Here is a 288,358-nt window from a genome sequence, read left to right as displayed (position 1 = left end):
TGACGTATAGTGAAAATTGTGACCTCCAGCTGTGAATCAATTTTTAGTTGTATGGATTAGATACAAGGGGCCTTTCTTAGTCTAGGAACAAGATTTTTGGCTAAAATGCAAGGTCAGACTGAAGGTTGCTGGGTTTGATTCCAGTTTTTTTATTTGAAATATTCTCGTCTTCCCGGAGTATGAAAGTGTCATGGAATTTTCTCACTTATCACTTTTTAGTTTTGCTCATTTTTCTCTCATTTATCCATTACATTTTTGCCAATCGCGTAGACTAAGCATAAGTCTCGCATACTAAGCATAGGATCACTTTAAAAACGTTACTTTTGATAGAAGGCCCGGAGACCCATAGTGTTATATTGAGGTGATTTTCATTTTTATTAACCATTTTTGCCTGTTTTTTATTTGTTTTTCTTTTTTTCTCATGTTCGGTTCATTTAAAGTTAATTGCCTAATTTCCGGGCATTGACCACCCAACATGTACGCTATGTTATTACAAAGTCTTAATACTTGCTTTAATTCTAAAATTGGATTTAAGGTAATAATAACTTGCACCCATGACCTCAGTATGTTTTATGGTAAAATTTATTCGCACACTATTTTTATTCATTTTAAAAATCGTTACTTTTGAGCTTAGTCCGACAAAACAGTGCAGTCACAAAGTGCAAAGTCATGAATTTTCAAGATCATTCTAATATTAATTGAAATCAATCTGCTTTGAAAACCTAGGCGAGGTATATGAAACCGGTCCCATTTTTTAAATGAGGTTGTACCTAATAATCCAGAATCCAAGACGATTCGGTAAAAGCTGCATCCGTTTCAATGCGATCCCTGGAATCGTGCGAGTTAGGTGATGACAACATTAGCAAACATAACACGTTCTGGTCATCTGTTTCTAACAGAGAAGTTTTTTTTACGACCGAACTGGATCAATGTTAGGGTGACTCAAAAAAAATCCATAAAATTAAGTGGCTTGAATTGAATCATGAAAAAGAGTGAATGTAACAAGTGAATTAGATTATTGGTATGCGGTTCAAGAACGTATATGATTCTATATAAAATGTCAAAGTAAAGTTTATAATCAATTTTCTTCCAACTTGTTGCGAGAAAATCTGTTAAGGATTGCTTTATGAAAATTTGGCTCATGTTTTTCATAGCTTTTGTGTACACACAGATAGACAGACATTTGTTTAGTTCATCGAGCTGGGACGATTATTATATAACACTATAGGTCCCCGAGCAATTCAATAAAAGTTCGTTTTTTGGAGTGAAATGGCCACCCTACTCTATCCATGTCTTAGAAGAAGTCACACTGTCTGTCGATCCAAATTATCATATCAGCTGAACATGTGCTTAAATATCAAAAACTTTCTTAGTAGGTGTGATTTAACGTTCCTATCACCAACGACCATCGTTATACAAACACGCTGATCTAAAGAAAGTAAATTTCGTTATCGAAATGTCGAACTAGACGATACGTCGACGGCCGCAGAATGAATCGTTAATTAGTGGTAGCTGGCGTCTTCACATTGTTCGGTAGAAAGAATGGAATGATATTTGAGTCCGATTTGTATGCTTAATAGAAAACTAGTTTTTGTGAAATTTGATCCGTACGGTCGACTGTTATGTCACAAATAATATAAAAAGATATAAATACATTGTTTATATGCTTAAAATAATCTAATTTAAATAATTCGACTTAATTACTCATTCTTCTTTTTGGTTTTTTAACTTACAAAAGTAATGTATTTCATCACATTCATCACACAGCACATACTTTTCTGGTCTTTAACTTATTATTAGGCGATCAAAATAGCGCCCTACTGAAATAGGAAATCAAATCAGACCGCATTATGCTTTCGTGCTGTGCGGTTCTTTTTTTTTTTGCTGAAGAACGTTTTTTATACTACCCGAAGCTATTTTAATTTCAACACTGCTTCTTAGCGCTACTTGTACCTACTGATCTAATTACGATCTTTGGTTGGACCCGTTTGCGGGAGTAAAATTCCGACAAGCGGTGATAATCCTTTTAACATTTCAAATAATTCTTCTCCTATAGAATTGAGCAATCAGCTCGATTTGATTCATGACGAAATAAAGCAAACCGAATCTACCTCTAGACCAGGTGATTCGATCCATGCGAAAAAGCAAAGGATTCCGCCAATTGTGGTATCTGTTGCCTTGCTTTCTGCATTTAGGAGTGAGATTTTAAGTAACCATCAGGGGATCAAGGCTTCATTTAAGATTGTCAGGAAGGGTGACTGCCGCGTTTTGACGATCGCAAACGTCTTCTTGAGTATTTACCGACGATGCATGATTTTCATACCCATTCTTCAACGGAAAATACCGTGCGTTCTGACGACTCAGGTAGCATGTCTGCCTCCGATTTTGATTTTCTAACTGAACAATTGCATCACATGATTGATGCAATGTTCAAAGCAAATATCAAAACTGAAGCTGTTCAGGTTGGAATTGAATTCACTCAAAAAAAATTTACTGGACTTCGTTTTAATAGATCCAAATACTTTTTAGAAATTTTTAAATTGGAATGCCCGCTGTTTGAAGGGTAAGGCAGATGAATTATTCAACTTCTTATCAGTTCATTGCCATTGCCATTGCCATTGCATTGCCATTGCATTATCAGTTCATTGCACATTGCCATTCTAACTGAAACATATTTAAAACCTGGGGTCTTCATCAAAAGAGATCCAAATTATTTTATTTACCGAAATGGTTCTTGACAGCGCCTGTGGTGGGGTCGCCATTGTCAATAATAGACGTATCAAACATAAATTATATTCATCGATTGAAACCAAATGTTTCGAAACCTTAAACAATTCTGTTTTATTGTTCCCAACTTGCCTTTCTTCTGATGCTGAGCTGATCTTCAAATGCTAACTCGCAACAAATCCAAATTTTTCATAATTGGTGACCTCAATGCCAAACACAGATCATGGAATAATCCTCAATACAATTCCAATGGTAAAATTTTATTTGAAGATTGTTCTGCGTGGTATTATTCTATTCAATATCCCAATGGACCAACTTGTTTTTTTTTCAAGTCAAAATCCTTCTACAATTGATTTAGTTTTAACGGATTCAAGTACGCTGTGTGGCCAATTAGTAACTCATGTTGACTTTGACTCTGATCACCTTCCTGTGACGTTTGAAATCTCACAAGAAGCCATTAAGGGTCTGTCTCATTTGGAGAATTAAACTTAAAAGTAACAGTTCGAAAATTAGCAAAAAACCCGGTAATAAAAATGGCTGGTGCTGCCCAGCAATTCCAATAAGACATCGATGCAATATGATTCGATATCTGTCAAAAGTAGTCTTGCTCTGCGAGCAGGGTTATTTGATAATTCTTGAAATGTCATTTTTAAGTTTAATTTCAGTTTAACTCTCCATATGAGACAGACCCTAACAATCCAATCAGCTCTCCTTTATAAGTATCATTTGGCATAAGGCTGTATGGCACAAAGGTCGTTTGGCATAATGTCGTTTAGCTTAACGGCCGTTTGGCATAATGGTCATTTCGTATAATAGTTGTGTAATCATAAATTTCGAAACTTATGCATAATGTATTCACTTGAACATTTGAAGATAGATGTTTTAAATTGATTATTTCGAATTAAAGGTCAGATTCTATCAAATCACTGCTCAAGGAACTTTTGTAGACTTTTTATAATCTGCCTATTTCACTTAAAATCTTTTTACCTTTGGGTCAGCAGCAAGAATGTCGTTGACTAAAACGAATTACAAAATACGGAAACTCAAATAGCAAAATTGTAAGTACTCAAGAGAAAAAACTATTTTTACACAAAAAAAGGCAATAAAAAGCAAATGAAGTTATTTCTGTATAAGATACATTCATCTTTTCAAAAGCATACTTTGTCGTTCATAGTCTAAATAGTATATGCTTTTTTTCCGGCATATGACAAAAGAAGAAACGATTTCTTTTTTTTTCGAATGATGCACTTGTCTGGAATAACATAAGGGAAAATATGTATGGTTCCTATTCTCAATGTATGCATTATTCAGGTCAAGTAATGGAAAGATATAATTCCTTCTTTCAAAGGATGCATTTTCTTGGCGATAGTAAGGGAAGATTTTATTCATTTGCTCAATTAAGGCAAAGGAATATATGATCCCTTTTTTTCAAAGGATGCATCTATCCGACAGTTGCATCAGAGAAGATATGGTTCCATTTTTAAAACGATACATTTGCCCGACAGATGGCGAAATACGATATGTTTCCTCCTTCCAAATCAGACATTTGCTCGGTTTAATGGGAGGGAAGTTCTTCCAAATCAGGCATTTGCTCTGTTTAAGCCAAAGGAATATATGATCCCTTCATTCAGAAAATGCATTCGCCCGGCAGAAGTCAAGAGAGGAAATGGTTGCTCCACCCCTGTACCCCGAATGTCATTACCCCGAAGGTCACTACCTCGAATGAGACAGTACCCCGAAAGCCATTTCCCCGAATGGGACATAACTCCGAAATCCATTACCCTGAATACATTTCGAATCTGTAGTTTTCCACTATCACTATTTTTAACACCCACAGATACTGATAAATAATAATCTTTAAAAATAATTTGTTTAGAATAAAAGTGTATACAAATTAGAGTCTCTTGGAGAAACCCAATAAAGGTTCTGTTTAATCAACATTTTTGACTTTTCGTCTAATTAACTTAAATTATCATTCTACGCCATTATTATCTGAACAAGTGCTATCCTACGAAATGGAGTAAGTGAGGAGATAACACCTTCTTTCTATTAACATAAGGTGTACAGTGGAAATAATGCCTACTTTAAAGGAACGGTAACGGTTTAAGGCAAACATAGGGGCTACCCGAGCAGGAGCGACGACCTCAATAACAGGAATTGGTATGAAGTAGCCATGCATAAGAGGTAAAATACCAGAAAATAGTACCAAAAACTTATATGCAGAATACTTGAGGCATAACATGCTTAGGTATTTCAATACCAAACGAATAATAATTTGTTATGCATTTGGTATTGAGATAGAATTTAATAATGGATTATGTTATTGCTCAAGTATTGTGCATATTAATTGTTGGTATTATTCTTTTGGTATTTTACCTCTTATGCAGGGCTAGTTCATAACAGAGTATGGTATAAATACCAGAATTAGGTATTCTTCTTCTTCTTCTTATTGGCATTACATCCCCACACTGGGACAGAGCCGCCTCGCAGCTCAGTGTTCATTAAGCACTTCCACAGTTATTAACTGCGAGGTTTCTAAGCCAGGTTACCATTTTTGCATTCGTATATCATGAGGCTAACACGATGATACTTTTATGCCCAGGGAAGTCGAGACAATTTCCAATCCGAAAATTGCCTAGACCGGCACCGGGAATCGAACCCAGCCACCATCAGCATGGTCTTGCTTTGTAGCCACGCGTCTTACCGCACGGCTAAGGAGGGCCCCTAGAATTAGGTATTATTTAGCCAATTTCTCCTGCTCGGGTAATGAGTAATGCCTTCTTAAAATGAACGCATTTGCCTAGCTTAAGGCGAGCAAAGTTGATGTCTTCTTTTAATGAACGCAAATGCGCCTGATATAAAGCGAACAGAGTTGATAACGCTTTCTTTAAATGAACGCGTTTGGCCAATTTAAGGCAAACAGAGTTCTTTAGATGAACACATTTGCCAGATATAAGGCGAACAGAGTTGGTAATACCTTCTTTTTATTAACGCATTTGCCCGGTATAAAGAGAACATAGGGGATAATGCCTTCTTATAATGCCTTCTTATAATTTAGCAAAGCTGAATCAACAAAATGACAGTTGTCCGCCACCTGCGTATCGAGTGGTGTGCCCCCGAAAACGCGAGCACTTTGAAACTTGGATTCTGTCAGGAGTGACCTTAATGCGAACAGAGATGATAAAGCCTTGTTTAGATGAATGTATTTTCCCGATATAGTTGACGAACATAGTTGAATGTGCTTGCTATTAAAAAACGCGTTTGCCCGGAATTTGGCGAACCGAAGAGATAACACCTCCTTTAAATGATCGCCTTTGGCACAGCATAGTGCGATTGATTCGCACTCTATACAAATCTTCCCAGCCCGTTGTTGGGGGCATGGAGTGCGACCCTCTCGTTTAATATACAATGTGCACTCGCTTGACTGTGCATATACAACAGTAAAGCACATGTGGAGATTGGACAAATCAAGCATCCGAAAAATATTCAATTTGCAAAAAAAAGCTAACCGCGGTGGAGGTAGGTACTCGGATTCTGATGATTTTTCCGCAAACGTGACCTTTAAGTGGTCTTGTTGTGTAGAGGTTATCACGCATATCTAGAGAGTAGGAGGTTGAGGGTTCGAGTTGCCGAATAATATGCAATAATTGAAATTAGGGCTCATTCGGGGTAGTGTCTTACTCGGGGGATGGCATTCGGCGTTGGGACTCATTTGGGGCTATGGCGTTCGAGGTAGTGGCCTTCGGAGTAATGGCACTATGGGTCATGGAACTATTAATAGTGTCATAAAGTCGAAATGGTACCTTCTTTCAATTCAGGAATTTGCTTGGCTTAAGGCATGGGAAGATATTTCCCTTCTTTCAAAAGAATGCATTTGCCCGGCAGATTTCCTTCAATTTAGGCATTTGCTCGGCTTAAGGAAAAGGAAGTAATGATCCCTTTTTTCAAAGGATGCATTCGCTCAGCAGAAGCCAGGGAGGATATGACTCCTTCTTTCAATTCAAGCATTTGGTTCGCTCGGTTCAATGCTAGGGGAGATATGATCTTTTCTTAGAAACCGTATGCTAATAAAAGGGAGAAATAGGCAAGTTTTCTGGCTTACCCAAAACAAGCCACCAATGTGAATTTAATTTAATGCTGATCTATCTTGCTGGTAGGTGCGTTAAGATTGGTCCCGTTTTGACAGGAAGCTTCTTTTTTCTAATTGGGCGCGCCGTACAATCCCGTTTACAATTATCATTTATTGCACATATGAAAGAAACCACGTAACTGAATGGCTTAACAAATTTTACTTATCCATTCTTCTTCTTCTTCTTCTTATTGGCATTACATCCCCCACTGGGACATTGCCGCCTACACGGTAAAAAAATATGCACGTCTATGAGAATTGTTTTGCATTTGAATTTGCACTACTTTAGAATCCAGTCAATATTAGTAGCTGACCTTTTCAAATTCAAAGACCAGCACTTCCATTTGGCGTGCACAACGTTTTGATTGTAAAACTAATAAAATAAAAAAAGAATCTCCACAGCCCGGATTTGAATAACGTACCATCGCTTGGAAGTCCTGCATCTTATCATGACTCCATCTCACACTTCTAAAATCCTTGTGCAGAAAGCAGAACAGTTGATACAAACTGTCATCTATTTTTATCAATATTGATCATCTTTCAAATCAATAACCTTTAATCTCTGAATTCAACAACGTATCACTTCCAAATTCAGTGAAGACATTATTGGTGCTGATCAAAGTGCCAACCATTTCAACTCCCAAAGAGAAGCACTTTTGATCAATAGTGTTGATATTTTGGAATTGTCTATATTTAAGGCACTTTCAAAATGTGTGACATTACTCAAAAATCAAGGGAATATCACTTTCAATCATAGTGATTGTGTTGGACATTCAATAGAAAGAACATTTAATTTGAGCGTGTTGATTATTTACCGTGTGCTTAGTGTTCATTCAGCACTTCCACAGTTATTAACCACGAGGTTTCTAAGCCAAGTTAATATTTTTGCATTTTCATATCATGAGGCTACTAACACGATGATACTTTTATGCCCAGATAAGTCGAGACAATTTCCGAACCGAAAATTTCCTAGACCGGCACCGGGAATCGAACCCAGCCACCCTCAGCATGGTCTTGCTTTGTAGCCGCGCATCTTTCCGCTGGGCCAAGAAGGGCCCCCCTTACTTATCCATTACATAGCTCAAATAGCAATTCTGCCAGATGACCTTATGCCGAACGGGGTACAATCGAATGGGATTTATATAAAACGTAAAACGATAGGAATTTTGATGTTGATATTTCTCTTGATTCCAAAAGTGATATTGATAATGCTCTCGTATCTTTGACAAATTTAATTGTTGAAGCCAGAGGCACTGCAATTCCTAAATGTGAAATTAAATTCAACTCCATTATCATTGACGACGATCTTCAGCTACTGATCCCTCTTAGAAATATGAGGCGAAGGCAATACCAAAGAACCCGCGATCCCGCGTTGAAAGTTATTTGGCAAGATTTGTAAAAAGAAATTAAAAACGTTTAGCTATTCTGAGAAATACCAACTTTGAGAATAATGTCTCGATGTTGTTGGATCCCAGTTCGAAGTCCTTATGGTAATTAACGAAAATTCTTTAAATAAAACCTCAAAAGCCAATGGCGAAAAGACTCAAAAATTTGCTCAGCAGTTTGAGAGTGCCCATAATTTTAGACTAGGTCTCACTAGTTTAAAAATATGAAAGCCCCGGGTGATGATGGTATTTTCTACATACTTATCAAAAAACTTCCTGAAAGCTCTTTATACTTTTTGGTTAATTTATTTAACAAATGTATTCACTTGGCATACTTCCCAGATAAATGGAAAAACGCCAAAGTTGTTCCAATTTTGAATCCGGATAAAATTCCAGCTGAAGTCTGGTTATCGCCCAATCAGTTTGCTTTCTTCAATAACTGTTTGAAATTATTATTTTAAATAGGATAGGGTTTTGCTGATGAGCAATTTGTTTACCGCCATGGGCATTCAACCACTCATCAGTTATTAACCTTCCGCAACTCGCTTCAACTTTCATAACATAAGAACTCGGGTGTTGTAAAAAGTACAACAGTCCGAAAATTCGTTATAATGAAGCCAATTCAAATGACATCAGCGTGATTTTTTCTGGACATTAATGAAGCGGATATATACCCTCCTCATTGAGGATATTTTTTAAGTCCAATGGATCTTCTGTTGGTCCTCCGGGAAATCCGGAACCAACGGAAAAATGAAAATAGTCAATTCTCTCAATAAATGGCGCTGTGTTTCTTATAACAATTCTAAAAACTTTAGTGTAGTGAAAAAAAAATCTAAATTCAAAAATAGATTTGGAATTCTCCTACTTAGCGGCGCTAGTGTATATGAAAATTCCAGTTTGGTTCCATATCTCGGGATCTATGGGATTTAGGAAATTTCCTTCTTCAACAAAATTGTTCAAAGACTGCAGACCAACATGCTGAGGAACTGAGGATCAGTTTAGTTTGATATGTCGGGATCTGTGGGATTTAGAACTTCTACAAAGTAGTTCGAGGATTAGAAATCAATGTGTCGAGAAACTTAATTTAGAATTCATCTGCAAGGAGGCGATACTGTATATGATATCTCGGGATCTGTTGGATTTAGAAAGTTGCCATCTTCTATGAAGTTATTCGAGCATTGAAAACCAATATATAGAAAAACTGTTTAGTTCAAAATTCAGCCGTAAGGCGGCGCTAGTATATATGAGGGATTAATTTAGTTCGATATCTCAGGATCTGTGGGATTTAGAAAATTGCGGTCAATTGTTTGTGAATGGCAGGTAAAACTCGTCTCGTAGGTTTTCCCAGTACCTTAGCAACTGCAGTAGAGAAGGACATGATTAGCCTCCACCACCCTATAAGACCGCATCCAACCACTCACCATAGTCCTCCAACATAACACCAGAGGGACAGAAGTACCTTCGTTAAGTAGCCATTAAGGGGTGGCATAATTGGGTCAATACTAACTGTCACTAACCTGAAAAAGGAGGTTATGACCCTTGGATGCGGTCACTATTCCAAAATATTTTGAAGCGAACAAATGTTACAAAGTTACAATGTTACCAAAGTTGGAAGTTGAAGAGTAGAGAGAAAGTACTTGGGACGAGAGAAGGCGTTGAGGACAACCCCACGGTCTTTACGTTGAAAACCCCAGCAAGAACCACCGCAATTCCCTGGTTCCGTAGTCGGCCCAATCCGGCCCAATCCCAATCTGCTGAAAGTTGATCGCCCTTCTTATTGGTCGAGTTGTAACGAAGCAAGAAGCGAGGAAGATCTCCAAGCCACCCGGCGATACCACCGGTAAGCCCACACAGCCACAGAAGGAAGGAAGGAAGACGAGGAAGGAAAGAGTGGTGCAGTGCTGCGAGGAAGGCCGGGGCTCTAAAGACAGGTTAACTAGCTGGGATTTCTTTAAAAAATCATGCGGAAACAACTTCGGAAATAAATCTAAAAATCATATTTGAATTCGTTTTCAAAGTTTCTTCGAAAAGAATGAATTTTAAGAATTACTTCAGAATCTACCTAATGAGTTCCTTCGGAATTCAAAACTTCTTCCTGGAATTCTTTAGGAAATTCTTCGAATCATTCATTTAGAAATATATTCACAAATTCTTTTTAAACATTATCCGGAAACACCTTCCGAAACTCCTTTAGAAAGATCTACGGAAAATATTTTGGTAATTCGGATATTCCTTCAAAAATTCCTTTGGAGATTCGTTCTGGAATTCCTTTACAAATTCCTTCGGAAAACTATTAAGGTTTTGAAAATTTGCTTAGGATTTTTTCGGAAATTGCTTTAGATTTACTTTTAGGAATTCATTTAAGAGTTCCTTGAGGAATTCCACCGGAAACCCCCATGGAGATTCTTTCGCAAATACCTTAGGATTTTTATAAAGTCGATTGAAATTCGTTCAGAACTTTCTCCAGCAAATAATTCAGATATTTCTGCAGGAAATTACTTTGCTTATTCCTCAGTTTTTTCAGCAACTCTTTCAGAAATTTCTTCGGAAATTCCTCTGGAATTTTTTTCAGAATTTCCAGAATTTCTTTAAACATTTCTCAGGAATGTTTTTCGGTAATACCAGCGGAAAATGCTTCGGAGAATTCTCTTGATTTTTTAGGCATTCCTTTGGGAAATAGTTTGGAAATGCCGTTTGAAATTTCTTGGCATATCCCTTTGAGAAATCTTTGACTTTTTCGTTGAAAATTCCATCAAAAATTCCGAGTGCGAGATTTCTCTTGTTTCGGACAGCAGAACGATGGCGCGATCGGCCGAAATATTGTGTTCTGCTTTGCGCGGCCGGTAACAAAAATCAGTTTAGTGCGAGATTTCTCTTGTTTCGGACAGCAGAACGATGGCGCGATCGGCCGAAATATTGTGTTCTGCTTTGCGCGGCCGGTAATAAAAATCAGTTTAGTGAGAGATTTCTCTTGTTTCGGACAGCAGAACGATGGCGCGATCGGCCGGAATATTGTGTTCTGCATTGCGCGCCCGGTAGGCCGGTAGTTAGTTTGTACTACTTTTCGCGCCCGATTCATGGCAAGGTAAAATCACTGTGTATAAAGAATGGCACGGTCGTATCGCTAATCAGAGTGAATCCAGATCCAACGATGCCTACCAATTAACTGATAATCCTTCCTGTGGTTTTTGTGGAGACGCAGAGGTAAACACGGTCTTCAAATAGCAAAAACCACCTACTAATATTCCTTCCTTCTTCCTAACTGACTACAAGGACGTGGCCGGCGCCGTTATTGATCATTTGAATTTTAGAGTCACTGAAACTTGCACACTGAGAATGCTTGAACAATCCCAGTCAATCATTCAGTTGATTCTTTGTGCAATTTCACTGATTCTGGTCAATCACGGAGTAGCAACCATAGATATGTGTAGTCAGTCAAAGCTAAGCTAGCTAAGCTAAGAAAATTCCTTTAAAAATTCCTTCAAACATTTTGTTGAAAATTCCTTCAAGGAAGTATTAAAATTTCTGGAAGAATACATCCAACAAAGTATCGGATAGAATTCAGGTACTTTGTATGATTTAATTGAAGAGAAGAATTCCTAAAGGAATCTCTGAAAAAATATCAAAGGAATTTCCGATGAAAAATCATAAAATTCTCGCTTAACTTTTCAAAAGGACCTATGTAACATTTTTTTCATAAATTAATTTGAATATTGCAATCAATAGACCAATACGAAGGCTTTTGTTTGTAGTACTAAAATAATTAATGAAAAAAATGTCACTTAGGTCCTTTTGAAAAGTTAATCGAGAATTTTCCAGACTTTTATTCAGGAACTTCTTTAGAAATTCTATCGGAAATTTCGAATAAAATTGATAAAAATTACCGTGATATCAGCTTTTTTTCAGAATAATTGTGACGTATATAATTAAATGCCCCATCGTGACCTAGTTCAAATCCACTAAAGATCACGGATGCTCAATAAATCAAACAAACGGTGCAACGAAAAGCAAGCCTTGTGTTTCCAGTGCATCTCAGCCTCTTAATAAAATGACGAATACAATTCTTCGGGTCATTTTTTTAGCAACGAATAAGTTTGTAGGAATTGTTCACAAGAAAAGCTGTTTCGCACTGCTAGCTGAGCCATATATATAAAAAACTAGCTGACCCGGCGAACTTTGTCTCGCCAAAAATTGGTAAATTTTCTGATACAATTTTTTGCGTCCACAATTTATCTAGAAAACAAATCGGTTCTTCAGAATGATCTCTCATTTTTTACAACTTTGTTTAATATATATAGATGATCAAAATTTTAAAATTCCATGCAAATTGTACGAAAAACCATTTCATCGAAAAGATTGAGTTTTGATTTTCAAAGCCTTCCAATTTCATCATAACGTTTTTCCTCGTAAAAAGAAGAAGAAAACGAATATAAATTAGCAAAAATTGGGCTGTCTATTCCTGTGTGATGCGCGGTCGTACAAATGCCAACTTTGTTTTATATATATAGAAGATAAATTAAAATTCGCCCATAAAGTACATGATAGTACAACATTTATGTAGTGTAAAATAAGGATGATTACTCAGTTACGAGTTTAATTCAACTCAACAAATCTGAAGGATATTTTACTGGAGTTGCTCTTCTTGATATAGAGAAAGCATTTGACAGCGTTTGGCATGAAGGTTTGATTGTAAAATTGATTTACCACCAGGCAGGGTTTCAAAAATCTTTGTTTGCAGATGACACGGGTCTTTCCACCTAAGGGCGTAGCCTTCGTGTCATTTGTAGTAGATTGCAAAAGAGTTGGGATATTTTTTCCACTTACTTGAAAAATTGGAAAATTTCCCCGAATGCTTCCAAAACTCAGCTTATAATTTTCCGATAATAAGCCGATAGCTTTTTATTTGAAACCTTCTAGCAGACATTTTGTCACTACGAATGGGGCTCCAATTAATTGGTCTAGCGAAGCGAAATAATAAAGACTTCTGCTAGATCAAAACTAACTTTTAAAAATCCCATTGAAGGCATTCAATCTGCCTTAAGAACAAATTTTTCATTCACAAACAATTTTTTAGACCAGCCATGTTGTATGCTGTAGGTACCAATAATCAATATGGACTAGTAGCTGCAATACCAGAAATAAGGCACTTTCAAAGGATTCAAAATAAAATTTTGAAAATGATTCTGAAGTTGCCTCCGTGGTATAGTACCAATGAACTTCATAGAACTTCTAATATTGTAATATTGCACCAAATGTTAAAAAAAAATCCAATTTTAGACAAAAATCGACACATTCTCCAATTGCAACGATAAGCTTCTTGTACCCTTAGTATAAATTAGGTTAAGTTTAGTTTAAGTTTAAAACATCGTAATTCCTACATGGTTCAACTCAACTAGAGAAAAAATCCTGCCAGAGGAAATGAAATGTATTAATAATAAATAAAAATGTATCATAGCAAATAAGGATGATAGTGTTAAGAAAACACGGAACTCCTAGTCTAAGAGATAAATGCATGTATTAGATGGATGATACTAATATTTAATTAACATTTTGTCCTACTGGTCGAGGGGGGAGGGATAATAAAACATAAATATTAAAATGAAAAAAAAATCAAAAAACTACTCGGATTTATGAAAGAATGTTTTGAAAATCCTCAAAATTATCCGGATTTTATTTTGTTGCCCTCTCAATATATTTTTTTTGCAAAAAAATCTTAAGGGGTAGACAAAATAGTTTTTAAATATTTGTATCGGCCTAATTAGCAAATAGAATTAGATTAAATATATATATTAAATAAAAATATATTCAAAAGATTTTTAGAATGCATGTTTTTAACAGATGAAACTCCTTTCACAGAGAGCTGGAAAAGATTACGTTTAACCACATGTGGATGGCATTCAAAACTTTGAAAAACACGTGATTTTTGAAGACTATGATTTTAGTAACGGACGGTTGTTATATTTGAAATGCACGAACATCATTCCGAGCTTTGTTGAGTTTAAACATTTCCGGAATGTCGACTTGTAGTATTCATTGCATATGGAATCGCATCTATGATCAATGATCCAGATTTCAATATTCTGATATAAAATTTCGACTTTCACAAACGCTAGGTCAGTCTAATGCTCAATCGAACCTATCAAGATCCCGTTGTTTGCGATGACCAACAGCAGTGTTAATAGTAAACATTCTTGCCTCACTCCAACTACAATCTGGACGTGATCTGCCAAGTCTTCGTTATGTAATACTATTGCAGGTGGGTTCCTCGTACTGCGCTTCGATGTGACCGATGACTGACTTGAGAAAACCATGCGGCATATGGCACCCTACACATTTTCGTGATTATGCCTGTCAAAAACATCAACGGAAGATTTCAAGGAAGTTCCTCTTATAAGAAAGACACAGGTTCGAATTCAGCCGTAGAAAATTCACAAATTCTCTTGAGTCTCGTATTCCGTGCAGTTTTCAAACAACATCCTCTTGTGAGAATCATTCGAAAAAGAAAGCATCGACAAGATGTTTTACGAAACGATAGTTTCACATCCCCGCATTTAATTATGCTTTTTTGCTCACTCGATTGGAAAATTAATACTGAATCATTGATTTGAATCACTTACTGGCTACCGGGAGTACAAACTGCATGTTTACCTTTGTTGAAGTGTCAATGAAGTGAGGGGCCATTCACAAATTACGTAACGCTGTATGGGGAGGAAGGGGGTCAGACCAAGCGTTACGGTCCATACAAAAATGTTAAATCTTCCATACAAAAAGTGTTACGAGGGGGAGGAAGGGGGTCTAAAACTGCCAAAATTTGCGTTACGTAATTTGTGAACGGCTCCTGGTTTGATTCCAGTATTAGCTCCCAAATGATTCAAACGCATCAAAGCAATGATCGATTAAAATATACGGAGCATGCATTCTCTTGCTCCCTGGTGTTTGCATCAATGCAACTTATTGCGAAGGAACTTTTGAAGACTGATTCCGTGATTTGCGCATTTTTTTCCCCAATGATTACATACGAAAGAATTTTCACAATTTTCACTTAACTGCCGTCCATTAACTGTTATCGAGCATACCTTTCGTGAAAATTCAATTTTTATCCTCATTTGGAATCAATTCTACCTGTAAGTGCCCCGTTAAACTTTCGTCAACACCAGCTCGCGAAACTCCAGAACAGCTGGCATTGATGACGATTGTAGGGACTGCGCGTGCCTATATAGCACTGGGAAGCGCTCTTAATTGTTTCAGTTCCTCGCAGAAATTTGTCGCGCGCGCAAATAATAGCTCTTCATTCATCGGTCCGTTCTCGACGGGAGTGAGCGAACTAGCGCTCAGTCCGTTCGCGCAGTCCTTCCTAAACTATAATCAGCTACGTAAGAAAGCAGTAGTGGGACCGGGCGTGACCGTTATCAGCTGAGAAGAGACGAAAGTTTGCGAATCTGTGATTTGAGTCCCCTATCCGGTCGTTTGCGAAATCTGTTTGTGCCGTAAGATCATCACCTGCCGCTTCAGGTTGGAAGCCTGTGAGGAACAGCTAGGCATTCGCGCTACCGGCGGGGCAACATTACGCGCTCAGTTATCGTCGGTTGGCCGCACGCTGCTGAAGGGGTTTGTCAAGTCTTCAGCAAACTGCAACCCAATTCACACCTTTGCCGAGATTTTGGGTTCTGTTTCGCGCGTCCGTCGATGATGCGTCGCGGTGCGTAGCGACGACGGCGACGTGGTGCTATTTTGGAAGAAGTTATTTAGACAGAAGGTTAAACAGTGATAGCAGTAGGGGCATAGTAGAGGGAGCAGACTAAACATCGACAACTGTAAAATGCTGGTAATTTGGCTACCGAATTTCGTTTGGTTTGTTGACAGTTGACACTGTTGTGTGTGCGTTCGTGTTTTCTGTACGGTGTTTCGACCTACGGTAAACTGTCGAGTGACAGTGCGAAGGTTAACCTTACTCATAAAAGTAACTCGCATTACTATCCCCGTGATGTTACAAGACTTTGGACACGTGTAGAACTGTTATCAGTGGTGTGCTAAATCATGATCGACTGCTGCGGCCGCAGCGTGTTCTTCTGTGATGTATCTGAGTGGGCGATGAGCGGCTCATCCGAAGAGCGGCTCAGAAGGAAGTGTTCTATCCGCAAATAGTGTGTCTCGGTATGATGGAATGCACAATAATCATACAATGAGCTTCGCATTCGATTGTGATAACACAACATCTAACAGTTGTGATGGCTAACATGCCATGACCGTACGAAGAATGTGAATTGCTTATCACCGAGCTATAGCGCGGCTCTGGATGCTCTTCTGCGAAACATCTACCGCTAACCTGACGTTGACTAATTCGATCTATTATCGTTGACAATGAACAATAACTGAGCACTCCAGAGGTATTTTTATGTTTTCACCGAACTGTGGCGAGTGGGATGATTTGAAGCGATGAGCTAATTTGAGGTTTGAATTTATTCGACTACTAGACAATTTACGCCTGCTTCAATTTCACCACTCAGTTGTGTTTGGTTGATGGTTTCCATTGAGAAGGTAATTTTATCAATTACACAGCTTAACCCGATTTTGCAATCATGTTCTGAACGCAGTTTTCAGTGAATCAAAAATTGTTTTAGTGACTTCATTATATTAATCACCCCCATCTGATGTACTTGATTTTTTAAAGTTGTAATTATTTGTTTATTTCCTTTTTTAGAATAAATAGTTTTACGTTCTAAAATTTAAAAATGTGCCCTGAATAGTGTTTTTTTTATCTGTGACAAGAACATATAGAAAATCTCGTGGCGAAATTAGCGATGAGCTAATTCCGCCATTCTTCTACTCAAATTACGCCTATTTTTGTTCCTAGCGCTTACCTAGTTCCAGAAATAGGAGACTGTCGGACCGGTCACGCTTTCGCGCGAGCACCAATTTTCCTGTCCGTCCCAGAAGTCAGGAACCTGACGATGGCCGGCACAATGGATGCACGAGATGTATTTAATGACCCCCGGCACCTGACGAAATAACCGTTGCTGCTAAAGCGGTGTCGGTCCCAATTTGAATGACATTTATCAATAGTTGCGTCAGTCAGCTAGCGCGCGCGTCCAACGCGGTGCTGCGGTGTAACAATTATGCCAAATAGGCAAATTGTGCCTCCATTCATTGAAGTTCGCGCTCGGAATGTGACGGCCTAGGAAAGGAGATATTGCGAGCCGACGTACATAGTTGTTAATAGGAAAATCCGGAAGATCGTCTTACTTTTCGGTATCACGAGTCTACTGGAATTTTGCCCGATTTTCAACTCAGTGCTCTTATTTGCATTTCCACAATCGTCATATCAATTTTTGTGTTTTATTGGATACATTATGCACACTGAACAGTGCACTTTTCAGCGAGTGAAGAATCTTCATTGCTAATATAAAATTCCAAACTTGGACTAAGAATCGAACTTAACTGGGTAGCAAATCCAGCAATGACTTTATCCGTAATCAACCGTTTGACTAATTTTGACTTTTTCGTCAATAACTGATACAGGTATCAGAAAGTCGGCTCAGGGAGCATCTTTACTGACTTTTTATTGTCATTTACCTTATGGAAAAGGAAGTGAAAATAGAAAGGAACATGAAATATAGAAGAAAAGAAGAATGGAACTAGTTTCTGGGGAAAAAGACCTAGATGAGGACTTCAGACTGCAAAAAATGCGTATAATTTTTGTTCGTGGCTAAGAAATCTTAGCCGTTTTCTAATAATTGATACTCGGAAGTACTGATAAAGAGTTTGTATGAATTTGAGATGCATTCTCTCATTTTATGCGAGCAAACTATTTGAGGTTCAAAAACGGATCATCGTTATGGTTTGATCCAGTTACATTTTCGTTTTTCAAACCAGACACTTGTATGATGGTGAAAAAATAAGCAAAGCCGTGGAATATTCGATCATATTTTGAATTTGATTTTTTTTGGGTCTATATAATCTGGTAAAGCTTAGGGGAAGGTGATGAGACTTGATCCCGGGGAGACTTGATCACCCCCTGTTTTATCGAGAGTTAAAGTAGACAAATGACCTTTATGTGGTGAGTTATTTTTTGGATTGTCAACCTTATTTATTCTGCAGGGCGGTTTGTATGTTTTGACCTCCCTAAAGATTTTTTATTGGCCACGCAAAATTCGAACAACTTTTCATAACAATGACCAAATGCTTTCGTTTTTTCACAGCACAAAGCCATAAATATGCCTAATGGTCTGTACTGATGAAAATGACAACATTCTATCAAAGTTTTAGGATATTTGTATTTTAAGTTATTTCCTCAATATGGGGACACTTGATCCCCCATTAGTCACCTATACAGAAATTTGGCGAAAAAATTCAAAAAAATATAAATCTGTTCTCAGGCTTCTAATTTTTTGTAGATTTGACAGATTTGATGAAGGGTTGACAGGAAACATTATTTATTGCGTAGATATCATAGAAAGGGGACCAAGTCTCCCCAAATTTTAAAATTGCATGTGCTGTCGAATTCAATAACAAAAATCGTTCATGTATACGCACAGCAATTCGAAAACTCCGCGTGTTTTGATGGAAAAATTATTAAAAAAATCTGAGGGCACCTTTTTAATTTTATCAAAGCAAGTTCTTGGAGAATATTTTAAAAGTCGATTTTTGACTGCACTACAAAAAATCGATTGCGTATCGATAACAACAATAACTTGAGGACTGTCATACATCAGTAAAGTTAAATACTATATTTCCTAAAGAGTCTGTGTGGACATCGCGTATGTTTATTTATTTTTGGCTGTGATATATTGGAAATCAGAAAAGGGGATCAAATCTTCCCAGACTCCCCTAACGATGCACTTATCTAAAAACATGTATACGAAAATCTGCATCGAGGGATTTCAGTAATTATGGCAACTGATCTACTTCAAAGTTGACATTTATTGGCCAAACCACATCATCTAATGCCACCAAACTACCGATAGACCCACTCCAGCACTCCACTCATAACAAGATGCGTTAAGGTGGATGTATCCTACTTCCAATAAAAATTTATCAATGAAGTTTTGATAATTTCTACTAGCTCAGAAGCCTATTTTTAGAGGATCGAAAGTCTCTTTTCAAGAGGCTAAGTAGCCTCCTCTAAGAGGCTTGGGAGCCTACATTCAAAAGGTTAGGAAGCCTCCTTTCAAGAGGCTCGGAAGCCTCCTTTCAAGAGGCTCGGAAGCCTCCTTTCAAGAGGCTCAGGCCTCCTTTCAAGAGGCTCAGAAGCCTCCTTTCAAGAGGCTCAGGAAGCCTCCTTTCAAGAGGCTCCAGAGCCTCCTTTCAAGAGGCTCAGAGCCTCCTTTCAAGAGGCTCAGAAGCCTCCTTTCAAGAGGCTCAGGAAGCCTCCTTTCAAGAGGCTCAGAAGCCTCCTTTCAAGAGGCTCAGGAAGCCTCCTTTCAAGAGGCTCAGGAAGCCTCCTTTCAAGAGGCTCAGAAGCCTCCTTTCAAGAGGCTCAGAAGCCTCCTTTCAAGAGGCTCAGAAGCCTCCTTTCAAGAGGCCTGGAAGCCTCCTTTCAAGAGGCTCAGAAGCCTCCTTTCAAGAGGCTCAAGCCTCCTTTCAAGAGGCTCAGAAGCCTCCTTTCAAGAGCTCAGCCTCCTTTCAAGAGGCTCAAGCCTCCTTTCAAGAGCTCAGGAAGCCTCCTTTCAAGAGGCTCAGAGCCTCCTTTCAAGAGGCTCAGAAGCCTCCTTTCAAGAGGCTCAGAAGCCTCCTTTCAAGAGGCTCAGAAGCCTCCTTTCAAGAGAGCTCAGAAGCCTCCTTTCAAGAGGCTCAGAAGCCTCCTTTCAAGAGGCTCAGAAGCCTCCTTTCAAGAGGCTCAGAAGCCTTCTTTCAAGAGGCTCAGAAGCCTCCTTTCAAGAGGCTCAGAGCCTCCTTTCAAGAGCTCAGAAGCCTCCTTTCAAGAGCTCAGAAGCCTCCTTTCAAGAGGCTCAGGAAGCCTCCTTTCAAGAGGCTCAGAAGCCTCCTTTCAAGAGGCTCAGAAGCCTCCTTTCAAGAGGCTCGGAAGCCTCCTTTCCAAGAGGCTCAGAAGCCTCCTTTCAAGAGGCTCAGAAGCCTCCTTTCAAGAGGCTCAGAAGCCTCCTTTCAAGAGGCCTCAGAAGCCTCCTTTCAAGAGGCCTCAGAAGCCTCCTTTCAAGAGGCTCAGGAAGCCTCCTTTCAAGAGGCTCAGAAGCCTCCTTTCAAGAGGCTCAGAGCCTCCTTTCAAGAGGCTCAGAGCCTCCTTTCAAGAGGCTCAGAAGCCTCCTTTCAAGAGGCTCAGAAGCCTCCTTTCAAGAGGCTCAGGAAGCCTCCTTTCAAGAGGCTCAAGCCTCCTTTCAAGAGGCTCAGAAGCCTCCTTTCAAGAGGCTCGGAGGCCTCCTTTCAAGAGGCTCAGAGCCTCCTTTCAAGAGGCTCCAGGAAGCCTCCTTTCAAGAGGCTCAGAAGCCTCCTTTCAAGAGCTCAGAAGCCTCCTTTCAAGAGGCTCAGAGCCTCCTTTCAAGAGGCTCAGAGCCTCCTTTCAAGAGGCTCAGAAGCCTCCTTTCAAGAGGCTCAGAAGCCTCCTTTCAAGAGGCTCAGGCCTCCTTTCAAGAGGCTCAGAGCCTCCCTTTCAAGAGGCCTCAAGCCTCCTTTCAAGAGGCTCAGAGCCTCCTTTCAAGAGGCTCAGAAGCCTCCTTTCAAGAGCTCAGAGCCTCCTTTCAAGAGGCTCAGAGCCTCCTTTCAAGAGCTCAGAAGCCTCCTTCAAGAGGCTCAGAAGCCTTCTTTCAAGAGGCTCAGAGCCTCCTTTCAAGAGGCTCAAGCCTCCTTTCAAGAGGCTCAGGCCTCCTTTCAAGAGGCTCAGCCTCCTTTCAAGAGCTCAGAAGCCTCCTTTCAAGAGGCTCAGAAGCCTCCTTTCAAGAGGCTCAGAGCCTCCTTTCAAGAGGCTCAGAAGCCTCCTTTCAAGAGGCTCAAGCCTCCTTTCAAGAGGCTCAGAAGCCTCCTTTCAAGAGGCTCAGGAAGCCTCCTTTCAAGAGGCTCAGAAGCCTCCCTTTCAAGAGGCTCAAGCCTCCTTTCAAGAGGCTCAGGCCTCCTTTCCAAGAGGCTCAGAGCCTCCTTTCAAGAGGCTCAGAGCCTCCTTTCAAGAGCTCAGAAGCCTCCTTTCAAGAGGCTCAGAGCCTCCTTTCAAGAGGCTCAGCCTCCTTCAAGAGGCTCCAAGCCTCCTTTCAAGAGGCTCAGGCCTCCTTTCAAGAGGCTCAGAAGCCTCCTTCAAGAGGCTCAGCCTCCTTTCAAGAGGCTCAGGCCTCCTTTCAAGAGCTCAGGAAGCCTCCTTTCAAGAGCTCAGAAGCCTCCTTTCAAGAGGCTCAGAAGCCTCCTTTCAAGAGGCTCAGAAGCCTCCTTTCCAAGAGGCTCAAGCCTCCTTTCAAGAGGCCTCAGAAGCCTCCTTTCAAGAGGCTCAGAAGCCTCCCTTTCAAGAGGCTCAGAAGCCTCCTTTCAAGAGGCTCGGAAGCCTCCTTTCAAGAGGCTCAGGAAGCCTCCTTTCAAGAGGCTCCAGCCTCCTTTCAAGAGGCTCAGAGCCTCCTTTCAAGAGGCTCAGAAGCCTCCTTTCAAGAGGCTCAGAAGCCTCCCTTTCAAGAGGCTCAGAAGCCTCCTTTCCAAGAGGCTCAGGAAGCCTCCTTTCAAGAGGCTCAGAAGCCTCCTTTCAAGAGGCTCAGAGCCTCCTTTCAAGAGGCCTCAGAAGCCTCCTTTCAAGAGGCCTCAAGCCTCCTTCAAGAGGCCTCGGAAGCCTCCTTTCAAGAGGCTCAGAAGCCTCCATTCAAGAGGCTCAGAAGCCTCCTTTCAAGAGGCTCGAAGCCTCCTTTCAAGAGGCCTCAGAAGCCTCCTTTCAAGAGGCTCAGAAGCCTCCTTTCAAGAGGCCTCAGAGCCTCCTTTCAAGAGGCTCAGAAGCCTCCTTTCAAGAGGTTCAAGCCTCCTTTCAAGAGGCTCAGGAAGCCTCCTTTCAAGAGGTTCAGAAGCCTCCTTTCAAGAGGCTCAGAAGCCTCCTTTCAAGAGCTCAAGCCTCCTTTCAAGAGGCTCAGAGCCTCCTTTCAAGAGGCTCAGAAGCCTCCTTTCAAGAGGCTCAGAAGCCTCCTTTCAAGAGGCTCAGAAGCCTCCTTTCAAGAGGCTCGGAAGCCTCCTTTCAAGAGGCTCGGAAGCCTCCTTTCAAGAGGCTCGGAAGCCTCCTTTCAAGAGGCTCGGAAGCCTCCTTTCAAGAGGCTCGGAAGCCTCCTTTCAAGAGGCTCGGAAGCCTGCTTTCAAGAGGCCTCCTTTCAAGAGGCATGGGAACCCCCTCACAAGAGGCTTAGAGGCCTTTTTGCATGCGGCATAGTCCTACTAAACCGCTTAGAGGATTCCTTCTAAGAGGCTTACGGAAGCCTTTAAAAACCTTCAAAGTCTTGTACGAAGCTTGATGTAAAAACTCAACTTGAATTGAAAATTTTCACAGAACAATTAAATAACGCTTATTTTGGCAGAATAACGTTTATTTTCTTCAACGGCGATAGAAATAGGGGGTACCTCTATGAATGCAAAAGTATAAAGGGGTTTCTTTTAGGAAAAAGGTTGAGACTCGCTGTACTATTTGATCTATTAAACCAAATTGAATACGCAACGCATTCAATAACTGTTCCTTTCCACATCACCCAAGAATTTCCTATAGTATAGACCTTGAGCTCTACAGGCGTAACCAAAGGTTTGTTTTCTTTTTTTTTATTCAAATAGTTCATGCCCTTATTGATCTATTGAAATAAATTGAATAAGCCTTCAATATAGCTGTTCCTTTCAAAGTGCTCGAATAATTACTGAAATATAGGCCTTGGATTTACACGCGTAACTAATGGTCTGATTATTTAATAGTTCCTACTCTTTTTAATCCATACACTAGATACGCCTTCAATGACTTTTCCGTTCCAGGTCATCCAATAATTCCCTGAAGTATGGATCTTAAGGTCTACACGCGTAGCAAAAGGACAGTTTTCTCTTTTAATAACCCAAGAATTCCCTGGAGCACATGACGTAGGTTCTACACGCATAACTAGTGGCCTTGTGACCCATAGAAAAAAAATGATTCACCTTCAACTATTCTGCCGTAATCTGGAAAAGTGACGTAACAACCATTTTACAACATGCATGTTTTCCATTTTTCTGTTAAAGAGTACCTAGTGAGTAGATGAGTAGTACTCGTTAACACCATTTTTGGAAAATGGCGTATACGTCACTTTTTCAGATTACGGCAGTATTGTTGCATCCCTCTTCTACCAAGAATTCCATGAATTTAATTTGGTTCAAATTTTCTCTAAGTGCATTTTCGATTTCTTAAAGGGGCCAATAGATCATTCGTCATACGTATTGACCTTAAGATAAGTTACGCGTGTTGACCTTAAAGGAATAAAACCATGTTTGCGCGAGCGCGTTCGAATTTCTAGTGAAACTACTTGGGTAAATCAGAATATGTAGGCTAAGCGGATCGTTACAGTATTGTTATTTACAACAATTAAATATTGGAGATTATTGTTTCCTTTGATTAGTTGAACTCAATTCCGCTTCGAGACGATTTTGGTACTCTAAAACATTTTGGAATGTGACTGCAAGTAGCGAATTTCGCATGATATTGTACATAATACTTTAGTGATAACATAATCATGGCTGTTATTACACTAAAGACGGTTTTCGTATAAACCAAGGTATAAACTGAGAGACAAAATCAATTGTTGCCCAACATAGCATGTCTAATATGGGCCTCCTTTGTAGGACTATGTAGGGCAAGATGGACATCCTTATACAGTGAAGCGTGTGGATCTGTGAACGTATTTCGAATATGGTATATTAAAACTTAACCCAGCATTTCTGGGTCTCCTCTCTGGGTGAGATCCGGTTTAGATGCTGCGTAGGTATATGTAGATACCGCACAGATCTAATAGAACAGATTTGATTTATTAGAGCAAGTGCATGTGAAAGGGTGTCTTTTGTAACGTAACATTTTTATCAGCCAAAAAAGTAATATGATGGTTACACACTTTTATTTATGTCGCAGAGGCCGTCAAACTTCAGTTCAGACGACATTTTTAATAAAGATATTTTTGTACGGAAATTCTTACGAATCCACATGCTTTTTCATTATTTGAATCCCTTAAAAAGCTTGTAGTTTATGTTTGTAAGCAGTTAACATTTTGAGTAAAAATTGTAGTTATGTATTTATCGCCTATATCCCTTGCAAAAATTCGTATCCAAATCTAAAAAGGGAGTTTCAAAGCTATTTTCTTCTGAAATTGGGTGGCCTGGCCATGGTGGCCCATACAAACTATTTCCACGGCTTGATTAATTTTCCATATCACGAAATAAAATTGAATGTTATCCATACAAGTGGTAGATAGTTATCTACACCCGATTCTGTTTTTTACACGGATTTTTTGAAACGGCCTTGTAAAAAAAATCCCATACAAAATGTTCGCAAAGTTGCTCCATTTTGCATGATTCGTCGAGAAAGTATGAAACTTTTTTTTACACTGATTGTCAAATTTTGAACCGAAAACTTTTTTTACACGGAACGCATCTTCCTTGTAAAAAAGAATCACTTCAATTCAAAACCTTAATAACTGGTCTGAATATTATACGTGTAACTATCGTGGTTTTTGAAATTTTAGCATATTACAACATAATAAGCCATTCCCTGTTCTTGGCATGGGTAGCACACTGCCATTTCGTGTAAAAAAAACATATTGGCCGTCTTGCCTCATATGATCATCTTGCCCCACATTACCTTTCTACTTCTTATTGGCAATACATCCCTTTTTGAGATGTTCCCACCCCGCAGCTTAGTGTTCATTAAGCACTTCTACATTTGTTAAATCCGATACAGTGCTGCGAATTCTCAGTCAGCATGGCCTTGATTTGTAGCCGCGCATCTAGTACGAAAAATAGATGCAATAACAAACTTTAGATTAGCAGATGAATATAGCCTTTATTTTTTTATCTATTGCGTTTATTTGACAGGCTCAGGCGTGTATAACACTTAACGGAGCCGAGACTTTATGATATTTACAATCGATATCATCTTATTATCAACAGTTAGTAAGGGGAAAGGGTATAGACCAAGATACTCGTGGCGACTCAAGGTTAGATTGCGTAATTTCAGGACGGACTAGGTTGGGATTTAGGTTTGTGGTATTACAGCTGCTCATCCGGGTATTTGACGTCATTAACGGTATGGCGTAGCGTCGGGCTCGAGTTGTGGTTCATCAGGGAGCATCTTCCGGATGGCCATAGCTTCGTATTACACAGAACAATAAGACAAAAACAAAACAAAAACGAGAAAAAAAAAGGGGAATTAGACTTTTATGTCAGACGAGCAAAGAAAGGCATAGATGGCCTGCATATAAACCACATCGCGATCCCCTAAAACACCTCTTAATTCCCTGTAGGGTTGTTTACCTCGGGCCACAAGGGTATCCAATAGTTGCTCTCTGGAGGCGTCGTTTTCCGAGCAATACCAAACTACGTGATCGATGTCATCGTAACCGGCTCCACACCTACATAGGTTGCTATCGACCAGGTTTATTCTATAGAGGTGTGCGTTTAGTGAATAGTGATTGGACATAAGTCTCGACATCGTGCGAATGAAGCCTAGGCTTAAGTCCTCACCTCTGAACCACGCTCGCGCAGAAACTTTAGGAACTATGGAAAACAGCCACCGTCCAAGTTCATTGTGTGACCAAATCATTTGCCAATTTTGAAGAGTACTCTGACGGACTAATGGGAAAAACTCGTTGTTCGAGATTTGTCTATCAAAAACTTCACCTTCCTGTGCGCCCACCTTTGCTAGCGAGTCCGCCTTCTCATTGCCATAGATTAGGCAATGGGATGGGACCCATACAAAGGTAATCTTGAATGATCTTTCGACCAAATCACGCATCTGCTCTCTTATGTTTGTAAGAAAGTAAGATGCGTGCTTAACAGGTTTCATCGACCGGAGTGCCTCGATAGAACTAAGACTATCCGAGAAGATGAAATAATGGTCTACGGGCTGATTGGAAATTATCTCCAAAGCGAAATTAATTGCTGCCAGCACAGCAACATAAACCGAACACGGTTCTTGAAGTTTTCGGAAGGTGGTTGAATTCACGTTGAAAACACCGAAGCCAGTGGATCCGTTAATGCGAGAACCATCAGTGAAATATCTGTTATTGCAATTGACATGTTCATATTTTTCAGAAAAAATGGAAGGGATAGATATTTGTCGAAGATGATCTGGTATTCCTTGAACAGCGTGTTTCATGGACAGATCGTATTCAATTGAGGAACTGTCGTTGACGAAGTGAACTCGAGGTGGATTATATCATGGAAGACAGAGATCTGACGATATGTAGTTGAGATAGACTTGCAGGTATCTTGAACGATGAACCAGTTCAAGCATATTATCGAAGTTTTCTAATACAAGTGTGTTACTTGTTCCACATTTGATGAGTATTCTAAGTGAGAGCTCCCAGTAACGGTGCTTTAAAGGAGTGACTCCAGCAAGCACCTCCAGGCTCATGTTATGCGTTGAATGCATACAGCCAAGAGCAATACGCAAACAACGATATTGAATTCGTTCCAATTTGATCAGGTGGCACTCAGCTGCTGAGAGGAAGCAGAAAGAGCCATACTCTAAAACAGAGAGAATAGTCGTTTTATATAGTTTGATGAGGTCTTCCGGGTGAGCGCCCCACCAAGTTCCGGAGATAGAACGGAGAAAATGGATCCTTTTCGGCATTTCTCTAACAAATAATCAATATGGGTTTTCCAGGTACACTTGGAATCAAACCAGACCCCAAGGTATTTAGAAGATAAAGATTGGTTTATGTCATCTTTCAACAGCTTTAGTTTCAGTTGAGCTGAGTACCGCTTCTTAGTAATCACTACCAATTGAGTTTTTTGCGGAGAAAACTCGATCGCTAAATGTCTGGCCCAAACAGTCAGGTTATTTAGGGAATTTTGCAATGGTCTTTGCAGGACATTTGCACATGAACCTCTTAGGGAGATCACGGCATCATCTGCAAGTTGTCTAAGCGTGCATTGTCCTTCCAAACAATTGTCAATATCTTTAACATAGAAATTGTAAAGCAAGGGACTTAAACATGAACCTTGGGAAGGCCCATGTAGCTATTTCTGGAAGTTGTCAGAGTGCCGAGAGTAAAGTTCATATGTTTTACTGACAACAAATTGTACAAGAAATTATACAAAATAACGGGTAATCCACTACTGTGCAAATTTTACGACAGTACTTCTATGGAAACAGAATCAAAAGCGCCCTTAATATCCAAGAAAACTGAAGCCAGTTGCTCCTTGTGCGCATAGGCCAGCTGTATATCTGAAGAGAGCAACGCTAGACAGTCATTTGTTCCTTTACCTTTTCGAAAACCGAATTGAGTATTTGACAGTAATGCATTTTGCTCGACCCAATGGTCAATTCTTGAAAGGATCATTTTCTCCAATAATTTCCTAATGCACGAGAGCATGGCAAGCGGTCGGTATGAAGTGTGATCAGACACTGGTTTCCCAGGCTTTTGAATAGCTATTACTTTGACCTGTCGCCATTCTGGTGGTACGATGTTGTACTCCATGAAACAGTTGTACAGGTCAAGTAATCGTCTTTTAGCGATATCTGGGAGGTTTTTAAGAAGATTGAATTTGATATTATCGCATCCCGGAGAAGAATTGTTTGATGAAAGAAGAGACATAGAAAGTTCCAGCATTGAGAATGGTTCACCCAAAGAACCGGGATCAGTGACTGATTCTCGAAATAGCGGTTCTCCTGGTACGGAATCTGGGCAGACCTTTTTTGCGAAGTTGAATATCCATCGATTGGAGTATTCTTCACTCTCATTGGTGGAAATGCGGTTCCGCATGTTGCGGACCGTTTTCCAAAGTGTTGTCATTGAGGTTTCTCGTGATAGTCCCTCAACAAAACGTCGCCAGTAGCGGCGTTTTTTAGCCTTGAGAAGATTTTTGAGCTTTCTTTCAAGCCTCAAATACTCTTCGAAAAGCTCAGACCTTCCGTGTTTACGGAAAGCCTTGAAGGCATCAGATTTCTCGGAATACAACTTAGTACATTCATCATCCCATCCAGGAGTGGCTGGTCTTCTTATGACAGATGTACTTGGAACGCGTCGTTTCTGAGCTTCTAGTGCGCTTTTATGAATCAATTCGGTAAGGAATCGATATTCATCCAAAGGTGGAAGAGTATCAGTTGATTCAATACCAATGTTTACCGCCGATGCAAATTTTTGCCAGTCAATGTTCTTCGTGAGATCGAAAGGAACATTAACTGGCTCAGATTGTTGATAGCCACTCTTAATTGTGGTGACTATCGGCATATGGTCACTACCATGGGGATCTTGAATTACCTTCCACTTGCAATCTAATGATAGTGAATTTGAACATAAAGACAGATCAATACGGCTTTGCTGATCGTTTGGTCCTATTCGAGTTACTTCACCAGTGTTCAAAATATTCAAATTGAAATCGTCACACAAATCATAGAAAATAGGCGCTCTATAATCGTCATACGTTTCGCTCCATCCAATACCATGTGCGTTCATATCTCCCAGTAACAACACTGGATATGATAAAAAAAAAAGAGAGTGCGCTCCAAAGATGTCGACGATTAAGAGAGGCATTTTGAGGAATGTACACTGAAGCTATGCAAAGATCTTTATTCTTCACATTTACTTGGCATGCGACGATTTCTAAGCCGGGAACAGTCGGAATGGGGATTCTGTAGAAGGAGTAGCATTTTTAGATCCCCAAAAAAACGCCATCATAATGATCATTCCTATCTTGGCAAATAATATTAAAATCGTGGAAGTTGATTTCGTCTTCGGAAGAAAGCCATGTTTCACAGAGTGCAAATATGTCGCAATCGGAATTGCGAATCAAAAACTTGAATACGTCCAATTTATTTTTAGACTATGACAGTTCCACTGCAGCACAGTGATTGTATCTTGTATGGCCGTATTATCCATCGAAAGATACAAGTCCTGCAAGAAGGGCCATGAAACAGTCAATTGAATATAGCCTTTAGGTGCAAACGATCCGTCAGAAGTGAAAATAAGTACACACGAATGCAGAAATATTTATTGGAAGCGAAATGCGTTTTCAGTGCCATAACAAAGCATCAGGGTCCTCAGTATAAAAAATTAGTGCGAAACATGCAACGTTAATAGGTTGAACAAAGCCCTGTAGGGTAAGCAGCAAATCTCCATGGTGAGAAATTTTATGGGGTAAAAATTCTCTTACATAAAACACTACACTTTCAGGTAACACCTGGCTGCGTCATTGTACAGCCGTTATCATGATTATTCATACTACACCTTCGACCTGTGCCATGTAGCAACTATTTATTCGGTAATATCAATATGCCAGTATTTCCGCCGAGATCATAGCTAAATCAATCAAGTAGGTTAAATGTAGCGGATTTGGCCACCTTAGTTTTCCAAAAACTAATTAGAAAATTGGCCAGAACTGACAAAGTTACCCTAGTCGATTCACATACTCTCGCACATTTATTTGATTGAAATACGGTCGCATCGCTTTTGTGACATAATTTTAGATCTGATCCGAATGAAGAAGTCACGATTTTTTTTCCTCCCAAGCGGATTTTGCAACTTCCAACCAAGTTGCACTATGCACCAGCGCTGTTCTTGAATTCTGTTTGAACTCGAATCCATTATGATCCGAAGCTTAAATTTATCATGTCATCAAAGCCAACTGTATTATGTGTTGATGGTATTTATTTGGATACGGACTTGATAATTAGAATTCGATATTTTTTTATGATGGAGATGATGACAATTTTAGTATATAGGAAGAAATAAAGTTATAATTGGATAGGGTGGTCATATGACATTTGTCCAAACGAGAATTTTCGCCGATCAAAAGTAGAATATCAACGTTTGAGGGTACCCTTTGCTGTAATTTTATTTAAGGTAAAGTCATTATTGATTAATGAATTGAAAACATGGGAGCACATTTGATAGGCAATTATTGCTTTTTGCCTTTCTCGTACAACAAAGTTGTACCGAAAGGCTATCATTTCACTCCAAAATCGAACTTTTTATAGAAGTCTCGGAGACCCATGATGTTATATACCAATCGACTCAGCTCGTCGAACTGAACAAATGTCTGTCTGTCCGTGTGTATGTGTGTGTGTGTGTGCACACGAAAACCGAAAAACATTAGCCACTTTTTCATATAGTAATTCTTAACCGATTTTCTCGCAACAAGTTGCATTCGACAGGGGACAAAGCCTTGTTGATCACTATTGAATTTTATAACGATCGACCATTGCGTTTAAAAGTTATTAAGAAAATGGAATCGAACTATATAAGCGCCATATAAGGTTGGTGTCTTGGCTAAATGCGAGAAAGGCAGTATCACCACTCGGTGAATTAAGTTGGGTTTTTCTAATAAATTATCAACATTTCTCTTAATCTTTTAGTTTTTTGTTCACCCATGCGAACATATGCATTTGGATAGCACCCCTGATTTCATTTTCTTCTTCCTGCTGCCCTGTTTTTGAGTTCCTACCCGACTAGAAGGTCATATCAAAATTATATCATCATATGTTATTATGTTATCCAAATTTTTTATAACAAAATTTGTTAGAAATATGGTGCAGGATGTTGTTAAAATATCAAAATTTCTATCAAAAATTACACTACTTGAAACAAAAAACTATCAAATTTTGTAACAATTTTATCATGAAAATAACATATTTTGTTAGGAATTTATAACAGAATCAGATGCAAAATATATTGTTTACTGTGCAGTTACAGGTCGTGATAGGTCTCTAGATTGTGATCAACAATTAGAAATATTATTTTTTCTGAACAAGAATATTTTTCAAGAACATGAAACTAAAACATTACAAATTAGACATATCTATGATATCTATGGCAGTAGACTTTTGCTACATCTATTTCAATTGCCTACTGTTGGGCAATTCGGTATTAACCATTTTTTAAATCTTATTATGTTAAAATCCTGTTACAACATTTGAAAGATAATGGCTACTAAGAACAAAATTGTATCAAAATAAGTTATAAAGATCACAATATGTTAAAATTGTGTTAAGTTTTAGTTATGCTCTTCTAGTCGGGTATGATTTCCGTTGGGCGAGACTTCTTTAGACAAATCCGTTACTATTTTGGGTATTTTAAAACCAAAATTATGAAGAACAACATTCGGGTATCTTGATAATAGTTGTAAGGCAATTTTTTTTTGTAAAAATAAAAAAAACTCAAAGTAGCCGCTCTGTGGAGTCCGCTCTATCCGATCAACTATGAGTTATCGACATTCCGACTGCATAATTCAATTAGCCGTTATTAGCACACTTGAAGATGTATGAACATTAGACCTCTTCATGTTTTCAAAAAGTATCAAAAATTCAACCGGTCAGCCCAGAATCACAATTCTTATACTAAAATAAGCCTCTTGTCAAATTTTCAGCTAATTCGGATAAAATTTCGAGGTGGCTCAAGTCGATTTAGTGTTTTTGGGCTATTTTCAATTTTGGAAAAAATCTAACAAGAGATATAAACGTCGAAAACTATCGCAACAACCTCTATACGGACGCTTTGGGTGTGCTCTACAAGTCTTGTGAACATTGCGATTCGTTCCGTTCACGTTTTGTCCATGTTAAAGTGATTTTCAAGCTTTTAAGTGCATAAAAATACTGTTTCCCACAAAAGTCGTTGTTCTACAAAATTCTTGAATTTATGACAAATGGTTGCTAATTTATTATATTATTATTCCTCATTTTTCCCTGGAAATTTGAGTAATATAATTGTCACTGTGCGATTTATCGTTAAATTCTTAAAAATCAGAAGCTGAACATTTGTCATAAATTTGCACGTTAGGATTTCTTCAAACAAGTTGTTCGAACAAAACATAAATCAAATCATATGATATTTGATGCTTACAACAAACGACTTCCAAATTTTGTTAATTTCACCATATGTCTGCATGCTTTTAACATAGAGTAACATCGTAGTAACAAGTGAAATCGAAGCTTCTTTGTTTGAAAAACTTGTTTAAAGAAATCTCAGCGTGCAAATTTGTGACAAATGTATTGCTTCTGATTTTTTAGAATTTAACGATAAATCGCACATTGACAATTATATTACTCAAATTTCCAGAGATAAATGAGGAATAATAATATAATAAATTAGCAACCATTTGTCATGAATTCAAGAATTTTGTAGAACAACGACTTTTGGGGGAAATAGTATTTTTATGCACTCAAAACGTGAACGGAACGAATCGCAATGTTCACAAGACTTCTAGAGCACACCCAAATCTTCCGCATAGAGGTTGTTGCGATAGTTTTCAACGTTTATATCTCTTGTTAGATTTTTTCCAAAATTGAAAATAGCCCAAAAACACTAAATCGACTTGAGCCACCTCGAAATTTTATCCGAATTAGCTGAAAATTTGACAAGAGACTTATTTTAGTATAAGAATTGTGATTCTGGGCTGACCGGTTGAATTTTTGATACTTTTTGAAAACATGAAGAGGTCTAATGCACATTTGTATCAGTGATACCAATCGCTAACATACGTGTTCAAAAGATTGGTAGCGGCTCGTCTTCGAAATAGATTTAAGGCCGTAACTAATCAGTGGAGTAGTCAGCAAAAAACATGGTTCTTGCACAACGAGTTTTATTTATAAATAGGTAATGCATTGAGGAAAAAAATATTATAATGGCGGCCTAAGACTTCCGTACAAAATAATCACGATTGATGCTAAAAATCTAGAGTCTTGGTGATTTATTCTATTTTCTTTTATTGGCTTAACACTGACTAAACTATATTTTGCCACACCACACGGTTCGATGCCCCACGCTTACCATACCTCGTCCGCCCACGTAGCTCACTGTGCTCCTTGTCTTCTTGTAGCTGCCGGATCGGAAACGAACACCATCTTTGTAGGTTACTGTCCGGCATTCCTGCAACATGCTCTGCTCATCGCATTATTCCAGCTTTTGGTACCTTATCACACAAACCGCCGCTACCGCTTACATTAAGCACACGTCTTTTAAATACTCCAAGTGCTTGCCTTTTACAAGAAAAGTGTATTGAATATGTATCTTGTGTGGCAAGTACAATGGATACACTATGCCCAGGGAGTCGAGAATGTTTCCACTCCGAAACCATCCTACACACCAAATTTTCATCCAGCCATCCAGCAAAATGATTTTCTGGAATCATACCAGCAAAGCAATGTTTTGCTGAATCCCAGCTTTTGTTTCAAAAGTTTACTGAAAACCAGCTTGTGGTTGAATCAGACATATGGTGTTTGCTGAAAACCAGCAAACCTATATCAAAATGTCAAATGAAAATGTCAATGAATTTGTATAACCTCGTGTTGTTGGTTGCAAGGAGGATTGAAATTAAAAAAAAATGGCAATGCAGTGCAATATTTTAATTGAGGACCTGTTAAGAAAGTATTTGAAATATGTATAGTTCGAAACAGAGGCGGGGTCACGTTCCGAAACGTGGGTAGGACAAAACTGGATTATCAAATCTATAGAATACTTTTATGGAATTTTAGCGATTTTTAGGAGATCCTCACAGATTTTTTTAAGAGATTTTTTCGAACATCTTCACTGCCCACGATTGCATATTTGTAACATTTGCATTTTGGTTGATTTTGTAAATCGTTTGTCAATCCTCTCCACAAATACAATCATTTCCAGCTTACCACAGATAAGTAAGAAAGTAAAGCCTATTTTAGTCGTGTGGGATTAGATGCAGTAAATTGAACTTTCTGAACGATTTACAAGCTTTTCACAAAATGAACAAAAATGCGAGTGTTACAAATATGGGATCATGGGCAGTTCAGATAAGTTATAAAACGCTCTATGGCTACTAGGACAGTTGGAAGGGTGTTTTTCGACTGGATGGGATGTACTGTTCGGAAGTTGGCTTTCTCAGTCTCAGTGAGAAAGCCAATTTCCGAACAGTACTAGGACAATAATTACATTTTCAGTGTTTCCACATTTCTAAAAGGCATGTCTTCAAACATTTTTTACGAATTTCCAGAAGTGATTATGGATTCCTGTATTTCAAGCAATTATCACTAACTTCTAGGAATTCGAATCGAACCTTTAGACATCTTCAGAAATTTCACTACGATCTACTAGTAAAGCTTATGATCGTCCAAGAATCTTTAAGGTCACTCCTGACGGAATCCAAGATTAAAAGTGCTCGTGTTTTCGGGGTCACACCACTCGATTCAGAGGCGGCGCACAACTGTCATTTTTGTTGATTTAGCTTTGCTGCGTCGCAGCATGCGTGAAATAATAAAAATGACAGTTGTGCGTTGCTTCCGTATCGAGTGGTGTGCCCCCGAAAACGCGAGCACTTTCAATCTTGGATTCGGTCAGGAGTGACCTTAAGGGTGTTCAGTACTATTTACGGGTTTTCTGAAATCTCAAGAACAATGTTACTCCGAATTTCAGACCATTTCCTTTCTAACTTCTTAAATTTTTTGCAATCGTACAAACTTAATTTTTTTTACCGGGATCTCAGCAAAATGTTAAACTTTTACCAAGATTCGCACAGGCGTGCAAACTTGTTTTTACCGATATTTCTGTCGGCAAATAATTTGCCGAAAATCAGCTAGCAACGTCATTTTTACTGGAATATCAGTCTTATCAATTTACACCAGTTCTAGCTAGTCACGGAAAAGCAACCATTGACAAGTACAGTCAGTCTTAGCTAAGTTTAGCAAAGCTATATCATCGTTTAGATGTTGTGCCTTGCAATAAAATGACAACTTTCATGATCATTTTCCAAGGCTCTCGTAGATGTGAAAAATTTCTCCGCAGTACAAATCCAAGCATTCACCACCGGAATGCACCACGTGGCGAACAAATTTTCAAAAATATCGTAGTAGCTTTTTTCTGGAGGTATGTTTTTCTTAGGCGACTATCTAGCGCGTACTTTCGTTGCGACCAAAAATAAGTCGAGGAGTAGATTTTTTTTATGAACGGTATAATATTCATCTTTTGAAAAATGGTTTGTTTGTTAATTTGTTCAATTCATCTGACATCAAATAGTCTTAATGAGTATTTTCACAGTCAGGCTGTCAATTCTTATGAAATTTCAGAAATTCTCTGAGCCTCCCTGAACTAGCAGAAATAATTATGTATTTCCAGAAAGTTTTCAACAATTTTATGGTAGAGCAGATACTATTAGAAACATCAAGACTTCTTGGAAAATCTCAATACATCATTGAGCACTTTTAGGATGAACAGAATTCATCAAAGACTTTTAGAAGCCTTTCGGAATAGATTTCTCCTTCACAATCACTGATAACCTCCACGATTGCCAGTTTAACCTCTGATAAACTTTCAAACCTCTGATTAACTATGAAACGTTTTAATGATATTTTTATTGTTTCATTTAGTTATAACCGTAATCATGGGTAGGACAAAGCTTCAACTGTCCTACCCAGGTATTTTCATGCGTAGGACATGTCCTACTTGTCCCACTCACTATCGGCGCCACTGGTTCTAAATGACTGAAAATTGTTGTGATAAGGATGAACTCGCCATTGTTTTTCTTCTATAACTTCAGCCGTATCTAAATTGTCAAAAATGGAACCCGTGGTAGCCCAGCCAAAAAAGCTTCTTTCCTCTAAAGCGCAATGTAAAAAAAATCATACTAGAAAGAAATATAAAACCCAGAATAATCCACCTAGCGGTGATGGTGCCTTTCTCGTGTATTATAAAACAAGAAAACTCATAAGAGTAACAAGAAAAGCATATAATAGAGGTCAAAATTTCACTTTAGGGAGATAGTTTCAGTTATTTCCATCAATTCACATTTATTTGCGTTCATTAGAATCCATTGCAGCAGTTTTAGAAAGAAAATTTGAAAACCAACTAAAGTGTGTGACAATGTTCATGTATGATAATATTTACTTGTTAACAGGTTATCAGTTGGTTTCAGTGAATCAGTCAATCTCGTAAGTGCATCGCTCGCAAGCTTCTTCTTCCTTAGCACTACATTCATTATACATTTGGTCTGCTAGTAATCTATTAGCATTTCTTTAGTTATCAATTGAAAGCTTTCTATGTCCGCCATTGAATTAGTGTTTAGTATGTATCTTGTGTGGCAAATCCAATGGATACACTATGGCCAGGGTGTCGAAAATGTTTCCCAGCCGAAAACACCCTAGATCGGATCGAGAATCTATCTCACCATCTCCGGATTCTGCGCCTTTGTTCGCAAGGCTAACAGGAGACCTCAAGCCAGCATACACGTCAAATTAAGGCAACTTACAGGGCTTTTAGCTGGTGCAGTTCGTTTCTGCTAACTTACACGCGCATTTTCTCTTGAAAGCTTGAGGGCGTTTGAAGGTAGCTGTCGAGGGTCAAGCCAAGGTAGCAGCAGAAACGGCACATTCTACGGATGTGTCATTAGGGTTATTTTACAATCTTCAGGCGGAACAATTCTGTGGGATTTGGAGCGGAGGAAGATGATGACCTGGGTCTTCGCCGCGTTGATACAAATCTTCCAGCTGGTGAGGTAGCTTGTCAGGACATCCAGGCCACGTTGGAGCTTAGCCACAAGGGCTTTGATCACTCGTCCCTTATAGACGATCTAGGTGTCATCTGCGAACAGTGACAAAATGCCGTCTACAGGAAGTACTAGCATGTCGCAGGTAAACAGGTTGAACAACAGGTGCTCGAGGATACTGCCCTGGGGGACGTCTGCGATGATCGCTCCGCTTATTGTGATCTGGAATGTCCTTTCTAACTGATAGTTTTTGACAATCTTTACGAGGTAGCTGGGAAGATTGTAGCGTTGTATTTCGGCATCGAGCAATGCCATGGCGGAGGTTTTTAGCTTAGCTTTAGCTTAGCTTAGCTTTGACTGACTACACATATCTATGGTTGCTACTCCGTGATTGACCAGAATCAGTGAAATTGCACAAAGAATCAACTGAATGATTGACTGGGATTGTTCAAGCATTCTCAGTGTACAAGTTTCAGTGACTCTAAAATTCAAATGATCAATAACGGCGCCGGCCACGTCCTTGTAGTCAGTTAGGAAGAAGGAAGGAATATTAGTAGGTGGTTTTTGCTATTTGAAGACCGTGTTTACCTCTGCGTCTCCACAAAAACCACAGGAAGGATTACCGGTTAATTGGTAGGCATCGTTGGATCTGGATTCACTATGATTAGCGATACGACCGTTCCATTCTTTATACACAGTGATTTTACCTAGCCATGAAAAGTAGTACAAACTAACTACCGGCCTACCGGGCGCGCAATGCAGAACACAATATTTCGTCCGATCGCGCCATCGTTCTGCTGTCAGAAACAAGAGAAATCTCGCTTAACCTTTCAAAAGGTCCCAAGTAACACTTTTTTCATGATTTAATTTGAATAGCGCAATCAACAGAACAACATGAAAGCTTTTGATTCCAGTACTCAAATTAATTCATGAAAAAAATGCCACTTAGGACCCTTTGAAAAGTTAAGCGAGAAATCTCGCACTGAACTGATTTTTATTACCGGCCGCGCAAAGCAGAACACAATATTTCGTCTTCGTCCGATCGTGCCATCGTTCTGCTGTCCGAAACAAGAGAAATCTCGCACTGAACTGATTTTTATTACCGGCCGCGCAAAGCAGAACACAATATTTCGTCTTCGTCCGATCGTGCCATCGTTCTGCTGTCCGAAACAAGAGAAATCTCGCACTGAACTGATTTTTATTACCGGCCGCGCAAAGCAGAACACAATATTTCGTCCGATCGCGCCATCGTTCTGCTATCCGAAACAAGAGAAATCTCGCACTGAACTGATTTTTATTACCGGCCGCGCAAAGCAGAACACATTATTAGGTCCGATCGCGCCATCGTTCTGCTGTCCGAAACAAGAGAAATCTCGCACTGAACTGATTTTTATTACCGGCCGCGCAAAGCAGAACACAATATTTCGTCTTCGTCCGATCGTGCCATCGTTCTGCTGTTCGAAACAAGAGAAATCTCGCACTGAACTCTCAATGCCATGGCGGAGGTTTTGGAGACAAACTTGTTCCGTCTGAGGATGTTGGTGACTCGGGTCAGTTGGTGCACAATTGATCGACCGCGTCGGAATCCAAACTGTTCCTCGAGCATGATGTTGCTTCAATCGGCAAAATCAAGTAGCCGGCAATGAACTGCCTTATCGAAAAGCTGATGAGACGATTGCTTTTAGGCGAGGAAGGGTCTTTCCCAGGTTTCCGGATAGGGATCACATTTGCTGACTTCCAGGTCGTTGGGAAGTAACTAAGTGGAAGGCACTGGTTGAAGATTAACACAATGTGATCTAAAAACTGTACACTCAAAAGCTTGAGTTCCAAGTTGAAGATGTTATCGAAACGTGGGGCCTTCATATTTTCGGATGATTTGATATAGGCCGACAATTCACCAACTGTTATCTCCAACTTCTCCGAGAAGTCGTTGGGAATAAGATGAATGTTGTTTGCATGCTCACTGACAGCAGCTTCATGGGACTTATGGGCCAAACACATTGGATACGTTTGCGTGCATTTTGACAGTTTTGGGAAAAATGTCAAAACGCACGCAAACGTATCCATTGTGTTTAGCCCATTACGATGTTTTGCCCAAGATTATGAGAGCTGACGAAATGCCGACCTATCTCAGCAGCCTTCTCAGCAGGAGTTATCAAGCGATCCTTAGAGCCATTATTGTCTAGCGGGATCAAGGGTGGAATGGGCCGAGGCTTTGTTTTCAAAAAAATTGTCAACTTCCAAAACGGCTTAGCACAATCTGGGGGAGCGTGGATCTTATTGGAAAAATTCTTATTTTTAAGGTCTACCATTCTGGCTTTGATGATTTTGGTCATCCGATTGCAACGCGTTGCGAAGACGAATGAGATCTTTGGTGAGAGTGCCGATGGTTAGGGTGTTGCTTACCTTACGAGCCGTTGGGACATGCTGCTCTCTTGCCACCAAGATTGCTTCTTCGATGGCGCACAGCTGGCGGTCGATACTTTCCTGCGTCTCCGGACGCACCTCGTAATCGATGGCGTTCTCGACGCACTGCTGGAACCGCTGCCAATTCACGCGATGATGTTGGTGTCGGTTGATCGAAGAGCCGATTTCGGCTACCACCGAATAGTGATCGGAGCTCAGCTCCTGATAGACGACCGGCTGCGATATTTGGTTATCCATGTTCGTGAACGATCCGAGGGGCACAAGAAGGCGAGGTGCGCAGTGGGCAAGGTGGATCGATCAGGTGGAAGATGACTTGCGGACCCTCCGTAGACTGCGTGGTTGGCGACGTGTAGCCATGGACCGAGCCGAATGGAGAAGACTCTTATATACCGCACAGGCCACTTCGGCCTTAGTCTGAATAAATAAATAAAATAATGTTCGTGACCAACAGATGAAGCGTCGAATGTACCACGGATCTGCTCAAACGGTTGGATGAGTCCGGGTTCAGGATGGTGTAATGGCCTTCTTCTAGATCGCTACTCCAGATCATGCCGTTCCGATTGCTTCTTGAGTTTCCCCAGGCTTGATGTCTTGCATTCAGATCGCCGGCGATGATGTACTGCCCTTGGCGCCGCGTTAGTTTGACGATGTCTCTGCGGAGGGCGGCCGATGTCCCATCGATCTCCTTGGCTTGCGTTGGGCAGTATGCCACGATGAGGGTGACGACGCCGACGGAAGTAGTAAATTCTACCCCAACGGCCTCGATGAACCTGAGCTGGAGACTTGGTAGCAGACGACAATTGATGTTGCTTCTCAGTGCGATGGCTACGCTTTTTCCCCTGGAGTTTGGCCGATCGAGGCACACCACACGGAAGTCCGGAATATATACGCTACCCTCGGGCTTCAGGTGTGTTTTCGTGATGAAAGCCACGTCGATCTCCTTCTCGTCGAGGTAACCAACCAGCTCAGTTGTTTTGCTCTTAAGTGAGCAAGCGTTCCAATTGACCAGACCCATCCTAGCATTTTCAATGACGATCATACCCAGGGTGAAGATCTGATAGTTGTGTGTTTTGCACCCGCGTAGTTGCTATGCCAGTTGTGTGAAAATTGGAACTAGCTGCTCCGATGTGTAGAGCGGTGGGTCACCTTCAGCCAGAAGGGGCTCGTTGTCCTGACGACGGAATCCAGGGGGAGGAAGCGGGGGCCACTGGTTGGGAGCCGATGGTACTTGGGTATCGGGTGCCGCGGATGGAATCGATGCAACGGTAGCAGCCAGCCGTTTGTGTGGCTGCAGCGGCGGAAGGACCGATATCGGTCGACGGGGAGGCGTAATGGCCGGAAAATTCCTCTCATTCAGCGGCGGGGTGGAACTGCTCGACACATAGGCTGATTTTTGGTTCCGGATCTCCACGAACTCGGTGCGCTTGGGACAGTCCTTCGTTGTGGCACGATGTTTTGTCCCACAGTTGGTACACTTGAGGTCCAACTCCTCCATTCGGTCACACTCCTCCGTGCTGTGGTTTTTGCCACACTCATTGCAGCGGGTAGCCATGAAGCGGGTACCGTGTCCGAACTGAAAACAGTTCATGCACTGCGTAACGTCGCGATACACGGGCTTGTTTTTTGTCCACTCGTTAACGGTACTATTGACCACCTTATTCGCCTTCAGGTCCTTCAGTGGCTTTTATCATGCCGCGCGATTTTGTGAACCGCTGCTGGTTGCAGTCCGCAACGTTTCAACTCCTCAACGAGCTCCTGCTCCACCGTATCGTCCAGACCGCGTAGCACTACCTATAGTGGTTTAATACCAGGGAAATCGTGGGTGTAGTACTCCCATTCCTTCCTTGCCAAATACTGCACCACGAAATCGAATGTGGCCTTGTTGGAGACCATGAGCTTCACCTCTTCTGAGCACAACCGAAAAGTACCAAGTAGGGTGGTCGGTATTGGCCATTTTTAACAAATACCGGTTTTCGGTATTGGGTGGAGTCAATACCGGTAATACCGGTAAAATACCGGTATTTATGAAAGTTTCAGGAATTTAAAAGAAACTTTCGATTTGGACTATTGGGTGTGTTAGACAACATTCAAATGCTAAAACCATTCCTTGTTGAGCTGGGCAAAGTGAAACTAGTAGACATAAAATAATGAGCGATTCATCTCAAAACCTCATCGGATTTTATTGGCAATGTTGCCAGCTGCTGAGAATGCCGTTTCTAGTTCAACCGAAGTTGGACGAATAATTCTAAGAGCGTCGAAAATCAGTTTCCAGTAAGTCTTGCCCTCCAGATTCATAGTAAGAGAATTCTAGTCAACGTAGTTGTCACCGGCAACGCAAGTGAACCGTTTGTTTGAGAAACTGCATATGTAACATTTTTGGCCAAAATGAGATTTTTATATCTTCTGAATTGTCCTCGTCCAAAAAATACGAAAAACAATTTTTGTTCAGGAATGCATGAATTTGTTTTCGTTTGTTTGAGAAACTACATAAGTGCTGTGCATACACTTTGAAGAAAAATTATGGAGTACTGCTTACAGTTTTTACACAGAAAGTGCCCCAGGGTGTTGAGTTTTGCCAAAAAGTATTGATCTGTATCGAAGAAATCGAAAGATTCGGTGCAATTTTTAAACAGTTTTTTGTTGTTTTCTTGAAATTGTGTAAATGGATATATGCAGTTTCTCAATCAAATGATTCAAGTGTTTTGCTCAGCTGCAGTCTCTTCAAGTTGCTCTTTATCCGATAAACTAGGAAAATCATCCATAGAGGCATCTTCTTCGTATCAATCGTCACTTGTGGTCGTTGCTGTCGGTCGTTGTCTCAGCTTCAACGATCGCATCAGGAATGATTAGACGCTTCAAGATCTCATCCGCTTGCTTGATCAAAGTATCTCAGGATGTCTTGAAGAAAATGCCAAAATCATTTCTGGTCAATTGCTTTACGGCAGGATTATTTAAAAAAGCAAAAGATCAGCGTATTCTGATCGTCTCACTTTGGTTCATTCTTTGATAGCATCGAATAAGTTAGCGGAAATGTCTGTGGCTTGATTTGATAATTGATCCAACACAATTTGGAGCGCCACGTCTGCTTCATATGAGTGCAGAACTCACGGCAGTATAGTTCGGCAGCAGATTGAACAAGTTCGATGGCTTGAATTATTTCACCTACCGTCAAACAATCATCATCACTGAAGTTTTTAAACAGATCCCTTCAACTAATAGAACCTTTTGAGCATGCATAACATGCTGTTCCAGCGTGTTAGTCACCAATACAATTTATTTTTCAAATTCAGAACGAACATATCTTAGCAGCAAATCATTTTTCACAGGTTATCTCCGGAAGAATACTACTACGCACGTACCTTTATCACAATTTCATATATTTTGGGAAAACGATTTGAACAATGTTTATTGAAGAAAAAAGTCATTGGCATTTTGACAGATGGTTGAGAGAATGAAACTTATTGTAATCGAATATTCGTCCCATTATTGTTGGATTTCCTATCTATATGGGACAAATTCGCAATTACAGGCTGTTTAGCTGATATACGTAGGTGAAAACATATCGAGATTTTTTAAATTGACAGCAACATTTGAAATACCGAAAATACCGGTATTTTCCGTTTCTAATACCGGTATTTTCGGTACTCAAAATTGGCCGGTAATACCGGTATTACCGGATAGACCACCCTAGTACGAAGGATGTACTTGTTCGAGATCATGTCTCGAATAGACCAATGCAAGATCTTGACTTAACCTCACTTATTTGACAGTTCACAGAGCTTGTTTACAGGGTGTTAGAATTAAAATCGATCAGCTGAAAATAAAAATCCGTAATTTTCGTTCAAAATCATTTTGATCCGAATATTCTAGTGATATGCTTTGATTCCTACCATAAATCAATCACAGAAGACATCAATATTCTTAATTAATCACAAAACAGTTTTTCCGGAAGCAGCTCCAGAGACTAAGTCCTTGTAAACAAGCTCTGTGAACTGTCAACTTACGTCATCATACACTGGTCCATAGCTGGCAGCAGGTTCGGCGTGTCTCCTGTCACGAAGATTGGGGGGCATTGCTCCTTACGATCGTGAAGTTGGTCATGTTGCTACTGGGCAATCGTCTTCTTCCGGTTCTTTTTTTTCGCCAGTGGGTCAACGGCATCGCCATCCTTTAAGCCAGTGATCCCCAACGTGCGGCCCTTTAAGCCTTTTCCTGCGGCTCGCGAAGGATTTTTGAGAACACACAACATGTGACCCATTGATAAATCATTATATGACAGGTAAACCTTTTCATCATTCCCAACATTTCGTTGTACTCGGGAGCCTGTCAAGCTCTCATCATTATGATGTTGAAGCATGATATAGATGTTATGTAGGTCGACAGCTAATATATTTCGATGTTGTCACCCCGTGTTATGTTAGAGGCGAATTTGTATTCAATCGCAGATTTGAAGGAACTAATGTGAAACATTGCTCCGTACCTAATAAAAATGATTTTATTTTTTAAAACAGGTAAGGTTTTAGTGAAATCAAACTGACATTTTGCTGGATATTTACTCCCTGGAAATACGTTGATTATCAACTATGGACTCTGTTCAAAATATGATTTGAATTATTTTCAGAATCGAAAACAGCTTCTGTTCAGAACCTTCAAACGGATTATGTTTAGGATTTCAAACAAGAACCGAATCGGACTCTATTCAAAATCTAAAATGAATTCAGAAAGGATACTGCTCCGAATCTCGATCGGCATTCTGTTCAGAATAACGAACGAATACTCTTTGTCATTAGAATTCTAAACGGATTCTGTTTGAAATTCCGAACGGATTCTTGTGTTTAGAATCTCGAACGAATTTTGCTCAGAATCTTGAGTGGATGGTCCCATAAACGTCAACTATAGAAAACATAAGATCAAAACTACAGAATCGATCGACATATTATCATATGGAAAAACCGCTTAACATATGATAAGCAAATTATTTGGAGCTTTTAGTGGAATGTCTTTACTTGTCATAAGACGAGTTCGTACAATTCCATTTAATGCCACCACTTGATTGACAGATACTTAAAATATGTTCTGCCAACTGATCCAAAAAGATGGTTTGGTGAAGTTTCGTGTCAAGTCCGCTACTGCAAAAAGGGTACTAAAGACTAAAAGCCAACTAAGGCGATAAAATCTGTAGAACCAAATGTCCATACCAGTACATATTTTATTTGAAAAAGATTCACAGGAATAAAATATTCAGTTCAAATATGCAATATTTTTTAAAATGCAAAAAGAACTGAAAAACAAATGTAGCAAATGTATTGCGGCCCGCTCCAACAGCTCGAAATGTCTGTGCGGCCCTTGATAGTAAGCATGCTGGGGACCACTGATTTAAGCCGTAGTAGGCGTTATTCGATAGCAGAATCATACTTTCGCCCATCAACCAAATTTTATGAAGAATGAAATTTTTAGCTGTAGGCTCAGCTGTAGGTAGGTTTAGCTGTATTTCGGGACCTGGGCCAATTCTTCACAAAACGAATTTGATGCGTATATGTTAATCTACTATATTCACTTGAAAAATAAAACTGAACACGAAGGATGTTTTACGGATTTAATATTAGGAGAGATTCATCAAATATGTAAGTAAGGAATTTAAACTTTATATTCGTTTGTATGGAGGATCACATGGCCTTAAGCCCCATACACAACGCAGCGGAACGGTCCCGGAAACGGCAGGATTTGACAGCCCATATATGTATATTTCCTGTCAAATCCTGCCACTTCCGTCGCCGTTCCGCTGAATTGCGTTTGGGGCTTTACAAGCGAATGGTAATGGGTTCCATTTCCAACCCTTTCAACAACAAAAATCGTCTACGATGCATCACGGATGACGATGAGCTGGAGGTATTCATAGGCTGCTGCCTCACACACTGTTGTATAACTGGCGAACGAATAAATGACATCATGTATTTATTACCAGACTAAGGCCAGAGTGGCCTGTGCTGCACATAACAGTCTTCTCCATTCAGTACGGTCCATGGCTGTGCGTCGCCAGCCACGCAATTTACGGAAGTTCCGTAAATCGTCCTTCACCTACTCGATCCACTTTGCTCGCTGAACACATCGCCTTCTTGTGCCCGTCGGATCCTTGTCGAGCGCCATTTTCACCGAGTTACTGTCCGACATTCTGGCTACGTACCCGACCCACCGCAGTTTTCCGATTTTTGCGGTGTACGCGATGGATGGTTCTCCCAACAGCTGATGCAACTCGTGATTCATTCGCCTCCACAACGTACCGTCCGCCATCAGCACCCCACCATAGATGCTACGCAACACTTTCCTTTCGAAAACTCCCAGTGCGCGTTGGTCCTCCACGAGCATCGTCTACCGGTCTAATAGGCGTCTTGTAGGTAGTCAGTTTGGTACGGCGGCGAACTCTATTCGTACGGAGCGTCCAAAGTACGTAAGATTTCCAGCCACTATGCGTCTTCGAATTTCTCTGCTGGTATCGTTATCGGTGGTCACCAGTGAGCCCAAGTACACGAATTTTTCAAACACTTCGATTTCGTCACCACCGATAGAAACTCGTGGTGGGTGGCTTACATTAACCTCTCTTGAGCCTCTCCCTATCATGTACTTCGTCTTCGACGTGTTGATGACTAGTCCAATCCGTTTCGCTTCGCTTTTCAGTCTGATGTAGGCTTCCTCCATCTTCTCAAAGTTACGTGCCATAATATCAATGTCGTCAGCGAAACCAATCAATCTCTGCTCTTCGTATTACTCCCTCCGAAGCGATGTTGAATAGCAGACACGAAAGTCACTTTGCCGTAACCCTCTACGCGTTTCGAAGGAACTCGAGAATGCCCCTGAAACTCGAACTACGCACATCACCCGATCCATCGTCGCCTTGATTAACCGTATCAGTTTATCCGGGAATCCGTTTTCGTGCATTAGCTGCCATAGCTGGTTCCGATCGATTGTGTCGTATGCGGCTTTGAAGTCGATAAATAGATGATGTGTGGGCACGTTGTATTCGCGGCATTTCTGAAATACTTGGCGAATGGCGAACACCTGATCTGTGGTAGAGCGTTCACCCACAAATCCCACCAGGTATTGCCCCACGAACTCTCTTGCAAGTGGTGTTAGTCGGCGGCATAAAATTTGGGAGAGTATACGGCGTTTAGCAATGTGATTCCGCGGTAGTTGCTACAATCCAGCTTATCGCCCTTTTTGTAGATGGGACACACGACACACCAGTGCAGCGCTCTAGCCAGTGCCTCACCACCGTGTTTGAATAGCTCTCCTGGTAGTTGGTCAACCCCAGGGGCTTTGTTGTTCTTTAGCCGGCCAATCTCCTCCTGGATTTCCTGGAGATTCGGAGCCGGTAAAATTATGTCCTGCACGCGTTCTCCCAGGTCCATCACCATACCGCCATCTTCGTCTGCCACATCGCCATACAGATGCTCTTGGTAGTGCTGCCGACACCTTTGGATCACCTCACGCTCGTTCGTAAGAAGGTTCCCGTTTATGTCCTTACACATATCAGGCTGTGGCACGTGGCCCTTACGTGAACGGTTAAACTTCTCATAGAACTTTCGTGTGTTATTAGCGCGGTACAGTTGCTCCGTCTCTTCACGGTCTCGATCTTCCTGCTAGCGCTTTTTCCTCCGGAAAATCTAGTTTTATCTGTTCCGCGCCCGTTTATATCGTGCCTCGTTCGCCCTCGTGCGGTGTTGCAGCAATCTTGCCCATGCTGCATTCTTCTCTTCTACTAACTGCTCACATTCGCCGTCATACCAGTCGTTTCTCTGATCCGGGGGCACCGTGCCAAGTGCAGCGCAGCGGTGCTACCAATGGCGGATCGAATATCTCTCCAGCCATCTTCAAGAGACGCTGCGCCTAGCTGCTCTTCCGTTGGGAGTGCCACTTCCAGCTGCTGCGCGTATTCTTGGGCTAGTCTACCGTCTTGTAGCCGCCCAATGTTAAGCCGCGGCGTCCGACTTCGACGCGTGTTGTACTCCGTCGAGAGTTTTGAGCGCAGGCATACTGCAACGAGGTAGTGGTCGGATTCAATATTCGCACTGCGGTAAGTGCGTACGTTCGTGATGTCGGAGAAGAATTTACCGTCGATTAGAACGTGGTCGATTTGGTTTTCCGTTACTTGATTAGGTGATTTTCATGTGGCCTTGTGGATATTCTTGCGGGGGAAGAAAGTGCTTCGGACTACCATTCCGCGGGAGGCTGCAAAGTTAATGCATCGTTGGCCGTTGTCGTTCGATACGGTATGCAGACTATCCAGTCCGATGACCGGTCTATACATTTCCTCTCTTCCTACCTGAGCGTTCATGTCACCGATGACGATTTTGACGTCCCGCAGTGGGCATCCATCGTATGTCTGCTCCAGCTGTGCGTAGAACGCTTCTTTCTCGTCGTCGGGTCTCCCTTCGTGTGGGCAGTGCACGTTGATGATGCTATAGTTGAAGAAACGGCCTTTTATCCTCAGCTTGCACATCCTTGCGTTGATTGGCTGCCACCCAATCACGCGTTGGCGCATTTTTCCCAGCACTATGATGCCGGTTCTCAGCTGGTTGGTGGTGCCACAGCTTTGGTAGAAGGTAGCCGCTCGATGCCCGCTTTTCCACACTTTCTGTCCTGTCCAGCAGATTTCCTGCAACGCTACGACGTCAAAATTGCGGGGATGTAATTCATCGTACACTATCCTGTCGCAACCTAGCGACTTGCAGTTCCATGTTCCAAGCTTCCAATAGTGATCCTTTATTCGTCGCCTAGGTCGTTGCCGATTGTATCGAGTCGTATTATCTTCTATGTCGTTCGTAATAGTTGTTTTTAAAGGCGGCTTATTGGGCCTGCGCAAACCTCCTGTCTCGTCGGAGGGCCGTCGTGTCAGGGCTGTTTAGCGTCCCACCTAACACCAGGACTTGGGCTTGTGCGCTTTGAGCGGCACACGGTCGCTTTGGCGGAGCCTACTTGCGGATACATGCAGCTTTTTATAGAGGTTTAACAGGGCCCACTGTCAAACCCCACCACCATCCTCAATCAATCTGAGGTGAATTAGCCCAGGACTGAAAACCACGTTAAAGAAGTACTATGGATTAATACAAACTATCAAAGGAAGAAATTCACAGCATCTGAAAAGTACCAATTACCCGCGTTGGCGATAGAAGAAGAGATATGGCAAACTTATTGAACAATCTCATATTTAAAAAAAAAATACATGGTAGGTAATCCTTTATCTACCCTAACGTGGAATCTCATTTTAACTAAAAATTCTGAGGTGTATCAATATGTAGATTGCACAACAACATAGTAGCAGAATATCCAAATCCTTTGTTCAATTTGCTAAGCTTTAAGCTGGCTTCTGTAGCGAAATTTAACCGGTCTTGATATAAAATACATTGCTATGAACTAACCGGACAATTCTCTAGTACTGATTGCTTTTTCCAAAACATTTGTAGCAATTCCCCATTAATTCATTGTGCAATGATTGATTGGCAAAGAAATCACTCCGATTGTCGACCATCAGACATATTTATGGGCTTATTGTAATACAAGGGTCACAGAGCAGCCTGCACTAAACCATTTATGGAAAAATTGGGCAGGCTTTGAGCTAGATTTGAAGGAGCTCATTCCGGTCATAGCATCAATTCAAGAACTTCAAAATAGAATGTTGAGCAGTGCAGTTGAAGAAAAATGACATTTTCTATTGGTATCGATTTTCTCTTCCAGAAAACACCAAATATATTGAAATATAGCATCAATTTCATCCTCGGATTTCTTATTTTGTTGTTTGTTGTAAGATTTTGAAATTTTCGTTCTGAAAAGAAATAATCTGACAGACGTTGAAAAAAAAAGTCTTACCTGCTTAAGGCCTACTACTCTCCTTTCAATATTTTCACTCTGAGGTCACAAAATAAGTGCTAAATAAGGACACAGCTTTATCTTTCATATGTTAGAAATCAGCAATCACTCGTCCCAAGTGGGCCGAAAAAACATCCACCTGATAGCCGTGTTAGAGGATAATGGGTCAACATTTTATCCATTTCGCTTGAGACTTTCGCTGGCTTAAATGAGATGTTTGGACATTCATCGTCGTTTTTTTGCTGTTTTACGTCAAAACCAAAAGTAAGCAAGCAGGCAAATATATGAAGATTTATAACGATAGATGTGCTCAACCGCAGCATATTATAGGCTTGGCGCAAATCTTCCAATTAGAGGAAAATGGTACCTGACCATATGAATAAACATTTTCGTTCGTTTATTCCTTCACAATTCCCTAATTAAATTTTGATCTGTTTGAATAGTAAGCAACAGATTCCAATCTATTTTAAAAGCTTGATAAATAACATGCATTACTTTATAACTCTAACTACTGTTTGTTTTCGAAATGATAAAATCATCCAAAGTGACGTCGCCCAGGTTCAACATACCTACTAATTTGTAGGCTTTGAATTATACTTTCTATGGATTTAAGATAACTGTAACCATTCAGTTCTCATAGTTAGCAGTAATTCGTCACGGCACTACTCAGTGTGTAAATAGCAACACGCGCTGTGACGCTGTTGAACGATCCCGCCGGTTTGTTTTGCCAGACATGCTGTTTTGTCTGTCGTTTGGTCAAAATATGAACGAAACACACGACTGATGGTCGACCAAGTCACCTGCAAACCCTTAATTAGACATTAAAGTTTACCAACCCAATTGCTCCAATCGATCTATTCGCAGTTAATTTCAAATTTTCATTCATATTTCCAGCAAAGGCAGCTGGATGACCCGACCACCGTGAGCAACCTCTGGAACTACCTGACCTTTGTGGCATTCGTAGTGGTGTCTGCACTGATACCGATCCGCAAGCGGCTATGCAGCCGGAAGGTGAAAACCAAAGAGGACTACGTGTTCGGGGCCGGACATATCTCGATGCTGGCGATGATGCTGTCGATTGCGCGGGGCACCCTCGGCGTTATCTCCGTGCTGGGCTACCCGAGCGAGTTCTTCTACCGGGGGACGGCCATGTGGGAAACACTGTACGGCATGATAACGGCCTACCCAATCGTGTGCTTTGTATTCATCCCGGTGTACTTCGATCTCGGAATCACATCGGTTTATCAGTATCTCGAGTTGAGGTAAGCGGTTGTGAAATTTTCATCTATTGCTTGGTTGTCTAACATCACGGTAATGTTATAGAGTGTAATTTAACGATAAACGACTAATTAAATGTCATCAAAATATACAAATAACATGTTACAAGCCTCTAATTTAAAGTTATTATGTTGTAAAGCAAATTACATCAAATTAAAAGGTATCCCGTCATAACTATCCGAGCAGCCTGAGATCGTAATGAGAGCAAATAGGATATATTTTTTAAAATCATAATTTGTTTTTAAATGTTGATCTTAATGAATGGTTACTTATTTTGATTTCAGTTTGCTGTTGATTATTAAGCTGATTACTTATTTTGTTAATGAAAACCAATAAAATCAGTTTTCAATATGCTCTCAATGACAGTTTTCAATTTAATGTCCCCGTGAGATTTTTCTGCTGTAAATTTTGTCATTTTGCTCATCATCTTAAGATATGATGGACACAAAACCCAAAATAGACGCACACTCTAACATTATCATTTTCCTTCAATTACCAGGTTCAACAGCCGACTGGTACGCTGTCTCGCCTCCGGAACGTACATTCTCCGGACGCTCCTCAGCCTTGGTGTCACCATCTACACACCGACGGTAGCGTTGAACACCATCATCGGTGTCCCGTACTGGGCCTCGCTCCTCTGTATCACCTGCATCAGTATATTCTTCAACGCGCTCGGAGGCATGAAGGCTGCCGTGGCAGCGGACGTGATTCAAAGTCTCAGCATGACCGCCATGCTGGTCGGAATCGTCATTTACTGTAGTGTCAAAAGCGGTGGAGTGGATCAGATCATAGCGGTTGGGGCACAGCATGGACGCATGAACTTCTTCAACTTTGCGGCCGATCTACATCTTCGGGTCACGACCACTTCAGCTTGGCTTGGCGAGCTGTTTATGTCGCTCAGTCTTCTGGGATGTCAGCAGAACTTTGTGCAGCGATACTTAAGCATGCCAACGCTTCGCAAAATCCGTCAGACTATGCTGGTCAACATTCCACTAGTCGTAGTGCTGTTTTCACTACCTTGGCTCGTCGGAATAGGAATCTTCGCTTTATATCACACCTGTGATCCGTTAAAGGCCGGCAGCATAGAAAAAATGGATGAAATTCTACCGTATTTCATTATGGACTACTTCGCCAAAGTGCCGGGAGTTTGGGGCCTCTTTGTTGGAACATTGTTCAATGGAGCACTAACTCTAAATATTTCAAATATCAACTCCCTCGCAACGGTGACCTGGGAAGACTTCCTAACACTGCTTCCCGGATTCCGTAAAAAGACCGACAGTTATCAATTGACTGTGATAAAAATGGTGGGAACCACCTACGCCATCCTAATCTTGGGAGTAGGATTTCTCGTCGGACTACTCTCCGGAGTGATAGAATCTTCGGTGCTGGTTCTGTCAGCAACCTCAGGACCCCTCCTAGGGGTCTTTATTCTCGCAATGTTTGTGCCATTCGCCAACTGGAAGGGAGCTGCCATGGGAATGATCGTATCCCATGCGGTTACCGTGTGGATCGTTACCGGTCGAATGATGTACGTTGAGATCTACAATTCCTTCTGTCAACTTCCATAGATGGATGCGTTAGCGATGCACAGCTTCTCGTTAACAGCACCTCGTACATCGCAGTGGACCACATGAGTAGAGTGATGCCCTTACCCGTTCCAGGTGATTCGTTCCTATACCGAATTTATTCCGTATCGTACATGTACTACGGGGTGTTCGGAACCATCCTTACAGTAGCAGTAGGTTTAGTATTTAGCTTAGCCACCTGGAGCAGTGTGGATGCGTACAACACGAAGATGCTGCATCCGGCGGTGCGGTGGCTACACGAACGGTCACCTTTCGGTGGTAAACGGTTCGGGTCGTTTGATGTGACCAAGGGGGCAGACAAACACACACCAGTCGCCAAGGTAGAAGACAAAAATAGTGTAGCGAAAGTTCCCGCGAAGAGTTGATGGGGGAAGAGGACGTTTTTTTTTGCTAGTAGATAGTCAAGATGCTTCATGTAGATAATGAAGCTAAACCGAATAGCAATGTAAGTTTTGTAAATAGAAATCCGTTGATCTAAACATAAATTAATGTGCAATAGGCATGTGTACTTTTATTTTATCCGAAATCCCTTCGGTATTTTGTAGATCGTTCATTGTAGCAGTTTCTCCGTACATTCGAAGCAATAAATTTTGAACAGCATTGGTTAATTGGTTTATGAAAAAAGCATTCAAGAGAACAAGCCTTCCAAGAACAAAATTCATTTGCGTTTTCAAGGGCCTCTCTATACTTATGATGGTTGTACACTCCGTGTTGTCCTGAGAAATATCGAATGTAATGCCTTTTTTCAAGTCGCTTACTCTTGGGTCGCCAGTCGCCAGCCGCACGCGCATCTTCCTTGATTGCACACAGCCAGCGAGTGCAAGGTCTACCCCGGAGCCCACGTCCTCTTCCAGGTTCTCTGCTAAACATGACTTTAGCTGGTCTCTCTTCAGGCATACGCACTACATGTCCAGCCCACTGTATCCTGCTTTTTTGTTTCACTGGATATGTATCCGTTTCATTATTTGCGCTAAATCAACTTGAATTTAATTTGATCATATTTGCAATTATTTATTTGCTCAGTGTAAAGCCGGATTGGTCCGTGCTGTACATAAGAGTTTTCACCTTTCAGCCAGGCTGCACATCGCCAATTATGCAGTCTACGGGTGGTCCGCAAATAATTTTCCACCTGACACCTTGCTCACTGCACGCCTCGCCTTCTTGTGCCAATCAATCGCTGTCAAGAACCATTTTCACTGGTTCGTTGTGTAGCTGTAAACGATGGATGGTTTATCCAACAGCTGTTGCAACCCGTGGTTCATTCGCATCCTTTTTTTATTACCAGACTAAGGCCGGAGTGGCCTGTGCAACACATAAAATTCTTCTCCATTCAGCTCGGAATATGGCTGCACGTCGCCAACCACGCAGTCTGCGGAGAGTCCGAAAATCGTCCGCCACCTGATCGATCCACTTTGCTCGATGGTGCCCGTCGGATCGTTGACGAGAACCATTTTCACCGTATTACTTACCGGATTACAGTCATCCAATTTTCGTGGTGTAAACGATGCATGATTCTCCAAACAGCTCTTGCAACTCGTGGTTCATTTGCCTTCTCCATGTACCGTCTTCCATCTGCACCTCGCCATAGATAGTATGCAACACTTTCCTCTTGAAAACTCCAAGTGTGCGTTGATCTTCCACGGAAATTGTCCAGGTCACGTGTCCATGGAGGACTACCGATCTAATGAGCGATTTGTACATAGTCAGTTTGGTACGGTGACGAACTCTCTTTTGATTTTGCATACGATTTCCTGCCATGATGCGTCTCTGAACTTCTCTGCTGGTATCGTTATCCGAGGTCACCACTGTGCCTAAGTACACGAATTCTTCCACCACCTCGATGTCGTAATCACCGATACCAACTCGTGGTGGGTGGCTTACATTGTCCTCTCTTGAGCCTCTTCCTATTACGTACATCGTCTTCGACGTGTTGATGACAAGTCCAATCCGTTTAGCTTCGCTTTTTAGACTATTGTAGGCTTCCTCCATCTTCTCAAAGCTACGTGCCATGATATCTATGTCATCGGCGAAACCAAATAACTGGACGGATTTCGTGAAAATCGTTACACTCGTATTACCCCTTCCAAAGCGAAGTTGAATAACAAGCACGAAAGACCATCATCTTTCCGTAGCCCCCTGCGCGTTTCGAGAATTCCCCTGATACTAGAACTACGCACATCACTCGATCCATCGTTGAAATCCGTGTTCGTGTATTAATTACATAGATGATCTCGATCAATTGTATCATATGCGGCTTTGAAGTCGATGAATAGATGATGCGTGGCCACGTCATATTCGCGGCATTTCTGCAATAACTGGCGCATGGCGAACACCTGGTCTATGCAAGAGCTTTCGCCCATATATCCCACCTGGTGCTGCCCCACGAACTCTTTTGTGGATGGGACACACGACACCTTTCATCCACTCCTGCGGCAGAATCTATTCCTCCCAAATCTTACGTAACTACCCAGTGCGCTCTCTAGCCAGTGCCTCACTACCGTGCCTACAGCTCTTCTGGTAGTTGGTCAACCCCAGCGGCTTTGTTGTTTTTCAGCCGGCGGATCTTCTCCTGGATTCCCTGGAGATCCGGAGCCGGAAGCCGTATGTCCTGCGCGCGTACTCCCAGGTTCAATACCATACCGCCATCATTGTCTGCCACATCGCCATTCAGGTGCTCTTCGTAGTGCCCCCGCCACCTTTGGATCAACTCACGCTCGTTTGTAAGTAGGTTCCATCTCTCCAGCCATCTTCAAGAGAAACTGTGCTTAACTGCTCTTCCGTTGGGAGTACCACTTCCAACTGCTGCGCGTAATCTTGGGCTAGCCTACCATCTTGTAACCGCCCAATGTTAAGCAGGGGCGTCCAGCTTCGATGTATTTTGTATACCGTCGAGGGCTTCGAGTGCAGGCATACTGCAACGAGGTAGTGGTCGGATTAAATATTTGCACTGTGGTAGATGCGGACATTCGTGATATCGACTCGCAATATGCAGAACCGCATTTCCACGAACGAAAGTGAAGAATACTTCAATCGATGGATATTCAACTTCGTACGGTCTGTTCAGATTCCGTACCAGCTGAACCGCTATTTCGAGAACCAACCCTTGATCCCGGTTCTTTGTGTGGACCATTCTAAATGCTGGAACTATCTATGTCTCTTCTGTCATAGAATAACTCTGCTCCTCACAGATGTCGCAAAAAGACGATTACTAAGTTTCCTGAGCAGTACTGTTCCTGAGCATGTGACTGAATTCGACATTTTAGGCCAAATGACCCTTTTCTGACATAGGATTAAACGGCATATTCGATCTGATGACCTATTTGACCAACCAACCATTTTAGCCAAACGACCTGTTAGGTCCAATGGGTTTTCGGTCAAATTACCAGTTAGGCCGTATGTTAGCCAAATGAAATTTTTCGACAAACCGTTTTCGATTAATAATCATTTCGCCCAAACGTTCATTTCGGCCAAGTGCCGCATGATTTTCAGCAAAACGACATTTTTTTTAAATTATTACCCAAGGACTTATCGAAGAATTTATTGCAAATTTTGCACCGTGTTCGACTCTCGTTCAAAAATATTGTTCCACCAAAATGTTCCCACCAGTTTCTCCATAAATGGATGACGTCTCAACTGCAAGAAAGTGCTTTTCGGGGTGTGGAAAAAAAAAGCAAGAATGGTGTTTTGGATTGTTCTTTCGCTTATTTCTGTACAATTGGAAGTGTTAGCATTTGTTTTAGTGCTTCGAAAAATTTGCACGGTTGTTTATTCTTCGGTAAGAAAAGCAATATCAAAGATAAAAATTTTCCGTAGAAATCCAAAGCAATTTCTTTGAAATGCAAAAAATTATCGTTGAAATACCAAACAGTTTTCCGCACAAAGTTAAAACATTCACGTACAAATTTTGAAGAATTTTAGTGGAAATTTAAAAAAAATCCTCGTGGAAATACCGAAAAAAATCCATAGAAATAAAAAAAAATATTCTAATGAACTTCTTATGGAAATTTTAAACATTTTCTTTAAAATTCACATTTGGAACTTTCTCCGCGGAAATTCATTTTTTCATGGAATTTCATGGAAATTTTGGAGAATTCCTGTGATAACTCTGTAGAGGAGACTGATTAATTCTGAATAACTTCTCATGCCAATTTTCCGATGAAACTCAAGACAATTTTCTTTGAGAATCTCAAAGAGCCTCCCTTGGACATTCCGAAGATTTCTCGAAACTTCAAATTAAGTTCTGTGGAATATTGTAGAATTATTTCTAAAAGAATATTTTAGAAAAACTTCTCTAGCAAAGTTCATACTTTCCGCCAAAATTTCAAAGATTATACACCGCTAGTCTTGAAAACATCCTGAAACGGAGGTGAACTAGCCTTGGGCTAAAACCTCTTTAATAAAGATTATAATAATAATAATAATCCAGAAAAAAAAAAATCAGAAAAAATTTAGAAGCGAACGTAATAAAAAATCCCTTCGCCGATTCATGCCGCCGAAGCTGACCAAAATTCTGACACACACCGTCGCCGTTGATTTTTAGACTGGCACACACCTCTAGTCTCATCCAATTTTGAAAAACATGTTCCAAATGGGCTTGTTTCGCTCATGTATTGTGATTCTCGAGATATTATAGCATTTTGCTCATTCACCTCTGCCTCGCTTAGTTGTGCGCCGCTAAGGTATTGTGTCATATTATGGTACTTTACTCAATTTAAGTGTAGAATATTACATCACAAATTAAACATAATTGCACTACTAATATCCACTTAAACAATATCCCGAACGCAACACAGGCGAAAGAAAAGCAAAAACTACTAAACCTCGAACAATTTCACTTAAAAATATCTTTTCGTAAAGGGACGACAATATGCTACATACCTTACAAGCGAATGTGGAAAAGCTTACCGAAAGCTCACATCTATTTGACATTGGTTTATTTACTTTTTGCATGGCGCACAACTCGGCGCATGGGACCCGGCGCGTAACTGGTGAGCCAGTATGCTAATTTTAGAAAAGAATCGCAATACCTTATATAAACTTTAATGTCACTAGTGGCGATGCAACGTTTATGAGCTGTTTAATTCAACCAGATATTTCCTAACCATATTAAAGCTATTCACTTTATATACCTTTTGAAGTTAATAACTCATTTTGTTATTTTCTCATGCGAAAATAACGATTCAAGTTGAGTAAATCGTGAACAACTTAAATCAAGATTTGTATGGAAATTTCACATGGACCGTTTGCAACTATCATTCTCGCCTACCATGCAGAATAGACTGGCCCAGATTACTATGGGGAGAAAAAAATGTTGGCGAATTCCAAGGGGCACCCCCCAGAATTGTGTCTTTGGGTGAGAAAATCAATCTCTGAAAATTTCAGCTCAATCGCTTGATGCATAAGCTGGCGCATTTGATTTGAAGTTTGTATGGGGATTTCAGCCAAAATGTATAGGAAAATACACCTCCGTCACTCATTCGATCTGGAAATTGGTTCTGATTGCTCGATTGACCTCAGAATTGCAAAAACGGCAGTTGGTATGCTACAGAACAATTTCGCAGAACATTGCATGATGATTAAATGAACTTTTATATAATTTGCGGCTGATTTATTAGGAGCTGATTTGTGTATTTTTGGGTTTTTTGATCGAATCGCATCAGCCGAAACCTATATAAAAGTTCATTTAATCATCATACAATGTTCTGTGAAATTGTTCTGTAGCATACCAACTGCCGTTTTTGCAATTCTGAGGTCAATCGAGCAATCAGAACCAATTTCCAGATCGAATGAGTGACGGAGGTGTATTTTCCTATACATTTTGGCTGAAATCCTCATACAAACTTCAAATCAAATGCGCCAGCTTATGCAACAAGCGATTGAGCTGAAATTTTCAGAGATTGATTTTCTCACCCAAAGACACAATCCTGGGGGGTGCCCCGTGGAATTAGACAACTTTTTGTTTCCTGGGCCAGTCTAATGCAGAATAATGTTTGCTGGGTAAACTAGTTTAAACTAAATAGGGTAAAACGACCTATTATGGAGGGGTTAAGCATCGCGCCGAAACAAAATTTATTTCGAAAATTCTTCAAAAATGAACTGTTTATCTTTTTGTACATTGCAGTAGTTGAATAGGATGCTCGTTAACTCTAGTTTCGTAAATATGACGTCAATTGTGTTGAACTTATGTTGTTTTGTTTTCATCACAATAAAAACAAACTACCTCAATAATAGGAGGCAGTTGCCTATCGTTGCGATATTTTTGGAAGGTCAGTCCTATTGTTGCGGTATTGTCTGTATTTCTTCTGGAGAGTGATACCACAACAATAGGACCTTAGCACTACCGCAATAATAGGTTCAAAGGAAGCATTTTTTTAATGAAAAATGTTGATTTTTCATCATTTTGAACGGATTTTTGTCAAACAAAAGGTGTTCTAGTGGTTTATTCGAAGAGTTTTATCGGATCCACAATTGTTTTTGATGCTATTATATCCAGAATGGACTATTCAAACCGCGATATTAGGACATACCACAACGATAGGACGTTTCACCTTATTGTTCATTGATAAATTGATACTGAAATCATAATGTAAGAGAAAGACTAATATTGCATCGAACTTTAGCAAAGCTTTTTATAAATAACCATTTGCCGAACACATGCTGAGCTTTTTAAGCTCTAAGCTCGTTTATCTATCAGACGTCGACATGACATATCTTAATGACTGCAACAAACGTGTGACGTTCAGTAAATGTGCTACATTGACTTTGTGTTTGAATCGTATCACTCGTGCTAGCTTAAACGTTAAGCTTGAGGTATACTTTCCGTGCGCAAAGTAGTTAATCGATTCTTGCAGTTGGCTGCAGTTTAATTTGATTCTGGGAGATAGCGGCTTGAATTCTCTTTCATGCTAATAAAATAACTATGATGCACATGCTTTTCGTAGAATATCTTCTTCTTTTTCAATGACTCTGGATTCCAACTGGAACTTGGTCGCATTTCAACTTAGTGTTCTATTAGCATTTCCTCAGTTATGAATTGAATGCTTCTCTATGCCCGCCATTGCATGGATATGTATCTTGTGTGGCAAATACAATGATTACACTATGCCCAGGGTCTCGAGAATGTTTCCAACCCGAAAACATCCTAGAACGGATCGAGAATCGAACTCGCCATCTCCGGATTGGCAATCCTACGCATTTGCTCGCAAGGCTACTGGAGACCCCATAGAACATGATTGGCCATTTATTGTTGCAAGGTGAAGAAAGAACAGATGGAGGACGTTTGAAAATATTTGCACTAGGAAAAAGTATAGACAAAGATATTGAAATACTTCTCAAAATCTAATTAAAACTGAAAAAAATACACTGGTCAGCAGTAAAAAAGTGATCGTGGTGTTCATATGTCGCGTTTGTAGTCCCTGATCTCAAAAATCGACTAGTAACTGACGCTTGTTGATTGAATGTAAATATCATTACCCCATACACTTAATCTTTGTTTCAAATTATTGCTGATATTCTCAACAAAGTGTTTTTCTATTGCTGGATTTTGGCAGCCGTTTGTGCTGATTTCGTGTGTGGATAATCTCGGATTTTTTTTTTTTTTTTGAAATTCGGAATGCTGGCTTGCTTAATAGCGATACTCGGCAAACAGTTTTCTGATTGCTGAATTTCTCGCAACAAGTTTTATTCGACAGGAGGAAAAGGCTAGTTGATCTCTTATGAATTTAATAACGATCGACCACTGCGTTTAAAAGTTATAAAGAAAATGGCACATTGAACCATACAAGCGCTATATAAGGTTGATGTCTTGACTAAATGCGAGAAAGGCAGTATCACTACTTGGTAAATTAAGTTGGGTTTTTGACATAAAGCTGTGAAATATTAATCATGCACGAACAAATGTGACTAAACTTTTTACGCAAAAATTAACGGTTTAGAATAGTCTGCATTACATACTAGTGAGAGCCATTTCTATCCAATTATCATAAAAAACAATAGGTCTAGAGGTCAAAGCCTACTTGACGTTTCATAGGGTGATGACGAAAAACAGTAGATGCATAAAATATTTAATATTAGAATGCTAATGTCGCTGTAACTCTTATGATGTGTGTGTGATTTGTCAGTTGTCCTTGTTTTTCATCACAGTAGTCCAATTTTTATACCAAAACATTAAATTTTACATACAATACAAGGTACCGATCAAACTCTTCATGCGTTGTGTTGATCACAATCTACTCGAAATACGGAAGACTGATTGATGGCACTAAGGAAATGATTTTCGACTAAACATAGGGTAAGACGGTATAATATGCCTCCCCCCTAAGGCAACTCTTTGATAACTTTTAACTTTTCAACGTAATTTATGCAAACTTTGTGTTATTTGGTAGTCTGCATTGCCCTTGAGTAGTCATATAAAAATATTACAGATAACAAGTAATAAAGCTTTTTTTAAAAGTCGTGAGAAAATTAATTTCAAAAAGTGCCTGGGCAATACGCCCCACCTTAACCAAAGACGTTTCATAGCCCTTTATTAGTATTTTATCAATCCCATAATAAAAACGGTTACAAATCCTTGTGTTCTTGATATTAAAAAACAAACATAAGTCCATTTCAGCTGGTGTGAAATACATTTCAATATTTTCGATATTATTTGGAAGCAACTGCTGCAGGCTCGCTGTGCTTGTGTCCAGATAGTAAGGGCATATTGTCCTGAGGCGTTTTGACCAGTGAAACATATTTTTGAAAAACGTAACGTTTTTAAAGATGGAAGCAATTTTATATCATACTAGTCGACCCAGCAGACGTTGTCCTGTATAGTAGGCAAAAATGCGGGTTGTGAACTGCCCATGAGAAATTTCCATACGATTCTTAATTTTAGTTTTTCACGATTTACTCAACCTAATTCGCGATTTTCGTATTAGGGAATATCATATAAACCCGTCGGAAACGATAACGAACCTATTTGCAGAAGGAATGAAGAAAATCCATCCAGCCGTTTTTGAGTTAAGCGGATACGAACACAGACCATTTCATTTTTATTATATAGAATAACCACTGAGAAAAGTTATTTCTTTGCCCAACTGAGTGTACCTAGACCTGTGCGCCGGTCATATCATCGGCGGCGGCGGCGTGGTGGTCACTTTTGCCCCGGCGGCGGCGGCGTCACGGCGGCGCGCCGTTGACTTTATCGGCGGCGGCGGCGGTGGATTAAAATTGCATTATTCTGCGTTTGCTGATCATCAAACAGCACATTCAAAATAGTCAATTGCCGGTGATACTAATCAATACCTAATTTCAAATGTTATTTGAATTACCACTATTTTGTTACTCTTTGATTTTGATTAATCAAATTTAAACATTTTTTCGTGACCCCAAAGTGTTAAGAATTAGATTTCGGTGTCATAGAACAAATTGGTAATAACATTTTTTTCAAAAGTTATTTCCAATTTAGGATTTAGATACATTTCAGTCGTTTTGATTTAAAAATAACTAAGTTTCAGAAAAATCTAAAATTTTCCTGAAATTTGCCTAAATATGCCAACAAAGCTCTTGGTAAAGTTTCTGAAAGAATTTCTGGAGGAAACTATGATTTTTAACTTCTACAGGCATTTCTCAGTCAATTTCATTAGGAATTCCTTCGTAAAATCCTATGACAATGTCTGCAGAATTTTTATATTTCAGAAAGAATAATCCATTCAGGTTCTCTTTGGGAAATTCCTTTAGTAAAACATAAAATATTCCTGCAAGAATTCATTCGGAAATTTGTTAAAGAATGAACTATTTTCTGATGGAATTCCTAAGAGAATTTTCTAAGGGACTTTCCGAGAAAATTCCTGAAGTAGTGTTGGAAAGTGTAGTAGGAACCTTTTAAGAAAATTTTGAGCAAATCCCCACAGACTTTTCGAAGGAATTCCTAACAGTATTTCCAAAATGCATCAGCGGCTGCTTCCGCATCCTCCTCGATTGCACACCCCAGAGCCAACGTCCTGTTCCAGGTTCTCTGCAAGTTCTTTTGCTGGTCTCTCTTCCTGCATACGCACTACATGTCCAACCCACTGTAATCTGCCTCAGTTTATAAACCTGCCTATGTCTGCATTTTTGTATACTTGGTTTAACTCGTGGTTCATTCATTCGTCTGCTCCATTTACCATTTTCCACCACAGTATTGAGCACAGTATTTTCAACTCAAACACTTTGAGAATTTGATAATCTGCATCTTTTAACATCCATGATTCATGGCCGTACAGGACGACTGGACGAATCAACGATGTGTACAGAGCTAGTTTTGTCAGTGTCTGTAGGTAGCGTCATAAAGCTACCAAAGAATTTACTGGAGGAATTTTCAAAGGATTACCCTGAGAAATTCTGTATTAAATTGCTTAAAGTAGTTTTTGAAGAATACCTATGGGAATTTCAGGAACAATTATTGTCAAGGAACTTGCTAAGGAACTCCTAGAGGAATTACTAAAAACAAATTTCCGAAGGAATATCAAATTGATTTTCAAAGAAATTCCAAAGCAAAATTCCGAAGCTGACAGAAATTTCCGAAGTAATCCGTTAATAAATTTCTAAAGGAGTTTTTAGAGATTTTGAATTTTGAAACAATTTTCTGAGGAACTCCTAAAACATTCTCTGTAGATATTTCAAAAGAAGGATTTTCAGAAGGTATATCCGAATTTCTGAACGAAGTCTTGACAGAATGTCCAAAGGAATTTTCGGAGATATCTAAGACTGTCAGAAGTTTCTTCAGGAGTCACTTTGAAAAAAAAACCTGCAGGGACTTCTACGGATATTCCTTCAGGAACTTGTTCAGGAATTATTAAGGAAATTTCGCCCTAGAACTTTTCAACTAATTCCAAAAGAGTTCTTAGAAGAATTTCTTGAGAAATTTTCGAGAAAACAACTTAACGATTTCCAAAGGTTTTCTTTACCAAATTTCTTAAGGAACTTTTTCCTAAATAATTCCTGAGAGAAATTTCCTAATATAGTTGAGAGAATTTTCGAAAGACTTTCTGGTATTCGTTTCCGGAGGAGTTTTTGTAGAACTTCTTGAGGCAATATACGAGGGAATTCCTGGACAAATCTTCATAAGATTTTTTGGAGAATTACAAAAAAAATCCTGAAGAATTTTAGGAATGACTTCAGAAATACCAGTAGGCATTCCCTCTGAAATTCTATTGGAAATTTCTTCATAAATTCCTTTGAGAATTCCTCCGGAAATTCCTTCAAATGTTCCTTCCGAAATTCCTTTAGGGGTTGTCCATAAACCACGTAGACTCTTGAGGGAGAGCGGGTTCGAAAAAGTCTACATCAGTCTACGAAGGGGGGCGGGGGTATACGAAAAGTCTACGTAGACTTTTTTTTATTTTTTTTTTCGGAAAACATTTCATACGGCAGTGCAAAGTTCACTTGTTTGATTTTTTTTAATTTCGAAAAAATTTCAAAATTTCCGTATGGATTACATTGATTACATTGTAGATTCTACTAAAATATCTTTTGATTTTCGGTAGGAACTTCTTTAGAAACTACAAGTGATTCTTTAGAATTTCCACGGGAATTATATCGCACTTCGATGAAAAATTCTTTAGAATTTACAAAGGAAGCATTTTGAATATCCAAGAAGAAGTCTTTGGAATTTCCAGAAGACATTCTTTGGAACTTTCAAGAGGAATTCTCCAAAATTTCCGTGAGGAATTCTTCAGAATTTCCACTGAATATTTTCTGGGAAGTCGCCGGGAAATTTTCCATAATTTCTGAAATTCTTGGAATTTTCGCAAGGAATTCTATGGACATACATATGAGCGAAGTTATTCGAAATTTAACGGCAATTTCTTCGGCAGTTCTAATGAAAATTCTGTGGAATTATCGATGAAAAAGGAATTTTTGAAACTTTCACGAGAGATTATTTTAATTCCCCACCAAAACTCTTTGAGTTTTCACAAAAATATTGCAATTCTTGTAAGAAAGCATTAGAAATTTTCATGAAAATTTTTTCTATTTTTTACGATAAATTCACCACAAATTCAACTGAAATCCTCCATAATTTCCACCGAAAATTATCTGGAAAACTCTTTGGAATGTCCATAGGATTTTTTTAAATTTCTTCAGGAAATCCCTTCTACTTTGCAAGAAAAATGTCAAAATATCGTAGGAAACCTTTAGTTTCAACGGGAAATAATTCAAAATTTTCACGGGAAATTACTCGACGTTTTAACGGAATAACTTTTGGAGTTTAGAAAAAATTCTTGAGATTTCAACGGAATGGTATTTTCAAGAAAAATATCGGAATTAGAGAAATATCGGAAATAGAGTTCTTTGGAGTATTACCTGGAAACTTTGAAGGTTATCAATCGGGAAATTCTACGGAATTTCTACGACAAACTTTTTGGAATGTAGACTTGACGTTCTCGGAATTTCAACTCCAAATTCTGAAAATTATTGGGTTTTCTACAAATTTGAACCGGCATTCAGTTGCGTGACAGATTTTAAGCAGTGGCGCGCCTATGCAAGTTCCGGTGGCGGTGGCGCATACCTCTAGGAGGAATCAAATCCAACAGAAATTAAATTAATTGGCTTCGAGATTTGGTTTCACGAGCTATGGACAGAGGATTGAATTTGATTTCGTTTTGAATTTTTAATTGATATTGAGTTGGATTTTATTCAGTTTTATTTTGTTAGGTTTGAAATTTGTATATCTGAATTGCTGAAAACGTGGCTGATTTCCAATTTTTTTCCAATCACTCATGACATTTTGTTAAATTTGAAAAAGTCTACGTATACTTCAGGGGGGGGGGAGGGGGTTTTGGAAAAGTCTACTAGGGGGGACAGGGGGTGGGTTTGAAAATGTGAAAATTCGACCTACGTGGTTTGTGGGAAGTTGTTTAGAAATACTTTCAAAATCTCATAAAATCTTCTGACATATATTTTGAAATTCCTGCACAAAACCATCCAGGAATTTCTTCAAAAGCTTCTCCAAAAATTCATTTAAGAGCTCCTCAAAAAATGTTCCTTGAATAATCTAAAAAAAAAACTCCACCAAGAATTCTTTTGGATATTTCACCAGGGGTTTCCTTAAAAATTTCTTCGAAAAGCCTCCCGGATTCCTTCTTAGATTTATTCCAGGAAATCCATTGAAAATTAATTAGATAATGAAATTGTTTTCGGTGGAGTTGCTAATTGAATTTTTGAAAATATTAAATTAATAAATTAAACAACTAACACTGAAAAAATCCGAAGGTATTACTGAAAGAATTTCGTAAAAAACCCATGGTGGCATTTTCAATGGAATTCCTGCAGAAAGTTCTGGAAGAATTCTCGAAGAATGTTTTAAAGAAATTGCTGGAAGAAGCTCTGAAGAAATTCCTTAGGAAAATTTGGAAGAAATCCCTTATGCAATCTCTGGAAGAATTTATTTGAAGAATTCATAGAATAGTTGCCGAAGAAATTCACAAGGAGGAATTCCTTTAAAAAATTGAAGAGTTGCTGAACAGTTCTTGAAGAAACTCCAAATGGAATTTCTTGAGAAATTTATTAAGAAATATCCGGAGGAATCGCTAAAGAAACTTCCGAAGGAATCCCTTAACGATTCTCCTAAGGAATTCTTAACAACATTTTTCGTAGAAATTACTGAAACAATTTTTTTGTATGCATTCCATAAGGAATTTCCTGAAGAAATTCCTGAAGGATTTTTTGAAGAAATCCGTAATGGAATTTCTGAAAGAATTTTCGGAGAAATTTTGAAAGACATTTTCGGAAGAATACATGAAGTAATTTTCCAAGGTTTTTTATTGAAACTTTTCGGAGGAATATCTGGAGGAATTTACTAGGAAATATACCAAGTGGTTTTGGCGCTTTAGGGATGTATTCAAGCCTTCACAAAAGCTTATGTGCCACAACAAACACAATTTGCGAGTCACCTACAGGCAGTGTTGTCTTACACTCTGTGCAAGAAATTCTGCTCTTTGATTTTACTCCATCAAACGATGGACATTTAGAAAATTCAAATAGCCTTCTATTAATTGCACTTACTTAGTTAAGATTGTAAAATCGTTTGGATGGAGAAAAATCATAGAGCAGAATTTTTTGTACAGAGTGTAGAACAACACTGCCTACAGTTACTATGTCTGAAACTTGATTATGCATATGTACAACATGTGATAGATTTAGTTCGGAAAAGGTATTGGAGGGTAACCGCCCCTTCGGTGGGGTTTGATCCCACGACCCCAGTTCGCATGACAGGTGCTTTCCCTACTAAGCTACGAAGGACCTCCGTCGTCCACTGCAGCTTAGCGGGTACTGATGAAACCAAATTCCCAGCAACAGGTACCAGCCGATCTCTCGCAATACATTTTCAGAACTAACTCTCTCAAATGTATTTTGTACACATCATGCCAACCAAGTAGGATGAGTATTTAGTATTGTCCGGCTCCTACCGGCTACCGGGGCGGTTACCCTCCAATACCTTTTCCGAACTAAATCTATCACATGTTGTACATATGCATAATCAAGTTTCAGACATAGTAATTAATTTCCACTCCGGGTGGCTTAATACCCGGCATATAGGCAATTAACTTTGAATGTACTGACTGCCTACAGATTTAGGTGCCCGACTAAATGAGGTTTTGGCTTAGACGAATTCCAAAGACCATTTCAACATTTTTGTATTATTCTACTTAGTAGATTAAATCTACTAGATACAGCCCAATTCAAATTCACAACTAATCAACCAACCAATTCATTATCAAATGTTTGTCACCACACTGTCTTAGAGCTTAGAGGCACCATCACTTGAGGTAGATTTGAAATTGAATTCTAACTAACAACTAACTTACAACAACAATCATAACACGAGTTTAGTACTATTCCAATCAATTCCACCACGTTGTATTGTCTTACAAATACGTATTTCGTCTCTGTCAGGCCATCTTCAGTGTCTCTTATTTTACTCGACTCGACTCAAGTTAATTGATTTTTTTATTGCGATTAGTCATCGGCGTGGCAAAATTATGATCGGCGGCGCGCCGACCCAAAATCGCCGGCGGCGGCGGCGGCGCGGCGTCGCACAGGTCTAAGTGTTCCAGTACAAGTTTTGCGGAAAGTATGCTAGCGTCGCTCCAGAATGTTGAGCAAACAAACATTGAAAGTTAATACAAAAATACTTCCACATTCACATAGTATGATGATTTTACAAATATTTATGGGTACCAACTGATTTCGACCCGTAGTTAGTTATAGTTTTCTAGAAATCAAAGAGGGGCGTTTTATCCAGATGGGGCTCATTATACTGTCTTATCCTACCTGACATTCGTTTGCAACTCGAGAGTTCACAAATTTAATTAAAGTCCATTACTAGTTCTGTTTTGGGGATACAGGTACATTTCCGGGAGATTTCAATTGTGAATTGAAATCTCACAATTTTGTATTATATTGATACAGTATCTGTATAAAGAGTATATGAGATGTGTATATGAGATTACCATAATGTGCCCCTTTTTAACTTGCAATTATTTCAAATATGATACAAAAAAAACGATTTATAACTTTTCTATTTTTCAAGTTTTTAAGCCTCAACAATGACCAAACGTATTGCAATATTATTTTTCTCTCTAGTGCATGCAAAAATGTAGAATGAAAAATAAAAAGATATGATGAAAAACATTCCATGATCATTTTTATTACTTATAGCATCAGGTAAGCTGAATGTATTGAATTGACTTTTGCCATTTTAATTGACCCAATTTTGGACCAACATTAGGCCAATTATCCAGGCCGGTATGCACTGCAGCACTTCTTTATTTTTGCCTTTCTCGTACAATAAATTTGTACCGAAAGTTTTTCAAGCCCCACAGCTACCATTTCACTCCGAAAACGAAACAATTACTGTTTATACAAGTCTTTAAAACCCATAGTGTTAGCAAATGTCTGTTTGTTCGTGTGTATGAACGTGTGTATGTGTGTGCATAAAAGCTGAGAAAAACATTAGACAACTTTTCATATAGCAATTCTTAATCGATTTCCTCGCAACAAAATGCATTCGACATTTAGAACAAGTCTATTTGATATCGATTGACCGTTGCGTTGTAAAGTTATGAAGAAAATGGTACATCGAACCATATTACCGGCATATAAGGTTGGTGTCTTGACTAAATACAAGAAAGGCAATATCACTACTCGGTGAATTCGATTTTAGAAGTAGTTGGACTTGTTTAAAAAAGGCATTTTGTTATTTGGGCAAGTTGACCTTAATTCAATCAAGGAATCGACCAAGATAATAAAACAAGATAAAGTTTCTGACGGCAAATGTTATTGCAGCAGCTAGCATCTAATTTCTTGAATTTCTCCTGCCTCAGTTAATTCCGATGGGTAATCCTAATGCTGGTGGTATCAGCTTTGTATTTTCTCGCTTATCTAAAAGGCTTAGCTTCTTACGGCGGTGACGATTACGAAAATTGAGAAGTAGCTACTACAAGATTATGAAGCATCATGCCTATAAGGTGCTAATATCGATAAAATTAATACTCCGACGAGTAGCCGATTAAGGGCCGATAACCATGCAGTTGTACCCACGCAAGGTACCCAGCATAAAATGGAGTAATGCACACGTGTACGTGTGCACGACTATATTTGAAGTTGGGTACGTTGCACGGACGCTGCGTTAAGGTTAACAGCTTAAAAATCCGCTATGTAGGCATTGGCCCTAAGAGTTGTTTCAGGGGAGACTGATTAATCAGGATTGCGACGTTGCGACGATGCGACGTTTATTTTAGTATAGAACTCACTTAAGTTCGTTGATATTAAGTCATACATGCTTTCCATTACTTGAGAGGTTTCGGTTCAATACATTACATGAATCATTTCTTTCATTTAATAAACTTACATCTTAACAGATAACATTGAATGAACAAGATGACGCCATATGATGTTAGCGCTACGATAATCCTGACGACGATGTCTATCAATCAGGGCCCTGTAGCATAATCAGACTAATAATATTAGCTACAAGTTACAAGTTACAAGTCAACAAATTACAAGTACTTGTAATTTGCGTCGCATAATAATGTTTCGCCAACTAATAATATTAGTACTTGTATTATTAGTATGGTTGAAATTACAAGTCCGTCAGGTTCATTTACCTGTCAAAATTCATCCGACAGTTCACTGTCAATGCGGAGGTAAACGATTTGTTTACGTTTGTTTGCAAATTTGTGGATAGAATATATATTTTGACTGCGATAGATATGCACGTAACACTCTCTGTAAATTTATTGATTCCGTGGTTTAAGCCGGCTTCGTGGTATTGGCATTTTTAACGAGCCAATGTAATGCACACTGGAGTCATTTTACGTGGTCTTTGGGATTGCCATAAGTTTTAATTAAGGCGATTGATAGGTTATGCAAACGTATGCTCCATGACAAATCGAATCCCGCTAGACTTGTTTGTTGTGGGTTTTGAAGAGGGTTTAATTTACGTGTATTGTGAAACTTACGCGGGTTTAGGTTTTGCTTCTAATTCGATTATGAAATTTGGACGATTTCTTTTTAGTTCAAACTACAAACTGATGAAAATATCGTAATAAATTCTACTCAGAATTTAGGTAGTTTTTCCGTTTTTTGTTTCCCATGATTGTTGTTAAACATAAAGCAATATGCATGGTCTTAAATGAGATTGTTTAGTATTATAATACAATAGTACTACAATAAAACAATAATATAAAGCCTGTCCACGATAAATTTCGGACAGTTAGATAATATTCAATTGATTTGTCCCAATTTCATCATTTTTAACAAGAGCTAAGGCATGCTGAAAGCAGCTGTAAAGCGAAAAGATTGAGCTGTCATGTAAATAGATCGTCTCAATGGTTGGTAAAACTGTTTGAAAATCGCGATTAAAGATGGGTGTCCGAAATCTAACGTGGACAGGCTTTAAATTTCAGTAAATTAATATATTCTCAATTTTTAGATGAATAAAGTCAACTTTGGCTAAACTAAACTCAGCTTTGGTTAATATCTTTTGAGTGGATTAAGTTAAACTACTGTGTTAGGAAACTCATTTCATTCAAAATTGGGTTATTGGTCCAAAGTACGGATTTGAGCTAAAACAACCCACTTTTGAGTAGTTTTGTTTTATAATTCTCAGTGTTATATCGGAACGAGAAATTTATTCTTATTGCACAGTATTTCATTATATGATAATTTGAAGCAACTAGAATAATAGTTTTTTTCTCTGTTAAGTCGTTAAAAACAATAAAACGATACATAATTACTTTGCACGGCTAAAATAATAAAATAAAAGCTACTTGTAAATTAAATTACAGCACCATTCATACTTGTAAAAGAAACTACAAGCCAACGCTAATAATTTGTACTTGTATTTTCTTTATGCAACAGTTACTTGTAAATTCCACTAATATTATTAGTGCGGTTTACTTGTAATATTAGTCTTGTAAATTCATACTTGTAGATTCATTATGCAACAGAAAAATACAAGTTACAAGCTACTCTACTAATATTATTAGTAAAATTTCGATTATGCTACAGGCCCCAGGGCCCTGTAGCATAATCAGACTAATAATATTAGCTACAAGTTACAAGTTACAAGTCAACAAATTACAAGTACTTGTAATTTGCGTCGCATAATAATCTTTTGCCAACTAATAATATTAGTACTTGTATTATTAGTAAGGTTGAAATTACAAGTCCGTCAGGTTAATTTTACAAATTCATCCGACAGTTCACTGTCAATGAGGAGGTAAACGATTTGTTTACGTTTGTTTGCAAATTTGTGGATAGAATATATATTTTGACTGCGATAGGTATGCACGGAACACTCTCTGTAAATTTATTGATTCCGCGGTTTAAGCCGGCTTCGTGGTTTTGGTATTTTTAACCAAGCCAATGTAATGCACACTGGAGTCGTTTTCACGTGATCTTTAGGATTGACTTAAGTTTTAATTAAGGCGAGTTACGCAAACGTATCCTCCATGATAAATCGAATCCCGCTAGACTTGTTTGTTGTGGGTTTTTGAAGAGGGTTTAATTTACGACTGTGTAAGACTTATGCGGGTTTAGATTTTGCTTCTAATTCGATTATGAAATTTGGACGATCTCTCTTTAGTTCAAAATCCTTGCTGATGAAAATATCGTAATAAATTCTACTCAGAATTTAGGTAATTTTCCCGTTTTTCCTTTCTTTCCCATGATTGTTGTCAAACATAATGCAATATGTATGGTCTTAAACAAGATTGTTTAGTATAATAATACAATAATACAAATTTCAGTAAATTAATATATTCTCAATTTTGGGTAAACCAAACTCAGCTTTGGTTAATATGTTTTAAGTGGATTAAGTTAAACTACTAAGTATTAGGAAACTCATTTGACTCAAAATAGGGTTATTGGTCCAAAGTGCGGATTTGAGCTAAAACAACCCACTTATGAGTAGTTTTGGGTTTCTGTGTACTGCATAATTGCTAATGATCTTTAGCGCTCCACCATTTGAATACTTGATGTCAGCACTTGAATTACTTCTACTATATGCAAAGTCATTTGACAATTTTCATAATTCTCAGTGTTATATGGGAACGAGAAATTTATTCTTAGAGCCCAGTACATATATCATTATATGTTAATTTGAAGCAACTAGAATAATAGTTTCTTTCTCTGTTAAGTCGTTAAAAACAATTAAACTATACATAATTACTTTGCACAGCTAAAATAATAAAATAAAAGCTACTTGTAAATTAAATTACAGCACCATTCATACTTGTAAAAGAAACTACAAGCCAACGCTAATAGTTTCTACTTGTATTTTCTTTATGCAACAGTTACTTGTAAATTCCACTAATATTCTTAGTGCGGTTTACTTGTAATATTAGTCTTGTAAATTCATACTTGTAGATTCATTATGCAACAGAAAATACAAGTTACAAGCTACTCTACTAATATTATTAGTACAATTTCGATTATGCTACAGGCCCCTGGGCGTTCAAATCTCCTAAGATGTTTTTGACGTTGTGGCTTGGGCAGCTGTTGCACTCACGTTCGAGCTGCACGTAGAATGCGCCCTTATCGTCATCAGTGCTTCAGGAGTGTGAGCTATTGATTATGCTAAAGAAGAACCGGCCTTAGATCCCCAACTTGCACATTCTCTCATTGATCGGCCACTACCCGATCACGTCTTTGCATATTGCCCATCACTTTGAAAGCTGTTCCCATTTTGTGTGTAATGCCGCAGCTCTGGTAGATGGTATGACTACCTTTAAACATTCACACCATCGATCGCTTCCAATACGCTTCCTGTAGCGCTACGATGCCAAATTGATGGTCTTTCAGTACAACAGCGAGTAATACGTGTGCTTACGATGAAGTTGAGAGATTTGCAGTTTCATGAACCGAGCTTCCAATCGCCAACCCCCTTTTCATTGCTGGGGTCATCACCGATTGCTCCGGTCGGTATTCTCTTGTTGATTGTTCGTTGCTTTTGTTCAATGCAGAGAAACCAACCCCCCGGAGGAATATTTCTTATATTTTCCGGTGGACCATGGTGACAGTTTCGTTTAGAGTTTCTCGCAGGCACTCAGACGATGATCAGCCGTCCCTAACATGGGAAACAGGTGCACAGTGGCACGTTTGGCGGCAATAGTGATTTTTCACCACTTTAGGGTGTTCTTTTTGTGCATTAGTGTCTTCGGGAATAACATTTTTGATATTTTATTTCAAGTTTTTTTTTATGTTTTACAAAAATATGGCGCATCGAATGACGAAAAGTTGTCTTCTTTTGTAACTTTAACTTTAAATAACGATTTTTAAATATGGTGTCGTTTGTGATATTTGAAGACTTCATATACGTCAAAGGGGCAAATTGGGGCAAGGAAATCCCCATAAGATTTTTAATGTCTGGTTTCTAGTTTCATATGCGTATAATTATGTCTGTATCCGCATGCATTCAAACAAGTTTTTGTTAAGAAAATTATTTTGAGCTTTTAAGTGGAATGTCTTCACTTGTCATAAGACGAGTTTGTACAATCCCATTTAATTCCACCACTTGAGTTTTTCTAATTTTCATAAATCGACATTTTGAACTGATATTTATATAATAATCGCGATTTCACCACACTGCATACCATGTTTTTGAATGTCAAAATAAGGGCAGTGTGAAGCTATTTTCATTTTTTCTTTGTCCAATCATTTCACAACAATGCAAATTTTATGTCATACGCTGCGCGGCAGAATGAATGAGTTAATGACAAGCATCTTGGAATCCAAAACTAAATGCATTTTAAAGGACACCCCATTCAAAACGGAAACCACGCATAATTGTCATTTTTGTTTTTCAATGCATGCTGCGACGCATCACAGCCGGAATAATAAAAATGACAGTTGTACGCGGCTTCCGTTTTAAATGTGGTATCCTTGAAAACACGAGCGCATTTAGTTTTGGATTCCGGGATACTTGTCCTTAGTATCCTATGCTGTAGTCCACTATGCGCTGTTGTGAGCCGCACCTCCTTGGTAAGCAAACACTCGGTGGGCTACGATTAGGCTAGAGAGCGGCACATGGTCGTGCATATGTAATCATATGCTCTGCACAGGGAAACGGACTTGATGTTGTTTTCTCAAACCGTTTGACCGCATATGAAATTGTCATACAACATTTCACTAGTTTAACAATGTCACGTTGCTGACCAAAATTAATGTCATGCCATTATTACCATCATATAGGTGATGCTTCAAAAAATCATTGCCCTTTGGTTCGGTCGTGACAAGTGTTAATGCAGATGATTCAACCATTCATCAGACTTTGATACCATAATCGTTCGTTTATGATGGCTAATCAATCAAACGCTCACCTTGCCGCTAAATGTCAATAAAAGTATTTTTGTACATTTTCTGTTGTCTGAATAAGAGATAGCAACCAATTGATAGGTAGATGAAAGGCATCTTTTCGTGAGTGTGATTTTCATATTAAGGTCGATGAGGCCGCTATGCAGAACGTAGTAGTCCTCTACAATCCTCTTGATCCATAATACAGAATTGCAAAAGGGAGGATGCGTATATCATCTTCAAGTTGATGCGGTCTATGTTGTGAACTTTACGGGCCTTCACGGGCGGCCATTAATAACGATTGCATTTTTTATAAACGTAAGAAGAACAATTTTCTTTAGTAGCCTATTTTTTACATACATAGGCTGACGCACCTTAGTGGGCAAATACTACTCATGACATCAAAATTGTTAATACTTAGGTTTCGATTATGATTGAAATATAAATTTCTTATATCAGCAACTCTTTGAATCTTAAGATTACTGAAAGAAGCAGGCATTCAATCTTAATTTATTAGAAATAGGGGAAACTACGGCTTTGACAGATTCAATTCTATTACTGTTATGAGAAATGCTTAAACCCATTGCGCTCAGAGTCGGCACTTGCTCATGCTTAATTAGCATTTTTGAACTAAGTGTTTCAATGCACTTTCAACAGTAACACAATGTTTCCGATTCCAAATATGAATAGCAATTCCAAATGGAATAGCAGAACAGACACAATGATGATCTATGCTCAGATAAACAGAGATCAATTAAAACTCGAAAGATCCCCTCGATCAGAATCAAACCTACGCCTCGAGATTTGGTAAAACTTTCGAGATCACCAGAAAGTATTTTATCAGGGGAACAAATCCTATTTATCCTTGAAATTTAACCCTAGTGTACTAACTAATGGTGTTTCCTAAAGTTGAGACATTCGATGCATGGTAAAACATTGTACAGAATTCCACGGCCCGCAGCACTTCCACGTGTTGAGCACAACTGAGCCAATAGTTCCGATTTGTTTATGTACAGTAGCCAGTGCGATGCATCATCGATGGAACGTGACAAACAGGTTTTGAGCACACCATTTGTAGACAGTTGAGTCAATCAAAACAGTGAATGTCATTGACAAACATAATTTGTCTCGCGTACTTCACCTCGTAGGAACGCAAATGAGTTTCAAAACAAATATCTCCCTTTACGAAGTACGTACGATCTACAGCACTCAACTGGGCCGACGCACGTTTGGTCTGTACCAAAAGCACGGAGTTGGATGAGAAGGCCAATGGAGTACAAGGCACCAGGCAAACAGCTGTGAACAAATGGGTATCGCCTGCAGGAGTTCACTTCTTGTGGGATGTGATTTCGATTTGGACCTACCGTAATGTGAGTCATTAGTGGTACGTGCAAACATGTGAACAGTATCACGTTCAATGGTAGAAGTCTCGTGAATACAAACTCGGCAGTTGCTACCCGTCTCGCCGTCAGTCTGCCAACATGTTTGGCTGCTGTTTCTGTTGATTAGATAAGCTTTATGATGCAGTCAACATTCCGGAGTTCATTGCGACAAGGACGTACGCAGTTTTAAAAACATTCGTCTTGCGGAGTGCAAGAAAAATATACATAAAAAAGCTTAGCTTTTTCAAGCATCAAATTTCAATAAAGGAACGTTATTTATTTTTTTTAAATATAATACTTTGAGAATCGGCGCAATTCATCGTTGTCTTTTCGAAGCACCAGTAATTGGGTTATACCAAGGGTTATTCCATTATGGACAATCACCGCTGCCACAATGGTTGTCCTATAGTCCTCACAAGATAATTAGATGATGATTAGTCTCCAGAGGTGAGCCAGCCAAGGGCTAAAAGCTTCTTGAATAAAGACAATAATAATAATAATAAGATGATTAGAAAAACAATTTTTTTTGCACTATTTTGCTTTTGAAAATTTGTGCCCCTGAAAGCGAGATGAAATTTGGGAATTGGATTCCAACTCTATCTAGCATGAGCAATTCGAAAAATTCATAGGTAGCAATACGAATACAATACGAATGTCTTACCACTAGCTGAACCGAGGTACACTGGCGGCGCTACTTACACGACTTTTTTTTGCGGATTTCGGGATTTACGCGAATTTTTCAAGCTGTTTTATTTACAAAGTTCTTTAGAAAGGTCGGGAACTGTAAAAAAAATCGATTGTTGATAAAACCGTTTTACACGGTTTACTGGATTTAAGCGTAACTTATCCTCCGCGTAATACCCAACTAAAGTGTATTTCAAAATAGCGATTGTTATTTTCGTTTTCAAAAGTATTTCAAAATTTATTTCACGTTAAAATACTGTTGAAACATTATCATTACTCACTAGATTATCTTGCACAGTGATTACCGGGATTTAACACAGACGCTCTTTTCCGAGAGAGCATCCGCCCAGGTGCATTTTATCTGGCATATTTCTCAGAAAGAGCTGGTTTTGGCAGGAACTCGCTTTATTGTTTGCGAACAAACTGAGCCGGTAAATAGTCCGAATTTGAGTCGAGCAAATAAACAAATCTGAACCAATTTCAACAAGATGAGTGATAGATAGTAAAACACTGTTGCACGAAGACGCATTTCCGGACAAACTGTTGTCACCATGTCATAGGAAAAATTTGTATTGTTCCATTTAATTCCCCCACTTTATAGCTTTATAGACGCGTAATTCAACCTGAACAGTAAGGTCGTCTTCATGGCAGGTGGAACATTCCACTACCAAATATTATTATCAAAATGACGTATTTGGTGGATCTGGTAAATGTAACCGTTTAGGGTCAAGGTAGTTAGAGAGTAAACGGAACTGGACGTATTTTGCTTGCCTAACTTTTGGAAATTCTTCAGTAGTCTGCTGGAAATCGATTAATTTTACAAATGCAAAAACTTACCTTTTGATTGTTTAAAACCTCGGGGCTCTGAATGAAGCGTAAGTTTTATTAAACATTGAGATTATTAGCGAATGAACGATAACTAACCACAGACAAACAGACATAACACTTGTGAGATTTTCATCGTTCACTGATTTACTGATCAGTTTAAATAATCATTAGTTGGCCAATCGATCACTCGTGGCGCGCCCATCGGATTTGTCCGAGTTTGACGTTTGCGCACTACCGCCATCTGGTTCGTGATTTGCCCATCTGTGTGAAAACAACAGATACCGTTAGTGTTTGCACGACGATGAATTTGATGAGTGAATGTTCAATGTGTTATGTCTGTTTGTCTGTGAACTAACCTTTATTGGAATGCAATGCAAATTATTTATATGGCCGACAGAAAGCATACGTAGATATCTGACAGGTATGTTCCTAACTTCAACAATTTTTAACCGATCTCGAAAATTCCACCCTTTTTGCAAACATAATCTCAAATAACTCATCTTTGGTAAATCCAGAGTTCTGGCTGAAGTTGGGCAGTGGCAGCTTTGGCGTAATCGGTTCATTGATATTTCGACGTCAGCAGTAAGATTTATACTTGGAGGGGTAATCCTTAAAGCGATTAATCAGTGCTGATAATTTCAACTGTAAAACGTGTTTTTGTACAATTTCCGGATTTTTCTGAAAATTAATTAGATTTCCATACTAATGCATATCACAAACTATATCGTTGTGAAAAAAACTTTTGTCGATTTTTACAAATATGCGATGGATAGTTTACTGGAGTGCGGAAAATGAGGGATAATGTTTATATATTTAGAAGCGTAAACCCAACGGCCTACGCGTAAGAAGTCGACAAAGGTGCGTACATGAACTGCTGGTTTGAGGGATGTTACGACGGGAATTCATCCCGCCGAGTTCGTTTTCGGACGTTGGACAGAAATGTGTTTTCCAGTGTTGCGTTCCGCCAGACACTCGAAACTGTAAACATTTATTAACAATAACTAATTACAAATATAACAACGGCACTTACACTTTTGGTTTCGTCCAGACGTCAGTACAGTACGGATAATAAATACAAATTTCTTCATACAAAGACAATCAAATCTACAGTGAGGTCTGAACATATTGGTACGAGCGAACATTCCCCCGCCCGTAAACCAAGTTGAACTTCCATAACAATTACTATGTCTGAAACTTGATTACGCATATGTACAACATGTGATAGATTTAGTTCGGAAAAGGTATTGGAGGGTAACCGCCCCTTCGGTGGGGTTTGATCCCACGACCCCAGTTCGCATGACAGGTGCTTTCCCTACTAAGCTACGAAGGACCTCCGTCGTCCACCGCAGCTTAGCGGGTAGAGATGTCGCAAATTAATCGATTACTTCGATTAATCGATTCATCGTTGTAATAATCGATTAATGTTGAATCGATTATTACACAACGATTAATCGATTCAATAATCGAGAGGAATCGTGAGTAATCGATTAGTTACTAATCGATTAATCAGAATTTTACGACATCATAAGGATGTCGAAAATTAATTGATTATTCCGATTAATCGATTCATCGTTGTGATAATCGATTAATTTTGAATCGATTACTATACAATGATTAATCGATTCAATAATCGACAAGAATCAAGAGTAATCGATTAGTAACTAATCGATTAATCGGGATTTTACGACATCTCTATTAGCGGGTACTGATGAAACCAAATTCCCAGCACCAGGTACCAGCCGATCTCTCGCAATACATTTTCAGAACTAACTCTCTCAAATGTATTTTGTACACAATGTCAACCAAGTAGGATGAGTATTTAATATTGTCCGGCTCCTACACACTTGCTTCATCAGCAACGGCGCTCAATGAAGTAGGGTTGTGTGAGGTTGTGCCAGTTTGGTCGTCAGATCCCAACACGACCACACAAGCGAAGAGAGATCGCCACTCGAGATCAGTACATTCAAAGTTAATTGCCTATATGCCGGGTATTTAGCCACCCTGAGTGGAAATTAATTACTATGTCTGAAACTTGATTACGCATATGTACAACATGTGATAGATTTAGTTCGGAAAAGGTATTGAGGGTAACCGCCCTTCGGTGGGTTTGATCCCACGACCCCAGTTCGCATGACAGGTGCTTTCCCTACTAAGCTACGAAGGACCTCCGTCGTCCACCGCAGCTTAGCGGGTACTGATGACGCTACTAATTCTCTGAAATCAAGCCTAGTAGTTTTGGGGTCGAAAGGAAGTCTTATATCAGATAAAACGTTTTCAGTCGTTCTGTGTTGAACTTCATGTTTCATTTAAAGAAAAAACACGTAAATAAAGTAATTAAAAAAGTTTTCAGGTGATGATTACGTTGATGTCAATATTACAAAATTTTAATTGAATTTTAGCAATTTTATATTATTTAACAATTTATAAGAAAAACCTCATTGAAATGTTCCAATTCTTGGAAGTCCTGAGAATATCTGAAGAAGGATGAAGGGCCATATGGCCGAAAGCCGTTCGGCCGAATGCCATTTGGCCGAAAGTTATTTGGCAGAATATACCATTTGGCCGAACAGACCATTAGGCTGAAAGTCATTTGGCAGAACTGGTCAGTTTCTTTCGATTTTTATTCAGTTTCCTTCGATTTGCAACGGTCATTTCATATCAACGCGCATGGGTACAGGGCAGTCGATATATGCGCGTAGCGCACCAGTGCGCCACGTAGAATCTGGGTGCCGAGTGGGTGAACAGATCCACTGAACTGATGAAGAGCGATCAAAATGAAATCGATTGATGAGTTTTGGGCGGGAAAGAGCTGGAAAACGGCGTGAGTGGACAGTTGATGTTAACTCCTGATTTGAGAAGCTTCGAGAAAAAAAAGGAAATCGAAAGTGAAGAGGTTTTTTTGATATCCGGTAGCTCGCAGTATACACACGTTTTTTTTTTAATGATCCGGTTGCGAAAGGTGGATTAAAAACCTGTCAGTGAATTGACGAACGGATCCGAGTTGTGTTTCGTGACATTTTTCGGCAATCCATCACCCGGTTTACCGACATCCAAGCGTATTTGGCTGCCATCAACGCGCCGTAGCCGCCGCAAGCCGTCCGTTGCAACCCGACCGTTGCCACCAACCCTGAAGTGAAAGACAATACGTCCGCTACCGGCGAGCTGACTGGATTCCACGAGCCTCGAACCAGACGACCTCCAACAAAGCCGCCATTCTGTTTGCCGAAAGACGCCATCGCATCGCACCTCCGCTGGGATCAATTCCGTGACGTTCGCCAAGTCCCAACCCACGCTGCCAGTCTGCCCCGGAGGCATTCAGCGGTCATCCAGCCGACGATCGGCCCTTGGGGCCACTACCACGTTCTCCCGGCACCACCCGGTCCAAAGCCGTCATCGTTTAACCGTCATCGCCGTAATCCAACGTGGCCGCCACCATCGCCTTTGTGTCGAGAAGTCCACGCACCGCCCTTCCTCGCCGCCGATTGGCCCGGTGAAATAATCTCTCGAAGTTCTTGCCTGTCCGTGCAGTTTGGAGCGTCCCCGCAATCGGACAATCGCTATCCTCATCGTCGCTATTCCGTCACCGATCCGTTCCAAGAAGCCGCCCTTTCGATAGTCCTGTGTGGAGCCCAATAAAGCGCTGTTTGACCGTAATACGTACGATATAGGTTTCCGTGATCCGAAATCTCCCCAGCGTCCGTACGCCCTGAGACCCGGAATCCAAAGGAGGTCTTGAGCACCCACCTCAAAAACTGTCGTTGGCTCTAGACTAGCAGTCTGGGGTATGCTGCCGGTTTCCTCCGAAAACGAGCTTTGCGGCTTCGGGGTGAAAAGTAGGTCTTATAACTTCGCTTTTCTCACTTTTCACAGTGAGAAGTGCTAAGTGAAAAATAAGGAGTGAGAAGTGAGATGTCTCACTTGTAACTTCTTACTTCATATTGTGAAAGTGAGTATTTCGAATTGAGAAGTGAGACGTCTCACAACTCACTTCACGCTTTTCACTTTTTACAGTGAGGTGAGAAGTTAGTCGTCTCTTTTTCACTTCGTTCTACTCAATGTAATGTGAGACATCTCACCTCACACTTCTCATTACTCACGTTTTACAGTGAGAAGTGCGAAGGGATAGTAAGACGTCTCACTTCTTTCCTCGCATTACTCACTATTTACAGTGGGAAGTGAGAAATGAGAAATTATTAGTGCGAAGTTAGAAAAGAGACGTCTTACTTCCTTCTTCTCCAGTCACTTTTCACAGTAAGAAGTGAAAAATTATTAGTGAGAAGTGAGACGTCAAATCCTATTTGGGTTTATAACATATTCGGCCAAACAACCTATTCGACCGAATGAGCTGTTCTGCCAAATGACTTGTTCAGCCAAATGACCTAAAGGGTGTACGGAATCAAATTGCATCACATAGAACTACTCGCCAGAAACAAATCTATTAACAGATTGTCATGAAATTTTCAGGGACAGAAATATAATATGTAAGCTTGATATATGCATAATTTTTTCACTTTTGTTTGTTAATACAAATAAATGCTGGAATTTTTTTCTCAACAAAAATAAGTGCTGAAGGGTGGACCGGCCTGAATAATGAGATTGATCCTCACCCAAAATTTGGCGAACAGCAGACCAAAACTATATTTCAGCACTTTTTATTTTTTTTTAAATTTTGGTTTTTAAATATAGAAGTGGAAAACAGCCGGGGTTCTCGCTAATCTAACCTTAAATTGTGTATCTACAATATCAGTTTGAATTGCTCTACATTTCAAAGGGTCTTTAAAAATCTCAACATGCCGAATTAGACTCCATTTGCTTGATCCGTTCTTGAGTTATGCAGCAATTTTTGTGTCTTTTTATGGGAGCCGCTTCTAGAGCGGGAGGGGTCACAACCCATCATAAAAACATTTCCGCTGTATACAAAATTTCACGCCAATCGGTTCAGTAGTTTCCGAGTCTATAAGGGTCAGTCAGAAAAAAAATCATTTTTATGTATATAGATAATGCAAAACTGTGGATGCCTTCAAAGCTCTTTTTTACCCTAGTCCAGTACCTTTGTATTGGCCGCAGCTCCGGTTATTTTGAGGCCATTAGCACAAAATATGATTACTAGCTTCTTCTCTTAAGGTGTGGATTGTTGAGGTGAGTGCACGTCCTGTTCCTTCGACTGTAATTCCGAAACTACTAGAAAGTTCGCAATGAACCTCACGCAGTATAAATAACACATGCTGAAGCTGTCGTACACAAAATTTCGTTATAATCAATCCAGGAGACAAAATGTTATCGACCTTTGAAAGTGATGCAATTTGATTCCATACACCCTTTATTGAGACAAATGTCTGATTCGGCCAAGTGATGTATTTGGCCAAGTGATGTATTTGGCCAAATGACCAGTCCGGCCTAATGACTTTTACGACCAAATGACTTTTGGCGAGATGGGTTTCGGCCTAATGGTTTGTTCGGCCGAATAAGCTTCGGCCAATCAACCCTTCCCCTTGAAGAAGGGTGATGATGCATCGACTGTAATCTAGATATTTTGAGATTTAGGGGGTCCCGTAGCGTGGTTGGCTACACGTTCGCCTTATAAGCGAATGGTCATGGGTTCGATTCCCAGCCCCTCCACCAGACCTTCGTCAGTCGCCAGAAGCGCAATCCGTAAGGTGGCACGACAAAACTGTTATTCTCGAAAGCACTCCTCCAACGTACATCGATTAATGGCAGCCGAACAAAGCAACGATCACTGGATTCACACAATGGACACACGATGATATGGACTGGAAACAACAACGATGACGAATTATGGACATCTAGAAAAAGATTCTGTAGAGCAGACCACCACAGTAGATCAAGGCACAGTAGCGGTTAAGAACATAGAGTGCCTACCAAATAAATACACGATTTAAAAAAAAATGAGATTAAATTTGCACTGTCCACGATTGTAGTAACTTTATTTTGACTGTGGGATTAAGACTGTATGCCAAAAAAGCCTCAAAATATCGATATTAATGTCGATCTATCATCATACTTCTTCAGATATCTTCAAGAATTCCAGGAAATATCTATCAAGAACTTCTTCGGAAACTCCTCCTGATTTTTTTTTTTTTGAAATATTCAGCAGTGTTATTTTATAAATTCATCTGGAATTTTTGCAAATATCTTCCAGACATTTTTTCATTGGTTTTTTTTAAAGAATTCTCCAATAATTTATTCTAAAATTAATCTTGGAGTTCCTTTGTACATACATTTTAAAAAATAATTTAGACATTCCTGCCGGAATTTCTTCAGAAAGTCCTTCATGGATTCTTTCAGGGATTTATTCGGAAATTCCTTTGGGAAATCCTTAGAAAATTCTTTAATTAATACTTCCTGATTTTTTTTGGGAATTGCCTCGGTCATTTTTTTTGAAAATTCCGTTAGGCATTCCTTTGGAAATTCCTTAACGAGTTCGTTTGGAAATCCTTTAAGAATATTTTTCGGAAATTCCGTCAGTAATTTCTCCTCTGACATTTCATCTTAACTCCTGTGAGGAGGTCTTGGAACTCCTTAACAATATCCCTAAGGAACTCCTCCGGGATTTCCTCTAGATATTCTTCCGATAATCCCTTTACAACCTTCATAGATAATCCTTCGTGAATCTTTTCAGAAATTCATTTGGAATTTCTTTACACAATTATTAAGTAGTTTTTAATTTCCTTAATCAACTCATTGGAAATTCTTTTTGGGATCTTTCTAGAAAATACTTCAGAATTTGTTTTGAAAATTTCTTTGAAAATTTCCCTGGAAATCCTTTGGAAACTCCGTAAAACCCTTCGAAAATTCATTTATTTGTTTTATCGGGAATTCCTTCAAGACTGGATTAGGGCCATCTCTTCTAAGCAGCAAGTGAAACACGCCGAATACATAAGGATTTCCAAAACCGTTGTATTTTGTAAATGATTTTGCAACAATCGACGATGTCAGATTATCATACAACGAAGGCTGGGCTTGTTTACACAGCAACATTTATTGGAAGTGCGATTCATGTAGGGATGAAATTGAATACCGGTGCTTCAAGAAAGTAGCGCCTGAAGAAAGTTAGAAGTGATGAAATGATATTAACTGGCGCCGCCAAAGTTTTGGAAAAGGATGGGTACTAGCATTTTTTGGGTAATTGATTCATTTATAATGTGGCGTCAGTTGTAAGAACTAGGTATACTGCCTGTTGAAAGCTAGGTGGACTGTATGCTGCGCTGCTGGTCGGTTGGATTGCTCGTTCCCCTCGTGGGACCGAGCCACGGATGGACAACACCGGTGGTTGCCGTCGCAATGGAGGCAGGTCTGGGACTGGTTGCCTGTTGACGATGGATCTTCCCTCTGGATAGGAAAATTATTTAACTCTTTCAGTTGGAAAATTATTATTAACTCTGAATTGGTTCTGAAAAGAGCCGGTTGGAGTGGTGTTGAAAAGGGAGCGAACGTTGGAGCAAAACACAGAGCTACACAGTTTAGTTCTTCATTCTATGTATTAATTTTCTTCAGGATACACAAAATTTCTTCGTAGCCTCGCTGCTACCACTACCACTACGTAACGCTTGCGATATCGGGCGACGTCGGTGACGATGCATCAGCAAGAATCAGCTGCACCACCCCTCGCACTCCTACGGCTATTGCTCGACGCACAGCTGCTGATCGCCGCACGGCTGCGGGTGTCGGGTCGGTCTCGTTCTCGCTCGTTGCTGGATTCCTTTTCGGGTCTGCTGCTTCGGCTTGCTTCGTCGGTGACGTTTGAACAACTGAATGACGATTGCCGAACAGCGCGCTGTTTTATAGTTGAATCGAGATGACTACTGCGCTCTGATTGGTTGATTATATCTGACCAATCACCGTACTTCAGCCCGTCTTGCGGACTGAACACTGCCTATGATCGCATATTTGTCCCATACTAAAAAACCATCATCTTGAGGTGTAGAGCGGAAAGGATGCAAAAAATATATCCGTGAATTTTTATGAATTTTCGGGCTTTTTACCTAAATTTAAATGTTTTTCGTGTTTGAGAAATGTGAAATCATGAAATAAAACTACAGCATATAACGTCATAACGTACTCGAGCTCACCGTATCCAAAAGGCCAGCGTGTACGAATTTGTTTGCCGTCTGCCTACTGTCGGATCTCTACTGTCGAAACCGGAAATTGAGAAAGATGCTGCCATCCCAATTCAGCACGGATCTGATGAAGCGCTGCTGACTGATGATCAAGGTGTGCAAGGTGAATGTGTGCAAGATTGAATCGTCATCAAAACTGCTGCCTTTGAACCAAACGATGGCGCATCTTCTTCAGCAATATTACCCCGGTTTCCAGCAGGGTTGCTGGTACTATGGATTGGAGCCATTTTTCTCGCAGGATGTATAAAATCATCGGAACTCGATTTGCATTTGGTGAGATCAACTCAATATTATTTTAAATTCTCTGTTGTTATCTTTTTATTGCATTTAACTGTCGTATCCTTGGTCTTATCTTTGGTTCTCAATTGATCCTTTTTCCTCAAAAATCTTTTACTGGATGGGTCGGTACCTCATAGTCAAGCCGACGTTCGCTACAGACTTTGCGTTTGCGCAATGGCAAATAAGATTTCGATGATAAGAGTGCATATTCGTCATAATTCAGTAATTTTTCCTAGTGATATTTGTCATTATTTACTTTTCAAGTTATTCAAGACGTCATGCCTTTATGCTAAATAACGTCATAAGGTTCTAGTCCAAATCTGTTTTTAAATTTTATATTTTTATTTGTTTTTTGAAACAGCTAATTTTATTATAGTTTTCTCATTATTATAATTAATTCTATTAACAGCTATACGTACTTGAGTCGTGTCCAAAACTAAAACTAGTGAGCAATCTTCAATTCTTTCCTTTCTTTTGTTGCTATATAAATTCAAAAATTTGAAATTAAAAACAAAATACGTACAGGACATCGTTTGCTGCTATTGCCGCGGATATTGTGGGAGTACCAGGAATCCGGTTCACGCTTTAGTTAGCAGCGGTGGCTCTTCTCGACCTTCTATTCCCTGAGTAGCTAGTACGAATAAGGGCGTCCTTGTGAAGTTTTTCTGTATCTGTTATGAACAACAAGTACATCCCATTCTCTACACATTCTGAAAAAATATTCTTTCTTTAGAAGTCAATCCTTTTTGTAGTACTAGTCTTCATAAGGGCACCATTACGGAGCATGAGATATGATCAAATTATTCGTAGTACTACTTGATCAACACTCCCAGCTGGGTGAGATATAGAAGATGACACACACACACATACTAAAAAACCATCATCTTGCCCATCTTGAAAATGACCGCATATGAGTTTCATTATCAAGGAAAATGGGCCTCATATGCCTTTATTTTCCATCTGGGGCGAACTAGCTTGGTATTTTTTTTTTATTTTTCCTGAACCTATTACAGATTATTACTCTAAAACGACAAAAATTCATATGGGGCCGATATTCCACAGGAACTATATCGAAATTGGTTCAGGTATTCCGTCGGATACCAAAAGAAATTCCATTCTCCCGAAAATTTCTCCAGTAATTTCTTCGGAATTTCCTCCAAATATTCTTTCCACTATTCTTGGACAAAATTTTAGGAATTTCTTCAAGAATCTCTTTTTACATCCCAAGATTTGTTTTGGAATTTCCTCCAGGGATTTATCCAGGAAACCTTTCGGACTTTACTTCGGAGATAAATCCAGAAATTGCTTTGGAAATTTCTTAAGAAATTCCTTTGAAACTTTGAAGAAGAAATTCTACAACTCGATCTGTTGTCGAGTGCGTGGTCTCACCAAGCATCTTCTTCTTCTTCGTTGGCATTGCATCCCCCACTGGGACATTGCCGCCTCGTAGCTTAGTGTTCATTAAGCACTTCCACAGTTATTAACTGCGAGGTTTCTAAGCCAAGTTACCATTTCTGCATTCGTATATCATGAGGCTAACACGATGATACTTTATGCCCAGGGAAGTCGAGACAATTTCCAATCCGAAAATTGTCTAGACCGGCACCGCGAATCGAACCCAGCCACCCTCAGCATGGTCTTGCTTTGTAGCCGCGCATCTTGTCGCACGGCTAAGGAGGCCCCAAGCATACGCGTAGGGAATTTTGTAGTAGATACGAATGTGTTGGATCTCCGCCCCTTTTTGTGGACTTGCTGTATGGTGACTATCACTATTACAACACCAAACGGTAGTTGTTTTCCACAAACTTAAAAAGGGAATCTGCTGTCGAAACGGCTGTATCAGAACTGGCTGTATAGTTTATTCACGATTTCAATCCGTTCAAGTTTTGGCGGGTATTTCTTCCACGTGAACCTTCTTCGACTTTCCCTGCAATCTTCACAATCTTTAGAATCTGATCATCGATTACATGAAAATCAGGATATTTTGACAATCCGCTCATAATTCCTGCCGCCATTTCATAGTAATCCGCGTCGCTGCTTCATCGACCTAGACAAACAGTATGCAACGATGTTGTTCTTTCTCTTTCTGTATTCGTATCGTTCTATATCGAAGGATTGTATCTTTAACGCCCATCTCAAAAGTTTGGCCTTCCCTGATTCCACGCCAATTGTGAACAGCCGCAGTAGGCTGCGGGCATCGGTAACGACCTTAAACCTTGTGCCCTCGACATAGTGCCTAAACTTCTGGATCGCCAACTTAGGCATTCCTTCTCAACGCTAGTGTACTTACGTTGCGTACTACTTAACTTTTACGTACTACTTAACATCTATCGTGTGGTGCACATTGCGGATGGTACGTAGAGGAGGCGAATGAACCACGAGTTGCATCAGCTGTTGGGAGAACCATCCATCCCTCAAACCGTGGGCGGGCACGCAGCCAGAATGTCGGACAGTAACCCGGTCAAAATGATTTTTTCGAGATCTTGGAAACGAGTGTCGATGTCTTGGTAAGGTTTACAAAATCTGGACAAATTTTTTACCTAGATTCGTCGAATGAATTTTCAAGATCTCAGCTGTGGGATTCTTGGTACTCGTTAACCTAGCGAACAAAGGCGTAGGATTGCCAATTCACGGTCTGGCCAAGGATGTATTCTGGTGGGAAACATTCTCGACACCATTAGCATTTGCCACTCAAGATAGATACTCCTGCAATGTCGGTCATAGAGAAGCGTAGAGAAATCTTCAATCAATTCATCGACGTGTTTTCACGCCTTTGTGTGGTTCTGGCGTGCTCTCGGAATGATTTTTTTTTAATTCAAACTATCTTTCATTAGTTGCACTCAATGAATTGGTTTAATATATTTGCTACTAAATTTTCGGATTGGCTTTCAGGCACGGGTAATGGCGTTGACAGTTTACTTCATCGCCCACGTTTCGGTCCGGAGACTGTCAAGGCTATTAAGTTACAAATTTTATAATTGTTAAAATGGTGAAAAGTCGAAGAGCACATGTATTTTATTTTGTCAAAAGTGCAGGACAACTCAGTTTTTGTCGATTTTCTGTTAAATTCTAGTTGATCCAAAAGCTTAGCATTACTTTTCTCCAAAATGCTTTTTTTCCTTGTTTGGTATTTCAATCACTGTGACCATTTGTTAGATCTATTGTGATACACATATGTACCATTTGGTGAGCTTTGTCAAGTTGACGCATTATTATTATGTAGAGTAATTGCATCGCTTTGACCAACAGTGGTATTATGGTTCTGATGAATCGTACTACCGTATTGGGGCTTGTTCTCCAAACTTCTCTGTTGAAAAACTATAATCTCTTATCCCCAAAATGCTTACTTTTTTTTGCCTTAATTCCAAATCTCTAAGGACTACACCTCCTCTAGACCGCCCCAGATAATTCACGGATTATTCAAACCGTTGCTAGTAATTCGACTTGTAAGCAGGGTACCTTCTGATGGCGATCGAGTGCTGGGTACTACTACACTGCCGTGCCAAGCATAGTTGTCCCATGTCGTTTTCTTACGATGCACACTGCACAGTGGGAACTGTGATGGCCAGGTGGTGTCGCATTTGCGCGGATAAGTTATTTCTCTATTAGACATCATGGCAAGGCTTGCCAGCAATCCTTTCTAGTTCTTAAATCCATTTATGGAACAAGGCCATCAGGGCAGCAAGAATGCCATCAACTAAAATCGTCATGAGACAACTATGCTTGGGGCGGCAGTACATCTGCTGTAAAATTATGATTTCCACAACTCCTATTTTCAGCAATTGAATGGGATCTTGAACAGTTCCCGCAGCTACTCTCCCACACCGGAAGCATTACATTTGGTGATGGGGTAAAAAGAATGGGTGCGGCTCCTAAAAAAATCGAAGAAGACGAACGACTATGAAGTCCAGTAGATGGTGCAGATTAGGACTGGAGTTGGAGGAATCTTCACTACACCACATCCAATTGTCACTGAATTGCTTAACATTTTTGCAGAGCTCTTGAAATGTTGAAAATTGCGATTAAACATGTGAGAGCTAGAAATTTAGATTATTTTCTAAATTCAGGTTTATTCCTGGTTCTGAACGTTGACCGAAAATTGGGAATAACCCGATGAAAATGGTTTTCAATAATGATCTGACAGGTTTAAGGAGACGTGACGCGCAGTGAGCAAACAAGATCTATCAGGTAGTTCTAGGAAGATTGACTGTGTCTCCGTAGACTGCGTGACTAGCGATGTGCGGCTATGGGTCGATCGAAATGTACAATGCACAATGTACGGCTTTAAATAGTCAACATTTATTTCACGTTTGACAACTACATACAATGGCGATGGATTCGATTGTTCACAAAAAGGTAAACTAGAACCGGTAGTTGCCTTGATTGTAATTCGAAGAAAGTAAACCACAATAATGTGAATTAAATGTAGTATGATAAACAATTATCACCTCACTTGTTTTCTTCGCATTCCGCTTTTTTTTTCGACGCATCACCGTCGTCGATGGGAAGGGCACATTATCATCGACGACGTATATTCCATCTACCGGTTCTAGAACTGGACTAAAGGAGGAAAGAGAGCTCTCGCAAACCATTTGCACAAATAATCGTCTCATTATGCTTTCCTCGGCACTGCACTGGACTGCTGGAAAACCCGATAGAGCAATTCTTGGGAGACGACACATAAGCTGTTTATAAAAATAGAATAACTAAGTGGTCTCCGGCGGATCACATGTGAAGGTAATGAGATATTTCCATGTTTGATGATATACCTTATCATCTACAAGTTCCGAAGAAAGCACAACTTGGCAGAATGAAACCTGTTGCCGTTGTTGCATTCGATCAAAACTTCCTTAGATGGAAAGCTAGGATGGATTGCACACATGAACATATGTACGACTATGGATATATTCCAGTAGATCGAAATTGGACAAATGATCGAGGTTGTGTTAATCGTAGAACAGAAAGCGTCTAGTTTCTGCCGGTATTTGCTCTAACTGTAGTACAAATTCAATTCAACTGGTTGACCTGGTTGGAGTGTAGCGGTTTGTTGGTTGTCATATAGGAGCATAAGGAAACGCAATTGTACGAATGATAGTGAATTCCTTTGTTAGTAAATATATTCCCAAGCAGCACAAATTATTTCACTACTGAACATTTCACTGTATTGCTATACTATTCGGAAAGAAACAATCGTTGCGTATGTGCCATCAATATAACTCTCTTGCAATCTAAAAACCGCAAGAGGTGGAGGCTACGAAACATCCTTCGATTGCAATAATGTTGCAAAATACTACATCGGAAAAAATAAAATAAAAATATAAAAGTGGATTCGATTTATGGATCTTGTGATTGATAGTCCTTCACTCCACCACAGCACCAAGGGGCTGCATGTTGACTCACCATAAAAACCATACGATTATGAAGTTTTGTACTCGGATTTCGTTACTTGATTGTGAATCCAATCCCAATCCAATCCCAATCCAATCCCAATCCAATCCCAATCCAATCCCAATCCAATCCCAACCAACCCAACCAATCCCAATCCAACCCAACCAACCCAACCAATCCCAATCCAATCCCAACCAATCCCAATCCAATCCCAACCAACCCAACCAATCCCAACCAACCCCAACCAACCTAACCAACCCAACCTAACCAACCTAACCAACCAACCAATCCAACCAACCTAACCCAACCCAACCAACCCAACCAATCCCAACTAACCTAACCAATCCCAACCAACCCCAACCAATCCCAACCAATCCAACCAACCCAACCAACCCAACCAACCAACCCAATCCAACCCAACCAATCCAATCCCAATCCAATCCCAATCCAACCAACCCAACCAATCCCAACCAACCCAATCCAACCCAACCAACCCAATCCAATCCCAACCAATCCCAACCAATCCCAACCAATCCCAACCAACCCAACCAATCCCAATCCAACCAACCCAACCAATCCCAATCCAACCCAACCAACCCAACCAATCCCAACCAATCCCAACCAACCCAACCAACCCAATCCAACCCAACCAACCAACCAATCCCAATCCAATCCCAACCAATCCCAATCCAACCCAACCAATCCCAATCCAACCCCAACCAATCCCAATCCAACCCAACCAATCCCAACCAATCCCAATCCAATCCCAACCAACCTAACCAACCCAATCCAATCCCAACCAATCCCAACCAACCCAACCAATCCCAACCAACCCAACCAATCCCAACCAACCCAATCCAATCCCAATCCAACCCAACCAACCTAACCAACCCAATCCAACCCAACCAATCCCAATCCAACCCCAACCAACCCAACCAATCCCAATCCAACCCCAATCCAATCCCAACCAACCCAATCCAATCCCAACCAACCCAATCCAACCAACCAATCCAACCCAATCCAACCCAACCAACCCTAACCAATCCCAACCAACCCAACCAACCAACCAACCAATCCAATCCCAACCAATCCCAATCCAACTCAACCAATCCCAACCAACCCCAACCAATCCCAACCAAGCCCAACCAATCCCAACCAACCTAACCAATCCCAATCCAACCCAACCAATCCCAATCCAACCCAACCAACCAACCAATCACAACCAACCAACCCAACCAACCTAACCAACCCAACCAACCCAATCCAATCCCAACCAATCCCAACCAATCCCAATCCAACCCAACCAACCTAACCAATCCCAATCCAACCCAATCCAACCTAACCAATCCCAACCAACCTAACCAATCCCAATCCAATCCCGAACCAATCCCAATCCAATCCCAATACAACCCAACCAATCACAACCCAACCAACCCAACCAACCCAACCAATCCCAATCCAATCCCAACCAATCCCAACCAACCCAACCAAGCCCAATCCAACCTAACCAATCCCAACCAACCCAACCAATCCCAACCAATCCCAACCAACCCAATCCAACCCAACCAATCCCAACCAACCTAACCAACCCAATCCAACCCAACCAATCCCAACCAACCCAACCAACCTAATCCAATCCCAATCCAACCTAACCAACCAACCAACCAACCCAACCAACCTAACCAACCAACCCAACCAACCCAACCAATCCCAACCAACCCAACCAACCTAACCAACCCCAACCAATCCCAACCAACCAACCCAACCAACCCAACCAATCCCAACCAACCCAACCAACCCAACCAACCTAACCAACCCAACCAACCCAACCAACCCAATCCAACCCAACCAATCCCAACCAACCCAATCCAACCTAACCAACCCAATCCAATCCCAATCCAACCAACCCAACCAACCCAATCCAACCCAATCCAATCCAACCAATCCAATCCCAACCAATCCCAACCAATCCCAATCCAATCCCAATCCAATCCCAACCAATCCCAACCAAGCCCAATCCAACCATATCCAATCCCAATCCCAACCAATCCCAACCAACTTCAATCCAATCCCAACCAATCCCAACCAACCTAACCAACCCAACCAATCCAACCCAATCCAATATCAATCCAACCCCAATCCAATCCAATCCCAATCCAATCCAATCCCAATCCAATCCCAATCCAATCCCAATCCAATCCCAATCCAATCCCAATCCAATCCCAATCCAATCCCAATCCAATCCCAATCCAATCCCAATCCAATCCCAATCCAATCCCAATCCAATCCCAATCCAATCCCAATCCAATCCCAATCCAATCCCAATCCAATCCCAATCCAATCCCAATCCAATCCCAATCCAATCCCAATCCAATCCTAATCCAATTCCTATACAAACCCAATACAAGAACAATCTAATCCCTATCCCAATTCATTCGCAATCCAATCTAAATTCAATCGAACACCATACCTTAACCATTTCTCTTACGAATTTGTTCACGTCTAGTAAGATGTTATTTTGTATGAAGCCTAGAAAGATACCGAGCCCCCTCTCCTGCTACAAAACCTGACGTAATTGAAGCTTTGACCCTTAAACAGTGAAGTTCGTTGGTGTTTCTTTCGTCTTCGGTGAATCTTCAATAGGGATGGCACAAACTACGTCAACGACGCGATATTGACACTCGACACCGCACAAAGTTGTTCGATAGTTTTCGTTCCACAGTAAACGCGTCCGCGGCCAGGCAGACAGTGCTGGCAACCAACAGGTTTTATGTACGCAGACTTAGGAGCCCGTTGATCCGAGATAACCACACTTCCACCGCTTATCCGTGCCTACCCGCCACGGGCATCGCCAGTCACAAAGTGGACTTGCAACGGAAAGCACTCATACGTTCGTCGCTTCCGAAAAGGCAGAGATTTGGTTCGGAACGACCAATTGCAGTTTTGTTATCGTTATTGTTGTTGAAAACGGGCGGGAAAGGAATTTGCGCTGCAGGCTGGTGCAGAGGTAAACAAGCGCTTTCCAAGCCAGATAGTGTTCTGATTGTTGAGCTGAAACTGGCAGTTACGGTTGCGGGAAAGAAGCTCCAACCGAACGGTGATAACAGTGCTAGAACAGTTGAGAGGTGTGTGAGCTGCCTGTGTGTAGCAAATCGAACCTGCACCGAACTACGTGACTTTCTTGTGCTGCGAAATAGTTTTCGTGGGAAAGGTGAAAGAAAAAACGCTGGTTGGGGAATAAGTCGGTCATCAATTTGAAGGTTCCTGTTTTGTGTTTTGTTGATAGTGACAAGTATACTGTTTAAATGAAATCTTCAATTGGAACATTTTAATGATGATATGCTCGTTGGCTACCGTTTTACGCAAAGTTATTCGATATTCAGCTTTCACTTACAAAACAGAAATTTTCTCTCAGTCGTAAAATGCTCCATGTTTTAAATAAATTTCTATTAGCTAGAAAGTTGTAACAAGCCGTTTGTTTAGCTCGGTTCCAAGAATGATAATTGACCAAGCTCACTAGCAATACTGTTGGTTTTCAGAAACTGACGCATTTTCAATTTATTATTAAAACAATCCCTTTATGACATATTTGTTTAGGCTGGGACCATGTTTTCCTCAAAAACAATTCATGGCTTGTTCGTAGAAAAACAGTGAACTTGCTTTAACTAGTATGGCTAGACGAAGTAAAGTAATATCGTAGGATAATTTTGTGTAAAATGGAATACTTGTCAATGAGTTGGTTCTTAATCGATTTGTGGATGTGTTTTAGTTTCCAGGAACAACTTGTTGGATATGTGTAAAATCTTCATCTCGGGTGAATTAGTGCGGAATATTATGATTAATTTGAGTTTGTTTTCTTAGTGATACGTATACTGAAGTGATAAAAACTTTTACATAGTAATCATGCAGGTAAGCCCTTATACCAATTCAATTTTTTGAATAAATGTTGTAGCACTTCCTTAAGAAAATAAAGGTCTATTAAAGGATATGTTTAATTTAACCATTCCAACTGTCTTGGCGAATTGAGATTTACAAAGAAAATAAAATAAACTGAACTGAATGTTGTCGAAAACCCTCGGTTGATGTGGGTCGAAACATTTGATATTCAGAGGGATTTGATAAAATGACATTCATTTCGTTACAGGTTGTAATTAGAGACTTTGTAATTATTTGGCTTTTTCGTATACAAAGATGGACTTGATTTCTCATATTTAAATAATAAACATGATAATTATATTATGCAGCGCAAAACATGCATACGAAATCAATCCTTTCAGTGTCATAAACATCATCACCGTTAGAATACGCGCCCTACTGCGTATTTGCTTACGACCACGTTTGATTGTTTGTTTACATCAAACAAACATGAAAACCAGTTATGATCTTTCTCCACAGATAGGGATGTCAAATTTGAGCGTGCCAATAGTCGGCAAAAAGAGGTGTGGCACTCCAACTGTAGTTGAGTGGCTCCAAACCAAACTAAACCAACTCAAACCGAACCGAATATTGCCTAAAGGTAAAAATGGTCACACGAGCTCCGCAGGGTAGGTCTTTCTCATGATGATAATGTTGCTTTCTTCAAAATTTAGATATTGTTATCCAATACATTGCTTCCTGGTATTGATTCGATTCGACATGGTCTTTGATAAGAAGACTAAAAACAAGCAACTCAGGGTTCGTTGACTGAAATACTAGTAGAGGAACAAGCAACATGATTGTTATTCCATTTTGTTATCAAATCTGTCATATGACTGCTCTTTCTTCGTGGCTTGCTGAAGAAGATATAAAATGTATCGTGATCTAGATGGTTTGCAGTAATTTTATAAGATGTTAAAAAAAATGCTCAGCACTTTATAACGGCATGATTAATATCGCTTCGAAAATGGCAAGATTACTCAACTAGGCTACCATTCACTCTTTTGCCTTTGACCCTAAATGTGCCACTAGACTAGTTCAAGGTCACTGACCGAAATATCGAAAAATCGCTAGTTCAGATCCCGGGATACGCGAAACATCCCCCGTAATAATTTTTTGAGGGCAAACGGTATTCGGTGAAGCGGTTCATGGAAACATATTGGCAATCATTTTGATCTTCTTGTTTTTAAAACCTGACTATGAAGGGTTTCAAGAAAAAAATGCTTCATCATTCTGTCTGCCGTTTAAGCTATGCATACAAAAACAATGTGTTTTTTATACACGATGAAATTTTAAGACTTAATATCGCCAAAGGCTATCAATAAGCCATTACGCACTTTAACCCAAGAGCAGTTAGGCACGTGTACTGCGTACACGAGCCTCTCAAGCATCTGATGGGGAAGATTGGGTACACGATTGCTATTGGGTTAAGTACCTAAATCGTGTTATTTTTTTTTTCGCTTCGAATACTATGATTGATCACCACATGAACATTTTGGAAGCCCTACACCACGCTCTTACATATCTTCATTAATCATTTTGATGTAAAAACACTCGATTGTGTTCGGTTTGTGTAAGCGAATTACCGTAATCCGGGGTCAGTAGCTGAGGTTGATCATACTTGGACGCAGAGCAGATACCAGTTGAAGCTCAAATAAAGCCTGTCCACGTTGAATTTCGGACACCCGTTATCCAATGCTATTTTCTTAACAATTTTCTTTCACAAACCACTGAGAAGATTAATTTACATAACAGCTGAATCTCTCCGCTTTATGTGATTCCTTGAACATGTTTTCATCTATCCGAATTCCTTATGGCCGCATTGAACGTTTAGCCGAAAATGTAATGTAATGTGTGCCGAAAGCGACATACGACCAAAACGGTCATTCGACGAAACTGGTCATTTGGCCGAAAGTGTCATTTAGCCAAAATGGTCGTTTTGGTAGAAAGATTCATATGGCCGATTATGCCATTTTATCGAAATATGATCAGATCATGTTGCCGAAAATGTCGTTTGGCTGAAAAAGTTTTATGGCAGGAAGGCTCATTTGATCGTAAAAAAATCATCATTGACCAGCATTAGTTAGTTTTGATACAATTGGATCACCTGGACATGGTTCCGGATGTTCCGGGAACCTGGTTCCCTGGGGTAGTAGACACAAGTGGTGTAAAAACCAGTCTTGTGACATATCAATCTTCATGATTTTGGAAGACAACCTCAGTAGATGAGTTTTTAAAGGTTTTGGATACATTGGTCACGTGCGGTAGTGATCACAGCGACCTGGTTCCCTCAGGGAAGTAGACAAGTTTCGATTAGCTGCGAAACTCATCTTGCGACATGTCAAACTTCATGATTTTGAAATATAAGCACACTAGATGAGCATTTCAGACGTTTTACACACATTGACCACGGCCGGAAGTGTTCCCAGGAGCCTGATTCCTTCAAGGAAATGATTAAGTTTCAATCAGCACCGAAACCCATCTTGCGACTTATCAACCTCAATGATTTTGAAAGACAAGCTCAACAGATGAGTTTGACCACATTGGCCACGTCAGGAAGTGTTCCTGGGATCCTGGTTCTCTCAGCGAAGCGATTAAATTCCGATTAGCTCCAGAACTCGTCTAAAACTTCATGATTTTCACTATCATAAGACGAGTTTAGTACAATTCCATTTAATTCCACCACGTCGTAATGGAATTAAATGGAATTGTACTACAGTCAAGCCTCTATGACTCGATATCGATGACTAAAAAAGCTTAATAATTTTCTTGGTTCATGATTTTGAAAGACAAGCTCTATAGATTTTTTTAAAATAATATTTGGACACGTTGGCCGCGTCCGGAAGTGTTCATGGGAAAGTGCATTTTGATTAGCTCAGAAATCTATCTTGCTACAAATGAAACTTTATGATTTTGAAAGTCCAAACAAGATTAATTTTTGCGAGCTTTCAGATACATTGACCACATTCTTGCTAAGCTTGTCTTACGTAATTATGTAATTTATTATTTGGTAGAATGGGTTTTGATGCAAACATAAATTTGTCCACTAAACTGATGGATCCGGGTCTCCAGTTAGCCATGCGAGAAAAGGGGTAGGATTGCCAATTTGGAAATGGCGCGTTCGATTCTTCGTCCGGTCAAAGATGTTTACGGTGGGAAACATTATCGACATCCTGGGCATAATGTATCAATTATACTTGCCACACAACATACATAATCATGTAATGCCCTATGATCCAGTTTTACGCGAAAAGATGCATTTTCGAAAAAAATGTTGTTCTACAAAATTGTTACAAATAGTATAGCTTATTATGGTGCTATCAAAAAATAGCTTAGTTGGTTGAAGCACCAGTCTAGCGTACTGTAGGGTCATGGGTTCGAGTCCCATCGAAGGGAAAGTGGTTACCTCCAAAATATTTTACAAATCAATATCATCCACATAACGTACATATTCACATATGAGATTTCATAACATAGTTTTCATAACAGTTGTATTTTTTGAGCTCTAAAAGTCACCCGAAGACGACTTTTTCGAGCAATCTAAAACAAAAAAAGGAGATCAAAATACTGTTTTTTTAGGTACACCCTAATCCAATAAGGTAAAATTGCTCTAAAGCAGCCAACTTGCAAAATATTGATCAGAAATGTATGGTTGGAGGTCTCTTTATTGACCTCAAAAAGGCGTTTGACATGTTGAACCACAATATTCTTTTGCAGAAACTGGAGCGCTATGGTATACGTGGCCTAGCTAATTATATCATTCGTAGTTATTTAAACGACAGGAAACAGTTTGTAGTTTTGAACGATGCGCGAAGTACTCCAAGGTCTATCGATATTGGGGTCCCACAAGGAGCAACATCGGCCCTCTTCTATTTTTTATTTATATCAATGATATGGAAATCTACCATTAAAAGGAATACCGAAATTATTTGCCGACGACACAGCACTTTTCTACCCAGATACTGATGCTTTGTCCATCATACAACATATAACAAGTGATATGAATTTGCTTATGAAATATTTTGATACCAATCTCCTTTCATTGAATTTGTGTAAAACAAAATACATGTTATTTCATTCTCCGAGGAAAAAAATTAATCCACACAATGATCCATGCGTAGGAACTGAGGTGATCGAGAAGGTTTCACACTTCAAATATCTAGGTTTGATATTGGACCCTATACTCTCTTGGAACAGCCATATAGAGCAAACTCGAAAAAGAATATCGGCTTTATGTGGTCTTATGTATCGTGTTAGAAAATTTGTCCCACAACGTGCACTTTTCAGTTATTATTATGGCTGTATTCATTCTCTTTTACAATACCTCATAATCGTATGGGGTCATGCTAGCAAGTCCAATATAAGAAAACTACAAGTCCTACAGAATAGATGCCTAAAAATTATAATTCAACTGCCGCAATTATATCCCACCAGTCAACTATATACAAACGGTTATCATAGTATCCTTCCACTTCGCGGATTATGCAAGTTACATACTTGTTCATTTGTGTATGACATGCTAAAAGATCAAAATATGCACTACAATATCACGCTTACTACTATGAATCACGGGCATAATACTCGATCCGCAAATAATTTATTACGTTCGAGAGCATCAACTTGTCTGGGTCAAATGCGTATCTCTTTCTACGGTCCATCTTCATATAATTTACTGCCAGAATTTTTGAAAACATAAATAGTCGTCTCTTATTCAAAACCAAATTAAAATTATATTTCAAATCAAAATAAATGATTTCTTATTATAACTTGCCAGTCATAAATATGAAAATACACTCTTTTATTTAAATTTGTTTTACACTATATTGGCTTATTTTTATTATTTTTGCTACTCTAATAGGGATCCCTTAAAAGGAATTTAATTCCACTGGGTACACCCTGATAAACTTATTGCTGTAATTGCTCATCACACATACCTTAGCATTTTAATTGATTTGTATTATTTGTTAGTCTTTTTGTTTGTTTAAAATATTAGATGCGTCCATTTCAGGAAGCTCTCTGTGCGAGTTTTTTGGTGTGGGGAAGTGGTGGCCATAAAAAAAAAAAAAAGAAAGAAAAAAACTTAAAAGCTACAGAAAAAGGTTTTTTAGTAAAATTAATTGGAATAAGCTGCGCTACAACTGTGTACAACATAACATGTCAGTATTACGAGAAATAAAAAAAATCTTTTTTTTTAATATGATGGGCCACCCTATTTTTCGGTAGCACCATAATGATGGCCCTACTATTTCGAACAATTTTATAGAGCAACAGTTTTTTCTAAAAAAATATAGTTTTGGCGTAAAATGCATCTTTCCGCGTAAATCTGTATCCTGGACCATAGTGCGTTGGCTGTTTCTGCCCCAAAAACCGGAATGAAGTGAAGCAAGAATTTGAAGAGAACAATCGCGTATTTTACCTTTTCTCAACTTTGATAACTATCTCAAAAATGTTAACTCCTAGGGACCTGAAGTTTTGCGGTTTTCTTATCTTGAGTATCTACTTTCGAAAAAATAGTGAAAATGATTGGTGAAAGCCAATTTTTCGATTAATGTCCACCTAAATCCCAATCGCTCAGAAGGCTCCTTTGTTCCTCTTGTTTTGGCTAGTATCACGCGATAAACGGAACCTCATATTGGCGCTCTGAAACAGTCTTTCGAAGTTTAGGGTCAGCTTTCCCGTTTTGAATATGTAGTTCGATGCGTCCGTTTCTTGCTTCCGCCGAGGTGGTTGTTATTGTGGGTGTTCGGTGTGTGTATGTTCGTAAGTATTTGTAAGAATCTGTTTAAAAAAACTAACTCATCTTTTATGTATTGCATTTGGTTGCATTCGACAAAAAATCCTGTACTGTTGCAATTTGCCCAGATCGGTCATTGCATTTCAGAAAAATAAGTCCAAATTTTTTTTTCAGAAATTGCGGTAAATTAAACGTGACGTGGTGCAAATAACGGAGAATATCTCCCTTAAGTGCTATTTCAATCACTCTAATGTGCTTTTTCATCACATTTCACTTTGCACGAGAAAGGCACCATGCGTTAGGTAGATTAATATGGGGTTTGCTTGATTTAGTTTTTTTTTCTTTTTGTCTTTCTCGTCTACTAAGTATACGTAAAGACTATATGTTCGCTCCAAAACAAACTTTTTAAAGGAGGCCCGGAGACCAATAGTACGAATTGAGGTGATGTCCGTATGTATATGTGTATGCATGTATGTGCGCAAAAAAACTCACTTGTTTTTCAACACTTATCCTTAGCCGATTTGCTTGCAGCAAGTTTCATTTATTGAAAATGGGCCAAATCGGGCTATGGAATCAAAAGTGTGCTTGGGTGCGGAGAGGTAAGGAAGAAAGGAGAATATCGACGAGTTTGTTGACACATGTGGTTATAATTATTATGTTATGCATTTTTGAGTTCATTGCTTGGTTCAAGGCGGATGGCTCTCAGATTTGTTTATCATTTATGATTTAGATTTAACAGTGGTTTGCAAACGCATACTACACCTTCCCCCTTTGGAAGAATAATGAAACAAAATAAAGTGGAGTGTAACTATTCTAGTAAGTCTCCTGCAGCTGTCTCTTTTTTAAACTATACATATTATTCGTTTTATATATTTTTTGTTTTAAATTATAATTTCTAAGTCAAAGTTAATTGTTTTACCTAACTTGTTTTTTCACTTTTTTGTGTGTGTATTATTTTATTAAGCTCGGGCTTTTCTTAGGTATAACACTCTCTGTAATATCTAAATGTCACTTAATAATACGATTTTTATGTACAGTTTGGTCTTCATTTGTTGATTTTTGCTTTCTATGTTTGGGTGTTCTTTTTCAACCATATTTTGTTTCCTATTTTATTTGGATTGCTTCTTTTGATGCGAGATTCTCTTTTGTTTATTCTTCTAGAAAAAGTTTTGCTTTTTGACTTGTTATTTATAATTCGAAGTTTAGGTTTTGGTAGTATGCATCGTAATTATTGGATCGATTGGTTTCTGGTTTTTGGATGATATGCAGCGAAAAATTTCTGGTCGGTTGCTAAGTTGTTTGAATATTTTAATGTAGACTGTTCAAAATATCATATATGATATTTACTCTAGACCAGGAAAAGAAACAAAAATTTAAGAAGCTTTATTTAAATTTTCTTTAATGATTCAAAATAATGGTTAAAGATTGGATTATCACAACCTTAAACTCGCTTCACTTGGGTAATCATGAAGTTGTAAGCTTCAGTACGGGTCAGTTTTGCTGTTAGTGTGATTTTGGCAAAACGGATGAAATCATTCCAGGATGAAGAACGTGTTAGGGAATTCATATCGGCCATTGTTGTGCACTGAAGAAAAATCCTCCTTTAGTAGCATTAGTTTGTCGCAGAAGACTTGAAAGACTTGAAAAAAACGTGAAAAAACACCTGCCTCAGATTCTACTCTCTCGAAATCGGTAAAACTACTGATGTGAAACATGGTATAGGTGGCTGTTTTCAAAGGAGGAATTTATGATCATCTTCAAATTACAGAGGAATTGGTAGCTTTCATTATAAAAGCTTAAGTGGCCTCACAACGGATGTAGCTGGCACTGGCAATGGTAAAGAGAACACTGGCGTTATGAATACGGATTGCTGTATTATTGGGATGTTCGTTGACAAAGCCGTGTTACCATGCTTGATAGATTTAAATATCTTCAAAAATAAATCGCACTATTTTTGCATCTTGGCTGTGCATATTAGAGTGGGGCGCAGTTGTATGGAAAAACGCAAGCTTTGTCCGATCAAGTGAGATCAAGGTTTTTCTGAATCGTTTTGGGACCCTAATCAACTGTGCAAAATATGCGCTCGATTGGTTGCGACCTCGCATGCCGCATCGCGTTTTAAATTTACATGGAGATTAGTATGGGAAAACGTACTTTTTTACATTTTTGCTATTAGCGGCTTCAATTTATCATCAATCCCTGTCATTCGATACATTAGCATATAGCCTGGAAGATGCCGAAAGACTTTGCCGAAGAAGGAAAGCGAGGAAGCAACCAATCGGTCCCAAATTTTGCACAGTTGTTCAGGACCCAGAATGGCTTCGAAAAACCATTGATTTGAAAAAATGACCATGACGCCCCACTCTAGTGTGTATGTATGTGTGTGTGTGCGTATGTGTACCAATTTTGTAAACACACTTTTAGGAACTTAGCAATATCCGATTTACTCGCAACAAGTTGCATTCGACGGGGATTCCGGTCCCATTGTTGCCCGTATGAACAGAGCTATTCAATATGATTCATTTGTATAAGATTTGTGCAAATAATGTAATAAAATTTGTCTTAAGGTCTCCAATACATCTGGCAGATTGTGGTGAAGTTGCTCTGAATAACTTAAAATTGTATGTACCTGAAGCATGAACCTGTATAGTGATCCGACAAGTTCATATAAGTCCCTGGAGCATAGTTTCCCAAAGTGGTGGGTCGCGACCCCCCTGCCTGTGTAGATCTTTTGGCAGGGGGTCGCGACCTCCAACTTTGGGAAGCTATGCCCTAGAGCCCATGCGAATGCTTCACCATTCAAATAAGTCTAACTCAGATGTTCTAGGCTCTCCAAATTGTCCGGGAGTTATGGCCAATTGGTATACTAGGTCAACTACGCCTGATATCCAACCGACAGCAACTCAACGTGTCCATTTTAGTTCCTAAGACACCATGCAAATGCTTCACCAGTCAAATAAGTCCAACGCAGATGTCTTGAAATCATCCAGGAGTTGAGCTCAATTGGTTTACCAGGTCAACTTCGACTGGTATCAAACCGATAGCAACCCAGCGTATCCATATAAGTCCTTAGTGGTCATGCGAATGCTTCACCAGTCAAATAAATCCAGCGCAGATATTCTAGGCTCTCCAAATTATCCGGGAGTTGACTTCAATTGGTCTACCGGTTCAGCTATGCCTGATATCAAACCGACAGCAACCCAGCCTGTCTACATAAGTACTTAGAGCTCATGCGAACTTTTTAAATAACTCTAACGCAGATGTTCTAGGTTCTCCAAATTGTCCAGGAGTTCAATTGGTCTACCAGGTCAACTACGCCTGGTATCAAACAGTCCTAAGAGCCCTTGCGAATGCTTCATCATTCAAATAAGTACGAGGCAGATCAAATACATAGGGGAAATGACGGCTTTGGCAGGTTTTGTTCTATTATTGTCAGGGTTTTTTTTGTTGACAAAATTTTATGAAATTTGGCCACAATATTTTTTGATATGCAAAGAATGTTTAGGCCAAATTTGAGCACAATTAGTTATTGAAAACCCCCAACAATGGGGGCCGAAGCCGTCATTTCCCTAATACAAATATTATAGAAAAAATGATGTTGTTTTTGAAGACATTATCTCCAGAATGTGTGGATTTCCAATGACCATCCTACTACATGCCCGCTTGACTTTCAGGGGTTTGTAAAGGTCATATACCGTCGACTCATGGAAATATCAAGATGTGGAATGGAAAATCTTCAGAAAGCCGTTTGATAATTTGGCATAATTTGCTTCCATGAGTCGATATCAGCATCGGGTCATGGAGGTTTGATTGTAATACATATACGGATAAGTCCTTAAACTCTTGTGAATGCTGCACTATTCGAATAAGTCCATAATACAAGTCCTTGATTCTTCAGATTGTTCCGGAGTTGAGATCAATTGGTATGCCAGTTCGACTATGTCTGGTACAAACCAAAAGCAACAAAGCACGTCCATATGAATCCCTATAAACGTAACGACTGATTGACTGATCAAACAGGTCAATTGCAGATATTCTAGAGTCTCCAAATTATTCTGGAGCTAAGATCATCTGGTCTACCTGCTCAATCAGGACTGGTTCTAATTCGATAACAACCCAGCATGTCTACGTAAGCCCTCAGAGCCCTGGCAAATAGTTCACGCCTGATACCAAACTAAAACATGCTGGGATTCTTGAATATATATGGACTGGGTTACTATCGCTTCGATACAAGGTGCAGCTGACTTGGTAGACCAATTGAACTCAACTCCCGGACAATTTGGAGAACCTAGAACATCTGCGTTGTACTTATTTGAATGATTAGGCATTCGTTTGGGATCTTAGGACTTACATGGGTTGCTAACCGTTTAATACCAGGCGTATTTGACCTGGTAGACCAATTGAACTCAACTCTCAGATAGTTTGGAGAACCTAGAATATCTGCGTTGGACTTATTTGACTAGTGAAGCTTTCGCATTACTTCAAAGGACTTTAATGGATATATTGGATTGCTATCGGTTCGATACAAGGCGTAGGTGACCTGGTAAACCAATTGAGCTCAACTCCCGGACAATAAGGAGAACCTAGAACATCTGAGTTGGACTTATTTGAATGGTGAAGCATTCGCATGGGCTCTAGGAACTTATATGGGCTTGTTACATCACTAAAGGTTCATGCTTCAGGCAAATAAAATTTTAATTTATTCAGAGCAACTTCACCACAATCTGCCAGATGTATTAAGGGCCTTAAGAAAGTGTTTGTTGCATTATTCGCACAGATCTCATACGAATGAATCATATTAAATAGCTCTATTCATACGGGTTGTTAAACAGACTATTAAAACCCCAAATATGACCAGTTTCATATATCACCGCCTAAAATTACGCTTTTGGGCCACCTAGTTTTCTTAACCATATAAAAGGTAGGATGCTGAGGGGAGGGATTGCAACAAATCAATCTCAGATGCATTTTTGATGTTGATTGTGCATATCATTATGATCTATGCGTTGTACAGGTATTTAAAAGGACGATAACATTTTGAAATGTTTGTGTACTTTTTTCAAAATCAGATCAGAGCGAAGGAGTAAACTCTCCAAAAAAAAAAAAATAATGCGAACAGCAAGAAAAAGAAGTCGATTTCATGTATGACATTTGAACCTTACTTGTGCAGTAGACTGATTCAAATTTTGACTTTTTCGCTCCTTTGTGCTTAAACGATCACATATGCTATTTTAACAATCATCCTAAATTTTTAGCTAATTTGGTTGTAATTTGAGTGAGCACGCGCAATATGAAGTTTGTATGAAAATCGATATGAAAACAGTAACTTTTGGGCAAAACGCTCCACAACGCTTCCCAATAAGCTTCAAAAACGTATGAATACATTGGCTACATAGAAAATTTAGCAAGGAAGCAGCTCATCTTTGTTGCGAAACGATTTGATGCTTACAAGAAAAGTTATTAAGGAAACACTGAATCGTGGGGAATTCAATTTAACACGTAAAAGAATAACATCAATATCAATAATGAGCATTTTTGTTTTATACATAACTTTGCTTACAAAAATCAAATCGCTTCGCAACAACAACTGTCTTCTAGCTAAGAAAGTGTTCTATGAAGCCGACGTGTTGCTTATATTCAAATAGTTAATGAAACTTTCCCTTTGGATATTGATTTTGGTTTTATGTGATCTACCCAGGTCAAACGGAGATTGGATTTTCATTCATGTGATCTTTCTTGATTAGTCGTGCTCTCAGAGACGCACCAATTCAATCGAAAAAATATGTTCTTACGATCTACTTGGTTAAAATGGCTTTCCACAGACGAATTTCCTTTTTCATGAACGTTTTTACAACAAAATTCTTAGTTCTTCTCAGTTTACACTTTCTACCTTTCTGTTATCTCAGCTTACACTTTAACTTTCACTTTATCTCAACTGACACTTTTTATTTGTGTGGGGGAAAGCAGTACTGAAAGTTCTCCTCCCAAAACGACACCTTTCACAGTGCCCCTCTTCGATGTTTTGTTCTACGTCTGAGCCCTTTGGCTCCCTTGTTGGTGCCAGCAAGCACACAAAAGCGTTGAGCCCTTTATTTTTTCCTTGTGCCATTCAGCACCACATCTATTTTCTTTTTATTTTTAGAGCCATTTAGCTCTCAACGTACTCGCAAGCTACTCAGATAGTCCCCGGCGGCGGATCTATCCTACTCCGACGGGGAGTCCCCCGGCGGCGGAAGCTCCCCCGATACCGACGACCCGCATCCGTGGAAGGCTGTTACATTACCAACACTACACTTTCACCTGGTTAGCATGTTCATAGATCCGCTCAAGTCCTACGCACATTCTCACTTCAACGGGTGACCGGACGAGTGCCGAGGTCAGACCAAAGATTCCGGGTGGAGATAGCTTCCGGTTCAGTGGTGCCCCGATACGGACAGGCGGGAGAAGCCGCGTGTCCGAACCTGTGTAGGTACCACTTGAAGCATCCGTGGCCTGTTAAGAACTGGGTCAAGCCAAAGTTTAGCTCATATTTCTTCTCTGCGTTTCTCGTATCCAGGCTCTACCCGTATCTATTACTAATGTGCGTGATCAAAACCAAAGTCATCATTTCTGCCAAAGTCATCATTTCTGCCATAATGTTTTGTTTCATGAAAAGATCCAGATTAAAAGGCTCACCCTATTGACATTATCCCACTCTGCCATCAGCTTCTCCAGCTCGCTTCTGTCTTATCGGTATCACGCGTTAGGAGGAAACCAGTTTACTTATCTCTTCCGTGCTCGCCCGAGTAGACAATACAAATCACTCGATTTTTGGGGCGAAAAGCGTGGCTATTATTTACCTATTAGCGTTACTGCCCGCTTCTAAGGGTAGATCATGCAGTTTCCTATTCACGTGTTTGTTAGACAAAGTTGGAGGTAACTTCAGGCTTATTAGAGTGGGTCATTGTGTTCGATTTTTTGCTTACATTGTTTTATTGCTTGGTCAAATGAAAATCTATCCGGAAGAAACATGCTTGCTGTCTGCAGCATATTTGTCTGTCTGAATATTTCTTCCGTTACAAACTTCCAAATATATAATCGCCCTAAAGCTTATATTTGGCTGTAGTCTAGTTGCAGCGAAGGTGCAACGAGTAGAAAGGGTAAATGATTGCGCTAAAAAAAATGGTTGACCTTGAGTTGTGCTAAATTGCTGTGCCATGAATCATAGCGTGGCTGCATTTTTTTCGCTGCTGGTTCTATTGTGGCAATTGATAGGAGGCACAAGCCATTCCATCAAAATGTTGACGATTTGATGGTTGGATGGCCAGTTGACATCGACAATCTTGTGAGCGTGTGAGCTATCTGGTGTAGTGATTAGAACATTAGCGCTCGGTTACTGCTGTCGAGATAATGAACTTGATTGAAAACTGCGGATGACAATGCTGGTTGGATAAATGCCGTGAATCATCGTTTGTTTTGAGAATGAACAAGCGTCGATGAAAAAAAAAACGTTTGTTTCTTAGATGCAAGGGTCGAGTCATGCTGCGTGCCTGAATCTATATCTATATTTGGTGCGAAGTCTCGCTTGTCCAATTGTTTCCCATTGAACTGGGAAAGATCGTACAAGGCGTTCATAATGCATGGCCATAAAACTGGTTCATATAGCGAAAACTTTGCGCCAAAAACTGGATTACTTTTTCATACCTTTCTATAACCGATATTTTATTTTGTTTCCTTGTCATCTACCGAAACCATTTTATAATGCAAATTCGATGGCCTTTCAAATTTGTGACGACGGCAAGTCATGTGACACAGACAGAATGACGCTAATTTTAGTCTCTATGTTGTCGTCATTCTTGCGTCTTATAAGCAACGGTGTTCAAAACAGATGCAATATGTCAGGATTTACGCAAACTAATTATATATTCTACTTGATAGTGATCAGTCAGTAGTTTGAAGCGATCCTTTTGAATGCAACAACTGCTCGATGTTCGGGCTCGCTTATGGTCAATGCAATTGGTTTTCGAGCTTTCATTCGAAGGAAACAAAGATTTGGAGTAAAGGTCGTAGAGATCACAAATTGCGGGCACAGTTTAATTCAGTCTTATTTGATATGTTCATGTGCTACGGAATCAAAAGATATTTTTGTACCTACTTGTAATTTCCATTCGTCTTGAAATGAACAAAGTCTCTGCTGAACATAGACTTCACATGTAAATAGTATATTCTGTACTGATATCAACAAAAAGGTTCCGTATGGACAAGTAAAGTATAAACTTATTCGTAAACTTCCAGCGTTACATTCCTGTCAAGCTCACGTTCACTAAAATAAATTATTTAGTTATGCAATGTATTTTTGCTAGTGAATAAAATAGTTATCAGAACTTATTTAGTTATTCGGCAACATCTGCTAAAGCTATAGGGACACGGCAGGTATTTTCGTCTGTTCGTCATAGTCTCGAAAACCAATAAAAGAGACGCTTTTTTGTAAAGCTCATACGTGCCAAATCGTGAGCTCAGGAGAAACGTTCTGCTATAGTGGAGTTCTAGCAAATGTACGTTGCTTTAGCCCCTATGACAAAATTATGACAAAATATGACAAACATTTTTTTTTTCTTTTGGCTTCATCTGTTATACCTGTTTTTAACTGAACGGATCGTAACAGAATTTTAACCACTAAAAAGAGAAAGGGGAAAAGGAGAGCTTTGCAAAAGCAGTAAAAAAAATTCGAGAAAGTATCACCAGCAGTGCAGTCCAGATTCAAGATTAGGTAGCTATTAATTGCGGCTGATTCTTTCATGAAAAACAAATCCACAGTCGAGCGAAATGAAGAAGTGAGGAGTAAAAAGTCATAAGTGTGGAATTCGAAGTGCAACAGTGAACTTTATTATTTACTACTTGATTCGCAATTCTTTGTGGTCACTTTTTACTTCGAGTGTGAAGTAAGTAGAGAAGTTTGACGTTTCATTTTCTTCAAGTCAAATATCACTTTTTACTTCTTACTACTTATTTCTCTCTCTCTCTCTCTCTCTCTCTCTCTCTCTCTCTCTCTCGTGAAAAATATTAAATGATTGGTAAACAGGGGAGATATAAGCGGTGGTGTTTGACGTATTATTTTTCACTTCCTACACCTAAATTTTCACTTCTCACTTTGGGAATCAAGAATTGAAAAGTGAGCGATGCAAGTGTGAGCAGTGAAAAGGAAATAGGTATTGAAGTTTATTGTTTTATTTTTCACTTCCCCCTTCTTACTTATCATTTCACATTTCCCATTCCTCACTTTTTACTTCTCACTGTGACTAGCAGTAAAAGGCGAAAAGTGGGAAAAACAAAATAAGAGAAGGAACAAATCGCAGTTAAGAAGTGACAACTAAGAAGTGAAAAGTGAGGAATGAGAAGTGAAACGTTATTCTTTACTACTACATCCCAAATTTTTACTTCTTTTTTTCTTCTTCACAATTTTAATTTATTAAAAACAGACGTGAAGTGAGAAGTAAGGAGAGATGAGTAAGTAGATAAGTTACACGTTCCATTCCGATTCCTACTCCTAACTTTTCATTTCTGATAGGGCAGGATCGTAGTTTCCGAAGAGTTGAGAAAATGGCCGGGATCACACGGGGTCACTTTAAGGCCCATCACCTTCTGGTTTTGCCCTGGGACAACAATATTTCACATATAAAATTTCTCTAGAGATTGCGGGAGCTTTATTGAGTAACTTTACTTTCTCGACGGTTCGACTCTAACTGAACACAGTTATTTATGTTTTCGTTATAGGGGAACGGTTCGCCACTTCATCTCATAGCTCCTATTTCCATCCCATCAAAAACAAAGCAATGCAATGGATAGGAATTTGGTTTGTTTATTATTTTTGTGATTTTTTCAGCAGTGAGCACGCATGTTGACAAAAGAAGCGACGAATTTGGTGCCGTATTTCTTTGTTTAGCGATGAGATGGATATATGTACAGTGAGATGGAGATCGGAACATTTCCCTATTTTGTTTTTGCGAGTTTTTTCAATTTTATTTTGCCATAAATTAGAAGTAAATCAAAAGGCTGCTAGTCTTGCTGTCAACCTTATTGGTAATTTTTTTTTTCACAGCAGTTCATTTGAGAACTGTCAACTTATCCATCCTCACTATGGGTAGCAAGAAATAAAAAGTGAGTGATGGAATTAGGAGCAGTGAAAAGTACCTATTGTAATAGATTGACTTTTTTTTCGCCGACGGCAGTCTTAATAAGTGGAAAATAATTTGTTTCTCTTACACCCAACCAGCGGATGACAGATTTTAATACAGTTCTATCTAAGTACCTTACAGAAACTGTATAACATTTGGGCATTTACCGATTCGAAAGGTTGTTATATAACCATTGTATTAAAATTGTATTATTTTAATGCAGTATCTGTATAAAAAGCATACATTTTTTGTTTCAAATCCTTGCAGATTTGTATATGCCAAAATTTTATGCAATAATTCTAAGATTTGTTTTTTTTTTGGGTGTACATCCGACGTCCCGGTTAATTAATTTAACCTTCTTCAAAGGATTAAGTAAAGATTAGATAAATAAACCGAAACGTCGGGTGTAGGATATACAAAGTATTTGCTAGTTATTAAGACTTCCATCGCCAAAAGAAATCAATCTTAATATCAAAACTTCAGTCGTCAGCTCCCAGATAGTAAATATTAAAGTTTGACGTTTAATGTTTTACTCCTCCTTGTCATTTCGTACTTCTCATTTCTCATTTCTTACTGTGAGAAGTAGGAAAAGATAAGCAAGTAGTGTAGTTTGGCGCTTCGTTTTTCACTTCTACTCTTTACTTTTCACTTTTTATTTCTCATTTCTTACTTTTAAGAGATGGGAAGTGTGAGTAGTTATAAATGAGAGACAAGTGGAATAGTGGAATATGACGTCTGATATTTTTCCTCCTTAGCACTTATCACTTATCACATCCCACTTTTCATTTTTTACTCCTTATTCCTCACTGTTCAAAGTGGTACTCGTAATGTGTTCGATTTGTTCGACATAATAACTTGTTTATCTTATTCTGCCAATCGACGTATTTGTCCGAATGATTTAGAAGTCAAATATTTATTCGACAAAACGTTTTTTGACCATATGACCTGCTCATCAAAACGTCAGATTGGCCAATTGACCTTCACGGGAAAATTATACATATTTCCGTTTGATCGTACGGGAAAGGGCCGGTTGGCCGAAAGTCACTCAGTCGGAAGCCATTTGACCGAATATGTAATTTGGCCGAACGAACCATTAGATCTAAAGTAATTAGCCGAAAATATCATTCGGCCGAAATGGGCATACGGTCGAACATCTCGTTAAGTCAAACTGGTAATTTGATCAAAAATGTTAAAAATTCCGTTTGGCCGGAATGGTCGTCTGGTGGAAAGAGCTATTTTGGTGAAAATGTCAGTCAGATTCTATCACAATCGCCCGAGCGATAAACGCCCAGATGTAACAAATTGCAAATGCTCGAAAAGTCTAAACGCTCGAAAAGGTCATTTGCCCAAATAGACCAGTGAACAAAAGGTGTCAGGTCATTAGGCCGAAGACCATTTGGCCGAATGGCCATTAGGCCCAATTAGCAAAAGTTAAAAATCAGAACTTTTTTCTTCACCTTACCCTTCTTCCTTCTCCCTTCTTCTATCTGTCTCTTAACGCCCGAAAAAGTCATTTGCCCAAATAGACCAGTGACCAAACGGTGTCAGGCCATTAGGCCGAAGGCCATTTGGCCGAATGGCCATTAGGCCGAATTAGCAAAAAGTGAAAAGTGAGAAGTTCTTTCTTCATTTTACCCCTTCTTCCTTCTCCCATCTTCTAACTGTCTTCTTCCTTCTCCTTCCTCCTTCTTCCTTCCTCCTTCTTTCTTTTTCCTTCTTCCTTCTTTCTTCTTATTTTTTCTTTCTCCTTCTTACTTCTTCTTTCTTCCTTCTTTCTTCTTTCCTCTTCCTTCTTTCTTTTTACTTCTTCTTTCTTCTTTCATCTTTCTGCCGTCTTCCTTATTTTTTCTTTCTTCTTCCTGTTCTTCCTTCCTTCTTCTTTCTTCCTTAAAGCTTCTTTATTCTTTCTTATTCCTTCTTCCTTCTTCTTTTTTCCTTCTTCCTACTTCCTTCTTCCTCCTTACTTATACCTTCTTCCTTTTTCCTTTTTCCTTCTTCTTCTTTCTTCCTTCTTTCTTCTTCCCTCTTCCTTCTACCTTCTTTCTTCTTCCTTCTTCTTTCTTCCAATTTTCTTGCTTCCTGTTGCCGTTTTCTTTTTTCTTGCCTCTGTTTTCTTCCTTCTTGCTTCCCGTTTTTCCTTTTTCCTGTCGACTTCCTTTTTTCTTATTTCTACTTTTTTCTTCCTTCTTATTCTTTCTCCCTTCTTCCTTCTTCTTTCTTCCTTCTTCTCTCTTCCATTTTCTTTCTTCCTTTTTCCTTCTTCATTCTTCCTTTTTTCTTCTTCCCTTTTCATTCTACCTGCTTTCTTCTTTTTTTCTTCTTCCTTCTTCCTTTTTACTTTTTCCTTCTTCCTTCTACCTTCTTACTTTTTCCTCTTCTTTCTTCCTTCTTCCTTTTTTCTTCATCCTTTTTCCTTCTTCTTTTTTCTTTCTTCCTTTTTTTGTTTCTTCTTTCTTCTCCCCTCTTCCTTCTCCCCTCTTCCTTCTCCCCTCTTCCTTCTACCTTCTTTCTTCTTCCTTCTTCTTCTTTCTTGTTTTCTTTCTTCTTCCGTTTTCATTCTTCTTGCTTCCGTTTTCTTTCTTCTTGCTTCCGTTTTCTTCCTTCTTTCTCTCGTCTTCCTTATTTCTTCTTCTTTCTTATTCTTTCTTCCTTCTTCCTTCGTCCTTCTTCCTTTTTCCTTCTTCTTCCTTCTTTCTTCTTCTTTCGTCCTTCTTCCTTCTTCTTTCTTCCATCTTCCTTTTTCCTTCTTCCTTCTTCCTTCTTCCTTCTTCTTTCTTCCTTTTTACTTCTTCCTCCTTTTTCCTTTTTTCTTCTTCCGTTCTACTTCTTCCTCACTTCGAACTACTCACTTCTCACTCCAGTTCTCATTCGGCCAAACGGCCATTCGGCCTAATGACCGTTCGTTCTAATAGCCATTCGGCCTAATTTGCTATTCAGCCTAATGACCCAGCATCGACCAAACAGAATGTAAAATGTCATTAGTAGTTCGCAATTGAACTTGAATAAAATATAAAGTTGTTTGGAATAGACAAAAAAAAATGATAACTTTTGCAAAGTTGTATTTGTTCGGATTAAGGCATAAAAGTATATGCTTCCTTCTCATAAATCACACATCATTCCGAAACATATTTTTGAGGACTTTATAAGAGTAATTTTTTAATCATAGTTAGTTCATCACTATAATTATTTCATTTCGAAACATATGAATAGTGACAATATTTCTTCTCAATGTAAGCTTCAAAGGAAGATATTATTCTTGATCGCATTGTTCCGGCAAATGCGAACTTAGAAGGTGTAACAAAAGTAAAAACAACTAAACGAGGTCATTTAGTCAAGGTAGGTCATTTGGCATAAAGCTAATCGGCCTATAATTATCTTTCTAAAGAACGAATTAGCTTAGAAAATGTGAAGAACAAACTGCCGGAGTTCTGCAAAACCCACATCAAGTGAATTTTTGACTAATTTTTAATATTTTGTTCGAAACTAGTCGACCCGGCAGACGTTGTCCTGCATAGTAGGCGAAAACGCGCGTTGTGAACTTCCTATGCGAAATTTTCATACGATTCTGAATTTTAGTTTTTCACGATTTACTCCATCTTACCCGTGATTTTCGCATAAGGAAATATCATATAAACCTGTCGGAAACGAAAACGAATGTTTCTGCTGAAGAAATGAAAAAATCCATCCAGCTGTTTTCGAGTTATGCGGATACGAACACAGACCATTTCATTTTTATATATAAGAAAGGCAAATGGAAACTAATATACAAAAATTGATTTGTTTTTTTTTTTGTTGAAGGATATCTTTAGTCGAGTGATATTCGTATCGGATTCGATTTGTGATTAATTGAATCTGCTACTCGAAAACGTGGCCAAAAAAAGGCATTTTTTATTGGCGGTTCGTACAATTTAGTAGAACCCCGGTCAAATTAATGCTTCTTTATCTGCCAGAATTCCAACCAGTACTATTCAAAATGATTGCTTAGTGGTAAACAATCATAGTCATAGTCAAATTGTTGAATACGAAGGCATTACACTCTTTTTGCATTTTCCAGGTATATATGCATGTCATAAAAGAAGGAACCGTTGTGTCATGTGCCTAATTGTGGACAATGAAAAGAGTCCGATTCGACTCGATTTTGAGTAGTTCATTTTTTTGCGTGCAATGGAATTCAAGCGTTTGAGATAGAACCGATTTGAAAGTGAAACGTGAGAAGTGTGTCAATACTTATTCTTCACTCTTAACTTATACGTTCGTACGAATTAAGGGAAAATACGAATATCACAGTAAGAAGTGATAAGAAATAAATGGCATATGAAAAGTGAGAAGTAAGACGTCTCACTTTTCATTTCACACTTCTGACTGTGCGAAACGTCTGAATTAACGTCTCAATAATATCTCACTTCTGACTTCGCATTTCCAACTTTTCACATGGAGCAATACAGAGTGAGGAGTGATAGTGAGTAGTGAGAGATCTCATTTTTCAATTCCCACTCTACTTTGAGAAATGAAAAATGATAATTACTTCACGTGTTTCACACTCCCTGTTGTTCGGCTGTTGGCTGTTGGGGCCCTCCTTAGCCGTGCGGTAAGACGCGCAGCTACAAAGCAAGACCATGCTGAGGGTGGCTGGGTTCGATTCCCGGTGCCGGTCTAGGCAATTTTCGGCTTGGAAATTGTCTCGACTTCCCTGGGCATAAAAGTATCATCGTGTTAGCCTCATGATATACGAATGCAAAAATGGTAACTTGGCTTAGAAACCTCGCAGTTAATAACTGTGGAAGTGCTTAATGAACACTAAGCTGCGAGGCGGCTCTGTCCCAGTGTGGGGATGTAATTCCAATAAGAAGAAGAAGAAGTTGTTCGGCTAAACGGCATTTCGGCAATATGACCCGTTAATCAAACGACATCTCTTGTTCGGCCAAATGAGATTCTCAGCCGTGCCGTTGCCAAACGATCATATTGATCAAACTGTATTTTCGGCTTAATGGCCTGCTCGGTCAAACGACATTTTCGACCAAATGGCCCTTTCTGCCAAACAACTCTATTGGTCACATGATCAGTTCGTTCGTTCGATAACCGTTTCGGCCAAACGTTTAACTCGGCCACATAAAATTCGGCTAGTTGACTTCCGGCCTTACGTGTTATTCGGTCAAGTGGGATTCGATCAAATTGCTTTTGACCAAACGACTCTTCTCCTGTTTGGGCAAATGACATTTTCAGTCGTATGACCTTTTTGGCGATAGACATTTTTCATCAAATAATTCATTCAGCATAACCATATTTTTGGACTAATGATCTGTTCGGCCAAACAACATTTTCTACATTTTCACCAGATCGACCAAACACAGTGCTCGACCGTATATGACCCGTTTGGGCAAATGACACATTTGGCCAAACGTTATTTTTAGCCGAACGTTATGTTCGTCCAGATAATTCGTTTTGCCAAACGATATTTTCGACCGTATGACCTGTTTGGTCAAAGGGCATTTTCGGTTTGATGATCCATTACACCAAACGAAATGTGTATGACGCCATATGACTTCTTCGATCAGAGAGCTTTTTCGGTTAATTGTCTTTCGGATGGATATAATGGCATATTCATGCAAATATCTTTCTGTCTAGTGGCGTTCAGCCAAACGACTTCTGTCGGAATGAACTTCGGCCAAATTGCCTTTCCTCCTTTCTATTTATTCATCTAAGTAAAATTAAATTGTAATACATTCAGCGGTGAGCAACTCAATCAATCATTAAGATTAGTCCTTCCTGACCAATGGTCATCCATAGCTGATTCGCCCAAACGAAGTTGCCAGAACCATTACATAACTTATATCAAAAAAGTCGTCTGATCGCGACCTAATTCGGAAGTGTGTGCTAAACAGTCTGTATAGGAAGAGCCACATGTTAACTTGAGGCCTACCCTCAGCAAGCTCATCGAGCGCAGCATTTCAAGCTGCATCGACTAGCATTTAAAAACCCCAGATTAATCCACCTAACGGTGATGGCGCCTTTCTCGTGCAAAAAGGTAATATTTAAATGTAGCCTTTACGCTTACACCTCGATGATGTACAAGAAAGGCAAAACAGTTACACCGGCTAATGTTATGATAGAAAATTTACACTACTAGACGACAGATGGCGCTGCCAAAAGTTTCTCGAATTTCCTATGTTCGAATTTTGACTTTCGTTCAATTTCATAATACTATGAAACTGAACGAAGAGCATACTTACGCCTAAATGCGTGCAACACGAGCATCTTTATAGTGCGATGAAACTCTTAATGGGAAGCCACGGATAAAATATTCATAGATGCAAGGCATTTTTCATAACACATTATTGTTCTATGTGACTATGTCTCATCATTATTTTAATATTATCTATTTTTTGCAATTTGCAATTATTATGAAATTCAATAGTGATCAACAGCGTTTTAGTCTCTGTCGGATGCAACTTGTTGCAAGAAAATCGGTTAAGAGTTTCTATGTGAAAATTTGGCTAATGTTTTTTATGGCATTTTGTGCACACACACGCACACACATACACACACACACACGCACACACGGACAGACAGACATTTGTTCAGCTCATCGAGCTGAGTCGAATGGTATATAACACTATGGGTCTCCGGGACTTCTATCAAAAGTTCGAATTTGAGTGAAATGATAGCCTTTCGGTACAACTTAGTTGTACGAGAAAGGCAAAACGTTCGAATCATTCCATTAGTGCAGTGCAATTGAAACATTCATCAAGTGGTTCGGTTAGCAGAAGAGGTTCGAAACCAGCCTCACACGAGGAAATATTTTGGTATGGTTCTTCTGGAAGTGGAGAAAGTCTGTGACTCTATCTGGCAGGAGGAAATTCTTCACAAAATGCTTCAATGAAATTTTGCTTTGTGAAAATTAGTCGTTCTTTTTCTGTAAACGGTTCATATCAAATGAAAGTTAAATGTCACTTATCGAACAACCGGTAAGCTGTTCTTTTTGGAGTCCCAAAAAAGCCGTTTTCAGCCACACATTCTGTGTTCAGCGTTTCCTTTTTGCTGGCGAAGCTCTCTTAATCTACCTCGCAGAAATTGTGTGGGCAATACGCTGCCGCTAACCGCAAGTCGAGCACATCTGTATATGGAGGCCCATATACAGATGTGCTCGACTTGCGGTTAGCGGCAGTACGTGTCATGGTCAACCGATTTCCAGTACCTCTGCTTGACGTTATGCAGCCTACACACAGTCAAACCTGTTTGTCAAACATTGATTGACAACCCCGCAATAAAATCGACAAGTTGGACAACTTGGTTTGTCCAACGACTCGATCAACAACACGATCAAACATTCTATCAAAAAATCGAAGCTGCTCCTAAACAAAACGGTTTTAAGCCAGCGATGGTCTACGCCTTTCCTGCTTAGTACGACTGCGACGGGATGACGCTTCAAATCAAACAAAACGGAACTGAGGATGGTGCTGAATCTCGACTCATTCCACCCAACCGAGGATGTTCATATAGGATTGTGAATGTTAAATGCATCGACGATTGATTCCAGCTAGAGCTTCCACAATTTAGAGTTGTACCAGTTCAGGAAATCCTATGCTAGCAAATTATACCTTTCCTCTTACTATTCTCCATACTATTCTGTAATACTCGAGGTTTTTTTTTCATATCATCAAGGGGTAACACATTTTTAGAGCGCTCAGATGATTTTTTTTGTTCAAATGAATTTTACTCTACAAGGGAATCACTTTGTTATGTAGGAACTGTTCCATTGAAAAAGTCAATGAAATACCAATCAACAAGATTCTTGTGGTGATGAGGCATCAATAAAATTTTCCATCTTACTTGAGCAAATATGTAAACAGAATAAAGCGATTAATTATTATCGCATTCCTTGACCGTGTATTCAGTGCAGTGCTGTGTCCATTATCGAGGATTCTTCGTATCGTCATAAATTTGCTTTTGTTTTGTTCCATCCCGGAAATCGAGACAGACTGTATCGCCCAATCAGTCACTTCCAGCATGGTTTTGTTCCAGCCGGCGAGCTTGCTATGGAAAAGAACAAACCATTTCTTCGTATCTATACATCCACGTTTCCAAAACCATTGATCACCACTTGATTGACACTGATAGCGCGAGCTACACAATGCTGTAAACAGACACTCGCTGCATGGATCTCGATTCCGTAGCGCCAGATGGCTTACGTTTCTCCGGTTCACCTGCTCGAGTCGTGATACCCGCTCAGCAGACCATTCGATATCGGGTTGCACTAAGGTGTTTCATACGGGCTCGCTCGTAAGTGAGTGACCATCGCCTCCCCGGAAGGGGGTTTTTGCACTCGCGCATTCCCTCCGTGGGGGAAGGGAGGTCGCCTCCAAATTGCTTTCGCCCACCAATCTGAGTCGTCGTGGGCGGTGATATTCGGCACCAATCGGGGAGCTACTCTCAGCCCATCGTTTTGGAACTTCGGCTTCGGCAAACTATGTGCGGCCACCGAAGATGCGCGAATCGGAAAGACATCAAAGACGCGACGCTGTCGTCATTGGTTACGATGTAGCAGATGTGGCTTTTCTAGCCCAGCGGTTGCCAAACTGCTAATTGGGTGCTACGAGTCGTGGAATGTCAATTGCACGGGCGAAAATATTACGTTTTTGAGAGCGATGTCAATTCCAAAAATTAAAATACTTTGGTACAAGCATGCGCCATATGAGAGAAGCAAAAGTAGTCCTTTAACAGTGAAAGAAAAATTTTTGAAACAAGACTTTGGTAACATTATTTGCAGAGCATTAGTGATTAATCATAGATTTAATCATGATTAATGAATAATGGGATATTTAATCATTATTCATTAATCATAATCATTAAAAAAAATATGATTTAATCATTATTCACTAATCGTTAATCATAGAATTTTATGTTTTTAATCACTAATCATATTCAAAATTGTTTTGAGTTCATTCATTAATCATCAGTTTTAATCATTGCATACATCGCTTTTATTCATTAATCTTCAATCATATTCATATAATGTTTATACCTTTTAATTACCCAATTTGGAAGAAAGGTTTTTTGATTATTGATCACTATGCAGTTCATTCTACTTTATTATCCATAATCATTAATCATTAATCATTTCGATCGTTAATCATTAATCATACACATATTGTGCCAACATTAAATCACGATCGGTAATCGTTAATCATTCTTCAAATGTTTTATTCATCAATCACAATCGTTAATCATTGTCGAAAATTAATTTAATCGTTAATCATAATCATTAATCATTGCCAAATATGAATAAATCAATAATCATAATCTTTAATCATAAAGTCAAAGGATTTAATCATTACAAATTTAATCATTCATTGGAAGCTTTATTCATTAACGCTCTGATTATTTGACGTTGCCAAAAGTAACACTTTTTTGTTTTCCTTCCCAAAACTCTTACGGAGATTATTTTCATTATTTCAAACAACACGTTACAAAAGTAATCAACAAAATATTTTATATTGAAGACCGATTTTTACCTAATTATCGCTTCAAAATAAAACATCTTGAAAGTTCATTAAATTTGTTTATCAAAAGGTGAAGAGAATTTCTCTATTTCATTGTATATTTTGCAGGAAAAATGTATAAAGAGATAACGTTATTCGGTTTAGTGTTTACCTTCGATATAAATTTCTGAATTATTCTGACTAGAACACGAATGTATGAAAAAGATAACTCTGGCAGAGTAAATCGGTATACCAAGTTATTCACATCTTCAAGGGTGAATATTTAATGTGCTTACAAATAACGGTTCGATCCGTAATTTTACGATACATTCACAAATCGAAGCTCAAACTTAGAATTAGAGTAATTTTCTGCACTACTTGTGGAAGTAGTTTTAAAACGCAAAAGTGGTACGCTCAGTCGCACACGTTGTGCATCCCTGCTCCAGTCAATGGGTCAGTTTTTCCACGGGATACACTACCTGGCGATAGAAGGGACTCTCAAGAATCGGGAATGGTCTAGGTTGGTATATAAATGATCGAAGGCAAAGTCCCATACGTATAATTCGAAAAACGCCGGTAGACACAGTTGACGCGCGATTGGATTAATTGTTTGCGCACTTGGTTGACGAGTTTGAAAGTGAAAATATTTGTGTTTTATCAGGTGTGCGGGGCGCGGTCTGCGGTCTATTAAGCTATTAAGAAGAAAAGTGCAGTGCAATCCAAGCTTTTGGTTTGCTTTGTTCTTACGCAAAACAAGTGTCTGGTGGAGCAATATCTGAAGTGGCGTCGGTTCGATATTTGTGCGCAGAATAACAATTCCATTAAGTGTTGAATATTCCAAATCTTTCAAGTGGATTGAAGTGGTTTGGAGCAGCTTTGCAAGGTTAGTGTGGAACATTCTAGCGAAATAGTAATCTGGAATGTCTTAATTTTTGTTCAGTTCAGTTCAGCACAATTCTGAGTTTTTTGTAACATGATATGTAGTACGCCAGTGGTACATCAATTTATAATGTACAATAGTCCTATTTAGCGTTAAGTGAAAAATGTTGGGTTTCGGACGCTTCTCCGGGCTCGTATACATATATAGTGTCATCGCAATCAATGATAGCCGGATAACAATATCATTCAAAAACATATCTACCCTACAGTTCGAAGTTATTGAAACAGTGACCCGTTCTTACCTCGATTTAACTCCTCAATCACTTCCGTTGCCAGTTTACTCTGATGGATAGGGGATCAATCGTTTCCTGTTTCTTTTTGTGTCCGATGTTTTGGGTTCGTTTCCTTTCTTCTTCGATTTTTGTAACAGATACCTATGCCACTAACTGCAAGTCAAGCTCACTGTTTGCAAAGTTTTTGTAATTTTCTCGTCAAAAATGTTGTGCTTCGTAGAATAGTGAAGCCGCTTGTTAGTCGCATCTGGTCCCAGTCGTGACCATATGTTGTGATTTCAATCGTAAAAATATGCTGTGAATATTCAATCGATCTTACTGTTCAGTTAAATCGAAATAAAGTTAAACGGTGCTTGCTGATAAATTCAGTTAAATTTAATTGAATGTTGAATGTTAATTCGTTTGATGGGTTCAGCTGCAATTTTACACGTCGTTGAATATTCAAAACTATTTGCTGTGTAGTCTCAGGCCACTTTAGGTCGGCGGCTTTTTGACGTTGGACAACGTCTTATCCGAAGGTACTGGGTGTCAAATCAAAATTCAAAGTTTAATTTAACTTAATTTTTTTTTTAATTTTTATTTATTAACAAACTCCATATAGTAACACAAATAATCACCTACTGATTTTCAAAGCTTATGCTACTATGCAACATCTAATACCAATGACTATACACTAAATAAATTATTCAAATTTCTTTTAAAAGTAGAAAAACTTCTTTCACTCCTTTGATTTCGAGGTAGATCATTCCAAATTTGTATGGCTCGTAAACGATAAGATTGTTTTAAACTATTTGAAAGGCATCTAGGAACGATGAGTAATGAACTTCTTGAAGTGCGCGCATGTCTGAAGAAATCTCCAAGGTAAATTTTAGGGTCGTTTATAATTTTGAATGTTTGGATACAGATTCTAAGCTTTAAATGACTTGTAAAATCACATCCAAGTATTGCCTTTTTATAATTAGATATATGGTCGAACTTTTTCAGATTAAATGCATATCTGGTGACTGCATTGAACATCTGATTAAGTTTTCTTGAATTTTTCTTAGTTACAAGGCCAAACAAAATATCTCCATAATCAAACAATGGAACTAAGAGAGACCTAACCAATTGAACCCGGATATGTTGGGGAGTACAATGTCTCAGTAAGACAAGCGAATGTAAGGCATTATAAATTTTACTGCAAACGGCATTAACCTGGGATGTCCATTTTAAGTTAGAATCCATCATTAACCCAAGATTTCTGACTACATTAGACAATATTCAATGATATCGTTACCAACTCTTATTGATGGCACATTAACAAGAACGGCACGTTTAGTGTGAAAAATAATCGTTTGAGTTTTTTCTCCGTTGAGTATCAGTCCGTTATTCTCGCACCATAGCAAGATACTCTGAATGTCATAATTAATTCGATTTACCATTTCAGATATTGTATCAGGCACTCCTGATATGTATAATTGACAGTCGTCTGCATATAAATGAAATCTACAATATGACAGATTTAAAGAATTAAACCTTGTGGGACCCCACGTAGGACAGCAATCAGTTCGGATCGTTGGTTGTTGAAACCAACGTATTGCATTCGGTCGGATAGATATGACTTAATTAATTTATAGAATTTTGGTCTAAGTAGAAATTATACTTCAACTTGTTACACAACTGTCTATGATCAATAGAATCGAATGCTTTACTGAAATCCAGAAGAGCCAATAAAGTGACCATATTGTTGTCTAATGCTTCTCTAATGTCGTTTTCAATTTTTATAAGAGCAGTCACAGTGCTGCATGATTTCCGATATTCAGACTGGAAAGTACATAACAGATCGTTGTGTGTCAAATACTCATTTAGTTGCTTAGAGAGTAATGATTCGAATATTTTTGAAAGTGCACAAAGAATACTTATTGGACGATAGTCTTTTTCAGTAACAGGGTGATCAGTCTTACCTATTGGAATTACTTTTGCGATTTTGCAATCAAGGGGTAAATCTGAGGAAGTAATACAATAATTAAAGATGTTTTCAATGTATTTGAGAGTAACATTGAGCGGAATTAAATCGTTACCAACAGAATCACACGAAGCAGTAACGAATTCAGAGACTATCAGTTCAGGTCCGTCACGAAGTCATGTAGGATTTTGATCGTTAATAGCGCTTTTATATTTCGATGAATTTTGAAGATTTATATATCAATCAACTCGGAAACTCTCCAGCAATTTCTTAATGTCATTGAAACTTTAGATTATTGACGATAAACTAGTCAAATTTGTAGAACCAACAAATCCCGTTCATGCTTTCCGAACACGGGCATCAGAACGATGTAAGCCACCGACTTTTGGCCCACCGTTTCATTTTCTCTGATTCCGAAAAAGACCCGTGTTTTGCGCTCGCGTTCAAGAATCCACGGTGAGCGGACAGAGCAATGGCGTCGGTAGCGGTCCCAGCATCGATGACGGTGGTTCCTGCATTTGCAGCGTTTCTGCGGCCAACTATCAAGTGGTTGTCGTCAGCGTCAGTAACATTCCAGTGAAAGTTTCTCGCATGGCTCTGGTTCTGGTGTTGTTGCAGCTGGTGTCAGGCCATTAGGCCGAAGGCCATTTGGCCGAAGGTCATTAGGCCGAATGGCCATTAGGCCGAATGGTCATTAGGCCGAATGGCCATTAGGCCGAATTAGCAAAAAGAAGCAAGAAGTGCAAAATGAGAAGTTCTTTCTTCACCTTACCCCTTCTTGCATCTTCTTTCTTCTTTCTTCACCTTACCCCTTCTTCCTTCTCCCTTCTTGCATCTTCTTTCTTCTTTCTTCCTTCTTTATTCTTCCCTCTTCCTTTTCTTCCTTCTTCCTTTTTCCTTCTTTCTTCTTCCTTTTTCCTTCTTCCTTCTTCTTTTTCCTTCTTTCTTCTTCCTTTTTCCTTCTTCTTTCTTCCTTCTTCATTTTTCCTACTTCTTTCATCTTCCTTTTTCCTTCTTACTTTTCACTTCTTCCTTCTTCTTTCTTCCTTCTTCCTTCTTCTTACTTCTTTCTTCCTTCTTCCTTCTTCCTTCTTCCTTCTTCCTTCTACCTTCTACTTTCTTCCTTCTTCCTTCTTCCTTCTTCCTTCTTCCCTCTTCCTTCTTCCTTCTTCCATCTTTATTATTCCTTCTTCCTTCTTCCTTCTTCCTTCTTCCTTCTTCCTTCTTCCTTCTTCCTTCTTCCTTCTTCCTTCTTCCTTCTTCCTTCTACCTTCTTAATAAGGAATAATACTTCCTCTTTATTATTTCTTCCTTCTTCCTTCTACCTTCTTTATTATTTCTTCTTTCTTCCTTCTTCCTTCTTCCTTCTTCCTTCTTCCACCTTCCTTCTTCCTTCTTCCTTTTTCCTCCTTCCTTCTTTCTTCTGCCTTCTTCCTTCTTCCTCCTTCCTTCTTTATTCTTCTTTCTTTCTTCTTCCTTCTTCCTCCTTCCTTCTTCCTTCTTCCTCCTTCCTTCTTCCTTTTTCCTTCTTTTTCCTTCTTCCTTCTTCCTTCTTTCTTCTTCATTCTTCCTTCTTCCTCCTTCCTTCTTCCTTCTTCCTTCTTTCTTCTTCCTTCTTCCTTCTTCCTTCTTCCTTCTTCCTTCTTCCTTCTTTCTTCTTCCTTCTTCCTTCTTCCTTCTTCCTTCTTCTTCCTTCCTTCTACCTTCTTTATTATTTCTTCTTTCTTCCGTTTTCTCCCGTTTTCCTTCTTTCTTCTGTTTTCTTCCGTCTTCTCTTCTCTCATCCTTCTTCCTCCTGCCTTTTTTATCCTGCCTTTTTATCCTGAGTTTTCGAATGAGGTTGGCGTCAACCATCTGAATGTACACTAAGTTTGTGATGCCCTGAAACATCTAGATGGGTCTAAGAGCTCCGGACCCGATGGAATACCTCCAGTGTTTATTAAGACTCTAGCAATTGAACTTACTGCTCCATTATTCTGGATTTTCAGCATGTCACTGGAATCAGGATGTTTTCCGTTAATATGGAAAAATAATTTTAATTCCAATTTTTAAATCTGGTATAAAATCCAATGTTCGTAACTATCGTGGTATTGCTCTTATATCTTGCATACCGAAATTGTTCGAAGCAATTGTTAATGAAAAATATTTGTTCAAATTAAAATCGAATCACATCTAAGCAACACGGTTTCTTTAAAGGTCGTTCGACAGCCACAAATCTAACAGAATTCGTTAATTTTGCAATGCAATTCGTTTGGATGCAATGGATAGTGGTCACCATGTAGAAGCCTTGTACACAGATTTTAGCAAAGCTTTTGATCGCGTTGATTTACCCATGCTTTTGTTCAAACTGCAGAAGATGGAATTCAACCAAAACTTCTTCATTGGCTTGAATCGTATCTAACAAGTCGGGTTCAAATTGTAAGATTCAAAGGAAAATTATCAACCCCAATACAAGCCTCTTCTGGAGTTCCTCAAGGATCTCATTTAGGTCCGTTACTTTTTATTTTATTTGTAAATGACCTCCATCTTGTGCTTCATAAATTGAATGTCTTAATTTATGCAGATGACATGAAACTTTTCCTAAAAATCAAAACTGTCGAGGATATCGATACATTCAAAGACGAAATATTGGTATTCCATACATGGTGTAAAAAAACTCTTCTACAGTTGAATATAAAAAAATGCAACTCAATAACCTTCAGCAGAAAATGAAACATACTCAGCGCAAATATTAGTTTTGATGATCAGAACGTAGTAAGAAGCAATAGAGTAAGAGATTTGGGAGTAATATTGGATTCAAAACTAACTTTCATCGATCATTATAACTTAATTGTGAGCAAATCCAACAACATGTTAGGTTTTATAAAACGATTCTGTTACAATTTCCAGGACCCATACACAATAAAAACACTATATACAGCTTATGTAAGGCCAATCTTAGAATATTGCAGCATAGTTTGGTCCCCATTTTCAGCTATTCATGCCAACAGAATTGAGTCAGTTCAAAAACAATTTTTATTATATGCACTACGAAAGTTAGGGTGGACCGAATTTCCATTGCCACCATATGTAGCTCGTTGTAAGCTCATCAATATTCATTCACTGAAAGTGCGTCGAGATTCAGCAATGGTAACTTTTATAAACAATATTGTTTCAAACAGAATTGACTCAACGGAGCTATTATCAAAACTTAATTTTTATGTTCCATTACGATCTTTACGATATCGTCAAATATTCTCCGTAAATTATCATCGAACAAACTATGCAAAAAATGGCCCAATGAATCAAATGATGATCACTTATAATAAACATTGTGACACTATTGACTTATCGATGTCCAAAACACAGCTGAAACAGATCTTCTCTCGTATTATAAGCTAATGACACTTTACAATAAGTTTAAACAGTATCAACATTATTTAATGTTATTTAGAATAATTAAGAATACAAATGTAAATAGGTCTACAATTATGATTGACGACAATAAATAAATAAATAAATTCTTTCTTATTTCTTCTTCCTTCTGCCTTCTTCCTTCTTCCATCTTCCTTTTTCCTTTTTCCTTCTTTCTTCTTCTTCCTTCTTCCTTCATCTTCTTCCTTCTTCCTTCTTCCTTCTTACTTTTTACTTCTTCCTCCATTTTCCTTCTTCCTTTCTACTTCTTCCTCATTGCGCACTACTCACTTCTCACTCCTCAGCTCTCATTCGGCCTAATGGCCATTCGGCCTAATGACCGTTCGGCCTAGTGACCATTCGGCCTAGTGACCTTCGGCCTAATGACCCAGCATCGTTGCAGCTAATGGTTGGAAATGCATTTGTATCATATATAAATCGGAAGAAGCAATGGTTGAATCGTTACAGAAGAATGCCGAGCCCAGAAAGCTAATGGAAAGGCAGTGGAAGTGTGCATGATGTCCTGGTTTTCGACCTCCCGTCAGAAATTTCCGGTGACGATTGGCTACGTGTTGTGACACGCATGATCCGTGAAAGGTTCCTTCCAAATCTAGGCTTGGATTACGTTTTTACTGGAGTTAGGGGCATGTATATGGATGTCAATGAGGTAAAACCACCTTCGATTGTGGTCAAAAACCGAACTGCGAAGGTAGGACGACTCAAAGGACAAATGTTTTTGTGTCACGCTACCGGACACCGTAGGAACTCTTGTCCCAAAAGGAAAAACAGAAATACGGCTGTTAGGGAAACTAGGACTATGGATACATCAGAAAAAAATCCAGAGGCTGAAGAAACAATTGCGGAAGAAATTATTGAAAAAGATTAAGAAAATATTGGAGATCATACTGATAAACAGGAGGCCCGGATACAACAGGAGGAAGATTCCGAAAAACAGGAGCTGAGCTGATATTGACGATTTTCATCCAGAATCCCAAACTGCTCATAGCTGGTGAATGATTTTAAAGTCGTTATGAAAGAGAAGACACGAAAGTTAGAAGAGAACCAGCATCGGGTCCAATTCGCTTCATTGGAATCTAGGGATCACGCTCCTAGGCGAAAAAGCTCTCGCCTGAACAATTAATTTATAATAATATAATTCGGCTCCGTGAAGTTTTTAGAAAACATCTGAGCCATAATAAATAAATAATAAAAAAAAACAGCGCGGGGAAGAAGACGTTGCAAAAATTAATGTGCATAGATGGCGGCAGAATCGTAGGCGCGCGTCAAAGGGAGCCGCAGCAAACAACAACAAATTCGCATGGATGACGTCAGTGGCAACCAAGTGAAATATTCTCTAGGCAGCAGCAAAACCAAAATCAGAATTTTAGGAGAAAATATGACTTGATTGCTAATGATGCCATTCAAGTGAACAATTTTTCTCCCTCCGTGCGGTCGTGATTCTACTAACAACGGCAACTTTGTGCCGTCGCAAACGATTATGATTTTCACTTTGAATAAAATATGTCTCGGCTCAACCATCTTTTGTATAGAATGATGGTCCTGAAAAGAACCGACTAATTTACAATAATGCGCCTTTCGAATCACTATCAGTAACCACTCAATAGTTTGAATTTTCAAGAAAAACTGTGGCTTCATAGCTGCTTCCACTGATGATTTACAATCGTTGGTACTTCAGACGCTACCGCTGCTGCCATGACCGCCACATACGCCATCGTAGCGAAACAGCACACTTGAGTGGTGCTGATGTTGAAGACGACCGCACGCCACATCGGTAGGAATAAAATTTCCTGCAGCAAAACCGGCGATGCCGATGCTGGCAAATAAAGTAGACCCTGTAGCCTCGCCCCTTTGGTGAGCGTTATGATTGCACATAATATTTTTTGTTGAGATTTTAACCACTGCGACCATTTACTTGATCTATTGTAGTATACCCATTTATAAGTGTTGCAACTACTCAGATCAGCGAATTACCATTTGGGGCTACCGCCATTCTCTGCTCATATGAAGAATTCCAATCTGATAGTACCGTTCCATAAAGTTCACTACCAAATTAGGGTTTGCTGTCCAGATATTGGCAGGACTTAATATACCCTTTCTCAAAGCACTTCCTTCGTCATACGAATAGTGCTGAACAATCACACGCACATCTTGAGAGGTCTCCAACTCACAGTCATAAAAGCGGCAGATATCATTAGCTATCCAACTCGACTGTATCGTATAATGCTCCCATTTATTAATCTCCATTTGTATAAAACATTTGGAAACGTCGCAGAAAGGTTCTCTAACTGGTGAACTGGACACTTGAACTTAGTCTTGCGAGTGAATCCGTTTTATCGTATATAATCGATCTTGGTAGAATATTTGGCTTTCCGATGATATACTATAATCTCCCTCACCAATACTCTCAATATTTTCATTTAACTATTTATTATCTTCAATCTTGGTAATAACTAAAAGTGATTTTTCAATATACAATTATAAATCTTGCATGTTTGTATATCAATGGTTTATCAAATCGAGGATAAACTATCGCTTGAGCGGCTTTCAGTTATTCTAATGTCACAGATTTCGATGAATTTTACTTCAATTCACCGAACTCTCAACACCAGAATTGTTCGGTAATTATTTTACCCAATTTTCTGTGATTTTTCCTTTGTTCAACTGTCAAAACCACCGAAAATCTGAAAAATTATTCACCGAACAGTTCTGCTGTATTGAGATTTCGATGAAATTTCACATAAAACTGCGATTTATTTTAAGTGTGATAGTTTTTGAATTATCAAGTCTTTAGCGCTTCGGTGTTTTTTTTTTCTGTTTTTGACATTAATCTTAAAACCTCAAATCTATTTCTTTTAAAGACCATTTAAAACTAAAAGTCGTGCTACACAATGTTCTAAGCAAATTTTAATTTCGGAGTTCTCTTGCTCCGGCATCATACTCGCTTCGGCAAAAAGTTTTAATTCTTCGAAGTCTTCTTGATCCGGCATCAATTTTTACTTCTTGGTGTCCTCATGCTCCTTCAATAATTACAAAACTCTCTTCTTGCTCCCGCATAAATTCCATCTCTTGGAGTCCTCTAGCTCCTTTTACAATTTGAAATTTTAGAGTCCTATTGCTCCCTCAATAGTCTTAAATCTTCTATCTCTTGGAGTCCTTTTGCTCCTTTAATAATTTCAAAACTTTGGAGTCGTCTTGCTCCTTCATCAATTCCAATTCTTCGGAGCGCTTTCGCTCCGGCATCATGTTTCTTGGAGTTCTCTTGCTCCATCTACAATTTGCATCTTTTCAGTCCTCTTGCACCTTCATAAATTTTCGGAATCCTCTCTCTGAGAAAAAAAAAACAACGCGCATTTATTGATGTGACATTCTCATCCCACCGTCTGTGTCATTGTCGTGACGAATTGGAATCTGTCAGGGTAAGAAATTATAGCAGACTTACCGACGGTCCGATGGCAGAGGGCGGTCCCACCAGCTTGCTCACCATCGGAGCGTGGCTACCTCCTCAGCCTCCTGGCTGGTCTGCTACCGGTGATGTCAGCGATAGGTCCGCTATCGCAATCGTTAACAAACTGAGTAATTCGTGTCAGAAAACCTATATTTCTCATTATTCCGAACATGTAGCGTTAGTGATGCCCACGCAATATAGTAAACGTTCAGGTCAGCATACACGCATTCTCGTTCGATGTTCGAAGATCATCACCAAATAGAAATGGACGCTTTTGATAATACAATTCGATTTATTCTACAATTTTACTATTTAACCGAACATTGTATTCGACTGTGGAACATTTTGATTTCTTTATGGAAACTTTTTCTTTTACAATTGCAATTTTTGGTTTTAAAAGTGCCTGTTTATGAAAATTTTGCATTATTTGCGGAAACATTATATTTATTTATTGCTTATACCCTGATTTCTCCTTTATCTTTTCAAAAGGAGATATAGGGTTAAGGCAGGCATTTTCGTCTCTTCGTCATAGTCTCGAAAACGAATAAAAGAGACACTTTGTTGCCGCTACGTAGTCCTACGTCACCTTTGCGTACAACCCGATTGGGCTGCACCTTTGAGTTTTTTATAGGGACACGGCAGGTATTTCCGTCCATCGTCGTAGAGGACGAATGAAACTCAAGCAAGGTCCATGTGCTCCACTATAGTCGAACGTTTCACCTGAGCATACGATTTGATACGGATGGACGGAAATACCTGCCGTGTCCCTATAAAAACTCAAAGGTGCAGCCCAATCGGGTTGTACGCAAAGGTGACGTAGGACTACGTAGCTATACGAAATGGAGGGTATTTTTCATCATAATTTGTGTCAATTTATTAGCATTGTGCAAACTGCTCGGAGGTCAACCGAATCAAGAAACTGAAAGTAGCTCCTAGTTGGATGAACCAGCCGTGGAAAAGGAACGACTCATGGGCCGCATCGCCACTGAAGCCATTCGTCTATCTTTCAATGGATATCATCAGAATCCTAGAAGACATTATGCTCAAAAATGTCCGGAATAAAGGAAAAATAAGCAGAATCGGAGGTGGCGCGAAACCAAACACAAATATATTAATTTACAACGTTCGACTTCCGCCCGCGATGGAAGCGTACATGCATCTTTTTCTATAGCGCTGGTGGCAAAGTGAGCGGGACTTCAAGAATAAATTACAAACAGTCCTTTTCAGGACTTAAACTATTTATCCAAGAAGAGGTTTTGACCGTTAGGAAAATTGTTTACCCAGACAAACAGACTGTTCGGCTGTTTAAACGACAATGACGATTTTGGAAAGGTTTGTTGTTTTTAATAATGCGCCATTTGAAAAACTAAGGCAGCTAAACGACATTTTTCACTAAGGTCATCGATTCATCGATTTGGCCGTCGTCGACGGAAAGTGAAATTTTCTGGCAAGATTCTTTGGTTTTGTTTCGTTAGTCATTAGAAATGATATCGATTTTTTCCGGGTTACCATCGTTTGGCGACGACAGAAAGTTGCCCTTTGGTAGCACAACCACAAGCGCGCGTCGTTGGGAGATGATGCAATGAGTTTGTTCAAATGGATGGCGTCAGTAGCAGTCAAATGGAATTTCCTCACAAGATTTTGATTATGTTTTGTTGTAGTTGAGGATTGAAAAGCTCCATTATTGGAAAAATATCGGTTCTTTACAGTACCATTATTTTACACAAGGGTAGTTTAATCCGGGATGCAAGAATGTTCATCAAAGTCCAAAATTAATAGTTTGGCGTTGACAGAAAGTTACCCTTCGATAGCAGAATCATAAGCGCGCGTCGGTGAGTGAAAACGCAACAAATTTGTTCGAATGAATGGAATCGCTCACAGCAACCGAACTATCACGCCAAACGCCGATTCCACCGAAACAGTCCATTTTGCAATCAACCCTTTCTTTTCAGTAGATGCTGGTCCTGAGAAGGACCAATTTTATGTCCCCAATGCACCTGCAACCCAATAACTAACTGCAACCCAATGCTTGTCGAAGCGTTAGGGTTAGAATTTCACTTCATGCTGTTATTGTTCGACGACCACTCGATGAGTTTTCGCTAAGACGCCACCATTTGGAAAAAAATTCAGCATCGCCACTGCATCGCGCGGGATCGCAGCAGACGTTATTTTTGTAATCAACCCTTTATTCACATAAAATGCTGGTTTGTTAAGGTTGAATGACGACCACCAACGCAGACTTCCACCATCAATTCGATGATTTTTCTTTGAAAATGCTACCATAGCGCCTTCGTGTTCGCTCCGCTGCGTCCGCTCTGCGTAAAATATTGTTCAACCGCTCTCTGCGAAATCCCGATCAAAATGGCTCGCGCGCGCTGGAAAGCAGCTTACTTGTATTCAATAAATTAAGCCCGTTAGCTCCGCCCCTTTGTGGTCTGATTGTAAATATAATGTGCACTCATAATGATTAACGAAGGGGCGGGGCTAATGGAAATACTTCATTAAATATAAGAAAGCTGGTTATCGATGCGCGCGAGCCATTTTGATCGGGATTCCACAGACAATGGGCCGTTCCGAGAATGACAAATTCTGAAAATCCTATGAAATATTCTCGCAAGATTCTGAATTTTGTTATGAGATGTTGGTTATCTAAGATGCGTATTGTTGCGAGGAATAACAACAGAAATTTGACTCAAGACGAAGTTTATTCATTTAACAAAACATTATCTCTTGGCATCTATTTGCCCGAGCGACGTTCACTGATGGGTGGTTGCTAGAGATAGTTTCCACTGAGGTGGCGTCTTCATTGATTTTATACAAAAGCCACCATTTTGTACAAAAGAAGGTTGATTCGACTATCGGAAATAATCTTTCTTCAAAGTGCAAAACTCGATCGTAAATAGCGAATTTGATAGCGCGTCGGAGGGAGATGATGATGCAGTAACTTTTAATGAATGGAATCATTAACAACAACCAAGCTACCCCGCCAAACCCAATGCAACCGAAACTTTCCATAAAATATTGGTCCTGAGAAGAACCATTTTTCTTTTCCCAATGCGCCTTTCCAATAACTAACTGCATTCAAACGCTTGTCGGCGCCTTGCGTTGAAACTGTCCGATCGCTGAGCCTCCAAACTTTTGAATAAATTTTCAACATTGCCACTGCCACCCACGCCTTCGTGCTAATGTGTCCGCTCCGCTGCATCGAATGTCAAACCGCTCTTTGTGGAATCCCGATCAAAATGGCTCGCGCGCTCGTAAAACAGCTTTCTTGTATTCAATAGATTAAGCCCGTAAGCCCCGCCCCTTTGTGATCTGATATGGGTGTAAATATAATGTGCACTCATAACGATTAATGAAGGGACGGGGCTAATGACATTACTTCATTAGATATAAGAAAGCTGATTTCGAGCGCACGCGCGAGCCATTTCGATCGAGATGCCGCAGACAACGGACCGTTCGCAGGATGACAAATTCTAAGAATTCTATGCAATTTTCTCGCAAGATTCTGAACTTGGTTATGAGATGTTGTTTATCTAAGATGCGTATTATTGCGAGGAATGACAACAGAAATTTGACGAAGTGAAAAAGAAAAAGACGAAGTTTGTTCATATTACAAAACATTATCTTTCGGCATCTATCTGTCCGAGTGACGTTCACCGATGGGTAGTTACAGTAGATAGAAAATCTTGTTCAAACTGAGAATTTGCAATCGTAAAGTGTACCCCAATATAGAAAACACAGACGTAGTCCTACGTCAAAAATCTTGAATTCATTTGAGTACTGAAATCAAAAGCTTTCATGTTGGTCTTTTGATTGCAATATTCAAATTATTTTATGGAAAAAATACTCAGTTCATTTCAAAAAGTTAAGCGAGATTCTTTATAGGCAATTTCCTAATTTTTTTTATGGATTTTTTTTGTTGGAGTTTTTATTTTAGTCAACGGAAAATATATGGGCTATCTGTAAAATTCTGCGGTTTCTGTCGTCGTTCCGCTGTATTACGTAGGTCGTAGGGGCTTAGGTGGTCGGAAATGCGCATTACTGAAAATAAATCGGTTATTTGCAAAACTACCATTCTATACAATGAGTATTTTTGAGGTTTTGGCTTTTTAGTCTGTGGGTTTTTTTGAACAAACGTTTAAGATCTATCCCAACGTTTCGGCAAATTGTTGTTGCCTTCATCAGGGGGAAAATCATGAATATACAATAGAAAGCTGATCTGAGAAGAAATTTCTTCAAAGATCAAAACGCAATCGCTTGGCGTCGCGTCGGCAAAAAGATCAATCGCAACAATGGCCTTACGTTGTTCAACGTCTACCTTGTACACAATCCTTCTGATTTTTTGATAAAAGTCTCATTTGACTTGCTGGGTAGCACCACCCATTCTTATGACATTGTCGCAAACTTGGATGGTTGGTTGGGCTTTGATTCAGTGGGTTTCTGATCGTTTTCCTTGGGCGTTTTGACACTCTCAACAAGGGATGCATTCCTTGAAAATCACAGACGATTTCGTTCGCACGGGAGGGGTCGTTGATTTAGATTTATGAGTGATTTTACCAACATTGAGCACAACACAACGTGCTCCTACAGTTTTATACATTTCCATAGTACATTGCATATCTTTGACATTCGAAAATTTACTACACGATGAACATTCGTAACATAATCGTGAAAGTCGGTCAAAAGACGGCTGAGACCCAGCTGTTTGTAAGTTTTGTTCGGGTTTTGTGCCTCTTTGTACGATTTGCGCTTCACCACTCGAAAAAGTTTGATCAGAACAATGTCCTTTGAACCATTTAACACAGTGAGTTATTGGTTTAATATTTAATTACAATTCAATAAGAGATTAAAATTATTAGTAAAGGCGGCGCTCCAGAGAATGATGCTCTGTTGACGCTAAACACCAGTCCTGCGACACTAATGTCTATACTTTTAAAGTTGAAAGATCATCAACAGATAATAACGGAAACAACAGCAACTGTGCTTAAGGTGGTTATACAACAAAGCCACAAATCGGCCATCTTGGAAACCACGTGCTTTTTCTTGTGATTTTTCAAGAGCACGAATTGAGAGAACCACAAAGCCCATGGCGATGAAACATTCGTAGATCGTTTGCTTACTTATGCTAAACAATCGACTTTAATTTCAGCATTGTACGAAAATTATTACGCTAGATTTGAACTTTTGATAATAGGAGTAGAAAACCGTGTGGTGAATTTGAAATTCACCACATGGCTTGATTGTATAATCACCTTAACTGGTGATAGGCGACGATTAATGCCCTTTGTGGGATTTTCCAAACGACTGATTGATTTTCTTTGAACTGTTGTGTATAATAAGTTGATCGTTCGCGTGTCAAGTTAATGTATCAATGATCCCAGAATGTGGCATCGCAGACAGTTTCGTAACAGAGCAGTTTAATTCTATTAATGTTCGAGGAACCGGATCAATCAACCGGATGTGCACTTGCTGCCCGTTGTACCCAGCAAAGTATGATGAGTTATTATGACTCACCAACCTGATCCAGACATTTGATTAATTGTAGAAAAAGCAGGTGGAGTAAAAAAGGGATAATCACGAAGCATCATGTAAGCGGTTTCTACATCTATTGAAAACTAGGGGAAAGTACCGAACTAAAATTAGTCTCGTTTAACCAACAATCGAGCTTTTATGGATCTATGACGAATCTATCCAGAAAAAGGCAAAAAGGTTTGGCTTTGTAACGAAAATTATTTTTGAATGTTAAATGTGAGAAATAAATCGGCTCAGATTAAATACAAAACGTTGTTTGATTCATTATATGCACCACCTTACACTAAAATGAAAGGCAAAATAATAAAGGTGATATCGTTTATTATTCATTGTTTAAATGCATATTTTTGAACGCTGGTCTTAAAACTCAACATGACGATGACATATGAAATGAAAATTCGCAGTGACCACTTTCGCCGCCGACACACCGGTTATATTTGGTTAATCCCTCGATTTCCAACCTGTTAATTTATTTGAAATTGGAACGCAGATATCACGAGCCATACCATGTCAATGGTATAATTTAAACTGTCAGCTGAAAACTATCAAATTTCGTGCTAATTACTCGAATTTGATAATTCCTGTGCTAAATGAAAAGCCTGTGACCACGCCAAATATCCAACCATTCTTTCGCTTTCAGAAATCGTTCCTATTTATAGTGCCAATTAGCACTCGATTAGTTCATGGTGCGAACGATCTGATAAGATACAAATCACGTTCACACGTGCTTTTGGAATCGCTTCAAGTAATCAAGCTTCCCTCCCGAAGGCCGGCCACTGTATCTGCCGTCCCGTTATCAGCGTTCATTCAGGTACCTAGGTGATTGAATATAGTGTGGTAGAGTTGTGACTGTCGCCGCAGACATCAGTGGGAAAAGTACTCAGAAGTCGTAAATTAGGCAAGTGGCACCCCCACTTGTCGTAGCTATTTACAATGGGTGGCCAATATTTACCGGGGAGCTTTCCAGAGCGATAGTTTATCACCATGTGAAACACAGTGCCGGCTGGTTTTATTGCCACTTCCGTAAGGACTTAAGCCACAAAGTACCAGCAATGCAGTAACAAACGAAGATTTGGGTTTGTTTGTGATAGCTGGATGTCGCTGCGATGGGACACTCATCGCAGCCAGTTTGTTTTAGGGCAGCTGGATTCCGGAAAGAGCTTTGTTGGGATGTATGATGAGAAGAACATGATTGTGTTTATTTGAAAAACACAAATTTTACGTGAGAATGGAATATTAATTTTTGTTGTTATTGTTACTGAGTCAGCATTGATATAATCATCAACGAGTGTGCGCATTCGGTAAAAAAAAACAAATTCCCGCAAAACTCCCATAACATGCTCATAAACATTTTTTTTCAAATAGATACCGTTCTGTATGGATGAAAAACGCAAAGTAATCGAAGGCCCTAATAGAATGAACAACATGATTGAAGGCAGTCGCTTGAAATCGAATGTTCGGAATAGCTGTCGACAAATGAATAGTTTTAAATTGGTTCACCGCATTCATAAAGCCTGTAACAACGACTAAAATAAAAATTCTCTTCAAAAAATTAGGGCTTTTTCCGTACAAAATTGGAAAATGCCAATAAAGAAGTCAGAGTAGCAGCAACAAATAAATATAAAACTTTGAAATGTAAACAAGGAATAAAACTGAGTCGTTTTGTAGTAAAATACTTCTTCTGTTTTCAATATGCAGATGCAGAGGTACAATACCAATCGATTGGAAATTTTCGTAGGAATCGATTTTAATCTATCGTTTATTTAACCCTTATGTGAGTGACGATTTTTCCCACCGTAAACGGGTGACGGGGTACCCGGGTACCCAACCGCCTTACAATGGGCATTTATGTGTCTGTGGGTGTTTGTATGTGTGTATGTTGGTGTGTATCGCTGTGTCTATGTATGCGCTTGTGTGTGGGTGTGGTTTTAGAGAACTGTGTAAATTCAGAGGCCACCGGCGGGTCCTCTGGAAGATCCGGAACACCCGTAAAAATAGTCAATTCGTAAATTCCATCGTAATGCGACGGGATTTTTTTAGAACCATTTTCTGCCAAACCCTGAGTATGGAATCGATACTTTGACCTACATACGGACCATTGTGTCCACTGGGTGGTCCCCTGGAAGATCCGGAACATCCGTAAAAATGGTCAATTCGTAAATTCCATCGTACAGCGACGGGATTTTTTTAGCACCATTTTCGGCTGAACCCTGAGTAGGGAATTGATGCTTTGACCCACTTCCGGCCTGTGTGTCCACTGGGTGGTCTCCTGGAAGATCCGGAACATCCGTAAAATTCGTAAATTCCATCGTACAGCGACGGTATTTTTGAGCACAATTTTTTGCTGAACCCTGAGTAGGGAATTGATGCTTTAACCCACTTCCGGCCTTTGTGTCCACTGGGTGGTCCCCTGGAAGATCCGGAACATCCGTAAAAATGGTAAATTCGTGAATTCCATCGTACAGCGACGGGACTTTTTAGAAGGTTTTTTTTGCTGAACTCTGAGTATGGAATTAATGCTTCGACCTACATACGGACCATTGTGTCCACTGGATGGTCCCCTGGAAGATCCGGAACATCCGTAAAAATGGTCAATTCGTAAATTCCATCGTACAGTATAAATAGTTTTCGACCCCTAATGAGCGCTCTAATCGCAACCTGGACCTCAAACTTTGCCCATCGCTTCGTCTCAACATTCTACGAGATGTCAGAAAGTTTCATAGTATTTGAACTCATCTACAAAAAGTTATTTAACTTTCAATATCAGAATGGGTACCCGGGTACCCCGTCACTCACATAAGGGTTAAAAGGCGCATTTGCCGTGTGTTAAGGAGCCGAAATCATATTTTTTCATACATTTTTTCATGTTTCTTATGTAATAATGTTAGTCTTGGGGAGCCGAGAGACTCGCGCTTTGGTCGAGGTTTCAACTATTAAATGCTTCCAATCAACACGATGGATGTTCTTGTCACACATTTGCATGATTCGGTCACACATTTTATAGAAGCTTCATATTCTACGTCTACATTTCGTTTAGCCAATCAAAGGGCTGTCCCTTGTAGTTTTTCCCATAAATGACTGCTGCTTAAAAAGCGTTCATTGTTCATGGAAATGAAAATTCAATTTTATTACTTTTTTTCTGGAAATTATCTCATTTGTTTTATTGTTCTTTATTGATTTTTTTGTGGGAAGTTTTTATTTTTTTTGTGGAAAAAATATGTATTTTGTGGAAAGTTTTATTATTGCTTATTGCTAATATTGGTTTACATATGGAAATTTTGTATTTTTTCCAATGAAAATTTTTGATTTCTTTATGGAAAATAATTCTTTTAAAAGTTTTAATATGTTTTTTTTTCTAGCAATTGTTTTAACTGTTCATGAAAATTTGGCATTATAAGGAAATTTCATATTTAATAATGGGAACGGGCCGTTTGGCCGAATAATGTTCGGCAGAATGCCATTCGGCTGAATGCCACTAGGCCGAAAGTTGTATGGCCGAATGTGCCATTTGGCCGAAAAAAACATTAGTTTGTTCGAAAGGGTCGTTTGGCCGAAATAGTCATTTGGCCGGGAGGTTCATTTGGATGAAAGGGTCATTTGTTTGAAAGGGTTTTTTTGGCACAAAGGGTCATTAGGCCGAAAGGGTCATTAAGCCGAAAGGGTCATTAGGGCGAATAGGACATTTAGGTTATTTGAAATGTGAGAAATTAGGAGTGAGAAAAGAGACGTTTCAATTCTTATTCCTCATTTCTCACTTATCACTATCAAAAGTGAGAAGTGTGAAGTAAGTAGTGAGACGTCTCACTACCCACTTCCACTAGTAAGAAGTGCTAAATGAGGAGGGAGAAGTGAGACCTCTCACTCCTCACTCCTCAGTTCTTACTTCTCGCTGTAAAATGCGTGAAGCACGAAGTAAGTAGTGAGACGTCTCATTACCCACTTCGCGCTTCTCACTTTTTACAGCGATAAGTGATAAATGAAGAGTGAGAAGTGAGACGTCTCACTTCTTACTTTGCGCTGTAAAAGTGAGAAACACTAGTCACTTAGCGCATCTCACTTTTTACAGTGAGCAGTGAGAAATGAGAACGTGAGACGTCTCAGTTCTCTTTCTTAATTTTTCTTCTATAGAAAGTGAGAAGCACAAAGTGAATAGTGAGACGTCTCACTAGTCACTTCGCGCTTCTCATTTTTTACAGTGAGAAGTCAGAGATGAGGAGTGAGAAGTTAGACGTCGCTCTTTCCACCCACTTTTCAAATGACTTATTCGGCCTAGTGACCCTTTCGGCCAAACTACCCTTTCAGCCAAATGACCCTTTTGACCAAATGACCCTTTCTGCCAAATGACCTTTTCGGCCTAAATACACTTTCGGTCAAACGAACCTTTCGGTCAAACGACCCTTTCGACCAAATGATCCTTTCGGCCGAACGACCCTTTCGGCCAAATGACCTTTTCGGACCAATGACTTTCGGCCAGAAGGGTTTCGGCCCAATGGTTTGTTCGGCCTAGTGGCATTTGGCTAAATGGCTTTCCGGCGAATAGGTTTTGGCCAAACGATCCGTCGTTTGGCCGAATAGATTATTCAACCGAAAAATGTCATTTGGCAGAAAGTGACATTTGGCCGAAAATTTCGTTGGGTCGAACATAACACATGGCCGCAAAAATCATTTGGACGAACGGAACGTGTGACCGTGAATTTCGTTTGCTAAATATCACCAAAATGTCGTTTGGCTGTACAATAGTGAATGTGGAAATGGTAATTGAGAAGTTAGAAATAAGATATAAGAAGTGCACAGTGAGAAGTGACAAACGAGGAATGAGAAGTTAGAAGTGCGATGGCTCGGTTCGCACTTCCCACTTCTTATTTCTTACTTATTTCCCACTGTGAATAGTGCGAAGTGGAAAAAAGAGAGAAGTGAGAATTGAGGCGTCTCACTTCTCACTTCTCAATGTGCAAAAAAAAAAGAAAAGCAAAGAGAGAAGTGAGAAATGAGAATTGAGAAGTTTGAACAGAGATGCCTGGCTTCTCATTTTTGTTTCTCACTTCTTCTGTCTTACTTCTCAATTTCATTCATAAATAATTATTTTACACTTTCACATTGACTTTTTTGTTCGGCAAAACAACATTTGTGGTCAAATTACCCGTTTATTGAATGATATTTACATACAGACGATCCGTATGGGTGAATGAAATTTTCGGCTGAATGACCCTTTCTCCCAAGCGACCATTTCAACCAAATGGCATTTTCGGCCAAATGACCTATTCATGCAATCGACTTTTTTGGACAAAAAAGGCGAATCGTTGAAACGAAAATTTCAGCCAGATGACATGTTCGGCCATTCGACATTTGCGACCAAATGATCGTTTCTGCCAAACGGATTTTTCTTCCATATGACCTATTCGATAAATTTACCAGCTTTGCCGTATGTCTTTTTTGCCCAACTGATATCTTCGGCCAAACGTGGAATTCTGCTAGATGGCTTTTGATCTAACGTGTTATTCTAGTGGCATTCGGTTAAATGGCTTTCGGTTGAATGTGTTTTTCCAAACAACCCTTTCTATCAGTGAGAACATATTTACTAAATTTCTCAGAATTATCCAGTGGACGAAATTAATCTAGGAGGACAGAGTGTCGACCAATCGTTGGTGTATGGGCTAGATGCTGCATGACTATGGACATTAAGAGGGATAAAGGCAACGGCAGCTGACAGCCTTTTCTACAGATTCAACAGTGGACGGACCAGGAACTGCTGCCGAGGGTGTGAAATGGCCGAAAAGTTTTAGTAGTCAAACGGTGGAGCAGAGCTTTGGATTGTACAGTTGTCGACGGATGCCTTCTTGCGGATTATGAAGAACTACATATGATTCGGCAGGCCTATATGAAAGCTTGTTCCCTTAGTTGGAGCATTTGCATCCCATTTTCTCTCTACTAATCGTTGACAATGCTGATTATTACCTTAATCATCATGAAGTCCTTTGAAGTCACTGAGCCGTTCTCCAAGCGTATTTTTTTTTAACGAAGGTAATGGAAATCTGCAACCAGACACCTTGGGAGGCAAACCCAGGTAGTGTGGTAATGGGATCACCACTCCCGACCCACTAAAACCAACTCCTTTCTCTCCAGTCATTCCCCCCGCCCGCAATCCGCAATTAAGCAATACTTCGGGGGATGACTATTGGGCCCTACATGACGTACACAAGTGCACGTATGCGCCTCAACTCTCCTAGCACTCCCCATGCACCACATGTGCCCCAACACTCACCTGCCTATGCCGCTTACAGATACCCTGCAGGAGGTACCTTATGCCGCCATCTCACAACATAAACAGCCCTCATTCCGTATGGTGTTCACCCTGTCCTGCAACAGGGTGGCACCACTTGTCTACCAAGCCGGAGGTGACCCTAGGTTGGTGACTCCTATGCCGCTCCTACCTCAGCTACGAGGCAAACCCTTTCATGTCTCCTATTTCTCAGGTGCCTCAGAAGCATCAACCCCCCGACACTCCTGCAAGTCATAGCGAGAGTTTCATGTCTCCTAATTCTGAGGTGCCGCAGAGATATATGCCCCCGTAAGTGATCGCCCAGCAGAAAACGAGGTGGTAATCGCTGCGAGGATGTAATCAATATGCGTCTGAAGATGGTCGAGGCAAAGCAGTAGACCGAAACGTCACGCAGAAATAATTGTGTTTAGTTTTTGTTCGCCGAGAAAAATCAACAAAAGGACTCCATACTGAGTAACGGTGATTAAACCAATGGAATAAATGTGCCTAACACTCACCTACCCGTGCTTTGATACTGCCAACAGGGTTTCGGACAGGTACTTTGCAGGCAGTACCACCCTGTTGGTGTTTCGAAATCCAGATAATCCTCAATCAGTGTGGTGGTCACCCCGTCCTGCAACGGAGTGGCACCACTTACCTTACACGTCTCCAATTTCTGAGGTGCCGCAGAAGCATCAACCCTTCGACACTCCTGCCAGGCCTCACAAGACTTCAGTCATTCTAACACTACCGACCATACGTACCATGCGAGGCTTATTTGTGTGCTCACCCATACATTCGGTCCCCCACTCTGTGGAGGTATTACGAGTAATACCCCCGGCTCCCACTTGGGGGTGTGTGGGTACCACCCATTGCCACACGCTTGCCGCCGAAGCAGCCCTCACTCTGTGCAACCTCCACAGGGTCCGTTAACGACCTGGCTAATTGTTTCAGGTCATTCATCCCCTCGGCACGGGACGCCTGACACCAAGATGAATACAGTAGTAGGTGCTCCAACCTGTCAAGTTTGTGGAAGAGAAGACGGCGGGGGTGAAAAATTCATTTTCAGTGCAAAACGAAAGCAAACCGGCTGGCTCTCCCATATTAAAATCCAAGATGGCTGAATCGTGAATTTGGCAGATTGGAACACCTAGTGGTGTATTCATCTTGCCTGACACCTCGGGAATGTGAATGAACTGTATGAGCTGATCATACTGATCACAGTAGCACTAGGTATTGTTACGCCATGCGATTTTCTGAATGTTGGATTGCTCTCCAACGTCCTCCACAGATTCCTTCAATGCCTTACGCATTGTGTTCATTGTTCGCATTGATAGATCATTGAGATCAAACGTTTTACTATTGTTTCAGAGGTATCCTTAGTATCCTAATAAACTTCTCGGATTCCTATGATTTCTCGTAGAATTCTTGAACGTTCCTTGCAAGTGCAACTTTGATATCGTAATCTCAGAGATTCACTTGAAGCTTGATTTTAAGTGTATTCTTTGGCCTTATTTTTATGCATGCGTTGTTAGCACAAAATGTACAAAAATCAGGTAATTTGGATGAAGGGTCACTAATAATTATTGTATTTCAAATGTCTGACATGTTCCCATGCTAGAGAAAATCTTCCTTCAATACAAAACTAGAAAATCCTCTTCAAGTTTTCAATGTTTTGGTATTTACGAATGGTTTTTTGTGGACTCTACGACACTACCCATAATTCCAGTACCCATAATGCCATTACCCCGAAGGCCATACCCCGAACGCCACAACTCCGAATGAGTCACTATCCCGAATAACATTACCCCTAATGGGACACTACCCCGAATGAGCCAGTACCCCGGGTTAGTCATTATTTCAAGTTAATACTTCATTTCAATGAAAAAATGTTCCTCAATAAAAGTTTATTCAAATTTCATATGAATGAACAATAAAAAAAATAAAAAAAATGAATGAACAATAATTGGAACTGAAACTGTTTGAATGCCGCATGGAACTAAGTATTCTTACTCCGTAAGATCCCGTTCCACTTCGTATGGCACTCTTCAAGATTCCTGAATGGCAGGGGAGATTATGCAGCACGTTTTCATTATAGACACTGTAGATTCCATAGACGAGCTGAGGCGAAGGCGAGTGTAGCCAAACGAACTGTCAGTTAGTGTAGCCAAACGAGCATGACGTCACAATTGCAATCCAAGCAACAGAGCGTGTGACGTCAAATTCGCGTGGTACACTGTGAAAAAACGGAAAACACACTAAATCGAAATGACTCAACCGTGTCTCCGCTCGTCTATGGAACCTATAGTGTCTATAGTTTTCATGCACAATGCAGAGAGTTGGAGGCAATTGCGGTCCACGTCAGCATGGCTACTAGGGCAACAAGGGGGAAGTTGTTCCTTGGTCGTTGTAGTAAAAGCAACTGAGTCTGGATGAAGCGTAGTCTAAATCTCAAAATCGACGAGGGGGTGAATGGGTGAGTAAGAGTGAGTGAGTGATTCAGTGAGTGAGTAAGAGTGAGTGTGTGAGTGAGCGAGTGAGAGTTAGTGAGTGAGCGAGTAAGAGTAAACGAGTAAGAGTGAGTGAGTAAGAGTGAGCGAGAAAGAGAGAGCGAATGATTGAGAGGAAGTGAATGAGTAAAAGTGGATGAGTGAGTAAGAGTGGTTAAGTGAGTAAAAGTGGGTGAATGAATGAGAGTGGGTGAATGAGTAATAATTAGTGAGACAGAGGAAGTGAGTGAGTGAGAGTTTGTGTATGAGAGTGAGAGAGGGAAATCTTGTTTGTCTTCGGGAAGTTGCGTTGACTTAAAGAAGGCATCATCTCGATTCCCCTTCTATCGAGCAGACGATCCTTTTACAAAGGAAGCATTTCCTCTATGTGCCTTATCGATGTATAAGCACGTTCATTAAAAGTTGGTATCATTTCCTCTGTCTGCCTTATACCGGGCAAACCCGTCCATTTGAAGAAAGCATCATCTGCTCTGTCTGCCTTATACCGGGCAAACGCGTTCATTTAAACAAGGCATAATTTCCTCGGTGTGCCTTATACCGGCAAACACGTCCATTTAAAGAAGGCATCCTCTCCTCTCACACACAAAACGCGATGTGAGACTGGACACAACACTTATGGTTCTTACAAACGAAAAAGGATTTTTAAAATTTACCTTTTTGTCGACCGGTTTCGGGCTCGATGTTGCCCATCTACAAGACGTGGTCCAACTGGTTAAAAATGGGGACGATTACACTTTTAAACTTGGCACAGTACACGTCAAAAAGAGATGGCTTTTACATTATTTTTTGCTTCGTCAAGTTGAAAAGGGATGATGATATTGGCGCTTCATTAGCGGCTATTCAGCGGTGACAATGTACAAGGACTCCCAGGCGTTAAGTAGAGAATACTTTCGAACGCATTTTATTAGCTTGGCTTGCTTCCAATCTATAGTGTGGTTCTGGTCACTAGTGTGTGCTGCCACGCTCGAGTCATGGAACCTGTCGTTGTCAACTGCGTTCTTATGTTCTTTTAAACGAACCTTCAGTTTTCGGCGTGTTTGACCAATATACACTGCAGGGCAGTCTTGGCATGGGATTTCGTATATGCCAGACATTTCTTCCCTCGGAATCGTATCTTTTAAAGCACATAAACGATCCTTCAAAGTGTTCCCACTTTTATAGACTGCCTGGAAACCATGCTGCTTTAGGGTAGCCTGAACAGCGTTTGTCACCTTCGGGTAGAAGGGTAAGCTAATTCTTCTAACCTCTTCCTTTTCGGGCTGAAGTTTAGTGGCGTTCTGACGGTGCTTTTTCCTTTCGTGTTTTTTGAGGATTTTACGAACGAATTCGTCATCGTATCCGTTCAACCTAGCTGCTTCGTGGATCTTCTTTTTCTCCGCTTCAAAATCTATCTTCTCCATTGGTATGCTGAACAACCGGTGCGCCATCGAGTGAAAAGCGGCTTGTTTTTATGCGCCAAAATGGTTTGAATCCGACACGATATACCGATCAGTAGATGTGGGTTTACGGTAAATGCCAAATTTCAGTGTGTTGTCTTCCTTTCCTTCCCTTCCAGAAAAAGAAGATTTCCTTCATGTTACTTCTCAACAGTTAACTTGATTGTTGTGTGTTTGCAATTCAACAAATCGAGTGTCTGTGGAAGGTAACGCTCTTTTACTATTGCGAAGATGTCATCAACATAACGTCTCCAGATTCCGGGGCAAATTTTTCTCTTTCCAGTTCTATTTCAAAATCGCTCATAAACGCATCAGCCAAAAGTGGTGAGAGCTTGCTGCCCATACTGAGACCAAATGTTTGTTTATAAAACTTACCCCTGAATATGAAAAAGTTTTGTTTCATACATGTTTCTGCCACAGCTAGGTAGGCATCGATGTGATTTGGAGGTGCTCGTTTCCTCTCGAGGTGTTTGCGTATACCGGGCAAACGCGTTCATTTAAACAAGGCATTATTTCCTCGGTGTGCCTTATACCGGGCAAACCCGTCCATTTAAAGAAGGCATCATCTCCTCTGTCTGCCTCATACTGGGAAAACACGTCCATTTGAAGCAGTCATCATCTCCCCTTTCTGCCTTATACCGGGCAAACGCGTTTATTTAAAAAAAAGATCATATTTACCCTGTATGCCTTATACCGGGAAAACGCGTTCTGTTGGAAAAAAAGGATCTCTTACTCCATTTCGTAGAATAGTACTTTTCCAGGTCATAATGGCGGGAATGACAGTTAAAGCTAATTAGAAGAAAAATAAATACCGTTGGTTAAACTGGTTGGTTAAAAACTGTTGCGATTCATCGATACCTGTTGGTGTTAAACATAATAATAGAATACTATAGATTCTAAATATTTTCCGGGTAATTGCTTTTCAGGGTAATGGATTTCGGGGTAGTGTCCCATTCGGGATAATGAATTTCGGGGCACTGTCCCATTCGGGGTAGTGGCCTTCGGGGTAATGATATTCGGGGTACTGGGGTGGAGCCTTTTTTGTGATATTTAACATTGTTCATGAAATTACTTGAATTTATTTCAAAATCCCCTAAAGTCTGAAATCTTTATCAAAATCGAATCGGAATCGAACTCCGACATGGTAATGTCACGCATTTCCTATGATTCAAATTCATTGAATAATTATTGTATTTTTTTCACTCAAAATTCTATCCTCTCAATTCATTGCATACTCCCCCGAAAATAAAACCAAATACAAAGAAACGAGAGCACTGCACCATCGCTGCCCCGCGTGTTCACTATCCTCTCATTATCGTTCAATTATACAACCCATCAAATGCTAAGTGTGATACGTGCCACAGCCACACCGCCATTGAGTGACGCTAGTTGTCCACATTATATCACCATCTATCATCGCAGCCGGTTGGTACCTATAGTGTGAACTGTGACTACAACAGCTGTTGCTGCTGCTGCTGCTGTACCCGCCAAACGACGGATCACTATCGCGTTCGCGGTCACACCACGAAGTCCACATTTCCCTTTGCTGGCGGGCAGACATTGCAATTTTCGCAGCTACCAGATCAACAGTCCGCGCGCGGCTACGATCGGTTCAGTGCGTCGTTACACGGGGTGATCTGTTTCCGATAGTTTTTGTATAGTGTTCGAACCGGGCGGGGATTCCCGGTATCCGAGTTGGATATCTATCGCTGGAGTTGAAACTACACCATAGTCTAGACTACGGATCCGCGACGGAAGGGCCTGGAAATATGCTGGTAATTGTGTTTAATGATGTGTTGCTCTGATTTGGCGAATCGTGACGTGCATGGGTGGAAGTGGAAGTGCTCGAGTGCCTTGCATAGGTGCAGGTTTTGGTTGGCGTTGGAGAATTGCCGGCCGGGCTCTTGTAACCTTCGTCGGTGGGCTAACAATGGCAGGAAGTTCGGTTAACTATCTCTACAGTCTGACCATAATAAATTAGTGAATCGGGTTATATGAACTATTTTATAACCGTTATTATGTATAATCGGTACTGGGAAAAAGGTGCTCCTGAAATTCATCACGGTCAGCAGCAAGTTAAGCATCTGCTAGATTGTTCATTGGACTTATTCGATAATTTTTCATGACCAGACCTGATAAATGGCCATCTGGGGCCTGAGCCGGCTCAGTCGAAAAAGTTGTTGGAATTTACATAAAATATAATGCAAATAATGGAAAGTCATAAATCTGAACGATATTTGCCTGAATGTGAAATTTCTTTTACATTAAATCATATAAGTTAATTAACTATAGTCTATAGACTAGGCAAGTGAAATAAGCAAGTCGCTTGAATTGAGCGCTCAAACACCTTCGTTCAACTCACGAATGAAAAGAAAGTTGAACATGTTCAAGTTTTGGAAAGTTCAATCAGCGTGTACACTCAACCAAGAAACCTGGTTTTATTAATCTTTATTAGCGAGATCTTCAGCCTAAGGCTGGTTTATCGCCAATCGGAAATTTGATGGAATTAAAAAAGGGGAATTAATCAGGATATCTCCAGTTTCTTTCAAACCGCTTGAAGAAACTACAATTCTTGGCGTTTGCTTAAACTTTTTTTTAGCTATCATTTATTTGGAAGGCTCAGTTTGCTTAAACTATCACTTTTAATTTTTTTTGATTTTGTTTAAATCCTAGAATTTAAAGCGATACCAGTTCGATTAATTAAATTTTTACATTTTTATTACATTTTAATTTGTCATATGGCAAGAATCAATTTAGATATTGTTAACCCTACTCTAAATTTTTCGGAATACTCACTAATTTTTGTTTTGTTTTTCAATGAAAATTCTTCGAAATTTCCACAGAATTTTGAACATCCTTTGAAACTTCTATGGAAAATGCTTTGCTGTACTCTTGAAAGTTTCTTCAGAATGTACCGAAAAATATTGAAATTTAATTTCCTCAAGAAAATCCCATATCCATTTAGGGTGGTCCCACAAAAAACAGTTTTCCCGTTCCAACTTTTTATTTCAAATTTATCAGTTGTCGTCTGCGGACGAGATTTTCAGTACGAGGCTGGCTCATCTCTTGTATTGAGGAAAATAAAACGTCGACCGATGGGGGTGCTGATAGCAGATTTGTTATTCTAATTATTGAACGGACCTGAAGGGTACCGGGATTTTGTTATTCTAGAATTGTGTGCTCGAACCAATAATGAATAATGTTACTATTATGTTATTGGATTGGAGATTGGTGCGATGTCAAATTTTGTAGCTTGGTCTTTATATTTTTAGGTCGTCAAATTCAGTTGTAGAGGTGGGTGTTTTGTTGTTTTTATCATCCGGCTCGTTGTTGCGTAGTGCTGTGTAGGCGCTGGTGATGTTGTTGTTTGCCCTTCCTAAGCAGCACAAGATCGAATCTTATTGCAACAAATAATTTGTGACTGAATCTGGTCATATATAGGTTACTCTCATCTATGTGTGACCTTGTGTGACATGAAAGCTGCTCGGGATGCCGATTCAAAAACAGGGTAGGCGTTGAAAATGTGATGTATAGAAAGTCTGCATTTGGACGTTTTCTCAGGATTGATGGAAATTGTCGTTGCCCAGGTTGTGGGACTCGTTGGTGTTCTTCTTCTTCTTCTTCTTATTGGCATTACATCCCCACACTGGGACAGAGCCGCCTCGCAGCTTAGTGTTCATTAAGCACTTCCACAGTTATTAACTGCGAGGTTTCTAAGCCAATTTACCATTTCTGCATTCGTATATCATGAGGCTAACACGATGATACTTTTATGCCCAGGGAAGTCGAGACAATTTCCAATCCGAAAACTGCCTAGACCGGCACCGGGAATCGAACCCAGCCACCCTCAGCATGGTCTTGCTTTGTAGCTGCGCGTCTTACCGCACGGCTAAGGAGGGCCCACTCGTTGGTATGCCCAGTGCGAAGGGAGAGGATAACTTGTTCACGCCGGCTAGGAAGATCTTCGCCTGGCAGCGTGGAGTTTTTAATCATCCGGCAAAAGTTTCTCTGTCGGTGCCATTCGGTGGCCCATGCGGCTGCAGTCTCCTGTTTCACCCATAGCTTTGCATCAGGAGCTGGGACTTTTCGGCTCAGGAAACTACTGTTGCGTCCAAGGTAGGCCAGAGTGTCCACGAGTTTATTGCCACGAATACAGGAGCAGCCGCCCACATTAGGGTGGGATCGCTTTTGGATCTACGGATGTCTATTATTTGAGGAAACTAGTGCTGCCAATGCGCTCGCAAAGTATTTTTTTTATTGTCTTTATTAATGAGGTTTTCGGCCCTTGACCGGTTCACCTCATACTGAATCCGGTCACGTATGAGTTGCAGTAACCTATGAGGAATTTGTATGCTGCTATGGCTGTTTTGGTCGGTACGGTCTGGCTACTCTACTAACCGCGGCCTGGATTTTTCATCTAAGCATTTTGGGTTGTTTGCCGATCGCAATCAGAATGATGTCGTCGGCGTAGACGATGATGAAGATGTCTTTAAGAAGATCGGGAATAATATGGACGACTTTTAGAGCTCTTCAAGACACAACTTTCGGGCGATTCAAATATGACGTCCACTACTTTTTGAGATTTCTAAAGAGATTTCACCATTTCAAAGAGTAGTCCATATGTAGAGTATATCATATCAAAAAATTAGGGATGTGTTTTTCTTGTATTTTAAGTAACATCGGTTTAAATTAGTTAATTTTTACTTTTTTTGTACTCCAAGGTGTTACAAAAATACTCTATGTTCACTCTAAAGACGATTTTATGCTAGAACACCAGAGATCGCAAAAACTACAACACATCGAGTAAAAGTGAGATATCTTTTCACCCGGATGACTAATTTGCACCAAACCACCATGAATTCCTCACAAAATTAGTACTTTCAATTACTAATTACTAATTGCACAGTGAGAAAATTGACGAACAAGGTGTCTCAAAAAACATCTCGGTTAAAGTTTAGGCGGTGCTAAACTCATTTGAAGTTAACATGGATATTTCCGGTCCGATTTACTCTAACTCTTGTCCTTTCTTACGTTAAATGTTAGGCGCTGAAGAGGACCGATTCACTTTAAATCAAGCGTCTATCCAATCACTAGCTCAATAGGAGCCAACTAGAAATGTGCAAAACCGGTCACTCCGTTGAATAGATCAGATCTCTATCATTCAGTTTGATGATCCTGATCTATCATACCTAAGAACACAATATGATTTTATTTATTTATCATCAGACTAAGGCCGGATTGGCCTGTGCTGCACATAAAAGACATCTCCATTCAGCTCGGTCAGCTTCGCCAACCACGCAGTCTGCGGAGGGTCTATAAATCGTCCTCCACCTGATCGATCCACCTTGCCCGCTGTGCACCTCGCCTTCTTGATCCCGTCAGATTGTTGTCGAGAACCATTTTCACCGGATTACTGTCCGACATTCTGGCTACGTGCCCGGCCCACTGCAGTCGTTCGATTTTCGCGGTGTGAATGATGGATGATTCTCCCAACAGCTGATGCAACTCGTGGTTCATTCGCCTCCTCCACGTACCGTCCGCCATCTGCACCCCACCATAGATGGTACGCAACACTTTCCTTTCGAAAACTCCCAGTGCGCGTTGGTCCTCCATGAGCATCGTCCAGGTCTCGTGTCCGTAGAGAACTACCGGTCTTATAAGCGTTTTGTAGATAGTCAGTTTGGTACGGCGGCGAACTCTATTCGATCGGAGCGTCTTGCGGAGTCCAAAGTACGTACGATTTCCAGCCACTATGCGTCTCCGAATTTCTCTGCTGGTATCGTTATCGGCGGTCACCAGTGAGCCCAAGTACACGAATTCTTCAACCACCTCGATTTCGTCACCACCGATAGAAACTCGTGGTGGGTGGCTCACATTGACCTCTCTTGAGCCTCTTCCTATCATGTACTTCGTCCTCGACGTGTTGATGACTAGTCCAATCCGTTTAGCTTCGCTTTTCAGTCTGATGTAGGCTTCCTCCATCCTCTCAAAGTTACGTGCCATGATATCAATGTCGTCGGCGAAACCAATATGAATAGAACACAATATGAATAGAACGCAAAATGATGAAACGGTTGTCATTCAGGCTCACACTATTTTTGTCATTCGACGATATTTCGTACTTGAGCTTGATTGACTGCTCGTAGTTGCTACTCCATTATGACCAGATCAGCTGTTCTTGCACAGGGAACCAACAGATGTTTGCTGGGGACTAGCACACATCTTCAATGTACAAGTACTGGTGATCTCATTTGTTAAGTCATACTGGCGCCTGCCATGTCAGAATGCAAGTCAATGTAGGGAAGGGGAGGAAATGATGGCAGAGGTCCGTCTTGGTTAACGAGCTGCCAATGTGATAGATAGGAGAAAGCAACTGATGGAATTTCTAATTGGATGTAGGAAACGAGCTCTATAGTTCATTTCCAATTCTAGCAGATTACTGTTAGAATACTCAAGTTGAAGGTATAGGAATAGTAATGGAAACGGTATGGAAGTCCATTTCCAGTTCTAGCGATTGTTGGACATGAGAAATAAAGAGAAAGATACAAAGTAGAAGAATGGAACGGACCTGGGGTTGAACCCACGACCTCCTGCGTATGAGGCAGAAGCAGTAGCCATATGACTACCAAGCCCGCTATAAACGATATTTCGAACTGCGGACAAACTACAAACTGAAGACCCTGTGCACGGTTGCGCATTAGGAACTAGTGGTAGATAGAAGTGGATTTAACCGGAACCTAATCGGGTGACTAGATACTTTCAATTGCTTTGCTTAAAGCAGAACTTGACAGCCTTAATCTCTCACCAAAATTTGTTTCTAGAAGGTCGAATAATAATCGCTTACACTCTAACTTTCAATTATTCAGTGACTGAGTCAAATTGTATCGCTGTCACTTTTATTCCTATAGCTATGAGTAGTCCTGCTTTTGGCGGAAATTGAGTTCAATATCCGTGAGAAGAAGAGATACGGCAATACAATTTTACGGGTCTGGCCATTTGGCCTAAGGCCATTTGGCATAACGCCATTTGGCTTAAGGTCATTTGGCATGAAGGCCATTCGGAACAACGTTCATTTGCCATAATTTGGACCTGTTAAAGGGAAAGGGTTATTTGATGCATTTTCTCACATGGTTGGAGTAGATCGAGGATATGTTCTGATAGGTTTAGACTGACGATAGTCATTTTTCGGAAGGACGGACAAACGAAGTGGCAGAACTACTTCCGAGCAAGGGATCACATCCGTCATTAACTTATTCCAGGAAAACGCCTACATAAAACAATAATCTTGATTCCCCTTACTTGATTCCGGACAAACACCTACTTTTAAAGAATGGATTAAATCCAAAATTGTCTTAATCCGGACAAACACCTACTTTCAAAGAAGGAATCACATCCATCATTGCCTTACCCTGCACCAACGCCCGGGAAAACGCCTAACACATCGACAAGAATGAATTACATCTACCATTGACGTATTCTGCACAGTTTTACATTTCCATAAAAGAAATCACTTTTACTTTTGAAAAAGGATCAAATCCACCATTGTATTATTGTGGACAAACGCCTACTTTTAAAGAAATCTATACCATTTCGTCGAATAGACATTTGGTCGAAGGGACATTTAGTCGAAAATGAATGTTTAGTCCACTAGAGACGTAGGACATTTGGTCGAAAGGACACTACGTCGAATGGACATTTGGTCAAATGGACATTTAGTCTATATCAGATTGTAGAATGAAGAATCTTCTTACATTTGGATGTTATAGACGAATTTTCGAATTAATAATCTTGATACATTTAGTCTAATGACGTTCCGTCGAATGAATATTTTAAAGGAAGGAACTTTAGTCAATAACACTTAAAAAATAAATAACGTAACAAACGAGTAGAAGTAAGCACTGTAGTAGAATAAGTTAATGTACCTAGATTGTACCTACTCTTCTTCTTATTTTTTCCTCAAGTCGAGTCAAGTGCGATTGAAAACGGCCTAACTGTTGATGTCGAAATAAGTATCTGTCAAAGGTACAATCAAGTGGTGGATTTAAATGGAATTGTGCGAACTCGCCTTATAACAAGTAAATTTAAAAAAAAATGATTTTTTGCGGTGTTTTTAAAAGTTACATAATTATTGCTCCAAAATTGTCCAGAGAATGATGAGTTCATGAAAAAAATAAATAATACGAAAACGGTGAATATTCCCGACTGAATATTGACTTTGGCTAACCCCTCTAACCGACTACGATGAATCTATACAACCTGGTCAAAAATTGAGTCGAATGATGTTTCGACTATTTGGTCGAAATTTAGTTTTCGGTCAATAATCAACGAATTATGGTTGAAAGACAATTTTATACTGAACTAATTATTGTATAAATATTGAGTAAATGAAAGACTAAATGTCCTTTCGACTAAATGTCCTTCTGGCAAAATGTTCTTTCGACTAAACGTCCATTTGACTAAATTTCCATTTGATCAAATGTCCATTTGACTAAATGTCCCTTCGACGAAATGTCTTTTCGACTAAATGTCATTCGTCTAAACGTCATTCAACGAACTGTTCCAAAGCCCTTTTAAAGAATGTATCTCATCCACCATTGCCTTGATACGGACAAATGCCTACTTTCAATTCATCATTGCCCTGATTCGGACAAGCGCCTACTTTAAAAAACTGATCGCATCTGCCCTTGTCTTAATTCAAGTAAGAGCCTAGTTTTAATCAAAGGATCCATTGCCTTAATCCGGACAAGTGCCTAATTTTAAATAAGTGATCACATCCATCATTGTCTTAACCAGGGCGAACGTCTACTTTTAAAGAAAGGGTCATATCCACACCACCGCAAACGTATTTTTTTGAAGAAAAGACCACATCCACCATTACCTTAATCCGGGCAAGGTCCTACTTTTAAGAAAACGATCACATTCACCATATCCTTAATCCCGACAAGCACTTATTTTTGAAAAAGGGATCACATCCACATTGATTAAAAAGCAAGCGTTTACATTTAAAGGATGGATCATATTCACCATTGCTTTAATCCGGGCAAGGTCCTACTTTTAAGAAAACAATAACATCCACCATTGCCTTAATTCGGGCGAGCGCCTACTTGTGAAGAAAGGGTCATATCCGCCATCACCTTAAGCCGGGCAAACGATTTTTTAAGAAGAGATCACATCCACAATTGCCTTTATCCGAGCAAGCGCTTACTTTCTGAAAAGAAATTGCATCCACCTTTTCCTTTAAACGCCAACTTTAAAAAAAGGGATCCCATCCACCATTGCCTTAACTTGGCAAATGCATCCCGATGGATACTTTATTTCCAATGGAGAGATAACATTTATCATTTCTTCATGTCTGCTAATGCATGCTTTCTTCGAAAGGATTATTATCGAGCAGTGGTATTTTCACCATTTCGGGTTTCTTTCAGCATCACTTAGGCTGATAACATACTCGAAGATCGGAAATAATATGGACGACTTTTAGAGCTTTTCAAGACACAACTTTCGGGCGATTCAAATATGACGTCCACTACTTTTTGAGATTTCTAAAGAGATTTCACCATTTCAAAGAGTAGTCCATAGAGTATATCATATCAAAAGATTAGGGATGTGTTTTCTTGCATTTCAAGTAACATCGGTTTAAATTCGTTAATTTTTACCTTTCTTGTACTTCAAGGCGTGACGAAAATACTCTATGTTCACTCCAAAGATGATTTTATGATAGAACCCCAGAGATCGCAAAAACTACAACACATCGAGTAAAAGTGAGATATCTTTTCACCCGGATGACTAATTTGCACCAAACCACCATGAATTCCTCACAAAATTAGTACTTTCAATTACTAATTACTAATTGCACAGTGAGAAAATTGACGAACAAGGTGTCTCAAAAAACATCTCGGTTAAAGTTTAGGCGGTGCTAAACTCATTTGAAGTTAACATGGATATTTCCGGTCCGATTTACTCTAACTCTTGTCCTTTCTTACGTTAAATGTTAGGCGCTGAAGAGGACCGATTCACTTTAAATCAAGCGTCTATCCAATCACTAGCTCAATAGGAGCCAACTAGAAATGTGCAAAACCGATCACTCCGTTGAATAGATCAGATCTCTATCATTCAGTTTGATGATCCTGATCTATCATACCTAAGAACACAATATGATTTTATTTATTTATCATCAGACTAAGGCCGGATTGGCCTGTGCTGCACATAAAAGACATCTCCATTCAGCTCGGTCAGCTTCGCCAACCACGCAGTCTGCGGAGGGTACGCAAGTCGTCCTCCACCTGATCGATCCACCTTGCCCGCTGTGCACCTCGCCTTCTTGTTCCCGTCGGATCGTTGTCGAGAACCATTTTCACCGGATTACTGTCCGACATTCTGGCTACGTGCCCGGCCCACCGCAGTCTTTCGATTTTCGCGGTGTGAATGATGGATGGTTCTCCCAACAGCTGATGCAACTCGTGGTTCATTCGCCTCCTCCACGTACCGTCCGCCATCTGCACCCCACCATAGATGGTACGCAACACTTTCCTTTCGAAAACTCCCAGTGCGCGTTGGTCCTCCATGAGCATCGTCCAGGTCTCGTGTCCGTAGAGAACTACCGGTCTTATAAGCGTTTTGTAGATAGTCAGTTTGGTACGGCGGCGAACTCTATTCGATCGGAGCGTCTTGCGGAGTCCAAAGTACGTACGATTTCCAGCCACTATGCGTCTCCGAATTTCTCTGCTGGTATCGTTATCGGCGGTCACCAGTGAGCCCAAGTACACGAATTCTTCAACCACCTCGATTTCGTCACCACCGATAGAAACTCGTGGTGGGTGGCTCACATTGACCTCTCTTGAGCCTCTTCCTATCATGTACTTCGTCCTCGACGTGTTGATGACTAGTCCAATCCGTTTAGCTTCGCTTTTCAGTCTGATGTAGGCTTCCTCCATCCTCTCAAAGTTACGTGCCATGATATCAATGTCGTCGGCGAAACCAATATGAATAGAACACAATATGAATAGAACGCAAAATGATGAAACGGTTGTCATTCAGGCTCACACTATTTTGTCATTCGACGATATTTCGTACTTGAGCTTGATTGACTGCTCGTAGTTGCTACTCAATTATGACCAGATCAGCTGTTCTTGCACAGGGAACCAACAGATGTTTGCTTGGGACTAGCACACATCTTCAATGAACAAGTACTGGTGATCTCATTTGTTAAGTCATACTGGCGCCTGCCATGTCAGAATGCAAGTCAATGTAGGGAAGGGGAGGAAATGATGGCAGAGGTCCGTCTTGGTTAACGAGCTGCCAATGTGATAGATAGGAGAAAGCAACTGATGGAATTTCTAATTGGATGTAGGAAACGAGCTCTATAGTTCATTTCCAATTCTAGCAGATTACTGTTAGAATACTCAAGTTAAAGGTATATAGGAATAGTAATGGAAACGGTATGGGAGTCCATTTCCAGTTCTAGCGATTGCCAGAGCATGAGAAATATAGAGAAAGATACAAAGTATGAGAATGGAACGGACCTGGGGTTGAACCCACGACCTCCTGCGTATGAGGCAGAAGCAGTAGCCATATGACTACCAAGCCCGCTATAAACGATATTTCGAACTGCGGACAAACTACAAACTGAAGACCCTGCGCACGGTTGCGCATTAGGAGCTAGTGGTATATAGAAGTGGATTAAACCGGAACCTAATCGGGCGACTAGATACTTTCAATTGCTTTGCTTAAAGCAGAACTTGACAGCCTTAATCTCTCACCAAAGTGTGTTTCTAGAAGGTCGAATAATAATCGCTTACACTCTAACTTTCAATTATTCAGTGACTGAGTCAAATTGTATCGCTGTCACTTTTATTCCTATAGCTATGAGTAGTCCCGCTTTTGGCGGAAATTGAGTAAAATATCCGTGGGAAGAAGAGATACGGCAATACAATTTTACGGGTCTGGTCATTTGGCATAAGGTCATTTGGCATAGCGTCATTTGGCATAAGGTCATTTGGCATAAAGGCCATTTGGTATAGCGGTCATTTGGCATAAAGGACTTTTTGCTTAATTTGGAGCTGTTAAAGGGAAAGGGTTATTTGATGTGTTTTTCACATAGTTAGAATAGATCGAGGATATGTTCTGATAGATTTAGACTGATGATAGACATTTTTCGGAAGGACGGACAAACGAAGCGGCAGAACTACTTCCGAGAAAGGGATCACATCCGTCATTGACTTATTCCAGGAAAACGCCTACATAAATAAACTCTTGATTCTCCTTGCTTGATTCCGGACAAACACCTACTTTTGAAGAATGGATTAAATCCAAGATTGTCTCAATCCGGGCAAACACCTACTTTCAAACAAAGGATCACATCCACCATTGCATTGGCTTACCTTGGACCAACGCCCGTAATTAAATTCACCACCTTACTCCAGAAAAACGCCTAAGACAACGACAAGAATGAATTACATCTACCATTGCCGTATTCTGCACAAACTTCTATTTCCATAAAAGGAATCACTTTTACTTTTGAAATATGGATAAAATCCACCATTTTCTTATTGCGGACAAAGGCCTACTTTTAAAGAAATCCATTTCGTCGAATGATATTTAGTCGAATGACATTTGGTCGAAGAGACATTTAGTCGAAAATGAATTTTTAATCCACTAGAGACGTAGGACATTTGGTCGAAAGGACACTACGTCGAATGGACATTTGGTCGAAAGATCATTTAGTCGAAATCAGATTGTGGAATGAAGAATCTTCTTACATTTGGATGTTATAGACGAATTTTCGAATTAATAATCTTGATACATCTAGTCTAATGACGCTCCTCGAATGAATATTTGAAAGGCAGGAATTTTAGCCAATAACACTTAAAAAAAATAATCGAGTAGAAGTAAGCACTGTTGTAGAATAAGTTAATGTACCTAGATTGAACCTACGCCTAGTAGAAATAGTATGAGCTGAGATTTTTTTCCTCAAGTCGAGTCAAGTACGGCCTTACTGTTGATGTCGAAATAAGTATCTGTCAAAGGTACAATCAAGTGGTGGAGTTAAATGGAATTGTGCGAACTCGCCTTATGACAAGTAAATTAAAAAAATTAATGATTTTTTGCGGTGTTTCTAGTTGCTCCAAAATTGTCCAAAGAATGATGAGTACATAAAAAGGAAAAAAAACACGAAAACGGTTAATATTCCCGACTGAACATTGACTTTGGCTAACCCTCTTACCGACTACGATGATTCTATACAACCCGGTCAAAAGAAATTTAGTCGAATGATGTTTCAACTTTTCGGTCAAAATTTAGTTTTCGGGCAATAATAAACGAATTATGGTTGGAATACAATTTTATACTGAACTAATTATTGTATAAATATTGAGTAAATGAAAGACTAAATGTCCTTTCGACTAAATGTCCTTCTGGCAAAATGTTCTTTCGACTAAACGTCCATTTGACTAAATTTCCATTTGATCAAATGTCCATATGACTAAATGTCCCTTCGACGAAATGTCCTTTCGACTAAATGTCATTCGTCTAAACGTCATTCAACGAACTGTCCCATAGCCCTTTTAAAGAATGTATCTCATCCACCATTGCCTTGATACGGACAAATGCCTACTTTCAATTCATCATTGCCCTGATTCGGACAAGCGCCTACTTTAAAAAACTGATCGCATCTGCCCTTGAACACATTCTCCATTGCCTTAATCCAGACAAGTGCCTAATTTTAAATAAGTGATCACATCCATCATTGTCTTAACCAGGGCGAACGTCTACTTTTAAAGAAAGGGTCATATCCACACCACCGCAAACGTATTTTTTTTTGAAGAAAAGACCACATCCACCATTACCTTAATCCGGGCAAGGTCCTACTTTTAAGAAAACGATCACATTCACCATATCCTTAATCCCGACAAGCACTTATTTTTGAAAAAGGGATCACATCCACATTGATTAAAAAGCAAGCGTTTACATTTAAAAGGATGGATCACATTCACCATTGCCTTAATCCTAGCAAGTGCCTACTTTTAAGAAAATGATCACATCCACCATTGTCTTGATTCGGGCATGCGCCTACTTAAAGAAAGGGTCATATCCGCCATCACCGTAAGCCGGGCAATCGCTTTTTTAGAGAAAAGATCACATCCACAATTGCCTTTATCCGAGCAAGCGCTTACTTTTTGAAAAGAGATTGCATCCACCTTTTCCTTTTAAACGCCAACTTTAAAAAAAGGGATCACATCCACCATTGCCTTAACCCGGGCAAATGCATCCCGATGGATGCTTTATTTCCAATGGAGAGATAACATTTATCATTTCTTCATGTCTGCTAATGCATGCTTTCTTCGAAAGGATTATTATCGAGCAGTGTTATATTCACCATTTCGGGTTTCTTTCAGCACCACTTCAGCTGATGACATAATGGGAGCGAAGAGAAGCGAAGGGAAGAGGTTGCAGATAAGCAAAGCGAACTGAAGCGGCGATTAAATCGAGCCATGACATACTGAAAGCGTTTTTCAGAATGTTGATCTCGCAACAAAAACAATTGTGTCAAACATGGATTTCGTCAGATGGAGAATATTTTGCTTCTCGAAACACATTTAGCATAGCACAAAGAAGAAGAGTGTTGGAGGGATTTATAGAATGTCGCAATTGAAAACCGATTTTATGATGTGAGCGATAGATTATCACCACATACAAACAGATGTAGGGCGTAGCTATGGTAAAACTTTTTGGGCCATGTTTTATTTCTATTTTACGTTTGCTCCTATGAAAGATCCATTATTACTTCACACTTTTTGTATGGATCATCTGAAAATTTTGTATAGATCGTCACACTTCGCTGACAACGCCCCTCCCCCTTCAAGCGTTACGTAATTTATGGATGTTCCTCTTACGACATTTGTATACTTTATTTATTTATCATCAGACTAAGGCCGGAGTGGCCTGTGCTGCACATAAAAGACTTCTCCATTCAGCTCGGTTCATGGCTGCACTTCGCCAACCACGCAGTCTGATGAGGGTCCGCAAGTCGTCCTCAACCTGATCGATCCACCTTGCAAGCTGTGCACCTCGCCTTCTTGTTCCCGTCGGATCGTTGTCGAGAACCATTTTCACCGGATTACTGTCCGACATTCTGGCTACGTGTCCGGCCCACCGCAGTCTTCCGATTTTCGCGGTGTGAACGATGGATGGTTCTCCCAACAGCTGATGCAACTCGTGGTTCATTCGCCTCCTCCACGTACCGTCCGCCATCTGCACCCCACCATAGATGGTACGCAACACTTTCCTTTCGAAAACTCCCAGTGCGCGTTGGTCCTCCACGAGCATCGTCCAGGTCTCGTGTCCGTAGAGAACTACCGGTCTTATAAGCGTTTTGTAGATAGTCAGTTTGGTACGGCGGCGAACTCTATTCGATCGGAGCGTCTTGCGGAGTCCAAAGTACGTACGATTTGCAGCCACTATGCGTCTCCGAATTTCTCTGCTGGTATCGTTATCGGCGGTCACCAGTGAGCCCAAGTACATGAATTCTTCATCCAACTCTATTTCGTCACCACCGATAGAAACTCGTGGTGGGTGGCTCACATTGACCTCTTTTGAGCCTCTTCCTATCATGTACTTCGTCTTCGACGTGTTGATGACTAGTCCAATCCGTTTAGCTTCGCTTTTCAGTCTGATGTAGGCTTCCTCCATCCTCTCAAAGTTACGTGCCATGATATCAATGTCGTCGGCGAAACCAAATAACTGGACGGACTTCGTGAAAATCGTACCACTCGTGTCAATCCCTGCCCTTCGTATTACTCCCTCCAAAGCGATGTTGAATAGCAGACACGAAAGACCATCACCTTACCGTAACCCTCTACGGGTTTCGAAGGGACTCGAGAATGCCCATGAAACTCGAACTACGCACATCACCCGATCCATCGTCGCCTTGATCAACCGTATCAGTTTATCCGGAAATCCGTTTTCGTGCATTAGCTGCCATAGCTGGTCCCGATCGATTGTATCATATGCGGCTTTGAAGTCAATAAATAGATGATGTGTGGGCACGTTGTATTCGCGGCATTTCTGCAATACCTGACGTATGGCGAACACCTGGTCTGTGGTAGAGCGTTCACCCATAAATCCCGCCTGGTACTGCCCCACGAACTCTCTTGCAATTGGCGTTTGTCGGCGGCATAAAATTTGGGAGAGTACCTTGTAGGCGGCGTTCAGCAATGTGATTGCGCGGTTTTTTCACGACATTTGTATACACTGAAGCTGATTTGTCTTGTGATTTGTATTCGGAAGATACGTACCTCATAATAGCAACTTCCACAAAAATCGTTTTGTCTCGGATCCCAACCTTTTTGAAAAAGGGCGTAAACAAACGCAAATCCCAAAAATCCGCAGAAATTAAAAATTAAACCATTTCCCACCAATGGCCGGCAAAAACTTGGGACAACAATTTCCTTATCTATCGGATTGTTCCCGAAGTTTTAATTTGCGGACATAAGGCTACCGCTTCTCGCCTCTTCTCATCGCTTCCACTATGCCAGGTAAATATAAGCGATTTCCATACATCGCTCATTGAGGTAGCCTACACGCGGACGCTTCGCTTCTCTCTCAACTCTTCTAATCGTCCCTCTTCTCTCCCAGTATGGCATCAGCCTTAGTCTAGTAACTAATTTTATGAACATTCAAAAAATATGCCATATATCCGTTATGGCTAATGACGCTCACTTTTGTCGATTTTATCAATTCAAGCTCTATCTGGAATAAGGGCGAATGTCGCAAGAGAGAATTCTCTTCGTCGACTTCCCCTCTTTTAAATAAAAGTGACAAGCAGCGGATTTCTTTGTGGTTTATCACCTCAGAACGATAGAAAACAATGCAAACTTGCATTCTGAGGTGATAAACTGCAAAGAAATCCTCTGTTTGTCACTTTTATTCAAAAGAGGGGAAGTCGACGAAGAGAATCCTCTCTTGCGACATTCGCCCTTTTACCAGATAGAGCTTGAATTATGCCAAATGTCCGTTATGCCAAATGACCGTTATGCCAAATGATTCGCTCCCCAATTTCACAATTTTACTTGGTTACTGAGTAAATGAAAGTTAGCGTGTACTCCGATTTACGTCGAATTAGATCTTCACACGGTTCCGTCAACCAAACTACTGAATACCTATGACCTTTATTAAACTGTGTGGTGGCTGGTTAAAATGGACGAGAACAAGAAATCAATAGGTTCGAGATGCGTACGCAATAACCAAAATCAATAGAAATTGTCACTATGAGAATAACTTCAACGTTTCAACGTATGCCCATAGAATTAATATTCGACAAGAGCTACGGAGGGTCTTAATCAATTACAGCCTTTCGGTACATTTCGTATACGAGCAGGCAAAACATCAGGAGAGCAAATCGGTTAAGGATAAGTGCCCGAAAAATGAGTGAGTTTTTTGTACTGATTTTGCGTGTAAAAAATAGTGTGTACGGTCGATTTTTGAAAGGGAAGTTCCCTTAGGGAAATCCCTTAGGGAACAACAGGACAGGATTCCCCGTTGAATGCAACTTGTTGCGAGCAAATCGGTTAAGGATAAGTGTCCGAAAAATGAAAACGGGGTTTGCGTGTAACAAATGTGTATTTTAGCCATAAGATTTGAGCCCACAGTGCGATCCGGCCGATTTTCAAAAGAAACCAACGGGACAGGATTCCTCGTTGAATGCAAACTGTTGCGAGCAAATCGGTTGAGGATAAGTGTCCGAAAATTGAAAACGGTTTTTTCGTTCATATTATATTTTGGAGTCTACCGTGCGATCTGGCCGATTTCCATTAGGAAATACCGAGACAGGATTCCACGTTAAATGCAACTTGCTGGGAGCAAATGGGTTAAAGATAAGTGCCCGAAAAATAAAAATGGCTTTTGCGTGTAAACAATTATATTTTGGCCATAAGTTTAAGCTCATAGTGCGATTCGTCCGATTTTCAATAGGAAACAACAGGACAAGATTCCCCGTCGAATGCAACTTCTTGCAAATCGGTTAAGGATAAGTGCACGAAAAACGAGTGTTTTTTTATATCCGCAAACATACACACGCACATACACACACACATACTCACTTGTGCAAGGATCATGCCGTGGGTGGTTCTAAAAGCAGCAGTAGATGTCTTCTGGCAGCAGTATCATCCTCGATACTAAGGTACGGAGCTCCAGCTTGGGGAGCTGCGCTAAAGACGAAACATAACCGCAGAAAGTTGAACAGCGTGTTTCGCCTAATGGCCGTTCGAGTCGCGTGTGCGTACCGAACCATTTCCTCTGAGGCAGTTTGCGTTATCCCAGGGATGATTCCAATCTGCATAACCCTAGCAGAGGATATCGAGTGTTACCAACGGAGAGATACCAGAAATGTGAGGAAGACGGTGAGACTGGACTCTATAGTGAAGTGGCAGCAGGAGTGGGACGATGCGGATAATGGAAGGTGGACCCACCAGCTCATCTTCAATGTGTCGACGTGGGTGTATAGGGAACATGGAGAGGTGAACTTTTACCTCAAACAGTTCCTGTCCGGATATGGCTGTTTCCGCCACTATCTGCATCGGTGTGGCCATGCGTCATCGCCATTCTGCCCGGCGTGTATCAACATAGAGGAGACTCCAGAACACGTGGTATTCGATTGCCCAAGGTTTGCGGAAGTACGTAGAGGAATGCCTGCCCTACGGGCGGACAACATCGCAGAGCGAATGTGTCGCGATGAAGGTACGTGGAATGCGGTAAGCAGAGTCGTGACGCAAATACTGTCAGAGCTGCAGCGTCGATGGAGAAGGGACCAGCAAATAAGCGTCGGTTTGGAGGGAAATCCAGCACAGTGAGCAGTGTTTGGTCTCGGGTCGTCGGGGCGCCAGCGAACCGGAAGTCTTCTGCCAACCGGAATCGTCGGACCGACCTCGGCACTCGAACCGCCAACCTGCTGAAGAAAGAAGAAGGAAGTGCTTCGGGTATGTAGGGCACCGCCAGTGCGGACGTCATCCACCACCACGAAGTCGGCGCAATGCACGAAAGCGTCCCCTGCGATAGCCGCCGGTAGTGCAGAAGTTTCCTTCACCGGAACTGGTGGACCACCCTCGACGCCGCGGAAAGTCAGGAGGATTCAAATGAGGAAGTTTGTGGCACGACCGCCGAGGAATCGAGACAACCTAGCAGTGGATCTCAGCAAGCCAGTCGGCGGACTAGCCTAAGCTGGGGCCCGGAATTTTAAAAGAAGTGCATGAGCACAGCCCCTCCCCCACCCGAAGTAGTCGCAGAGTCCCGTGGTCCCGGGGGGATCGAGGCAAGGAGGATAAGGGACCCGGTTTATCCTGGAGGCACATTTTTAGCAGGTCGGGAGGAGCCCATCCCTGTTCGCCTTCGAGCATAGTGTGGATGCTCAGGTGTCTGTCGCGCAGATTTTTTTTCAAAGTTTGTTTTTCCAAAAGTTTGTTTCTGGAGCAAACATATAGCCTTTACGTATACTTACCCGAGTAGAAGAAAATATCTCAATAATATCAAATGTTGATAAGATAGCAAAATGATGGCTTCTGCCCGGGTAGTATACAAGAAAGGCAAAAACCCAGAATAATCCACCTAGCGGTGATGGTGCCTTTCTCGGCCTTCGTAAAAAGTGTGCGCTCAAAAATAGATGAATCTGCGTCCGTTCTATGAAAATCGGGTTATTTTAAGCAAAGATATGCTATTATGAATTTCGACCATTTTTTTCCTTTTCCATGCTTTATTTTTAATGAGTCATATTTTTAAGGATATCATTTTTGGAGGTTTGGTAAAATTTGAGTTGGATTTGGTCTGGCATATCTTTCATTCCAGCCGTTGCTATCAAACACAGGTCAAGAAAACTACATAACGGTAGCAGTTCAATGCGGATAGTTCCGTTAGGATATGGCAGGCATGAAGAATGTTATATTGAAGTGAATTTGAATGCGAGCGGAGGGCAATATTTGGGATGATATAAATATCACGGCCTTCCTTCTGCCAAACACCTGCATGAAGAGGGAGGGAAGAGTATCAGGGTGAAAGCATCCGATAGTTCGTTTTCGGAGTGAAATGATATCCTTTCGGTACAACTTTGTTGTACGAGAAAGGTAAAAAAGTATTTTGGCCATAATTTCTTAGCATAGAGTCCGATCTGGCCAATTTTTAATAGGAAACAATGAGACAGGATACAGCGCCGTTGCTCTGGCCGCCCGGAAGATGCTCCCATTCGAACCATTCCTCGAGCACGACGACACACCACATCGTCCCTGATGTCAAATGACCGGATAAGTTGCTGAAATTCCTTGATTATGATGATTCTCTGATTCCCGAATCTCCGTCCATCCTTAAACATTGTAAACCTTACCTCGAGTCACCACGAGTATGTTGCCTTATTTCCCACTCTTACTAATTTAATGATAAGATTATGTCGATTGTACATATCACAAAGAAACGTGGCTCCGTAAAGTGTTATACACGCCTGAGCCTACCAAATAAACGAACTTGAAAAAAATGAGACAGGATTCCGCGTCGAATGCCACTTGTTGCGAGTAAAACGGTTGAGGGTTAGTGCAAGAGAAGTGAGTTAGACTTTTTTACGCGCTTTTTTATAACACAGCACATAGTCCGATCTGTCAAATTTTCAATAGAAAACGATGGACAGGATTCCACGTCGAATGCAACTTGTTGCGTGAGGATGAGTGCTAGACTTTTTTACATGATTTCTGTACAAAATATGGTATCTTCTTCCTTTTCCCTCTCGAATTCGTCAATAACTGTTCCAGTCGAAAAACGTATCTGTAAAGTTACAATCCAGTAGTGGAGTGAAATGGGACAGTGCTACGTAACTTATATTATGATAAAAGATTGTTATTACTCAAATTAAAGCTAAGTAGATATTTTTAGTTGAATTTAATTTTATGACAATTGGTAATGGTTACCGTACGGTAAGATGCGCTGCTTAAAATCAATACCATGCTGGAAGTGGCTGCCCAACAAACAATTTTGGCTGAATAAGCTGAATTTTTGGATGAGGAAGATTATTTTTCCCCCGCTTTTTCCTTTTACAATGTTTGTTGGATGGGTTCGATTCCCGGTCTGGTCTAGAAAATTTTGGTAACTTGGATTCGAAACCTCGCAGTTAATAACTGTGGAAGTGCTGAAAGAGCACTAAGCTGCAAGGCGGCAATGTCCCAATGGTGGACGTTATTCAAATAGGAAGAAGAAGAATGGTTTTTTAGATAGTTTGTATTTAAATGGGATTATACAAACTCCGTTCGTATCAAGCATGTGAACAATGTTATGACTTCTAATAGGGGAAAGATAGCAAACTTTTTCAACTCGTTTTACAGCCCAATAGAATCGGTTGGTACGCGTGTTCACTTGTTATTTAAAGCCAATTATTTCGATAAATTTGTCCCGATTATTGTACTTGTTCCGTTGGTTTCCCTGTTGGTGTTAGTAAAAACGAATTATTGTGGCAGATAGCTAAAGCCGATTGTTTCAATTGAAAATATGAGTTGCGTTGTGAGGTTCGTTACCAACAGCTCCATCAATCAGAATTGTCTATCAGAATAGAAAAAAATGTTACCTACTACATTTGACAAAACATTCCGGAGCTCTAATTGCACCGCATTCGAATGAGATTCCAATCGTTTCAGCAGCTGATGTAGTGTGGGCATCTAATTAGCGCAAATCGCGGGTTGTGTACCTACCTTCCTATGTTGTGTGTGAACCTTTTTCTTGTGTCTCTATAGCCTGTGAATGGCGCTCGCGTCATTTGTTGCACCGGCAGCAGCGGTGATGATGCATTGTCACGGTCAAGTTTACCCGCGTTCGAAAATCTGTAAATAGGAGGGTAACCAACGTTAGTGAGTGTAATTTAGCTTCCTATCGGCGACAATGATCTGCATCATTAACAAATTGAGTTTTCGGTAGCATCTTTTTAATGGGTGAAGTGCACTATTCAGTACGGTATAGTCCGGAAGCAATTTGATCAACCGAGTAAAATCGATTACACACAACATTTAGGGCCCTCCTTAGCCGTGCGGTAAGATGCGCGGCTACGAAGCAAGACCATGCTGAGGGTGGTTGGGTTCGATTCCGGGTCCCAGTCTAGGCAATTTTCGGCTTGGAAATTATCTCGACTTTCCTGGGCACAAAAGTATCATCGTGTTGGTTTCATGATATACGAATGCAGAAATGGTAACTTGGCATAGAAACCTCGCAGTTAATAACTGTGGAAGTGCTAATGAACACTAAGCAGCGAGGCGGCAATGTCCCAGTGGAGATGTAATACCAATGAAGAAGAAGATTTGTTGTCTTTGATGTCAATAACTTTTCATTGCTTGGTTTTTATGGGATGAACATAGAAGCTATGAGATGAAATCCGGGAGCATTAACCCTATCCAGTCACACTTGAAGAGAACTCCAAGGGAAGTAGCAGCATGTGATCAGGTTTAAAAGAGGTGAACTATTTGTAAAAAAAAACACAGACAACAAAAATGCCAAAAAATTAGACGAGTCTTCGTTGGGACGATTTCTTGTACCCATCTTCTAAAATGTAAAATTTAAAAATTCGATTGCCTTCATTTAAATATTTGATTATAGTTCAGTCTCTGTAGCTCTATTTTTATACAGTGTCGCTAGTTGTTAAATCAGACCATGGTAGCAATTTTGCGATTCCAGATCGAAATGCTAAAATATTGTCTCTACGTATTTATCCAAAAGGTCTTCCACGTTTGTTCAATCAAGCCGCTCTTTGAACCCAATCCAAACCAACGCTAATTATTGAAAAGTCACCGACTAAGTGGCGTCCTTCCTGTTAAATATCTGTCATCAGCACGTGCCCTCGCCTCGTTGCTACTGGGTTCAGCTGCCGAATAATCTGAACGAACAAATCACATCAAATGATGACCGTCATTAGCAACTGGGCGTGTCACCGGATTGTGTACAAAAAAGAAATTAGCTCAATTAGGAAAAACTCGCAAAAACAAGCCCTTTTATCTGTTCTCCCTTCGTCCCTAAGTGGTGTGCACTGCGCATTATTCATTCCGTCGACTCTTCCAAACATTAAGTATGTCTCTGTAGATATGGGACCATCCGTGAGCCACGTTATTATTTTTTTTTTGCATTACAAATACCCATCACATTTTCAGTATAATTGGACAAAAATAGATTTTGTTTGCCCACTTTTTACGTGGTTCATGGAAGATCCCGCAAGCGCAGATGGTTTTGTGGCTAGATGGCAGAAGACTACTAATCACCGTCACCTTGCAGTCGGCTGTGTTGTTTGGATAGCTATTAGTCTCCATCACGGCACGGTATTCACGTATCAAGACCACCCTACAGGTACTACGATTCGTGAATCGCTGGGTCGTTAGAGCTCTAATTGGTGTATGTTAGGTTGGGAGAGAGCACGTACTACTATAGTATACGGATGATGTATCCACATATGTGTTGCTAACTAATCATCCCTTTCAGGGCGAGAGCTTAACTGGGAAGCTCCCAGTTTCAATTGATCATCGGTCGGATGAAGCGGAAAGGTCGCTTGCCAAAGCTGGCCAATAGTTACAGTGTCGGATCTGGTTATTTTCGCACAAATCAGGAGTGGATTGACGCATCATCGGTTTGCTCAACAAGTGGCTGTGAAAAGTTAGCCAAGCGCGACCCAAAAGTAGTCGGTTTAGAAATTGGACCGGAGCGAAATTCGCAACGTGGTAATACGGGATTTGATTTGTTTTGATTGGAAAGTTTCACCATTTTCGAGGACGAGTTTGAGGTGATCTGCATCATATTGCGCGTGCCCGGATAGCAATGGCGCCTCCTCCGACAGCACCGTCCGAACGATTCGTAAGTAATAAGTGGTGCTAACGGGAAGTGCAAGCAAAATTTCGTCGCTGCAACTTCACGAATTTATCGTACCGCTAATCGATATTGAATGAATCGTGTGAAGTACGAAGGGAAATCATTCATCAATTGAAATTGGGTCCTCAGCTAGGGTGAGGCTAGGGTGCCTAAGGCTTGATGACGCAGTGCGTATGGAAGTGTGGATTTTTATATACGAAATGCCTTTAATCGATGCCGCTCGCGTCACAAATCATCACGTGCCAATGGCATTCATGAACGCATCTTTCATGTTTGCAATTTGATTTCGATTAACATGAGCACGCTAATTTTCGCACCGACGGTGATTCATTTTCCATCAATAATGGAAGGATGCATAGATAATGGGATTCATTATTTTGTTTAGGTGTTACTTCGGGAGGTATACGTCGATAACAGGAAATACAGCTGGGTTTTAATTAGGCTCAATCGGTCGTTTTACAAACAGAGAAGAAACAAGTTATATTTCTTTAGAAATATGTGTACCTATGTTGTCGAAGAATTCCGACGCATCCTCAATAAACATTTCATTCGAATCTAAGCAAATCTATGATTTGATTGACGCAATTGACACCTTAGTATTAATCATGGGCGCAGTGGCATTACTGCGTGTTAACGTTTAGACGCAGAGTTTAGATTTTCTTATCCAGTTTGGGCGTTTTTGTATGAACAGTGAGTGGAGGCGCGTATTACATTGTAGGGTACTATACACTATATTAAAGCGTTTTGCATCACCAAAATGTTAGATGTGCCATCCACATGTGTAATAATTCGGGTTTTCCTGCCTTCCTATCGAATATTATGCCACTTTCTTCGGCCAATCTACATAATTTTAGGTCTATTTTTGTTACATCTTTTTTAACCACGATAAATAGGGGAACTGTTCCGACCTCCATCATTCGTCTCATCGCAGAACAAAAAAATACGGCATCAATTTCGTAACTTTTTTTGTCAACATGAAAAAAAAATCGCAAAAATGAGAAATAAATCAAATATCTTTTCATTACTTTGTTTTTGATGGGATTAAAAGAAGCCAAAGTTTTTGAAAAGAAGTCAAGTTTTTGAAATGTAAGAACAAATATTTTAATTTTTACTTAAATTTTTTTCACATTTTTTTAAATTTGATTTTCTTAAAAGTGTTTTGAATTTAAATAAAATAAGCCGTTTTTTTTTTCAAAATCCTGAATATGTATTTTTTTAGATTATTCTTTTTCTGCTCAATTGCCGTGAAGCGTTACAGAGCCGAAATCAAGTTTAACAATACTTTTCTTGATTCTTATACATCAGCGATTCTCAACCTGGGGTACATGTACCCCTGGGGGTATCTTCGCCATGTACAGTAGACCTCTTCATGTTTTCAAAAAGTATCAAAAATTCAACTGGTCAGCCCAGCATCACAATTCTTATGCTAAAATAAGTCTCTTGTCAAATTTTCGGCTAATTCGGATAAAATTTCGAGGTGGCTCAAGTCGATTTAGTGTTTTTGGGCTATTTTCAATTTTGGAAAAAATCTAACAAGAGATATAAACGTCGAAAACTATCGCAACAACCTCTATACGGAAGCTATTGGTGTGCTCTACAAGTCTTGTGAACATTGCGATTCGTTCCGTTCACGTTTTGTCCATGTTGAAGTGATTTTCAAGCTTTTAAGTGCATAAAAATACTGTTTCCCCCACAAGTCGTTGTTCTACAAAATTTTTGAGTTTATGACAAATGATTGTTAATTTATTATATTAATATTCCTCTTTTTTCCCTGGAAATTTGAGTAATACAATTGCTTATGTGCGATTTACCGTTAAATTCTTAAAAATCAGAAGCTGAACATTTATCATAAATTTGCACGTTAGCATTTCTTCAAGCAAGTTGTTCGAACAAAACATAAATCAAATCATATGATATTTGATGCTTACAACAAACGACTTCCAAATTTTGTTAATTTCACCATATGACTGCATGCTTTTAACATTGAGTGCATCGTAGTACAAGTGAAATCGAAGCTTCTTTGTTTGAACAACTTGTTTGAAGAAATCTCAGCGTGCAAATTTATGACAAATGTTCAGATTCTGATTTTTAAGAATTTAACGGTAAATCGCACATGGGCAATTATATTACTCAAATTTCCAGGGAAAAAAGAGGAATAATAATACAATAAATTAACAATAATTTGTCATAAACTCAAGAATTTTGTAGAACAACGACTTTTGGGGGAAACAATATTTTTATGCACTTAAAAGCTTGAAAATCACTTTAACATGGACAAAACGTGAACGGAAAGAATCGCAATGTTCACAAGACTTGTAGAGCACACCAAAAGCTTTCGTATAGAGGTTGTTGCGATAGTTTTCGACGTTTATATCTCTTGTTAGATATTTTCTAAAATTGAAAATAGCTCAAAAACACTTAATCAACTTGAGCCACCTCGAAATTTTATCCGAATTAGCTGAAAATTTGACAGGAGACTTATTTTAGCATAAGAATTGTGATTCTGGGCTGACCGATTGAATTCTTGATACTTTTTGAAAACATGAAGAGGTCTAATGTACAGGGGGTACCTCGGACAAAAATACATAATGGGGGATTTTGATCAGTTTTAATCAAAACTTATTGATAAAGCTTTGACATATGTACATTATTTTTATTTTAAACTTTGTACATAATATGCATGGCGATCAGTAACTAGAGACTATTGAATCCTTCTCTCCACAACCTCCAAAAATGGATTAAGGACTGTGGGATATAAAAATCAGAAGGACAGAACAACGAATAAACAAATTTTAAAAATCTTCTTTGCAATTTAACTGATGGACACAACATGTTAAGAATATGCTACTGAACTAAAATTTAGTGTCTACACTTTCGAAAGCATCAATTCGAGAGACATGAAGATTTTATTTTCGAAAAGCTCAGTTGTTTCGTTGCAAGAGGATAGGAAGCCTCCTAAGCAGCACGGAGGAATCCTTTCAAAAGGATCTTTTCAAGAAGCTTTGAAGCATCCTTTCAAAAGGCTCGGAAACCTACTTTGAAGACGTTCAGAGGCCTCCTTTCAAGAGGCCCGGGAGCACCCTTTTTAGAAGCCCGGTAGAAAACTTCTTTCAAGAGGCTGGGACGCCTACTTTCAATAAGCTCGGAAATCTCTTTTCGAGTGTTTCGGAAACCTCTTTCCAAGTGGTTCAAAAACTTCCTTTCAAGAGGCCCGGAAGCCTCCTTTCAAGAGGCCCGGAAGCCTCCTTTCAAGAGGCCCGGAAGCCTCCTTTCAAGAGGCCCGGAAGCCTCCTTTCAAGAGGCCCGGAAGCCTCCTTTCAAGAGGCCCGGAAGCCTCCTTTCAAGAGGCCCGGAAGCCTCCTTTCAAGAGGCCCGGAAGCCTCCTTTCAAGAGGCCCGAAGCCTCCTTTCAAGAGGCCAGAAGCCTCCTTTCAAGAGGCCCGGAAGCCTCCTTTCAAGAGGCCCGGAAGCCTCCTTTCAAGAGGCCCAGTCCCGCTGCGCACCTCGCCTTCTTGTGCCCGTCGGATAAAGTGGATAATATAGTTGACGGCATAAAATTTGGGAGAGTACCTTGTAGGCGGCGTTCAGCAATGTGATTGCGCGGTAGTTGCTACAATCCAGCTTATCGCCCTTTTTGTAGATGGGACACACGACACCTTCCATTCACTCCTGCGGCAAAACTTCCTCCTCCCAAATCTTGGTAATGACCCAGTGCAGCGCTCTAGCCAATGCCTCACCACCGTGTTTAAATAGCTCTCCTGGTAGTTGGTCAACCCCAGGGGCTTTGTTGTTCTTCAGCCGGCCAATCTCCTCCTGGATTTCCTGGAGATCCGGAGCCGGTAAGATTAAGTCCTGCGCGCGTTCTCCCAGGTCCATCACCATACGGCCATCTTCGTCTGCCACATCGCCATTCAGGTGTTCTTCGTAGTGCTGCCGCCACCTTTGGATCACCTCACTCTCGTTTGTAAGAAGGTTCCCGTTTATGTCCTTACACATATCAGGCTGTGGCACGTGGCCCTTACGTGAACGGTTTAACTTCTCATAGAACTTTCGTGTGTTATTAGCGCGGTACAGTTGCTCCGTCTCTTCACGGTGTCGATCTTTCCTGCTGGCGCTTTTCCCTCCGGAAAATCGAGTTTTGTCTGCTCCGCGCCTGTTTATATCGTGCCTCGTTCGCCCTCGTGCGGTGTTGCAGCAATCTCGCCCACGCTGCATTCTTCTCTTCCACTAACTGCTCACATTCGCCGTCATTTTTTCCTCGTTTGTCGGGTGAAGATCACTGCGTCCAGATTTTAGGACTATTGTGATATACCCTTTTGCTGTGAAATACGCAAGTTATCTCAGTAACATGTTTGTCACTGAGATACCTTGGTATCGACTGAACTCAAGACCATCTATTATTGATGAATAGAGATCCTGAGTTACAGTATGTGACTCCCCCATTTTGGCGAGACTAGCTTTATGAAGCCAACCACGTCCTTGGGGGATAAGATCCATATGTCAGCAGGCCCTAAAAAGGGCTTGCTGAGAACTGAAAAGCCAATAGCAGAGGATGTGTTCTGATGTTTCTCTCTCCTCGTCACAGAAGCGGCAATTTGAGGTTTGGATTGCTCCGATCTTTTGTAGATGGTATCTGCAGGGGCAGTGTCCAGTTATTAGACCGGTGTAGATGTTGAGATCCCTTTTGTTGAGACCTAATAGTTGTTGGGTTTTCTTGGGGTTAATCGTTACGAGCCTTTTGGATTGGCTCGTATGGGGAAGTGCATTCCAGTTTGATGTGATTTGACTGACCATATATTTGTTCAGTTCCATTTTACAGAGCAGTCTGAGATCCCGCAGAAGGGCTCAGGGCCAATGAACCTTTCATTAGATCCATTCCTGGCTAGCTCATCAGCAATCTCGTTTCCCTCTAGACCCGTATGTCCTGGGATCCAATATAGGTAGACTCGATTGCGTATGGATAAGTTTTTCAAAGCCAGAATGCATTCCCACACTAGCTTTGAGTTACAAGTGTAGTTATTAAGCGACTTAAGTGCCGCTTGGCTGTCAGAGAAAATACATATTTTTGCAAATCTATACTTTCTCCTCAGGCATAATAACACGCATTCTAATATTGCATATATTTCCGCCTGAAATACTGTGGGCCACTGTCCTAAGTGGACAGAAATTTTTGTTGTAGGGCCATAGATTCCGGATCCTGTCAGATTATTCATTTTCGAACCATCTGTGAAGAAATTTATAGAGCCTGTTGGAACGCTGGGTCCACCTCCTTCCCACTCCTGGCGGGAAGGAATGAACACATCGTAAGGTAAGTCATAATTGACTACCGTTTCCATCCAGTCACTACAAATTCCGATTGCGGGATTTATGGCAAATTCATTTAATATGCTGAGGTGACCCGTAAGGTCTCCCTGACAGCAGTGTTTTTGTTCTCTTTAACCTTAGAGCACTTTTTTCCGCTTCCAGCTTTATGAATTGATCTAACCGGGGCAGGTGAAGCATTGCGTCTAGGGCCAAAGTGGGTGTACTACGAACTGCACCAGTGATGGCTATGCAAGCGGTGCGTTGGATTTTGTTGAGCTTAGCCCTTGCAGCAGCCTCATTAGTTTTAGGCCACCAGGCAAGGGAAGCGTAAGTTGTCCTGGGACGGACAATGGTTTTATATATCCACATGATCATACTTGGTTTTAGGCCCCATCTTTTACCAAGGGTTTTTGAAAAAAACCCAAAGTGTATTGAGACCTTTCTGCACAACTGATTGGAGATGAGAGTTCCAATTAAGCTTTGCGTCGAGTATGACACCTAGATATTTTACTTCACTTGAATAAACTAATTGTGTTTGATTCAAGAAAAGGGGTTTCAGTTGTACCTTTCTCCGTTTGGTGAAAGGGATAATGGAAGTTTTTGTAGGATTTATGCCTAGTTGATACTTTTGACACCAGGAAAAAGTGTGATTTAGGGCAGATTGCATTCTTTCCACTATAACACTTTCGAATTTGCCTCGTACAATAATAACAACGTCATCAGCATATCCAACCACTTCGAAGCCTCTTCTCTCTAAGCTGTATAGAAGCTCATCCACCACCAGTGACCACAACAAAGGAGAAAGCACTCCGCCTTGCGGACACCCCCCCTGTTGCTTTAACAGTGATGTATGAACCGCTAAGCTCAGAGGAGATTTTCCGATTAGCTAGCATAGCATGTACCCAGGTAACAATGCATGGGTCGAATTTTCTCCTCAACATTGCTGACCCTATAAACGAATAAGAAGCGTTATCGAATGCGCCCTCAATATCAAGAAATGCTACAAGAGCAATTTCTTTTGCATTAAGTGTTTTTTCGATTTTTTAACTACCGTATGTAGTGCCGAGATCGTAGATTTTCCACTTTAATAAGCGAATTGGCTTTTTGACAAAGGCATTGCTTTCATAAATTTGTGATTTATGTACTCGCATAGTACCTTTTCCATAATTTTGAGCATTACAGAGGATAAACTTATCGGCCTGAATGCTTTGGGGTTGGTTTTATCTCTCTTGCCTGCCTTCGGAATGAAGACAGCCCGGATTTGACGCCAATCGTCAGGTATGTGCCCCAAAATCAGACTCGCCTTAAAAATCTCAACCAAGGGTGGAACCAGTGTTTTCTCCTCTTTTTGGATCAACGCTGGGAATATTCCATCCATGCCAGGAGACTTAAATGGCTCGAAAGATCTCACAGCCCTCTCAACCCTGGCCCGAGTGAAAGCTTCCTTTGCAACCTTTATTGCGTCTTTTTTAGATCCAGAAACCCATGATTGGATCTTTTGGGGATCTGAGACAGCAATTCCAGTGCCTTGGTCGCCGATGCTCGACTCAGGGATTGAATCAGGGAAGTGGATCTTTAACAATTCGCTCAGTGTATCGCTAGGCTCTACAGTGAGCAAACCATCCGTCTTTCGGAGGCTACCCACACCATTGGAGTGGTCTTTTGAAAGAGTTTTTTGGAGTCTGGCCACTACGGGTGTATTCTCTATGCTTTCACACATTAGAATCCACGATTTCCGTTTGGCTGACCTTATTTCTTTGTTGTAGTTCGTCAGGGCCTTTCTGTATAGGCTCCAATCGCCGGTTCGCTTAGCACGATTGAACTCCCTACGCGCAGTTTTCCTAAGCTTCTCAAGAGTTTTATTCCACCATGGAACGTCTCTACTCGAACTAGTTGATTTAGTTGAACAGCTCTCTTGGTAGGCGTTAAGGATTTTGTTTTTAATGGATTTGGACGCATCTTCCAATTGTGTTATGGACTTGATGTGACTTTCTATTATGTACTCTTCGGATCGTAGGATAGCTGAGTAGGATTCCCAATCAGTTTTCTTAGGATTCGCCGTCACACCAGTCGTTTCTCTGATCCGGGGGCACCGTGCCAAGTGCAGCGGTTGCGGTGCTGCCAATGGCGGATCGAATATCTCTCCAGCCATCTTCAAGAGGCGCTGCGCCTAGCTGCTCTTCCGTTGGGAGTGCCACTCCCAGCTGCAGCACGTATTCTTGGGCTAGTCTAGCGTCTTGTAGCCGCCCAATGTTAAGCCGCGGCGTCCGACTTCGACGCGTGTTGTACACCGTCGAGAGTTTTGAGCGCAGGCATACTGCAACAAGGTAGTGGTCGGATTCAATATTCGCACTGCGGTAAGTGCGGACGTTCGTGATGTCGGAGAAGAATTTACCGTCGATTAGAACGTGGTCGATTTGGTTTTCCGTTTCTTGGTTAGGTGATCTCCATGCGGCCTTGTGGATATTTTGCGGGGGAAAAAGGTGCTTCGGACTACCATTCCGCGGGAGGCTGCGAAGTTTATGCATCGTTGGCCGTTGTCATTCGATACGGTGTGCAGACTATCCGGTCCGATGACCGGTCTATACATTTCCTCCCTTCCTACCTGTGCGTTCATGTCACCGATGACGATTTTAACGTCCCGCAGTGGACATCCATCGTATGTCTGCTCCAGCTGTGCGGAGAACGCTTCTTTCTCGTCGTCGGGTCTCCCTTCGTGTGGGCAGTGCACGTTGATGATGATATAGTTGAAGAAACGGCCTTTAATCCTCAGCTTGCACATCCTTGCGTTGATTGGCTGCCACCCAATCACGCGTTGGCGCATCTTACCCAGCACTATGAAGCCGGTTCCCAGCTCGTTGGTGGTGCCACAGCTTTGGTAGAAGGTAGCCGCTCGATGCCCGCTTTCCCACACTTTCTGTCCTGTCCAGCAAATCTCCTGCAGCGCCACGACGTCGAAGTTGCGGGGATGTAATTCATCGTAGATCATCCTGTCGCAACCTGCGAAACCTAGCGACTTGCAATTCCATGTTCCAAGCTTCCAATCGTGATCCTGTATTCGTCGCCTAGGTCTTTGCCGATTATATCGAGTCGCATTATCTCTTATATTGTTCGTAATGATTGGTTTTCTAGGCGGCTTATTGGGCCTGCGCAAACCTCCTGCTTCGTCGGAGGGCCGTCGTGTCAGGGCTGTTTAGCGTCCCACCTAACACCAGGACTTGGGCTTGTGCGCTTTGAGCGGCGCACGGTCGCTTTGGTGGGGCCTACTTGCGGATACATGCAGCTTTTTATAGAGGTTTAACAGGGCCCACTGTCAAACCCCACCACATCCTAGGCAAGCCCCACAACTCGCAGATGGCCTGGGGAGGGATCGTCAAGCCCTTGGACATAGTCCCTGATGTCCTCGAACGAAGTTCTTATGGGTTTCTGATTAAAGCTCTTTTGGGCTTCCAAATGGGATTCTTTTAGGGTCCCCGAACAGAGATATTATGGGGTTTTAAAAAAAGTTTTTGGGGTCATGAACGGACTTCTTTTTGGACTTCCAAACGGAGTTTTTTTTTTGGACTTTTGTTTACAGTTCTTTTGGGCTTCCAAATGGGATTCTTTTAGGGTTCCTGAACGGAGTTATTATGGGGTTCAAAAGAAAAGTTTTTACGGTTCCGAACAGACTTCTTTTTGGGCTTCGAATGGAATCCTTTACAACTCAAATGAATTAATAAAGTTCTTAAAAACAATCGACTCGTACATGATTACATTGCACAAAGCATAGCAATCGATTTCTCAATCTATAATTTCCCTGTGCGCGCCACGAAACTAACTTAGAAGAATGACAAGCTACTTAAGGCTGGAATAAATTTCGTAATCTGAGAAAGTGTCGTACCAAATTACAACATGCATGTTTTCCATTTTCCAGTTGAAAAGCTTGAAAAATACTACTCGTTAACGCCATTTTTGGAAAATGAGGTAAACGTCACTTTTTCAGATGACGGCAGTGTGGTGACTGAGTAAAATTGAATTGCCGTCTGTATTCTTCTCTCAGATATTTCACTCAGTTTTCGATATGAGTGGTCCCGCTTTTGACGGAAACTAAGTAATATTTCCGTGGGAAAAAGAGACGGCCTTACAATTTTACTCAGCTACTGAGTAGTTAGAAGTTAAAGTGTTCAGTCACACCGGTCGTGTCAATTAATAGAGGCAATAAACTATATATAGAGGAAGATTGTTGCTGTTGTCAGTGGCGAAACATCTTTCGCTGGCGAAGATAGCGCACTAAATGTCAACGAAGGGAAAATCAAAACGTTTTGACAGATGTGTACCGAACATGTATGGGAAAGATAACAAAGGGAACCGCAGCGACAATCGTCTTCTATAGCTTATTACCTCTATTTGTCAATCCCTTACTTCTAAAACGATGCTGAATAGTGGGCACGAACGACCGAAAGTTTCCCACACCCCCCATTAAATCTCAAAGAGACACATCGTCTGATTTGTGCAATTTTTCTTAATATTTGTCTCGATCAGCATTTAAGTCGGAAATGAGTTGGCACACTGTATTCGTATAAATTCTGCATTATTTCAATTTGTCTAAAATTATTAAAATTGTTTGTTGATTTATGCAAACACACACAAATCCAGCCCTTGAGTGTTGTGTTTCTGATAAAGCACGATCTTCAGTTAGCCTTGTGATCGAAAACGCTCAGGCATAGGGGAAGACACCCAGAAATCGCCCTCCCCCCAGTTTTCGCCCACCTATTTTAAAACTTTAATTTCTCGAAAACTAGCTGTTGGAAACAGTTAAAGTTCAGGTATTTTCATAATTGATTGATGCTTGTATGGAAAAACTTTAACTGTAACTGTTTTCAACAACTAGTTTACGAGAAATTAAAGGTTTAAAATAGGTGGGCGAAAACTGGGGGGAGGGCGATTTCTGGGTGTCTTCTACCTACTTAGTGCTGATATGAGAGAAGAAGACTACTGCTCGAAATCCCAGATATAATGTTTTCGTTGCTAAAGAGATCATGAATCAAAACAAATTATTTTTTGGTAACCAAAAAAACAAATGTTGCTTTAAGAAAAACAAAACCTGTACCAGACAAATCATTCGATAAGGAAATACGAGAAGAAACACACAATCATCGAAAATAGTAGAGCTTCGACTTCAAGGCTGTATCATGCGGACGAGTTCTCTACATGCTCTCTTTGAGCGGTTTGCCCTCGGGCTAGGTTAGGCTTATTCATGCCAACCGAGTCACGTTTGACGCCACGTATGTATCTCCTTTGTTCCAAACAAAGTTTCTCCTAATAAGTATGCGCCCTTCCACTCCGACCGATAAAGTTGTTGTTTTTTTTTCCACAAACAGTCGTCCAACCATTCGGAGCTAATCACCATTAGGAGTCCGGCTTTGTTGCTGTTTCCAGTCGACTAGACTCGGTAGCAGTCTCCTTCCGTCTTGATAATGATTCTCCGCCAGTGCGACAGTGCGTTGATTAGACATTCATGCTGCAGCTACGCCGGAGAGTGTGCTAAGTTTACAGTTGCAGAAATGTGTAATTATTCATTCCTAAACAAACAATTAGAAGCTGCGATAATGGCCGTGTAATTATTATGTAATGATTGCACCCGTGTGTCGTCCGCATCGCCCTGTAAGGGCGGGATAAGTGACAAGTCAACAAACGTGACTCTTTTTCGCTGCCGCTTTCCAGGAGATAACGAACGATCCCAATCGCAGTTCCACAGCAGACGCAAAGTTCTTAAAGTACCGAGCTGTAATGATTGAGCGAACGGGTCAATAGCTTGTGACTGGTTCAACTCCATTAGCATATTAAATATTCTGCATAAATGCAAATTTATAGTTGCTGCGTGTAAACGAATAGTGCTTGTCGCATCTGTCATCGTTTACATTTGATCTGTTTCCAAGCATTTTGTGCGTCAATCAGAATCATCTAGTTGCTCCTACGGTCAATAACTTTTAATTCTGAAGTACTATGTTATCAGGGCGTATCTCCATTTGGAAACAAACGCATGCAATTTCGACTCACGATGATTTGCCCCCCAACAGCTTTTATTACATCCAAACAAATCGTGCGGCTATTCGCAACCCCTCGCCATTGTACCATTCAATCACATTTTATTGCTGTCAGAAGCGCCACCGATCACCGTGTCGCGGTTTGTTGATAAGAGGACGCTGCCGCCGCCGCCAGCCGCGCCGGTTGAACAGGTTTTTCGACAAAAATATACTTTCGACGCCTTGGCGACCGCGACAAGCGACGCAGTAGACCCACCAGCAGACGCGATGCAGCCAACACTGCGTCTGCGTGACTCACTTTTGTCTGTTGCGGACAAAACGGATTCTCGCTCCCGGTGTCATTAAAGAGAGCAAAGTAGAGAAAGTCTCTTTTGAATTTTTGCGCAGAAGTTTACGCTGATTACCACTAGGTGGTGCTATAATAAAAGTGGAGTAACAAACCTTGCTCTAGTTGATCGATTTTTATGTGCGTTCCCATTGACTGGGGATCTTTAGGAAATTTGAGGACCATTTAAGGACATAGTTGGAAGAGTACCACGATGGCCGTCAATATGGCACCTGACCTTCCACGGGTCAACCCCACACCTCCCGCACTCCTCTCCCACAAACATTCGAATGCATCGAACAGCTTCGAACAAAAGTTCAATATTCGAATTACTAACCTGTTCACAGCATATTTATTCACTTCCCGTGATAATGAACTTGTTTCTCCGAAGAATCCTATGTATTTCGGCTTGAATTATATCATAAATCAGCAATCTTGTGCCAATTTAATAGCCGTTCGCGATTTGGTGGGGTTATCACTGCACTTCACTTCTTCTCAAAGGGCATTGGAAAAATTAAGTTTTTACTCACTTCTTCGCACATGAGCAGCCCAAAATGTTGATGGAATGCAAGTGAAACATCACTTTTTGAAATCAGTCACTTGTTTGAACCGAAAACTTTATAAAAACTGCTATTTTTGCCCGAAAAAAACTATGAAAAACTGATCGCGGAGCGAATGTAAACACCGGCGGCACCGATAGCAGCAAACTAATAACTAGGGTGGTTCAAAAATGATTTTGCTTCGCCAGGCTCAGTCGATGATGTTTCATATTTTGGGTGTCGTTTGATGGTTTGGGCTGGTTTAAATAGTGGCTTATCGTGCACAGGTCGTTTCAGGTTTGTATGACTGACAGTTGATATGGCGAGGTTGAATTTAACATTATTCTGATTGTGGCACTCCGTCATTGGGCGCTGGCGAGGGGGAGACCATATGACTGGATGAAATACCACTTGGCATAAGACAAGTTTGTACAATCCCATTTAATTCACCACTTAATTGTACCTTGACAGATACGTATTTCGACCTCAACAGTAAGGTCGTCTTCAGTGTCTCGTTCTTGCCCGACTAAGTGGTGGAATTAAATGGGATTGTACAAACTCGTCTTATGACAAGTGAAAACATTCCACTAAAAAGCTCAAAATAATTTTCTTAACAAAATGGATGAAATATTCAAGAGCTTTAACTCCATAGACAATGCATATTGAATGGTCATTCCAATAGATGGAAGTCGATTTTAATCGAGGTTGCGAGTTGCATCAAGGATGTTATCGATCATTTAGTAATTTGCATTCGATCCACTAGTAACGTAGTTACAGCAATATTTTCAGTAACTTAGACTAAATGATAACGAAATTTCATTATTTTAGTTTAAGTTACTGCTACTAGCGCTATAACTCCGTTATTAGTTGAATTCTAACAACAAACCATCAGGCAGAGTTGTAGAAAAACCTTCGCACTAGAAGTCCACCATACAACACATTTTGAAAATCAGCTTCTGGAATAAGTTATTACGTAATCAATGGTTCTTTCCTGCGGTGCGAGTTTCGTTCAGTGAAGTCTCTGGAATGTTGCTTTCAGCTATGTGGGTTCTCTTTTCGCCAGCGTTTGGAGGGGAGGCGCTGTAGCCAGTGTAATGAAAGGTTTAGTTTCACATACTAGTTTTCATACAAACTTGAACCGGCTTGTGCTCACCCAGGTTTTGTTCGATTCGGTTTTTGGAGGACACTCGGATCATGGGACGGAATCGAGTGAGCGTGTTGGAGCTGGGTCGTTTTTTGAACCACCCTACTAATATTTTATGTTTTTTTTATAAATACGACACCAATACTACTACAGTATATGACAGTTTTTATTGTACCAATACTTTCAAAGCTTTGTTTTGGTACTCAACCCACCTTCACCTTAAGTGAAATTAAAAATTTCTTTCAGAAACTTTAGTTCTGTTGTTATAATTGATCCGTTATTAGTATTTAATAAATTTTATGTCCTTGTGGTCTCCTATTGACCAAGGAAATGTTCTGTAAATTTCTCAAATTTCATTAAAATTTATCTCTGCAATTTGTTAGCTATTTATTTTAAATGTACTTCAGTCAATCTTTGATTAAGGGTTTTCAAATAATTTCCATTCTTTCTGCTCGACGAAAACCAAAGCTTCCACTTCTAACTGCACTGGGTGGTTTATCAAATTCATTTCATTTAACTTATCATGTGTGTCTACAAGTACAAGTTAGAATTCAAATTCTTTCACAAAGGCGTTCATGGTGTTCAGAGTGATTAAAAATCTAGTTATTGACTGAGTCTCATGAAGGTGACCACCGTCTAAATTAGGGTACAAATGATCATACTTAGAAGATCATAATGACTGTAATGTGGTTCACGAGGGAGGGCGTTGTCTATATTTGAGTGCAAATGATGAGACGTTCATACCGTTCGGAGTGATCAGTTGAGTCTCTTGACGGTGATCTCTGTTCCAATTTGAGTGCAAAATATTGTTCTACGGGGTTTAAATGGCAATAGTGATCAAATGAGTGGTATGAGGGCGACCACTGACTGTATTTGAGTGCAAATTATTGCACTGAGGCTAATTTGAGTACGCCGCGGAAAATTGTTCAAAATTTGGATTTCAACAATGAAATCTTCAGAATATCCACAGGATTTTAAGGAAATTTCAATGGAAGCTGTTCGGAATTTCATCGGAAAATGTTCCTGAATTTCAGTGAATTTTTTATGGTTGATTTTTTTGTAATTTCCATTAGAAAATCTTCGCAATTTCGACGAAAAATTGTTCAAAATGGGGAAAGCCATTCGACGGTAAGCCTTTGGGCACGTTAAGCCGAAAGTCATCTAGCCGAATACCATGTGGTCGAATTTGATGTTTGGTTGAAATGGTTGTTAGTTTGAAAACATTTTGTCCGAAAACGACATACGGCCGAATTGGTGATTTAGCTGAAAAAACCGTTCGTCTTAACAGGTTCTTCTTCTTGTTCTTTTTTTAATTTAAACAACGAATAACGATATTTCATGTATAGCAAAAGCGGACGCCAACCAAACCAAACCACGACAACTAAATGTAGGGCACTACACACACCAACAAAAATAGATACTCATGTAAGTAAGGGATAGTTGTTAAAAAACAATCCTACTTTTTTGGGTGACTTGGCCAGAAAGGCCTCGCCACCTGGGGTACCCCTGACTTCTAATCACGGCCACGGAAGTCGTCTGGGGTGGGTTACAACCACCTCTTTTCCCAGGGCCGGCTCTTCACTATTCTGCTGATCAGGGAACAAAGAAACACTACACCGCTATTTCACTTTTAGTAACTATTTTTATTATGACTTACTGCGTGGCGTGTCTCGTGTAAGGTGTAGTGCTGGCCAGCGATAACGGGATGCTCGAGATAGAATGGGTTGGGCGGGCGGGGTACTCTGGAGGCACTGTAGACCAAACGACGTGGTCCTTTCGGCCAAGATGGCTGCCGGTGAACGATGTCGCTCTACGACGCGGTGCGATTTCTCACTAAGGGGCAAGCGTGATTGGCCGTACGGGGACCAAATCCGGCGCTGGTGAATGAACCACACTTCTGCGATCAGTAACGATGGGTCCTAATAAAGGTTGGACAGGGCATAACGATAGGTTGGACAGGGCATTTAAGGAAGGGGTGATGCTACTGGGGTTTTCTTTGGTTTCATACCTGACTCCAATATATTAAGCAATGCTCAATGATTGCTCGAATGCTCTGAATGATTCCAAAAACACTGGATGTGGTATCTACCACTCTTAAAGCAGCAAAGATGCTGTCGTTTGTAGCTTAGGGAACTTTTTAACTTTTAACTATCTTTCGGTAGACTTGATCCGATCACTATGACGGTTGGAGTTGAAAAGAGTGATCTTCTTACCCAGTAGCTAAGACTCCTAAGACCCCCCCCCTTCCCCCATGCAATCTCATCCCATTCCCTATTCCTATTTCCAATGCTTTCCCAATCCTTTGACATCCCGTAGATTATTGTATTGTATTATTACAGCAGTATGCTCTTCTGCTCTCTGCGCTTTCTTGCTCTGGACTGCAACTGGGGAAATAGGGTGAACGCACCAGAATGGTAACATAGTAGGGCAAAAGTGGGAAAATTTTTGTAAATCGAGAAAAATTGCTCACTTTCAAATACTTTTAAGTTTATTTTAGAACCCTTTGAAGAAGGTTAAATAAATTAACCGAAACGTCGGATGTAGGAGCAACAAAGTATTTGCTACTTGTTAAGACTGCTATCGCCGAAAGAAATTCAATCTTAATAGCAAAACTTCAGTCGCCAACTCCCAGACAATGATATGGAAATACTAATAGCATCTTCATGATAGAATTAGAGGTGAAAGTATAGAATTGATTGTTCCGTTAGGATACGACAGGCATGAAGAATGTTTTTTCTATAGCAGTCATTTGAAAGCGAGCGGAGGGCAATATTTGTTATGGAATATCAGCCAGTGGAGATATATCAGCTTCCACGCTGATATTCTTCCCTCCCCTTCATACGAGAGTTTGGCAGAAGGAAGGTCGTGCAATATATACCATCACAAATATTGCCCTCCGCTCGCTTTCGAATCGACTTCTATAAAAAAACATTCTTTTTTCCTGCTGTATCCTAACGGAACTATTAATTCTATACTTTCGCCTCTAATTCTATCATGAACATGTACATCTAAGTTTGGAAGATGATATTAGCATTTCTATATCATAAAAATTGTCGATTGGCCGAAATGGTGGTTTGGCAGAAAAAGCCATTCGGCCGAACGGGTGCCACGGGAGAAAATTTCATTTCCTTATTAAGGAAATCCGTTAAACGGGTTTTGCGACCAAAAATGTAGACCAGTTCGCCAAATGCATTTTCTGATTTTCTAAATTTATGATTCTTCAATTTTTTTATTCACCAATCGATGATTTTCTTATTTTCTGATCTCATGTTTTAAAATTTTCTGGATTTCTTAATGAATTTCTGATAATGAACTTCTGATTTTCAATTTCCTGTTTCTGATTTCTTATTTCTGATTTTTCATTTCTGATTCTTCTGTTTTTTTTATTTTACCGAATTCTCTGATTTTTTTTATGTTTTTCTGATTTTTCAGATTTTTTTATATTTTTCTGATTTTTTCAATTTTTTTGATTTTGCTTTTTCTTTATAATTTTTTTTATTTTTCTGAATTTTCTTATTTTTTTCTAATTTTTATGTTTTCATGTTTTTCTGATTTTTGGCTTTCTCTTATATTTCTGATTTTTCTGTTTTTATGTTTCTGATTTTTTGATTTTTTAGATTTTTCAAATTTTTCTGATTTTTTGAACATTTTACATTTTTTAGATATTTTCGTTTTTTTTTAATTTTTCTGGTTTTTCTAGTTTTTCTGATTTATCTAATCTTTCTGGATTTTTGTCTAATTTTTTTTTAGTTTTTTGAGCTTTCTTTTTTTTTATTTTTCTGATATAATTGTTTTTCAATTTTTTTAGTATTTTTATTCTTTAGAAAAAAAATATTTTTGGTTTTTTTATTCTTCAGATTTTTAGATTCTTCAGATTTTGATTTTTATGATTTCTGATTTCTGGTTTCTGGCCGAAAAGGTCATTTGCTAGAAATTATCGTTTGGCCGAAAGGGTATTTTGGCAGAAAAAGCCATTCGGCCGAACGGGTGTTTCGGCCGAAAATGCCATTTGCTGAACGTATATGACCAAAAATGTTGAACAGTTCGGCCAAATGGATTTTCTGATTTTCTTATTTTCAGATTTTCATGTTTTAATATATTTCTGTTTTCATATTTTCTTTTTCTGATTTTTGATTTCGTATTTCTGAATTCTGATTTTTTCAATTTCTGACTTTTGATTTTTCTAACTTTTCTAATTTTTTCTCATTTTTATGATTTTTTCTAATTTTTCTGATTTTTCTGAATTTTCTGATTTTTCTATTTTTAAGATTTTTCACTTTTTCAGATTTAAAGATTTTACAATTTCTCCAAATTTTTCTGATTTTTCAGATTTTAGGTTAATTGTCAATTTCTGATTTCTGGTTTCTAATGATTTACCTCACAATTTTTCCAAATTTTTCTGATTTTTTAAATTTCTAACTTCTGGTTTTTCAAATTTTTCTCATTTTTATCATTTTTCTGATTTTTCTAATTTTTCTGATTTTTCTGATTTTTCTAAAATTTCAGATTTTTCCTTTTTGCCTTTCTCGTACAACTAAGTTGTACCGAAAGGCTATCATTTCACTCCAAATTCGAACTTTTGATAGAAGTCCCGGAGAGCCATAGTGTTATATACCATTCGACTCAGCTCGATGAGCTGAACAAATGTCTGTCTGTCCGTGTGTGCGTGTGTGTGTATGTGTGGGCGTGTGTGTGTGCACAAAATGCCATAAAAAACATTAGCCAAATTTTCACATAGAAACTCTTAACCGATTTTCTTGCAACAAGTTGCATCCGACAGAGACTAAAACGTTGTTGATCACTATTGAATTTCATAATAATTGCAATTTGCAAAAAATAGATAATATTAAAATAGTAATGAGACATAGTCACATAGAACAAAAATGCCTTGCATCTATGAATATTTTTAAAGTTTATCCGTGGCTTGCTCTCATTAAGAGTTTCATCGTACTATAAAGATGCTCGTGTTGCACGCATTTAGGCGTAAGTATGCTCTTCGTTCAGTTTCATAGTACTATGAATTTGTCCGAAAGTCAAAATTCGAACATAGGAAATTCGAGAAACTTTTGGCAGCGCCATCTGTCGTCTACTAGTGTAAATTTTCTATCATAACATTAGACGGTTTAACTGTTTTGCCTTTCTTGTACATCATCGAGGTGTAAGCGTAAAAGCTACATTTATTACCTTTTTGCGCGAGAAAGGCGCCATCACCGCTAGGTGGATTAATCTGTTTTTGCCTTTCTCGTACAACAAAGTTGTACCGAAAGGCTATCATTTCACTCCAAATTCGAACTTTTGATAGAAGTCCCGGAGACCCATAGTGTTATATACCATTCGACTCAGCTCGATGAGCTGAACAAATGTCTGTCTGTCCGTGTGTGCGTGTGTGTGTATGTGTGTGTGTGTGTGTGCACAAAATGCCATAAAAACATTACCCAAATTTTCACATAGAAACTCTTAATCGATTTTTTTGCAATAAGTTGCATCCGACAGAGACTAAAACGCTGTTAATCACTATTGAATTTCATAATAATTGCAAATTGCAAAAAATAGATAATATTAAAATAGTGATGAGACATAGTCACATAGAACAATAATGTGTTATGAAAAATGCCTTGCATCTATGAATATTTATGAAGTTTATCCGTGGCTTGCTCCCATTAAGAGTTTCATCGTACTATAAAGATGCTCGTGTTGCACGCATTTAGGCGTAAGTATGCTCTTCGTTCAGTTTCGTAGTACCATGAAATTGTCCGAAAGTCAAAATTCGATCATAGGAAATTCGAGAAACTTTTGGCAGCGCCATCTGTCGTCTACTAGTGTAAATTTTCTATCATAACATTAGACGGTGTAACTGTTTTGCCTTTCTTGTACATCATCGAGGTGTAAGCGTAAAGGCTACATTTATTACCTTTTACGCGAGAAAGGCGCCATCACCGCTAGGTTGATTAATCTGGGTTTTTTAGATTTTTCACCTTTTTCAGATTTAAAGATTTTACATTTTTCAGATTTTTCAGATTTTTCAGATTTCAGATTAATCGTCAATTTCTGATTTCTGGTTTCTAATGATCAAGATTATTTTCTTACTTTTCATGAATTTTTTTCCTTTATTATATAATATATATATAATTTTTTTATGTTTCTAATATTTTTTGATTTTGTTGTTTTTTTTTGTTTTTTTTAATTTTTCTGGTTTTTCTAATTTTTCTGATTTTTATGATTTTTTATTAATTTTTCTGAAGGTTATGATTTTTTTAAATTTTATTAAAGTATTTTTATTGTTTAGAAAAATAATATTGTTTTTGGATTTTTTATACTTCAGAAAAAAATTCAGATTCTAAAGTTTTTTTTAGATTTTTTAGATTCTTCAGATTTTGTTTTTTTGATTTCTGATCTCTGGCTTCTGGCCGAAATGGTCGTTTGACCGAAAAGGTCATTTGCTACAAAATGTCGTTTGGCCGAAATGGTGGCCAGGGCCGGAAATGTCATTTGCTGAACGGGCAATATGATTAAAAATCTTGAACAGTTCGGCCAAATGGATTTTCTAAATTTGGAAAGATCCATTAATTACGTAACGTAAAAATTGGCCATTTTCAACCCCCCCTCCCCCCTATGTCACACTTTTTGTATGAATCATTTAGATTTTTTGTATGAATTGTCACACTTTGGCCAACCTTTCCCCTCTTAGCGTTGCGTAATTTGTGGATGTTCCCTTTATGATTTTTCATTTTTTATAATTTACCGGTTTTCTGATTTTCATGTTTTAATATTTTCTTAATTTCTTAATGAATTTCTGATTTTCAAGTTAATTTGTCTGATTTTTGATTTCTGATTTTCACTAATTTTTCTGATTTTTCTGACTTTTCTGACTTTTCAGATTTTTAACTTTTGTCGATTGTTTAGAAGTATCACATTTATTGAGACTTTTCTGAATTTTTGATTTTTCTTATTTCTGAACTCTGGTTTCTGCTTCCTGATTCCTGATTTCTATTTTTTATTTCTGATTTTAAACTTCTTGAGTATTTGTTTACTTCTCAGGAAAAAATTAAAAGGTGTTCAACTCAGCATTTTCTGCTCTTGATGATTTTTTTTTTTTATTTCTCTGATTTGCCTAATTTTATTAATTTTCCTGACTTTTTTAATTATTTTAGTTCTTCAAGATTTATCAGTTTTTTTTTAAATTTTCTATTGGGATTTTTCTGGTAATTTTTGGGATTTTTCTGAGTTTATAAATTTTTCTGATTTTCTGATTTTTCTGATTACTTGATGTTTCTGATTTTTCTGATGTTCCTCATTTTTGTAACTCTCCTAATTTTTTAATTTTTATATTTTCTTCTAATTTTTTCGCTTTTTTTCGATTTTTTACATTCTTTACATTTTCCTAATTTTTTTTTATTTTTCTGATCTATTTCTGGTTTCCCATTTCTGATTACTGATTACTGATTTCTGATTTCTAATTTCTGATTTCGGATTTTCAACTTCTTGATCATTTCCAAATCTCCAAAGAAATAAATCAAAAGGTATTCCGCGCTTGATGCATTTTTTTATCTAACTGATTTGTTCTGGTTTCTCTAATTTTTCTGTTATTCTGGTTTACCAGATTTTTTAGATTTTTCAGAATTTTTTGTGTTTTTTAATATTTTTTTATTATTTAAATTTTTGTCTGATTTTCTGATTTTAAAATTTTTTATGATTTTTGATTTCATTGATTGTTCTGATTTTACTGACTTAGAATATTTTTTCAGATTTTTATATATGTTAAAATTTTTGGGTTTTATTTTCTTAAATCAAAAAATCTGAAAAATCAGAAACATCAGAAAAATAAGGAAAATCAGATAATCAGGACTTTTCTGATTGTCCTGATTTTTCTGATTTTCCTTATTTTTCTAACGTTTCTGATTCTTCAAATTTTCCTAATTTTTCAGATTTATCCTATTTTTCTTGATTTTTCTGATTATTCTGATTTTTCCGATTTTTCTTAATTTGATTTTTAATTCAAGTTTTTTAAATGTTCTAGGTTTTTCAGATTTTTTAGTTTTTCTGATTTCTGTTTTTTTCTGTTCTCTGATTTCTGGTTTCTGATTTCTTATTTCTGATTTCTAATTTCTGATTTCTGATTTTCAAGTTATTGATTATTTTCTTACTTTTCTCTTTATGTAATTTTATTGATCACGCTGATTTTTCTGATTTGTTTCTAATGTTTTTCAAGTGATATTTCAAATTTTTTAGATTTGTGTGAATTTTTAGTTTTTTTTCTAATTTGTCTGATTCTTCTAAATTGACTGACTTTTCAGTTTTTTCAAATTTTTAATTTTTTTTCGATTTTTCAGATGTTTTTGAGTTTTGTTTTTTTTTTCTGATTTTGATTTTCCAGATTTTGTAGATGTTTTAGGTTTTTCTGATTTTTCGGATTTGTCAGAATTTTCAGAATTTTGAAGACTTTTCTAATCTTCTTAATTTTCTCTGATGCCCAAATTTTTATTTTTTCCCTTTCCTTTTTTTATGTTTTTCTGATTTTTCCGATTTTTTTTAATTTTCTTGATTTTTTCTTATTTTTCTGTTTTTTTTTAAATTTATCAGATTTTTGCCTTTTCTGATGTTTTTGATGTTTTCTGATTTTTTTTCTCATTTTCTGAATTTTTGGTTTTGGACTTTTTGGTTTTTTTGTTTAATTTTTACATTTCCCAGATTTCTCTGATTTTTAAATTTTTCACATTATTTAGTTTTTTATTTAGAATAACGGCTTTGGTAGTTTTGTTCTATTATTGTCAGGGGGTTTTTGTTGACCAAATTTTATGAAAATTGGCCAAAATATTATTTGATATGCAAAGAATGTTAAGGCCAAATTTGAGCATAATTGGTTGTAGAAAACCCCCTGTCAATAATAGAACAAAACCTGCCAAAGCCGTCATTTCCCTTATCTTGGATTTTTTGATTTCTGGTTTCTGATTTCTGAATTCTGATTTCTAATTTCTGCTTTTTTATTTCTAATTTTTTTGATTTTCAATTTCTGATTTCTGATTTTAAACTTCTTGATTATTTTCTTACTTCTCAAGAAAAAAATCGAAAGCTTTTTCCGGTCTTGATGCGATATTACGATTGAAACCTGGTTTTGATTGGAGCTATGACTATACTGCAAAGTGAATTTGAAATAAATAATCTTACCCTTAGCACAGACTTTTGATATGTTTGACTTTTGGTATGTTATGGCAGCTAAATAAAATTTCCATTTAAAATTAGAAATTTCCCATAAACAATTAGCCAATTAGGAAATTGCCAGTAAAAAAATCAGGGTATGAGCAATAAATAACTATGAAACTTCCACAAATAATGCAAATTTTCCACAAACAATTGAGAATTTTTGTCAAAACAAAAATAGATCTTCTGAAAGCAAAAACTGCAATTATAAAAGAAGAATTTTCCATAAAGAAATCAAAATGTTCCACGAAAAAAAATACAAAATTTTTATAAATAAATCAATATAAGCAATAAAAAATTTCAAAATTTTCCACAAAATAAATATTTTTTCCATAAAAAATTAAAAATTTTCAACAAAATAATCCATAAAGAGCAATAAAAAATAAGAAAATTTCCATTGAAAAATACAACAAAGCAATAAAGCTGATGAAATTTTACATGAACTTTTAACGCTTTTAACGCATCTATGGAAAAAAGCACAGTTTGATTGCTATTTTATATTTCTTAATGGAAATTTTCTTATTTTTTTATTGCTCTTTATTGATCATTTTGTAGAAAATTTTTATTTTTTGTGGAAAATGGAAAATTTTTTTTTTATAATTGCAATTTTTGCTTTTAAAAGTGCTTATTTATTTTTGTTTTGTGGAAAATTTTTAATTGTTTATGGAAATTTTGTTTTATTTGTGGAAATTTTATATTTATTTATTGCTCATACCCTGATTTCTTTATTGGCAATTTTCTATTTTCTTATGGGAATTTTCTAATTGTTTAGGGGGAGTATTTATTTTAGTCTTTAATTTAATACATTCAGTTATCCATAGATTTCTATTGATGTTGACTCATTTTGACTAATTTCACGTGATCAATTCATGAAAGTCACATATAATTAATACTTCGCCATTTTGCATTTCTTATTGTTGTTTAACTGCTTTAAATCTATCTTCCAGTCATTTATTGAAAACCACGGCGTGAGTGGTTCCTGCGGATAAATCTTTCTACCGTGCATCAGTCCACTATTAGTAACTTGTCCGTCCTTTGTTGATCACATACCTTCGGTAGATACCACAAGCCTTCATTCACTGCAAGTACCTTTTCCGAGCCGGAGTCCATTTCTCGGATCATTTAACAACAGCCATCCCAGACAAGTTGCTCAGTCGAATATGGATGGTGCCAAATGCAATACCAACTGAAATGTTGACTGCATCCGACTATTAAATCAGATATCATCAACTACGCGTTATACATCCTCCCACAATCCCATCTAAAAGACCATTTCCGAATGACATATTCTGCCGAACGACTTTGTCGGCCAAAGAACTAGTTCTGCCATTTCGGCCAAAATACATTTTGAGCCAAATGGCCCTTTTCACGAAATTGGAAAAATGGCCCTTTCTGTCAAACGACCATTTCGGCCAAATAACCTATTCAGCCGAACAACTTTACGGCTGAAGGAAATTTTGTCCATAAAACTTTGAATGACATATTCGGCCGAACAGCCTTATTCAGCCTTGTAGTCTTTGACCAAATAACTTTTGTCAAAATGGCACTTTCAAAACGTTAAAAAAAACTTATTTCAACAAGAAAATCTTCGGATTTGAACAGGAAAATCTGCGGAGTTCCCACGAAATTTTTTGAACGGCGGCGTAGTCTAGTCTCGCGAAGGTCTAAGGTCTAAGTTCCACTGTCTAAATTTGAGTAAAAACCATTGCACTGAGGTGTTCGCAACGGCCACATTGATCAGTTGAGCCTCAAGAAAGCGGCCACTATCCAAATTTTAGTACAAGTAATTGCACTGAGGCATTCTTCCTTTCTTCTTTATACTTTTAACTCAACATTAAGATGTCTCAAGTCTTATTAAAAAAAACAATATCACTGTTACAAATAAATGTCTAAAATCAAAATTCATATACATCTGCATATCAAATTTAAATTTAAATGTTTTAGAAAACTATGTTTCTTTGCAATTGAAGAACACATTAGAAATATTGAACCAAGACAGAGTGCGAGCTGGCCACTATGTTGTGTACAAGAATGGCCAAAAATAATTGGACTAATACATTCACAGTGTCCACAGCGATTGTCCGAGTATAACTCTTATTATGAGGACGATCATTGTTCAAATTTGAGTTTAAATGATTGGAATGAGGTCCTGACGCCAACCACTGTCTGAATTTGAGTACAAATGAATGATATGTAATGCAGGCGGTTTCTTTAATTATGTAATAACTTTATTTTAGCTATATGAATTACTGAATTTTTTACTAACTGCCTCCGACATTCTCTATTTGAACCATTTGCAGATGGCACGCACCTTCTTGGACCTGCTGTGGGACTACGGCGTGTTCGTGTTGTTCATCATCTTCTCCACGCTGGTTCCCCTGTGGGGACGATTCTTCGGCAAGAAGGAGAAAACCAAAGCGGACTATGTGTTCGGGTTGGGCACGATTTCGATGGGCGCCATGATGCTGTCGATCGCCCGCGGGACGCTGGGCGTTCGATCGTTCCTGGGATATCCGAGTGAACTGTTCTACCGTGGGTCGGCCATGTGGGAAACCCTATACGGGATGGTGACCGCCTATCCGATCGTGTGCTTCGTGTTCATCCCGGTGTACTTCAATCTGGGCGTTACCTCCGTTTACCAGTATTTGGATTTGAGGTGAGATTCAGCAATTCTTTAAAAAGACGAATCGTCATTTTCAATTACCTTCTTCATTATAAACAGGTTCAACAGCCGCATAGTTCGTTGTCTGGCGTCCGGCACCTACGTGGTCCGATCTTTACTAAACCTTGGCGTTACGGTCTACACGCCAACGGTAGCTCTGAATACCGTCATCGGAATACCTTACTGGGTCTCCTTACTCGGAATATCCGTCATCAGTATCATATTCAACCTGCTAGGAGGACTGAAAGCAGCTATCATGGCCGATGTAATCCAGGGAGTCACCATGATCTTGATCTCGATCGGAATCATCATCCAGTCAATGGTCACAGTTGGAGGTTTCGGGAAGATTTTCACGATTCCCGCAGAAAATGGTATGTCTGGATATATTTTTTTTATAGTCAAATGGTGGATTAACCCTGTTTAAAATTCCCAACAGGCCGCCTAAACTTCTTCAACTTTACGGGAGACTTCACGATACGAGTGGATACAACTTCGGCCTGGTTGGGACAGCTCTTCATGTCGCTGAGTATCTTCGGCTGTCAACAAAACTTTGTGCAGCGTTATCTGAGCATGAGCACATTTAAGGAGGTGCGTCGCACTCTGATGAGCAACATTCCTGTCGTGGTCACGTTGTTCTCTTTGGCGTGGATCGTCGGAATGGGAGTCTACTCGGTGTACGCTGATTGTGACCCGATGACCGAAGGCTACATCAACAAGATGGACGAAATTTTGCCATTTTTCGTGGAGGACAAATTCAGCTATCTGCCAGGAGTGTTGGGATTATTTATGGCATCGCTGTTCAACGGAGCGTTGAGCTTGAACGTGTCCAATCTGAACTCGCTGGCTACCGTTACCTGGGAGGACTTCCTGTCGCAGTTGCCACGTTTTAAGGGCATCAGCGACAAGCAACAGTTGACCATCATCAAATTCATCGGATCAGTCTACGGAGTTATGGTAATGGGTGTTGGCTTTGCTGTGGGCCTCTTGTCTGGAGTGATTGAAAGTAGTATGCTCATGACTTCCGCAACGTCGGGACCGCTGCTAGGAGTATTTCTTCTTGCCATGCTCGTACCAGTAGCCAACTGGAAAGGCGCAGCCTGCGGAATGATTGTTTCTCACATTATCACTCTATGGATTACGTTCGGAAGTCTTACCGTCAACAAAGAAACTGTACTGCTGCCTACTACTATTGAGGTAAGTCTGCGATTACTTTTCGCCGGTCATCAAGTTTTAAATACCATTTTTCTCATAGGGTTGCACAAACGAGACATTCTCGGCTGGCATTATCAAACCATCCAAGTCGTGGCTTCTCTCCAACACTCCCCTCGAAGTGGAATCGGACTTTTCCTACCTGGACGGACCCTCGGAGGTGCACATCCCGGAAGCCCGTCAGTTCCCGGAAAACCTGTACTCAATCTCGTACATGTACTACAGCTTAATCGGAACATTCCTAACCGTCACCATCGGAATCCTTGTCAGTTATCTGACACAAAACCGAGATGATGCTTACGACCACAAACTCCTCCATCCGGCGGTCTATCGTTTGAGCCGAATGCTGCCCGGTAAGCCCCGCCGCTATGTCAACAACCCCGACATTCGACCAAAACACGCCCCAGCGACATCCAAGAAAATCCCTCTGGACAACCCGGCCTTCGAGCCAGGCATGGAGTCGATACACGGGAAGAAGTCTCCCCTGGAGCCGTCGGTATTCGTCGTCAACACGCCGCCGGCTTCGTCCAGTGTTCCCAGTGCTGAGTCAGCTGCGTTTACCAACCGACAGTTAGACTGCGGCGAACTGACAGAAGTCCGAACGTGAGTCTCCGCTATCGCCACCCATCCCGTTTGATTAGCTAGTAAGTGTGTGCCGCTGATCATTATTTAATGCGTTTGTTTGTTAAGTTGTAAGAGCTTAGAACACAAAAGACTGTGATAAGACATAATCAAGTTTAAGGATATTGAAATAACTACAAAAACCCAGATTAGAATCCGAGTTTCCATCGTTGTTGGAGCAACGATTATTTCATGGAATCGAAATACAAGTACTTGCTAGTATGAATATCTTTTTAGAATAAAATATGTTTTACAACTCTTGACATGCCCGTCTTGGGTTTCGTATGTGCCAGCGCTAGTTGTGAATATCACATTACCAGCTTCCGGTTCTGCACCACACACAGGAGCACAATGGACCGGCAACGCAACACTACGCTCGAGTAAGCCAGAATAACTTCATCCTGCTCAATTTATTACCATCTTTATAGCAGGATGGCGGCTGTCTACAAAATTCCCAACCCACCTTGATTGTGTTGAACGATGATGATGCTGTCGAAGTATGAAGGCTTGGTTTCATCCTCTCGGTTTCAAACTGACGATGATGTGGATGAGAAGTGGTAAATCGTATACAATTTCTTCCCTCATGCGATGGATGCGAGCTCCGTTCTTCGTAGCAACGTCAGCAGAGCTGATGTTGACTTATCAAGTGGAAAACACCATTTTTGCTTCGTGCAATGGAGTGGAAGCTCTTTTCACCGGTTTATATTTTTGCACTGCACGAACGTAGGACTGGTACTAATATCTAATGTTTTAGGTCTATTGTGTTATAAGAAATATTTGCAAAGGCAGAATTTGTTTAAAGTTGCCAGAATTCTGCTAATAAGAACAACTAGGTACTAGATGGTTCAAAAAACGGTTTTCAAAATGATCAACCATTGCCATCACGTTGATTCTCAGATTTGTTTTGCTATGCAGCTTCTTGCTTTTTCAACTATATGCGAAATTTTATCTTATTTGTTTGAAGCATAATCTCATATCAAGCATACACTACACTATCAGCTTTTATTTATTCCACAGGGTGTCACAACAATTACTGATAACATCAGATAAATTGTACGAACTTTTAAAACATGTACGCGTATTGTGAGGAATTCCTTAAGATATGGTGCGGTTGTTTTCGTTTTGCCCTTAAATTGCTTGCAAATAAATAAATCACTGATAAACTATGATTGTGCAGAAGATGTTCACTTATCCGGGAGCTATTTATAAGGCTGGATGATTCAATAGTCATTTATTCGCTGGGAAACCTCGGTCCGAGAAATCTTCTAGCTAAAAAGAGTCGTCAGTGAAACTGTTTGTTCACATCGCACAATTATACACACATCGAGAGAACTTCGGTAATGTGGAAAAGGAGAACAATTTGGGAAGGCAGTGAAATTCAGAAAGTGCTATCGAAGGAAATTATTATCCTTAAAACGGAATCTGGTGAGGGTTGAATGGTACGAGAGATAACTTTCGTGTGAAATCTGGGCTAAGCCTCTTCGTATCAGGTAAGTGTAAGAAATATAGTGAGAGAACATAGAGTAAAGTGCCTGACAGTGGACCCCTAAAAAATAGTGGACCCTCCAGCCTTTTTTGTATCATTACAGAACAAAGTAAAATTTTTTTTTTTTGTTTTTTTTTGTATCTTTATTGGGGAAGCTTTCAGCCCGAGGAATGTAAAATATGAAATTCCATTTGAAGAACCTACCTTACAGTCCTATGATTTGATTACATGCATTGGAAACATGGGCGTAACTACAGGGGGGCTAGGGGGGGCTATAGCCCCACCTAGAATCTGGCTAGCCCCCCCTAGAAAATTTGTTACTTTGTATAAGTATTGCACATATCTAGTCCACTGATTATATACGGGAGTAAATGCTGGATTTTCTTTATTATCCAATTATCTTCGAAACACTACAGCAAGTTGAATCTATTCGCTCAAGTTTTTGAACTTCGAGCAATTGTTATAAGGCTTGCTCACGACAAAATCTGGACCCCTCAAAACACGTTATAACTTATGAAATACCAAAGGAAATACCTCATCATCAAGTAAATTAAAAAATATATTAGGGGAACTGTCCCATTTCCATCTCACTGTATATATATTCATCTCATCGCAAAACAGAGAAATACAGCACCAATCTTGTCGCTTCTTTTTGTTAACATGCGTGCTCACTGCTGAAAAAAATCACAAAAATAAATAACAAATCAAATACCTTCTCATTGCTTTGTTTTTGATGAGATGGAAATGGGAGCTATAAGATGAAGTGCTGAACCGTTCCCCTATAGATTTTCAAGTTTTTCCAGGTTTTGTAAGTAATTGTTATCTAAATCGAGCGTATGATCTTAACCTTCCTAACTAATACCAATCCTAAAAGCTGCAGCGAGTTAACGGAAGACCTAGGGTCTCTTCAAAAAATAATAAAGCCGAAACGAATTATATGATGGTTAGAACTAAACTGATTTATTATATCGATTCTAATAATAAAGAAACCTATTTGTCCCTAGCTAAATGGTGACAGTCCCACGGTCGTGGTGTCGACTCAGCATCATGGGGTCCCACGGTTAGATGTTTATGAAAAAGTCACGTTACTGTCTTCCCACGGAAGACGGGTGTTAACTAGCGCATTTTAATTATCACTGTAGGCTTCTTGAGAAAGGTTCGGCCAAACTTTTAGATTTCAAGTAGAGGTAAGTTTAATAAGAAAGAACTTTGTATTCTTTCGGATAGATTTTAGAAACTCCCCATACTATTTAATTCTCTATTGTCGCTGCAGCAATGAAACCAGTGAAAATGTCTCAGTAGGCCTGTTTCACGCCTACTGAGAGAAAAGATGTGTTAAATGTTCCTATGTGTAAACGAATGCTTCAATAAGTTAATTTGTTGCAATTTTTTTTAACTAAATTGAAAATTAACGACCAATAAGCTGTATTAGGATGTAAAACTGATTTTTTTAAATCATCCTAGAAGTTATTCTAACAGAAAAGAGAGGTTAGTTTGTGGTGGTCAGATCGCCGTTTGGAAGCTCGTAGGAATTGTCAGGCCACTTAATTGACAGCTGGCGCAAAGAGTTTAACCAACTAATTTATCCAATATTTAATATTTAATGTATTCTAGTTTCGAATGAAATCAAAAAATCCTTTAAAAATCAGGATCGTGCTTCACATTCTATTTAAGGCGAGCGAACCTACCAAGGATTTTTCCTACGAGATTTCTAGATTTTTGTAACAGGGCTGAGCGTTGATGAACATCATTTGAAATATTTAAGTCGTCCATTGATATCTGGTAGACCAACAATATACATCGAGCGAAAATGGTAAACTTTCTGTGTTATGAGTGTTAAAAAGGAAAAGTTAAAAAAAAGTTAGCCCCCCCTAGACTTTTTCATTAGTTACGCCAATGATTGGAAATGCTATGGAAAGTGAAATTTGATGATTTTTTACAATTTTATAAAAAATAAACACGAGTGTCCATTATAGGAATATTTTGGGGGTTCAAAATACTGGAGACGAACGTCCCGAAACGGTACATGAAAATCAAATGAAGTGTCGACTATAGGAAAGCAATTTCCTATTTATTAGGGATGGTGGAAATACGCGGCAAAATTTTCAAAATTTCGCGGGCAGCCAATTCAGAAAATCTGAAAATTCGCCGCAATTTCGCGGTAAATTATATTTCGGTACAAAAAAATAAAAAAGACAATAGAGATTCCATATTTATTTAAATTGTTGCGTTTATTAATTTCAAATTATTGTTTTTATCATTTTCTGCATTACTGGTCAAAAGCACTTGGTTGGCCAAATTTTTTTCCGTCAACTTTTGGCGCTGGGAAGTGTTGATTAAATTGTACTGACACTACGTTCAGCATCTACCGAGTTTCCAGGAATAGACAGATATTTCACCGCTATTTTGAAGAGCTGAGGAAAGCGGTCTCGGTTTGCAAATCAAAACGTGAGTGGATCGGCATTTTCCTGCATTTCCGTAACGGCATGTTTGTATGCCGATAGCTCATCCTGTACCATAGACTTGTTGCTTGTACATTCTGAAATTCCATTGAACAGGTTATCAACCTTGTCATCAACAGACAAAAACTTCGCTTGCTGTGAATCCAGTAATCGGACCGATCGTAAAAACTTCAAACCCGGTTGGCAGAATCGCGAGGTAGGTGTCGAGTAGTATTGTTTCATCTTATTCTACAAAATTTAATTTTTGGCTCAACATTCGATCAGTTTCGGACTTTGCACTTAAAAAAATAATTTCGATACGTCGAAAAATACGTTGTTTGTCGAGTTGGTGTTGACTACACTCCAAATAATCTAAACGTTGTTTCCACCTGAATTTTCAGTTACATTTTACGTGCACACGTAACTGAAAACGCTTCAGAAAATTCAGGTGAAACTTACGTGTCCGTGATCCAAAACTCAGGTTGAACTTACCTGAATTTCACGTAGAATGAAAATTCTATCAAAAAATCAGGTAAAAAATCTACGTACTTTTTCAGGGGGAAACAACGTGCAGATATTTTTGGGTGTAGGTCAAGAAATCGACTGAGGCAATAGAATGGAACAAAATTATTGATGGAAAAGGTTAATTTCGCGGCTAACATCAAATTTCGCGAAATTTGCGGCTTCCGCGTAATCGCAAATTTCCACCACCCCTACCTATTATGGACCCCCTGGGGCAGGGCATAGTGGTTAAAATCTCGAAAAACGTCAACTGATCGTCAACTTGGTGTCAGGCTGTTTGGCTGAATGCCATTAAGTCGAATGCCGTTTGGCCGAATAGTTAAAAAATTTGACCTCAGTTAACGAGTGGTACTTTTTCCTACTTCCTTCTTCCTTCTTTCTTCTTCATTCCTTCTTCTTTCTTATTTTTTCCATTCTCTAACTTCTTTCTTCCTTATTCTTTCTTCTTTCTTATTCCTTCTTCCTTCGTTTTTGTTCATTCTTCCTTTTCCTTCGCCCTTCTTCCTACTTCCTTGCTCTTTCTTCCTTCTTGCGTCTTCCTTCTTCCTTGTTCCTTCTTCCTTTTCCTTTCTTCATTCTTCCTTGTTGCTTCTTCCTTGTTCCTTCTTCCTTCTCCTTTTTCTTTTCTTCCTTCTCTATCTTCTTTTTTCTTTCTTCTTCCTTCTTCCTTTATCCTTCCTCCTTCTTTCTTCCATATTCTTCCTTCTTTCTTCCATATTCTTCATTACTTCTTCTTCCTCCTTTCTTTTTCCCTAATCCTTCTTCCTTCTTCCTTATTTCTACTTCCTTCTTCCTTCTTGCATCTTCCTTCTCCCTTCTCCCTTCTACCTTCTTGCGTCTCCCTTCTCCCTTCTTAATTTTTCCTTCTTCTTTCATTATTCTTTCTTCTTTCTTCTTCCATCTTCTTCTCCCTTTTCCCTTTTTTCTCCTCCCTTCTTCCTTCTTCTTTCTTCCTTCTTCTTTCTTCCTTCTCCCTTATTGCTCCTTTCTTCTTCCTTCTTCTTTCTTTCTTCTTCCTTCTCCCCTCTTGCTTCTTCCTTCTCCCCTCTTCTTTCTTCCTTTTTACTTCTTGCTTCTTGCTTTTTCCTTATCCCTTCTTCCTTCCCAAGTAACACAACTTGTCGTTATTCAGTAGCTGCAATTTATTTATAACTTTACAAAGAGGCACAATATTGTTGTCAATATCATATATCCGACTACAATAGAACGAAAAAAGCGCAAGAGGTGGAGTCATTATATAACATCTTCTATGTTTCATTCGATCTGTTGCTGAAACAAAAAAAGAACGTTTTTATAACACCTAATTTAGCTAACAAAAATCTAGCTGTCAATTTTGATTTCAGTTTTATTATCTTTTTCTCCATAAAATATGTTCCTGAAATTACAATGAAGATTTTAAAGTGGAAGTAATTAAAGGAAATACTTTGTTATTATTAAAGGTGATAAACCTCTAGCTTCATAATGTTCCTCGACATGCCATTCTGGATTTATGGTGAAAGTTATATTGCTACTACTTGAAATTTCATGCGCCATGAATATACGGTAAAATTGAAAGCAAGTTCATCAAAAAATGAAAATCGAAATCATAAATTTTGTAGCTCCAGTCCAAACCGATTCGCCATATCTATCGTTCAGCATTACATCAGTTGCCATAATTTTCGAAACCTGTGCGAAATGAAAAATATTTTGAGAGAGCTAAGAGAGTTATCTCTCATCTCAAATAAATAATCCGAGTTTAACATTTTGTGGTTAATATTTGGTATTATAAAATGCCAAAATGTAAGACCTTAAACGGGAGTAACCTTAATTCGAATACATAGATATAAGATATTTTCAATATTATCTTTGAATAAAGAGGAAAAGCTTACGAGAAAAATAGGGTTAATAAATTATAGAGCAAGATTGTCACTGTCACTGCAAACATTTTTTGCTCGCAGAGATGGGCTAGACACGTTTGGGAAGCTATATACCTATATATTGGGAAAAAGCAAAAAGAACTGCAGCTACAATTTTACTCTGTTGGAAAAGCCGCATGTCCAAAAACATGTGAACATTGAACTACATCTTAGTTTTGTTTCTGTTCCCATTATCTCTGATGTAGAATAACTATTTCAGTTCTCTATTTTACCTTATTATCTTATGTTCGGCTTTCCATTAGCAAATCAATTTAAAGGAATTAGGCACACTTACAAAACATTCCAAGAAATATTCTTTTGAATTGAAATTTCTTTATCATTTTTTTGATTATAAAATTTAATTTTTTTTTTTAATTTTTTTTTTATTTTTTTTTAACTAATTTTATTTGCTAATTATCTAATACATGCATTCATCTCTTAGACTAGGTGTTCCGTGTTTTCTTAACACTATCATTATTATTTGCTTTAATATATTTTTAGTTTTTATTAATACAGTTTAGGATTGTTTCTTCCGGTTGAATTGCACCATGTTGGAAATACAATGTTTACTTAAACTAAATTTAACCTAATTTATACTAAGGGTACAAGGAGCTAATCGTTGCAATAGAAGATTGCAACGATTTTTGTCTGAAATTGGAAATTATTTTGTTGGACATTTGTTGCAATGTCTCAATATTAGAAATTCTATGAAGTTCATTGGTACTATACCACGGAGGCAACTTCAGAATCATTTTCAGAATTTTATTTTGAATCCTCTGAAGTGCCTTCTTTCTGGTATTGCAGCAACTAGTCCATATTGGCACAGCATACAACATGGCAGGTCTAAAATTTGTTTGCAAATCAAAAATTTGTTCTTAAGACAAAGTTTTGATTTTCTGTTTATAAGTGGATATAGACACTTAATATATTTGTTACATTTGGCTTGAAGGCCTTCAATGTGATTTTTAAAAGTTAATTTTTGATCTAGCAAAAGTCCTAAATATTTGGCTTCGCTAGACCAATTAATTGTGACAATATGTCTGCTAGAAGGTTTCAAATAAGAAGCTCTCGGCTTATGTGGGAAAATTATAAGCTGAGTTTTGGAAGCATTCGGGGAAATTTTCCATTTTTGCAAGTAAGTGGAGAAAATATCCAAACTTTTTTGCAATCTACTACAAATGACACGAAGGCTACGCCCTTTGGCTAAAAGACCTGTGTCATCTGCAAACAAAGATTTTTGACACCCTGGTGGTAAATCAGGTAAGTCAGAAGTAAAAATGTTATACAAAATGGGCCCCAGTATGCTGCCTTGGGGGACACTAGTCCTTACAGGTAATTCATCAGATTTAGAATTCTGATAGTTTACCTGCAGTGAGCGATCTGATAAATAATTTTGGATCAGTTTAATAATGTACAGAGGAAAATTAAAATTCATCAATTTTACAATCAAACCTTCATGCCAAACACTGTCAAATGCTTTCTCTATATCAAGAAGAGCAACTCCAGTCGAATATCCTTCAGATTTGTTGAGCCGAATTAAGTTCGTAACTCTTAATAACTGATGAGTGGTTGAATGCCCATGGCGAAAACCAAATTGCTCATCAGCAAAAATAGAATTGTCATTAATATGAACCATCATTCTATTTAAAATAATCTTTTCAAACAGTTTGCTTATTGAAGAAAGCAAACTGATTGGGCGATAACTAGAAGCCTCAGTTGGATTTTATCCGGCTTCAAAATTGGAACAACTTTGGCGTTTTTCCATTTATCTGGGAAGTATGCCAATTGAAAACATTTGTTAAATAAATTAACCAAAAAGGATAAAGAGCTCTCAGGAAGTTTTTTGATAAGTATGTAGAAAATACCATCATCACCCTGGGCTTTCATATTTTTAAATTTTCTAGTAATAGATCTCACTTCATCCAAATTAGTTCCCAACGAAGGGTGAAAAACATTATCTTGATCGAGAATGTCTTCGAAGCTTCGTGTAACCTGATCCTTAATTGGACTAGTGAGACCTAGACTAAAATTATGGGCACTCTCGAACTGCTAAGCAAGTTTTTGAGCCTTTTCGCCATTTGTTAATAAAAATTTATTTCCCTCTTTATAAGCTGGAATTGGCTTTTGATGTTTCTTAAGAATTTTCGTTAATTTCCAAAAGGGTTTCGAATTGGGATCCAACTTTGAGGCATTATTCTCAAAGTTGGTATTTCTCAGAATAGCGAAACGTTTTTTAATTTCATTTTGCAAATCTCGCCAAATAACTTTCAACGCGGGATCGCGAGTTCTTTGGTATTGCCTTCGCCTCACATTTTTAAGACGGATCAGTAGCTGAAGATCGTCGTCAATAATAATGGAGTTGAATTTAATTTCACATTTAGGAATTGCAATGCCTCTGGCTTCGACAATTAAATTTGTCAAAGATACGAGAGCATTATCAATATTACTTTTGGTATCGAGAGGAATATCAACATCAAAATTCCTATCGATATACGTTTTATATAAATCCCAATTGAATTGTTAATGGCTTCTTGTGAGATTTCAAACGTCACAGGAAGGTGATCAGAGTCAAAGTCAGCATGAGTTACCAATTAAATCATACAAGTTACCAACTGAATCAATTGTGGAAGGATTTCGACTGGAAGAAAAACAAGTTGATCCATCGGGATATTGAATAGTATAATATCCCCCAGAACAATCTTCAAATAAAATTTTACCATTGGAATTGCTTTGAGCATTATTCCATGAACGGTGTTTGGCATTGAAGTCACCAATTACGAAGAATTTTGATTTGTTGCGAGTCAGAATTTGAAGATCAGCTTTCAACAAATTCTTTTGCTGCCCATTGCATTGAAAAGGCAAATAGGCTGCAATGAAGGAAAATTGACCGAAATTTGTTTCAACAGAAACTCCCAAGATTTCAAAAACTTTGGTTTCAAACGAAGAATATAATTTATGTTTGATACGTCTATTAATGACAATGGCGACCCCACCACAGGCGCTGTCAAGACGATCATTTCTGTAGATAAAATAATTTGGATCTCTTTTAATGGAGAGTCCTGGTTTTAAATAAGTTTCTGTTATAATGGCAATATGCACATTATGAACTGTTAGGAAGTTGAATAATTCATCTTCCTTACCCTTTAGAGAGCGGGCATTCCAATTTAGAACTTTCACACAATTATTTAGATCCATTAAAACGGAGTCCGATAACAATTTTTTGTGTGTACTTTATACCAACCTGAACAGCTTCAGGAATGGTATTTGCTTTGAACATTGCATCAATCATGTGATGCAATTGTTCAGTTAAAAATCAAAATCGGAAGCAGTCATGCTACCTGAATCGGCAACATGACCATTATTTTCCGTTGGGACATGGGTATAAACCTCACTTTGAGAAGAGAAATTTTGTCTACCAGCAGCGATGTTTGCATACGTAGGTACATTCGAAAAATTGGAATTTACTGAAGTGCTTGCTACCCGTTGACGAGCGGCAAAATTTGATTATGAATTGTGGTGGGTATGAATTGCTCGACCGGTAACTGGTTTCGAAATTTGAGCGTTTGGAAAATTTCTACCCGTCGAATCTGGGATCCGATTGGAATTTCCCGTCATCAATTTTGCACGGGAATTCAAAACTTTTTTGCGTGAAGGGCATTCCCAGAAATTGGATTTATGATTGCCCCCACAATTTGCACATTTAAATTTATTGGAATCTTCTCTCACAGGACATGCGTCCTTGGCGTGAGAGGTTCCACCACAAATCATGCATTTAGCATCCATGTGACAATGTTTGGTTCCATGACCCCACTTTTGGCACTTACGGCACTGGGTGGGGTTTTGGAAATTTCCCCAGGCCTGCGGAAATGTTCCCATGTAACACGGACATGAGACATAATACAGGCCTTTTCCAACTTTTCATATTATTTAGTTCACTTTTGTTAAAATGAACTAAATAAAATTCTTGAGAAATGCCCCTCTGGGAAGTACCAGAGTGGGATTTCTTTTTCATCTTAATTACTTGGACTGGTGAAAATCCAAGTAATTGAGAAATTTCAATTTTAATCTCATCCAGTGATTTGTCATCACTGGGGAGACCTTTCAAGACGATTTTGAACAATCGCTCAGTTTTGTCGTCGTATGTGAAGAATTTATGGCGCTTCTCAGTTAAATACTGAAGAAGACGTTTGCGATCGTCAAAGGATCCCGGCAAAACGCGGCAGTCACCCTTCCTAGCAATCTGAAATGAAACCTTGATCCCCTGAAGGTTACTCAAAATCTCATTCCGGAAGCCAGAAAACTCGGCAACAGATACCACAATTGGCGGAATCCTTTGCTTTTTCGCATGAATCGAATCACCTGGGCTAGAGGTAGATTCGATTTGCTCAATTTCATCATTAATCAAATCGAACTGATTGCTCAGTTCGATTGGAGAAGAATTATTTCCGATATTAGAGTTAGAAGGAATATCTGAATTCTCCAGCTTCCTTCTATTTTTTCCGCGCTTTGGCAGGACGGTCTTAAAACCTTGTTTCTTTGAAGGAAGTGGAGAATTCAGAGACTCCCCCTTCCTCTTGTTTTTATTAATGCTCATTGCTGAGCGTGGAGACGTGACCTTCTAAGAGGTTTTTTCCCAGAACGGTGTCCCTGCAGGATTACCACCGCTTGTCGGAATTTTACTTCCGCAAACTGGTCCGACGTAAAACGAAGGCACGGGTCCTTGCAAAGATCGTAACGGGATCAGTGGGTACAAATAGCGCTAAGAAGCACCGTTGAAATTAAAATAGCTTCGGGTAGTATTAAAAACTTCCTTCCGCAAAGAGAGAAAGAACCGCACAGCACGAAAGCACGATGCGGTCTGAAATTTTATTTTATTTATACAAAGTACTTTTGATCAACAGTGTAATCTACATCTGTCAAAAAGTAGCTTTGTTATTCGAAATCTCATATAAAATCTATATATAACACGAGCCGGGACCAGTTTGCTATAAGGAAGTCATAATAAAGTTTTTAAAATAACATCAATTATAAAAGAGTTTCAAAGGTTACGAACAAAAACAATAACAACGAAATATCGCAAACCTTTTGATTTTCTTTTTACTATTTGGAGGAGATGTTAAAAAACATTATCTATATAGAATGCGTGCGGCTTATTGTAACAGAGACAAATACTGATTCGCGTAAGGTGCAGCCCAGGAAGTTATCCAAAATTTCGTACGAAACGTTCGCAGACTAACGTATAAATCATGCATATCATCTAATGGCACATCAAAAAATGCCTAGGATTTGAGAAAGTGAGTAGAACATATTTCTAAAGTGATTGAAAATTCAATCATTGCAGTATTAATCGATAAAAATATATTGATTGATCATACCTGGAGGGACATTTTCGGGTGTCGTTTTGTTAGTTATATATAAGTATCATAAGAACATGTATATAACTAAAGAGCTGAACTTCTGAGATTCAGTTTTAAACATGTCTTACATAAGTTTTTGATAAGAAGAATCTAACTATCGTGACTTATGAATCTAGAAACGAAAGAAACCAATGTCCAACCATATAAAAACACAATGTGACGATCAAAACTTGTTAATGATCTATATACAACTTTTATTTGAATTTTTCTATTTGCGTAAAGTTGCAGGTGCTACTTGGGATTCCTTCTTCCTTCTTCCTTCTTTCATCTTCCTTCTCCCTTCGTGTTTCTTCCTTCTTACTTCTTCCTTCTTTTTTATTTTAAAATTGTGTACATGATACATGCATGTCGATCAAAGACTTAAAGACTATTGAATCCTTCTATCCACAACCACCACAGTGGATGAAGGGATGTGCGACAAAAGATCAAAAGGGCAAAACGAGAAATGAACAAATTTTAAAAACAGAGAGATATAAAGGTTTTATTTTCGTTGCAAGAGAATTGGAAGCATCTTTCTACGCTTCTTGGAAGCCTCCTTCTAAGCAGCTCGGAGGACTTCTTTCAAGAGGCCCGGAAGCCTCCTTACAAGAGGCCCGGAAGCCTCCTTACAAGAGGCCCGGAAGCCTCCTTACAAGAGGCCCGGAAGCCTCCTTACAAGAGGCCCGGAAGCCTCCTTTCAAGAGGCCCGGAAGCCTCCTTTCAAGAGGCCCGGAAGCCTCCTTTCAAGAGGCCCGGAAGCCTCCTTTCAAGAGGCCTGAAGCCTCCTTTCAAGAGGCCCGCCTCTTCAAGAGGCCTCGCCTCAGAGGCCCGGAAGCCTCCTTTCAAGAGGCCCGGAAGCCTCCTTTCAAGAGGCCCGAAGCCTCCTTTCAAGAGGCCCGGAAGCCTCCTTTCCAGAGGCCCGGACGCCTTCTTTCAAGAGGGCTGGACGCCTCCTTTCAAGAGGCCCGGAAGCCTCCTTTCAAGAGGCCCGAAGCCTCCTTCAAGAGGCCCGGAAGCCTCCTTTCAAGAGGCCCGGAAGCCTCCTTTCAAGAGGCCCTGGAAGCCTCCTTTCAAGAGGCCTGAAGCCTCCTTTCAAGAGGCCCGGAAGCCTCCTTTCAAGAGGCCCGGAAGCCTCCTTTCAAGAGGCCCGAAGCCTCCTTTCAAGAGGCCCGGAAGCCTCCTTTCAAGAGGCCCGGAAGCCTCCTTTCAAGAGGCCCGGAAGCCTCCTTTCAAGAGGCCCGGAAGCCTCCTTTCAAGAGGCCCGGAAGCCTCCTTTCAAGAGGCCCGGAAGCCTCCTTTCAAGAGGCCCGGAAGCCTCCTTTCAAGAGGCCCGAAGCCTCCTTTCAAGAGGCCCGGAAGCCTCCTTCAAGAGGCCCGGAAGCCTCCTTTCAAGAGGCCCGGAAGCCTCCTTCAAGAGGCCCGAAGCCTCCTTTCAAGAGGCCTGGAAGCCTCCTTTCAAGAGGCCTGGAAGCCTCCTTTCAAGAGGCCTGAAGCCTCCTTTCAAGAGGCCCGGAAGCCTCCTTTCAAGAGGCCCGAAGCCTCCTTTCAAGAGGCCCGGAAGCCTCCTTTCAAGAGGCCCGGAAGCCTCCTTTCAAGAGGCCCGAAGCCTCCTTTCAAGAGGCCTGAAGCCTCCTTTCAAGAGGCCCGGAAGCCTCCTTCAAGAGGCCTGAAGCCTCCTTTCAAGAGGCCTGGAAGCCTCCTTTCAAGAGGCCCGAAGCCTCCTTTCAAGAGGCCCGGAAGCCTCCTTTCAAGAGGCCCGAAGCCTCCTTTCAAGAGGCCCGGAAGCCTCCTTTCAAGAGGCCCGGAAGCCTCCTTTCAAGAGGCCCGAAGCCTCCTTTCAAGAGGCCCAGGCCTCCTTTCAAGAGGCCCGGAAGCCTCCTTTCAAGAGGCCCTGAAGCCTCCTTTCAAGAAGGCCTGAAGCCTCCTTTCAAGAGGCCCGAAGCCTCCTTTCAAGAGGCCCGGAAGCCTCCTTCAAGAGGCCCGGAAGCCTCCTTTCAAGAGGCCGGGAGGCTCCTTTCAAGAGGCCCGGAAGCCTCCTTTCAAGAGGCCCGGAAGCCTCCTTTCAAGAGTCCCGGAAGCCTCCTTTCAAGAGTCCCGGAAGCCTCCTTTCAAGAGGCCCGGAAGCCTCCTTTCAAGAGGCCCGAAGCCTCCTTTCAAGAGGCCCGAAGCCTCCTTTCAAGAGGCCCGGAAGCCTCCTTTCAAGAGGCCCGGAAGCCTCCTTTCAAGAGGCCCGGAAGCCTCCTTTCAAGAGGCCCGGAAGCCTCCTTTCAAGAGGCCCGGAAGCCTCCTTTCAAGAGGCCCAGGCCTCCTTCAAGAGGCCCAGGCCTCCTTTCAAGAGGCCCGGAAGCCTCCTTTCAAGAGGCCCGGAAGCCTCCTTTCAAGAGGCCCGGAAGCCTCCTTTCAAGAGGCCCGGAAGCCTCCTTTCAAGAGGCCCGGAAGCCTCCTTTCAAGAGGCCCGGAAGCCTCCTTTCAAGAGGCCCGGAAGCCTCCTTTCAAGAGGCCCGGAAGCCTCCTTTCAAGAGACCTGGAAGCCTCCTTTCAAGAGGCCCGGAAGCCTCCTTTCAAGAGGCCCGGAAGCCTCCTTTCAAGAGGCCCGGAAGCCTCTCTTCAAGGAGCGAAGCGTCCTCTCAAGCTGCTTAGAATCTTACCTTTAAATGGCTCAAAAGTCGCTTTCAAGAGGCTCGGAATTTTCTCTTCAAGAACTCGATATAATGAAAATTTCAGCCAAATTCATCGAGAAACATGTATCCTGTTAATTTTCCGTAACATTTATCATATATCTTATGAGTTACACTTATTTTCATTTACAGCAAAAAATAGGGGGTACCTCAAGTGATGCAAAAGTCCGAAGAGGTACCTCTCAAGAAAAAGGTTGAGGACTTCTGTAGTAGGGAAAGCACCTGTCTAGCGTACTGGTTTCGTGGAATGAAACCCCACTGAAGGAAGTGGTTTGGAACTGAATCTATCACATGTTGTGCGTATGCATGAATCGTGTTTCATACATAGCAATTAAGATCAGTTGATTTTTCAACCATAAACATTCATTTTATACCAAACACTGACTCGAACATGCATCTAGAAAAATAGTTATTTTTCAATAACAAATATCTAACGAGGATACAACGAGATACAATTAAAAGCCCTTAGAAAGAAAGAAAGAAAGCTTTGAAGCTTAATTTTCTTAATGTACATTGATTTGGCTGCCATTTTTTTCAACCTTGTGAGATATTTTGGCGCGAAAAATTTGTAATAATTGTAATGCCGTAACCCTCTGCGCGTTTCGAAGGGACTCGAGAATGTCCCTGAAACACGAACTAAGCACAACACCCGATCCATCGTCGGCTTGATCAACCGTATCAGTTTATCCGGAAATCCGTTTTCGTGCATTAGCTGTCATAGCTGGTCCCGATCGATTGTAACATATGCGGCTTTGAAGTCGATAAATAGATGTAGTAGAGCGTTCACCCATAAATCCCGCCTAGTACTGCCTCACGAACTCTATTGCAATTGGTGTTAGTCGTCGTCATAAAATTTGGGAGAGTACCTTGTAGGCGGCGTTCAGCAAAGTGATTGCGTGGTAGATTGCGCAATCCAGCTCATCGCCCTTTTTGTTGATGGGACACACGGCACCTTCCATCCACTCCTGTTTCAGTATTCCATCCTCCCAAACCTTGGTCATTATCAAGTGCATTGCTCTAGCCAGTGCCTCACCACCGTGTTTAAACAGTTCTCCTGGTAGTTGGTCAACTCCAGGGGCTTTGTTGTTTTTTTTTTCAGCCGGCTGATCTCCTCCTGGATTTCCTGGAGATTCGGAGCCGGAAGTCGCATGTCCTGCGCGCGTTCTCCCAGTTGCATCACCATACCACCATCTTCGTCTGCCACATCGCCATTCAGGTGTTCTTCGTAGTGCTGCCGCCACCTTTGGATCACCTCACGCTCGTTCGTAAGAAGGTTTCCGTTTATGTCCTTACACATATCGGGCTGAGGCACGTGGCCCTTATGTGAACGGTTTAACTTCTTATAGAACTTTCGTGCGTTATTAGCGCGGTACAGTTCTTCCGTCTCTTCACGGTCTCGATCTCCCTTCTGGCGCTTTTCGCTCCGGAAAATCGAGTTTTGTCTGTTCCGCGCCTGTTTATATCGTGCCTCGTTCGCCCTCGTGCGGTGTTGCAGCAATCTCGCCCATGCTGCATTCTTCTCTTCTACTAACTGCTCACATTCGCCGTCATACTAGTCGTTCCTCTGATCCGGGGGCACCATGCCAAGTGCAGCGGTTGAGGTGCTACCAATGGCGGATCGAATTTCTCTCCAGCCATCTTCAAGAGACGCTGCGCCTAGCTGCTCTTCCGTTGGAAGTGCCACTTCCAGCTGCTGCGCGTAATCTTGGGCTAGTCTACCGTCTTGTAGCCGCTGAATGTTGAGCCGCGGCGTTCGGCTTCGACGCGTGTTGTACACGGGCGAGAGTTTTAAACGCCTGCATACTGCAATGAGGTAGTGGTCGGATTTAATATTCGCAGTGCGGATGTTCGTGATGTCGGAAATAAATTGACAGTCGATCGGAATGAGGTCGATTTGGTTTTCCGTTTCTTGATTTGTTGATTTCCTTGTGGCCTTGTGGATATTTTTGCGCGGAAAGAAGGTGCTTCGGACTACCATTCCGCGGGAGGCTGCGAAGTTTATGCATCGTTGGCCGTTGTCATTCGATACGGTGTGCAGACTATCCCGTCCGATGACTGGTCTATACATTTCCTCCCTTCCTACCTGTGCGCTTATGTCGCCGATGACGATTTTGACGTCCCGCAGTGGGCATCCATCGTATGTCTGCTTCAGCTGTGCGTAGAACACATCTTTCTCGTCGTCGGTTCTCCCTTCGTGTGGGCAGTGCACGTTGATGATGCTATAGTTGAAGAAACGGCCTTTTATCCTCAGCTTGCACATCCTTGCGTTGATTGACTGTCACTCAATCATGCGTTGGCGCCGGTTCCCAGCTTGTTGGTGGTGCCACAGCTTTGGTAGAACGTAGCCGCTCGATGCCCGCTTTTCCACACTTTCTGTCCTGTCCAGCAAATCTCCTGCAGCGCCACGACGTTGAAGTTGCGGGGATGTAATTCATCGTAGATCATCCTGTCGCAACCTGCGAAACCTAGCGACTTGCAGCGCCATGTTCCAAGCTTCCAATCGTGATCCTTTATTCGCCGCCTAGGCCTAGGTCTTTGCCGTTTATATCGAGTCGCAAGATCTCTTATATTGTTCGTAATTATTGGTTTTCCAGGCGGCTTATTGGGCCTGCGCAAACCTCCTGTCTCGTCGGAGGGCCGTCGTGTCAGGTCTGTTTTGTGTCCCACCTGACACCAGGACTTGGGCTTGTGCGCTTTGAGCGGCACACGGTCGCTTTGGCGGGGCCTACTTGCGGATACATGCTGCTTTTCATAGGAATTTAACAGGGCATAGTCCCTGCTGCCCCCCATTTCAATTATCAATGTAATTAATAATGTAATTAATGTAATTAAATTTTAATTATCAAAGTAATCAATTATATAACAAAGACAGTGTAACATTGTAACAAATCTTCCAATAAAATAATTTACAATTAACATTTTCAATTGCTACGAATAGTTGATTGTACCATCAGTGTTAGTTATAATTAGGTTATGTTCAGTTATGTTGTAATCAATGCATATTTGAAATAATTGTTAGGGGGATTTAATGCCAGCAAGTGGAGACGAAGAATGATTTAATTTTATTTTTCTCATGATCCAGGATGGAGCAATCCGGCCGCCACGGTATGATCGGAGAATATGTCACATTCGTTGTATTCGTGGTTACAACGGTTTTGATCCCGTTGTGGGGTCGTTTTTTCGGCAGCAAGGAAAAAACTAAAGCCGAGTACGTGTTTGGAATGGGAACGATTTCAGTCGGAGCAATGATGCTGTCGATTGCGAGAGGAACCCTGGGCGTCCGGTCACTGATCGGTTACCCAAGCGAGCTGTTCTACCGAGGATCAGCCATGTGGGAAACTTTGTACGGCATGGTAACAGCCTATCCGATCGTTTGCTATGTATTCATTCCGGTGTACTTCAACTTGGGCATTACTTCGGTTTATCAGTATCTGGATTTGAGGTAAATTATTATTATTATTTTTTAGTTTTATATTTCTAACATACGATCGTTCTTCACCTATAGATTCAACAGTCGCTTGGTTCGCTGCCTTGCGTCGGGGACATACGTTGTCCGTGCGCTGCTAAATCTGGGTGTCACTCTTTATACTCCAGCCGTTGCTTTGAATACAGTCGCTGGTGTCCCGCACTGGGCTTCACTGCTTTTAATCACGGTCATCACCATCTCGTTTATCCTGCTGGGAGGTCTTAAAGCAGCAATCACAGCGGATGTGGTCCAAGGTATCACCATGATTGTGATAATGATTGCAATTATTGCACAGTCCATGTTTAGTGCCTGGAGTGTGGAGAAGATCCTCACCGTTCCAATTGAGCAAGGTAACAGAGGTTCAATATACATTGTTATTAAAACTCACCGGATTTGTTTTTCATAGATCGATTAACATTTTTCAACTTTACGGGAGATTTCACCGTTCGAGTTGACACCACATCGGCTTGGTTAGGACAGTTGTTCATGTCATTGAGTATATTCGGTTGTCAGCAGAGCTTCGTTCAGCGTTACCTCAGCATGGGTTCATTCCAGGAAATCCAACACACAATAATGATCAACATTCCAATCATCATTATCCTGTTCACGATGGTTTGGACCGTTGGGATGGGGATTTTCTCAGTGTACGCGGACTGTGATCCCTTGATGGCGGGATTTATCAATAAAATTGATGAAGTTGTTGGATTTTTTGTACAGGATGAATTTAGCTATCTTCCGGGGTTCCTGGGGCTTTTCATGGGATCACTTCTGAATGGGGCTTTGACATTGAACGTGTCGAATATCAACGCAGCAGCGATCGTCACTTGGGAAGACTTCCTGGCTCCACTTCCATATTTCAAGGATACTCGCGACAAGAAACAACTTCACATGATCAGACTGATCGGTGCGGTGTATGGAGTAATTGTTTTGGGAATCGCTTTCAGCGTTGGATTTTTATCCGGTGTGATTGAGGGTAGTATGTTGATGACCTCGGCTACATCCGGTCCATTGCTAGGAGTTTTCTTGTTGGCAATGTTAGTTCCAGTCGCTAATTGGAAAGGAGCTGCCAGCGGAATGATTATTTCTCACATGGTAACTCTGTGGATCACATTCGGTGGGTTGACGATCGATAAAGAGACGCCGTTGCTTCCTACGTCGGTTGAGGTTAGTCATGCATGGAAACATTTGAAAATTAAATATTAAAAACCCAATATCTTAACTTTTTTCAGGGTTGCTCTAATGAATCTTTCTCCAATAGAATTGGTCAGTTATCCGATACGTGGTTTGCATCTTCTGTTGGTACAACGGATGGCTTCCAAGACGTTTTCAATCACAATGGCACAAATCAAACGCGACAATTTCCGGAGAATCTTTACGCCATATCCTACATGTATTACAGCTTAATTGGAACGTTCATTACCATGATGGTTGGTACCATGGTCAGTGTTCTAACCGATAATCCAGAAGAAGATGCCTATGATCAGCGGTTGCTCTTTTCGCCGGTTTACGAACTTAGTCGAGCTTGGCCAGGCGAAGAGCGGCATTATGTCTACAATCCAAAAATCAAAGCCAAATCGGTCGGGTCTGAGCTTGACGACCGACTGGCAAATAGCTTACACAACCTCACTTGATCAGTACCGTTGCTGATGAAGAATGTGTATAGCCGCCAGACATTCTAAATACTCACGCTCCTCTAATGTGGACGTGTACAATACACATGTGGAAGTATTGGCTTGATAAATGGATTGCGAGTGATTTGACTATGCGTCCAATTTGGGAATCTCGAGCTCGTTCAGTAGCCGCTAGGTTGCGAAGGCCGACGGAGGTCCTTCGTAGCTTAGTTGGTTAAAGCACCAGTCTAGCGTACTGTAGGGTCATGGGTTCGAGTCCCATCGAAGGGAAAGTGGTTACCTCCAATACATTTTTCAAATCAATATCTTCCACACAACGTACATATTCACATATGAGTTTTCATAACATTGTAAATTAACGTCCAAGTCGGGTGGTTTAATCCCCGGAAATAGGCAATTACCTTTGATTGAACTGAACTTGAGTTGCGTGCTCTTGCCTACGCAATGCGGTCGGGTCTGAGCTTGACGACCGACTGGCAAATAGCTTACACAACCTCACTTGATCAGTACCGTTGCTGATGAAGAATGTGTATAGCCGCCAGACATTCTAAATACTCACGCTCCTCTAATGTGGACGTGTACAATACACATGTGGAAGTATTGGCTTGATAAATGGATTGCGAGTGATTTGACTATGCGTCCAATTTGGGAATCTCGAGCTCGTTCAGTAGCCGCTAGGTTGCGAAGGCCGACGGAGGTCCTTCGTAGCTTAGTTGGTTAAAGCACCAGTCTAGCGTACTGTAGGGTCATGGGTTCGAGTCCCATCGAAGGGAAAGTGGTTACCTCAATACATTTTCAAATCAATATCTTCCACACAACGTACATATTCACATATGAGTTTTCATAACATTGTAAATTAACGTCCAAGTCGGGTGGTTTAATCCCGGAAATAGGCAATTACCTTTGATTGAACTGAACTTGAGTTGCGTGCTCTTGCCTACGCAATGCGGTCGGGTCTGAGCTTGACGACCGACTGGCAAATAGCTTACACAACCTCACTTGATCAGTACCGTTGCTGATGAAGAATGTGTATAGCCGCCAGACATTCTAAATACTCACGCTCCTCTAATGTGGACGTGTACAATACACATGTGGAAGTATTGGCTTGATAAATGGATTGCGAGTGATTTGACTATGCGTCCAATTTGGGAATCTCGAGCTCGTTCAGTAGCCGCTAGGTTGCGAAGGCCGACGGAGGTCCTTCGTAGCTTAGTTGGTTAAAGCACCAGTCTAGCGTACTGTAGGGTCATGGGTTCGAGTCCCATCGAAGGGATTCATTTTCCAAATCAATATCTTCCACACAACGTACATATTCACATATGAGTTTTCATAACATTGTAAATTAACGTCCAAGTCGGGTGGTTTAATCCCCGGAAATAGGCAATTACCTTTGATTGAACTGAACTTGAGTTGCGTGCTCTTGCCTACGCAATGCGGTCGGGTCTGAGCTTGACGACCGACTGGCAAATAGCTTACACAACCTCACTTGATCAGTACCGTTGCTGATGAAGAATGTGTATAGCCGCCAGACATTCTAAATACTCACGCTCCTCTAATGTGGACGTGTACAATACACATGTGGAAGTATTGGCTTGATAAATGGATTGCGAGTGATTTGACTATGCGTCCAATTTGGGAATCTCGAGCTCGTTCAGTAGCCGCTAGGTTGCGAAGGCCGACGGAGGTCCTTCGTAGCTTAGTTGGTTAAAGCACCAGTCTAGCGTACTGTAGGGTCATGGGTTCGAGTCCCATCGAAGGGAAAGTGGTTACCTCAATACATTTTTCAAATCAATATCTTCCACACAACGTACATATTCACATATGAGTTTTCATAACATTGTAAATTAACGTCCAAGTCGGGTGGTTTAATCCCGGAAATAGGCAATTACCTTTGATTGAACCGAAAGCCAAATCTATTGAGAAATCAGGAACAGAGTTCAATAGAGCATACAGTGAGAAGCCTGAGAGGAAAGTTTAATGTTATTTATAAAAGTCGAAATAAAATTCTTTGAATATGAATATTAAATGTAGAGCATTGTGGACCATAAAAGACAATCCGCTGTTCGAAAGTATCACAACACAGTATTGAAAAACAGTAACAAAGAAACCTTTTTTTTTCAACTCTCAGTAAAGGGACAGTTGGTAGAAGGAATTTATATCAATTCTGGTAACGTTTATTTCAGTATCTTATTAAGACTGAGTGTACTACATTCAGAAAATATTTTATTGACTTTCACAGACGTGTACTCAAACCTTTTAAATTGAAAACTGTTCTTTAATGTCATTGCTACTCCTCAAATCACTTCATCACTAGTTTATTTGCAACTCAAGTTCATACCTCCCGCATCACCTCGTCCAAAACCTCAACAAACCATCAATTCAAATGCACGGTGCTTGAAAAGCCATTGAAAAATTCTCCCCGAGGGGGTGACCCAATTTTTCGATCCAAAGAAAACAGAGAAAATTCACTCTTATTAAATGAGAAAAGTGCTCAGCTACAGTGGAAAACCTTGTAATAACAGATCCACTTAGCTACCCATTAAAATGCAACAAACTCATTTCCATCATTCCTTCTGAGTCCGCCATTCCTTCGCCACCGCCATCTTCTGGTCCACTTGCACGTCTGATCTATACCTGGCAGCGCTAGAAGTTGGCAGAGTTCCTCTTCTGTGCCATTACATCATTCAATTCAGGCGGACTGAATCAACATACCAACCTGTTCGTTCCGTTCCATTCTAACCAATTGGGAAAACAAAATCCCGCTCGCGTGCACCACCTCCGTGCACCGGTCCGGGTCCTGAAGCCAGCGACGACGTAATGCACATTGAAGGATTCACAGATGATATTTTTCAAATTAAGAACCAACCGGGGACGAGATGGTTCATTTCTTTTCATCAGAGCATGATGAATAGCCAACAGTCATAGGTTGTGTATTTTGCCTGTGTGAAAGGTACAGTAATTTGGATACCTGGACACGGTCGAATGGCGGATGATGTTGATGCATGGACCGCATACCTACTTTCAATTTGCGTGTGAATAGTTTCGGTTGTGGCCACTTACAGAATTTGGTTGGCAATGATGGAGAAAGAACGTTTTCTCTATTTCGTTTAATTAGTTTAGGTTGTCATAAACGACTGAAAGTATATCTGCCCGGCCGAAGCAGGTTATGCCATGATAGTTTCCGTCTTAGCCAGGCGTAGGCGAAGCACATTAAATTTTCGCGGATGTTTAGGTTTCTCTGTTTCATGATTATTAGTCACATATGAGCGTGGTACTGTTCACCCACTTGCGTAGCCATCGACATATCTAAAACATTTTTAGAGGAGAGTTTAAAGGATAAAATTTAATAATGTATTCTTGACATCAGGATATATTTTGGAATTTTGGCTATAATCTAACGAAAAAATCGGATGTCTCACCGAATATTCTGGTCAGAAAAATCGATTATATCAAAAACGCCCGAATGACATAAACCCGAATTCTATTCGCCCGAATGTAACACATGCCCGAATACCATGTGCCCGAAAAGACCATTTGCCCGAATGGACCACACGCCCGAATTGGTAATACAACCGAACATATTTTTTTTAGAAGAACAATTTGAATAAAAAAAAATAATATGGGAAATAACGGCTTCGGCGGGTTTTGTTCTATTATTGTCAGGGGGGTTTTTGTTGACCAAATTTTATGAAATTTAGCCTCAATATTTTTTGATATGCAAAGAATGTTTAGGACAAATTTGAGCATAAATAGTTATAGAAAAGCATCCTGACAATAATAGAACAAAACCTGCCGAAGCCGAAGGTAATTAAAAAATATATTTTGCATTTGCTCGAATTAAGGAACAAAAGTATATGGATCTGGGACAAAAGGTCGAGGGTACGAAAAAATAATCTATCCTATGATCACCTTGATGAAAATGATGATTTGACTAAATAACTCTAAAGAACAGCCTACGTTTTAAAGAAGGCTAAATTTCATAATGCAATTGTAACACTGAAAAGGCCAATAATGATAAAAATGAACAAATCGCAAATAACACCCAATGTTTGAAAGAAGAAAAAATCTAGAATTATTTATTACCAGGTGAAACACAAATCTGCACATTAATATGCAAAACTCGAACCCATAGTTGAAAAAATGAAAATCTAGAATAAAACCTTCAACTTTAACCGATTCAATACAGATGGGTCATATATGACCCAAGACGAAAATCAGCTGTCAAAAATCAGTTTTAAGAGATAGAGCCTTGCTTTCTTCAGAAAAAATGTTCAAAATCAACCTGCCCAGGTCAGGTTGTGGTCACTAGGATGATCTAGAGCATCCAAACTATCCTTAAGTTCTAATTTCGATGTTCTAAGGAATCAACACCATTTTTTACCACATTCTGGTTAAATAATTGAAATAGAAATGCCGCCTGTTCAGCGGTACAACAGATTTTTTCCAATATCTACAATCAGGGCCGGATTTAGGGGGGGGGGGGGGGTGTGCGTTTCGTGGCCCCGGCCCCCACAAATTTTATGTACCAAAACCAACCTATTTCGTACATTTTGGGGCCCCCACATACTGTCGGCCCCGGGTCCCCCTTCCGGCTAAATCCGGCCCTGTCTACGATACTCCAAACAGCTCCACGGTTCCTCATTACACACTACAGAATTCGCTCGACATCTACGACACTCTAAACTCTCCTTGAGATCAGATCTTAAAATTCAAATCGAACAATATGAAGGTCTTCAATGTCCCCACTAGTTTTATGAGTTGGAATTGTTCCACGGGATTTCGTTACACCATTATAGACACATCACAGAACTCGTTTGACATCTACGACACTCCAAACTGTCTTTGACCGCAGATCCTAATATTCAAAACGATCAACATGAAGATCTTCGATGTTTTATGAGATGGAATACCTCCACGGAAGTTCGGTTCACAATTAGAGATACACCACAGAATTCGTTGAACACGTACGACACTCCAAACTGGCCTTGAGCTCAGATCCTTATTTTCAAATCGATCAACAAGAAGATCTTTGATGTCCCCCTATTCTTCTGAGTTGGAATAGCTTCATGAGACTTCATTAAGCCATCATCAATACATTACAGAATTCGTTGAACATCTATTATTATACTCCAAACTGTCCATGAATACCGATCTTAATATTCAAATCGATCAACATGAAGGTCTACGTCATCGCATCTATTTTTATGAGTTGGAATAGCTCCATGGGGCTTCGTTACACTTTTATAGACACAGAATTCTATTGTTGAACATGTACGGCAATTCAAATTGTCCATGAGTTCAATTCTTTATAATCAAATCGATCAACAAGAAGATGAACGATGGTCTAGAATGAATTTACTGCCAAACAATTTTAAGGACATCTATGGAAAATCGATATAGTACGTCATGCGGAACAATTACCTTTTTCAACACTCCTTTACCCTTTGCCACTTACTTCTTGTAATGCACCTCTAGTTTTTTTATTATTCGTCACGCTGCCCAGACTCCCTGGAGAAACTTCCGGAGGAATTCCTGGAGGAACTTCCGGAGAAATTCCTGGAGGAACTTCCGGAGGAATTCCTGGAGGAACTTCCGGAGGAATTCCTGGAGGAACTTCCGGAGGAATTCCTGGAGGAACTTCCGGAGGAATTCCTGGAGGAACTTCGGGAGGAATTCTGGCGGAACTTCCGGAGGAATTCCTGGAGGAACTTCCGGAGGAATTCCTGGAGGAACTTCCGGAGGAATTCCTGGAGGAACTTCTGGAGGAATTCCTGGAGGAACTTCCGGAGGAATTCCTGGAGGAACTTCCGGAGGAATTCTTGGAGGAACTTCCGGAGGAATTCCTGGAGGAACTTCCGGAGGAATTCCTGGAGGAACTTCCGGAGGAATTCCTGGAGGAACTTCGGAGGAATTCCTGGAGGAACTTTCGGAGGAATGCCTGGAGGAACTTCCGGAGGAATTCCTGGAGGAACTTCCGGAGGAATTCCTGGAGGAACTTCCGGAGGAATTCCTGGAGGAACTTCCGGAGGAATTCCTGGAGGAACTTCCGGAGGAATTCCTGGAGGAACTTCCGGAGGAATTCCTGGAGGAACTTCCGGAGGAATTCCTGGAGGAACTTCCGGAGGAATTCCTGGAGGAACTTCCGGAGGAATTCCTGGAGGAACTTCCGAGGAATTCCTGGAGGAACTTCCGGAGGAATTCCTGGAGGAACTTCCGGAGGAATTCCTGGAGGAACTTCCGGAGGAATTCCTGGAGGAACTTCCGGAGGAATTCCTGGAGGAACTTCCGGAGGAATTCCTGGAGGAACTTCCGGAGGAATTCCTGGAGGAACTTCCGGAGGAATTCCTGGAGGAACTTCCGGAGGAATTTCTGGAGGAGCTTCTGGAGGAATTCCTGGAGGATCTTCCGGAGGTATTCCTGGAGGATCTTCCGGAGGACATCTTGGAGGAACTTCTGGAGGACTTCCTGGAGGAACTTCCACACGAGGAAATCCTGGAGGAACTTCCGCACGGGGAATTTCTGGATGAACTTCCGCACGAGGAATTCCTGGAGGAACTTTCGCTAGAGGAATTCCTGGAGGAACATCCGCACGAGGAATTCCTGGAGGAACTTCCGCAGAAATTCCTGGAGGAACTTTCGCATGAATTCCTGGAGGAACTTCCGGAGGAATTCCTGGAGGAACTTCCGGAGGAATTCCTGGAGGAACTTCCGGAGGAATTCCTGGAGGAACTTCCGGAGGAATTCCTGGAGGAACTTCCGGAGGAATTCCTGGAGGAACTTCCGGAGGAACTCCTGGAGGAACTTCCGGAGGAACTCCTGGAGGAACTTCCGAAGAATTCCTGGAGGAACTTCCGGAGGAATTCCTGGAGGAACTACCGGAGGAATTACTGGAGAAACTTCCGAGGAATTCCTGGAGGAACTTCCGAGGAATTCCTGGAGGAACTTCCGGAGGAATTCCTGGAGCAACTCCCGGAGGAATTCCTGGAGAAACTCCCGGAGAAAACCCCCGGAGGAATTCCTGGAGGAGCTTTCAGTGGAATCCCTGGAGGAACTTCCGGAGGATTTCCTGAAGGAACTTCCAGAGGAATTCCTGGAGCAACTCCCGGAGGAATTCCTGGAGAAACTCCCGGAGGAAACCCCGGAGGAATTCCTGGAGGAACTCATGGAGGAATTCCTGGAGGAACTACCGGAGGAATTCCTGGAGGAACTTTCGGAGGAATTCCTGGAGGAACTGCGGAGAAATTCCTGGAGGAACAGAGGAATTCCTGGAGGAACTTCCGGAGGAATTCCTGGAGGAACTTCCGGAGGAATTCCTGGAGGAACTTCCGGAGGAATTCCTGGAGGAACTTCCGGAGGAATTCCTGGAGGAACTTCCGGAGGAATTCCTGGAGGAACTTCCGGAGGAATTCCTGGAGGAACTTCCGGAGGAATTCCTGGTGGAACTTCCGGAGGAATTCCTGGAGGAACTTCCGGAGGAATTCCTGGAGGAACTTCCGGAGGAATTCCTGGAGGAACTTCCGGAGGAATTCCTGGAGGAACTTCCGGAGGAATTCCTGGAGGAACTTCCGGAGGAATTCCTGGAGGAACTTCCGGAGGAATTCCTGGAGGAACTTCCGGAGGAATTCCTGGAGGAACTTCCGGAGGAATTCCTGGAGGAACTTCCGGAGGAATTCCGGAGGTACTTTCGGAGGAATTCCTGGAGGAACTTCCGGAGGAATTCCTGGAGGAACTTCCGGAGGAATTCCTGGAGGAACTTCCGGAGGAATTCCTGGAGGAACTTCCGGAGGAATTCCTGGAGGAACTTCCGGAGGAATTCCTGGAGGAACTTCCGGAGGAATTCCTGGAGGAACTTCCGGAGGAATTCCTGGAGGAACTTCCGGAGGAATTCCTGGAGGAACTTCCGGAGAAATTCCTGGAGGAACTTCCGGAGGAGTTCCTGGAGGAACTTCCGGAGGAATTCCTGGAGGAACTTCAGGAGGAACTTCCGGAGGAACTTCCGGGGGAATTCCTGGAGGAACCTACGGAGGAATTCCTGGAGGAACTTCCGGAGGAATTCCTGGAGGAACTTCCGGAGGAATTCCTGGAGGAACTTCCGGAGGAATTCCTGGAGGAACTTCCGGAGGAATTCCTGGAGGAACTTCCGGAGGAATTCCTGGAGGAACTTCCGGAGGAATTCCTGGAGGAACTTCCGGAGGAATTCCTGGAGGAACTTCCGGAGGAATTCCTGGAGGAACTTCCGGAGGAATTCCTGGAGGAACTTCGGAGGAATTCCTGGAGGAACTTCCGAGGAATTCCTGGAGGAACTTCCGGAGGAATTCCTGGAGGAACTTCCGGAGGAATTCCTGGAGGAACTTCCGGAGGAATTCTGGAGGAACTTCCGGAGGAATTCCTGGAGGAACTTCCGGAGGAATTCCTGGAGGAACTTCCGGAGGAATTCCTGGAGGAACTTCGGAGGAATTCCTGGAGGAACTTCCGGAGGAATTCCTGGAGGAACTTCCGGAGGAATTCCTGGAGGAACTTCCGGAGGAATTCCTGGAGGAACTTCCGGAGGAATTCCTGGAGGAACTTCCGGAGGAATTCCTGGAGGAACTTCCGGAGGAATTCCTGGAGGAACTTCCGGAGGAATTCCTGGAGGAACTTCCGGAGGAATTCCTGGAGAAACTTCCGGAGGAATTCCTGGAGAAACTTCGGAGGAATTCCTGGAGGAACTTCCGGAGGAATTCCTGGAGGAACTTCGGAGGAACTTCCTGGAGAAATTCCGGAGGAACTTCCGGAGGAATTCCTGGAGGAACTTCCGGAGGAATTCCTGGAGGAACTTCCGGAGGAATTCCTGGAGGAACTTCCGGAGGAATTCCTGGAGGAACTTCCGGAGGAATTCCTGGAGGAACTTCCGGAGGAATTCCTGGAGGAACTTCCGAGGAATTCCTGGAGGAACTTCCGGAGGAATTCCTGGAGGAACTTCCGGAGGAATTCCTGGAGGAACTTCCGGAGGAATTCCTGGAGGAACTTCCGGAGGAATTCCTGGAGGAACTTCCGGAGGAATTCCTGGAGGAACTTCCGGAGGAATTCCTGGAGGAACTTCCGGAGGAATTCCTGGAGGAACTTCCGGAGGAATTCCTGGAGGAACTTCGTGGAGGAACTTCCGGAGGAATTCCTGGAGGCACTTCCGGAGGAATTCCTGGAGGAACTTCCGGAGGAATTCCTGGAGGAACTTCCGGAGGAATTCCTGGAGGAACTTCCGGAGGAATTCCTAGAGGAACTTCCGGAGGAATTCCTGGAGGAACTTCCGGAGGAACTTCTAGAGGAAATCCTGGAGGAACTTCCGGAGGAAATCCTGGAGGAACTTCCGGAGGAATTCCTCCAGGAATTCCTGGACAAACTTCCGGAGGAATTCCTGGAGGAACTTCCGGAGGAATTCCTGGAGGAACTTCCGGAGGAATTCCTGGAGAAACTTCCGGAGGAATTTCTAGAGGAACTTCCGGAGGAATTCCTGGAGGAATTTCCGAATGAATTCCTGGAGGAACTTCCGGATTAATTTCTGGAGGATCTTCTAGAGGAAACCCTGGAGCAACTTCCGGAGAAATTCCTCCAGGAATTCCTGGAGGAACTTCCGGAGGAATTCTTGAAGGAACTTCCAGAAGAATTCCTGGAGGACCTTCAGGAAGAATTTCAGGAGGAACTTCCAGAGGAGTTTCCGTTGGAATTCCAGGAGGAACTTCCGGAGGAATTCCTGGAGGAACTTCCGGAGGAATTCCTGGAGGAACTTTCGGAGCAATTCATGGAGGAACTTTCGGAGCAATTCATGGAGGAACTTCCGGAGGAATTCCTGGAGGAACTTTCCGAGGAATTGCTGGAGAAACTTTCGGAGGAATTCCTAGAGAAACTTCCTGAATAATTTCTAGAGGAACTTCCGGAGGAATTCCTTGAGGAACTTCCGGAGGAATTCCTGGAGGAACTTCCGGAGGAATACCTGGAGGAACTTCTAGAGGAAATCCTGGAGGAACTTGCGGAGGAATTCCTCCAGGAATTCCTGGACAAACTTCCGGAGGAATTCCTGGAGGAACTTTCGGAGGAACTGCTGAAGGAACTTTCGGAGGAATTCCTGGAGGAAATTCCAGAGTAATTGTTGAAGGAACTTCCAGAAGAATTCTTGGAGGAACTTCCGGAGGAATTCCTGGAGGAACTTCCGGAGGAATTCCTGGAGGAACTTCTAGAGGAGTTTCCGTTGGAATTCCAGGAGGAACTTCCGGAGGAATTCCTGGAGGAACTTCCGGAGGAATTCCTGGAGGAACTTCCGGAGGAATTCCTGGAGGAACTTCCGGAGGAATTCCTGGAGGAACTTCCGGAGGAATTCCTGGAGGAACTTCCGGAGGAATTCCTGGAGGAACTTCCGGAGGAATTCCTGGAGGAACTTCCGGAGGAATTCCTGGAGGAACTACGATATGTTTACCATTCCTGCGATATGTTTACCGATATGATATGAATTCCTTCGATATGTTTACCATTTCTATAAGTATTGAAACCACCATGGTATCATGAGATGACAGTCTAATCAATAAATGAGGATTGTGTTTCTAGAACTGAATGAAGCTCGCAACATATTCAATCGAGAATATAATTGGTTTCAGTATTGCACGGAAGTGGATTTTACTGAGACTAACGTTTATATGTAGGATATATGTAGGAGTAATCTTCTTCATCGAAAAAATATTTAGTAGACTGGTAACAGGTCATTGTTTTTTCGAGAAATGCTCTCATTGTTGATGAAATTTGTGGAAGGTGGTTATCCACAAAGCGCGTCACATCCTTACTGGGACGGGGGAGGGGGGGGGCGGTCTGGGCAGCGTGACGAATAATAAAAAAAACTAGAGGTGCATTACAAGAAGTAAGTGGCAAAGGGTAAAGGAGTGTTGAAAATGGTAATTGTTCCGCATGACGTACTATATCGATTTTCCCTAGATGTCCTTAAAATTTTTTGGCGGTAAATTCATTCTAGACCATCGGAGTGCGTGTTGGCTCTTGTTTTGGACGGCAGAACGATCGCGCGATTTGCCGAAATTTTGTGTTCTGCATTGCGCGGCCGGTAATAAAGTTAATTAGTCCAGTGCGTGTTGGCTCTTGTTTCGGACGGCAGAACGATCGCGCGATTTGCCGAAATTTTGTGTTTTGTTCTGTTTTTCCTTAGGACGGTTCGTAAGTAAATTGATGAATATATGAACAGCATATACTGTTATTGACAAACGCTCTATATTGTCGAATAGAGCTCCCTATTATTCACCTTTCCCACTAACACAAATTTCCTTCCCGAGACATCTATGAAGGTAGTATGGGTTCTCTGCATCTTCACTAGTAGATGTTGAACTAACATTCCTTCCCTTCCTTCCGTGATTGTAAGGACGTGGCCAGGTATACAACTGCTACTGTATAGGAAAAGGTACTAATCCCAAGTACCAATTTGCGACAATATACAGTAGATTGCTCAATTGAGCATTGTATAGCCACCCACGATTTGTACAATCACATATGCTATGCTATGCTATGCTATGCTAAATTCATTCTAGACCATCGTTCATCTTCTTGTTGATCGATTTGATTATAAAGAATTGAACTCATGGACAATTTGAATTGTCATACATGTTCAACAATAGAATTCTGTGTCTATAAAAGTGTAACGAAGCCCCATGGAGCTTCTCCGGAAGTTCCTCCAGGAATTCCTCCGGAAGTTCCTCCAGGAATTCCTCCGGAAGTTCCTCCAGGAATTCCTCCGGAAGTTCCTCCAGGAATTCCTCCGGAAGTTCCTCCAGGAATTCCTCCGGAAGTTCCTCCAGGAATTCCTCCGGAAGTTCCTACAGGAATTCCTCCGGAAGTTCCTACAGGAATTCCTCCGGAAGTTCCTCCAGGAATTCCTCCGGAAGTTCCTCCAGGAATTCCTCCGGAAGTTCCTCCAGGAATTCCTCCGAAAGTTCCTCCAGGAATTCCTCCGGAAGTTCCTCCAGGAATTCCTCCGGAAGTTCCTCCAGGAATTCCTCCGAAAGTTCCTCCAGGAATTCCTCCGGAAGTTCCTCCAGGAATTCCTCCGGAAGTTCCTCCAGGAATTCCTCCGGAAGTTCCTCCAGGAATTCCTCCGGAAGTTCCTCCAGGAATTCCTCCGGAAGTTCCTCCAGGAATTCCTCCGGAAGTTCCTCCAGGAATTCCTCCGGAAGTTCCTCCAGGAATTCCTCCGGAAGTTCCTCCAGGAATTCCTCCGGAAGTTCCTCCAGGAATTCCTCCGGAAGTTCCTCCAGGAATTCCTCCGGAAGTTCCTCCAGGAATTCCTCCGAAGTTCCTCCAGGAATTCCTCCGGAAGTTCCTCCAGGAATTCCTCCGGAAGTTCCTCCAGGAATTCCTCCGGAAGTTCCTCCAGGAATTCCTCCGGAAGTTCCTCCAGGAATTCCTCCGGAAGTTCCTCCAGGAATTCCTCCGGAAGTTCCTCCAGGAATTCCTCCGGAAGTTCCTCCAGGAATTCCTCCGGAAGTTCCTCCTGGAATTCCTCCGGAAGTTCCTCCAGGAATTCCTCCGGAAGTTCCTCCAGGAATTCCTCCGGAAGTTTCTCCAGGAATTCCTCCGGAAATTTCTCCAGGATTTTCTCAATAATTTTCTCCAGGAATTCCTCCAGAAATTCCTTCAGGAATTCCACAGGAAGTTTCTCCAAGTATTCCTACAGAAATTCCTTCAGGCATTCCACGGGAAGTTCTTCCAAGAATTCCTCGGGAAAGTCCTCCAGGAATTCCTCGGAAAATTCCTTCAGTAATTCTTCGGGAAATTCTTTCAGGAATTCCTCCGGAAGTTCCTCCAGGAATTCCTCCGGAAGTTCCTCCAGGAATTCCTCCGGAAGTTCCTCCAGGAATTCCTCCGGAAGTTCCTCCAGGAATTCCTCCGGAAGTTCCTCCAGGAATTCCTCCGGAAGTTCCTCCAGGAATTCCTCCGGAAGTTCCTCCAGGAATTCCTCCGGAAGTTCCTCCAGGAATTCCTCTGGAAGTTCCTCCAGCAATTCCTCCCGTAGTTTCTTCAGCATTTGTGTGTCATAGAAGATTTTAAATATTGATCGATGCTCGTTGCTATCACTTTTTAATATTTTTTTCAGTTTTAAAAAAGGTTATATACAAATTAAAGTAACTGTAGAAAGTGGGGAATTCCTTAATGTTGAAGAAAGTAGTTCCGATGCTGATCAACGTCACTGCGAAAATTCAGTAGCATTGAAGATATTTATCGTGAGAATGAAGCTTTTAGTCAAGAGAGTGCATCAGATGTCGAGTCCCGCTGGAGCTGGACTAAGGTTGATTAATAATTGCAAGCTGTTCCAGGTTTGGATGTCACCGCCCAGTACACAATATGTCTGTTCTTTCAAGATAACCTCCCAGTTGAAGAAGGTTCTTGGGATCGTGGTGAACAAACTCAAATGCCTGAATTTTTCGAGAAGCACCTTGAGAATGCTCGGCTAGAGAAGCACATTGCAAATTGCAAGTTAGTGTCCAAATGTCCGCGATGGCAGTAGGATATAACATATTACTGTGGACTGCGAGACTGGTGGCGACAAGAAGAAGAGCGGTAAATTACGGAAGCCTATTCTACCTTTCGTTGGTTTTCTAATCACAATCAGAATAGGGCAAACGGTGGGAGCATCGCCAGCGGATTACTATGGTGCATTTTACCCCGCGGTGGTAGTCCAAATAAATAATCATCACCACAGTGATCAGTGGCGGGGATAAGACGGAGTGGCATTGGAGGTCAATGCGGCATATCCTCACGTTGAGCAACACCGATGCCACAAACCGATCACACAAATCATCATTATCCACATTTCTTTCCGGAATTCAAATAGAAAGAAATGGTACTTGTAAGTCCAATCTGAATTAGGTTAGTACATTTACATCCATTACCATCGTTATTTTCATCATATTTTGCCTTATACATCACGTTCGATTTTCCATTATTCGATGTTCCGTATTTTTGTATCGGAGACACTCAACAAGGAAAATTGTGTCTGTTATATAAAATTATATTTATTTGTTATCGCGATAGTATTTTTAACAACTCTCTGACCTCTTGTGAACAGTTCTTTTCACCATCTGCAAAGATTTAAATAATTTTAAAGCAATGTATAGCGTATATTAGGACCATTGGCTTGTTCATCTGTTAAACTTGTCTCCAGTTATTTTTTTAAAAGGAAGTGTCTTTTGCTGATATTTTGTCGTTAACCGATTTTTTTACACCTGGTGTATTTCAGAAATAAATCTACATGCGTAATCAAAGATCCTTGGCCCATTTTTAAAAAGGTTATTAGCCCATTGTGGTACATACAATAGAATATGTGTATGGAAGACGTACACCGCTATCCAAGAAATCTCTGAAGTGAGGGCCTTCAGATCTACACGCGTAGCCAATGATCTACAGACCTGTTTTGAATATTTTACACTCAACCAGCGGTTGTTGGATTTCCTAACAGATCTGTATAAGAACCAGCCAAAGCCTGTATAGGAACTGGGCATGTGCGGGGTTTTTGGATTCTTATACAAACAATGTAAGCTCACAAACAAATATTGTAAGAAGAGCTTTTGTAAGGTCTCAAAAAATTGTAAGGTCTCATACAATATTTGTAAAAGAATCTGGCATTTACGGATATGCCCAGTTCTTGTACAGGGCCGCCGGTTGGGTGTAGAATTGTAAAAAGGATTCTTACTGGAGATTCTGGAGGAAAGCGAGGAAGCAACCAATCGGGCTCAAATTCTGCAAAGCTGTTTGGGACCCGAATGGTTTCGAAAATCCTTTGATTTGAAAAAAAAAAAATGACCATGATGCCCCTTTCTAATATATAGACAAAAATAAAATACAATATATGCACTATTGTGATTTAATTGAAACTTGAAATGTCCAACATCTAAGTCTTACATTTATTATATCCGCAAGTATTCCTATTTTGGATCAAAAGATTCACTATATTTTATGAATTTAGTAAAAAGTTTCCAACGAGTTGTGTTTTGACGGAGATAACAATTTTTGATACAGGTTCCGGGGACTAGAGATGTTAATTTGGATTAATAGGGGAGGGAAATGGGCGCACCAAGTGACATTACATTTGATCACTCACCTCACGGTCACTGTTTGCTCTTTGAAGCAGATCTTTTATTCACTTCCCGGTCAACACGACTTACTGACCAATAACACGATCAGCCCTCCCGTCCTACTTAGTCACACTTGGTCGACAACTAAGAAGCTTTGCACAAATCCAAAAATTTATATTTGGCTGTCTAGGCTATATGTGTGGATGTGAGCGTGTATGTGTGTACAAAAAATAGTGTGCCGTACGGCCGATCACCTTTACAGTCTCTTAAAATGCTCCTGCAGGTACGGAATCACACTGCTTCCGCCCACATGGGTCTCAATTGTGTACTGTTGGTTACTATCAACTCCCCAAAGCCATCATTTTGCGCTCCCTCATGTACGGATTGGCACTGCCTCCGCCCTCCTGGGTCTCAATTGCGTACTGTTGGTTACTATCAACTCCCCAAAGCCAACATTTTGCGCTCCCTCATGTACGGATTGGCACTGCCTCCGCCCTCCTGGGTCTCAATTGCGTACTGTTGGTTACTATCAACTCCCCAAAGCCAACATTTTGCGCTCTCTCATGTACGGATTCGCACTGCCTCCGCCCTCCTGGGTCTCAATTGCGTACTGTTGGTTACTATCAACTCCCCAAAGCCAACATTTTGCGCTCCCGCATGTACGGATTCGCACTGCCTCCGCCCTCATGGGTCTCAATTGCGTACTGTTGGTTACCATCAACTCCCCAAAGCCAACATTTTGCGCTCCCTCATGTACGGATTGGCACTGCCTCGGTCCTCAGGGTTCTCAATTGCGTACTGTTCGTTACTATCAACTCCCCAAAGCCAACATTTTGCGCTCCCTCATGTACGGATTCGCACTGCCTCCGCCCTCCTGGGTCTCAATTGCGTACTGTTGGTTATTATCAACTCCCCAAATCCAACATTTTGCGCTCCCTCATGTACGGATTCGCACTGCCTCCGCCCTCCTGGGTCTCAATTGCGTACTGTTGGTTACTATCAACTCCCCAAAGCCAACATTTTGCGCTCCCTCATGTACGGATTTGCACTGCCTCCGCCCTCCTGGGTCTCAATTGCGTACTGTTGGTTATTATCAACTCCCCAAAGCCAACATTTTGCGCTCCCTCATGTACGGATTCGCACTGCCTCCACCCTCCTGGGTCTCAATTGCGTACTGTTGGTTACTATCAACTCCCCAAATCCAACATTTTGCGCTCCCTCATGTACGGATTCGCACTGCCTCCGCCCTCCTGGGTCTCAATTGCGTATACTAGCACCCATATTGGTCCCAGTTTCGTATTGGAAGTATCTTACTGTTCCCCTGAAATCCCATTTTCACATCGCATGAAAAAATAGTTTATTTTGGGATACTTGGGTTATACAGCCCTCCCGTCCTACTTAGTCACACTTGGTCGACAACTAAGAAGCTTTGCACAAATCCAAAAATTTATATTTGGCTGTCTAGGCTATATGTGTGGATGTGAGCGTGTATGTGTGTACAAAAAATAGTGTGCCGTACGGCCGATCACCTCTACAGTCCCCACCCCCTTCCCCCTCCCATGGCTGCCTCTTGGATTCGAACCTAGAGCATCGACAAAACCGCCAGAATGATGCGCTCACGCTATGCACTCTTCCACGGTTACTGTGTAAATAGTTTCTATTATCAATTGAAGTCTCTCTTGTCTGAAAAGTCAGGATGTCGGTGAGCTATGCTTTTTGCGCTCTCCACCCTCATTCGTGTGAAACGTTTCGGATAGTGAGCTACCCTGGGGCATCATTGCGCATCTCCTTTCGACAGCTCTTTCGTATGACTTGTTGCATGTTTTGCTCGTTTCGTGTCGAGGTGCGCATTGCCACCCCTGATTAAAAAGCGAGATGTGTGCAAAATCGGTGTAACAACTTACAGCTCATCACTCACACGATGCAAATTATAGTAGAAGCTCGTCACAAGGTTAATATGTATATGTAAATACATCCAGTAAGTCGATTCATGTACAAGTTACGAGAGAATGGAGTCGAATCGTGATTACTGGCATTACGATATTGTTCGTTGTCTGTAACAATATCCTCCGCTTTTTCGCCTTTTCCGTACAACGAAGTTGAACCGAAAGGCTATCATTACACTCCGAAAACGAACTTTTTATAGAAGCCTCTGAGACCTATAGTGTTTTATACCTATCGACTCAGCTCGACGAACGTTAGACAACTTTTCGTAATCCTTAACCGATTTTCTCGCAACAAGTTTTACTCGACAGAGGACAAAGCCTTGTTGATTACTATTAAATTTGATAACGATCGGTCATTGCGTTTAAAAGTTATGAAGAAAATGGTACTTCGAACCATATAAGCCCCATATAAGGAGGTGTCTTAACTAAATGCGAGAAAGGCACCACCAACGCTAGGTGGATTAATCCGGTTTTTTTAAGAATCAGAAGTGAATAAATAATATTTCTTACAAACGTTAAACAAAAATTATCATCATCACGTACTACTGTAGGGTAAGAGAAGGGTTTGTTTAATTAAATTATGCATACCTAAAACAATACGAGAGGGAGCGATACTGCCTTTTTTGAATCGCGTAATTTGTGAACAGCCCCAAATGAGAGTCGAGTTTGATACAAGTAGTAATATTCCGCTTGTGTTTATAAATTGTTTCGTTACATTATGAAATTCTCTTATCCTCTGAAAATTAATTTGTCAGTATTTTTTTTTATGTTCATTTTGAAATTCGTTTTTTTTTCGGTTCGGTCAAAACAATTATTGATATAAAATTCTTTGGACCTAGTTTGATCGTAAATGATTAAAAACAGATTACCTACCCTTTCTTGCACATTATAAAATGTAATAAAAGAACACCATAGAGCTATCAAAATAGACTGTAGAAAAATAGATTCCATTATTTTCATCGTCTCGCATTTATTTGAATTCATTTTGATGCATTGCAGCCATTCCAGACATTTTTTGAAGGATTTTTTCCAAGGGCCTTGAACATATAAACACGAATTTATTCCAAAAAGTTATAATTGAAAAACGAAAAAAGCATCGTTGAAATAGAAACGAATCAAAGTGACGAACGTCACAGGCATGGTTCTTTACATGGAGTGACATCACTCATGGAAAATGGTATAACAGAGTCATAGTCTATGTTTGATTGACGAAGAATTTGAAAGATTGTTTAAAAATTTAACAAGAAAGGGAAAGGAAAAACTACAAACAATCCCCAGTTTTCCCTGTTTCCCTTCGAACAACCTGAAATTCATTTGAAAAATTTAGGGAGGCATGGGGACGAAAGTTAAAACCAGTAATTGTGTTAATAAACTCGCTACTTTGAATTGAATAAGATTATGTTTTCACAGATTTTGTTTTAGAAGTTTAGGTCTAAGATTTCACGCTTCCAAACAATTTTTGTAAGGTTCTCATGACATGGTAATGTAGAAAAAAAACAGATTGATTCACCTAGCGTTTATTTAGCCCTTTTCGAGCTTAAAGAACGATTTTCGATGTTTTTGTTGCCTAAGGTAAACAATAAGAGGTGTTTTGGTAGATCGCGATGTGATTTTCTTTGCAGGCTACTAATTTTTCCGTTCGTCAAATACTTAAGTTTAATGACTATCCTCTAGGAACCCAAATCTAAATGCGTTTTCAAGAGCACAAGTATACGTAAAGGATATATGATCCCTCCAAAAACAAATTTTTTATAGAAGGCCCGGATATATTCAAAAGCCATTTTTTTGTCAGGGAAAAATTCTAAATGTATAATTTTAATTTCATAAATTGATGCAATGCATAAAAACGAACGCAAATATATGTGAATTGATGAAAGTAGTGGAATCTATCTTTCTACAGTGATATTTTGGCCTTTCTGAGGCTTTTTTTTTATTTATTTTGACGTAGGACTTACGTCTCTCTTTACTATACCGGATGTCATTTTAAAATATTCAAATCGACCGCGTTACGCTGTGTTGAAAGATTTTAAACGTTAATAGCGTTCGTCTCAGTGGACGAATTTCTGCGGTAAGCCCCTCAATCGACAGATTTCAAGTATGCCTTTCATGTCCATGCTTGATAAGACCCGAAAAACTTGTTTCAATAGGCATGAAACTGTTTTCAATGAAAAACATTGAGATCAAGGGAACCTATAAATATGGGTACCGCATAATTCTTGCATCATTCCATTATCACGTTCTGATTGGTGCAGACACCAGCGAATGAGCAGCCGCTGGGTCTGCGAGAAGCCATAAAATAGCGAGAAGCCATAAAATATTTTCCTTTCATTCTGACCGGGACAAGCGAAGCAACCGCATCATCGATTGAACGGCACTCACACCTTTTAGCAGGGAATGAAGTCTGCACCGACCGCTTTTTCGGCTCGACACCATCGAAGCGATCTAGCCAGTTCATCAGCAGTCCACCCTACAGACCCGACAAAGCAGCAATGCTGAGCAGATACCGGCAGCAGCAGCAGCAGAGTCGAGCCGAGACCGGCCGGCATCGGTGCTGATCCGAGACAGGCTGAAGAAAAGCCACATGATGCAGCATGTATGTCCAAAAAACTAGCGGTTCTCCAGAGAGCCAATAATAGCGATCAATATCAATGCTTTCAATACCCTTCGGGATAGAAATTGTACTTGGGTGCCAAATCCAATATTCTAGAGATAACATTTTATGCGTGATTTTCATAAATAGCGTCAAAACTAACAGTAGATAATTTTTCTGATTTAACCGCGAAGTGGACGAAGGACTTCGTTTGACCATGCCTTTAAAGATTCATAAGATGTCCAAATCTCTCACATAATCTTATTTTGATAAAAAACACCGATAACAGTTCAAACATTAATAAACTATCAATCGATTTTTCATCAAATGTTGGATTTTTGGCATTGATAAAAAATATGTAGATAAACATTGTTTGATACTGACCGCACACCTAACCAAGAAAACGAGTTTGCAAACACAATACACTTCAGTTGCCTTCTATTATTTTTCAAAGACTACAACTTTTATTGGACAACGTGACATATGAAGGAAAAAATAATAAAAAATGACTAATCTACGAACAATTATGAAAATGCTTCTATTTGCACACTTCAATAGTTGTTGCACTGATTCTGGGAAGAAATCTCTGGCCGTTTGAGGAAACTGTTTTCTCGACAATTGTTCGTATGGTGATAATGGATACTGATATACTAATTAATGTATGATATGTATAAACTGATTAAAATAACTTACCTTGAGCCATATCGATTATCGGATAAAAGCAAAAAAACACATTCGCTATAATGTTTAACAAGAAAACCATAATTAATGAAGATGAAATGTTTTGATTTTGAAATCTCACCTGCATAACCCTCGGTAAATATGTATACTAAGATCAAGAGCATACGCTTTGCCTACTACGATTCTTAATCGATATGTTGTGGCAAATATTTGCAGAACACGTTATCGTGCATCGATTATCAATATTAACTATGATTGGGTTGTTTAGTGGTATATATGTTTTTTCATATTCTGAATCTGCATAAAAAACTGAGCCTAACCCCAATTTTTCAGAATTTTTTGAGCCCCGGAACTGTTTTTAATTTGCTTCTTAAATTTATATGGGATTAAAAAAATGTTCTTATGCTGCATGGGCCAACTGTCATTCTATGAATGTTATTGTCATTCTATCGATTGAAATGGCTTATTGTTTGCTGTATAAAAATGTAAATAAAAGGTTTACAAACAAAATAATAATTTGTTCGAGATTAGCTAAGCATGCTTTTTATGTTAGACTATAAAAAATCTCATATTTTTGACTAAAAATGTCAATCATGTTATGCGTTCAGATTGCATTAACTTATTGAAATCGATCTTTATCCGATGATTTGTACTGTATGTTGTGTTACTCGATAAAAATATGGACTACTCTGATCGGTGCCTTTATCTTAATATGATAGTTTAATGTTTCGAATTCAATAACTTTCCTAACTCTATGATACTTTTATACCAAGTTACAGTAAAAACAACTCAAGCATGGACCATAACCATAATCAGTTGTGTAAATCAGTTAGTTCTGCCGCGTGTGATTAGCTTTTTTTGCAATTTTGGGTAAAATAGTGCGAGAAATATAAAAATCAATGAAATTTTACAATTTTAACTATATCTCAGCAATTTGAAGACATAGAGCTTAGGTGTCTTCGGCGACTACAGTTATTTTTTTACGTTCTACAACTTTGCCGAAGACACCAAAGCTCTAAAACGTAAAACAAAAAAGTTTGTATTGCAGCGCCACCTATGCGGCGAAAATTTGAACTAATGCTCGACACTGAGCTTCATATTTTTTCAAAACACGACACTATTCCGAAGATACCAACTCAAAATTACGCATCCCGTAAGCACTAAGGTATTTTGTCGGGCTAGCTCCGCCCGTGGCCCAGTGTGATTGTTGTCTCAGAAAAGAACACGTACTTCTCACCTGAACTGCAATTCTAAGCTCGCTAGCCTGGCTTGTTGGCCTGTATCGAGCAGAAAAGCCCCGTTAGGAAATAGACACCAGCAGCGAGCAACAAGAATAAAAAGAAGAAGCCCTTCTCGAACGCGTTGATGATGATGACGCTGACAAAGAAGCGGGATACAAGACACTAGCTGATTGGCCCACCAATTGGGAAGCAGAGAAGATTCAAAATAAGGTATAAAAAAAGTGCATTCGCTCGCAGAGCATTCAGTCTTTTTTATACCACCACTAGAAATTCGCGGTTATTTGAAAAGATCGTTTTCTTACTTTTGCACTTAGCCGAAGCAAACAGCCTTTTCAAGGCTCTAAGAGTTAAAATAATGTTCTCCTTTAGTCGCTATCGCACGGATTAGAGGCCCTACATCCCTGCTGGGCCAACTTGTGGCGTACTTCAGGCAGTCCGTCAGTGGGAAGGTTGCCACTGTCGAGGCTAATATTCCGTGACCGGACAGATACTTCCTGATTTTTTATGATTTTTGTTCGAGGTAGATTTGATTTCTGTGTCGGTTTGATGAGAAGTTTTGCCAAGGAATGGTATGCAACGCCGATTATTTATCCAAAATAGTTGATGTGAAAAATTTGGACATATTATGTATCTTAAAGGCATGGTCAAGTCAAGTCCTACGTCCACTTAGCGGTTATGTCACAGACATTACCCACTGTTCGTTTTAATAACATGCGAGGGAGGCACCATCAACGCCAAGTGCATTATTCTGTTTTTTTTCTTTATTAGAATTTATCCGCTATATAAACACCTTGGTGAGAATGCAATTTCATGCTCGTGTGGTACCTATTATATCGTGTAGAATCACCCAAAAATAAAAACAAGGATCAGAAAAATTATATTGAATATATTAAGACATTATTATAATAAAAATAACTCACGCCAACTTTACGCCGATTAACGGTACCGTGCCACTGCAGTTCCAGAATTCCAACGGTGCCGTCATGCTGCCACATCGCTGCCGCTGACAACACGTCTCAGACAAGTTGACGGGTCAAGCGATAGTGTATGTATTCCGAAAGACTAATTTTCACTCTTTTGCACGTTCCAACACACTAACAGGCAAACATTTTTCTTTTCTTATTTTTTCCATATTTTCTTGCACATATTGTCTGCTAAACAAATCACTGAATAAATCACTCTTATGCACTTTCTGATCTTCTTCATTGAACTGGGGTGCTAAGCGATAGCACGTTTCTGGTGAGCACATCAGAAATAACGCTTATGCGCTTTGCAGTTTTGTAGCAAGCGTCGGGTATACCTTGTTACGCACATGTACGTTACGTATTACGACGTTAGGCATAACGAACGATGTACATAAAATGGCCCAAAGAACAACTTATGACATAAAGAAGGCAGAATTATGCCTAACGTCGCAAACTCGTAAGCGTCAAAATAATTCCTGCTAAATAAAGCAGATATGACTTCTTCGCTCTTCGAGAATCTTCTAAATCGCCGTGTCAATCGATAACATACATGACTACAGAATTTCTATCATTTTTTAGCTCTTCGTGATCTTCTTTATCGAATTGACGTGCCTTACACACATCGATAGCACGATTTTGTTAAACACATCAGAAATTACTCTTCGGCATTATTCGAACCTTATATACCAACCACCAACACATTTTTGATTATCGATCGTTTATCAAACTTCTTCAAACGATGAAACATGCGAATTCACACTGATTCAGCAAAACAACACCTAAACAAAACATTAATAACTCTTTCACTTTTCGCGACACTCCCCGAAAGAATCTGCCTCTAAATTGATGCCACACTTAGAAATCAAATTTCTGCCAAGAAAATCAAAAATTACTCTCCCGTACTTCTGTATCTTCTCATTCAAACTGTATCGAAAAATAACCCTTTTTATTTTATAATATTCTCCAACAGACCAATTCAAATTTATGTCGTGTACTTCGCTCAAGTGCGTGTCAAACATGGATAGTATATGAAAAAACACTAGAGGAAAAGAAAAAAACAGAAATGCCAACCATACATAAATATATGACTGTACTTTTCCAATTACAAATTACAATTATTTTACAGATTTTTTGTAATTTTTTCCATTGTTCAACTGTAAAAATCGCCGAAAATCAGTAAAATTATTTACTGAACAGTTCTGCTGTTGAGATTTCGGTAAAATTTTACCGAATTCGGCGATTTATTTTAAGTGTGTATGACAATATTGTTAAGCAAAATTGAAGTTTTATGGAAAAAGGTAAACAATATGGAAAACGTGTGCTAAATAAATTACATTAGTATTTTTTTTTGTAGAACATGAGAAAAATGTAAATTTGTTTTAGTTGCGAATTAAATGTTGAATCACAAAAACATATTTGAACGCGCCGTCGGGATTTCCTACTATAATTCTATCGGTATTTCATGAATTCAATAAAAAATAACCCAATCAAGTATTCAGATCCACCAATTACTTCGAAAATTCCTCCAAGAACTCCTTTTTGAAATTAGTCATGAAATTATTTAGATTTTTTTTAACCATTCCAAAAATTCTTATTGAAGGAGTTTTCGAGGAAGAAATAGTGGATAATTTGAAACAATCAGCAGGAATTTAAAGAAATTTGTGGATGAATTCTAGAAGGAATTGCTCATAAAATTTCTAGCAGAATACCGTTTTGACTCAAATCCTGAAAATGACCCATATTCAGAACACTGGCGTTTTTGCAGAATTTTACTTGATTTTCCATCGGTTTTAAGTACGAAGGATCAAGATTACAAACGAATTCAAAATTCTTTAGAAAGAAATACGCGAATAAAGCTAAAAATGTCATTTAAAAGCGAGAGTTCGGAATATAAGTCAAGTTTAGGATTTGAGTCAATACGGTACTTAGGGAAATTTCTTAGGGCAATTAATGAAGGAATTTATGAAAGAATGCCCACGGCAGCTCCTGGAGAAAGTTCTGGAAAAATGGGCATAGTGTCTCCATTGTGATTGTCAGTCAAGATACATACTTACTCATGCAATTGGCATAGAAAAGCATTCATAACTGTGTAAATGCTAAAAGTATGGAATGTGGAGCCAATGAAGAAGAAAAATAATTTTAGGACGGTTTTCGGGTCGGACGCATTGTTGGATGAATTTTTGCAAGTTTCAAGAACAATGCTTGAAATTTTGAGGGAGTTACTATGGATATTTCAGTAGGCATTCTTGGCGGAATGTTTGAAAAAGTTCTCGGATTTTTTTCAGCAAAATCTTCGAAGAAAGTTCTGAAGATTTTTCCTTTCTCTAGAAAAGAATCGCCGAATATTTTCTCGAACAAATTACCAAAATTAGAATTTTTTTAAAACTTTTTGTATTAATTTGCATTAAACTAAAGCTTATGCATTTTGCTTTAAAAGAATTGTTTTTAATATTGTCTTTTATGGTTACAAATATGCCACCACTATTAGCACCATTACCTCAAATGGCTGAAAATATTTATTAACATAACATTCATTTGAAGTTCTAATGAATATTGGCATTTCAGGACTGAGCATTTCCTAAGAAAATCCTATGTGTCCTAATAATAGAGCTTTTAAGTATATTAGTTTAGTAGGAAATCGTAATAAATCAATATTTGTTTACAAAATATCGTACGAGCAAATCGCAAAGTGAACCCTATTTGATTTAATGTGTAAAACAAGTTCTTACCAGAGATCAGCCAGTATCTTTATTAGACAAATATTTGTATTAGAAAACAAAATTCGCCACAAACGTCGCCACGCCGCCGCCCGCTGCTGACTGCAAACGGCATAATTGTCTTTACTTGAGAGGCTTTTCAGCCCTTGGCTAGCTCACCTGATAATTTTAAATGTATTTGCACTTAGAAAAATATTTTAAAGGTTTTAAGTATAATTTTAAAGGCTTGTTATAAAACAAGAATAACAAAAAAAAAACAAGATAGAAAATTTCTCTAGGCTAGGTTAAGAACTTATTTTCAAACGAGTTGTTCGCTTCTTTACTAGGTTCTTTAGTGATAATCGATCGACTTCGGTAGAAACTGGAACCGAGTTAGGTCATTTTTTTCAAGTTTGTGCGAAAATAATAGAAATCAAGCATAATTTTTCATAACGACGTATGTAACAAAAGTAAACAAAACGGGGTTTTTAATACAACGTGACAATCATACGCGGCTCTATATAATACGCATCGATTTTACTGATTTCAGATCTTAAAATTATTTAATTTAATCTTTTTGCCAATCGACGTATGTAAAAATTTCTATTTTTGAAGTCTCACTGTTACATACGTCGCTTTAACATATGGGAACTGAGAGCGACCTATGTAACAAAAAAAGCAAAACAAAACAAAACTGCAGTTGCGTCAATCGTGCACTATGGAAAACCGACCAATGTACACCGATGTACGTGTAACATACCGGCGTATGTATAATTTTATCGTTTTTCACAGTGAATTTGAATGAACTGAGCTTTGCTGTGAAGCACGCTTATTACGTGTCATGTAATGATGCATGCCAGCGGAAAAAAGTATTGAAAAAAGATTTAGTTTTAAAACAGTTTTAGAAAAAGTTTTGCCAACTTTCTGCAAAGAATTTCTCGAATCCTCATAATTGTTACATACGTCGTTATGAAAAATTATGCTTGAAATGATGTGCACTCAGGGGGAGAAGGCGGAGCACTGAATCCCTACCCCGACATGTGCGACATCTGGATTTGGTTCTAAACTATAAACAACCGTAATAATTCTCTACCACCTTTTTGTTATGGCAATTTTTATGCACACTTTTGTTTTTGATATATTATCAACATTAAACACTCAATCATGCAGCAATATAACGATGTGGTATGCTTGAGATACCTGCTTGATTATAGGAATCGAAAAGAATTTATTAGCAGTAACTAACCGAATATAAAAATGGTCGCATTAACGATTGCGCCCTAACACCGGTTTTAAGCTTTGATGCATAGTACACGAGCTTTGTTCGCCAGTGACAGGCGTATGGGGCCCTTGAGTGCACTTTATTCTGAGTGTAGCCAATTGAACTTCCCGCGAAGATGACAAAAACTTACATGAAGCATACCCGGTGGCTTACGCAGACGAACGTCAACCGAAGCGATTCGCACTATAAATGGCACACCAATTGTTTTCTCGCGACGAAGTGAAAACACAGAATTTACACGACACGCCCCGCACTAACGAACTATTTTTCTTGCTGTCCGAGCAGAAAATCAACTTTCGCCTGCAGTATACAAACCCGTACTGACGGGCGAAACAAAACACGCTCTAGGGTAGTTGTACCAGTAACAGCATTAGTGACTGTTTAGTACACATAATAGTACGAAATACGATTTATCTAATCCATATGACAGCTATAAGTCTTTCTTCCCTACCTCATATTATGTCACAAAATGTTGTATCCTATACGGAATCGCTATTATAATTGATTCATGTTCCAAAAACTTACTAAAGTTAAGGAAAATGTTGAATCCTGTGCTCTAATATCATAAATTGACGTAATGAATATTGTTCTACACCATAATGCTCACTATGTACAACACTTTAGTATGCGCGCTATTGTATTTCGTAGAACACTGCAAAAATGGAAAACACTGGAAAAATGGAACGATGTGATATAGATTAGTATGGAAATCTAATTCACTTTCAAAAGAAAAATCTGAAAATTGCACAAACGCTTTTTGCAGTGGAAATAATTGGCAGCTATATCTGCATCACTTAATATTTGAATGCAAATCAATTGTGTTACGTTTTGTTCAAGGAAAATGGCACAATTTTCCAGTGTTACAGTTATGTGGTCACTATGCTCGATGTTACAAAACAACTTGGTAGTTTTTTTTTGGATTTTTAGAACAAACTTTCATATTTCACCAGTCTAGATGAAAGAACTAACAATTTGAAGACAATGTATGAGCCTAACTCAAAATCGCAAAAAATGCAAATGTTACAAATATGCGATCAAGGGCGGGCTACACATATACCAATTGTTGGAGTAAGTAATTTCGAAGAGAAACAAATACGTATACATGTATTATTTAAACATTATTTTTATTAAAAAATAGAAAAGGAAGACTTTTAACCAAGCTTTCGATTCAATCAATGCCATTAATAGTTTTACATCCTATCAAAAACAAATGGATGAGTTGCAATTTGGCATGTGTTTCTTTTCCTCGCAAGTCAGTGGAAATAAAAACGACGAAATTTGTGCCTCATGAGTTTAATTAAATAGTCTTAATTTATCACGTTTATTATTACCAAGTAAGTATCATTACTGGTACACCGACCCTAACGACTCTACCCACCCACAGTAAAACTGACATGACATGACGTCTTTCTAACCAAACGAAAGAGCGCCTGTCGCCGCCGTCGCTGCCGTCACCGCCATCGCCGGCACAAGAGAGTGAGTGCAGCCTACCATCGACGCAACGCTGCGCTGTAACACGCCGAATGCGTGAGTGCAAGAGAGCTCTGCCGCTGAACAGTGGAGAGCGTAAGCAATCATTATCATTGTCATCATCATTGGCAACACGCGTTGCGCGCGTTGCGCTTTGAAAACACCACGTGCTCCTTGCCATCTAGCACCCATGGGCCATGGCTTAGAGATACAATATGTGTACTAGCCAAAAGTGGTTTGAAAGTCGCTCAAATTGAACTTCTCAGCACGTTTTTTTTCAACTCACCTAAATTAACAGCAAGATGAACATGTCCAACTATCGACAAGCCAATTAAGTTGATCTTGAACCAGTTTTAAGCGGATTAGTAAAAAACCCCTAAGAGTTAAGCGAAGGCGAAAAAATTTGCCATAAATAAAAATTATACAAATTAATAAAAAAAACGAACAGTGGGTAATGACTGTGACATAACCGCTAAGTGGACGTAGGACTTGACTTGACCATGCCTTTAAGATACATAATATGTCCAAATTTCTCACACCAACTAGGTATTTTGGATAAATAATAGGCGTTGCTTACCATTCCTTGGCAAAATCTTCTCATCAAACCGACACAGAAATCAAATCTACCTCGAACAAGAATCATCAAAAACAATTCAGGAAGTATCTGTCCGGTCACGGAATATTAGCCTCGACAGTGGCAACCTTCCCACTGAAGGACTGCCTGAAATAAGCCACATGTTGGCCCAGCAGGGGATGTAGGGCCTCCTAATCCGTGCGATAGCGACTGAAGGAGAACATTATTTTTAACTCTTAGAGCCTTGAAAAAGGCTGTTTGCTTCGGCTAAGTCTAAAAAGACTGAATGCTCTGCGAGCGAATGCACTTTTCTTTTATACATTATTTTGAATCTTCTCTGCTTCCCAGTTGGTGGGCCAATCAGCCAGTGTCTTGTATCCCGCTTCTTTGTCAGCCAAAGCGTCATCATCATCAACGCGTTCGAGAAGGGCCTCTTCTTTTTTACGCTTGTTGCTCGCTGCTGGCGTGTATTTCCTAACGGGACTTTTCGCTTGATACAGGCCAATAAGCCGGGGAAGCGAGCTTAGAATTGCAGTTCAGGTCAAAAATACGTGTTCTTTTCTGAGACAGCATTGTTAGTAGTAGATGGAAGGAAACACCCGGACATGGGATTTCGGGTGATAAGATTTAGAATTGGTAACATGGGACGATCATTCAGTCACGTTCGCTTTGTGTGCGGTCAGTATCAAACAATGTTTATCTAGATATTTCTTGATCAATGCCAAAAAATCCAACATTTGATGAAAAATCTATTGATAGTTTATTAATGTTTGAGCTGTTATCGGTGTTTTGACGTAGGACTTACGTCTCTCTTTACTATACCGGGTGTCATTTCAAAATATTCAAATCGACCGCGTTACGCTGTGTTGAAAGATTTTAAACGTTAATAGCGTTCGTCTCAGTGGACGAATTTCTGCGGTAAGCCCCTCAATCGACAGATTTCAAGTATGCCTTTCATGTCCATGCTTGATAAGACCCGAAAAACTTGTTTCAATAGGCATGAAACTGTTTTCAATGAAAAACATTGAGATAAAGGGAACCTATAAATATGGGTACCGCATAATTCTTGCATCATTCCATTACCACGTTCTGATTGGTGCAGACACCAGCGAATGAGCAGCCGCTGGGTCTGCCGAGAAGCCATAAAATAGCGCAACACGATTTTTTCCTTTCATTCTGACCGGGACAAGCGAAGCAACCGCATCATCGATTGAACAGCACTCACACCTTTTAGCAGGGAATGAAGTCATCGAAGCCACCATCATCAGCCGAAACCTAGCCAGTACAGCAGCAGTCCACCCTACAGACCCGACAAAGCAGCAATGCTGAGCAGATACCGGCAGCAGCAGCAGAGTCGAGCCGAGACCGGCCGGCATCGGTGATGAGCCGAGACCGGCCGGCATCGGTGATGAGCCGAGACCGGCCGGCATCGGTGATGAGCCGAGACAGGCTGAAGAAAAGCCACATGATGCAGCATGTATGTCCAAAAAACAAACGGTTCTTCAGAGAGCCAATGATAGAGATCAATATCAAAGCTTTCAATTCCCTTCGGGATAGAAATTGCAGGGTTGTTACGGAGATCCTGAAATATTTTCCGCGCCAAATCCACGCCGACTAAAATCAAATCCACGCCATTTCCGCGCGACATGAAAATCCATTCTGCCCCAAATCCGCGCGACCCAAAATTAAATTCTAAGCAAATACACGTTAAATATCAATGTTAAATATTACGCTGAACATTACAACAATTTAGTGAATGTCTTTTTTCGAGTTCGTTTTTATAATATTACTGATTTTAAGTATATGTTTTACCTTCAACCTTACACATGTTTGTACAAAATTGAAAATAGGATTAAGGAAAAGCAGTTGATTTAACAACTCATCTAGATGGTCCTTCTTGGAATTTCTGAAGAAGTCGCTCCAAAATTGTCTGCGGGTGTTTCTCCGAGAACATCTGTGGAAATTTCTCCATTCTTGCAAAAGGTTCCCCGGAAATTTATGCGGAATTTCATTTTTTCATAAATTTTTGTGAATTCCTCAAAAACAACATGCAGGAAATTTTCGGAAACTGTTTCTAATTAATTCCTACAGAAATCGCTTGGGAAATTCTAACAGGAATTGGTTGGTGACTTCTGCTGAAAAACTTCCGGAAAATCTTTTGTTAAATTTTCAGGATTTTTCATAGAAATTCTTGTGATCATAGCTAAATAAACTTCGAAGGAAATCGCAACGTGAATTCTTGCGGGAGTTTCTCGAGAATCTCTGCAAAAACTCTTCCGGGAAAACATTTTCAAAAATTTTCAACAATTTTTTTTTCAAAATCAACATCAAAAACAATTTCTGCGGAAGCACTTAAAAGACGGGTGTTCATGTCCTTCGACAGACATGTTTTAAATGCGCCATGCTTCAGAATGGTTTAAAAATGACAACAATTGGCGCCCTTCTCCTCATAACATTTGTTTAATCGCTCAAGAGTGTAACTATGGAATTCAAACAGGGTTTGTCAATATCCGAAAATTGATGTTAGTAAATACTACAAACGTTAATTTTGTTCTCGAAAACATTTGCTAACGAGAATAAAGCCCATCTAGATAGACATAACACTAATTTTCAAATAAACGTCCTTAGATATAGAATTTCATTTGTTTAAATACTCCTAAAACTAAATCCGCACAAAGTCCTATAATCGTTATGTAAATCCGCGCCGAATCCGCGAAAATCGCGAAATCCGCTTACTCGTAACAACCCTGAAATTGCACTTGGGTGCCAAATTCAATATTCTAGAGGTAAAATTTTATGCGTGATTTTCATAAATAGCGTTAAAACCACAGTTGTGGTCGAAATACGTATCTGCAAAGATATCGAAAATTAATTGGTGGAATTAAATGGATAGTACTTGATTCGTCTTAGACGGTTTAACAGTGGATATTTTTTCTGACTTAACCGCGAAGTGGACGAAGGACTTCACTTGACTATGCTTTTAAAGATTCATACACACCAAATTGGAAGAATATGTTAAAGCAAATTATTTTGCTGGTAACCAATCAGCAATCTGGAACTTTGCTGATATTTTTGGTGATTTGTTCCGGTTTTCTGAAATTCAGTAAGATTGTTAGATTGCTGTACATTCAGCATGTTCTACCGCTGTCACTGTCACTGCATGCCTTGGTGAAAAAACTAAAACAAAGTTGTCTTAAACCGCGTTTCTAGTTTCGCGTAGCAAATTTTAAAATCGTAATATCATCTTAAATTGAAGTGCTGAATCTGGAAGTCCAACCGTTACAACGTGAGTTGTGAAGTGGAGCAATAAAAATGCTATCCGTAAGTTGAGCAGTAAAAATAATAAGGTGTCTTTCTTTCAGCTTTCAAAAAATGGCGGACACAAGTGTTTTAATTGTCTTCAATCAATTGCATGGTCGATGGACTTCGAAGACGAGTCAAAATGCATGAGGTCATTGATACAAATCCATGCATGCATACTTTATCCTCGCACTAAACTAAACATTTACTTGCAATAATTGTTTCATTGTATATTAATAAATGTATTTGATTTTCGAATTGTTTTTTTTTATTATTTTACTGATTAGAATAAAATCCATAAAAATCATGAATAATAATAATAATAATAATAATGATAATAAATACAATATGTAATCAGCTGGTTTTCAGCAGTTTTGCGCATTTTGCTGAATTGATTCAGCAAAGTGCTGTCAATTCATATTCCAGTCCGAAACGCGGAATTTTCAGCAAAACAAGCTGACGACTCAGTAAACGACTGACAGATATGACAGTAGTACGGTTTGCTGAAAGTTTCGGTAATTTATTTTACTGAAATCATTGCTGACTTTTCAGCTCGGCAAAATTCAGCAAAATTTTGCTGATTTTCGGCGAAAAAAATTTGGTGTGTAAGATGTTCAAATCTTTCACCTAATCTTATTTGGATAAAAAACCACCGATAACAGCTCAAACATTAATAAACTATCAATCGATTTTTTTATCAAATGTTGGATTTTTTGGCGGCATTGATTAAAAAATATGTAGAAAAACATTGTATCAAGACAAAATTTTCAAAACGACTTATCTGCTTTTGTAAACAAAGATTCAAACGACGATTTGGCGAATCTGATAGCTCTCCACGCAAACCAACACCATCAACAGGTAGCGGCAACCTTCACCTACCTATTGATGGTGTTGGTTTGCGGGAGAGCTAACAGATTCGTCAGATCGTCGTTTGAATCTTTGTTTACAAAAGCAGATAAGTCGTTTTAAAAATTTTGTCTTGGTATGATACTGACCGCACAAAGCGAACGTGACTGAATGATCGTCCCATGTTATGAATTCTAAATCTTATCACCCGAAATCCCATGTCCGGGTGCTTCCTTCCTTCTACTACTAATAATGTTGTCTCAGAAAAGAACACCCTACTTCCCACCTGAACTGCAATTCTATGCTCGCTTGCCCGGCTTATTGGCCTGTATCAAGCGAAAAGTCCCGTTAAGAAATAGACGCCAGCAGCGAGCAACAAGCGTAAAAAGAAGAAGCCCTTCTCGAACGCGTTGATGATGATGACGCTTTGGCTGACAAAGAAGCGGGATACAAGACACTAGCTGATTGGCCCACCAATTGGGAAGCAGAGAAGATTCAAAATTAAGTAGTATTCGCGAAGTCGAAACAAAATTCTTCACACAAACAATGACAGTTCTTTATGGATTTTTACAGTAGAGCAACAGAGAGGAGGAGATGGCGGTCATGTTTCACTCAAACTCTGACAGATAGCAATGGGATTTCCCATAGGAGGGAAGAGCAGAATTTGCTTCGACTTCGCGAATAAAAGTAAAGTGTATTCGCTCGCAGAGCATTCATTCTTTTTTATACCATCACTAGAAATTCACGGTTATTTGAAAAGATCGTTTTCTTACTTTTTGCACTTAGCCTTTTTCAAGGCTCTAAGAGTTAAAAATAATGTTCTCCTTCAGTCGCTATCGCACGGATCAGAAGGCCCTTCAGTGGAAGGGCTGAGATACAGTCTACATTCCCTGCTGAACCAACTTGTGGTTTATTTCAGGCAGTCCTTCAGTGGAAAAGTTGCCACTGTCGAGGCTAATATTTCGTGACCGGACAGATACTTCCTGATTTTTTTGATGATTTTTGTTCGAGGTAGATTTGATTTCTGTGTCGGTTTGATGAGAAGATTTTGCCAAGGAATGGTATGCAACGCCGATTATTTATCCAAAATAGTTTATGTGAGAAATTTGGACATATTATGTATCTTAAAGGCATGGTCAAGTGAAGTCCTACGTCCACTTAGCGGTTATGTCACAGACATTACCCACTGTTCGTTTTTTTTTAATCCAAATATCCAAATATTATGTGAGAGATTTGGACAGATTTTTATGTTTTTTTCAGGCATGGTCAAGCGAAGTCCTTCCGAAGTCCGAAGTCCACTTCGCGGTTAAATCAGAAAAATTATCCACTGTTAGTTTTGACGCTATTTATGAAAATCACGCATACAATTTTGTCACTAGAATATTGGATTTGGCACTACAATTTCTATCCCGAAGGGTATTGAAAGCTTTGATATTGATCTCTATTATTGGCTCTCTGAAGAACCGTTTTTTTTTGGACGTTTTTGGTTTCGTTGCTGCATCATGTGGCTTTTCTTCAGCCTGTCTCGGCTCATCACCGATGCCGGCCGCTCTGGTCTCGACTCTGCTGCTGCTGCCGGTATCTGCTCAGCATTGCTGCTTTGTCGGGTCTGTAGGGTGGACTGCTGCTGTACTGGCTAGGTTTCGGCTGATGATGGTGGCCTCGATGACTTCATTCCCTGCTAAAAGGTGTGAGTGCTGTTCAATCGATGATGCGGTTGCTTCGCTTGTCCCGGTCAGAATGAAAGGAAAAAATCGCGTTGCGCTATTTTATGGCTTCTCGGCAGACCCAGCGGCTGCTCATTCGCTGGTGTCTGCACCAATCAGAACGTGGTAATGGAATGATGCAAGAACTATGCGGTACCCATATTTATAGGTTCCCTTGATCTCAATGTTTTTCATTGAAAACAGTTTCATGCCTATTGAAACAAGTTTTTCGGGTCTTATCAAGCATGGACATGAAAGGCATACTTGAAATCTGTCGATTGAGGGGCTTACCGCAGAAATTCGTCCATTGAGACGAACGCTATTAACGTTTAAAATCTTTCAACACAGCGTAACGCAGTCGATTTGAATATTTTGGAATGACACCCGGTATAGTAGAGAGACGTAAGTCCTACGTCAAAAGTTGGGGTTTCCTTTATCACGATTAAACTAGAAAAAAAAATCTTGTGCGTTCAATCCGGTTTAAGTTCATATACAGAAAAGAATATATACCATAGCTCGAAATTCATGAGTATGTAAACATTTGATGAGTTGTAAGAGATGTTTGAATTTTAAAACGATCATACATAAATTGATCTAGAATGCGGCGCTGCAATTATTTGACATTTGAAAAGAAAACTGTTTAGAGCTTTTTGTGGGATATAGGTATTTACTTGTCAGTTGTCATACGAGTTATTTAGTATTATTCCATTTCATTCCACCGCTAGATTGTAATTTTACAGATATATATCTAGAACTTCGTAAGATCGTTTACAGTGTGTTATTCTTGACTTGACTACGTTCTAGGACTAATCAAGACAAACTAAGTCGAGTCAAGTACGAGACACTGAAATCAATATTTCTACTGAGATCGAAAAACGTGTCTGTAAAGTCCCAAATGAAGTCGTTAAATAAAATGTGATATTATTAATTCGTCTTATGACAAGTGAAATAATAGTAGTTTATGAAACTAGCTGTAAAAATCAAGTTTATGATTAATTTGTACCAAAATAATTCAGTCTAATTTATTCATTCTTGCCAAAAATGTATGTCGATGCAGAGAACAATCAAATTCCATGTTATCGTGCCACATTGCATAGATCGACAAACCATCAAACTCACCCAAACTAATTGAGTAAAATGTAGTCATGTAACTTTCTGATGTTGGTTTTCCATTTTAGTATCCAAATTAGTAGTACAATGGAAAAATAGTATGGAAAAATTAGCCATACACGAACTGTAAACCACTGTATTATGATCTGTATTACGATCAGGAATTGCAAAAAAAAGTAGTGTCAGTTTCGAGCAAGGCAGGGTCCGTTCAGATGACGAATGATGATCTGGGATATCACTTTGCAGGTGGCATTTAGGATAGTGATAGCTCGAAAGCGAAAGAAAATTACTTCCTTCCAGTTCCCCGGTAGCTGGTCAGTTTTCAAGATTCTGACTATCAGTCTGTGAAGACAAGTGGATAGCTTTCCGGGCTCTTCTTGATGAATTCAGTTCAGATATAATCCTTACCAGCTGCATCGATGCTATTGGGCTGTTGGGTCTTCAATTTTCTTAAAGTTTGAGGCTGTTAGGTTTCCAACGTTCGCTGAACTGGCTCGCCTTCTCCGCTGCCTTGACTCTCACCGCTTGTGCTCTCAGCGAAATTTAAGTATTCCTCGAAGTGCCGCTTCCTTCTTCCGATCACCACACGTAGCCTTTGCGGTATGCGTTGAGCTTCTGATAGAACTAACGAGTTTCTTGAGAACGGTACAGGTGCTCCATTTCCTCGCACTTCGCTTCTTCCAGGCAAAGTTTCTTCTTCTGGAAGAAGCAGCTCTACTGTCTCCGTTTTTGTCTATAGCGTTCCACAATGTCCCTGGTCCCTTGTTGCAGCGCGACCGCCCACACTGCGTCCTACTTCTCCAAAATCTATCTGCACTCTTCGTCGAACCAATAGTTTCGTCGATTTTGTCACACATACCCAATATTGTTTTACACTGCGTCGCTGATGGCTGCTTCAACTGTACTTCAACAGAGGCCCCAAATGTACTCAAGAAAGCCCCATCGAGGTCCTTCCGCGACGCTGCTTTAAGATACTGCACATATGCAATGGAGACATCAGGTTGCTTCAGTCACTCTAGGTTGTACCGAGGCGGCCGTCGGTACCGAACATTGTTGATGACGAATAGTTATGCTTGCAGTTTAACCATTACTAGACAGTCGGAGTCGATGTTAGTGTCACGATATGTCTTGACGTCGATAATGTGTGAGAAGTGCCATCCATCAATAAGTTTGTTATTCTGTCTGCAGTGTTGACCTCCAAGCATACCGACATTGATTGGTGTGCTGAAAGAAGGTGCTACGAATCGCCACATTATTGAAGGCCGCGTGATTAATTAGCCGTAGTCCGCTTTCCTTCGTCAACCAGTGAGCGCTGAACTTTGCAATAGTCTTTCTGAGCTCCTCCCCCTGACCAACCTGAGCAGAGCATTTACATGACCTGTGATGATTTTGACGTATTGGCTTGGGCAGCTTTCAAATTCACGTTTGAGCTGTGCGTAGAATGCGTCCTTATAATATTCAGTGCTTCCGGAGTGGGCTATGAACGTTGATTATGCTATAGTTGATGACCCGGATTTTCATCCTCTCAATGATCGGTTACCACACGATCACGCGCCTTTGCATATGGCCCATCACGTTGAAAACTGTTTCCAGCTCGCGTGTGTTGCCGCTCTGGTAGATGGCGATTACCTCCAATCATTCGCACCATTGATCCCTTTCAACATACCTCTTGCAACGCTACGATGCCAAATCCGCGGTCTTACAGCACATCGACGTGTATGCTTGTGCTTCCGATGGAGATGAGATTCGCAGTTTCCCGAACCGAGCTAGTCCCTAGTCCCACCGAAATTCTTAGTTTTCGAATATGCGCCCTCAAAATAGTCTTATTGTATGAGCGCCCCCTTCAAAAATAGGCGACTAAGTACCCCATATTTTACGACGACAGGGCTGAACACGATATGTCAGACACCCCATAGGTAAACGAAGTTTCCCTAGTAGTAGAAAGACAGGCATGCTGATCCAGAAAAAGTCACCAAAAATAAATCTGATGTTTTTTGGGCCATCTCCTGATTCATAATTTATTTCTATGACATATGTGCTAGATACAGTTCGGTGACCGCTCATGCAACCTCAATTTCTCGAATTCCTCCCAAAACAACACAGTAGTAGGTCAAAAAATAAAAACATGATTTTTATTTTTGAATATGCCACATGCAAATTGACTCAAATCAGTGGATTCACTACTGTTTAAATTAGATTGAATTAAAAGAAAGCAGCAGCCACGCCGAGAGTTGAGTTTCTACCCTGCGTCGTGAATTAAATTGACGACAAAAAATGGCCGATTAAATTGAGGTTGCAAGCTGACAGTATCCAAGCCGCCAGCTTCACTTGACCTTCTCATTCTTTACGTTGTTGGCCGTCGTCGGTTGGATATGTTGCTAGATTAATTAATACGAGTTTAATTAGTGTAACGAAGGAAGTAAAGCCATGCTTCTATCCCACCCAGTTTTCAGTTGCCTCGCATCCTGTTCCGTGATGAGCAAATGACCATCCAACGCACAGTCAGTCAGTCAAACTATTCCTCAAACGATTCTATAGTATTAGCACTGATTTCCATAAGGATGCTTAGGTAGATGAGAACATGATGATGATGGATGCACTAAACATGCATGTTAGTTGAAACATTCGTATAAGAACGGTTCAGGCGCATTTTCACCATATCTACAGAAATGTGACATGAGGTAATAATGACATTGTGACATTCCTGCAACAGTTGGTCACCGAGATGAAAAAAAAAACAAACAAAGCATTTTGTATGGACTATGAGGATACTGCTTTCAGAACCTTGTTTCTATCCAACGTTCAATTACTTTCTACAGTGCAACCAACAAATATCAATGATTCACGGTCAAAAATCCTTAATTTAAAACAGTTCTCACGTCCCTAATCAACGCAGCGCCAGATTTCCCCGAATGAAGAAAAAAGGAAGAAAAATAGCACGAGCAGAAAATTAGTTTCCCGCATGTCTGGTGATTCTACCCGTAATCTACAAAGTTGCAGCGAAAAGGTGAGTGAATGTGATGGTGTTTGGAGACATAGAACAAGATACAGATCGAGCACACATCACGGCTGCTGACCGAAACGATGCGATGAGGATGGTGTCATGGTCACGGCATTTGTTGGATGTTATTTCTGCTTCGATGAAACACAACGGAGCAGCGAGCGTGTGTGATTCGGATGCTTATTCAACTAGCAACCGGACTCGGATGTTTGGCGCTTGTGATTAGAACCGTTTTATGAAATTTATGACATCCTGAGAGGTCTAATGTTGAAGTTTTCTGAATTCATATGAATAAGGAATGTTGGATTTTATGAAGTCACATGATGTGGACTAACTAAATAGAGTCTACCTTGACCAGAATTTTGAAGAATAATAATAAGTAGATAGGTTGTTTCTCATATTTCAAAAGCAATCAATAATCAACAAAAAACAAATTTTGAAAAAAAAACAGTAGTTATTGTAACATAGTTCGTTATAAATATTAAACTCAATGTCAAACAGAAAGTATATGGATATGTTTGATATTGATGTTGATAATATTTAAAACAAACCATGTAGACAAATAATGTTAAAAAGTAAAGATATATTTGTCAATGCAAGATACGATATCAAACGATTTTTTCTTGTTTGCTATTTTAAATAAAGTCATATATTAAACTTACATCTGGTAGTTTTTATTCAATGATTCTCGAACAATTTGGCTCAAACCGTTTCTTTGTAATATAAATTATTAGAATAGTTGCTTTAAACTTTTTTTAGATATATTTACCGTTCATAAAATTGTCTCTGGTAGCATATAATTTTGACTAACGGAATCAATAAAAGCGTTGTGGTTTGAAAACATTTGACAAACATTCCATTTTTCATGGACAATTCGTTTAAATTTATTTTAATTTTATTTCCACGAGAATTTCTTCTGATTCTCCATTGACCTCAAATTCTGTCGAATTAACAGTTCGTCTGAATTCTAACGGGAGATTCTAAAGAACTCCATTTTCCTAATACATTTATTTTCCACGGAAAAATGCTTTCTATTCCGATTTCTTCTCAAAATTCGTATTCAAAATTCCAAGTGGAAACTAGTAAAATACATACTTCTCATGACATGCTTACAGTTCCATGTTTCGAGTTTTCAATCGTTAGTATGATTGTAGTTTTGTACCTTGTTTTGCTCGAGATCGTACTTTCGTACCTATCCTTGTATTTCAATCTATATTAAGTCCTTCTTAAACGTGTGTTACATCATACTCTGGCATATGATGATCATACAAGTTCACATGACAAAAGATGATAACACGAGGCTGACAAACATTTTGTTAGCCTCGTGCTATCATCATACCCTCTGAGTGTTACCGCAAATTGAATGCTTTTGCTTTTTCATTCAACCGTTTTTATCCAATTATAGCAGACTATAAACAAACAATGAGTCAAGTCTTCGCTATTTTAGAACATGCATCACTTATTTTTTCTCAAATGCATTGAAAATGTATATTCAAAAACAGCCAACAGTCATTAGCATGTGATTGAATCGTACTCGACCAAAAACAATAATGGGTGACACCGGCCAGCCGTGACAGCCAAAGTGAACAAAGGATCCCGCGAAAAACCATTTATCTTGAGTCATTTTAATCCGGTACCCATAGGGTACGGATCTATTCCGGTAGCAGTGGGCGATTCTGACATCATTCAGCAAAATACATACAGGTAAATGACACCGTTCGAAATTTACCATATGGTTGTATCCGCTACACTCAACTTTGATGCGAAATATGTTTGATTTTGTGTTGTGGTCCAACGTAATATGGATGTCATCAAAAGTAGAAAGCATATTGGAAGAATATTATTACCCGATAAATACTTCAATGACGAATTTCATCGAAAACTCATGATAGCCAATAATAAAATTGAGGAAAATATACGTAAGATTATCTTTTTGAAATTGTAACAGAAACAGGATACAAACCCTTGTGATTCGAGCGGATCAGCGCGCCCACACATTTTTCACACGCTAAGAATCACTTTATCAACGTTGTAACTGCTTCACCTGTAAAATGAAAATAATGCTCCTTAAAAATGGGAACTCGGAAGTTTTTAGGCTGATATACTTTAGCAGGCGACTGTCATAGAAATAGTATGAGGTTGTCATCATTATAGTGATTATACAATTGATCCCGTGGTGAAGTTCAAATTCACCACATGCTTTTCTTCTCCCATTTTTAAAAGCCAAACTCTAGCGTAATAACGTTTGTACAGATCTGAAGTTTAAGTCGATTGTACACTTGTACTGTACAAGTTGTACAGCATAAGTGAATAAATGATCTGCCATTGTTTCACGCCATATGCGCTTTATGGTTTTCTCAGCTCGTGTTCTTAAAACATTTCAGAAAAAGCACGTGGTTTCCATGATGACCGATTTGTGGCTTTGTTGTATAATCACCATAAAGGAAGATTTTCGCTGTTGTAGCTTTTTGATACATTTTTAATGGCTGGGATAGCCTGGGAGTACCCAATACATCCAGATTTTTTTTTACATGGTTTGGTTTTAGTCCTTTAAGACCTACAGCGTCAATGAAGCAATGAATAGACTCCACGAAAAAAATTACAAAAAATCAAAGAAAATTCAGGTGGCATTTAAAAAGCTGTCAAAGTTCGAATTAGCCGAGAAATTTATGAATTCCAACCGCGTAAAAAAACCTGGATGTATGTCGTTAAAAAGCTATACGATTTGATACTTCTGTACCCAACATGTATCGGACTAAACTTCAAAACGATGACAACTGCAATGTGTTGCACAATCCAATGCACTTTTATTGCATATAACGTCAACTGACAATCGCCAGACGTCTAAAATGCGTTGCTGATGTCGAACGGCATTCGCTTACTGAAAATGAAAATTTTGATGAGATAATTATTTTGAGCTTTTAGTGTAATGTCTTTACTTGTCAGAAGCCGAGTTTGTACATATCCATTAAATTCCACCACTTGATTGTACCTTTTACAGACACGTATTTCGACCTCAACAGTAAGGCCGTCCTAAGTGTCTCATACCGATGCTGCCTATCTGCAAGACAAAGAGAACTTCTACAGCCAACCCAATGCCGTCGTAGATGAAATTCCGAAGGGTGATTTCAAGATCTATATGGGCGACTTCAATGCGAAGTTCGGATCCGACAATAAAACCATGAGTGCATCATGGGACGCCATGAATTAGGAGATATGAAAAGGAAGATGGCAACATAGAAGACCAATGGACCGTCATCAAGAACGCCATCATCGATACCAGCGAGAATAATCTAGGCGAAATGCGCACTCGACAAAAATAATGGATCACCGATGAGACCTGGAATAAGATAGAAGCTTAGCTTAGCTTTCTATACTACCAATCGTAGTTGCTAGTCGTGATTGGCCGAGAAACAACAAATAATGCACTGGTGAGCTGTGAGCGGTGAGTTTTCTCGGGACTAGAAAGCTATTCACACTGTACATGCTTCAGAGTTTCTTTAAATCAAGACCAATAACGATACCGGTCACGTCCTCAAAGTCATTTAAAGCTTAGTCCATTTAGAATCCGGAATCATTTATTGTATTGCAGCGGCACGGAAAGTGACCGCTGCAAGAATTATTTACAGCGTTTTGTCCAGAGTGAATGTAATTAAGAGTGGCGACACTGTCAGAATTGGAACAAAATTCATTTGTCATTCGCATACAAAATCGTCTTCCAAACGAGCAGGAGACCTGTCAAATGCGGCACATGTCGTCACTCTTAATTACATACACTCTGGTTTTGTCTACCTAGGCGCTCACTTGCTGTGGTATAAATTTCACGATGTTTTGTGCAGCGAGTCAAAAATAATTCCAGATGGAAGCCGAAAGGAGAAAAGAAAATCTGCACACCCACGTTGATAATCCTGCTCATCGACGATGGAACCTACGTCAAAATGGATTTCGGACAGCTTTCTAGCCAAAAATTCTACAAGGTGACGGCACGAGGAGTAGGTCCTGCGAAGTTTAAGTTCGCTTTTTGGACAAACTTGCAAAAAAACAGATGATTTTGGCAAGGGATATGCAGCTGTGGAGCAAAGACCTAAGTGTTTGTGACGAATAAGACGATGGACTCGAAGCTGTACAAGGAGGAATGTCTCAAAAACCGCGGTCTACCTTCCATAAAGGTCCCGTGAAGTTTTGGCCAGATTTGGCGAGTTGCCACTACAGCCGGGAAGTCATCCAGTGGTACCGCGATAATAACGAAGATTTCATCGATAAAAAAATAAATCCACGCAACTGCCCACAGCTCCGGCCCAGTTATGAAGTGGAAGCTTAAGAAAATTGGAAAAAACAGCTCGAGACGCGACTCAGATGACCAAAATGTGGAACAAATGTGCCAAGGAAGTTGACTCCGGAGGTGTGCAACTTTGATGAGAGGAATAAAGAAGAAGGTGCGAATTTTCAGTAGAAACGAGAAGAAATGATTTGTATCAATATATTTTCCTTAAACTGCAGTGAATTACCCTTGTTTTGATGTATTAACCTTTTTGTACGTCAATCCGTTACGAGATACAGATGATTTTATTATTCCGGATTCTAAATGGACATAGCTTTAGGATAAAGGGAGGAAAATTAGTTCGACACTCATTGCTACAAGAGCCCGAGGAATCCTCTGCATCTCCATGAACACTGGATTGAAACACGCACTTACTTGTTCGATGGCTATACTCTTCCTTGTTGGATGGCTACTGCAAACTATGCAAGATCGCGCTTGTTTCGACCGGAGAAGAGCGCAATACATGCGCATAAGCCACCAAATAGATATTCAATTATTTGCGCAGCGACCAAAACACGCACTGCACTTACTTATTCGATGGCTACTCAAATGCCAAAGCCGCGATAGAGCGAACAAAACCCATGTGGCTCGACGGAGTGAATGAGAAGAAACTGAAGAAAGCTCTGGAGGACGAAGGTTTGATGCCTTCCAACAACTGCAACTGGTGCACATGGAACACGGTACAACCACAATGAAGGTACTCAAGCTCTTTCTGTACACACTTACTGACTCTTCTCTGGAGATTCACAGAAGGGCACTAAATATACCTTACTAGTGAAATTTGGAAATTTAAGGGTTTTTAGGTCAAATAAGCATGCGGTTAGGTCAAATAAGCACTTTATGTGAATTTTTCATGCATTCTGTTAAAATTAACACGTACGTCCGCAACCCCCACTTTACGGAAAAACGCAAAATTCAAAACCACGCAGCTCAGCCAATTTCTAATGGATTTTCAAGCAATTTTCTGGAATCGATCACAAAATTCCTATAGTTTGAGGAACCGAGGTCAATTTTTGTGGAATGACCATGGTTTCGGATATATTCCGGGGAGTACTGGGATGTCCTCCCTCCCGAAAAAATGGCCACTTGCAGGAGGAATTCCTGGAGAAACGACCTAAAATCGCCAATTTACTCCAGTGTACTTGGTTTGCAAAATCATGGAGTTTGACATGTCGCAAGAAGGGTTGCAAGATTGAACGAAAATTGGCCACTTCCCCAAGGGAACCAGGCCCTGGAAAATCTCGGAGAGTGCTCGGTTCGATCTGAAATAGCCGAAATTTACTCCAGTGTACTTGTTTTGCAAAATCATGAAGTTTGACATGTCGCAAGATGGGTTCCTAGATTGAACGAAAATTGGCCACTTCCCCAAGGGAACCAGGCCCTGGAAGTATCCGGAGGGTGGCCAATTCGATCGAAAATCGCCGAAACTTACTCCAGTGTACTTGTTTTGCAAAATCATGAAGTTTGACATGTCGCAAGATGGGTTCCAAGATTGAACGAAAATTGGCCACTTCCCCAAGGGAACCAGGCCCTGGAAGTATCCGGAGGGTGGCCAATTCGATCAAAAATCGCCGAAATGTACTCCAGTGTACTTGTTTTGCAAAATCATGAAGTTTGACATGTCGCAAGATGGGTTCCAAGATTGAACGAAAATTGGCCACTTCCCCAAGGGAACCAGGCCCTGGAAGTATCCGGAGGGTGGCCAATTCGATCGAAAATCGCCGAAATGTACTCCAGTGTACTTGTTTTGCAAAATCATGAAGTTTGACATGTCGCAAGATGGGTTCCAAGATTGAACGAAAATTGGCCACTTCTCCAAGGGAACCAGGCCCTGGAAAATCTCGGAGAGTGCTCGGTTCGATCTGAAATAGCCGAAATTTACTCCAGTGTACATGGTTTGCAAAATCATGAAATTTGACATGTCGAAAGATGGGTTCCAAGATTGAACGAAAATTGGCCACATCCCACGGGGAACAAGGCCCTGGAAGTACCCGGAGGGTGGCCAATTCGATCGAAAATCGTCGAAACGTACTCCAGTGTACTTGTTTTGCAAAATCATGAAGTTTGACATGTCGCAAGATGGGTTCCAAGATTGAACGAAAATTGGCCACTTCCCCAAGGGAACCAGGCCCTGGAAGTATCCGGAGGGTGGCCAATTCGATCGAAAATCACCGAAATGTACTCCAGTGTACTTGTTTTGCAAAATCATGAAGTTTGACATGTCGCAAGATGGATTTCGAAGCCGATCTGCAAGTGACCATTTTTTCCGGGAGGGAGGTAACCCCAGTACTCCCCGGAATATATCCGAAACCATGGTTATTGCACGGTTCCTTAAACTATAGGAATTTTGTGATCGATTCCATAAGATTGCTTGAAAATCCGTTAAAAATTGGCTGAGCTGCGTGGTTTTAAATTTTGAGTTTTGCTGTAAAATGGGGGTTGGGGATGTACGTGTTAACAATATTTACAGATAATTGTTGATGTTATTGTCTCAAAATGTTGAACGTATATTGATAAATGTTTCCCGAACAAAACTAATGAAGTATATCGTTTCGCAATTGGTTTATTTTGTTATTTATATAAAACATTTCCGAAACGAATTAATTCATTAATTTTTGTTCGGCAAACATTTATTTAATTATTTATTCAGACTAAGGCCGAAGTGGCCTGTGCGGTATGTAAGAGTCTTTTCCATTCGGTTCGGTGCATGGCTACACGTCGCCAAGCACGCAAGTCATCTTCCACCTGATCGATCCACCTTGCCGCACCTTGCGCACTTCGCCTTATTGTGCCCGTCGGATCCTTGTCGAGAACCATTTTCACCGGGGTCCGACATTCTGGCTACGTGACCGGCCCACCGCAGCCGTCCGATTTTCGCGGTGTGAACAATGGATGGTTCTCCCAGCAGCTCATGCAATGGTTCATTCGCCTCCTCCACGTACCGATTGCCATCTGCACCCCCCAATTACAGATGGTACGCAGCTTTTTCTTTCGAAAACTCCAAGCGCGCGTTGGTCCGCCACGAGCATCGTCCAGGTCTTGTGTTCCAAGCAGCACAACTTGTTTCACTACTAAACATTTCACTGTATTGCAACTATTCGGAAAGAAACAATCTTTGCGTATGTGCTATCAAATATAACTCTCTTGCAATCTAAACAGCACAAGAGGTGGAGCCTACGGAAACATCCTTTGATTGCAGTAAAATTGCAATAATGTTGCAAAATACTACAGCGGAAAAAAAATAAAATTAAAATATAAAACTGGATTCGATTTATGGATCTTGCGATTGATAGTCCTTCACTCTACCACAGCACCATTCAACACTTCGAAGGGACTGCATGTTGACTCACCATAAAAACCATACGATTATGAAGTTTTGTACTCGGGTTTCCTGTTACTTGATTGCATCATCACATGAAAAAATGGGAGTTGTCAAAACGTCGAACGATGCTAAATTAAATATGAAGACACACTCAACTTATCTGCAACTTAATTTGCACAATCAATTAAGTTTTGAAAGACGCATTGAAGTTACATGGTGAAAAATATACAACTTAATGATTCTATTTCGTATTTGCAACATGAAGTGCAGTATTCTTTGGTTATTTGTTTCCAAATGTCAAGCACATACTGCATTGCAATTTTAATGAAACATTGACCACAATTCGAACGTTTTTGACATCTTGATGCAAATTGTTCGTGCTTTGATGTTTTTCCTTATGCCTTAATGCTTTCAATGAAACTGAATAGAAACAAGTTGCTTTTCGGAAGATGTTGCGTGTGCTACTTGGGCATTCTTCACTAACCTCCTGTGTCTTCAAGGTTGTGGAAAGATTAGTGAATCTGTGGCTGCGGGTTTAATTAGAAGCCGATGATAGGTTCGGCTATCGCCAACACGCGTTCTGTCCGGGATACGACACGGGCACTTATTTTGCATACCTGAGAGATGTACTGCAGAACGTCTACAACAACGGCAAGCACGTGGATCTATTTTCCATGGATATCTCCAAGGCCTTCAACAGAACTTGAACCCCCTTCTTTATCCAACAGTTGAAAGAGTGGGCTTTTTCCGGCAACCTCCGTGGTTTTGTCCGTAATTTCCTCATAGGGTGCTGTTTCCAAGTTATGATTGGTAACCAATGTTCAAGGACCTTTTCAAAGGAAACCGGAGTTCCACAGGGCTCCGTTCTATTTGTCACTTTATTCCTCGTGGTAATGAGCGGGGTGTTTCGTTTCCTCCCCGCCAACTGGATCTTTGTATATGCAAACGATATTCTGCTGGTTGGTGAAACTTGCAACCAAATAGACCATGTTCTGGTGGATGGGCGCCATTTCTCGGAGCATGGAGCGGTGAGCACAACAGCACGAGAAGTGGTAGGCACTGCACAGAGGCGAACCAGGACGGGTTGGTTCGATGTGGAGTGTCAGAGAGTGACAGACGAGAAGAACGTTGCCAGAAGCCGGATGTTGGTGTCGGGTACCCGATCGAATAGAGATTGGTACAAGGAAGCAAGAGCAGCCGAAAAACGAACCCACCGCAGGAAGAAAAAAGAGTACAAAGAACAAGTTATTAGTGAGGCGCAGGAAAAAATGGAGCAGAACGATATGCGGAAGTTTTATGAGTCTGTCAATGGCGTGCGGAGAAAGACAGAGGTTTTGTTAAGTAACCTCCATTTAATTCCACCAATTATTTCGATATCTTTGCAGATACGTATTTCGACTATAACTGTGTCTTCTTCTTCTTCTTATTGGCATTACATCCCCACACTGGGACAAAGCCGCCTCGCAGCTTAGTGTTCATTAAGCACTTCCACAGTTATTAACTGCGAGGTTTCTAAGCCAGGTTACCATTTTGCATTCGTATATCATGAGGCTAGCACGATGATACTTTTATGCCCAGGGAAGTCGAGGCAATTTCAATCCGAAAATTGCCTAGACCGGCACTGGAATCGAACCCAGCCACCCTCAGCATGGTCTTGCTTTGTAGCTGCGCGTCTTACCGCACGGCTAAGGAGGGCCCCAACTATACAACTGTGTGGTCATCTTTAGTGTTTCGTTGAGTCAAGTACGAGACACTAAAGACGACCCTACAGTTGTGGTTGAAATACGTATCTGCAAAGATATCGAAATAATTGGTGGAATTAAATGGAGGTTACTTACTCGTCTTAGACGGTTGAGCCAAAACTTATTCCTTCTTATTATTTGTCTACATATATAGCATACACCCGATTCTTTTTTAACACGGAGGATGCGTTCGCATAAAAAAAAATTTCAGTTCGAAATTCTAAAATCCGTGTAAAAAAAGTTTTATGATTTCTCGCCAAATCGTGCAAAATTGAGCTACTTTGCAAAAATCAGAATCGGGTGTACATTTGCTCACTAGAAGAATTCTGTGCACCTTTCTAAAATGCACAAAGATATGTACTTCATATGGAATCTCACAGACCCATAGTCTTATATACAATCACCTCGACGAACTGAGCTATTGTCTGTGTGTCCTTGTCATATGAGAACAGCAGTTATGGTCAGAATGAGCTGACAGCAATCATAAGTATAGAACTTTCAGCAGTTCATTCAATCCGTTCTGGATTTTTTTTTGCAGATTCCATGCGAATATCTAGAAATAGTACGAGCTCGGTGGTCTAGTGGCTACCGCTTCTGCCTTATAAGCAGGAGGTTGTGGGTTCAATTCCAGGCTCGTCCCTTTCCTACTTTGCATTTCTATCTTAGTTCTTTCTGTGTTTCACGTTATACCAAAACAATTTCTACTGTTATAACCTTCCACACAATCCCAAAACCTCCCGTGGCACCTATGAGAGGTCGTAGAGTTCTCTGCATCTTTCTTAAGTTGGTGCCCAACAAACCATCCTTCCCCTTCCTCAGCATTCGCCAGGACGTGGCCAGGATAGATCTCGACTATTGGAGAGTACATTACTTCCATCTAAGAGTTAGTGATTGGTCCCAAATCAATATCTGTGGTAACGGATAAAAGTGATGCTACTCTCATACAATAGTCTTGGCTTGTACCACCTACGAATTTGTGCGAACTGCTAGATGCTAATGCTAATGCTAATTCCATGCGAATATCTAGAAATGCCCACAAATCTTCAATGTTCCTTGCATATTATGCAAATAGTCAAAGAAGAGCTTAGCTTGATTAACTGTACACATCGTAGTTGCTAATCGTGATTGGGCGAGAAACAGCGAATATGCAGTATGCACAGCTCACCAATTAAATAATATTCTTGGGATACAACAAAGTTATTCTTATTGTATACTTGCTGCGTAGTTTCCAATTCATGACCAATAACGATGCTGGTCACGTCCTTACAGTCAATTTAGGATTAGGAGAGGAAAATTTATTTAACACTCATTGTTATAAAAGACCGAGGAATGCTCTGCATCTCCGTGAGCGCTACGGGAAAGGAATCGTTGGTTAGTAGAGAAGGCAATTCATGTTAAGCCCTTGCTAACCGACTAAATATTTATTGTCAACGAAGTTATTTTGAAAACAAGAAGACGAAAACTGTGTTTCAAATCAATCCAACGCAAGATCAATGTGCTTCGTTTAATAAGCTTCTACAATACGATCGATTCCGCACTAAATATTTTTGTGCTCTTCGATGCAGACATTAGTTTCATCACTTCGCGTTCTCCCACACTAGCTGACGTGATCAGCATCTACAAGATCGATTGTATTACGCATTGCAAGAAAAATTTGGAGCCCTGGAAAATCCGAAGAGCCTACAATGCATATTTTCCAGGCTAGTGAACTAATGCTAGATTTGCGATGTTTTGTTTATATTCATAATTATGGCAAACTAGAAAATATGCTCTACTGAATAGAAAACACATAATTCAATGAGTTGTTGAAAAGCTTGGAAATTTTGTGTGTCTCAGGGGTCACCAGAAGCACTGCGATTTGTGGCGGAATTTGACTACGGGCTCTGGTAACCTCTAGCAAGGTGTTTCTGTATGAATTTGAAAACTGGTTCAACTAAAGCGATATCGTTTCGCTCGGAACGCACTAATCCAAATCTTAGTAATGATGAGTCTCTTATCAGAACCGACAAGAAGACCTTTGGGCGAAATGGAAGGTCAGCTCAGGTCCAATTAGCCGTCGATCAAACCAATTATCACGAACAGTGTAAGCACCTTGGAACGTGTAATATGAACATTCTTTCAGATTTGATATGAAGTGGAGATTATGTAAAATATTTTATTGATTAGCTTCCCAAACCACAAGTAACTGAACCACTGGAAATACAATTTCTGTGAAGAAAACATCAATAAAGAACTAAACTGCGGTAAAATTGATATTGATAAATTAATTAATTTAATTTAATAAAATGGAGAGTGCTAAACTTGTCTTAGACGGTTGAATACATTCCACTAAAAAGAGCTTAAATTTTTTTTTTTGTTAACGATTTTGTTCAGCGACGCAGCCAAAATTTTTGATAATATAAAGAATGGTTTAAGTTTAAGTTTTTTTTTCGAAATTCCGTTAAATTTCGTTAGAAGCTAGTTTTTTCTAGCGAAATTTTTGCAATTTTACGAAACGAAACGAAATCAAGAAATTAGATTTCGCCATGTTCAAATTCCGCGAAATTCCGCGAAATTTCGTTTCGAACCACCTGAAACGAAATTTTTCGAAATACCGCATATGCGTACTGGAAGCGATTGGCCCAGGATCGATTCCAGTGGAGAAGGATACTCCATTCGGCGTAGGTTCATCGAAGAGCTGTAGCCCATCAAGTAGTCAAGTATCAAGTAAGTATTCTGCTGGTTGTCGTTGAGGACATGCTGGCTCGTACACGGATCAAAGCACAATCCGCTGCCAGTGCCGTCCTCCGCTTGGCCAACTCAAGTAGCTAGCAAATGCGTACGAGGCCACGACTGCAGGTGGATGCATCCGTTGTCCGGACCGAGCCTCAAGTTGGGGGACCAACATAAATATCTACTATCTGCCGCAAAAGCCGCCATGTTCAAAGCAACAACCTTTAAACAATACAGGATCCTTCTTCTCCCTGAAGGGAACCAGATTCTGCGCACGATGACCGGAGTTGCATATCAAGGATAGCATTTCACATTATCCGTCTCGTTGGGTGACACGGGGTTGGTTAAAACCTGGACAAGGAACGCCGCACAAGAACACTGGGAAACCTGAAAGAAGAGCAAATCAAAAAGAGGGGTTGGTCAAAACCTGGACAAGGAACGCCGTACAAGAACACTGGGAAACCTGAAAGAAGAGCAAATCATCTCCCGGCTCCGAACCGTACACAGGCGGCGGTGGGAGTCCTTTCCATGTAACCTCCGATGTCTGTGATGTTCTTAACACCGTAGAACATTATATCTGTCGATTCTCTAATATCAGGCTGTCAGTACTGCCGCCCTCATCTGTTTCTTCAAAGATGGGGGTCTATATGAACTAATTTAATACAAACGGCTTCACGGGCATCCCGGAATCAATCTCGGGAGTAAGTTCCCACAAGGGACTTTACTTAGCCGTGCAGTATGATGCGCGGCTACAAAGCAAGGTTATGCTGAAGGTGGTGAAGAAGTTCCCTCTGATTTAGTTTAATTTATGTTTCGGTGTTCTGTATATCTGGATTTTGAACAGTTTGTGGATTTAGTTTCCGTTCCTAATTAACTTGATAATAAGAGGCTTGATCACGACATTCGAAGTAGGTTTTATGCCTCTAGCCAAGTAAATTATCTCCGGAGAGCAGCGCACTCAACGTTATCTGGACCTTAATTATTACTACCAAAGTTTATTTCCCCTACTACTTTCCTGGAGTTGGAGTTATTTAAACTTTATTGTTTGTTATGTTACGTCATAGTTTCCTTTTCGACGACCACGCGTCACGCGGTTGGACATGAGGATGATCATCCTGTTACCTCCCCCTGGCACTTTCATGCCAATTCAATAGGCCTTCGCGATTTGATTGGTTCATCAGTGCACTTCACTTCTTCTCAAAAGGGCATTGAAAAAGCAAATTTTTTCACACTTATCCGCACAGAAGTAGCCAGACATGTTGATCGGATGCAGATCAGTTTTTATTTTTCTGTAATCAGTCACTCGTTTGATGCAAAAACTTAATATAAATTGCTTTTTTGCCCGAGAAAAGTATTGAAAAACTGAAAATGTAAACACAAGCATTGGTAGCAGCAAAAAAATGATTCTGCTCCGCTTCGCTCACTCGATTATGCTTCAAGTTTTGGGTGTCGTCCGATGGTCTGGGCTTACCGTGCACATATCGTTTCAGGTTTGTATGATAGTTGGTATAGAGAGGCTGAATTTTACATTATACTGATTTTGGCGGTGCTCCATTGGGCGTTGGCAAGGGGGAATACCATAGAACTGGATAAATTACTCAACAGTTTCCACTCAACAAACAATGCATATTGAATGGTCATTCCAAAAGTTGATACAGTAAAACCTCCATAAGTCGATATTAAAGGGACCATCAACTTATGGAAACATCGAGATGTGGAACCATCACAGAAACCCAAGAATTATTTTTTACTAAGGCATAATTTGCTCCCATGAGTCGATATCGAGTCATAGAACATCGACTCAGTATGAACCCAACTTTAATGGAAACTTGGTGTCGATTAGAGCGAGCAGATGGAAGAAGCGGATCCCCAATGCGCCAACAAGCACCGGGCCACCACGAAGCTAGCGGAGTTCTGCGATATCGGAGTAGCTGGCTCCGATTTTTAGCCTACTTGCGGCTCGTCTACGACAAATCTCTATTTGACCAGTCATTGGAAATGGCTACTAGGATGGGTCTGGTCAATTGGATTGCTTGCTCTCTAAAAATAAAAATAACCGACCGCAGAGATTTTCTCAAGAAGAGTGAGATCGACGTGGCGTCATTACCGAAACCCACCTATAACCCGAGGAAAGTTTAACAATTCCGGATTTCAGGCTGGTGAGGTTGGATCGGACAAAATTCAGGGGGAGAAGTAGCCATTGCTCGACGAAGGAACATCGCCTGCCACCTGATGCCGTGTTTCAAGCTAAGGTTCATCGAAGACGTTGAAGTGGAAGTTACCACCTCCGTCGGTGTCATCACGTTCAACGTGGATTACTGCCCCATGCAAGCCATCGTGTGCAACGACGATCCAGCGGGCCGCTACACCATCGTGAGCCCTGATAGTCCCACCCAGTTGACATGGTTCGGAATCTACATTACGCTCGACATCTTTAATTCCAACATGGATGACCATATCTCCCAGCCGATAGTCTACCACTACCCAGGTGCAGAAATTGGAACTTCGGTGAGTCAACCCAGCTATCCCGGCGAAAATATCACCGGTTCCAAAGTTGCGTGTATGACAACATCGATTACCAGCGTCACTCGGTCACACCTAAAGACGTCGACGAGCAGTTCCACGACATGCAAGAGGCGCTATTCAAGGCCCGTGATCATCATATGCAATCTTTCATCCTATTAGGCAACGATGGCTCTTAGAATCGCTTGATAACTCTTGATGAAAAGGCCACCGAAATAGATCATCATTTCGCTGGCTCACACAATCTTGAGCAATACATGAACCGTCATTCCGTCAGTCCACATGAACCGTTAACGAGCATGCGAACAACGTACAACGAACAACTTCTCGGATGAGTTGGAGATGTCAGCTGACGAACCGTCAATCTATTTCAAATCAGAAAACAAATAAAGGCCCCAGGTTTCGACTGCATCCTGAACCTCGAACTCAAACACATGCGTGCTTCGTTCTTCGAGCACCTTTTGCTGATCTTTAATCATTAGTGTCTCCATTTCAGCTTCTTCCCATCTTTCTGAAAGTCAGTAAAAGTCATCTCCATCCAGAATCCCGGGAAAGTTATCGTCCCATCAGCGTTCTCTCAGGTTTGAAAATTTTATTCTCCGACTTTTTGACTCTTTAGAACATCAAAACATCTTCCTCGAGGCAAAGTTTGGACGCGGACGCGACGCGGTCGATTAACAGCGCACGAACTGATCCGAGATATCAACATCCTCAGGCGGAGCAAGTTTATCTTCAAAATTTCTGCATGGCCTTACTAGATGTCGATGTTGGTAGTGTTTGGCACGATGGTCTAACGTATAAACTATATCGCTACAATCTTCTCAGCTACCTGATGAAAATCATCCACAACTATTTGTGGGCAAAGACATTACGGGTCTCAACCAGCGGAGTCACTTCCACTGCGCTCAACATCATCGCGAGGGCTCCGCGTGGCAGTATCTTCGGGCCCTGCTGTTCACCTCCGACAAGCTCCGAAGTTTTATTACGAAAGATTTACCATTTTTCCCTGGAGGATCAGTTTAATTATTCCTATCTATAAAATACACCTCATGGATCAATCGCTGAATAGTTTCCCCGCACGGATATCTTTTTAATTTGTTTCGATAAAATAGAATTTTAGACTGTTTATACTTTTACCCAACATATTGAGATTATTGCAGTTTCCCAGATGGTTAACTCACTAAATTGATTGTAAGTTTATATTACGTAACTTTAATAAATGGCCAGGATTTTTTCTCTCAATAAGCTACATTCCCAAATCACTCATTATCATAGATGGATATTCACTACTTACTCTCGAAAAAAAAAAGATATCCAAATAATCCTAGCGCTCAAGCGAGAAGCAGTTTGTAATCGGATCTTAGCGTGCAACGGATAATCACTTTTCTCGTTTCACTTAGGTATGCAAAGATTTGCCGAAATCCTATTACGAGCTAGCTAAAACTTGATGATATATGAAACATTATCCAACGTGTCGGGTGAAGGGGTCAGCATCGGGCCTTCTGGCTTCAATTTTATTCCTCGCTGCAGCAAAAGGTGAGTAAAAATAGCCTTCGCGCGTGAAACATCACCAAGTACAGTTTGCGCTCGGTCCGTTCGTTGGACGTACAGTGAAATTCCCACCGTTGTTTACTTCTAAGCGCGATAAATAAACCATTTTATTTTGGGACATTTCATTTATGAATAGTGTGCCCATATTTTTAGTCGCGTTATCGAAGAGTGAGGGCCGGCCGAGAGGACACTCATATCCCACTCAGGCAAGAGCGTCCTCGACTGGCTTATTGTCAGAGTTAGTTACTTGGCATGGGATAATTCCTAATGAAGGTCTCTCAATTAACAATGGATTTATGTAGCATGAGGAGTTCTCGCTTACAAGTAAGAACCATACACGACGCTAATGATTCAATTAAAGAAATGAGTGTCAAGTCGTGAAGCCTTTTCCAACTAAATTGCATATGTCCATTAAATTCGTGTTACTAATTTAATGTGATCTAGGCGTGTGAACCTATGCAGCTGCATAGTGCTACTAATAGACACGTAGAAACATTCCTTAGATGAGTGCTAGCAGCAGAACGTTGATCTGCCCAGGGAGTAGACCGGAAGGTGATGTTAGGGTTCAGGTGAGGATGTGAGTCGATGCATTCTGGCAACGGTTCAACAGATCGCGTTTTAACTAATGACCTCGCACTGTTGAATGAAAAGTGTAGAGAGGTGGCCCTTTCGGGGCTGGCATGGGAAGATGGATGATCTTTACGAAGAATTTATGACATTTTGAATTTATGCTGAGGCAAAAGCCAAAATTTGTTTGAGTTATCATGAAATAAAGCGGACAACATTGTGAAAGATACGAACTGAGAAAGACTGGAACGGAATCACACAAAGCAGGAAGGAGCCACATAACCTTAACTGTAAAGAGCATGCATTCTGACGAACATCCAGCCTTATGAATAGACAGCACAGACAGTTTTTTGCATCACGTTGTCGCCGTCATTTTTGCATCGGCACGATGCTGATATTTAATTTATCACTAACGCAACAATATGCCATACCACAACGATAGGACGTTTTCCCCTATATAAAATAATGCTGAAATTTTGTATTCAAGATATATGAACGGTAAAAATCTGGATCTTGATATAAAGTCAATTATTGTTTTTAATGAAAATTCCTATTGAATCTCATTGAATAAAATTCAGAATGTGTATGGCTTTCTACTGTATTTTCTGTGTCTGAATAATACACCAAAACTTTATAAATTTTCTTACATCCCTAGACCTACATTTACTTGTAGAGATGTTTAGGGATTTCTTTTAATCTTGGCAAACTGTAAAAGAAACAAAACTGATTTTGCCTTTGTGTCCGATTTATATTAAACTTTTTCAATGGAATAGAGGCTCAAAAAACGAGCCTCTATTCCTTGAAAAAGATTTCTTTTAAAATCTAAACCGTCGGATGTATAAGCAAAATCGTTCTTGCTCCTTCTACAGACTGCCAAAGGTGAAAGAAATTCCTATAGCTAAAGAATTTACAGACGTTTAGATGATAAGAGAATAAAATATCCATCTTCATGATGCAACTTCGACTCAAATTTCGACATACGTCGCATGATTATTCAAAACATAGAAAGACTCAGAATTACTTAACTTAAGACGTACTCAGTTTTCTTCTTTAAAGGCTTTATAGTCAAATGATTGGTATTGTGAATGGTCACTGCGTTTGGAAAAAAATATAACTAGCCCAAATCAATTAAAATCTTACCCTCCTAACTGTGGAAAATTAATATACCTACTGTAAGAAAATCAGCTTCCAGCGACTTCTAGGAGAGGCACCACAAAATAGTTATACATTGCGCATTGGGGTCCATTTGGACCCACGATTTCATCTCGATCCCAAAGCTCAAACTTTAACCGATTTTAGTTTTTTGGTATCAAACGAAAGCTGTCGGTTCCTTGACACGAGCTTTTCAAGCCTCTGTCCTCTCAACCATACCACAAACTAGCCCTCGTCCGGGGAACCGTGTTCTCCGTTGGTGGTCCGAGGAGATACGTACAGTAGACCCGACCTAGACTCGTCCGCCACCCAGCTGTCATTATTTTCGGCAGGAGGGCGACATCGGTCCTCGACTCCAAGACCGACTGCCACAGCAGTTGCTGGGCAGATGCACAGTGGTTCAGGTTCAGCTGTGTTACTTGCACGGCTTTTTCCTATTGGCCTATCCGAAGGGACACGCAAGCCCGCCCATAGCATGGTTCCGGGCCTGCTTCTTACTGGCGCAGATGAGGCACCTCGGTGCCTTGTCGCATTCCTGTTTAGTGCCTTTCACCTTCTTGGGAACACGCCCTTTAAGCTCCTTGTTGGTGTTCTGCTTACCGTTTATGAACTCGATGATCTTATCGAGTTTTTCGAACACCACCCGTATCCCTGGTAGTGGCTCATCAGGCGTGCAAGCAGGGCTACTCCCCACCACACTCTTCGGTACTGCCAGTTGCAGCAACCGTCACTCCGCTCTTCCCTCTCTAATAGGGGAACTGGATGGCAGGATTGGGCAGCGTGCTACAAGGCCCGCCACGGTTTTAAGGGACGGAAGACAGCCTAGCCATTAGCCCACCCGCCGTTTCGAGTCGGTGTCACCCGGATCTACTAAGAGAGTAGAATGTGAATGTCAGACTGGCAGCCCTCGCTTCAAAATATTACAATATACCATACACATAGCCTTGACGTGCCTGCCAAAACCATAATTGAGACCTTACTGGCGTCAGCCTCAATGCGCTACCGCGCTCCGTCGTTTGTAGTTCATTTAGCCGCCTAGCCCTTCAACTGCCGTTGATACACTATCGTTTCCAGCGAGCACCGCGCGAAGGCAAACTACGCTACCCGCTGCCATGTAAACGTGTGTTTTTTTTTACGTAGAACTACGTCTGTCTTTTCTATATTGAGGTACACTTTACGATTGCAAAAAATTGAAAATCGATAGACTTTGATCGTTAATATCTCTGCCGTTTCTCGATGGATTTTCAATTTTCTTAGACCATTCGATCAAGGAAGAGTCAACGCCGATTACACTGAAGTCGTTTTTTACGCGGTTATTTTTACAGGAATCGTTTTTATTCGATTTTTATTCACGCGAGTTTCTGGATTTCCGCATTCCTTCAGACATACTTAGGGATTTACGCGGTTTTTACGTTGTTTTAATTTACGCGGCCCATATCTTCCGCGTAAAAATCGACTCTAGTTTGTTACAATATCTATTATTATTATTTAATCAGACTAAGGCCGAAGTGGCCTGTGCGGTATATAAGAGTCTTCTCCATTCGGCTCGGTCCATGGCTACACGTCGCCAACCACGCAGTCTACGGAGGGTCCGCAAGTCATCTTCCACCTGATCGATCCACCTTGCCCGCTGCGCGCCTCGCCTTCTTGTGCCCGTCGGATCGTTGTCGAGAACCATTTTCACCGGGTTACTGTCCGACATTCTGGCTACGTGCCCGGCCCATCGCAGTCGTCCGATTTTCGCGGTGTGAACGATGGATGGTTCTCCCAACAGCTGATGCAATTCGTGGTTCATTCGCCTCCTCCACGTACCGTCCGCCATCTGCACCCCACCATAGATGGTACGCAGCACTTTCCTTTCGAAAACTCCAAGTGCGCGTTGGTCCTCCACGAGCATCGTCCAGGTCTCGTGTCCGTAGAGGACTACCGGTCTAATTAGCGTTTTGTAGATTGTCAGTTTGGTACGGCGGCGAACTCTATTCGATCGGAGCGTCTTGCGGAGTCCAAAGTACGTACGATTTCCAGCCACTATGCGTCTCCGAATTTCTCTGCTGGTGTCATTTTCGGCAGTCACCAGTGAGCCCAAGTACACAAATTCTTCTACCACCTCGATTTCGTCACCACCGATGCAAACTCGCGGTGGGTGGCTCACATTGTCTTCTCTTGAACCTCTTCCTATCATGTACTTCGTCTTCGACGTGTTGATGACTAGTCCGATCCGCTTAGCTTCCCTCTTCAGTCTGATGTAGGCTTCCTCCATCTTCTCAAAGTTACGTGCCATAATATCTATGTCGTCGGCGAAACCAAATAGCTGGACGGACTTATTGAAAATTGTACCACTCGTGTTAATCCCTGCTCTTCGTATCACCCCTTCCAAAGCGATGTTGAATAGCAAACACGAAATACCATCACCTTGCCGTAACCCTCTGCGGGTTTCGAAGGGACTCGAGAATGCCCCTGAAACTCGAACTACGCACATCACCCGATCCATCGTCGCTTTGATCAACCGTGTCAGTTTATCCGGAAAACCGTGTTCGTGCATTAGCTGCCATAGCTGGTCCCGATCGATTGTATCATATGCGGCTTTGAAGTCGATGAATAGATGATGTGTGGGCACGTTGTATTCGCGGCATTTCTGCAGTACTTGGCGAATGGCGAACACCTGGTCCGTAGTGGAGCGTTCGCCCATAAAACCCGCCTGGTACTGCCCCACGAACTCCCTTGCAATTGGTGCTAGTCGACGGCATAAAATTTGGGAGAGTACCTTGTAGGCGGCGTTCAGCAATGTGATTGCGCGGTAGTTGCTACAATCCAGCTTATCGCCCTTTTTGTAGATGGGACATGACACCTTCCATCCACTCCTGCGGCAAAACTTCCTCCTCCCAAATCTTGGTAATGACCCAGTGCAGCGCTCTAGCCAGTGCCTCACCACCGTGTTTAAATAGCTCTCCTGGTAGTTGGTCAACCCCAGGGGCTTTGTTGTTCTTCAGCCGGCCAATCTCCTCCTGGATTTCCTGTAGATCCGGAGCCGGTAGAATTATGTCCTGCGCGCGTTCTCCCAGGTCCATCACCATACCGCCATCTTCGTCTGCCACATCGCCATTCAGGTGTTCTTCGTAGTGCTGCCGCCACCTTTGGATCACCTCACGCTCGTTCGTAAGAAGGTTCCCGTTTATGTCCTTACACATATCAGGCTGTGGCACGTGGCCCTTACGTGAACGGTTTAACTTCTCATAGAACTTTCGTGTGTTATTAGCGCGGTACAGTTGCTCCGTTTCTTCACGGTCTCGATCTTCCTGCTGGCGCTTTTTCCTCCGGAAAATCGAGTTTTGTCTGTTCCGCGCCTGTTTATATCGTGCCTCGTTCGCCCTCGTGCGGTGTTGCAGCAATCTCGCCCATGCTGCATTCTTCTCTTCCACTAACTGCTCACATTCGCCGTCATACCAGTCGTTTCTCTGATCCGGGGGCACCGTGCCAAGTGCAGCGGTTGCGGTGTTACCAATGGCGGATCGAATATCTCTCCAGCCATCTTCAAGAGACGCTGCGCCTAGCTGCTCTTCCGTTGGAAGTGCCACTTCCAGCTGCTGCGCGTATTCTTGGGCTAGTCTACCATCTTGTAGCCGCCCAATGTTAAGCCGCGGCGTCCGACTTCGACGCGTGTTGTACACCGTCGAGAGTTTTGAGCGCAGACATACTGCAACGAGGTAGTGGTCGGATTCAATATTCGCACTGCGATAAGTGCGGACGTTCGTGATGTCGGAGAAGAATTTACCGTCGATTAGAACGTGGTCGATTTGGTTTTCCGTTTCTTGGTTAGGTGATCTCCATGTGGCCTTGTGGATATTTTTGCGGGGAAAGAAGGTGCTTCGGACTACCATTCCGCGGGAGGCTGCGAAGTTTATGCATCGTTGGCCGTTGTCATTCGATACGGTGTGCAGACTATCCGGTCCGATGACCGGTCTATACATTTCCTCCCTTCCTACCTGTGCGTTCATGTCACCGATGACGATTTTAACGTCTCGCAGTGGGCATCCATCGTATGTCTGCTCCAGCTGTGCGTAGAACGCTTCTTTCTCGTCGTCGGGTCTCCCTTCGTGTGGGCAGTGCGTTGATGATGCTGTTGAAGAAACGGCCTTTAATCCTCAGCTTGCACATCCTTGCGTTGATTGGCTGCCACCCAATCACGCGTTGGCGCATCTTACCCAGCACTATGAAGCCGGTTCCCAGCTCGTTGGTGGTGCCACAGCTTTGGTAGAAGGTAGCCGCTCGATGCCCGCTTTTCCACACTTTCTGTCCTGTCCAGCAAATCTCCTGCAGCGCCACGACACGACGTCGAAGTTGCGAGGATGTAATTCATCGTAGATCATCCTGTCGCAACCTGCGAAACCTAGCGACTTGCAATTCCATGTTCCAAGCTTCCAATCGTGATCCTGTATTCGTCGCCTAGGTCTTTGCCGATTATATCGAGTCGCATTATCTCTTATATTGTTCGTAATGATTGGTTTTCTAGGCGGCTTATTGGGCCTGCGCAAACCTCCTGTCTCGTCGGAGGGCCGTCGTGTCAGGGCTGTTTAGCGTCCCACCTAACACCAGGACTTGGGCTTGCGCTTTGAGCGGCACACGGTCGCTTTGGTGGGGGCTACTTGCGGATACATGCAGCTTTTTATAGAGGTTTAACAGGGCCCACTGTCAAACCCCACCACGTCCTAGGCAAGCCCCACAACTCGCAGATGGCCTGGGGAGGGATCGTCAAGCCCTTGGACATAGTCCCTGCTGCCCGTGTTACAATATCTATGTAAGATAATATTTACTATTAAAACTTGCTAACAGTTTAGCACTTGGTTTCGGTGAATCAGTCAATCTCGTAAATGCATCGCAAGCTTCTTCTTCCATAGCACTACATTCCAACTGGAACTTGGCCTGCTTTTCAACTCAATAATCTATTAGCATTTCTTCAGTTATTAATTGAAAGCTTTTTATGTCCGCCATTACAGGGCTTTTACTAACTGCAGTTTAACTTAAACGTGCGTTTCCCTTGAAAACCTTGGGGGCATTTGATGATAGCTTCTTGTATACGTCTGTTGATGCAGTAGTGGGGCTCGGAATCTTCTTCGCTGCTGCAGTGAATGCGTTCTGGTAAACTTTCTTTGGCTCGTTTTTGCTGATTCGTAGGTGTCTGCCGGACTAAACGCTAAGTCCGACGCAATTCACGTGAAGGAATAATTATTATTATCAATAACGCCGTTGACAACCTAGCTTTCGCAATAGTTTTTTCTGTAATGAGCCACCAGGGGCTTAGGCTGACTTAGCGACGGGTGGTAAGTCTCTGTAACGTTTGCGTCGGTAATGGTTGCAGCTGTACACTATCAGCCAGGCTTGTGCTTTTCAAATTGTGTGATCGATTATCATTTAAAATAATATGAACCTAATTAATGCCAATTTAATGTCAACAATGAAGTTCAATCTGATGTTTGGCATTGTTACCATTTAAACTATTTAAAAATTACTATTTATTACTATTTAAACTATTTAAAATTTAAAAATTTTATTTGTATCTTCATTTTCAAATGTTGGTCCAAAATTATATACATCACATAGAAAACAGATTCAGGCTGGGCTTGAAAAACGCTTGCTTTGGTCTTATCGCACAGAATAGTCGAAAACCTGTAGATTACATATAGCTACGTAGTTACAGCTACGTCACCTTTGCGTACAACCCAATTGGGCTGGACCTTTGAGTTTTTCTTCCTAAGCAATGGAGGGGGAATCTGCTCAACAGACATCCAGGAAGTGCGGGGTTAAGGACCACCTCCAAAAGCAAACGAGGGAGGCAGGACTACATCCCCGACCCGCTAAACCGTTTCCATTGCCGCCAAGCCCATAGTCCCAGATAGACCAGAAAGTAATGCTTCAAAGGGGGGCCATTGCACAACGCACCCTCGAGGTTAGCTGCGTGTCCTTGCAGCACCGAACATCGTAACTCACTTTTTTAGAAGAACACCATGGTATCGTGCCAGCGCGTTGCCGGCTTTCAGGTGATCTTACCACGCCCTATGTCTTCGGAAGGTGAGAAGGGTAGACTTCGCGCCTGCTTCGCGCCCTCTGCACGGCTGGTATCAAGAATGATGATGCCGCGTGCACCCCAAATTGAAGCCCGGTTGACCGACGCCGCGAAAGCGACCTTAGCAGCACACATGTTTCATAGAGGTTACTACTACTCATATGTCACTAGATTTAGTCACAATAAAGTTGCTGCAACCAATTTTGTCTGGCTTGTGCTGCTTGAGGACAATACCATGTTGTTCTTCACGCCACTTGTTCGATTAAAGGATCGAGTTCGGCCACAGAGCATGACCACCGGTATGACCCATGAAGCCGACTCCGATCCCTTGGACCACCTCTTATTTGCGCCTGAACTAGCCATCCTTGAGTCCACGCACCACCTTTTGTGTAGCTCCGAGACGATTTGTCTCCACTTCACACTGTCGCCGCAGTGCCGTGACAAGTTCTTCGACTTCGGTGATCTCGTCCAGGTCTTAACCCTTAGATTCACCACCGTCGTGAGTGCCCTCACCTTGACCGTCTCGCCTAGGACTTCCTCCGCCAACCTCTTGTAGGCGGCGCCCTTTTGCGAGACGCCCCGCTTCAGCTCGAGGATCATCTCGCCCATCCTGGTACGTCTTATTCGACGTACGTCGGCGCCGAGTTCACGTTCACGAGCTTGACGTCACTCCTCATCGCCTTCAAAACGACCGAGTATTTAGCCTCGTCCGTTTTGATGACTAGGGCATCGCTCCTGGAGTGATTGGCGCCTACCCTAGACTTCTTGCTACCCTCATTCGCTTGGGCCTTCTTTTCGGCCCTTGACGTCTTCGGTTTCTTCTCTATTGCCCTGGTCTTGTGCGGCTGAGAGCTCTAAGCCTGCCGTAACCTCTTACCACCGTCTTTCCTGGGTGGACGGACCTTTCCAGGTCCTTCCTCCCCGGTTTGGAGGTACCTGGCCGGGGCGCAGCGTCCCAGCCCCACTACCCTTGTTCGGAGTAGTAACCCTCCGTGTTTTGGAGCGGCCCCAGGGAGCTCATCCTCTGGAGACTGTCTCCCCGTTTTGTGTCTGCTCCGTTGGAGCAGTCACCCCAGACGTGCCGAAAATACTTGAGCTTCAGTCTGGGTAGACTTTGGCACCACCGTCTTCGCTGGCACGCCTTCGGTCGATTCGACCTCGACCTCGACTCCACGGATTTCACGGGTTTAGACTTGGCCGTCCCAACCGCCCTCTCCAGCTTGGCGTCCAACATCGACTTTCGAAGTTTCAGCAAGCTCCTCTTGAGGTCCTTACTGATATTATGCTGTGATGACGCAAAGTCGATGATGGCGTCCAACTGTTCCAGTCGAAAGCCCATTGCGTTTGCGGTTCATCGCCTCCACAAGCCATGGGCCGTCAATAACCTCTACCGGCGTTTTTTTAGCCGAGATGAAAGTTAAGTGACCTACGCAGCACTACCAGCTAAGTACGCAACCCTTAGCTGGCGGTCAATTCGGCACCAACATTTCAAAAGGGCGAAACTGCTTTTGTAAACAAGAGCTTCTCACGTCGCTGGTGGACTAATTTGAACCCACCCACAACATCCAGCACCATTGATTGATAGAAGAGGATTCGCTGCTTCCATCAGTGGCGTTGGATTGCGTGGGTAGGCTCAAATGAGCCCACCAGCGACGTGAGAAGCTCTTGTTTACCAAAGCAGTTTCGCCCTTTTGAAATGTTGATGCCGAATTGTCATCGGAAGACCCGTGGAAGCGTGAGATTGGAACTTGTGAGGTCCAGAGCTGTGTAGGTCGCTCCTACCCAGATGTCAACTCACCATTTCGCAGCCACCATGTAAACGTGTGCATGACTACATTTGATGCTGGGTACCTAGCGTGGACGCGGCGTGGGCATCGGCCCTTAGCCGTCTGGTCATGTCAACTAGTGTTGACCGACCATCATTTCCGGTGGGTACCGCGCGGAGGCGAACTACACTGCCCATCATCAGTGTTCGGTCTACTCCGCTTAGACAGCGGCCTTGTTCAAGGCAGCATCCGATACAAGTACGGCGCCCATCCTGATCGTGTTGGACTCGTCCTTTTAGCTCTGGAATCCCCCAGAGCAACGCATCAGTGGATCCTGGCCATACAGGACCTAGTAACTAACAGCAACTTTAGCTTTCTGTGGATATATACATGGCAACGAGGGAGCAGATAAGGCGGTAAACCTGGGAAGAAGCAGTACTTATCTCACCCGAAACATTCCCGGAATCGACGCCAGACGTGAAATAAGGAAGAACGTAGAAGAAGCATGGGGAATACAGTGGTGGAGAAAGCGCTTTTACTTCCTGCGGCAAATAAAAGGCGAGACCAGGGCATGGGAGGATCTAATGGGCTGGAGGAAACAACGCGTATTGTCCCGACTCTGAACGGGCCACTCCAAACTAAGCAATGACTTCTAAGCGACATCTGTTATGTACGCAACAATAGTGAACATGTGCTAAGCGAGTGCCCCCTCTACGAGACTTCCAGACCACTGTACCATATTGAATGCATAGTCAAATGATCCGGCATGCCAAACAGCAACCATTTGTTTCTTAAAAGATGCCGGAATCTATAAGGGCATCTAACAAGAACAGATCACCTTCGGATTAGCCACTTGACTCACACCAACGACCAAAGGACATCAAATTGGACTGGAAATAATAAGCACGACTTCGATTAAACTCGACCAAGGTAAATGAACTATGATAAACAAAACCGAGACGGATCAAATCATACCAACCATACACTATACAGCATCGATCAAAAAGAACAACTCCAACTCTTAATCAATATAGTCTAATAGCAAAGGTTGAGTCACTCTGGCTCTTTCCTTACCTTAGTTCTTTTATAAAAGGATGAAGACTCGGATTACTATCCAGTTATGGCGGAAGTGGGCTCCTTGGTCAATCGGCTTCAACAGTCCCGACGAAATCACCACCGAGCAAACTGGGAACGGTTCCGGCAGGTCGTCGATTCCAACAGCAACTACGAGGCACCCCTCGAAACACCTTTCAGAGGACATCGACTTACTGGGGCCGATTTTGGTGGCCCGGGAGCAGCATGTACCCACAGCTCGTCACGAAAGCAGCACCATAACCGTATACACACTCACCATAGATTTGATCTGATTTGATTTGATTCCGTGGGCTTCGTGGCCGTGCGGTTAGCGAAGTCAATCGTCTAGACGCATGTGCTGTGGAGTATGGGTTCGATTCTCGCCCCGGTAAGGAGAAAACTTTTCGTAAAGCGAAAAGTTCTCCACTGGTCCACTGGGTGTTGTGTAAATGTCGTGTCCGTTGTCTCATGCTATATGTTAAGTGTTCAGTCGAGGACGGTGGTTCTGTCTATAAAATCCAAACCTCGGCCCATTTCACCTTTGATCCCATTAGACAACAATGACTCAGGATCGCTTGATAACTTTTGCAGAGAAGGTCGCAGAAATAGGTCGTTACTTTGTCAGCTCACTCACCCTTGGACAGAACAACGTCAGTCCGCACGAAGCAGCCGTTAACGAGCATGCTAACAACATCCATCTTATTCCCAACGTCCTGAAAGTCAGCCAAAGTTATCCCTATCCGGAAACCTGGGAAGGATCCTTCCTCTCTGAAAAGTTATCGCCCCATCAGCCTCCTCTCAGGGTTATCCAAGTGTGGGATTTGAGTAAGTTACTTTCAGCGTGTGATTGTACATTAACATCTAAGCGTGTCAATTTATGAACAGCAAGCCATGACTCGGCCTCTTCTTGTTAGATCTCCGTGGCGTGCACACGCACGCAGAGCTGCTGTCATCGCATTTCCCTTCGGTCATTTGAGGCTACACACCAAGCTGTTTGAAAAAGCGATTAACAGTCGGCTACATGAGTCTGCCGAACACCACAACATCTTGCTCGAGGAACGGTTTGGTTTTCGACGCGCTCGATCAACCGTACACCAACTGACCCGAGTAACCAACGCTCTTAGATGGAGCAAGTTTGTCTCAAAAACATCCGCCATTGCCTTACTCGATGTTGAGAAGGCAATCGGCAATGCATGGCATGATGGTCTGGTGTACAAACCACAACGCTACACAGATAAAAATATGTTGTGATTTTAAATGTATTTTCATGCACATATTTGGAGCATGCAAATAAACGTAACATTCAATCGATCTCACTATTCTTTTAAATCGAAATAAATTTAAACAGTGCTTGCTTGTAAAATTTAAACCAATTTAATTGAATATCGAATGTTAATTCGTTTGATGGAGTAACCTGCAGTTTTACACGTCGTTGAATTTTCAAAATTATTTGCTGTGTACAATCTTCCCAGCTAGTTGGTGAAAATCATCAAGAATTACCTGTTGGTAAGAACGGTCCTGGTTCTCAACCAGTAAAGCAAGTTCCAATGCGCACAACATAACCTGTTCACCTCCGATATACCAGAACCTCCAGAAGGCGGCATTCTGTATATGTTCGAAGATGACACTTCCACCGTCAACAACGGTAGAGTGATCAGAGCGCTAGTAGCAAAACTCCAACGAGGCCTGGATGCATTAACCTCACCAGCTGGAAGATCTATATCAACGCGTGTCATCATATTCCTTCACTCTAAATCCCCCTAAACATGTTCCGCCTGGGGACGTTAAAATCATCTCCAATGGCACAACTGTGGAATGGGTCAATGAGGCCGACTACCTTGGCTTGACCCTCGTCCCCCTTTTTTGCAAATCATTTTTTTAATCTGGTAATAAACGTTCACACATGAAAACGGTTTTCAGTATGAATTTGAACTTCTCTTGAAGTGTGTTTAAAGTGCGTATACAGTGCTTCTTTTCTATATACTCAAACTGGTGCGTTTTGAAAATTTGTGATAAAGACATGATGCAAAATGGAGCCCCTCCACTTTAAACCGAAATGAAGAGCCGTGATAGTAGTTGATGTATATCTTCTATTAAATAGTCAATGTCCATCTAATCCTTTCTGCTACTTGTTATTTTCATAACAATTCTTCTGTCAACTGCCTATTTTTCGTCGAATTCATTACAATTGACTCATCCGAAAACCTATTAATACATGCCTGTTGTCGGTCTTCGTCACTAATGACCGCCGACGATGGTAGCTTTCTTCTTTTCCACACCCCCGTGCTCAGCATGGCTTCTGCGAGGTGCTAAGAAAATCTAATGTGAGTCACAAACACATGATCATATTTTCGCCTGCTCCGCTAACCCAACTGGATGAGGACCATATACCCGTTTGACTATGGGGAACGCAACAGACCGCGCCACGAGAGGAAAATTTCAAGGTGGCTGACGAACGAACGGAGGGCGACGACGGACGGTTGGGTCCGGTTGAGATGCAGGTGGTTCAGCCGAGTCGGATGGACGTCTGGCATAAGGAAAGCGTATTTTCTCGACTTGTTGGTCCACTTACTCGCGGTGCGATGGAACGTCGACAACGATGGAGCCATTGGGGAACAGTTTTCTTATACAATCTACAAGCGCTGCCGGCCGTATCGGTGGACGGAACTCCAAAAATATCGCACCTTTCGAGAGTTGAGCACATGACAGCGTTTCGGTAAAAAGTGGACAAAAGCCGGCTTTCAGAAAACGGCTCCACCAGTGAGCCCAATTACACGAACTTATCCACGGGTGGTACAAAGTGGTAGTGTGTGCCAATGAAAAATAAAATCTCTGTTGTGCTTACAATACTTGAGCTTGATCTTTACAGAAACTAGAGAAGAAGAATGTTTGCCAAATTTTGAACTGAAAAACCACTCTGTTCCATGACGATCGCAATGATCGGGTAAGAATATTATTTCATGCTGGCGTATTGCTCACCCAATGGACGGGTGCATATATGAGAGCGCAATTGTTTATTGAAATGTATTTTCTGCATTTCGTAATCTTTGTCATAACAACGATGCGTGAGGAAAATGGGTTCCAACTGCAAAGCATTAGTGAATTGTGAAATTAAGCGGCGGTGGCATGTACCTTGGCTGAGGATTTCTACATTTTCCAACTGCGACCTTGAGCGGTGAGAACAAAAAACAAGACGCTTCATTTCAATTTTCGACTCGAGCGTTGTCCCATAATGAGCGGACAAAACGAGAAAACGAGGGTGATTTCGCCGTGAAAATTTGAATTATGATCCGTTTAACGCAAACAGCTGCTTGGATAATAATTTAATTATATTCTCATTAGATTGTGCTTTTGGATGGGTGGCAGCATTGCTCGACAGGTGTTGGTGGAATGTGGGTACGGGCTACGGATTACAAAGCTAATTGGACCAGCATATTAGCCGTCACTTTGCGACGAATACAGACTGGTTATGAACAAAGTGAAGAAATATGGGAAAGGTCAATGTTAACAGCCGAATATTGAAGGTTCAGTTTGTTAGAGAAGTGGCATGTGCAACTCGTCCTATATGTGCTGCTGTCAGAAATGAATAAAATTGAAGCGCCACGGCATGAAGCGTGTTGACTGACGAGAGTTGACGTAGCAAAAATGTGATTAGGTGCATGCATCTGACTTTTAAAAACTGACGCAAATGTTATTCATTTGCTTGCCGAAAAAATGTTTTCATCGAACACAACTAAAAACTGAAGTCAAGCCGATTGGAAGAATGTTAATCAACATAATGGTGTGATTGTTCCCACATATTGCTCACCGAAATAAATATTCCAAGATGATTTTGACAATTTGATTTAATAGAGATATGAGGCCAAACGAGATAGAAAGAATGCACCTTTGGAATGATTTGAAAGGGTCTAGCAATCTGATTCAATAAAAAAAACGAAGATATGTCACTATACTAAATGCTGGACTAGAAATATCAATTATGAATCGGAAAGATTTGATCAGATTGCAAATCCTGAAATATTGTGATAAAATGGTAAAAAATATATTGAATTTGAAAAATTTAATGAATTAAGAAGAATAGAATGAATTTATCAAATTGGTAAGATCGTGAATATATAGTATTGGGCAGGGAATGCAAATTTAAATATAAATAAATCGAATCAAATGAAAAACTGTAGAAACTTGTTTATGCAATGGAACTAACAGCACGATGCAGCGAGCTGTGTCCAATCAGATTTCAATTATTTTCGTCTTGAGCATTGTTATATTCTGAGCAATACTTTTGAAAAAAGATCGATTGCGATGCATTAGCGGACTTACATGTGCGATCCATGATCGCGTACTTGCTGAAAAGTTCGGCTAATCCTAATTCCTGTCCGTCGCGGCTCTCAGTTGATTCAGTGGAGGCGCATGGTACAGCGTGAGACCAAAATCTGTCCACTGGTTCAGTTTAAAGTATTAACATGAAATAAATTTGTATTTTAATAGCCGTGCTAGGAAAACACTGGACATATGTACTTCGTGTACCTGAAGCAATAATATAACGATTTCAATAAAAAATGAAGTTGTTTCGGATGGCGATAAAAAAAAGCTAAGCCAGATTATTGCTTTTGGAAAATTTCCCTTGGAAGATTCGCCAAGTACTTCTTCACTGTTTGGCTGGTTGCACCTCCCGGCCAAGCGCACGCAGCTTCCTTTGGAGCTTCTTGTCACTCAGGGTCGTCGCCCGTCAGGAACCGGACTTTCGTTCGGTGCTCTGATTGTTGTCTAATAGTGCCAAGAAAGGGCCACAAAGTGTCGCACGATGTCCGTTTCTGCAATCACAGTTAGAATTCGACTGATAGAGCTGTCAAATTTTGTCTGCTCATGGGTTACTATGATCTATGTTGCATGGGTAGTTTCGTCAGTGTGGATGAAGGTAAACCCATGAAAAATCGGCAATTTTTGTCCAATTTATTAATCCAAACGTTAATCCCCATTAAGGATTGCTTAGCTTACCACGTTAGGAACTTTGTTCGTATGCTGGAAAAGTTGTTGGAAAAAAACTGTTTCGGATTGGCGCCCCCCACCGAGGGGAATTTGATAAAACGCGTTATTCTTGCTCATTTTATGTTGGGGACCATAATTTTCGGACAGCTGTGTAAAACAAGTTAAAATGCATCATCAGAATCGGTGCCCCCGCAATTGGGGCTTATTAAAAGAAATTTATTATGGGTTGTAGCCCCCCGAATCAGTGTTCGTAACAGCTACCGAAAACGTCTATCATGCTACCTATCGAGAGTGGGTACAGACGTGATAAGTGAGAAATTTTCTCATTCCTTGGAAAACAAATTTCAAAATAAAAAAAATGTTTTGTCAAAAGAGGTGAAAATGCATTTTAATCCATACAAAACGATCGAAAAATTTGATATGTTCCCCCAAAGAGCTTTTTTGACCTTTCTAATATGATTTTTTCAATATATTTTATAATACACGATCATCACTGCTAGGTGAATTAATCTGGGTTTTTTTATTTAGGAGTCGCAGAAACCATGAAATAACCGGAAAATAACTGGTTTTGGGGTTAAAATTTTAATATTTACTTTTGTGGTATCTCCTAGGTCAATCTGAAGGCACTATAATCGGTCAGAATTATCAATGGTACAATTAAGATTAATAATTGACTTTCTGATGGTAAGGCATTAAAAAGGAGCCTTTGAATTACCTACTGGTTCTAGCAAAAACTAAAATGTCCCCTTTCATACATTCACCTTGAAAAATTCGAAGACCATGTAAAAGGTCAGAGTCGTCAACGGTCCAACTTATATTCATATTTGATTATCTGATCGAAACTCATAACTAAGAACTTTTGAATTATTGAATAACTTTGCTTTTGAAAACCATGAAAAAACAGCAAATGACTGATTTTGACGCAATCCGTAAATCCTGGAAGGGGCCCAATGGTTCATTTCGTATTCAAAGCCGTCGAATGACTGTTTTTTTGGCCCAGAATTTGAAATGACCTCTTCTACAGGTTCCCCGCAGGCACCCCAGCGGCTCTAAGGTCCGTCTATTCGATCTGTTTTTTCTACTTTTCTTCTAGAATAAAATCATAGTGCAACATCTGTTAAAAAAGTGGATTTGAATGAATTTATGGCCTGGCACCTTTTAAAACCATCTATCAGAACCGATTATAAAGAAAAACCATGTCTTATTTGATTTTGGTCCGATTCTAAGTCCCAATAAATTATCCAATCAGCGAGAGCCGTACTTTATTCTTGGTTCCCGATCAAGAATGCATAACAAAATAATAACAAGGGAGTTATTTATTTCAGAAAAATAATGTAACAAAATGTGTTATAAAATTGGCTGGTTAGTTGTTAAAATAACAAAATCAAAATTCCCTCTAGCCGTAACATAATTATATCAGAGGTTGTTACCTTCATTTCAACATTATAACAACCGTTGATATGATTATGAGGTACAAAAATCTACTTTCATGGTAATTCCCTACGTTACGTATAAAAATGTGGTACGCTACAACGCCGGATTTCCATCCATAATGTAGGCAATTAACTTTGTACTAGCTATTACCATCGAACATTGATCCAAGTTATACTGGAGGTGATTACATCCGCTTTTTTTTTCAATATCAAAAATGTAGGCAATTATTTTGGTTAAATATACATTACTCATGTTGTGATTTGATATGAAATAAAACTGACCGAAGACATAATTTTATCGAATTATCTAATTATAACACACGCTGTATCAAATAACAATTGGTAGAATTGAGTTATAATTTTTTTATGCATTCCTGATCGGGTTACTAATATTATTCTGTTGTTTGTCCACAAAACTTATTCCAATATCCATCACAAGCTAAAAGTTCTGATATCTCTGGAAACCGATGGCCATAGTGGGAACATACCGTAAAACTACATTGAATTTTCAGTTCAAACATCCCTGAATGGTCCAACCGGATGTTATTGGACATAATTACAACACATCCAATAGAGTGGGGCGTCATGGTCATTTTTTCAAATCAATGGTTTTTCGAAGCCATTATGGGTCCTGAACAACTGTGCAGAATTTGGGACCGATTGGTTGCTTCCTCGCTTTCCGCATCGCGTTTGAAGTTTGTATGGAAATTAGTATGGGAGAACGTATATTTTTGCATTTCTA

General features: G+C 40.4%; 3 protein-coding genes across 8 annotated transcripts; all 3 read left to right on the top strand.

The window, feature by feature from the left end:
* The first annotated feature begins 15,513 nt into the window (after positions 1-15,513).
* On the top strand, positions 15,514-52,455 carry LOC134204831 (sodium-coupled monocarboxylate transporter 1-like). Its single transcript, XM_062679626.1, is given in 4 exon segments — positions 15,514-16,066; positions 50,002-50,369; positions 50,885-51,930; positions 51,933-52,455. Coding segments are annotated over 4 exon segments (1,824 nt in total). The 5' UTR covers positions 15,514-16,060; the 3' UTR covers positions 52,337-52,455.
* A 40,834-nt stretch (positions 52,456-93,289) lies between these two features.
* On the top strand, positions 93,290-196,642 carry LOC134204858 (sodium-coupled monocarboxylate transporter 1-like). 6 transcript variants are annotated; one of them, XM_062679662.1, is made up of 6 exons: positions 93,290-93,496; positions 94,351-94,398; positions 194,188-194,543; positions 194,610-194,920; positions 194,986-195,743; positions 195,802-196,642. In XM_062679662.1, the coding sequence occupies exons 2-6, from the start codon at positions 94,393-94,395 to the stop codon at positions 196,363-196,365; spliced, it is 1,995 nt and encodes a 664-aa protein (XP_062535646.1). In that variant the 5' UTR covers positions 93,290-93,496; positions 94,351-94,392; the 3' UTR covers positions 196,366-196,642. The 6 variants fall into 6 exon arrangements, with proteins under 6 accessions (XP_062535646.1, XP_062535645.1, XP_062535644.1 ...); XM_062679661.1 differs by having other exon boundaries at positions 94,259-94,398; XM_062679660.1 differs by having other exon boundaries at positions 93,290-93,749; positions 94,259-94,398.
* A 1,092-nt stretch (positions 196,643-197,734) lies between these two features.
* Positions 197,735-252,237, top strand: LOC134204848 (sodium-coupled monocarboxylate transporter 1-like). The gene is made up of 6 exons (XM_062679650.1): positions 197,735-197,869; positions 213,880-214,239; positions 214,303-214,613; positions 214,670-215,427; positions 215,493-215,845; positions 252,174-252,237. The coding sequence occupies exons 2-6, from the start codon at positions 213,881-213,883 to the stop codon at positions 252,235-252,237; spliced, it is 1,845 nt and encodes a 614-aa protein (XP_062535634.1). The 5' UTR covers positions 197,735-197,869; position 213,880.
* Positions 252,238-288,358: the final 36,121 nt, after the last annotated feature.

This window comes from Armigeres subalbatus, unplaced genomic scaffold, assembly GCF_024139115.2.
Source record: "Armigeres subalbatus isolate Guangzhou_Male unplaced genomic scaffold, GZ_Asu_2 Contig937, whole genome shotgun sequence".
In the NCBI taxonomy this organism is placed as follows: Eukaryota; Metazoa; Arthropoda; class Insecta; order Diptera; family Culicidae; genus Armigeres; species Armigeres subalbatus.
This window is presented reverse-complemented; position numbering and strand designations above follow the sequence as displayed.

Coding starts and splice junctions, on each gene's coding strand:
- LOC134204848 (XM_062679650.1), top strand. CDS start 213,881: ATGGAGCAATCCGGCCGCCACGGTATGATCGGAGAATATGTCACATTC. Junction 214,614..214,669: donor CACCGTTCCAATTGAGCAAG/GTAACAGAGGTT, acceptor TGTTTTTCATAG/ATCGATTAACATTTTTCAAC. Junction 215,428..215,492: donor TGCTTCCTACGTCGGTTGAG/GTTAGTCATGCA, acceptor AACTTTTTTCAG/GGTTGCTCTAATGAATCTTT.
- LOC134204858 (XM_062679659.1), top strand. CDS start 169,302: ATGGCGCCTCCTCCGACAGCACCGTCCGAACGATTC. Junction 194,544..194,609: donor TACCAGTATTTGGATTTGAG/GTGAGATTCAGC, acceptor CATTATAAACAG/GTTCAACAGCCGCATAGTTC. Junction 194,921..194,985: donor CACGATTCCCGCAGAAAATG/GTATGTCTGGAT, acceptor AATTCCCAACAG/GCCGCCTAAACTTCTTCAAC.